Raw genomic sequence first — 288,358 nt, 5'->3', positions numbered from 1 at the left:
GACATATCTTTGGTACTTCAAAAGATAATGATTGAAATGAAAATATTTTCTTTATAATCATCATCTGCATGTGGGGTGTGTTACAATTCTCATTTTAAACTCTGATTGTATTTTGACAGAATTATGCCCCATTAATATTTTTCAGGTTTTTGGCAATTTTCACTTTCTGGATACAACTTTAGTACAATATAAGATAATGACTTGGTTGTATCTCCTTTTAAAGTACAGGTTCTTATTGAGACATAAATTCATTATACTGTCAAATTGCAAAATAGTGAAGCGTGCTGTCTTATGGACAGCTCTTGTTCTGTCTAGAGATCATTTTTACCTTAACTTGCAGTCTACTTGCAAAAACAGTAGACATCATCTGTGATAAAGCTGATGACTGTAGGCCAAATGAAAATACAAATGTATTGAATGGAAACTGTTTCAGTCTGTTGATCAGCAGAGGTCATCTTCTGACCACAATTGAGTTTTAAAAGTGTATGCCGAAAGTTCTTTAGCAATTGAGCAGAAACTATTTTCAGTCTCAATGTCACTGTGACTTCACCATAATGACTTCAAAAAAACAGGGTTTATCTACTCACCACAGGCAATCATACTATGAAGTATGAAAACTGTAGGCCAAAGAGTTCTTTAGTTACAGAGTGGAAACAATTTTCAGTCTCAAGATTAATGTGACCTTGACCTTTGATCTCACAGTACCCAGATAAGGTATGGTTCATCTACAGACCACAGGCAATCAACCTAGAAAATTAACAACTTTGGACAAAACTTTCCTTTGGTTATTTAGCAGACAGTTTTTCAGTCTCAAGGTCACTGTGACCTTGATGTTAGCTCCTCAAAGCCAGGTCATCTACTGACCAGTTTTTCATAGGAAGTTTGACCATTTTGAGACCAAGCATTCTCTAGTTATTGATTGGAAACCCAAAGTGGTTAACTGACAGACAGACAGACAAGTAGCAGAACAATTACTCTTCTCTGAAGAGGGCATATTAAATTATTTTACAGTGAAACTCCTCAAAACCGGAATCCCTGAAACCCCTGCAAACTAAACAAAGTTTGCAGTTTTGAAATTTGACCTTATTTCATTTGAAAATATCCCTTTAAATGTAGTGACTGTCTAGTGGTTAAGGTGTCAGCCACCCCAACCCAGGAGTCATGGGTTCGAGTCCCACTGGGGTCACAACCTTGACATGTATATGGCCCCAGTACTGGTTTTTCCGGGAAGCAGACTCAAGAATGGTTCAAGAAAAGCTTAAAGCTTTATCACAATCAAGCTAAATTGAATTAGTAAAACTAAATGTAACCCTTTATTCCCAGAAACAGAACATTTTTTCCAGAATAAGCCTTGATTTATCAACAACAAAAATACTCCTGAAAACTGAAAAAATTAAAGGCAATCAGAATTTTGATACTTGCATGTTATGATGATTACCGGGAATTTTTAGTCTTTTTGATAGTATATGTCTAAGGTGTAAAAATTTAGTGTTGTTTCATACAGTAATTAAACAATATCTGTAATAAGAATGAATAAGGTTGATTGTAATAGTATAACATTTAAATAGTTTTACACACATTCCACCAAACATAAACATCTCAAATCAAACTATTACTCTGGTCAGAAGGCCATTCCGAGGGTTCAACGCAATAAGGGCGTATCTACATATGATTATTATATGTAGATACGCCCTTATTGCGTTGAACCCTCGATTCAGTTTAGTAGGGTTCCACTTTATATAGTAATTAACGCTTACCCTGCTAATTTGTATAGGGAACTTGTCCATCTTACAATTCGGGCAACACTAATACTGTTAAAAAGAGGTGCATACCAAAAAGATATTGACTGTATAGCAAACAGTGCAGATCATGATCAGACTTCACGGATGTGCAGGCCCTGCAGTACCCTGCTAAATTTATATAAAGAACTTGGCCATCTTTTAATCAGGGTAGCACCAATACTGTTAAAAGAGTTGCATACCAAAAAGATAGACTGAATAACGAACAGTGCAGATCATGATCAGACTTCATGGATGTGCAGGCTAATCATGATCTTCACTGGTCGCAAAGGCAGAATCAAATAATGTCCAGCATATTATGGGTTAAACTTGAAGAGTTCTTTCAATATCACTGTCATTTTTTTTTGTTATGCTGCATATATTTCATATATTAGGCCATACAAAATTAAGCGCTAGTTTAGAGTCCAAATGTATGATTTCATGAAAAAAGTCTTCTTTTTTCCATTGCATCACAATTAATGTAATATAAAATGGAAGCTCAGAAACTAACAGAATGGTACATATTGAATTATCTTGTATGGCCTAACAAAGTTTTAGTGGATAGTAAATGAAATTTAGGAAAAAAATATCAACAAGTTACAGAACAACAACTCTTTATTTTTCATATTTACAGTCAATAGAATGATTTGTTTTGAAGATTCTGTTTTACCCACACTTTGAATCTGTTGAAACTCTGAAAAAAGAAAGATTATATCAATTGCAGTGTACATATTCTTGCATATTCTTCTTTTACTCGCTTACCCAGAATGAAGGGGTATTCAAAGGATGTATTCAAATATTAAGTGTACGTAAAACTCGAAATTTTTGACATAATTTAATCTTTGGTAAAATTTTTAGCTCACCTGACCCAAAGGCTCATGGTGAGCTATTGTGACCCTCCATGTCCGGCGTCCGGCCGTCAAATTTCCTAAAAACAATTTTTTCTTCTTTGAAAACACTGGGCAGAATTACACCAAACTTCACAGGAAGATCCTTAGGTGCCCCTTTCAAAATTTTTCAAAGATTAATTCCATGCAGAACTCTGGTTGCCATGGCAACCGAAAGGAAAAAAACTTTAAAATCTTTTTGTCCAGAACCACAGGGCCTAGGGCTTTGATATCTGGTGTGTTGTTCAAATTATCCCCCTAGGGGCAAATATGGCCCGGCCCCGGGGGGCACATGGTTTATATAGACTTATATAGGGAAGCTTTGAAAATCTCTTTTACAAAACCACATGGCCTAGGGCTTTGATATTTGGTATGTAGCATCATCTAGTGGTCCTCTACCAAGATTATTCAAATTATCCCCCTAGGGTCAAATAGGCCCGCCCCGGGGGGCACATGGTTTATATAGAGTTTATATAGGGAAAACTTTGAAAATCTTCTTGTACAAAACCACATGGCCTAGGCTTTGATATTTGTATGTAGCATCATCTAGTGGGCCTCTACAAAGACTGTTTCAAATTATCCCCCTAGGGTCAAAAAATGGCCCCACCCCGGGGGTCGCAAGTTTACATAGACTTATTAGGGAAAAAAATTTAAAATCTTCTTGTCTGAAACCACAACTCTTAGATCTTTGATTTTTGGTTTGTAGCATTGTCTTACGGTCCTCAACCCCAAAATTTTTGAAATTGTACCCCTGGGGTGAAAAGAGGCCCTGCCATGGGGTTCCCAAGTTTTATATAGGAAAAAGCTGTAAAAATCTTCCTGTCAGAAACCATACAACCTAGGCTTTTGATATTTGGGATGATGCATTGGGCTAGTAAATCCTCTACCAAAATTATTCAAATTATGCCACTTGGGTTAAAAGAGGCCCCGCCCTGGGGTCACTAAGTTATTATGTAAGTTATATAGGAAAAATAATTAAAAAATCATCTGATTTCCCATTTCCAAGACTATTTAATTTAAAATTTCCTGATGACCCCAAGTAATATGATGTCACTTGATTGTGACCTTGACCCACTTTCTTGTTTTTTAAGATACGCCTTGAAATTTTGATGACTTACACAGTTTTTCACACAACTCGTAAAACTGAATTTCATTGGCCATGAATGTGACCTACTGTTTTCTTAATATTTTATCAAACAGTTTGACATTTGAAACATGTAGCTCATACTACTCAGGTGAGCGATCCAGGTCATCATGACCCTTTGTTAGATTCATGTCATGTTAAAGAAATGCTATTCAGGAACTTTAGATACCTGGACAATTACAAAGGTATTGTTATATTTAAGTATTCTGTACCAAATTTTGAAATTATTTTCCGAATCTGACATCTTTCACACTTTAATGGAGTAAAATTACAATTTAATCATCATATAGCCCATGTGATCAAAGTGTTATAAACCTATTGTGTGCAATTCAAAGTGTAATAAATTACTTTTTTCTGTTTTTCATACATCTATCAGTAAAATTTTTTTCATGGCTGTATCCAATGTGGGCTGAAAAAATATATGTACGTCAGTTCATTGTAATAAAAACAAACATATTTCAACTTCATAATATAGGATCTGTATGATTTAGGCTATTCTAAATACCAACAAAATGGTCCACATGCAAATGAAGTGGAGCATGAACAAGTTAAGGCTGAAATGCATCACTCCCGTCCAGAAGGAGTGAAAACAATATTTCATGAATGAATTTACTCCGAAAGTTTTTATTTTTGCATATTTTGAAGGACTATTATAAAATCTATTAATATTGGTAAAAAAAAGCAGTAGGAAAAATAAAAATTCAATGTCCGAAAAAATTTATTTCTTGTGTCATAAAACAACATTTGTCCAGATTTGTATTTAATGCTATGGTGATTTGATTTAGTTTACCTAGTGCTTAATGGACTAAGTTAGAACTCTCTGCAAGTAGCTGACAACTTCCACTCACAAACCATCAATTGGTGGTGGGAATATCATTTCAAGTGAATCATTGCAGTAACAGTCGCTGAGAACATTTACTTTGCAATGTGCAGTAACTGAACACAACATCATGCTGATAATAGTTTTTTTCACTTTCCGCAGTCAACTTAGAAGACAGTCTGAAAAAATATAATAGATAAGGGTTTATCTTTAATGTTCGTTTAAGTACTGCTGTTGGCAAGACATGTACTGTGCAAACTTTGGATTACTATATATAAAATTATAGGTTTGTGCCCTGAACATGACTGTTTTGATTGGTAAGTGAACAGTCCCCTTACAGTTTGTTGAAAAGTAAAGTAAATAAAAGTTTCATGAACATGACAGAAAGGGTGAGTGACTATCTATTGGTCTGAAGGTCAGTGGTCTGCAAGTCCAAAAGGCCTGTCAGTCGGAAGCCTACTAGTCCCAAAATTGACTTAAGAGCATAGTCCCGAAAGAGTTGACTGTCACCCAGTCATCTGTCTGAAGGCCAGCTTGCTCAAAAGAAGACTGTGGAGTTGTCCATCTGAAGGCCTGTCAGTCCATTGTACACTGAGTCACAAGGTCGACATTCATTCAACCCGAAAGGTATTACGGTGAGCTAGGAAAGTCCATTCTTCAAATTTTAGTTTTACCCGGTTTAAGGTTAGAATTTGTTGGAGATTGGCAACTTAGTTTTTCAGACAACAGGCCATCTGGGCCTTTGTATTATAAAGCCCGTCTTAAAAATAGGCATGAAAAATATTTGCATAGCGTTTGCTATGAATCAAATCTTCATCCTCTATATAAAAGTTGAGGTAAACTGTTTTGGGAAAGAGGTTGTGCTTGTTTGTTTTGTAAGTGGATTAGAGGGATGCACACCAAAAGTCTTTTGCATGAATTTTGCATTTTTATACACCGTTTCTGAAAGAGCGGGCGTATTCTGTGAACACCTGTGGTGCTGGGCGGTCTGCATCCTTAGCATGTCCACTTTCTAAGTCAAACAGTTTTCATCTAATCTTCACAAAACTTGGTGACAATTTGTGGGCATAATATCTCGGCCAAGTTTGATAACCAGCTAAATCGCCTCAGGCTCTCTTGGATTATGGCCCTTGAATAACTAAAAAGACTGCAAATTTAGACTTCACTCTCTTAAGTTGAACAATTTTCAGTGGTATTCCATCTTCACCAAACTTGCCCGACAATGTGTGTGGGCATAATATCTCGGCCAAGTTCGATAACCAGCCAAACATCCAGGGCAGTCTTTGATTATGGCCCTTGAACTAGGCCAAGTTCGATGACGGGCGTATTTTGTGACAGTTTCACACTCTTGGTATTGATAAGAGCTTAATTAAGTGGGAGAAGTTTTAGGCTACTTTAATTCAATTTTAAAATAACAAAAAAATGTCAGAAGATCCTTGGAAGCATAGAATGCAACCAAACAACATACTAGCAGACTTGGTCAGTTCATGAGAGGTAGTGGAAAGTGCGACACCCCTCATGCCCTAGCACTGGCTTAGGCGGAACTCTACTACCCATGAACATCGAGCGGTTTGATCACCACAGACCAAAGGGGACCCTTAAATATTTATAAAACACTGAATCCACTAACATATTAGTAATTTGGGTTATGTAGACAGCGAAAATTGTCCATTGTAACAGGTGTTTAAAAATTTACAACAGACAAATCTAGAGTTGCTGAGGCACTTGCAGGGGCACAGCCTTCTGATGAATCTACTAAAAAACCAATATCCCGGCCCTTTGGTCTACCCCTTATATGCAGTCAAAACTGAGGATTTCCAGCAAGTATGAACTTACATAAGCCTCATAAATTTTCAACTCCTTTATCTTTGTTATCGACTTTAACACCACTGTGCAGGCCCGGACTCAGAATATTTAACTTAAGAGAAACCAGTTTAGAATGAAGTTGTTGTCACTGGAAGATAGAGAGCATGTAGCTATCGGAAGGAGGTGGGTGGCCTCTGGCCATGTTGGTTTAGGGGGTGGGGGGAAGGGTCAGAGGTCTCTCTCCCCCCCCGCCCTTTGGGAAAGTTATGAAATACTGTCATAGTTGGAGGGTCGGGTTCTCCCCCTGGAAAATTTTTAAACCAGTAATTGTATTGTTACTTGTTTGCTGACTCAAAATAAAATTTATCTTATTTTTACTTACAGGTGTAGCGGTTTTTCATATCGGGTGGCCTCGGCAGCTCATTTGGTAGAGTGTTGGCACGGTAAGCCAAAGGTCCGAGGTTCTAGTACCGGTTGAGGCTGCACATTTTTCCTGAGACTGTTATTTGGGGGCTCGTCCGGGATGCTTACCCTTGGAGCCCATGCGGGCGAAGCAGTTTGGCTGGGGTGTGCATCTGAATTCGGTTAACAGTCTATGGCAGACATTGGCCAGGAGTGCCAATGTCTCACAATAAGAGGGAAGGTGTGTAGCAGTTCTCATATCGGGTGGCCTCCGTAGCTCATTTGGTAGAGCGTTGGTACGGTAAGCCAAAGGTCAGAGGTTTGAGTCCCGGTCTAGGCTGCACATTTTTCCTGAGACTGTTACACAGGTTTAAGATGGCCCGCTGACCTCTGGTGCATTTCTTGGTCTAAATTTTGAGAAAATATTATTCCTGTGCCAAAACAGTTGCATGAATCTTGAAGTGGGGGGGGGGGGGGGGGGGGGGGGGCTGCATGGCACCTCGGTCAGGCCCAAGTGTCCCTGGATCCGGGCCAGATTATGTACGACTGTCGAGAAGAGAGTATCTACAAACAATGTGCACTCTCTAATTTTAAGTTAAATGTCTTGAAGTTGAATTTAAGCCTTAGAGGGCTTAGCATATCTGTGTAGTGACTGGTGTAAAAGCATTATGTGTATACATAATGAATAAAATTCGAACTCTTAGCGTTTTTCGTTTCTATCATATAAGACATCTACCTGTAATGTATCATCGTTCTCTTGCATTCAGTATTGTTTCAAGTCTTTACGCTAATAAAGAGAAAATGCCTCCAATATTTTGACATACTGTTTTTTGTTTACTTCCGCGTCTCGATTCAGACTTTCAGCAGTTTGTAACACGCTCCGTTATTGGCCAATATCGATTTCCTATTTCTCATCTCACGGTTTTGCAAAATGTACATCGAATGATATCTACTTACGCTCGGCTACTTGCTGTTTTATCGTGTAGTCGACGAAATAAACAGAAAAGGCAGAAAATATGATGGGCGCCGCCATCTTGTTTACGATTATCTTAGCGATTTAAGAGTGCCCTAGACCAGTCTTAAAGTTACGAGAAAAAATAAGATATCTTAACTAAGATTTGTTTTGTAAAACACCCCAAATTGTTAAGTCAAGCGTAAGTCAGACCTTACGCTTAAATTTATCGTAAGATTTTTTGTAAAACGGTACCCAGAACTGTAAATCGCAAAAATAACTTAATTCTGAAAATCATAACACATTTTGAATTAAATTAACTATCACAAAAACTGCCTGTTAGTGCCAAACGGCAAAAGATTACCATTACTTGGACATAGTGTTGTTATATCTAAAGGTCCGTCTGGATCATGGAGAAAACTCAATTTTACTATAATACGGGAGCAATTCACCATATTTTATAGGTAGGAATTTCATCATGAAGTGTTCGTGAAATTTAAACTAAACAGTTGGAAATATTGGACGTACTGGCAAATGGGCATCCTGCCTTTTGACCAATGATCAAAAAGCCGAAAGTGCAAATTCTATTGCTCTATAAAAATGTAGAGAGAGATGGAGGTTTTATGAACTTTTCCTGGGGATGAGACATTGGTGAAAACTAACAGTGGTTTAGGAAAGGACAGAAACGCCCCGGTATTGCGTAAAGAAGGGTTCTTTACACAAGTTTCTTCAATTCCGAAGTCCCTTTTGTGCACATTTCTAGTGCACCAAATTGATATTTCACTGGACAAAATTCTAAAATCAGCTACAAAACAGTACGTTAAACATCAACAATAAGCTGGTTTACGGGGTGGCGTTATCAATAACAATGCATCTGCGCAAAAAAAAATATAATATTGTACAGCAGTATTTACAGAACCAGCAAGTCAATTAATTCAAGCATTTTTGTCCAACTTTAGCCCATGGAATTTTTACTCTTTCCTTGGCTGAAAGAATTGATTGTGCATAATTGTGTTTTACCTAAACCTTTTTAACCATACCGAGATTTGTATCTTTGTCACAGTCTGAATTACAGCAATCTACAAGAACGATGTTCAATTGAAAAATCATATAAGGCTTTCCAGAATAAAAAAGGAAATTCCATTTGTCCTTTTTCCATGGGAACACTGTAAACTGTATTTTGAAACATAGAGGAACATTCCTCTATATATAACATATGAAAGATAGAGGAGCTTTACTCTCTCCAGGTAGTAATTTTTTGTAACATAGAGGAACATTCCTCTATCTACAACATATGAAAGAAAGAGGAGCTGTACTCTCTCCAGCTATTATTTTTTTGTAAAATAGAGGAACATTCCTCTATCTACAACATATGAAAGAGAGAAGAACATTACTCTCTCTCTAGCTAGTAGATTTTTTGAAACATAGAGGAACATTCCTCTATCTTCAACAGATAGAAAAACAATACTGTCTCCAGCTAGTAGTGTTATTGTAACATAGAGGAACATTCCTCTATCTTCAAGATGTGAGATAGGGGTATATAACTCTATCTAATAATGTTATGTACTAAAGTGGCAGCCTATTATATTTCTAAACAAAAAATAATTAAAGGCATGCCAAAACAGTTGGTACTAAATAATATGCATTGCATCTAATGATTATCACACATTTTATATAAACTGGGCCGGCAGTTTGGCAATTGGAAAAGGTGCAAATCAAAGTGTATGTTAGCTATTATTTAAAACTAACTTCTGTCATTAAACATGTTTAAGGACGCATGTTTCTGCATGACAACTGTTTAATCATACTCCTCTTCAATCTGTAGCAGTTTGAATGTACAGTTTGTGTTTTTGGTTATGTTAACATATTACACAAATTAAACCAAATATGAACATATAAACACTAAATAATAGTAGCTTTAGTGCTACTCTTTTTGGCAAGCACAGGCTAATACTTTCAAAGTGCTTCAAACGCTCTCTTTATAGATAAATCATCAAACTCCAATAAGTCATTAGAACAGAAATAGAGCGGACACCAAACAAAAAAATAGAGCAGACACCAGTATCTTCCTAATTACATCAGCTTGTTACATACTGCCAATTACATTTCCTATTCCTGTTATGTAGAAATTATTAAACTCTCATGAATCAAAACACAGAAATACATAGTTAGAATGTATTGAATCATGCATGTAAAAACATCGGTGCAACAATTTCAAGGGAGGCACTTTTCACAAGATTGCATGCACGATTTGATGTCATTCACAAAAAGCATGAACAAAACAGCGTTATTTGACAGAAGTCTTTTCAGTCCTGGAGAACAATATTATAAATACAACTAAAACTTATTAACATTGAATCAACAAAACAACATTTTGTATATTATTTTATTGTTAAAATCGGGAACTGTGGTCGAATTACATATAATTCAACATGTAAGATGTTGAAACAAGAAAAATTGATGAATATGAATTTCCGCCAAATGGGTTTGTGTTGAGGAATGGCAAAGAAATATATCAGGAAAATAGCAAATCTCTTTTTTGGGGTGGGGGGCGGGGGATGGGGTGCATGATCGGGGTGATGGTGGAACCCTGGGTGGAGTAGCAAGGTGGAGGGTATATCTTTGCTGGTTGATAAATATTCATAGACGGTTAAAGGTTTAGAAAAAATTGTGGGATAGGGTTGAGGGTGGGGTGGGAAGGGGGATGGAGTGTGGCCAGGGCGAGAGGGATTGAGTGTGACTAGGGTGGGGGATGGAGTGTGACCCGGGTGTAAGGGTTACACAACTTCACATGTGGATAATGAATGTTCATGGAAAACAATGAACGCAGTTTAATGAAATTCTACTAACTGGTTAGCTTGTTATGTACAAATATATGGATTTTTTAAACAATTAAAGGGCAATAACTCTGAAGTGTGCATGCACTACTACATTAAGGTGATCTTAATTTGATATAAGCTTCATGGTTCTAGATCAAATATGTCACAAGTCATTAAGCAGAAATTGCCATATTCATAATACCTCATACAGTTAACACTAGAAACTACTATTAACTGTGGTGTTATTTGGGCAATTTGACTGACACTTACAGGCCGCATTTCCCTGTAGTGGTGAACATGTATATTAAGTTTTATCTTTAAAATATACTAAACCACTTCCTAGATATGGCTCCGGACGGACAGACAGATGACACCAAAACTGTATCCCTCCACCTTCAGCAGGGGATAAAAATCAATAGCATGTCAGTAGTCTACATCTAATACTCGCGATATGAAAACAACTTAAATGTTTTTAGCAACAAATGTAAATATAAGGACACTAATTTAGCACATGGGTAGGTAAAAAGTCCCATTGTGGTTTATATCCATCTAAATGCTGAAGATCAAATGTTCAATATGTGCATACAGACTTGGCAAACATACTTACAAAATATAAGATAAATGAAATAAAGAACACAACTGAAACACATAAACACAAAACATATATAAAATAAATGCACAACCTTTGAAAGGTAAGTGCCCACAATAAGAATCCTTTACACATAGGAAAATATTCCCTTGACAGTTATAAGTAACTGACACACATATTAATAACAGGCTTGATACAAATCCTGTATAGGATTTTAATTGTTATTTTTGCTACAGTTGTAAAGGACCTTATTTGCAAACGAAGAAATACTGCGTCTGTTTCATTTACTTGCATGCTAAAGCTGATCTGGAGACTCAGTAAACTCAACTTTCTTCTATTTTTCCTTTTTTGAATAGCAAGTGTTTTTGTAAACTGTATATAAAATCAGCATTTTGTTAAGATGCCCTGAAAGTTGATGGCTAGACTATCACAGGTATGTCAATTCGTTCATTGATATTTTCCAAGGATATGCAAATTTTTCTTCAAACCTTGCTCCATCCTTAATTTGAAAGCTTGAATATACTGAGCATATTATGTACTCCAGTAAACATAATTCACTTGGCTGAAAGATTCATGGAATAAAAGTTTTTGAAAAGCAAGACTTAGTTTCTTGTAAACAGTATATAATCAGCATTTTGTTGAGATGCCCTGAAATCTGACCGCCAGTGTCAGAGGTATGTCAATTCATTCATTGATATTTTCCAAGGAGATGCATATTTTTCTCCAAACCTTGCTCCATCCCTAATTTGAAAGCTTGAGTATCCTGAGCATTTTATGTACACCAATAAACAAAATTCACTATGGCTGAAAGACTCATGGAATAAAATTTAAAGGCTCTCAGCATGGCTTTCATCAAATGTTGTTAACTGGTGGCTAGCCTTTGGTCATCAGAGATTTTAAAACAATGGAAACATAGTTATGTACATACCAAGCATGTGCTTTTCATTCATGTCCCAATCAGAATTTCTCATGGCTGTTTAAATCCATAACTTTACAAAACCACTAATAACTGCATGTAATCACTGTACTCATAACTGATCAACGGCATGTTCTAATCTCTGGCCTGACCTGGCCTGGCCCGATGAGCTCAATTTTCCACTTGGCCGGGTCAGGCCAGGCCAGGCTAGATTTTAATGTACATACAGAAATGAATGGCATAAAATCTAAATATACAATTACAGAAGCAGGCATCATTAATCTGTATTGTTTACTTGTCCGCATTATTTCCAAAAAACTTCTGAAAAGTAATTTCCGCATGCGGACAAAACACGGACCATATGTGGAAACACTCTTCACATGCAAACATGGAATAATGACACTTAGAAACTTAGAATATGCGGAATTTCATACTTTGTACTTTTTCGCTGCGGACAGAATGCGGAATAATGACTCTTAGAAACTTAGAATATGCGGAATTTCATACTTTGTTCTTTTTCGCTGTGGACAGAATGCGGAATTATGACACTTAGAACCTGATCGTTTGCGGAACTTCAGACTTAAATATTTTTACTGCAGAACTACTGACTTTGAATATGAATCTTTATGCCAAAAAACATTCATCCTTAGAGAACCTTTACACATATTATATTTCATTACAGAAAAAATCATTAAATTTTCTAAGAATAATATCACTTGTAATACACAAGGACCATTGTTGTGATAATATTACCCAGCAAAAAAAGAATTGTTTTTAATAAAATTTAACTTTTATATTCAAAAACATTGAAACATTAACAGCTATTCTGCTAAGATTCATCCAAAGATCATCATATAATTTCAGACGATTCAGTTACATAAGTTGTTAAAGTATTGGTGTTTTTAGTAATGCAGTCACCTTGTTCAGTGTGCCTCTCAAGGATCACTCCCATTGTGTACATTTGCACTGAAGATTAGTTGCCAGAATAATTTGCTTGAAGGTTTTTTTTGGCTCTGGTGACCATACAGTTCTAAGTACTGAAATACTTGCATGAAAATATTTCCAGCAGTATGAAAGAATTCATAAAATTTTGAAGCAAAGTTGAAGAAGTTAGACGGACAAAAGGCCATCACAAAAAGCTCACCTTGATCTAATTTTGTAATTGGGCAGAAAACATATTTTGTTTAGCAGACATCTTTTTCAAGATCAGGTGCACGGAAGAAGAATTCAATGTGATTTTAATATTTAATGTTTGAATCATTCAAAATACTTATTCACAATATGCATTAGATTACATAAAATCTGAACAATCTGAGTTGTTTGTACATTTAATTTACTGTGTCATGGTCTGCTTATCAACACAGTATTTTTACTCAGCATTAGAGAAGTAAATAAATAATTAACAGTAACAGATGCAAACAAGAGCTATCTGAAAGACAGGGCTCAACTATTGCTCAATTGCTTGATAGTAATACAATAACATGATAGTGAAATAAATTTATAAGAAAATCTAAGATTTTCTAAGTCCATAAATGGGTAAAATTCATTTAAATTTCAAGATAAAGTCATGGGTCTCAAAAAGTGACCCACATTTCTGACCCAAAACATTATGTATAAAGTTTCATGTGAATACTTTTAGCGACTGTATAGATCTAAAGCCTATCATACAAAAACTAAACCTGAAATTTTTTACGTCCGAAAAGGGACATAATTTAGTCAAAATTCAGAATTAAGTTATGGACCTTGGTCAGTGACCTACATTCATGACCCAAAAGATATGTGTAATGTTTAAAATGAATATTAACTTCAGTGGTTGTGATGATACTGCCTATCATGTAAAAACTTAACCTGGAAATTTCTAAGTCCAAGAAGAGCATAATTCAGTCAAAATTCATGATACAGTTATTGGCCTTGTTCAGAGACCTACATTTCTGACCCTGAACACATGTGTGAAGTTTCAAATGAATACCTTTACTGGTTCTAGAGATACAGCCTATCATACAAAAACTTAACCTGTGTTACGCCAATGCCGAAGCCAGGGTGACTGGAATAGCTCTACTATTCATCAAATAGTCAAGCTAAAAATTACAATACAAAGTTTTCATATTATATCAAGATTTATGAAGATTTCGTGATATTTTTAGAAGTTCTCTGTAAACTTACAGTAAGTTAATCCCTTTCAACAAAATTTGGAAATCTGGCAACAATGTTTTTTTCCAATATTCATGGAAACTACTGGCTCCTTTAGTTTCTCAACAGGAACAATGTATTGTCCTTGTTTGTTCTTCACAACCCTCAAATGTTGAAGTCTTCCTTCAATGAATGACCCACAATCAATCATTCCTGTACCAACAGCTATGGCTTTTCTTGAAACAGGATTGAATACAAAATACATTATTTCAATAAACATACACTCATCGAACATTTCCTCGAGCATGGCAACATTACTTTTCGTATTTTTCACCCTTGTGCATGATTGGCTATAAAAGGTAAAGTCATTTCTTGATATCTTTTGTGCCTTCACCAAAGTCTGGTTTTCCTCTAGATCATTAAAGGTTGTCGAAATTAAGTATCTTAACGGCTCAGATAAAGTGTCTACTTCCAAGTTAGTTGTTGGCTCAAGGATCATGCACATGAACCTAATGGTTGACTTTGCACTTGGTACATTTTTCATCATGCTCTTGACAAAATCTTTAATTGGTCCTGGCGACAAAGAGCGTATGCTCTCTTCAAGAACTTTTTCGCGCTGAAGTGCCCAAAAAACCTCCCCACAAATGCTGCCCTTGCCATGAATTGTTTTGTTGATTTCTCCGTTGAAGGATTCAAAAGCAAAACATGAATATACCCATAAGGGTCCTAAATTTTTCACACACTGCACTAAATGGCACAGGTTATGTACATTTATTCCCAAACAATTTCCCCCATAAAGGTCCCCCGCAACATCATTTTCCGCAACATCATAAAATGTACTCAGCAGTTCTTCTGCTCTCTGAAGTTCATCTTCTGTAATTTTTTCACCAAGAAGGATGTAGATTCCCTCCACCAAGCAACAATAATGTTGGAAATACAGATCTGGCAATATGCCATTTAAACATGGAATGGAGTAAAAAATCAACCAAGATCTGAATTCAGAGGCCTTCCAGTGGTTGATATTGCCTTCAATTTTGCGTGGTGTTCTATGGATGAGGTAAGGAGGCTTTACCGATTTCAAACGTATATCCACTTCGTTTGTATTCCTGTTTGTAGATTTTGCTATCAAACCAGAGAGTAATAAGTTTTTTAGAAACTCCTAAAAGAATGCCATGCATATAATCTATGCCAACGTTTGATGGTATGCTGAATCCTGGCAAAAATGACAAAACAGATTTACCACGAAACCCTTTCACGAACTTGGCATTGCTGTTTGTTGCAGACTCTACATTTTCCTTGATTGTATCTGCAGTTCTTACCACTGCATTTCCATTAAAAGGGTAGGATCTACAGTGACCTTTTCCACTTGTTACTGTCTTACCCCCTTGTTCACAATAAATGCACCCAAATGCGCCATTTGGTTGAGTCATATTAAAAATGTAAGCTCGAGCTTGCAAGTCCATGGTAATCAATGAGACCAATACCTTGACAGTAACATTCTCTCCTCGGTAAGACACAGTGATCCCTTGTTCATGAAGTTTTTTCATTTCTTGCACAAATGGGAAGAAGAAAGTATTCATTCGAGGTTTGCCAACACCCTGCCACAGACCCCAAAGTATCATGTTCTTCCGCAGAAATCTCTGTCTTGGTGGCAGTTCATCCTGTTTCAATTGCTTGACTATGTCACAACTCACGCAACTACTTTTTCCATGCCTATCACCAGCTGAACAGAATCTTTCACTTTCACTTTCACATGTGGGTGTTTGACACTGCTGCACTGTCCTATCCTGGGGATACAGTGCTCCACAGTTATCACAGTAGTCATGGTACACCATAAATTAATCACTAAACCCACATTATTCCTTAATAACTGCTGGGTTGTTTTCACAAAGGCTATTTTGTGGCAAGTGCATTTTTAACAACTGCATTAAACACATTCCATTTGTATTTGACAGTTTCCAAATTGTCAAAATGCTTGATTTATCGAGACCTTATCGGAAAATCACTAGAAGAACAAGTAAATGTTTTATAAGTTAAATAAAATTAATATACTCGTAATACAACTCAGACACCTTGACAAGAAACACTTTCTCTCAAATTCGAATCACTTATATAAAAATGTATAAGAAAACAGCTTATCCGAAATCGGATAACAGGCAAATTTTCAATTTATTTTACATAAAACGTACAAGTACAACAGGCTGGCAGATTAATTCCAATATACTTTTTACCATTTTTTATAATATACAAAATAGGACTTTGCCCCTGGTCATAAAACGTACAAAATAAATGATGCGAGTTTGTATTTTCTATCGGAATTCAGATTAGTCTATTCAAATAACTATCTAAAGTTGGACTAAAGAAAAACTGTGTCCAAATTCAGATAAGCACGATCAGAAATCATGTAGTAGAAAAACTGAGCATTGACTTTATTGTCGTTGCTATCTGAATTCGAATAAGCCACAAGGGGTTTATCTGGAATCGGCGAGTAGAAAAGTTGTGTTTTACCGTTGCTATCCAAATTCTGATAATCATTATTTGAAATCAGGCAGTAGAAACACTGGGCATTGACTTTACTGTCTAAATTCAGATAACTATACATTTTGCATATTAATACAAACTAGATGAAATAAATAATGTGTGTCTGCGTTGCTATCACAATTCCGATCACCATAACAAAATATAAGAATCGGACAGAAGAAAATCTGAGTGTTGTTGTAGCTATCAGAATTCTGATAAGCCAGAGTTTGTTGATATTGTGTGTAATTATCTTAAATCACATAGACAACAACTATCTGAAATCAGACAAATAAAATGATTGTTGCCGCTGTAATCAAAATTCTAGATTTTAACATTCTGAGATTCGATAAAAACGACGAGTTTTATTGTTGCTATCAGAATTCAAGCAAGCATGACCATTATAATATAATTATAACTTTGTTATGTTAATTATAAAATATATATGGGTAAAGAATAAATATATACAGGAAACCAGGATTACGGGCAAAATTCTGATAAGCTTCAGAAAACTGCATGCCCTAGGTAACAATCGAATACAATTTTCATTGTATTTAGCTTTATGAAGCAGGCAAAATATATGTTGTTTGCATTGTATTGCAATTAGTCATCATAGAAACAAGTAAACATTGTGAAAGATAAAATACAAATACAAATACATTTAATAGCGCAAAAAGTATATAAGTATTCTTTTGCGCTTTACAATAACCTTAAAATGTATAACTGAATTTTGTTTGAAAAAAAAAATTATTTAAGAAAAATTAATCACAAATATCAAATACAACTTATTTACAGTATTTGCATATCACTAGATGGTCACATTCCAAACAAAGGCTTTGTCATAATACTATAACAATTACAAATTATACAGTCACTTTAAAATTCTAACAGTGTGACATTATTGTCCTGCTTTTTATTCGTAAAGTCACTTGAAAACCTTTTTAAAAATGTGTGTTTTAAGTTTACCCCTGAACTCATTTTCACTTTTGATTCCTTTTATATTTAAGGAATCGTTTGAAATATATTCCACATGAACTTTTGTCTCTGTTTGTACATCTTACAAAACTTGATAAGGTTAAAATGTCATTATGTTACTGAATGTTTCTGTCATTGAAATGTCAAGACAATAATGTTATTCACGTCACGAAGAAAATGTTCATGTATTTGAAATATTCATAATATTTCTTCAAATTAAAATACATCTCCTTCAAGTCACTATTCCAATCAGGTCACGTGGACGTTTTAATTCAACCTGAAAGTAATAAAACAGGTTAAATATTTTGTTAGAAAATAAGTTACTTTAACATAGTTTAATCATGCGTGATTGTGAAGCATACAGCTATATTGTGATACATATGTCCTGATGAATTTATGGGGATTAACTTCCAAAATACATATATTTGCCCTTATAAAATATGTGTGAAGTGACAATTATATGCCTGAGGATATTTGTATTCCCATTGTACATCACCATGTTTTTCTATTACCTACTATACCTTAATTCTGTTGATCAAACACTAACATATATTAATTGTGTTCGAAACTTTCGGAGCAGGTTTTTGTTCGAAATCAGCATTTAAAGTTATAAATGTATGGCCGTTTAAAATAAAATGACAAAATACCCTATTCGATGTATTTGTCATTCATTACACACATAAATAAAATTCATGAAGTTCAAGTAATAATTGGACAATATATTAACATCAACGGAAATCTACAATATAAAGAAGGTAGAGAGTAGTCAATTACGTGCGGAGAGCAGGTTTGTATCGGTAGAGAATCCAGGAACACCGGTTCGGTTTACTACCCCTGTTACATAACTGAAATATACTCAACAAAATTCCTAATCGGCCAGTTTTTATTGTATTACTACAAATAAACGGAAGAACATTATAAAATGTACATGTATAATTTCATATTCGTCACGAAAAAAACGGAGGATTCAGTATAGAAAATATCTTTTCGAATTGTGTATACAGATCTGAATGAAGTAGGAATTTGAAGACAGGACATTATGTAGGTTTTTCAAAGCTTATATTAGAAAAACTGGACCATACAATTAAAACATTAATAAATAAATTCAGATTTGAGTAATGATTTACATATTTTTACAACTCTTCCTATCTGTTATTTGTATACATGTTAAAGAAGTTTGTTGATCCGTGTGCCATCGGCAGCTTTATTGAATTACAAAACTCAACAGTTTGGTATTCACGCAGCACTTATCATTACCAAATACCTTAGAGTTTAGACATGTATAAATTCTATTGTATTCTTATCAGAACCTATATCTTAAATAGCATCAAACCTTGCCATCATATTCGTAAATTATTTTACAACCTATGCTTAAAATAAACATAGATGTCTAGATATTACCATGGAAAATCAAAATAAACAGATAGAAAAAGAATAAAGCGTTTTGCGCCAAAATTTTAATGAATGTTTAATTCAAACATTTTATAACAGATTATTAATAAAGTTTAACATAATTATACATATACTTATAAAAGTCATATGAAATAGAAGTTTAGATTAAATATCAGTATTTTTGTAGATTTCAGAAAGTGTAAACATGTTTTATAGTTTTTATTTCTGAACTTATGCCATTTCATTATCACTAAAGTGTGTTTCCATGTCATATCATTTAAAAGGTTTTTTTTGTCTATAATCTCACATTATTTGAACATTCAGAATACATCTTATTCAGTTAATATTTTAGTTAAGGCAGAATAGTAAAAAAAATATTTTGAAATATGAACATTTAGTGTACAGTGTATTAAACGGTATTTTGCATTGTATTAAAAACCGTGCACAGTTATTTTTAATATAGATGTAACGCAATATATTTGATGTTATAACGTTTTCTAATAAAAGTGATTCCACGTTTATGATAAAATTATGTTACTATTTTTTGTAAGTATTGTATAAAGCTATAAAGGCAAAATAATTTTAAGGACACGTCACGGCTGAGATGATTAGCATTATTACAATACACAATCGGTATTGAAATTGTGTTTCCAATACATGTGCTCATTAGATAAATCCTCAATATCTATGTGAAAATAAGGGATGTGTTTTGAATAATTGCAACACTATAAGTTGCTCTAATTAGTGACAAATGACTGAAACAATAGGAATTCGTACGTGACTTGGATAGACAAAATGGCAGTGAGGTAACAATATATTCTTTTATTGTTTTAATTTATGAGTTGTAAGCTACAATATAGAATACCCATTTTATAAAAATCAAACTGGAAATTAGAAATAACAGAAATAATTTAATTAGGCCATGAGTCATCATATACCTGTCAAAATTTGTCATTAGTTTTCACGAGCTGTCAAAATTATTTTTATCTCTCTATTCTGCAAATGTATTGTTTTTGTAAGTATCTTGGTCGGATATTGTAGTGTGTAACTTACTTTACATTCCACATTAATATTGGTGCTTGAAATTGCTTTGTTGAGCTCACCGAAGTCACGTATGTATTTCTACTGTTTTAGCTTATTGTGGGTTATAAAGGTACCAAATCTCAATATTAAGATATAAGAATTGTTCCTTTCTGGCAGACAAAGGAAACTATTTGGTTGAATCATAACATAACGGTTTTTGGCAAGAACTGAATATTCTTTGGTTTTTTGTTATTCACCGGAATTTCAAAACGTGACATCACCTTAATAGCATGTCCTTTTCCATCATTATGATGCTGGCAGACCAAAACAAAATTATCGTGATTTTCGCTATAAACAAACGAGTGTTACTGCATGAGTGTAGCGTTACATACACTAATAATTAATACAGTTAATAATGTTAGGCACTTGGTATTTAAGTATCTAGAAAAATATTTTGCCTATCAGTAAAATGAAGCTAAGATAGACAATATCTTTATATTCATTTATTTCTTCAGATTTTCATTATCTGAAATTTTGAAGATTCTCAACTGGATGAAATTCCTTACCTTTTGAAATGCGCATTGCACAGCGCCTCCATAACCAATCAATCTGAATCCACTATGTTGTTGAACTAGCATGTGAACACTGAAATTAAAGTGTTCACCTTTCATGGGACACAGAAAAGGCATATATATATATATATATGTATATACATCATCAATTATGATATCAGATCACCTAAAGCCTGCTTACAAAATGAAAAAGCTGATATAGTTGTTCACCCTTGTTGAAGTATATATATTAGAATAAACATAATATGCACATTTAAAACGCCTAAGTAATGTATATTTGAATTCACTTTTAAAACACTTTAAAGAAAACAGACTTTCATTTTACTAGAAATCTAAGAAAAAAACCTATTTACAAATATAAGTAGGGATAAACACCTTCCAAAAACAGTCCATGCACAAAAAGCCAAGATAGATTGAAAAGCTCTTGTGATTCTGCATAAATAATCTTCGACAAATCCGTAAACTTTTTATCAGAAATCACCCTTTAGAGTACGTGTATACACTGTAGTTTACACATTTTTAGGTTAATCATTTTTTATTGGCATCCTAATTTACAAAATTAATAAATTCCAGTTGATTCTCTCACTTTGTAACATAAGTTATTGTCCATTAGTTTGAGGAAATGATAAACATCTTGTAAATATACATACTGACTAGTATCTCTGTTATCACAACGTGTAGCACGAAGTCTTATCGCTTCCGGATCTAGTCTAAATATTATGAACTTCACATTCAGATGGTATTTGTTTATATTTGTGTGTAAATATACATTATAATAGATCCAGTTATATCAACATTGACAGTGTACAACATATGATAATGTATGTTAGGCAGATGCGTTGTATCTGAATTATTTCTGTTCAAAAATACTCACAATGATCCCCTTATTTCAACAATGTAAGTCTGTTGCTATTTCAGTGAAAACGGTAAATATTTACTGTATAACACAAAACGATTGATTTTAATTTCATATTATATCCTTTAAATAATAAAACCTAATTTGCTATTATTTCTTTAAGAACTTATATACTCTTTATTTCCCTCATGTGTACAAGGATTTTAACATATTTACACAATATAGAAATGTAGAAATCAAAACACACAAACAATAACACATATACAAGAAAAGCATTGGTTAAGTACAAATGACAAATATATAACAAAATATATAAGTAAGGTATTCAAAAATCTGAAAAGTATCGGCTGAAACTAAGCAGTTCTGTTATCAGAATGGGAATAGTCAGAGATATATTATCAACTGATCTAATACCAGGTTTGTTTCAGTACATCGTTAACAAAGCAATATGCAGTACAAAATTGGGTTGTACAATTTAGGCTCATCTGATACTTAGTGATTAGGTAATCCTTATGGTATAATTAAAGCTTGTGCGCAGGTATAAAGGTGATCAGTACCACAATTGGTCAGAAATCGTTTAACTCTAGTAGGTGAGTGATATTTAAACATTTTGCAACAAAGCGAATAGCTATTCTTAGAAAGTGTTTATGTACTCTTTTATGAGTAAGTGAATTCAATTTTCTACCGATTAGTTTCTGCAGCTTAGTCTCATTTGAACAGGAATCAAAAGCCAGTCTATTCTGGAGGTTTTCTTAGAGAACTGATTGTAAGATTGTCTATTTGAAATGCTCTGAAAGAGATTATTAGAATTTGATACCCCCAGATAATGCGGAACCTCACGTTTGAGGCAAAGTTACCTTTAAGTGTTTTGCAGTCGATAGTTTGGTTTATTTACCCAACGCATCCGAATTTAACAGTTCTGACCAAAACGAGAAACAGTTTCCTTTCATGGGGAAAATTGATTTTATTTGTTTTGTTATTTTTGAACTGACATGAAAACCTGATACATGCGCATAAAAATCTATTTTTGGCCGATTATCAAAAAAAAAGATATCATATAAGTTATTTATAGTAACAACAAAGGGAAATTAATCCTATTTCTATATTATATAAGTTATAATATAAGTCCACAAGAAACTCTTTACCAGGTAGAGGTCAAAATACACCTAAAAATTGATTGGATGTAACATGCATGTTGTACCACAGAAAACTGGTCTCGATTGTTTCCGACGGCCTGTAATAAATAAGTTACAATATAATCTATTTATAATTACGTCTAAATCCCTCCATGCATGAAGAAGAAATGCACCGGACAAAGTCATTCTTGAATTTGACCTTTGGCCTCTAAGTGTGACCTTGATCTTAGACCTAGGGACCTGGTTTTTGCGCATGACACTCCGTCTCATGATGATAAACAACTGTGCCAACATTCATCAAATTCCCTCTATGCATGAAGAAGATATGCTCCGGACAAAGTCATTCTTGAATTTAACCTTTGACCTCTAAGTGTGACCTTGACCTTGGACCTAGGGACCTGGTTCTTGCGCTTGAGACTCCCTCTCATGATGGTGAACAATTGTGCCAAGCTACATCAAAATCCTTCCATGCATGAAGAAGATATGCTCCGGACAAAGTCATTCTTAATTTTCATTCTTGTATACTTTGACCTCTAAGTGTGACCTTGATCTTAGACCTCGGGACCTGGTTCTTGCGCATGACACTCCGTCTCATGATGATGAACAATTGTGCCAACTTTCATCAAAATCCCTCCAGTTCCAGACAAAGTCATTCTTGTATCTGAATTTTGGCCTCTATGTGTGACCTTGACCTTAGACCTAGGGACCAGGTTCTTGCGCACGACAATCCGTCTTATGGTGGTGAACATTTGTGTCAAGTAATATCAAAATCCCTTTAAGGATTAATGAGTTACAGACTGGACAGGAAAAAAGCCCTTTTGGCTTTTGACTTCAAAGTGTGACATTGACCTTGCAGCTAAGGGCCCGGGTTTTGCGCATGACACATTGTCTCATCCAGGGAAATATTTGTGACAAGTATCCTGTTTTGCATGACAAAGGTATAGACCGGACAGGAAAAATACTTCTTTACATTCTTCGTCGTCCCATTGACCTTTGATCTCCAAGTGTGACCTTGACCTTTAAGCTAGGATTCTGGGTGTTGCGCTTGACACGTCGTCTCTTCATGGGGAGCAGTTATGCCAAGTAATATTAAAATCTATTGATGGATGACAGAGTTATGGACCGGATAGGAAAAAGCCCTATTGACCTTTGACCTCGAGTTGTGACCTTGACCTTTGAGCTAGGGGTCCGGTTTTGCGCATGCGCGTCGTCTCATCATGGGAAACATTTGTTCAAAGTAATATTAAAATCCCTTCATGGATGGCAGAGTTATGGACCGGACAGGAAAAAAACCTATTGACCTGCCTCCAACTGTGACCTTGACCTTAAAGCTAGGGGTCCGAGATTTCTGCATGACACCTCGTCTCATCATGGGGAACATTTGTGCCAAGTGATATTCAAATCCCTTAATGAATGACAGAGTTACGGACCGGACAGGAAACAGACCCTGTTCATGCCATGTTAACATTTGACTGCCAAGTGTGACCTTGACCTTCGAGCTAGAGGTCTGAAAGTTGTGCCTGACACATCGACTTATTATGAGGTACGTTTGTACCAAGTAATATTAAAATCCCTTCATGGATGGCAGAGTTAAGGACCGGACAGGAAAAAAGCCCGGTTGACATTTGACCTCCAATTGTGACCTTGACCTTTAAGCTAGGGGTCCGGGTTTTGCACATGACACGTCATCTCACCATGGGGAACATTTGTGCTAAGTAATATTAAAATCCCTTCATGGATGAGTTATGGACCGGACACGAAATTGCGGACGGACGAACGGTAACACGGACGGACGGAACGGACGGACGGTAAAGCGCATTCCTATAGTCCCCGAAACTGGTTTTCAACCAGTAGGGGACTAATAAAAAGTTATTTGCTGAAACATCATTTTAAAATATAAGGGAGTTATTAATAAATAAAAAAAATTAAAATTATCATTTTTTGTGTTAAAATTCCCGAAATACAAATGTATATATGAGCCGCGCCATGAGAAAACCAACATAGTGCGTTTGCGACCAGCATGGATCCAAACCAGCCTGCGCATCCGCGCAGTCTGGTCAGGATCCATGCTGTTCGCTAATGGTTTCTCTAATTACAATAGGCTTCGAAAGCGATCAGCATGGATCCTGACCAGACTGCGCGGATGTTCAGGCTGGTCTGGATCCATGCTGGTCGCAATCGGACTATGATGGTTTTCTCATGGCGTGGCTCATATATACTTAATATCTTAATTTAAGAATAATACTTAAAGTCGCATTAGCTATAGTGGGTTTAATTTGTACACTAGTGAGTAGCTTACATGTATTTACAACTATGCTTTGCAGCGATGTTATGTTGCGCGGGTCAGAGAGATAACGAAGAAACCGATAGGTAGACGGGTAGATAGACTGGTTGTACTCAGCAGTAATACCCGGCGCGGAGTTAACTCGCTTAACAAACTGTAGGGAATCTAAAGTGGTAGTATATTCATGGCATGGGTATCACATTCCAAGTGAATATTGCCATTCTTACAGTCATCATCAACTACCGTACTGCACGCAGAGCTAATTGTCTACCCTAATAAATTCCTCCTCGGCGGTAGACTCCGGTGCCGCCATTTCCCCCTTGTACGCCCGAGCGACCACGGTCTCCGACTCTCGGGTACCGCCCGTTTCCCTGATGCGGTATATCTCTTGAATAACGCCCGTAACGTCCATATTCCCGACCATTTCCACGTGTGCCTCGGTAACGGATACAATCGATAGCAATGTGTCCCATCTGACTACAAAGCTGACATGTCGGTTTACCGTTTGCCAAACTACAGTCACGTTGTATATGACCGTAACTGTTACACAAATAGCATTTCACATTGATATTGTCAGAAACGAACATTTTGTCTACCTTTTGTGCAAGGTTCTTTACTTCACCTGACAAATGTTCCAATGTTCGTTTAGTTGCTGCTGCAACAGATGGAGGTGACATTATTCTGTTTCTGTACCCATACACATCGCCAAGTTTTGCTGATGCAAGAGCTTCTTCGGAGGTTCCTGTATTTCCGGCTCGAACATAGAACCTCGGTTGTTCTGGTGGTCCTTCAACAAACTTGGACATCACGTCAAAATCAGTTTTGTTTAATTTCTTACCCAAGTTCATTAATTAGCTGTAATATTGTTCTATTGTTGAGTGTTCCAGTTGCAAAGAACTGAATGTCTCCGAACTGCATATTAACACAGCTTGGTTTTGATCAATGTATTTATTTGTGAAAAGTGTTTCAACATCATTGTCTTTGTTGATCTGGTAGATTTGAAAACCAAGTTTTTGCTGGTCCATCTAAATGGAGCTGGAATAATGCAACTCTCTCTGTTCATTATCTTTTTTAATTTTATAGAAGGAACAATATACGTTAAAGTCACTTATAAATTTACTCCCGTCTTCACTTGAATGTCCTTGAAATTTTGAAATATCAATCCGCTCTGCCATTTCGATGTAATAAATTGTAAATCAGAAATGCACAACTTTAGATTCTCCACGATGTTAAGAGTCTCGCTTGGCTATATTAAATAGCACGATTATATTTTATACCTTTTTTCTATATATTCCTTAGATAATTTTTTAAGATGTTGTTTGGCAAAAACACTTCTTCTAACTGAGAGGAACACAAAGACAGAGCATAATTAAACTTCAAAGGGCTGGTAAGCTCCTTGATACAGGAAATATTAGCAAGGTGCTAACTGCTTTATGTCAATCAGGTTAGAAATCAAAAGAAGCCAAATGAATTACATAATCAATCTTTTAAGCCTGGAAACTGACCACCCTAAATATTACTCAACAATTATATAAATATGTCACACCCTGCCTGTGCCGCCCTGCCTGTCCTGTTCTGTCCTGCCTGTCCCACCCTGCCTGTCCTGTCCTGGTTGTCCCACCATGCCTGTCCCACCCTGCCTGTGCCGCCCTGTCTGTCCTGCCTGTCCCACCCTGCCTGTCCCACCATGCCAATCTCACCCTGCCTGTCTCATCCTGCCTGTTCCACCATTTCTGTCCTGTCCTGCCTGCCCCACTATGCCTGTCCCACCCTGCCTGTGCCGCCCAGTCTGTCCTGTCTGTCCCGCCCTGCCTGACCCACCCCGTCTGTCCTGTCCTGCCTGTCCCACCATGCCTATCCCACCATGCCTGTCTCACCCTGCCTGTCCCACCATTTCTGTCCTGTCCTGCCTGCCCCACTATGCCTGTCCTACCCTGCCTGTGCCGCCCTGTCTGTCCTGCCTGTCCCGCCCTGCCTGACCCACCCCGTCTGTCCTGTCCTGCCTGTCCCACCATGCCTATCCCACCCTGCCTGCCTCACCCTGCCTGTCCCACCATTTCTGTCCTGTCCTGCCTGCCCCACTATGCCTGCCCCACCCTGCCTGTCCTGTTCTGTCCTGCTTGCCCCACCCTGCCTGTCCTGTTCTGTCCTGCCTGTCCCACCATGCCTGTGCCGCCCTGTCTGTCCCACCACCCTGCCTTTCCCATGTTCCTGCACACGCTTCAGCTTGTTTCAAAGTTCAGATTCAGTATGTATGTATGTTTACTATTATCATTTTTTGGTTCTAGACTCCATACTCAAAAGCGTGCTAGTAAGACGGTATGTTTTATTATTTACGTTCAATGGCAGTGACCCATCATTTAGAACAAGCCAGCTGTTAGGGTATAAGACATAGTGATACAAGTAACGTGTTTGTCACTACATAAAATGCTTCGTCATGAGATTCATCCAATACTATTTTATTAATCAGGTTGGTAGGCAATTTATGTGCAAATTTAGTTTTATATTAATATTAATCTGCGAACGAGTTTCTGCGTGAAATAAAAATGACACACGAAATTTAAAACCTACTTTAATGGAAAGACTTTTATATATATTCTATTAAAATTAATGCTCTTCAGTGTGCTTTTTAACGTGGATGAAATTGATAAATGTCCGCCATCGCCTAGCCATCCTGTTTTAACATGTAAAAACAAATCAAACTGTGTTTAGGCCAATCAAAGAAAATGTCGTTTTAGGTAACTTCATTCTGCTAGTTAAGCACCAAGATCTGTATTTATGGTTATTTACATAAAATGGTGTACAGTTAATTATCAGTTTGAAATATTTGTTAAATGAAACGTTTATGATACAGTGCTGTCTAAATTCTGTTGCAAATAAATAAGTCAAACACATGAATATGTATAACTCGTGTATAATTCCTTTTCCTGGTGTTATGAATGAGTTTAATTCGCTAATAAGTCTTGCTCATAAATGTGTCTAACTCATGAATTAGTTTAAATCCTTCAGTGAATTTGTTTAAAAAGGCCTAACTCGTAAATAACTCGAAATATGTCTAACTTAATGAGTATTATATCTAATGAATAGTTCTGATGTATGGTTACATGTAAGTATAGCTAATTGATTCGCCTTTTATAAAAGTGTGTCTAACTCAGAAAATGTTAAGTTATGTCTCGAACAAATGTCTGCTTTTTTCTAAAGTCCTCTTTTTAAAGTCATTTGTGATATATAATTATTTATTTTCGATTGTGTCATTACACACAAATGATAATGTATATGTATCTTGCATTTAATTAGATTTAAACAACTTGGAAAACAAGTAATGGGAGACAATTACCGAGTATTTCGTTGCTAAGCTACCCGGAAAAAAGACCTTGTCTGCAGCGTTTGCTGTCAGCATTTACACGAATTAACCGATTGTTTCTAATGTCAATTTTGTACTAAACTATTTATTTTATCAAATGAGAAATCACTCGATCGTTGTTTTCACATGTATTAACTTAACATACAAGAGGAGTGTATCTATAAGTTATTTGTTTTGTTTAAAAAGCATTAAAAACTGGAAGAAGGAAATTAACATTCTTTTGTTGCATTTTAAGTCTAAATCCAAAACAAAAAGTCACATATTGATAACGAGCATTAATTCTTAACGAAATTCGAGTCTTATATTCTTCCCCACAGGTGTTATTTGACAAATAGATATTATGATAGAGGCAAACTAGTCGTCTTCAATAGATAAATTTTTATAACTATTCTGGTCGTATCTATCGCCATCTGTCTAAACAGTTGTAACATGAGCATAAAAAATAAGATTTATATGGGTATTGTCATTATTTACAATAAAATGTTAGCGTAACTGTAGAGTATTTGAAGATTGCTATCAGCTATAATGTGAGAACGTATCCTATCATCAGCGCCATCTATTTTACTGGCTTAATGTTGTAATATCATTCTTCACCATCTTTCGGGTTAATCCGGTCATTATATACCAGAATTAAGCATTATCACGGTAACACATCAATAAATTCAGAAAATTATTTTTGCAAAGACTTACAGGATGTAATTATTTAAGATCAAGATGAAAATTTACGACATTTATTTATTTATTTTATTTCAGTCTCATCCATTTACATAAATTGTAAAAACATATAAACATTAAAAATCATACAATGTAAATGGCCACTCTCTAAGAGTTACAGGAGACTATAGATAATTACTCATATGAGATTATTACATATATATTATACAAATACATCAATTAGTATGTTGTATAATGTCATAAGAGGCGCTTCCTGTCAACTGACTAAGTACGGATGAGTGGACAAATGAGAGGGTAGACAGGAATGAGTGAGTTAGTGAGAGTGGGTGAGTGATTGAGTGAGTGAGTGAAACAGCAGATTGATGGGTGCATGAGTGGATGAATGAATGCTGCATGTGTGTCTAAGTGTGTGGGCGGATGAATGAACAAGAGCTGTCCGTAGGACAGCGCGCTCGACTTTTCTCAGTGCATGACTCTGAATTAGAGCTTTGCCAGTAAAAAGGACATAACTCTGTCAAAATTCAGATCAGAGGTATGGGAATTGTGTCTCCTGGTGTAGACTTTGATAGTAAATAACTATTTTGAGTTTCAAGTCAAAAGCTTTAAGTAGTAACAGAGATATTTGACTTTATCAAAAATTTAACACAAAAATCTAAAGTAAGAAGGGACATAATTCTGTCAAAATTCAAATCAGAGCTATGGGGATTGTTTCTCCTGGTGTACACTCCGATGGTAAACAAATATTTTAAGTTTCAAGTCAAAACCTTTGATAGTAACAGAGATAATTGACTTTGTCAAAACCTTTAACCAAAAATTCTATTAACGACAGCAGTAATCTGAGCTACCTATACCGTTAAGTGACATGCGAGAACGCCCAATTTGAACTGACCCGAAAATTGACCAGTATAAATATCCTATCCTGTCAATATATGGATATTTTATCACATGTTAATTGTGTCGATGATATCCGTAAGATGTGCGGAGGTACGGGACTGTCATATCGGAAAGTTGTCAATCGGTGTTATGAGATCTGTGGAATTGAGGCCTAGGCCTTGAACTTTCAGACAAGAAGATTTTTATAAGTCTATGTAAAAACTGGGACCCCCGGGGCGAAGCCTCTTTTCGCCCTAGGGTAATGAATTGACAAAGTTTTGGTGGAGGCCCACATAACAATACTACATATCAAATATCAAAGGCCTTGTGTTTTCAGACAAGAAGATTTTTAAATATTTTTCCTAAACATGCCATGAATTAGCAGTCCAATACTACCACTTTATATTTCCCGCAGTAGCGTACTATGACAAGTCTATATCTGCATGTAGCCCTCGTGTTGCTATTAGTGTGTAACATTATCGTATTCGCATTAACCGTTTATAAATAGGCTATAGTATTTATTTTTAACCATCGATATTCAAGAAATTACGAGAAGTGTTATAGACCTACCACGACCTAGTGACCTACGTTTTCCTCCCACATGAACTTGGTGCAAATAAGTCTGGTAATACTGATATAATACACTATTCTACAAGATGACGAGTGGACAATTTAGGCCCTGTTTTCACAACCTGATCTGCAAACATATTCAGTCATTCTCTTCTCAGTATAGTTTTATAAACATAGAATAATAACTCACTGTAATACACTGTCGAAACAAAGTGTGGTCTAAACTCACCTTAATACATGAAGTACCGTGCATACTACTACATTAATTTGATAATATATTTAGACATTAAATACATTGGCTTAGCTTTATATATGTCACTGTGAAATTGTAACTGGACACTTGTTATTTTCATTTTCTCCATGCAAAAATGTATAATTACCACCATGGAAATACAAAAGATTACAGTTATTTTGTGGTGCGTCTTTAAGGTAACTTGACAAACAGCCACTACTGACCTTGACATTTTATAGGGAAAAATACAAGTATATACAATGTATAACTCTCAAAATAAACTAAGTATTTAAAATTGAACCTCAAACAAGAGCTGTCACTATTAGTGACAAACGCCCCCGAAGTGTGCCCAAGAATGCTACAGTTGTCTGCGCAAAATATGCCAGAATAGTTTAGGTATGAATCACTTTGTGACCAGATAAAAAATGTTCTCCGAAGGAGCTAGGGGTCTGGGTCTTGCGCATGACATACCAACTCATTATAGGGAAGAATTGTGACAAGTTATTTTAACATCCTTTGATGAATAGCAGAGTTATTGACCGGACAAGAACCAGACCATGTGAACTTGACCTTAAAGCTAGGGGTCTGGTTGTTGTGCATGACACGTTTACTCGTTATGATATTGGCAGAGTTACGAACCGGACATGAAACAGACCCTATTAACCCTTGACTTGACTTCTAAGTGTGACCTTGATCTTGGAGCTAGGGGTCTAGGTCTTGCGTGTGACACATTGTCTTAGTATGGTAAACATTTATGCTAAGTTGTTTCAAAATCCCTTTATGGATGACAAGAGTTATATATCGGACACGAAAAAGATCCTATTAACCTTTGACTTCTAAGTATGACCTTGACCTTTGAGCTAGGGATCTGGGTCTTGCTCATGACACATTGTCTGATTATGGTTAACATTTATGTGAAGATATTTCAAAATCCCTTCATGGATGGCAAAGTCATGGACCGCACTCAAAAACAGACATTTATGCCAAGTTGTTTCAAAATCACTTCATGGATGACAGAGTTATATACCGGACACGAAAAAGATCCTATTAACCTTTGACTTCTAAGTATGACCTTGACCTTGGCGCTAGGGATCTGGGTCTTGCGCATGACACGTCGTCTCATTATGATAAACATTTGTGCTAAGTAATTTCAAAATCCCTTGATGAATGGCAAAGTTACGAATCGGACACGAAACAGACACTAACGTTTAACATCTAAGTGTGACCTAGACCTTGTAGCTAGGGCTCTGGGTCTTACGCCTGAAACGTCGTCTCATTAAGGCAAATATTAATGCCAAGCTATTTCAAAATCCCTTCATGGATGGCAGAGTTACAGCCCGGACAAGAATTTGCAAAGTTACGGTCGGACGGACGGACGGACGGACGGACTGACAGTGCGATTTTAATTGGCCCACCTTCGGAGGCATAAATATCAAAGAATTTACTATAGTGTAAATAAAAAGTTATTTGCTGAAACGTCGTTTAAAGATGTAAGGGAGTTATTAATAAATAAATAAAAACCTAAAATTATCAAATGTTTTTGTTAAAATTCACGAAATAGATATATGCTTAATAACTTAATAATAACATAATATATTAAGCCGCATTAGCTCTGGTTGGTTTAATTTGTGCACTAGTCAGTAGTGTACATGTATTTACAACTATGCTTTGCACAGGATGTCACGGGTCAGAGGGGTAGGTAGACTGGCTGTACTTATCACTATAACCCGGCGCTGAGTTAAACTGTAGGGAATCTAAAGTGGTAGTATATTCATGGTATGTGCATAGAAAGAGCTATCTGAATTGAATAACTACTGCATAGAAAGAGCTGTCTGAATTGAAAAACTACTGCATAGAAAGAGCTATCTGAATTGAATGACTACTGAATAGAAAGTTATTTAAAATGAATAACTACTGCACAGAAAGAGCTATCTGAATTGAATAACTACTGCACAGAAAGATCTCATTGAATTGAATAACTACTGCATAGAAAGAGCTCAACAAATGAAATAACTACTGCACAGAAAGGGCTGTCTGAATTGAATAACTAATGCATAGAAAGGTCTCACTGAATTGACAGCTACTGCATAGAAAGAGCTATCTGAATTGAATAACAAATGAATTGATAGCTACTACATAGAAAGAGCTATCTGAATTGAATACCTACTGCATAGAAAGAGCTATCTGAATTGAATACATTCTGCATAGAATGGCTTATTAATATTGATATTTGGAAAGGAATTTATATAAGCTATTAGCTTGTTTTCCAATCCATGTATTTGACCTGTAAAACATTGTTGTACATGTTATGTGTATGTTGTTTCAAAATAAATACTGTTTAAACTTATATTGATATTCTATTATTCACAATTACTTAAAAAGATACTATAATTGTTTTGTTTTGGAAAATTTTCACATAGGTCAAGAGGTTTGTCCATTTCCTTATCATGTCACCATCGATGTTTAAAGATATTTAACATGTTATTTGCGTCTTTGTTTCGTCTCAGAAATAGGTTTTTTCGAAAACGCTTTCATTTAAAGTTACTTTGGGTTACCATATTTGAATACATGTGATAAATTCTGAAGTTCACTCAACTTAACTTATTTGCAAAAGTTGATTCATTTTTATTTATCAAGATATTTATATTCGTTGCCTCGCAAAAAGTGACTTTTGAAAATTAGGGCTGCATCATTCAGTTCAGTAAGGTATTAGAAACTATTTCCGATATAAAACATTAAAAGTACTGCTTATTCAGCACCTTATTTTGACAACCGTGAGATGAGATCAATATCTATCTTTATGCATAGTAAAACTTTCTCAAAATAAAATACTCTTTCCTTGCCATCTCGGTTGAAAACAAACCATTTAGAAATTGCTCTAATAATAACTCCTGAGACTATTCAAATTTTGTATAATTAAAACGCTATAGATAATCAGAATATATAACAGAATTATTAAACAAAAGATTGATCTAGTCGGTATTCAGCTTAAGAATTAATGACTGTTTGTTCTGCTAATCTCTCTAAAAATGACGTACCTGGCTAATGTAGCTAAATTTGTTTATATATATCATTTTATGCTAGAATGTAAAATATTTAATGTTTTACGAAAGAGATATATACCTATGTACTATTGGAAACGCCCAAATATGCAGAAACTTGTAGACTTGCTCAACAATGATATCTAATGAACATACCATAAAAAAGCTGGGAAACTATATTTGCAAGGCATTTAGCCTAAGAAGCAGTATCTTATATAATAACGAATAATTTGAATTTTACATCAAATAAAAATATAATCGTAATCAATTATCACATTATATTTAAATGTCAAACATTGTACATTGATATAAAGTAATGATTCCTTTCTAGGTCTTATGTCATATAATAAGACCAAGTATATGGGAATATTTTTTTATAATGGTAGAGTCTCTGTATTTTGAAATATGTCTACTTCAGGATGTATATATGTATTTTGTTACTACGTATATTATCACCATAGCTTGACCTTGCTGCAAACTTTTCGTTTTTTCGAACAAGGTCAAGCGAAAATGGATAATTTTCCATATATTGTTCTCGTTTCCACTTATTAGTTAATAATGTTTCATTGTTTGTAATCATTTATGTATATTTGATGCATACTTTTCATTTAAACTAGTATATGAACTTCTAAAATGTGACTAGGTTAGATTAAATACAATAACATGTTGTAATCGTAAAGAAAGATATATTACTTGCATGTGATAATGCTGACCGTTTATTTTCTTACATCAGCTAGAAACATATATTTCTGGTTAGTTATACTCACTTGTAAAGAACTTTATAACACAAGAACTTGTATTTATAGTACATACGATGTATTTGTGTTAATTTGTTGACCCCGTTTTTGTAGAACACATGTCTAAAAGTGATAATTTAATCATATAATCACATGTTATATGTTATGATGCTTTTCGGTTATATCATATTTACTGTATCGCCATATTTGTATATATGCTTTATTATTCCTCATGGGTCTCTGACCTTCTGGAAGAAATGAAATAAACTTGTCAAACTATATTACTCAAATACATAGTTACTGAGATAGCTCGAGTGTTTGGTACATTTTGTTGGTATACATGAAATGTAACATTCCTGTATACATTATGAGCTTTTTGTCAATATTTTAATTAAAAAAGAACCATGAAATGTCTTAACAATTGATGAAAAGAGGCAGTTAAAATATGATCATCTGCATAATTTAAATATATGTACGCTTGTATCTTTGGACTTTGAAAACATTTGAGTCGAAAGTTACAAGGTTAAACATACATTTCCGGCTACTTATTTAAGGAGTGAAGCTTTAGCACAAACTTTCCAAACTATTATTTTCCATGATGTTTAATAATTAGATGATATTTTTATTATATTTTGTAACAATCACTGTTTTTCATCGACAGAAAATGACACAAAATAGAAAAAAAATAATTTTATGAATTAATTTAGAATTTGTAAACTTTTACACAGATTATGATCTTGGATGTTAAATAAATATCCGGAAAATACGAGTTTATTTTCGTTATGTATTTATATTTCGAAGACTTGTTTATCTATTGTTTGACACAGATACCATTAGCAGTATTCAGGTCATGTTATTAAGAGTCAATTAACTCTAACATACAACTTCAACACTACAAATATTGATGGATTAATTTTGAATTTATAGACTTTTACACAATTTATTATCTTGGATTTTAAATGAATAAGCGTAAAAATATATCGTTTCATTTTCGTTATGTATTAAAAGGTAAATGCCACAGTTGCTTATATGTATATAGCGCAAAAAGTTTCCTACGGGCAGAATTTCTTTAAACTTTGTGTATTGACTGAGAATCTTTAAAACGGAAATATATATTAAAAACCATAGGTACCCAGGCTTATAAAGTCATTATAAATATAGACACAGGGGCTGAATTGGGAACGTGCTGTAGGACCACATTCGTAACAGATCGCATTTGTAACAGATTTCGTACGTATGCGATCGCATTCGTAACAGGTAAAATGTGTTACGAATGTGTTTGTCCAACATGGGGGTTGACATGAGAAGCACATATGTATCATGTCGAGTTTTATAATGCAAGTGTTCAATGAGTTGGTTGTCATCGCAACATCATTAATTGACTGTCATAAGCACCATCACAAGCTAACGTCGTCGTTGTCGACGTCAATGACGTCATAAAGTTGTTTGAGCCGCATCATGAGAAAATGGGCATCTGCGCAGTCTGATCATGGCCCACACTGTTCGTTGTTATTTCAAAGAAGGCTTATTCTACCTGAATATGAAATTTTCTGACCCTAATTCAGATGCATAAATGCACAGGTCAGCCTAAATATAGATTTTCCGGAAATTCACGAAAATGTCCGAATGCCAATTTTCCCGTGACATGGCTCAATTTTTATTAATCATTTCTGCATCTACTGCCAATACCACTATAATATGATTACAACTTCAGCTACTTCTACTGTTACCTCGACTTGCTGAAATGTAGACCGACATGCTCAGGTCATTGGTTCGAACTCGGTAGCGACATACATTTGTACCTATCTTTCGTCATCCAGAGCTGTTTCAAGTTGGTTGACAAACAGGAAGTTGCTATGTCATGGGACAAATTATATACAACCTTGGCATGGACGGAGTCGTTAGCCTTAAATCTAGGAGGGCCCGAAAAAAAGATGTGGAGAAAGATGCTCCAGTCTTTACATTTTAATATTGTCTATAAACATTTAAAAATCAATAAAAACAAAGAAATAAATAACAGGTTTCACCCGTTCAACGCGGGATCTTCAGATAAATGACGTTGTCTCTAGACGTCGACGTCATTAATGTCGCTTGCGTCTTAGAAATGACGCGCTTATGTTTTATACAATTATTTATTTAATTTATTGGCAGGTCTTATTTTATAGAGGATAATTGTTGGTTTCGGTGTAATATCACGTTATAATTTCTCCGAGTGGGCACCAAAAGTGATATTTTCACGAGTGGCGCAGCCATGAGTGAAAATAACAAATTTTGGTGTTCACGAGTGAAATTACCGTGATATTACATTGATACCAACAATGTTTCTGTTTATTTTATGTCTAAAACTCTACTTTTGTTGTGTTTATTTCAAAATTCGAAATTTGCGGGAAATTTTATCAGGAAGCATCGCAAAGATGACGTCATCGTCATATTGTTTCCGGCTTTCAGTACGCTCGGTAAAATTTTTGAAGTTAATCCGGGTATCAGATTTGATGATTTTCACTGAGTGGCCAGTGAGTTTATCAGGATATAATTCAACGTTATATTTCGATAAACCACCGAAAAACATAAAATAAACAGCGTTAAGTGGTGGTTGAAACAATTTAATAAATTCGATTCTTCGTAGAGTAATATTATTTTCTGGTGGTCGGGGGGAATCTTTTATTTTGTGTTGCAATCTTTAGCGCATTGCGCGATATGTCTGCTAACTGGAATGGGTGCATCTTTACCTTGTCGGATATGCTGGTTATGTAATATAACCCTGTTTCTCAAATTTCCCGTTTCTCCAATATAATCTTTGTTGCACCCGTTACATTTTATTGCATATATAACATTAGTGGCATCGCATGTTCCTGAAAATTTTACTTTGAACGACTGTCCATTATAAAATTTGTACTCGTTCCCTTCTATTATGTGTGTACACAATTTTACTTCTAGGTCCTTTACATTTTCTTATTGTAGCCTGTTTGATCTTCTCATCGTATCTTGCTCGCGTAAGGATCCTCTTCAAATTTGTGGCTGTCTTTTGCTTTTAATAACAGAAGTTTTTCTTAAGATTTTCGCCATCTTTTGGTCGTTTTCAAGGATAGGTAAATTAGTTCTAGTATCATATATATATATATATATATAGGTTCTTGCCCTTGGCATAACTTGCCCATGCATAATCAGATTATCAAATTATTTGGTACAAATGATCAGCACGGAAGGTGTGTTGCGATCATGATCCTTGTTACATCCAAGATCAAGGTCACAGCTTTGAGCTTAGATTTGTTTTATTTTGTTGTAATATATATGTTTGTGCCCCGATCATAACTCGCTTTAGTCAGATTTCCAAATACTTTGGTACAAATTACCACCATTTTTTGACAATCTGTAGTGATCATATTACACCTATTACTGCAAACGTCTCAAATTTTGGCACCCTGTAGAATGGTTTTGATGGATATTATGTTTGTTTGTTGGATTCAGAGCGCCTGTTTTCAACAGTATTTAGGTAATGCGGTTTAGGGCAGTTAATCTTACCATTGATCCTAGAACGGACCAGTCCAAGATGATGATGATGATAATGATGATATAAATGTCAATAATATTAAAATCAGCACAACAGCATCTTTATGTTAGTAACCGACAACTTCCCAGCTTGAAACAGCACCGAGTGGCGAAAATCGCAACAGATAAGAGTAGTTTTCACCCGGTCTCGAACGTGTGTCCCTCGTCACTCTAGTCGATGGTTAGTTCTTCCCATTAATTTCAACTGAAATTATACCCTGGCTCATAAACGAGTTTACTCTCATACGTTCGTTTACGGGTCTGGTAAAACGCACCGATACACGTAAGGTTTCGTAATCTGCAAAAAGTTAATGTTGGCCCCTGTGACCTTGACCTTTGACCTGGTGACCCCAAAGTCAGTAAGGGTGGTGTACTCATAAAGTACTATCAGCATGTGAAGTTTGAAGGTCCTGGGTGAAGTTGTTCGCGAGTAAAGTGCCTTCATGCAAAAAGTTAACATTGACCCCTGTGACCTTGACTTCTGACCTGGTGACCCCAAAGTCAGTAGGGGTGGTGTACTTAATAAGTACTATCAGCATGTGAAGTTTGAAGGTCCTGGGTGCAGTGGTTTGCAAATAAAGTGCCTTCATGCAAAATGTTAACATTGGCCCCTGTGGCCTTGACCTTTGAACTGGTGACCCCAAAGTCAGTAGGGGTGGTGTACTCGATAAGTACTATCAGCAGGTAAAGATTGAAGGTCCTGGGTGCAGTGGTTCGCGAGTAAAGTGCCTTCATGCAAAAAGTTAACTTTGGCCCTTGAGACCTTTGACCTGGTGACCCCAAAGTCAGTAGGGGTGGTGTACTCAATAAGTACTATCAGCATGTGAAGTTTGAAGGTCCTGAATGAAGTGGTTTTCATGTAAAGTGCCTTCATGCAAAAAGTTAACATTGACCCCTGTGACCTTGACTTCTGACCTGGTGACCCCAAAGTCAGTAGGGGTGGTGTACTTAATAAGTGCTATCAGCATGTGAAGTTTGAAGGTCCTGGGTGCAGTGGTTTGCAAATAAAGTGCCTTCATGCAAAATGTTAACATTGGCCCCTGTGACCTTGACCTTTGACCTGGTGACCCCAAAGTCAGTAGGCGTGGTGTACTCAATAAGTACTATCAGCATGAGAAGTTTGAAGGTCCTTAAAAACAAGAGGGCCAAGATGGCCCTAGGTGGCTCATCTGAACAAGAGGACCATGATGGTCCTGAATCGCTCACCTCTTCCCACATGACCCAGTTTTGAGTATGACGTTGTTTTTTTTTATCATTTGACATAGTGACCTAGTTTTTGAGCTCATGTGACCCAGTTTTGAACTTGACCTAGATATTATCAAGATAAAAATTCTGTCCAATTTTCATGAAGATCCATTGAAAAATATGGTCTCTAGAGAGGTCACAAGGTTTTTCTATTATTTGACCTATTGACTTAGTTTTCGAAGGTACGTGCCCCTGTTTTGAACTTTAACTAGATATCATCAAGGTGAACATTCTCACTAATTTTCATGAAGATCTCATGAAAAATATGGCCTCTAGAGAGGTCACAAGGTTTTTCTATTTTTATACCTACTGGCCTAGTTTTTGACCACACGTGACCCAGTTTCGAAACTGACCTAGATATCATCAAGGTGAACATTCAGATCAATTTTCATGAAGATCCATTGAAAAATATGGCCTCTAGAGAGGTCAAAAGATTTTAATAATTTTAGACCTACTGACCTAGTTTTTGACTGCAGCTGACCCAGTTTCAAACTTGACCTAGATATCATCAAGATGAAAATCAGACCAACTTTCATACAGATCCCATAAAAAGTATGGCCTCTAGAGAGGTCACAAGGCTTTTTTATTATTTGACCTACTGACCTAGTTTTTTAAGGCACATGACCCAGTTTCAAACTTGACCTAGATGTCATCAAGGTGAACATTCTGACCAATTTTCATGAAGATCCATTCAAGGGTATGGCCTCTAGACAGATTATAAGGTTTTTCTATTTCAAGACCTACTGACCTAGTTTTTGATCGCAGTTGACCCAGTTTCAAACTTGACCTATATATCATCAAGATAAACATTCAAACCAACTTTCATACAGATCCTGTGAAAAATATGGCCTTTAGAGAGGTCACAAGGTTTTTATTCTATTATTTGACCTACTGACCTAGTTTTTGATAGCACGTGACCCACTTTCGAACTTGACCTAGATACAATCAAGATGAACATTCAGACTGACTTTCATGCAGATCCCATGAAAAAAATTGCCTCTAGAGAGGTCACAAGGTTTTTCTATTATTTGACCTACTGACTTAGTTTTTGACGGCATGTGACCCAGTTTCGAATTTGACCTAGATATCATCAAGGTAAACATTCTGACCAATTTTTATGAAGGTCTTATGAAATATATGGCCTCTAGGGAAGTCACAAGGTTTTTCTATTTTTATACCTACTGACCTAGTTTTTGATCGCACTTGACCCAGTTTCGAACTTGACCTAGATATCATCAAGATGAACATTCAGACCAATTTTCATACAGATCCCATCAAAAATATGGCCTCTAGAGAGGTCACAAGGTTTTTCTTTTTTTAACCTACTGACCTAGCTTTTGCCGGCACATGACCCACTTTCGAACTTGACCTAGATATCATCAAGGTGAACATTCTGACCAATTTTCATGAAGATCTTGTGTAATATATGGCCTCTAGAGAGGTCACAAGGTTTTTCTATTTTTAAACCTACTGACCTAGTTTTTGCCGGCACATGACCCACTTTCGAACTTGACCTAGATATCATCAAGGTGAACATTCTGACCAATTTCATAAGATCTTGTGTATTATGTGGACACAAGTTTCATGACTACGACTTGACGCACGTGCACGACTGACCTAGCATCAAGGTGATCATTCTGACCAATTTTCATAAAGACCCCATGAAAAATGTGACCTCTAAAATGGTCACAAGCAAAAGTTTATGCACGGACGCACGCACGGACGACGGACGCTGAGCGATCACAAAAGCTCACATTGTGACAGGTGAGCTAAAAACAACATAACAGTGTAAACATGTTTGACCTAGTGATTTCCTTTTTCATTAAAATAGGACCAAAAAATTGTTCTATTGAGTGTAAAGAAGTATTTTCTCTGGTTCAACCTAGTGCCCTAGTTTTTGACCCCCCCCCCCCCCCCCCCCCCCCCCCTACACACCACCCATATTAGTGTCTGTTTAAGATTCCATAAAAACAAACATTCTGAAAAGGTTTTGGGAATATTGGAGCAAAAAAGAGTGTATACAAGTATTTTTCCTTTGATTTACCTTGTGATGCAATTTTTGGCCCTAGCTGACCCAGATTCAAAATCATCAAAGACTTATGATAAAAAAACATTTCTGACCAATTTTTATGAAGATGTAATAAATAAGAGCTGCACAGGAGACAGCACGCTCAACTATTTCGATGCTGGATAGTAAAACTGGGCACCTCTAAAGAAACTGGGGCTGTCACTGGAGTGTTTAATGACTCCAATGGTTGATGAAGATAATGCACAGTAACTTGAGTCTGTATCAGAAATATTGAGTGATAAAAGAAGATAAACATATTTGTTTAAAATGTATCAAAACACTATGTAAGTATAATTCTAAGCAAAAAGGGGGCATAATTAAAAAAAATATATAGTTATGCACCTTGTGTCATATTATTTGGGTGATGATGTGGAACATTTACTTTAAGTTTAATTAAAATGCATTCAGTAAAAATTAACCTTAAATTCTAAGTAAATATCAAAGGCCTAGGCCTTTAGTTTTCATACAAAATGATCCTTTTTTTCCTATAAGTCTCTGATAAACTTAGTATCCCCAGGGCAGGGCCTCTTTTCACCCAAGGGACATAATTTAAACAATTCTGGTAGAGAAACACTAGGAAACAACATACCAAATATGAGAAGCGCCTTGCAGTTCCAGGCTAGAAGATTTTTTTAAGTTTTTTCCTATGTAAAATTGGAGAACCTCTTTTCTCCCTTGGGGTACAATTTAAACAATTTTGGTAGAGAGCCATAAGGCAATGCTACATACAAAATATCAAAGGCCTAGGTTTTGTGGTTTTAAACAAGAAGAATTGTAAAGTTTGTTCCTATATAAGTCTATGTAAAACTTGTGACTCCCGGGGCAGGGCCTCTTTTCCCCTCAGGGGCACAATTTAAACAACCCTGATAGAGGACCACAGCATTATGTCACATTTATTTGTTTTAATGCTGCCACAAAGGTTTTTCTTTGATTTGACTTAACGGTAAATGACCTAGTTTCTGACCACATATTACCCATATTCAAACCTGACCTAGATTTCATCCAGGCAGCCATTCAAACTAAATATGAAGGCTCTACACAAGAAGACCTTTAAAGTTTTTCCTTTTGGTTGCTATGGCAACTAGAGTTCTGCATGAAATTAAATTCTTTGAACAATTTAGAAAGGGGACCATCCAAGGATCATTTTTGTGAAGTTTGGTATAATTCTGCCAGAAGATTCTTTTTGAAAAACTGACGAAAGGATGACTGACGACGCATGACGGGCATTGAGCAGTCACAAAAGCACACCACTAGCCTTTGGCTCAGGTGAGCATAAATGTGTTGTAACAGCATGTGACTGTGAGAATCTGGCTGTTAACACATCCAATGTATTTTCTTTCCTGTTAAAACACCTCTAAAAACGAGAGCACCGCCTTGCGGGTGCTGACGCTCATCTGATTTTTTTTGTATAATAGAAATATTGTCCTACCCATGATTTTCTAAGTCTAAAAAGGGCCATCATTCTTGCAAAAAGCAGGATAGAGTTATGTTTCTTGATGTACAGTGTCCACTTATGATGGTGAAAAACTGTTGCAAGTTTCAAAGCAATAGCTTTGATAGTTTATGAGAAAAGTTGACTTAAACATAATATTCAACCAAGAAAATGATTTTTCTAAGTCCAAAAGGGGCAATAAGTATTGCAAAAATCAGGATGGAGTTATGTTGCTTGCTGTACAGGGTCAGCTTATGATGGTGAACAATAGTTGCAAGTTTTAAAGCAATAGCTTTGATAGTTTAAGAGAAAAAGTTGACCTAAACATAAAACTTAACCAAGAAATCTGATATTTTCTAAGTCCAAAAGGGGCCATAAATCTTGCAAAAAGCAGGATGGAGTTATGTTTCTTGCTGTACAGGGTCAGCTTATGATGGTGAACAAGTGTTGCAAGTTTTAAAGCAATAGCTTTGATAGTTTAGGATAAAAGCTGACCTAAACATAAAACTTTAACCAAGTAAACTGATTTTCTAAGTCCAAAAAGGGCAATAATTCTTGCAAAAAGCAAGATGGGGTTATATTTCTTGCTGTACAGGGTCAGCTTATGATGGTGAACAAGTGTTGCAAGTTTCAAAGCAATAGCTTTGATAGTTTAGGAGAAAAGCTGACCTAAACATAAAACTTAACCAGGCAACGCCGACGCAGACGCCGACCGCTCAAGTGATGACAATAACTCATCATTTTTTTTCTCAAAAAATCAGATGAGCTAAAAAATGATAAGAACAGCAGTTTTATTCAAGAATCCTTGTTAAATACAGTTCTCACCTCCCTCTTTCTCTACAGCATTCAAATAATACCAGGCTACAACATCAGGTCATCTATTAGTAATTCCTGCTTCTAACCATATAACTTTTCTACTAAACCTCCTGAAATGGAATTTATACGGTTAAGAATGCTTAAATATTGATCAGCTTTTATATTATTAAATGTTGCAGATCTCTCCTGTGAGCAAAAATGATGACTGTAAGAGATAAAGGCTCTTCATAGCACTACAAAACAAGAGGACCATGATGGTCCTGAATCGCTCACCTGTCCCAACATCACCCAGTTTTGAAATGAGTATGACGTCGTTTTTTTCTATTATTTGACATAGTGACCCAGTTTTTGAGCTCATGTGACACAGTTTTGTGCCTGACCTAGATATCATCAAGATGAACATTCAGACCAACTTTCATACAGATCCCATGAAAAATATGGCCTCTAGAGAGGTCACAAGCTTTTTTCATTATTTGACCTACTGACCTAGTTATTGATGGCACGTGACCCAGTTTCAAACTTGATCTAGATATCATCAAGATGAACATTCTAACCAATTTTCATGAAGATCCATTCAAAAGTATGGCCTCCAGAGAGGTCGCAAGGTTTTTCTATTTTTAGACCTAATGACCTAGTTTTTGACCGCAGCTAACCCAGTTTCGAACCTGACCTAGATATCATCAAGATGAACATTCAGACCAACTTTCATACAGATCCCATGAAAAATATGGCCTCTAGAGAGGTCACAAGGTTTTCATTCTATTATTTGACCTACTGACCTAGTTTTTGAAGGCACGTGACCCAGTTTCGAACTTGACCTAGATATCATCAAGATGAACATTCTGACTGATTTTCATGAAGATCTTGTGAAAAATATGGCCTCTAGAGAGGTCACAAGGTTTTTCTATTTTTAGACCTACTGACCTAGTTTTTAACCACAGTTGACCCAGTTTCAAACTTGACCTAGATATCATCAAGATGAACATTCAGACTAACTTTCATACAGATCCCATGAAAAATATGGCCTCTAGAGAGGTCACAAGGTTTTTTTTATTATTTGACCTACTGACCTAGTTATTGATGGCACGTAACCCAGTTTCGGACTTGAACTAGATATCATCAAGGTGAACATTCTGACCAATTTTCATGAAGATCCATTCAAAAATATGGCCTCTAGAGAGGTCACAAGATTTTTCTATTTTTAGACCTAATGACCTAGTTTTTGACCACAACTGACCCAGTTTCGAACTTGACCTAGATATCATCAAGATGAACATTCAGACCAACTTTCATACAGATCCCATGAACAATATGGCCTCTAGAGAGGTCACAAGGTTTTTCTATTTTTTGACCTACTGACCTAATTTTTGATGGCACGTGATTCAGTTTCGAACTTGACCTAGATATCATCAAGGTGAATATTCTGACCAATTTTCATGAAGATCTTGTGAAAAATATGGCCTCTAGAGAGGTCACAAGGTTTTTCTATTTTTAGACCTACTGACCTAGTTTTTGACCGCAGTTGACCCAGTTTCGAACTTGACCTAGATATCATCAAGATGAACATTCAGACCAACTTTCATAAAGATCCCATGAAAAATGTGACCTCTAGAGTGGTCACAAGCAAAAGTTTACGCACAGACGCACGGACGACGGATGCATGCGCGATCACAAAAGCTCACACTGTCACATTGTGACATGTGAGCTAAAAAAAGACAACAAGTCCATGATGGCCCTATATCACTTACCTGAGTAGAGTTGTTTGGCTGAACTAAATTCTTTGTGAAAGCTTTATAAGCAGAAAAAAATATGAGAGTGGATCAAGGTAAAGATTGCAATAATAGCAGTTCGAAACTGGGTCAAAACGCTTCCGGTTATTTAGAAAATAGTGGCGCGATTTGAGATTTGTGAGAAAAAATGTGAATAATGGAGTAATCCTCGTTTTCTTTGGGAGATACAATGATCAGGGACTAAGCTATGACTTTAAGCAATAAAATATAAGTGCAGTGTGTGGATAAATTGTGGGTATGTGACTTTATAACACTTTTCGATACTGACACCACTCCCCACCCATCCACCGGTTATCATCACAATGCAGCCAGATGCCTACCAAACCTAAAAGTAAACGTAAGGTGTCCAAATCTTCTCCAAACCAGAAACATCCCCACAGCATTTTCTTAAAACGACATAAACCTACAGTACAATCTAATACAGAGTCTGAATATCAGAGCGCAATTTCGGACAATTCTGACACTTCGGACACTGAATCCTATCCGAGGACGCTATCTACCGCCATGTGTTCAAAACAAGAACTAGAAGAGGTTGTCTTAAGGTTGACCTTGTTCAGGAGCTTAAGAATGAACTTAAAAGTGAATTCGATAGAATTGTTGAAGTAAAGACAAAGGAATTGCGCACCGAGATATCAGACCTGCACCTGGAAGTAGAGCACCTGCATAACTGTGTCAAAACAGCGAACGAAAACAACGATGACACTGAACAGTATGGGAGGAGAATGATGTTAGACATTTCCAAAATACCGGGTGACACAGGAGACGTGCATGAAGACATAGAAAGTAAGATCTTGAATTTTGCTACTAAAAAACTTAACATTGCACTCAGTTCAAGTGACATCGACAAAACACATAGAATTGGCAGATTCAATAACGAGATCTCCAGGAATAGGCGTGTCATTGTTAAATTTACAAACTCCAAAGCACGCCAGCGTGTGTACAACGCAAGAAAATCCAGTGCGGATGGCATTTTCATTCAAGAGTCACTCACCAGGAAACAGGAGCAACTAGCCTTTGAAGCAAGAAAGCTAAAACGTGACAATAAACTATTGAAAACATGGATTGCCAGAGGTAATGTGTACGGATTGATGTGTATTGACACTATGGAAACTAAAATCACCATAAAGAGTATGGAAGAAATCCAGGAAATTAGAGACGGGATTAAACCCAAATATCTGTAACCAGGCTATAAAATCAGTCAAATTCTTTCATAAAATTTTAATGATAAATTAAAATTTTATCATTTTAATTTCAAATCTTGTGAATTTAAGTAAAAATTATTCAAAATTGATTTTTCTATTTTGTAACATTATTTGCTTGGACATGTGTTACTTAACTTATTATTTTTCCTGCTTAAACATGTCAGAAATTTTTATTTTATCACTTTCTAAACAATTTTGATTATAAAACAGATTTTGCTTTTAGCACTTTGCATTAGGTGATATTGTTAACAAACACCTTGGCTTCCTTGGCTGATTAAGTGTGAAGCCCAGGCATGTTTTTAAGTAAACTTCTAAATTCTTAAGTAAATGATTTCACCTTTTTGTTACACTAATTTTCATTGGTTTAAATATAAAATTACTTTTAAAATTTCATTGGCTAATATGGTTACCCTAGAGATTGTCCTTGGAAACTTATAATTTGTTTTCCAACTAAAAATCAGTCTTTTTTGTAATTTCGAACAAGCAACACTGCTAAACTAAATTGACAGTATAAAATACAATTTTGGTGCTTGTCTTGGATGAGTTTATCTTTAACTGTATTTTGAACATAGAACTTTGATAACATTTGGAATACTGGACTATACTAAAGTATTGAAATAACATTACATAAACTACACATTGGTGTCCATATAAAATAAAAGAATCAACTACTGAACTGAAACATGGAGTTTATCATTTGTGCAACCATACAGGGGCAATGACCCCACTCCAAAATATCTGTTGACTGATCGGTGTTCGGTGGTCAGTTACCACTTGAGCATAATTTCCCCGCAACCATTTGGAGCCGCCGAACCGACGGTCACAGATTTGTGGTGAGAGAATCCGAAGTACGATCATTACATATGAGAAATGGACTAAACTTTGAAGAAGAATTACAACAACTTGTGAAAGTGCTATTGTGGACTTGAATGTCAAAATCAGAAGAAAACAAAAAGTGCTGAAAGTAAACTCGGGGATCAAAATGCTGATAAAATAAACTGCAGCAGACAATGTTAATTTAGAATTGCTGATTTGATTGAGGCATCAGATCTAATAAAAACATATATTTCATAAACCATCAAAACGAACTAACGTTAAAATCAGGAACCTACTGAAGTCAGGGACTGACCGCATTTGAGCTGTTACTTGAAGAGAAGAGCCGTCATCCAGAAGAAGACCAGAAGAAGCCAGAAAACAACAGATATGATGTGATAACAAGTATTAATACAATTGAAAATTCTTAAAGTGCTATATTTTGGTAAGTGAAATTTCAACATTTAGTGCTATATTGTTTTTTGTGTATTTGAAACAGTTGTTGTTAACCAATTGATTTGTTACTTTATTCTATTCAGAACAGCTTTTGCATAATTTCATCTACTATTGTTGTATTTTCATGGTAGATAGTAGAAAGTTTGAACACATTTAATCAAAGTTTTACATTAAATTGTTGTTTCCAAGCTATATTTACAAATTTTCAGTAAAATTTATTTATAATCTCTATTTTGAGAACACATTTTTGCAAGTGCTGGAAAAATTCTATTATTTTGTACAGTTTCGAACTTGATTACAAGTTTTACAATTGAACTTAAATGTTTAAAGCAAACTTAACCTAAAGTTGAGTATTTTCACTTACCATTATTTCAACTAGTTCAACAATTATAACTTATTTTACTAGACTAAGTAAATTTTTGTAAAGATTTATATTTTTTCCATTGTATTAGTATTTAGACTTTTAAGTGCTCTAGATAAAATGGCTTCTTATAAGGCTCCTTGGCAGTGCTCTAAACAAACCTGTGCTAACATTACCAATGATTGTGAGGTTAAACCCACTATTTCTTTAGTTTCTTCTCTAGACCAAAACTGTAGGGCTTTTATTCAAATCCATTCAAAACGGTACCAAACACTCTTTGATTCCGGTGCTGGTATTTCTTGTATTAGTGAACATATTGTCAAGAAATTTTCTAAAGACCCTCAGTATGACCCTGCTCAAATTGCTCATATTTATGATGTATGTGGTGAGATCCATTCAGTGCTAGGAACTATCAATCTTTCTTTTCTTATTGATGGTTTCCCCTTTCAACACACTTTCCATGTCTTCTCGACACTTCATGAACCAGTCATTCTTGGAAGAGATTTTATGAAGAAAGAAGGATTCCAGCTGAATTTCCAATCTAACAGTATAACAATTAACAAGGAAAACACTAACCAAATCACTATCTCTTTAATTTCACCAGATCCTGCTAAAACTGATTTTGGTAAAACCCTAACATCGCATGTTATACCTCCACACTCAGAATTTATCCTTCCCTTAAAGACTAACAAATTTAAGGATGGTGAGATTGTGCTGTGTGAGCCGCCACAGAATCTAGTAAAAGATGAACTGGCAGGAGGCAAATGTCTTTCTACAGTTTTGGATGGGAAAATACAGTACCGTCTCATGAATCCAACTGCTCTTCCTGTCTTTCTAAAATCTAATGCTAGAGTTTCTGTTCTTTCTGAAATTAACTGTGCTAATGTTATGCAAGTTACTGATCTTCCTACTTCTGAAAATTCTGAAGCTTCTACATCTGTCAATTCTATTCATACTGACACACTAACTGACGAGCACTATATTGAAATTGCAGAAGATCTTGGAATCAACCTTAATGACTCTGATCTCACCTCTGACCAGAAGAGAAGACTCTTAATATTCATTGGTAAAAACAGAAAAACTTTTGCAAAGGACTTTTCTGAATTAGGTCTCACAAATCTATTCTCTCACAGAATTGAAACAGGAAATGCTAAGCCCATTAAGAAAGCTCCCTACAGACAAAGTCCTGATATGCGCCGTGAAACTGAGCGGCAGGTCAAAGAAATGCTTGACCATGGTTTCATTGAAGAGTCTGACTCACCATGGAATAGCCCTGTGGTGCTTGTTAAGAAAAAGAATGGCGAATATCGCTTTACTATAGATTACCGTGATTTGAATAAGACCACGGAACCAATGTCTTTTCCAATTCCCCATATATCTGACGTCTTTGATACCATTGCTGATGCTAAGGCTGAAATTTTCTCTGTTCTTGACCTTAAGAGTGGATTTTGGCAAGTACCTCTTGATCCAGAAACAGCTCACAAGGCCGCTTTTGTCACTCATCAATCTGTTTACACTTGGACTCGCTTACCTTTTGGCTTAATGAACTCTCCTATCACCTTTCAAAATCTAATGTGCAAAGTTTTGAAGCATCTTAACTGGAAAATTGCTCTTGTTTACATCGATGACATTCTTGTCTTTTCTCACAACTTTGAAGAACACCTCGATCACTTATCTCAAGTCTTTTCTAATCTCAGCTCAGCAAATCTCACTCTTCAGCCGGCAAAATGCAAATTTGCAACCCATGAGATTGAATATCTTGGGCATGTCATCTCAAAACATGGTATCAAAGTCAACCCAGATAAAACAAAAGCCATTGATGAGTATCCAACCCCCAAAAATGTGAAACAAGTCAAATCTTTTCTAGGTATGACTTCATACTACAGGAAATTCATTAAATCTTATGCCAAAATTGCAAATCCCCTATCAGCACTTCTTAAAAAGGACTCTAAATTCAAATGGACACCTGAATGTGAAAATGCATTTAAGACTTTAAAGAAAGCTCTTTCTTCTCCGCCTATTCTAGCCTTTCCTAGATTTGATAGACCATTTATTCTAGCAACAGACAGTTCTGACCATTCCATTGGTTACGTATTGTCACAATTGGATGATAATGGTCTTGAACATCCTATTTCATACGGCGGAAGAACACTACATGGCCATGAGTTAAGATGGTACATCACAGATAAGGAGGGGTTGGCACTGGTAGAAGCTGTGAAACATTTTAGACCCTACTTTGCCAACAACTTCTTTACAGTGTACACAGATAACGTTTCTGTGAAGTGGTTGAAGCACATTAAGAACTGTCAAGGACGTCTCGGTAGATGGGCTCTGACACTTCAGGGCTACAACTTCGAGATTGTTCACAAGGCTTCTAGTGCTAACGGAAATGCAGATGGACTCTCGCGTCGCCTCTACCATGAAGCAAATGAGAAAAGTGGCAAGGAACAAAGTGACCCAAGTGAACTGGTCTGTACGGTCTCTGACACCAAGTCTAGAGAACTGGCAGCTGTTACACTTGTTTACAGTCACGACAATGTTCCCACTCCATCTGTAGCTCCAGCCACTGCCTGCACTGAGACAGCACCAAACAAAGAAGACTCCCAAAAAGAACAGTACATGGAAGACCCTATTAAACAAAACATGGACCTGATATTTCTACAAAGGGATGATGAATTTTACAGAAATATTTTCAATTATAAATTAAAACAGGAACTCCCAGACGAACCTAAGAAAGCAAAACAGGTAGTAGCTGAGGCAGAACAGTATGAACTTTCTGAACATGGTGTTTTACTACATTTATATACACCTAGGACAAAAGGCATCCCAAAGGACCAGAAACTTATTACACAGGTGTGTGTCCCATCTATTCTGCGTGATGATGTTTTGAAATCATATCACGACAGTCTAGCCGGTGGCATGCACCAGGGGTTTGAGCGCACATATGCTGCGCTCAGACAAAAATATTATTGGCCCACCATGTTTGGGGACTGCCAGAAATACATACAGTCATGTAACCAATGTCAGCAGGTGAAGAGGGACATCCATGGCAAACCACCACCCCTTCAACCTATGCCTGTTGTTGACCTTTTTCAGAGATGGCACATTGACATTTTAGGAGGCCTTCCAACAACAAAGGACAAATACAAGTATGTACTTCTTGTGGTGGATAGCTACTCTAAATGGTGCGAAGCTTTTCCACTTCGCACACAAGAGGCTACTGAAGTGGCAGCCGTTCTCTTCAAGGAGGTCATATGTCGCTATGGAGCCCCTAATGTCCTTGTGTCTGACAGAGGTCAGCAGTTCCTCTCGAAGCTTGTCAAGGCACTTTGTGAACTTTTCCAAATTACACGGTTCTACACAAGTTCTTACAGGCCGTTACTTAATGGATCTGTGGAGCGAATGAACAGTGTAATCCTTCAGTCTCTTCGCCTGTACTGTAAGGGACAGCAGGATGATTGGCCAGAACTTCTTCCTTCGATTATGATGGCATATCGCATGACTCCTGCTACCCAATCAACTCAACACTCTCCTTTCTTCTTACTTTTTGGCCGTGAGATGCGTCTGCCTATAGACACAGCCCTCACTCCTAAAGCTACTCTTTCTGCTTCCTTCAAAACTCATCTTTCCCAAATTCTGCATAACCTTGACATTGCCAGAAAAATAGCTGCAGAAAACATTAAACTTGCACAGGACAAAGGTAAACGACCAGCAAATCCTAAATCAAAAGCAAAGGTCAAACGGTCAAAATCATCAAACAGTCAAGACACAAACAACACAAATCACAATCAGCAACAACTTGCACAAACACAGCAACAGTCACAACAACAGGAAACACTATCACAACCTCACAAGACGATCCTCAGCAAGCAACATCAAACATGCAAACTACTACATCATCACAAACATCCACAACAGCACAAACACCAACACAAAAATTTTCAGTAGAGGACATAGAAAAAATCATTACATCAAAACGCAGCAAGGATACTCTCTACTACAGAATCAAATGGAAGGCTGCAAACAAACCCAGCACCTGGGAATATGCATCTTCTATCCCTGATGTCTTCATTAGAGAGTACCACATCAACAAAACTATGAGTGGAAAGAAACGAAAACGTCCTCTACTGAAGCAACACAGATTCTTCGACAGACTGCCCACTCCAGTACACCGTATTAAACCCGTAAAGGATACTGTTGTAGGATATGGTGAAACCTACGACTTATCCAACCAAGAAATCTATTCTATTTATGGCAACAATCAAATTTCTCATCAAGGTGTACCCTTCAGAATATCAAAACGAAAAGAACTACTTCAACCATACCTAAACTCACTGTTTGACAGCCTACAAGAAACAGACCATGAATTGTGGCAGAGCACAACAGCTTTGTTGGATGATGGAAAACCAGCCGAAGCCAAAATGATCAGAGCTGTCATGACAAATGATGAATCAGATCCCCTTGATTCAACATACTGCAAGGTCTATCTCTCTGACTCTCGTGAACCCGTATGGCTTCCATTTTCTCAAGCTCCAATCAAGTGTGTTAGACAGTTTTTGTTTAGAATGGCAGCCAAGATCAAGCAGCCTGGTAAAATTTTCAAATCAAACAAAGGTTCTAAATGATAATTCAGGTTTTACGCATAGTAATTAATGTATATTTTTGTGAGCTGAACTGTACTCTACAGTCAATTTTGTTGTTACCAGCACAAAATAAATTGCAGTTAAATTTTTAATAAGAACAGTACTATTCTATGATAATGGCAGATGTTTTCAGTTAAGTCAATGATATTTCCTTTAAGATATGTAAACATCTTAATTAATGTAAAATTTTACAGTGTCTTATTTTATAATATACCAAAAGGTAAATGAGCAATGCTGTTCTGATAGAATAAACAATTTCTCTGCAAATAAAACGAGGTTCAACTGTTTCAATGTGCGTGAGGCAATGTCCCACTAAATGTTCTAATTTCACTTTACCAAGATAGATATTATTAATATGGACAAAGAACACTATACTATGGGCTTCCAAATATTAAAGTGTCAATGAACACATGTGAAAATATATAAAGCTGAAGGACAGTGAACAATACTTGAATCTTCAACTTCAGATAGCGCAGGAGGACCGAAATTATGTTACATATTATGGATACTGGAAGTCACTCACTGCCGATATACTACAAATATTTTAAACTATTATAATTATGTTATTTGAAACAAACAGAATTAAATGTAATTACACTATACTTATTGTGAAGACAACTTTAAGTTTTATGTCATACTTGCTGTCTCTCACAAATCAAAATGTTCAATATTGAAATTGTATAATTATACATGAATTTATAAAATATTTACATAGTGAACTAAAAGATTCACTCATCTATACTAACTGTGGCTGAACAATTACTGTTCCATGATATACTTGCATCAGTCCACAACATGAAGTTACAAAACCAACATTATAATGCCAATGTGCATACTACACAAAATCGAAACATTATGAGCAGATACTCATACTTCAGTGGTAGATTATTATTTAATGTTACTTATTATACTTAGAATCTATCCACAACCCGACAAATTGCAAAAGCAATGATACAATGTAACGCAATTAATGTTACAATGTAACTTTAGTGATTCCAAAATCACATGGCTATTCAGTGTCAAGTTTTATGCCATACTTGCGATAAAGCCACAAACTATAGACAATTCTATGTATATGGAGGCTACAATAAACATTATTGTTGTTTTACTTTTTAGCTTCAATATTTTTGCATTTTATTGTTGTCCTTTCGACAACTGCAACGTTTTCTATAATCTATTACTAGTCATCGCCAAGATACATGTAATTTTATAGAAAATTTGAAGTTAACTTGTTTTCCTTCATAGGCATACCATATATTTTTCTACCGGTAATTAAAGAGCGCTAATTTGTTTTATTGATATTACATAATTATATTATACAAATAGTAAAAAAAAAAAAAATATACAAAAAAAAAGATGTGTAAATGAATGAATGTATGATGTATGAGTTTGACATGTCACTGTATAAATGAGTTGTATGTGTATTATTGTCTTTCATCAGATTTGTATGCAATTTATCATGCTATTTGTTATTGTTATATTAATTTTGTTATTCAGTAAATTTTATGATTGAGGACAATCATTTTTTCAAGGAGGGGTAATGTGTAACCAGGCTATAAAATCAGCCAAATTCTTTCATAAAATTTTAATGATAAATTAAAATTTTATCATTTTAATTTCAAATCTTGTGAATTTAAGTAAAAATTATTCAAAATTGATTTTTCTATTTTGTAACATTATTTGCTTGGACATGTGTTACTTAACTTATTATTTTTCCTGCTTAAACATGTCAGAAATTTTTATTTTATCACTTTCTAAACAATTTTGATTATAAAACAGATTTTGCTTTTAGCACTTTGCATTAGGTCCTATTGTTAACAAACACCTTGGCTTCCTTGGCTGATTAAGTGTGAAGCCCAGGCATGTTCTTAAGTAAACTTCTAAATTCTTAAGTAAATGATTTCACCTTTTTGTTACACTAATTTTCATTGGTTTAAATATAAAATTACTTTTAAAATTTCATTGGCTAATATGGTTACCCTAGAGATTGTCCTTGGAAACTTATAATTTGTTTTCCAACTAAAAATCAGTCTTTTTTGTAATTTCGAACAAGCAACACTGCTAAACTAAATTGACAGTATAAAATACAATTTTGGTGCTTGTCTTGGATGAGTTTATCTTTAACTGTATTTTGAACATAGAACTTTGATAACTTTTGGAATACTGGACTATACTAAAATATTGAAATAACATTACATAAACTACACATTGGTGTCCATATAAAATAAAAGAATCAACTACTGAACTGAAACATGGAGTTTATCATTTGTGCAACCATACAGGGGCAATGACCCCACTCCAAAATATCTGTCGACTGATCGGTGTTCGGTGGTCAGTTACCACTTGAGCATAATTTCCCCGCAACCATTTGGAGCCGCCGAACCGACGGTCACATATCTCCAGCCAGCATATCCTTAAAATAGTGTATGACTGAAATGCAAATATGTGTTTGAACTGATTTATCATAACGCAATGTCACTTTTCTCTGTTTATTTACATTATGGACACAACTTATTTATAGCTATGTATTTTTAGATACCTGATTTCCCAATCTAAGAATAGTAACATTCAGCTATATATAGTTATATATATTTAAAAGTCTGGTTTCCCAAACTATTATTAGTAACAAGTTCAAATTCATGTTCTAAATATAGAGATAGTAAATTAAAATACCTGAATTCGATGAAGTAAAATCCAATAGAATACTAGGCTCACATTTTAGTTTAGTAATCCGATTATTTTTATCCCAACCCTAAATGTTACAATAATGTTTGAACAAATGTTCATTTTGCATGACTTCAGCCTGACAAATTTAAGATTACAGTTCGAATAAAAAAAAAACAGCAGTTCGGTTCTTTTGACATTTCATGTATATGTTAGAAAAAAAAGTGTAACAGGCTAGAAAACATGATGCTTTTTTAAAAAAAAAATATCACAAGGCTACCTGAATGTTATCTTTTTCATCATAAAGATGATTAGATATAACAGACTTTTATGCAAACGCAATGTTTGCTAGATGGTAAAGGTAATAAACTAACGTAAAACTTACATGGCCTAATATCAATTATCTATTTTCATCGCTTGAATGACTGAATGCGGTAAGTGCATATAACCAGGTAGCAATACATTTTTTTTCTCGCCTATACGATAGTTGTTTATGAAAATGACGGTATTTTCATTATCTTATAAGGAGATGGTACATTATTAGATTTAGTTGCATTATTTTATATAAAGAAAATGTCAGTAACTGTACATTATTATAAAAATTTTATAGGCCTATTTTGTGGTCTTAAATATATTGATTAAGAGATTTATATAATACGGCAAGAATGTTTTCACAGGACGGAGTGTGCGTGTAGTGTGAGTCCTTTTCTATATCTAAATAAGTTGGTCTAACTTTTTTTTTTCTGTCAATCCGCTATTGTTTTTTCGTTTTTTTTTTCTTTTTTGTATGCAGTTTTATGTTTTGTGATCTGTTAAAATGTGATAAGAGAAATGTATAATACTTTCCCTACATCACTGGTATCTGTCCCTTAAGAAATCCTTTTATCATGTTTCAAAACATTAGTACTTTAGTTTTTGTTTTGTTTTTGATACACATTGCCGCTTTTATTTTGTTTTGTCGCCGCTGTCTCCTGTCCATTGTGTTGTTTTACTTGTCGACCCCGTGCTTGCTCGCAATGTATATGTCTCCTATTAATTTATTACCTCATGGGTAATGATCTTGTATCATGGCGGGCATCAGTGGGGTCATTTTATAACGGTCAGCAGTTGGTCCGTGGCCATGAGAGATATACTATAAATCTGACTTTTTTCCTGACGGAAATTGTATCATTTTTCTATTATTTTGTATGTAAACTGTTGTTTCAACTTACAAACTTGGTAAGAAGAGCAACTTTGAATATGACATTTATAACTGGAATGGTACTGTCTGTCAGCCTTTTTCACGGTTCACCAAACAAGCATAATCAGCCGAACTGTATGAATAATCAGCTGTACGAATCGATCGATTACCTAAATACCGGTTTTAACTCTTTATTATACATAACGTATTTACTACTTCTGGCAGGTGACGTCGAACTAAACCCAGGTCCTATGATTAGTCACGAAAACTGTTTATCGATACTTCACCAAAATATTCGTAGTATAAGAAATAAATTGGACTATATAAAAGATCAATATTTAGATATGGATATTTTGTGTTTTACAGAAACCAAGTTGGATGCAAATATTCAAGATAGTACATTACAACTACCGGGCTATGATTACATGTTCAGAAAGGATATTACATGTCATTCTGGGGTTTTTCTAGTTTACATTTCCGCCTTTTTAAGACCTACAAGACTAATTAATCTAGAAAATATACTTCCCGAATCACTTTGGGTAGAGATTAAAGATAAAAAACATTCATATCTTTTATGTACAATTTATAGACCACCTCATTATACGGTTGAATTTTGGGACAAATTGAATACATGTTTAGAAATAGCTTTAGAGTCAAAACAGAACTTAATAATGGTAGGCGATATAAATGAAGATCAACTTAACATATCAAACCACAAGTTTCGTGACGTAATGCTATTAAACAATTTGACCAATTTTATAAACTCACCCACTCGAATTATATCTAACTCCAGAACATTACTTGATCCTATTGCTGTTACAAATAATATTCATGTTTTTGATTCAGGCATATTTGAAACGCCGAAAGAAGTTAGTGACCATTTTGGAACATACATATTCCTTAAAATAGATTTTGACTCTAACAAACCGTTTAAAAGGAGAGTTTGGAACTATAAGAAAGCTGATTTTATTAAATTAAATGACTTAATTCAAAACACAGATTGGTCCGATATAAATAACGGAAGTATAGATAATGCTTGTGATTTCTTTACTACTAAATTTTTAGAACTCGCAAAACAATGTATCCCTACATATATGGCGTTGATTCGACCAAAAGACAAACCCTGGTTCAATTCTGAAATTCGAAGAACTTTGCGACAAAGAGATAGGCAGTTTCATAAAGCACTGAATTCTAACACAACTTCAGACTGGCGTTTATATCAACAACTAAGAAATCGCGTAAATAACATGAAAAAACATGTTAAAGAAGTTTTCTATAATAATCTGGAATTTTCATTAAATGATTTAAGTACTTCGAATCCGCGTAAATACTGGCATACAGTTAAAATGATTGTTAAGGTTAACTCTTCGAATAATGAGAGTATACCACCTCTGAAAATCCAAAATAATAGTTATTCATTGTCAGATGTTGATAAAGCAAATACTTCGACTATTCGTGTCTATTTCAAATGTTGATGATTCAAATACTGAACTTCCTATCTTCTCACTAAGTACACCAACAAGTCTTGAAAATTTTGTAATACAGGAACAAGAAATTACAGACATTTTAATAAATTTAGTTGTTAACAAAGCTTCCGGTCCTGACGAAATTAAGTCATAAAATGTTAAAAGAAACTTCTAAAACATTATGCAAACCTCTTTGTCTACTTTATAATCATTCATTGTCCGAAAAAATATATCCGTCTAGTTGGAAATTAGCGCACGTTATGCCTCTTTTTAAAAAGGGCAACAAAGATGAACCGTCGAATTACAGACCAATCTCTCTTATTAGTTGTGTTGGAAAAGTTATGGAACGTATTATATTTAAACATATGTTTAACTATCTACATGACAATTCACTAATATTTCAAAATCAATCAGGCTTTTTACCAGGGCATTCTACAATTTATCAACTGATAGACATCTATAATCAAATATGCAAAGCTTTAGACAATAAAGAATCCACGTGTATTGTTTTTTGTGATATATCCAAAGCGTTTGATAGAGTTTGGCAGAAAGGACTACTGTGAAATCATTAATATTCGCGGGGGACTAATTTTCGTGGATTTCGTGGTTGAGTCAATCCACGAAATTTAATCCCAACGAACAAGTAAAATTCCCATTCATTTTATGTTCAAAAGCTGAAATCCACGAATTCATATCCCCACGAAATTACCATTTTGACCAAAACCACGAAATTTCATGCCCACGAAATTTAATGATTTCACAGTGATTTTCAAAGTACGACAATATGGAATCACTGGAAATTTGTTAGACTGGTTAGAAAATGCTATGATGAATAGAACTCAAAAAGTTTTCGTCGGAACTTCTTTTTCAGACTCACAATGTCTACATGGTGGGGTTCCTCAAGGCTCAGTCCTTGGACCTCTTTTATTTCTTATCTATGTAAATGATATAGCTGATTCACTTTTAAGTATTACTAGACTTTTTGCAAATGATAGTTCTCTAGCCGTATCAACAAGTAACATAGATACGATGGAAGAAACTCTTAATCATGACCTCCACAAAATTAAGTTATGGTCCAATCAATGGTTAGTGAATTTTAACCCTTCTAAAACAGAAGTTATGTTTTTTTCCTATTGTAACAGAAACCGCCCAAACTTATATTTTGATAATGTACATCTAACATTTGTTGAACATCATAAACATCTTGGTGTTACATTTAGTCAGGACGGGTCATGGCATGAACATATCGCCACTATAGTCTCATCTGCCTCGAAAATTTTAGGGTCAATGAAAATGTTGAAATTTCAAATTCAACGAAAAACCCTCAATCAAATATATATATCTTATTTACGTCCACGTCTGGAATATGCCTCTTTGTTATGGGATAATTGTACTAATTATGAGAAAGAAATATTAGAAAAAATACAATACGAAGCTGCAAGAGTTGTAACGGGTTTAACAAGATCAGTATCTATTCAAAAACTATTAAAAGAAATCGGATGGGTATCTCTTGCGGACAGAAGAAAGATTCAGAAATTAATATTAGTATACAAAGAAAAACATCATTTATTGCCATTGTACTTATCACAGTTATTCCCCTCTTTAGTCGAAAATGCATATGAAAATCAATACTGGTTGAGAAATAATGTTAATTATGTATCAATGGCGAGGAGAACAGAAATTTATTCTAAGTCCGTCATCCCTTCAACAATACAACTTTGGAATGAATTACCTTTAGATATTAGAGAATCAGACTCATTAGCATGTTTCAAAAGAAAACTCAAGGATTTATACAAACCACCAATTGTTCCATCATATTGTGAGGCATGATGCCTCACAACCTCGTTTCAGGCAATGGTTTTGCACTGCTTTTACGGCCTATCTGTAGTTTTTTTATTTTTATTGCAAAATTGTTAGGCTATCTGTCAACTACACTTTAATCACAGTTTATTGTTCTGTAACCTTTCTAGGCATTGACAGATAACCAGATGCATTATTAAATTGTTGTTTACTAAACTACATTCCAAATTATATTAAGTCACGTTTCAGTAGTGAAACATTTTAACTGTAGCTTTCGCAGGGATTTTCTATAAAAGTACGCATATTCAACAGTTCAATCAACAATTACCTGCTGTATTAAATTAAATCGATGTTTTCATGTTATGTCCATTGTTGACTTTGTAAAGCTTCATAAAAGGCCTAACTAAACTAAAGGAACCAGCGTGGGAGCCACTGGTCTAGTCGCGTAATGGCTGCCAGGTATTTGAACACTAATTTTTCACTTGGCATGGCAACAGAGGTCTAAATTGAGGCTAGTTTTTGTTTAAATTTCATTGTGGATGTATTGTTGACATTTTGGTAGGAAAAATGGGAGAGCAGGTTGTATTTGGTGAAGTCAAGCTCAATTTTAGTATGAGTAGTACTTCCAGGTCACAGCAGTGTGATTTTGATGTCAGTTTAAGGTAAGTAAATGTGACCAGAGAAATCTCTCTTAGAAGATACATGACCCCTACTTTTCTCTTCATTTTATATCAGTTTTATCATAACTCTTTAAAATGAGGTAAGGATTTGTTCTCTGAAATGGGTCTAGCTATGTTTGGTAGCTCTTTGAAAAAGGTCAGTTTTATATAGAATATATAGGGGAAACTATTTAGGCTATTGTGACCTATACAGTTGTCAGCCATCTTGGATTTTTGTAAGTATGCACCGGGTAACTAAATCTCTGTTTAGACGGACTGAAATCGCTTCATTTTCTGAAGTAATAATTAGTTTTTTATTGTCAAGTATTTGATATTTAATACTTGGCATGTAGTGATGATTCGCAGCGTTCTAGGTAGTTTCATTTTTATAAATTGTCCGACTTTAGCTGTTTTGTTTTGTTTAGAGGTTAAGCTCCGCCCTTTTTGCATATAAGGAAACGTTCGTATCCTGAATGACGTCATGGTCGGCCGAAGTAAGTTCGTAGCATCAACTCGGTTACGGACCTATCCGGGTATTTCCGACTTTGACCTTATTCAGACTAATTTAGATTCTGGTATTCATCCTCATTTGCATACCATTGCATACCAAAAGGTTAATTAGTAGAACGCTAAAATCATCACTTTGCCTCCGTCTCTTGTACATACAGGCTGTATTTTTTCGGTCTCCCTCAGATCTTTAAATTATTTTACTTCAAAACTTGTAACAAAATTGTTCTAACTTTGAAACATCAAGGTACTTATTACTCTAGTAAATTATACAGTTATTTATTAGCTGTATTTGGCTGTTTTTCTCTTAGTAAATTCTAGAGTTTCAGTTTCGGTCCGTTTGCTTCGCGACTTTTGCCGATAGTTCATACTGACTTTTTTATTTGTGTCTAAATTAATAATTATTGTTAAGGCTCCTTAAAAATAAAAAGTTGTTTGAAGCCGAAAGGAACATTGTCAGTAGTTTATTTAACAGTTCATTTAACTTTGAAATAATTTTGAACTCGGGCGCTACCAGCCTTTATTTGGGCGCTACCAGCCTTGCCTTAGGCGCTACCAGCCTAAAGGGGTCGCGACCAGACCCTAGTTTATTCAACTTATTGATTACCTCAAATAAATAAAACATGTAACCCATATAGTATAGGAATTGGAGGACTTTGTCCCCTGACTGTAGGCCCTTTGCCCTTGGTCTGTTCATTTACACTTTTACCCCCACCCGAAGTACAGCACCGCTAGGGGCACTACAGAATTTGGTGGCAGCGGTGGGATAAAGAACCACACATCAACATAACCAGTGACCTTATTTACTACCAGTATCAAGCGAGGGTGACATTTGTAAACATTTGTAAACTTGACCTAGATATTTACTACAGTACAGTGAAGAGTGTATTGATTGTTAAACCACCAAGTATACTGAGGAGTCTAGGACTTTATTTACAAAAGCCAGTGCTGATTTATTTGTGGAGACTGCAGCCTTATTTTTTTTTAATAAAATATTGTGTATGTTTAATCTAAAATAAAATTTAGATTTCAGTCCAGGTTTAAGTAATGGATAGCAACTTAAGGCTGTTTCCAAGCCTGGATGAGTAAGAAAGTCAGCAGATATAGGAGTAGTTTAGCCTTTGTTAAAAATTTAGTACAAAGCTAGTATAACCACCAGTGACTTGTTTTGTTGTGAAAGTCGCCTCCAGACTTTGTAAGGGTCATTACCAGACCTTGCCTTTGGTAAAGTCGTTACCAGACTTTGGTAAGATTTTTTTTTTGTGTTGTTTTGTTGGCGCGTTGAGCTTGGTGTACTTTGTTCTTGGTACATTTCATAGAGCCGCGCCCTGCCGCTTATTAAATATCTAAACAACCATTCTATTATATATTGTAGCCGTCTCCAGGCTAGTATTGTGACCGGTACCAGGGTATAGCGCTAAAGCCATTACCAGGCTTAGGTAACAAATTTATTTCATTAATACTAGTTTCAGTAACTATACCATCCTAACCTAAGTGTGAAACAGCTGTTTCCAGGCTGTTAAGAAAACCAGTCCTTAGAGCCAGTTAAATTGCTGACTGCTACCAAATTAGCTTTAAAGAACATTGTTAAACTTGACTTATACAAATACATTTGTACATATATATATTTGTGATATAATAAAGCGCTAAAACCTGCAATATTTAAATTCTGTAAATATTCTATATTTACTGTTCTAGTAAAAAATAAGAGTAAACATATTTTTTTTTGTGTGTGTGTTGTTAAATAAAATAGACTTAGTTACAGTCCATGATGGAAACCACTAGTGAACTTGCCATGGACCCAGCTGATATACCATCCACTGAAGCACAGCATGTCATAGACCATGATTACCTACCCAGTACCCAGGTTCAAAACCGAACCAGATATACCTTATCTACCCAGACTTCTACCACCGACAGTACTCTATCGAACGCCCGGGAGACGGAGGCAACGTCAAGGTCGAGATTACGGTCGATGGACTGCGGTGATATGTATGAAGACAACTGGGTACCAGCCGGCAGACAGTCGGTGGTATTTAGCACGCCTTCCAGTGAGGTGACCTGGCGCAGGCGCACAGGGGAGGAACGAGTTTCAGAAGACCAGGGTTTTATCCATCCTGGCAAGTCCTGCATCATATCCAGTGGAGAAGCCAGGGCCCCGGGGGTCAGGAACAAAGCCTTGCAAGGTGGAACTGATATGGTATTGGGGGGAAGGGGGGAATACAGGGATTTTTGTACTAATGCTAATTATCGTGGATCAGTTCCTTTAATCGCGGACAGGCCCTTGGCCGATGGTATTATAGACCAGTGTCAGGTACCTGGGGGATATACTGGTAGGGGATGGAAACAAAGGGAAAAATTTCACTCTGATGAGCAGTCAGAGGCTGGCCTGCTGGATGAACCTTTGACGGGATATCAGGGTGTGAGGAGTCGAGTTACTGTAGGGGCCAGTACAGAACAGCTCCTTGGTCCCCGTGATACTCGTGTTGATGCAGACTTCAATGCTTTTCTACCTAGGAATAGAGATGTTGGAAGGCCATTGTCTTCAAACATGCCACTCGAACCTTTACAGTACCCAGTACAAACCCCAATTATGACAAGTATGACTACTAAGCCATCAAGCAACATTAAACCACCCACTTACGATGGTACTTCTGACCTTAGTTCTTATTTGACACAGTTTGAAATGACAAGTGACCTAAATAACTGGACCCGTGATAAGAAGGCCCTCCAGTTAGCTGTGAGTCTACGTGGCAATGCCACTGAAATATTAAATGATATCCCCTTGCACAGAAGGAGAGACTATGACCATATAGTATCACATCTAGTAGAACGGTTCCAGCCACAAAATCAGAGAAAGTTACAAAGTCATGTAGCTAAATTAAGGGCACGCATTCGAAAGCGCAACGAGTCTTTAGATGACCTCGCCAATGACATAAAGAAACTAGTTAGACTAGCATACCCAGATCTAGACATGAACTGTAGGGAAGAGATGGCCCTTGAAGCTTTTGCAGAGGCCCTAAATGACGACCAATTACGCAGAGACCTGACAGTAGGAGGCCCCAAAACAATGTCTGAGGCCCTAAGATTAGCAGTTTGTTTGTTTGTTTTGTTTTGGGTTTAACGCCGTTTTTCAACAGTATTTCAGTCATGTAACGGCGGGCAGTTAACCTAACCAGTGTTCCTGGATTCTGTACCAGTACAAACCTGTGTTCTCCGCAAGTAACTGCCAACTTCTCCACATGGATTATCAGAGGTGGAGGACGAATGATTTCAGACACAATGTCTTCTATCAAATCGTCACGGAGAACATACGCCCCGCCCGGGGATCGAACCTGCGACCCCGCGATCTGTAGACCAACGCTCTCCCTACTGAGCTAAGCGGGCGGGCTAAGATTAGCAGTAGAATCTGAATTAAATTATACAAGACGAAGTTCTTATTCCCGAATGGTCCAAAATGAACCATTAGATGGCATATTGCGGAGAGTAGATGAGTTGGAGAGACGTTCAGAAACTCAAATGTATCAGAGAATAGCCCAAATTGAAAACGAACAGGGTAAGAGTGAAACCAGAAATAACAGGTCAGATAAACCTGGTAGCAGAATACCACCACGGAAACCCAGATCAGGTGTATGCTATGGTTGTGGACTACCAGGTCACTATAAAAGTGATTGCCCTCAGTTAAAGGATCCCAGGAATCTTCCTTATAACAAATTCCACAACCCACAATATAGAGGTACCCAAGAGTATAGAAATCAATACCAGAACAAAAGTAGTCAAGATACTAGACCTCAGAATCAGGGAAACGGTTATTAGCTGAGGGAGAGATCCGGCCTTCAGCTATATTAAATTTTTCACAAGGATCAATTCATAAACCAAGGGAGACAATTCCGTCGACCTTAAACCCTACAAATACTATGAGTGGACTAAGGGAGGCAAATCCTATAAACTTAAACCCTCCAATTCAAAGTAGACAATTATGTACATATTTCATGCCCTTGAAAATTAATGATTTATCATTATATGCACTTTTAGACACTGGGAGTTCAGTGAGCATATTAAGGCTTGAGAATTGGAAATTGATACCACCTCTCCTTACTACAACTTCTGTTTTCAGAGGTGCAGATGGGGGAAAAATATCCAGTTATGGCTTTGTGACATTAAACCTTAGTATTGATGGTATAAAATTTGAACATAATTTTTTGGTTGCAGATGTTAATGCCTCGTGTATTATGGGTTGGGACTTTATGCACAAACATAGTTTGACCTTGAATATGGGAAATGGTGAAGTCCAGTGTAAAGGCCAAATTATAGAATGTATAGAAGAACAAAATCTACCAGTGGTTTACAGAATTAGAGCCATTGAGACCATGAAATTACCGCCATACAGTGAAACTGTTATACAGGGTACCTTTGGAAAAGAATTGCCACATTTCCAAACAGGGTTAACTGACAATTATGAAGAGAGACTACTCCAGGAAGGTGTTATGGTAGCCAAAGCCCTTGTAGATACAGGGAATGGAAATGTACCTCTGCGGCTGATAAATTTAAATGAAAAACCAGTCACTATATGGAAATCAATGAATATTGCTACTTGTTCACCTGTATTACCTGTAAATCACCCTGGAGAAACTGGGAGAATAAACAGAGTCAGTGTTGGTCCCACAGAGAACATGATTTTACCAGAGCACATAAAACCTGTAATGGACGAATGCAGATCAAACCTTAACCCTATGGAGCAAAAGCGTGTTGAGGAATTATTGGTCAAATATCAACACATATTTAGCAAATCTAAATCAGATTTAGGAAATACAGACCTAGTTAAACACAAGATAAATACGGGTCTGGCACCACCAATAAAGCAGCAGCCAAGACGACTACCACAAAAGGTACAGGAGGAGGTTAATAGTGAAGTAGACAGATTACTTGAAGCCGGGCTAATTGAAGAGAGTAATGGCCCATGGGCAGCACCCATTGTACCGGTTCGCAAGGCAGATAACTCAATTAGACTGGCTATTGATTATAGGAGGTTGAACTCTGTGACCCTTAAGGACAGCTACTTGCTGCCAAGAATACAAGATTGTTTAGACTGCCTTAAAGGCGCAAAATATTATAGTTCTTTACACTGCTCTTCCGGTTTCCATCAAGTACAGATGGATCCCGATTACATGGATAAAACCAGTTTCGTGTGCCAGAAAGGCCAATACCGTTTCAAAGTTTTAAGTTTCGGCCTTACCAATGCAGTAGCTACTTTTCAGCGATTAATGGAATGCATAATGTCAGGCCTTCAGTATCAGACTGTACTCATATATGTTGACGATATTTTGGTTTTCACAACTGACTTTGAGACACATATTACTGAATTAGAGGAAGTATTCAGAAGACTTGAAAAGGCCAAGTTAAAAATAATGCCTAAGAAGGTTAACCTATTTCAGATAAAATTACATTTTCAGGGCCATATAGTGGATCTAAATGGAATATCTCCTAATGATGAAAAAGTCAAGGCCGTTCAAGATTGGCCTGTACCAAAGAGTGCTAAACAAGTTTCCTCATTTTTAGGGCTTGTTTCTTACTACCGTAGACTAATAAAGGGTTTTACAAATATTGCCCAGCCTTTACACCAGTTAACCGGTAAAGACAAAAAATTCATTTGGACTGATGACTGTCAGCAGGCTTTTGACAAATTGAAGAGAGCACTGACAGAGGCACCGGTTCTGGGTTACCCAAACTCCAATGACCCATATATACTAGATACAGATTGTAGTTCATATTGTTTAGGTAGTGTACTACAACAGAAGCAAGGCGATTCTATTCGCGTCATTGCATATTACAGTCGTACCTTAAATCGCGCAGAGCGTCAATATTGCGTGACCCGCAGAGAACTTTTAGCCATTGTTGACTCAGTTAACCATTTCCAGAATTACTTGTACGGTGTACATTTTTTGATACGTACAGATCATTCGGCTCTGTCATGGGCCTTGAAATTCAGAACACCTATGGGACAGATGAGTAGGTGGATAAACGCACTTAGTCTTTATGATTTTGAAGTGGAACACAGAAGTGGAATTCGTCATGGAAATGCAGATGCATTGTCCAGGAGACCATGTGGTACTTGCAAACACTGTGAAAAGCAGGAACACTTGGATAAAGAAACAGAGCAAGATTCAAATCAATGTATCGGATCTCGTGTTTCTGGGATTGCCAGTCAACCTTACCTTGAATGTATTCAGAGTTTGCATGAGAGAGAACGGAATGGTTTAACAGGAAAGAATCAGAGTGAAGTTACAGATGACCAACCAAGGGCCCTGGAAGGTGATCTGTTGATAAATGTTACCGAGATGCAAATTGAAGGTTCCAATAAGAATTCTGACCCCCTGAGGAATACTGTAAGACTGCTTGAGGATACATAATGACTATTTTTTTTAAGGTGGTTTCACCTTTGCATGTTGTCTTCAAAATCTGTATTACTGTATGTTGTATACAATTTGGAGACCTACTGTTCTTTTGTAAGCCTTATTATTATTATGTGTTTTTATCATATTTCATTGTTGTATAAAAATTACAATGATTCTATTATTATAGCAAGTATGACAAACCATGAAGCCGAAAAAAGAAATAGTGTCTCGCTTCCAGAGACAATGTGTTAAATAAACCAGTATTACCATAGTAATGTCTCGCTACCAGAGGCATAAACCACAAACCAAGCTGATGTAGACCAAACTGCATCATTATACAAATGACCACATTTGAGGTGACACATAACAAGTGCCTTTTTTTTGTACGGGGCTCCAAGAAAGAAAAAAAGGAAATTCCACAACTACCGCATATACTGAATATTTCCACAAGATTATTGATTATCAGGCTTAGTTAAAGGATAACCATACCGTACTGATGTATTATGCAGATATACCGTACCATACCACGTTGAGTTACCGTGCTATACCATACCGATTTACCGTGTCGTACCTACACAGCCAAATACAGCTTTATTTATATTTTGTATGGATGTATACATTAATGGTTGAGCTGTAGAATTTTTGTAAAATGCAGGCTAACCAGCAGAATTGTATAAATAACAGTAATTCCTAAAAAAAAATTAATGATAAAGTAATGGAGGAGTATAAATATGTCTGAAACTAGAACCAGTCGATATAGTAAATACAATATTTATGGTTTTTTGATAAATAAATTTATGTGCTTTAATAGTTAAATTTACATGCACTTAATGGGTTTGCCCATTTTTTCCTGTATTTCCAGCATGTCTAAAAGGTCAGCATGTGGATCAATCCTTCGCTGTAAACAGTGCCGAATTACATATGACACCATAGACCAGCTGGTTAGACATAAGGACGACAGACATTGACCCCAAGTGGTTTGTACGATTACCGGTTGTAACTTCGCAATCCCCAAAAAGAGATCTGATGTCCAGAGAAGGCACCTGGTGACGAAACACAAGTATCAGCAGGGAGTTACTTTGGAGGTGGTAAGGAAGGTCTTCCTACCATACTTCGAGGAGGCCGAGACGCCTGCACCGAATGTTTCTGTAAGGTCCACCATTTACAGGCCAACACCCTTGGAAGATTTACAGCAGGCGGGTTTCAGGGTGCCACCTACAGAACATTCGGTTGCTACCGCAGACATTACTGGCAACCCGGACCAGCCAGTCACCTTACCAGAACTGTCTTAGATGATTCATTTTACGGAATGAATCTGAATAAATAATGCATGTAAAGAAAACATCCCGGGACGCTTTTATTCAATGTAGACTGCCATTGAAGAAAACGTCCCGGGACATTTGTTTATTAAAATTCATTCCGTAAAATTATTAATTGAGACAGTTACTGTCTTAAATGATTCTTTTTACGGAACGAACGTGAATAAATAATGCATGAAAAGAAAACGTCCCGGGACGCTTTCTTTCAATGTAGACTGCCATTAAAGAAAGCGTCCCGGGACGTTTTCTTTACATGCTTTATTTATTTACATTCATTCCGTAAAATGAATAATTGAGACAGTTCCCCCCAAAACAATGCCAAGCCCCATTTTTTCTGTAGCATAGAAGCCCCCGAAGAAAACCCTCTTCCCGGGGAATCTTCCCCTTGAGTAACAATGGAAATAAATCATACTTATAAAACAGGTTGCAACATTCGTCGCTATATATATAATCCAGGAATATGTCCCGGGACGTATTCCTGGATTATATATATAGCGACGATTTGTGTTCTATACCTGTGAAATAACATTATAACAGTGGACTATTGTAACTTAAAAAAGGACATCCACACAGAAAACTATAACTTTACGATAACTTCCAACGATATCATAATGACATTCAGAGCACACTAAAATTTGACAGGTGAGTTGGAAATAACCGCACTATTTTTAGACTTTAAAACAATCAAGCGTCTGGAAGATCCAGATGTTTGATGTCACGCATTTTGATATTTTGTCTCATTGTGAAAATAGGGACGGTAGGCTAACGTCCCCCGGGGGCTATTCCTGGATATTGCCTAAAATTTACCATAACCAGTTCAGTAGGTAGTACCAGGCAGAAAACAGCTTTGTGTATTCAATTCAAAAATATGAACAACATTCAAAGTAAACGGAAAATAACTGATGCAGCGGAAAGCGCGTTTTCTGCGGAAAGAACCCTTTCCGCGGGAAGGGCCTCAGTAGGAGTGTACATAGTCTGTTACATTTCTTCTTCTTCCAGTTTACTGGCCATCTTCAACTAACTGAAGTTAATTGCCATGTTTAATGCGCTAAGAGAATATACACTGATCTGTCTAAGCGTAAGAGAAGTCATTTCGTCTTTGTACATACCAAATAACACGTACGAAAGATTGACGATACCTTCAGTGACTACTGCGGACATTTCAAGTAAAGTTAACTGGAAAAAAGTGAATAGTGAACATTTGAGAGTTTATCAAACTACTTTGAGCAATTGTTCACACTTGTTGAATCATCACGACTCGTGTTTAAGTCAAAGTGATATTGATGAAATTTATGATACCTTAATTGAGGCAATTAGTTCTAGTGCAAATAAAACACTACCCAAAACCAAGTCCAAAAGATTTTTAAAACCATATTGGAATGAGGAACTGTCGATTGTTCATTCTGAAATGAAACAAAGGCACGATCAATGGTGTCGTGCAGGGAGACCGCGTTCTGTCATATACGATGAATACCGTGCGTATAAGCAAGCGAAAGCGAAATTTCGACGACTGCATAGATTTTTTGCAAATAAATTCATATGTGATATGAATGCTGAAATAGACAGAACAGCCGAAGTTGACTCAAATCAGTTTTGGAAGTTGGTGAAATCACGCCGAAATCAAGCAAACAGTTGCCTTGGTGCAAGTATCAATTTTAATGGAACAATTTTCAGAGATAGGGAAAAGTTGACTGAACAATGGGGACTTTATTTCAAAGACCTGTATTCTCCCTCACAATCTGTAAATTTTGATGATTCGTGGAAAAATATTGTTTCAGACAGTGTTGATTCGTTAGTTGGAAATTCTAGACCTGACCCTACAGCGTATGTAGCTTCTGAAGAGGTCGAGTTGTTAATTAAGTCATGTCCTCGCAATAAAGCCTGCGGTGAAGATGGCATATGTTATGAACATTTATTGTTTGCATCTAATATTCTGTCTCCTGTATTGTCTAACATGTATACATGGATGCTGAGAACAGGTTATATTCCTTCAAAAATGAAGCGGGGTTTAATTATAACACTTCCAAAGCCTAAAAAACGGAAAGATAATCCAAATTCTTACAGGGCTATCTCACTTACGTCTGTTATTTTGAAAATATATGAACTTGTGGTAATGAACAGATGCAAAGAAAACATAGCAAATGAACTCAGTCCCCAACAAGGCGGATTTCAGGAAAACCTTGGTTGTCTGATGACGTCCTTTGTGGTAAGAGAAAGTGTGCTACATGCCAAAGAACTTGGTTCCAAGCTTTTCATTTGCTTCCTTGATTGTCGCCAAGCATTCGACAGGGTCTGGACTTCTGGTTTACTCTACAAACTCAGACCACTTGTAAATGATACGTGTTTTTCAGCATTTGCCAATATGTATGAAAATGTTACAAGCTGTGTGCTTTACCAAGGGTTAAAGTCCGATTCTTTCCGTGTACTTCAAGGCACCCGTCAAGGCGGGAAAAGTTCACCTCTTTTATACATACTGTTTATTGATGGATTAATCAAAGAACTAGAATCAAGTGGACTTGGATACTGTATGTATAACTACAACATGAGCTCCCCAACTGTTGCAGACGACATGATTCTTGTGTCATTATCAAAAAACGGTTTAAACAAAATGATGGAAATATGTTATAATTACTCGTGTAAATGGAGGTTTGAATACAATTGCGATAAGTGTGCTGTTATAGTATTCAATGAATGCGGTAATAGAAGAAATGATAGACTATGGAAATTAGGCAGACATACTGTAACAGAGGTCGATGACTATAAACACTAAGGGATGATATGTGACAGATATCTTTCTACTGGTAAAATGATAGAAGAGGCGTGCACTAAACTCCGTGGATCCGTGGAACTCTCTTAAGTATTTTTCATAGTGGATTACACCCAAGTTCACTGAATCCAATTTCTACAAGAACTATATACTCGTCAGTAGTGTTACCTAGAGCTTTGTATGGCTGTGAATTGTGGTCTATCATAACTCATTGTGATATTTTAAAATTGGAAATTTCTCAACGGTTTTGCACCAAACTCGCACAAGGACTTAGTGCAAGCACTAGTACAGATTTTTCGCTGTGCGCAATTAATGTAGATAGTATTGAAGGGATCATTGATGCTCGCAAATTACAATTTTTCGGCCAGTTGTGTAGACTACCTAATAAATATTTAGCTAAAAAAGTGTTCATAAACAGACTAATCAGATACATTAGTGAATACTCACAGCATGAGGGATTTATTGCTGATATTCATCGAATATTACAAAAGTATGGTTTATTATATGTACTTGAAAGGTATGTACTCTCTGGCTTATTCCCTGCAAAAGTTCCGTGGAAGAAAATAGTATACCAGAATGTCACACTTGTGAACCATGTACAAAGACTATCTCGCATCAGCACAGTCAGTGAAATTCCAGTAACTACTAACCTGTTGACTACAAACAACCCGTGTATTCTCTGGTCGGTGTGCAGAAAAAGGCAAGAGTTAATGCCCTTATGTAAAACTGCTGTGCGAATTTTAGGTTATATTGTCTCAAGGTCTTTTCCAACACAATGCCGCAAGTGTATTTTATTCTGTGAAAATATTGTTGAGCACACAATATGTAAGTGCCTAAGAAATCACGATTTGTACAAGCAATTATTGCTGGCTTGGTTTGAACTTTGCGACATACAAACGTACAAACATTTCGTCAAGTTAAAGCCTTATGAACAGTGTGTTGATTTGATAACTGTAGCATTAAAACTTAATGAACATTTGCAATTTGAGAATTTCAGGATGCTGAAAATACTTTGTAAAATGTTTACGGAGTAGTTATAATTCAAAATATCTGATGAGCCGGCATATCTTTCATTCCGAGCTGGCACGTTTTGAATGCGGGGCGGAGCACATGGTTTCCATGTGAACAGGTTTTGTTAAGGCATATCATGACTGATATAAAGAGAAATCCGTGCTCCTATTTATATTGTTGGCAATATTCAACTTTGTCAAGTTTTATATTTAAATGTTGGGTTTGAAATATTGTCCAGCTTAGTTTACATATAAAAAAGTTCTTTTCTAAAGAATTTAATTGCAGTCAAAAAGGATACATTTTCTTTTTTTGTAGGTACAGTTTTGGTAGTTTAAGTGCTATTCTTGTACTAGTTATCTTTCGTTTTGGAATTAGTGAAATATAGCTATTGGACGCCATCCATATAAAAGTTTTGCCCATTTGCACTTTCCTTGAGTGTTGTGTTGATATTTAGTTTAATTGATGACAAAAGCTAAATTGTTTTAGTTTTGTTTTCGGTTTCGCTACTAGACAATTTCATGTTAATTAATTAGGCTGAATATGATTGGGCTGCCAACTTTCTTTCTTTATTTATTTTTTTAATTTTTTTTTTCATTTAATGTTATTCCGTATTTTCATTGATACATGTATAGTAAACTGCATGTAATGTATATATTTTCTCTGTTTGTACATCTGTTAAAATCTTCAATATTGGAGGAAAAAATAAAGATCTATCTAGTAACAAACCGATTACAAACGTACAGATTTCCGTACGAATACCATATAATCTACTACACAAATGCTAATCTACAAATAACCAGACATTCCCCAAGAGGAATTTAGCTAAGTATAAACATTGGTATTGGATGCATGATTATAGTAAATTGTGTTATTAATCCTGAAAGAATCGTTCAAATTAAGTAACATAACATATTAAATCTACAAACAATGCACAGCTGATAAGCGTTTCAAGTCCACAATGTCCAGGTGGAATACGTATAGAAATCTAGAACTTACTATAACTCAGTCTCTTTCTAAGCAGGTATCTAGTATAGATAATTAAGTACTAACTACTTGGGGTTCTAAAGATTCTATAGGCTATGCGTAGAAATTTCAAATGACAAGTAAAATCAAGACATAAAATTTATTAAAAAAAATAAAAAAATAAAAACATTTTAAGCTTTTATTCAGAAGATATTTTTAGTGTGCATGTCAGTTTTCAAGAAAAAAAAAGATTTATATATACATGTATCTGTATTGATAGTTTCCATATATCGAAACATGTATATCCAATCAAATTTTTTTCAAGAACTATCTTAGTTCCACCAAAATATCGGACGAAAAACATATGAATAGTGATATTTTATTTAAGTAATTTTCGTGTGAATGAGATGACCCCCTGTTTACATCGTTGTCATGGCGGGAGAAATTCATTTGATGAAACTTTTTTTCAATACACATAAAATGTAGCAAATTTTGTCAAAATGTATCATGAAATACTGTAAATGCCGTAAAAATATTCCATTTTGAAAAAAATAATCACTTCTTGGGTTTGTTTACATGACTGACCAATCAGAACGCACAGATGCTACCTTATTCCCAGGTATACACTTACCTCATTCCCAGTAAGTTCCCTGTACTTTTTTGAATTGGTGGTCTCTGACCATTATAATGTAACGGCTTGTATGCAATTTGAATCAACACGTTGTGTGTATGTTTGCACGTATCATCATCTAATTGTTTAATACATGAAAAAATTGTATTCAACAATAATTGGAGAAAGAATGCATATATGAATGAAATTGAAAAAATGGGCAATATCCTTAACATATATCTCAGTCAAACCGAGTCTGCTATTATTCTTCTTGGTTGCATTCTTTGCTTCCAAAGGATCTTTTTACAGATTTTATTCAATATAATTCTTAGAAATACGTTTTCATATGAAAAATGTGTTAATGAAAAATAAATTGCAAATCTGACTAATTACTGTTTGTTACATGTAATAATCCAATAATTGTCGGATGATATAAATCGGCACACTTTTGACCGAATGATTACCTGCTGCATTTCGCACCTCTTCAAACGTGTGAGAAAACCACCTTAATTAAATTATCGTTTATCCCGGCTTAACTAATTGGATTAAATTTAATTTTATTAACTAATCATCTGTATGTGACGACCGTTGTATCTTTTGTGAAATAGAACAGAACAGAAAATATCTTTATTTTCACCCATGCAGGTATCACGCAGTATACAACATGGGGTATAACAAAGAAACATTTGCAAGTTCGACATTGAAATTTACCAGTACAAGAGAGTGACTAAAAAGAAAAATGCTATTGCTACATATATACTGTATACTATAACAAACCAGAGAGTTAATTACTAAGTATTGACTGTATGTGGTAAAAGGGGGATAGACAGCTATTACAAATAGTGAGTCTCAGCTACGCTCTTTGATTTTGACCTGATAACTCGAAAATAGTTCCTTTATTAATTTAGCAACTGTCATTCTAAAAATAAACCGCTATATAAACATTGTATAAGCCGTGCTTGCACAAAATAAACACGCTCCATTCATAAAATATCGTAGTACACACAAATTTCTTAAAATAGTTTCATTGATGTAGATTGTGTAACATTTATTTATCATCAAATAGTACACAGGCTGAAAAAAGGACTAATTCCTAGCACGAGAAAGTTGCTATTACTTGCAAAATCTGGGTAAAAAAGAAACTTTTTCTATAATAAATATAATTATGGAAAGGAAGAAAGAACTAATATCTGCCGAGTTAATAAGGTCAAGTTACCGCTGTGATTGTCTAGTGACAAAACTTTCAAGTACATATCTAGTGGTATTAGTGCTATACAAAGTAAGATGATTTTTTTTCCAGAATTTACACATTTATAGTGGTATAAGTGATACACAATTAGTTGAATTTTTCTATAAGTATTTTAAAGAATTTACACAAGTGTTTGAGTGCAATTATATTCTCAGATGCTAAACACAGCTTCAAAGTTAGATGTGGTGTACCACTTAGTTCTAACGCAGTTAAAAATTGTTCTCTCTGATGAGAGAAAAAATCGCATTGGAGCAAGTAATATGACTCAGAAATATGTTCCTTTGTTTGTTCGTTTTGTCCTTGTGTGTTCCTTTGTTTGTTCATTTTGTCCTTTGGAGTTCGAAGTTGGCAGTTCTGTATTTAAACAAGATTAGAGAATCGTTGTTATCGAATATCTTAAAGTAATACTCGAAAGCATGGGTGTCTTTAAAACTATTATAAGTTCTACCTTTATTAGATTCGCGAAGCTGTGCAAACCATGCATTTCCATTACCGTCCATGGACAGGCTCAATCAAACCGAGTCTGCAGCATTTTCGTTTTTATCGTGTTGAGCGATCTGTGAAGTTTCCACTTTTCTCTATTTTGTTTGTATTGATCAATCAGTGTTTGTTTTACTTTTTTTTTTGATTTACTGATTATGCTATTCTGTTTCTGCCATAGGTCTGATCTACCGATTGAGTTTAAGATGCTTTTTACATTCATGAGATACCCATTTAAAATCTCTGTTATGGTTCTTTTATCTTTTATCATATATTGATACAATTGAAAAGATAATTTCGGAACTTTTCCAGTGATTAAACGATTCCAAAACGAAATCCTACGTGTTTTAACTATTCCGGAAATAGGATATCTCCGCAAGTAACTGCCAACTTCCCCACATGAATTATCAGAGGTGGAGGACTAATGATTTCAGACTCAATGTCATTTATCAAATAGTCATGGAGAACATACGCCCCGCCCGAGGATCGAACTCACGACCCCGCGATCCGTAGACCAACGCTCTTACCTACTGAGCTAAGCGGGCGGGCTTTCGATTAAGATACTTAAGGTAAACAGACGGTCTGACGTGGAGTAACCCATTCGGATGCCAGACCATGGTTTTCATCTAAAATATTATTTTGTTCTAGGTAAGATGTTAACCTTTGATTCAGAACAGAGGTAAAGAGTTTTCCTAAGCAGCTTAAAATTGTTATTGGCCTATAGTTACTGTTATAGAACCTGGCGAAATCAACCCCCGTATACGTTGTTTTTTCTTTTCAACAACACCTTATATATAAATATTTTTTCTTGAAAGTTGACATGCAAAATTCGAAATATATTCTTGATAAAAAACTAAAAAGATTTTAAAAGAAAATTCATTACTTTTTATGCATAATTTTTCCTGTCACTTAAGACAGGACTGAGCTTTTTTGATTTCCGTCTCCTGGCCTGTTTCGTCGGGCCCTTAAGGGTGTTTTCCTTGTTGCTCTGTCTTCTGCAAAGGCATTTAGTACATGCGTATTAGGTTCTTAAGGACTGCATGTTTATATTATATTTACAAGGGCATCTTTGTGTTTTACATAACATACCTTCTGTTGCCTTTACGTATGTTAGGATTTCACCTGGCGGGGATTATTTTTATTTACACTGTCTTGTAACTTTGGAACATGGTGGGGTTAAGAGTGAGGTTTGGTGCACCATAAACCGGTTTAAACTCCCCAGTGGTGGTTTTGCCACTGAACGTTCCAAGGCGGTGCCCCACTGTGTTCCTATATTTGTTTGTTTTGTCCTTTGGTGTTTCATTTTCTGTGTTGTGTGCAAGGGTTGTTCGTGTGTGTCTTTGGGGAGGCTGCGTGTTTTGAACGTGGCTTTCCTTGTTGGATATTCTTCCTTGTTTTTTTCCCCGCGTGTGTAAAATCGGGCGAAAACTATACCTGTATACGTTTTTCGCTTCAAACCACCCTAAATATAAATATTTTTTCTTGAAAATTGACATGCACACGTAGATTTATATTTTTAATAAAAGCTTAAAAGGATTTTTAAAGATATTTTATGTCTAGATTTCGCTAATTTGATTAGATTTCGCGAAATCTACTAGATTTCACTATTCAATCTTTCCGCTTAAACGGCCCTTTCCAGTATTAAGGCATTCCTAAACTTCCTGCGTAGGATTTGAAATTTGAAAAAGGTTGGTTTTTTTTGGTTTTCTTAATAGCCATCACTGGATACAAAGTAAGGTGTAGTTTTACATATTTTATATGTTTAATTAATGTATAATGTTTGTTTAGTTCGTTGACTCACAAAGACTATTTGTGTGGCTAGCAAGACATTTCGACCCCAAGACATTTCGACCCCAATAGACAATTCGACCCCAGGACATTTCAACCCCAACTCCTTGGACATTTCGACCCCCATTCATCTGATCCGTAAGCTGTTGGCATTGCCATTCCTACCTGGACAGCATATACGTAGGGCTATTTGCTAGCAAGACATTTCAACCCCAAGACATTTCGACCCCAAGAGACAATTCGACCCCAGGACATTTCAACCCCAACTCCTTGGACATTTCGACCCCCATTCATCTGATCCGTAAGCTGTTGGCATTGCCATTCCTACCTGGACAGCATATACGTAGGGCGTTCGACCGTCTCCGAGCTAAGGCAGAAGGCAACACTGAGCCGATGAGACAGTTGTTTCAGTATGTTGAAGACCAGTGGATAGACAGTTCGTTGTGGTCTGAGAATGAGTGGTCTGTGTACAGACAGACAGTCAGAACAAACAACGATGTTGAAGGTAAGTTGAACGTTTTGCACGAGTTTATAGATTATGGTCTAATATTTCTCAAATGAATTGGCACATAAGTCAATATTTAATCGTTAAACAAAATATACATTTATATACTCAACTGCTGTACTGCTATGAATGAGGAAATTGAGGAAATTACCTTTGTGACGAAAAACATAAAAGAACAAAATAAAAGGTCCCTTGAAAGCATATAACGCAATGTGCGATGAACGTTAGTGACGAATAACGTATAGGAATAAAATAAATAAAATGAAAGATCCCTTGAAAGCATATAACGCAAGCAAGTGACACATGTCTATTTAGTTTAGAAAACTGCATTGTTAATTAACAAACTATTAGTGCATTTATAATATATATATATATATATATATATATATTTGCATTTCAGGGTGGCATCGCAACTCCAATTGTATGTTCTGTTGCCACTTCTGCTGAGAGAGGGAAAGCTGGTTGAGATCCAGCATCAGCTAGTTTCAGAGCAAGCCCTGGGTCGTCACCGTCGCCAAACATACATAGACCTAGACGCACGAATTGTGGATTTATGGGACAACTACGACGACCATGAGATCACAGGAGAGGAATTCCTAAACAGTCTTGGTGCTGTCTATGCTCAAAAAATGTGACTTAAATTAGGATGTAAATGATAATAATAAAAGTGGATGTGCTCAAAAAATGTGACTTAGGATGTAAATGATAATAATAAAAGTGGATGTGCTCAAAAAATGTGACTTAGGATGTAAATGATAATAATAAAAGTGGATTAAGGACAGTAAAAGGTGTGCTTTAGTTTGTGTAAACAATGATAGGCTGATATGTATATGCACGTATATATAAAGTTGTAAGTTGTGTGTGTATATGTATATATATATTTCATTTGAATATATATGTGTCTGTTAATAAATTTATTATTATTTGCATATGTATATTTCTTTCTTTTCACATCCCCCAGCTGTCACTGCTCATTAAACCCATAACTTTACACTTTACGAAATTCTGAACTGCCAAATTACGATTAAAGGTGATTAAACGCACGCCTTTAATTAATCAAATGCAAAATATTTACATGTGTGTTAACGCCTGATCTATCATATTATAAACATTACTGCTTATTACTGATTACTGATTATGATAACAAGATTAAAACATGATAAATACATTACTTGAGGTTTAAAATCTTGTAAACACTGTCAATACTCATCTTACGGAAACCTACTCAGTATTCACGGTCTTTTATCACACCTATGGATAAGAAGATTTAATAAATCGTGTTTTTGGAGTCATAGTTCTCAAAATAAACAAACTGGAAGAAATATAGAATTAAAAACATATAACTTTCTCTTTGGGGTCGAAATGTCTTGGGGTCGATATGTCTTTGGGGTCGAATTGTCCAAGGAAATCAAATTTTGGGGTCGAAATGTCCTGGGGTCGAAATGTCTTGGGGTCGAAACGTCCAAGATTCTTTGTGTGTATCGATAGATCTTATTCCGCCGGCGCCGGAACTCTACCGGAATCTACTTCTTCCTTCCATGTATAGGGTAGATTAATCTGGTTCCCTGTCCAATATTGGTTCCCATTCAAAATGGCTTCCAATTATTGGATCAGGTAACCACTGCGTCGTATAATAATATTTGAACAAAGCTAATTCCGTAATCAAAATATATACCAGTCGAGCACCTGAATAGCTCGGCCAATGAGGTAGTGTCCTAGATTTTACCAACCAATGAAATCGTATCCTTGTTTCCAAGGTAAATAAAGAATGACATATCGACAACAACAACATGAAAACTTTTTCCCTCGATTCATTCGGAAAAATTTGAATTTCTATGACGAAAGTACTTCATTTCGTTGTATTTTATGCATGATCATCAGAGAAAAACACAACTTATCAGGGGTGTAAAATTCTTTTTCACACCACTCGCCCTGCAGGACTAGTAGCTAGTAAAATCTACTCGCCCTTAGTGGACAGTCACTCGCCCTAATAATTGACATTTTTAATACTGTCATGTTTTATGGAAGGAGTATTATGTACAACAAGCAGATTTCAAACATAACACATAGCTCGTACACTACGTTTCCTTTTTGATTATTTTTGTTACTCTTAAATTTCCTTTTCACACCAGACATTTTTCTTTCACTAATTTTGTCATCTCCACCATCAAGTTGCTCTCCATATTAAATAACTGCATCAACAGTAAAAATAATCACAGTCTAACCTCTACCGTAGTTTCCCAAAGTGTCAGGAAAGTAATATGAATTAAGGTACCGCCTAGCATGGGGATTTATCTTTTTATACATCCACTTACAAGGAAATATTCAACACTCAAAAGAAAGTGAAATATCGCTCTAAACAGTGAAGTCTACATTTAGTGTCATCACACCTCTTACAGCGAATATCATACTTTGCAAAATTTACGGGAAGCCGTGACGATGACGTAATCCACCGCGTTCTCGCACTGGCTTTAGAATTTTTTTTGTTTGTTTGCACTCCTCGCAGTAACTTGACGGCCTTTACACTTCCTTACTGTTTTAAAAATGTTTTTCAGTTGCATGTGCAGCTTTCATTACGAAAAAGAAATAAAAGAAGCATGTTGGCGCGGTTTGCGAATTTCTGTGACTGATTCCGAGTGCTCGGATGTTCATGTAGACAACCAGTCTGCGGCGTGTACATAAACCGGAACCGGAAAACATCGAAAAAATTGCCTCAGTATATGCAGACAACAATGATGAATAAACTAAGTAATTGGCCTGTTTTCATCATCAATTAACATCCTCGAAGTGTATCGGTATCATGACATATGAAGTGGAGATCAAAGCGGTATTGTTGCACGAGATTGTCATGGCATTACGTCATATTACAGTTTTCGCGCCATGTGACCTATTTGCCCTCAAGGATTTTACATTATTATTAAAACTTATTTAAAACCGCAACAACATCATTTTGTTTTATTTTAAAATCACATTTCTATTTACGTCCACGAGGTCACGTAACCTATTCCGCCACACTAACAGAAACTTTTTTACCCAAAAAATCGTTTTACTCAATGTATTTAAATTACTGCCGCTTTTTCATTATTTAAGATTTTTTAATTCTGTTTTTTGTTCTTTCTGGTCAAAAGTCCGAATTTTATGCCCATAGTATGTATCACTTACTTTCTCTTAGAAAGAAAACAGTAATTAAGATTGCGCTGTTTGAAATTTAACAAATGATTGTATGAAAATTCAACCGTTTTCATACAAATTTGCTTACATTTCCGTCGATATTTTATTGAAATATTAGTAGAATTCAAATTGTATTACTTCTCAAGCGATGTTGAAAAACTGAAGAGATAATGTTAAAAAATGAATGCACTACGTGCGTTTTTTTGTGTAGGTGTCGATAAACAAAAGTAACGGAGACGTAAATCTAATATTACGATAGGTCGCACGTGCTCTCGGAATGGAAAATTACCGGCATGACGTTTTGATATCTTTACAATTCGCGGGTAAATTCCAGTCAATCTAAGTATGCAACTGAACTATCTCAAAGTTTGTTGACGTTTTTCAAGATGTAATTTCTGAATTTCATTAAAGCTACGACGTAAAAACCACTCGCCCGATCGGTCGAGTATACAGCGAGATCCACTCGTCCTATCCAGACTTTAACTCGCCAATGCGAGCGGGCGAGTGGAATTTTACACCCCTGCTTATGCCTCAAGTAATAATGTCTTTGTTCAACAAATGAAGAAAAGCTGAAACTACCAAAAAATGCTGCCCAAAAAGGGACACCTGCACTTTACCGGTACGCACATTTAATAAATACACCCCATTTTTTCCTACTGCCCCCACAGCCCCGTTTTCCTTTTTTCTTTAATGAATAAATTATTGTTACAATTTATTTAAATGATTGTAACGAGCACGTCCTGCCTTTTAAAATCCTAGCAGTAAAGTGCATTCTAGCCCGCCCCACATCCCACCACCAAAAAAAAAATAGGCATGCCAGTGACACATGTTGAATCTTGTTAGTCTTGAATTTTGCCCAATAAAATTTATTAGACCACGATAATCCGTAAATAGCCAATTGCAAAGCAGACTTGTACCCGTCTATATTTCATATACAACAGTAGCGTTGTATATATATCGGCGGAAACTTGGGCAAAAAAACGCGTGAATTTCGTGTCAATTTACCATCTAACAATACAGGCTAACTCCGGAGTTAAATGACCTTGCTATATTCTCACCAGTTATCACTGGGATAAAAAATAAGAATGACTTTGAGGTAAATTCAGTTGACAACGTCTAAATATTAATATTGTAAAAATGACCCCATCTTATTAGATATCAATAAAATTGAATTACAATAAACTACATATTTGTAGTGTAGAACCAACTGGGTAAAAACGTAATTTACACATTCACTGAAACGTTTCCAACAGTTGTAACTTTTTATGTTCACTTGTTATAAAAAAAAAGACATGTCAGCACGATCCTTACATTTGCAAACAACTGGATCCAGTTGTTCGAAACTTTAACAGGCGATTGAGTTAACGGTCGATTAACTTTATCAGTAGATTTCGACAGTTTAGAAAACTTAGAAAATCAAATGTACTTGCTGAGGATTATAAAGACTAAATCATCTTTACAGTAAAATTAAAACATCATACTAGTGTTTCCCACCCACCAAGACTAGTATCTTGAATAGAAATTTAACAGGCGGTTAGTTTAACAGCTTAATGCAGTAGTCGTGGGTTCGAGCATCATTGGGGTCATGACCATGACTTCTCATATAACCCCAGTACTAGTTTTCATAGGAAACGGACTCGAGAGTGGTTACAATAAGCTTAAACAGTTAAAGCTTTCATCACAATCGAGCTAAAACAAATTAGTATAAACTAAACTAAACTAAACTAAATTACAACCCGTTAAAGTTTCGAACAACTTGGCCCAGTTAGAAAGTAAAACAACTACATCATTCTTACAAGAAGGGCACAATATAGTAAAAGGTATTCGTAGTCCTACGAGCATCTACGCACTAACTATATCCTGATAGACAAAGTAAACAAATAAAAACAATAACTAACTAACTAAATAAATAAATAACCTGGCTATCTTCTTGAATCAACGAATCAACGTATCTGTCATCGTGTTTCGCCAACATGCAAACTCCTCACAAAAACTAATTGTTCAGCATGCAGTCCAATTTTGAGTATTTTTGAGAAATCCATATTTAACTGTTTAGCATTAATTTTGTGATTGCAAATGACTCAAAGTGTTAATGAACGTTAAATCTTAGTAAATCCGGTATTTGAGTAAAACTGAATTTATACAAGTAACCTGCTTTCTTTCATATGCCCTACTGACAATTAAGCGCTAACGGTACAAAGATGATATTACTCTTATAAAAACACGTTAATCCTAATTTCTATAGAACGCGTGGGAGAGTTTTCAATAATTGCAGTTTTTATGTCACGTGGTCCAAGTCGGATAGACAACTCGTGCCGTTGTCTACGGGATATATACAACTCGCTTTGCTATATATCCCGTAGACAACGGCACTCGTTGTCTATCCTATACTTATAGCCTGGAGTTACCAGTATTGGTGGGGATAAGGATTCATCTCCTATGCGTTTGTCTAAACCTGGGTTAAATATACAGGGATCACTTTTGGACGCGATTTCGCGATATTCTCGCATTATTTTGGTGAAAATCGCATAAATTTTGCTCAAATGCGCTTAAAAATCGCATCCGCGTGGCCGTAGATCTTTTGCCAAAATTGCAACTTTTCGCTGCAATGCGGTCTTGCCGTCACTTAATTTTCATATGACGTTCATTTAGGCGCTGGAATTTCGCTTTTATCACCATAGAGCGTCCGATGATTATGACTACCAGACAAAAATAATCTGTTTTCGCGATGTTTCAAAATAACACTGAAACAGAAATTTAAGCATTTGGAAGGCCAAACTTTGTGCCTCCATTCGCGCGGATGAATAGCGATGAGAATAACAAGATGGTGGAGAAACCCCCGGTGAAGTCCCTTAATAAAAAAACGCCGAACGCCCGAATTTCCAAACGGAATGGTTGAGGGTAGGGTTATAAATAAGTTTGACTTTAAAATTGTTTTGACCTAATGGAAGTGTATCAAGTCCAGAAAGATTAAAACATAACTGAACTTCAACTTTGACAAAGCAGCTTTGAAGTAAAATCATCAGGGGAAAAATGCATGTGGACCCAAGACTTGGTTACAACTTTTATCAACCTATTCAGCAATTCCTGGCACTGAATTTTAGAGTTAAATATTGTAAAAGGTGTCTCTGAAAGGAACTGTTTTGTTTATTTACAAAATAATTTCTTACAAATAAACAGATGTTTGCTTTTCAGTGTAATAAAAGCTGTCCGCCGATGTAAAATCCCATTATAAAAAGAAAAAATCCCATTCATTTTGTCAAAAATCTCATTGATTCAAGGCAAATGGGAATTAATCTCATAATAGTATCTGCCAAAAGTGATCCCTGAATATATCAAAATGAACTTATTTTGATACATTATTTACTTGTGCATCCTAAAGAGATCCAAATTTTTTAAAACTAGCTTTCAATTTAAAATCAGAGCCATTTTAATAACATGACCCCTATAAGTAGTATGTCTAAATGCCGACACCTGAATCAGTGTACTCGTAGGTCATATGATTAAGTGATATTAAAATGGAAGAGTATGTCCAAAACATTAAAGTTATCATAAAAACAATACTTTCTTATCATGAAAATGAATATATTTGCTGGGATTTGTAATATTTGTATCAAGTAAGGTTAACCATAGCAATGGCAGTGAAAACCACCATGCAGTCTAGCCTCCATTTGCAAGCAGCAGTATAAGAGGTGGATGATGGTGACATCCTTTATGGTTACATACTCCAAATTGAGTGAATACAAATGAGATGCAACTATTTAACTGCAATCTTTCCATTTCTGGCAGAAAAAACAAGATTTATTTACATTCACATGTGAAACAAATGGAGGTAAAACAGTACTTTTTACAACATAAATATATAAGAAGATGAAATTTTGGGAATACACTGTATGCTAATTCTGGGTAATGCATATTATTTTACCATATATATTTATAATTTCTGCAGATCTTGAAACTACATCATACAAAATATTGTTTCAAATGGTTAAAAAGTGTGGGAAGTGGAGGAGATTTTGTAACAGTGGAAAAAAGTAATAAGAAATTCATGAAAATTTACACATGGGTATTTTAAATCATCATTACTTTTTATTTAAAATCACATTTTGCAAAGTTTGACAGCTGTGATGTAGTTAATAAGTTTACACAACTACTGCAAAAACTTATTATGTCATACGACTCCCTGTTCAAACAAGGAGCATGCTTAAACAAAATACACTGATTCTGGTGCCCCACTGATTCAGGTAACTGTACGATATTAGATATTTACAAGTCTTGTCTTTTCAAAATAAGTTCATTGATAAATTTATGTGCAAAGTCAAAGCTTGTCAGGTTGTTCATGCATAAAACAGTCTCCCAACATTTATTTATAATCATCATAAATTATATTTGCCAAAATGTGACAAAACCCTTATTTATTTTCTTTTACACCTGCAATAAATCCCCTCCCCAGTCTCCTTCAAAACAAAACCAGAGACTTGCAGTTATAACTTGTCTTCAATACTGAATGACCATTCACTTGAAAATGCATATTTTGCATAAAATGCCAATTAAATGTTCATGTACTATTAAATCACTCTCAGCCAGAATCACTAGTCATGATCAAATACACCCATAGCTTACATTATGTGTGTCATGCATCTTCACTACAGGAATGTGCATGTCATGAAGGCTGAAGACTGACAATTTTCAATGGAATGCAGTTTATCATAATGTGATACCTGCTATAAGGGCCACATTCAGTATTTTGGTTTATGAAGTTGCAATGTTTCTTGAGGATTCCAAGCATATGACCGCTTGGAACATTGTGTAAGCATACCTGAAATGGAAGCATACCTGAAATGGTGCAAACTGACTTATATTTGAGGCAGTTTGAGCATGAGTTTTTTTTTTTACAAAATGTCACAAGTAAATTTTCTATATAAGCAACTTGACTAAGGTGATGACTTTTTGCTTTGACAGTCAGCAATAATAAAGAGTAATGTAAATAAAGTTCTGTGAGTGATTCAATGAAGCCAGCTGAACTGTTGTCTAAAATGATTGATGTATTAATTTTAGGCTGTCAAAAATCAATGCTTTTTGTATTTTGGCCCCTTTCAGATCAGCCCATGCTTCCCCCAATAAACATCACAGTGAGATGTGCACTTACAGCACAGCTATAACTACTGAACAAATTTTGCAGTCTTGACTATCACTTCAAAGAGTATTTTTCTTTTATATTTTTTTTATTCATTTAATAATTATGACTTGGCCATATCTAAAAGATTTAATAAAACTGCCTCTAGACAGAATGTAAGTCAATATGTCAAAGTAAAAAAAAATGTTTTTGTATATTTACAGTTATTTTCATTTCAGTTACCTATAATACATCTATATAGGTACTTTTAAACTATCTATCACACATATTTGGTACTTGTACATTTTTAAGATAAAGGAAAGCAACAATAATTTTATTAAGGTACATAATGCAATGAGGACAGTCTCATTTCATGGTGTGAGATCCCTTAATTGTTATAAAAATGTATTGAGACAATAATGTACATTTTGGTGATTAGTATGCAAGTATATGATCTTGAATTTATCATGTACTGTATATTAGTCTTTCATATTGTCCTCGTACCAACAAATTATTGTGTGGGAAATTTAGAGAAAACCTGTTATGTTTTATGGTTATCTATATTATTTCTCAAAGTGTATACCAAAACAAAATTGTACAAAAATACACAATTAATGACAAAAAAACCACAATGTTTTGTAAATTGGCAGTCCAAATAAATATTTCTCATATAATACAAAGGCTTAGACCTCACATATAAGTTGATTTCCTTTTTGTGAAATTTGGAGACTTAGTGTTATTTCAAATCAGGAATTTTTAATGCTATTTACTCTGGAAAAAATGTTTTTATCAAAATTAACTAAAACTATCTGTTTGAGATTTTTCTGTATGAATAAATAGCACTTTGGGTAAAATTTACTTTTATGTTGCTGTGCTGAACCATGATATACAAGAAAAAAGGACATGTCAGGAAAGGACAAACAGCAAAGTATGGGCTTAAAGTAGTATAATTTTCTGAGTAATTGTAAAAAGTCTTTTATACCTATTCAATAAAAAATGGGGAAAACTGGATTTCTGTGAAACCAGGCCTCTTCCTACATTCTTACAATTATGGAGTGTGGAGTGTAGTAGGCATTTTTTTCAAACTGGAAAATATATAATTTTTGAAAACATTTTGGCACAATAACCTTTAAATTTCACTCAGAGTATATATTAACTGTTTACATAAGTAAGGCCTTTATTTTTTGATCTTTCGGTTTACGAACCCGCCGCTGACAAAATCCCGTTTTCAGAAAAAAAATAAAATTGAAAAATCTAGATTTTTTTATTCCCTCCGCTGCATTTTTTTAACGGCCGAAAACAAAAAATAGCGGGCCCCAACAACAAAAATAAAATTGTAACATGCTCCGGCGTAATAGCTACCATCGTACGTATCTGCAGCAGTATTGATCAATCAATGCCGCTGTTTGTCTTACCGAGTTGTAATAACGTTTTTGATTGGTCTAGTAACACAAAATGTCTGCGCCCAGCTGGGTCATGCTGATTTATGAAATCGAAACAAAAAAGATCAAATCATTCGTTAAAATAGAGCCATCTTCAGTTGTTGGTGACGTTATAAACGAAAATGTACCAAGAACAGCACACGTTAAATCGGTTCTTGGATTTCGTTCTGCTGAACATGCTGACAAGAAGACAGACAAGGTGGAGCTACCTTCGGACATGCCGGGGGAAGCGCTTGTACAATTTGGTGTCAAAGTTATATACGTTGAATGCTTAGAATCTGTTGAGGAAACTCAAAAATCGTTAGACAAGAATGCATTTGAAGTTTTAATGGAGTTAAAGAAAAAGTACGACTGGCTGCCACCAGAGAAGTAAGTAGACTGTATGACTATCTGGTTGTAGGACCCTAGCCAGTATATTGACTTGTCTTTGAGTATTTGAAGCCATAATGTCAAATTATCTGCTTTGAAATCATGAAATTGCATTTGATTAATCCAAGTAAATTTGCCCCACGTTCTTCATACCCTATAAGTCAGGTATGATAAATAAATTACAAGTTCAAAAAGTAAACTAAAGGGGCGTGAGAGGTGCAGCACATTTCATTACCTCTTATTAACAAACTCAATCGAACCAAGTCTGCTACCGTTCTCCTTACAGATTTTATTTTATTGCATATTAATAATAGTTTAAATTTTTACACTGCACAGATATTTTAAGGTTTGTATGGGTGATTCACTCTTTCTATATCACGTGTTCGATGTTTAAGGTCAGAGCCAAAAAACAACAAGGAAACACTGTATAACCACGTCCTTGATGTTTGTCGGAAAAAGTTCCAAATTGGCTTCCAGGAAAGACAGAAGGAGGTTGGCTTACAGGTATTGATCAGTCAAAGTACCTTTCACTTTTTGTCTGTTAGCTTGGCAGACCACCTTTTTGACCTAAGTAGTTCAGTAGTATGACTGAAATCTCTCACTGAAATAGGGCTGTGGTTTAGAATCCTGCTACAGACCATCGCTCTTTGTGTTAGAGCTCTTGGTAGGTTGTCTTGTACTGGTGCTTCAGAACAATGGTTATGAATTAAACCACCTTTAAAATACATAACTGAAATACTGTTGAAAAATGCATGAAAGATTCAATCAGTTAACTGCATGTCAGTTTTTACAAAATGATATTGAAAGTTGGGATACATCTAAGTGTAACTAACTTTAATAAGAAAAATTTAGAGGCTGTTTCTTTTCTTTTCTATCTGTAAAAAAAACAGCATTATTTAATCATATACTACCAACTCAAGTTCTTTTATTATATACTTGAATTTTTGAATGATATATTATGTACACACAGATTACCAACACATTGACAGAAGTGTTATGGTATATAGATCCATTCCATGATAAATTTAGAAGTCGCAGTATAAACATTCCAGAAGAATGGCGGCTGACTGGGTTCAGAGACTGGAAGGCTCAACACAAGAAAGTTCCAGTGGTAATTCTTAATACAGACGTTTATATTTTTTTGAGCTTAAGAATTAGTATTAAAGATTCATTGTCAAACTGTTTGATGAATTAACCCATATGCTAAACTCGAATTATATTGCCTACTGCGTCCAGTGCAGATAATGATCAGTCTGCACATCTGTAAAGTCTGATCATGATCTGCACTGTTCACCATTCAGTCAGTATCTTTTGGTAAGCATCCCTTAATAGCAGTTAATGGTATTGTCCTAATTGAAAGATGGATAAGTTTATTATAGAAATTTATCAAGGTAAGTGTTAAGAGTTATAAAACAATGATTTCATTTAAATTTCCTGGAAACCTGAATGCTTTTTAATAATCACAGTTCCTTTGTATGTCTGCCTGTTACTTGACTTCCACTAAGCTGGTAAAAAATTCAATTTTAATAAGAGCATTCAGTGACCTATAGTAACACAAGTGTAGTAGAAAAGTAATCCACTCTTACAATCAAATATTAAGTAAGTTTAATTAAATTTTGATATTACTGTTGACATTTTAATATTTATTGTTTTGTAATAGATCACTGAAGAAGAATTATTCCAGAGGTCAGACAAGCTAGCTAAAGTTCTAATGTTTCCATGGTGGATGAATACAAAATTCTCTGCCTTCAAAGATAGTGTAACAGGACTACTGACAGCCATTGAGGCCTATCTGTCTCATTTAAAGAAGCAGCAGGGAAGAACAGAAGCAAACCATAGAAGCCATGTGCCTGTTAGGTCCGTAAGTGACCACTGGGGACTGCAGGTGATAGAAGGTACTTACATTCAATGCTAAACTACATGTTGTGATGCTTGCTTCTGTAATTACCTCTACTGTACTAACTGGAAATGGGAATATTTCTTCTGTATAGATTTATTTAGCAAGTTATTGTTCCTATGAACCTAAATAATTCTGACACAGCTTTAATTTTACTTAAAAATTTGGCATCGCTTACTATAAAGTGATTGTATGAAAAACCTAGTTTTAAAAAAATATATGTTTATGGTACTAAATATGTCAGCATATTCTATAAAATATATAAATTTATAATAGGAACAATAATATATCCTGTAGCAAATGTTTATTCAGCTTTTAGTAACAACTATTATGTTTAGCTAGATGGATTTTTGTTTATTCAAGTGTTAGCTTCTCCTGTCTGACTTTGCCAGTTTTAACCAAACTTCACAGGAACTTTCCTTAGCATACCCCCTTTTCAAACTAAATACTGAATGCCACATGTTTCCTGTCTAGAACTGCAAAACCTCAGGTTACAAATGAGTTGCATCATGGGAAATAACCTTTAGATGTTTGCAACCAGCATTAATGCAAATAAGCCTGCATGCTGTCACATGGTTTTATCTCGGTCTGTACTGTTTGCATTTTTATAACCAAAGTCTGTGCGTTTTGCTTCAGTATGAGTCTTGCACATCTAGAGCAGTTGTCAAACAGTATAGACCCTTATCATACCATATGGTTGTATAGAGGCTTATCTGTGGCTGTGCTTGTGGTTGCAACAGCTGTTAGGTTGCTTTTACCATGATGCAGCTCATTTTGAAGTTTTACAAGCAGATATTGGTTTTCTTAAGTGCAACCATACTTAGGTGAATGGTAAAGAGTCTGCACAGCATTTTTATAATCCTTAAATCTTTACACTTGTTTCTTAACACAGCTAACATATCACATGCAACAGCAGTGCCTCGTCAGTATGCAGCTGTCATGGCAAAGTTGGAAAATGTGTCACCTTATGAAGAAATTTCCCTCTTAGAATATGAACCCACATCCAGTTCTGAAAGAAGGAAATGGCGAAAAGGAATATTAACCTATTTTAAGTGTAAAGTTGCTTTATTTACTGTGTCTTTTGGCAACTTCCTTGGGACAGGGCAATGGATATGGAAGCACCCTGAAAACCAAAGCACTGAAAAAGAAATATCTGTGGTCAACAGAATTAAAAACAGCCTTCCCAAGTTTTCTACAAGGGCAATAAGAAAGAATTTCTTTGAACAATATGGTACAGTGATGAAGCCATGTGAACTCAGAAGTGTGTTCTTTGAACTCACTGATTATCAGTATGCATGTGAAAATGCTGCAAGTGAAGAAGTAGATGAGCGTTTTCTTAAGTTTATCAGCTCTTGTGATGATGAAGAGGTGGTTGTTGATTTAAGGAAGTACAATGGCAGAATGGCGGACACTAAGTTCGACCCCTTTTGGAAAGAACTTGGAACATATCTTGATGAATGGACAGCTGTGAATGACAGAAGAGAAACCTCAACTTCATACTTACCACTAGCCATTTCAGTTGAAGATCTCAGGACTTTCGTGCTAAAGAGATTGCCTGCTGATACACCTGCACCATCAGCTTCATGGATAAGACTGAACTTCATGCCATCAAGTCAGTTCAGAGCAAGTGCACAACACTACACAGGCAAATTTGATGTTAAATATGCAGTGCAGCAGAGGCTTCTCCGAGCACAGCACGAAGATGCTCCATACGCTCTTCATCTATGGTATATGCTGAAGGACATGGTGGTGAAATACAGAGATTTCTCACGACTTCAATGTCTAGATGACAAAGCAATTATCCCTGTAGGTGAGCCAGGTAAGCCAGTTGCAACAGGTGTGAGATCACATCATAGAGCTATGGTGGTAGGAAACCAGTCTTCACTTAAGTGCCTCGACCACGATTACCATCTTGCAGGCATTGTTGCCTCAGTTGCGTTGACTGTTGAAATTCCAGAAAGTTCAAGGGACTCTTTCTACAAAGGAACTGTTCATGTTACTGTAAAGGATAAGGTGTTCCAGGCATCTAGTCCTCTGCGTCATGCAACAGAGAATAGAAACATAGTGCTTGAAAACTACACAGATGATGGTGTAAATCTTGATCGTCCAATTTTATTTCGCTACACAGATGGTGGGCCTGACCATCGTACAACATATAAGTCTGTAAAAACAGCATGTCTGCTTGAATTCATTTGCCTGGACCTTGATATGCTAATTTGTGTACGCACTGCTCCAAATCAGAGCTACAATAACCCAGCAGAAAGGATCATGGCTCTACTTAACCTTGGACTCCAAAATTCTGCTTTATGCCGAACTGAAATGTCTGAAGGCTTTGAAATGCAGGCAAAACGTCTGAATTCCCTAGCAAGTATCAGGAATTACGCAGAGAAAAATAAGGTGTTTAAGGAGGCGTACAAAGATTCGATGGTCGGCCCATGTTCAGTGGTCTCAGACCGGTTTAAAAGGCTGTCACTAAAAGGAGAATCTGTAAAAGTTCACAGACCTGCTGAAAAAGAAGAAATAGAGGCCCTGTGTGAAATGATCAAAATTATAGATGAAACATTCCCTTTGGAAAAGATAAATGACTATCAGTCATCTGCTGCTGTCAAAGACTTCCTTGAAAAACATTCTCAAATGAGACAGTATTCATTCCAGGTACAGTGTACCAAATGACCCTATACATGTTTTTATACTTTTACTTGGGCCTTTGTGTTACAACTCTAATTTAGCTTTTAGACATGCATTAACATTTTTCACTTTTGAAAAATAACTAGACTTTTGTTCTGGCAATCCTGAACTTGCTGTTAACATTAACCTTGCCTTCAGTGTTTAACAGATAATACAATTCCTTGCATTTGAATACATTTGAAATTTTATGCTTGAAAGTATAATAGTTATTAAGAGCATTTACATTTAAATATGTAAGTCTTAGTAAGTGAAATATAAGAAGAAACCAAAGTATCTTTCAAGTCCATTTATATACATGTAATTATGTATATATTAAAAAGAGAATTCAGTTTTTAAAGGTCATTTTCAGATGAAGAAATACAAAAGCAACCAGTGTGGATACTGTGTACTAAATCCACCACGACTTCCACACGAGGTTTTTGATGAGCTGCATTTCCTGCCAGATCCTATTCCAGATGGTGATAACCATTATAAACCATTCAATGAAGTATATGGCACAGAAACTGTGGACAATCATCGGCCATCCTTAAAACTGAGACCAGAACTTTCAGACCGGGACAAGAAACACAAATCATTATTTGTTGCAGGTAATTAAACAAATCCTTGTAAAATATTTTGGCACCAGTTAAATGTCTTCTTCCTATGAATGGTGGAATAGATTTAAGGTTTTAGCTTGTTTTTACATGTTGAATTGTAATTAATGTCATTCTTTACATCATTTGTACCAGACCTAAATATATATTGAATATAAATTTAAAACATGTGAAGGCTGTACAATTTATAGCATCAAAGCTGACTACAGTGCATGTTATGCATCATAAAAAAGTGATACTGTTTTAATAAGAGTCCTGCACAGGTAAAGCTTACTAATATATCTAATTACAGCTAAGGTTCGTGGCTATGTACAATGTTTTGACTGTGGTAAAAGACGTGTAGTGTATGCTGCAAAGAAATTCACATATATAGAGCAGCAGCGTTTGAGCAGAGTGAAGGAAGAAAAGCTATATGTTTGTGGAAGTACTCTTTTTCCTGGACTAGACCTACAGGACGTTGTGGTTGTGAAGGAAGGTCAGAACTGTCAAAGCCCAATTGAAACAACATACTATGCAGGTATATCATAATGATTAAATAAATACACTATAAACTTAAGTATTCTGGTTTCTACCCTTTTTATGTTTTGACTGCCTTAACTCTATAAAATATACTTTGGCAAAGATAGGATCTTATATTTGATATGAGACAAAGATTTAAAAGACTGTATTTTAATACTGGTGTACAAAACTATTAAAAGTAAAACAAACACAATATAATACTTTCAATAGTTTAATATTTATAAACCAAAGCAAAACAAACACAATATATTGCTTTGGATAGTTTAATATTATTAATCTGTTTGCAGATGTGAACAACAAGATGGAGGATATATGCTTCTATTGTGGATGTGCAGAAAATCTGGCAGATAATCCAGCATTACATGATCTTAGGGAGCAGTTTGGAACTGTTCGGCCAATCTGCGAAGCTTGTTGGGTCTCAGGAAAGGAACCATCAACTAGGAACAAACGTGTTAATAACAAACGTGCTAAAAAAAAATAACTTGGGAAAACAAATTTGGAAATATTTCAGACTTACAGTGACTACTAAAAACTAGATTTAAATAAGGATGTTCTTACTCGTTTAGTTTCTCTAAGACTGGTTTCAGTTTATCATCACTTTGTATTCAAATAATGTTTACTTAAATGTGTTTTGAAAATTAAAAAAAATATTTGAAACAAACTTTATTTAATATTATATATTTACTGAGATATGTCTTTTTAGATGGAAATAGTAAGGATTAAAAAAGCATTTTCAAAATCCTTGGCACCTGGTCCCCCATCCCTCCGGTTCAGCCCAAAGTATTAACATACCGGTAGTTAATATTTGAACAATTCTTTGTTATTAGCCTAGCAAATTAAGTCTAAACAACAATTTTTGATGATGGTGATCATAGCTGCTAATGACTATAGATTGATAAAGGGCATTTATGCTTATTAGATGATAAACTGTACAATAGATTAAAGTTCAATACAACGACTTTTTCCGACCAAAAAATAAAACCCTTTTTCTAAATTTTATTTTTATTTTTTTTCCCTCCTCCTACGACATAACTGGATCCTGGTGGTTCGTAAACCAAAGAATAAAAAATAAAAGGCCTAACAGATTGGTCAACACATTCTGGTGTTCTCCAATGAAAAACTTGCATTTGGTCAATCTCATTTAAGAAACATGTTTAAAATGAAAAATAGGCATATTCTTATACAACTGGCATCAGTTCCAAGAAATCATAGAAAATCCAAAATAATTTTTATGTCTCAGCTGCAAAAAAAGAAAGAAAAAAACTATTCCACTATTTTCCATATACTACATAGATCTACTCTTATGCATTCCCAAGTTTCCTCAAATATGAATCTTCAAAAATTACTTTGCCTGCAGTGCATATAAATTAAAACCAAAATGACTTATAAAGGGAAAATAAAATGTTGTTGTTTTTTTTTAATAATAAAAATTATAAAAAATATTGTTTGTTTGCAGTGATCTGATATAGATGCTTTTCCCCCATTTCTGCCAACACAGACATGACAAAAATACAGACAAAGAAAATTCGAGCTGTCAATATTTAGGTTAATAATGAATAAATTATTACATTCTACAGAAATAAGTAAATAGTTAATACAATTTTTTCTGTATGCCAGGGCTTCCTGCTAGGATTTGAACCTAGAATTCTTACAGAAGTAAGTGTGTTTCCTTACACTACAAGAAGTAACCCCATAGCAACACAGACATTTTAGAGCGTCTATATATAATTTGTAAAAGTGCAATTAGTTCCCAAATTTGCAATAACAGATTATAACTGAAAAGACATATACAAAACGGCAAGCTATATTATATATGTGACGGTGATATTTGTAAATATTTCAACGAAACAAAATTAAATACATCATGAACTGTTGTGATATGTGCTGATAAATTAGCAACACTTGGTAGTATGTACATGTAAAAATAGCAAAATGAACCGCGCCATGAGAAAACCAACATAGTGTGTTTGCGACCAGCATCCGTGCAGTCTGGTCAGAATCCATGCTGTTCGCTTTCAGTTTCAACGCCTCTTGCAATTAGAGAAACCGTTAGTGAACAGCATGGATTCATGCTGGTTGCAAAATCACTATTTTGGTTAGATCTATACATAGATCTCTGAAACATCTGACACCCAATTTTGTTGTTGTTGAATCTATAAGTGTCAAAATTAAAAATATGTTTCATATTTATAAACAAACGGATGCGGTAACCGGATCCCTTGACCCTATGTCTACCGGTCTGGGTATGTTATAATTTACTGGTAACTGCTATTGGGAAAAGCTGAAGTAAGATATCATCAAAATTGCCTCTTTCCATTTGTTATTAACGAATCTATACATTTGTATGAAAAACAAATATCTACAGTATGAGGCATTAGACTTGAACTTAGATTATTAATTAAATGATTAAATCAATTATTTGGGGACGAACTGTCAAAACAAGAGTGAGTTGACTGGGGGCGAATCGGCAGTATGCCAACATTTACGCGTATTTTTAAGACATTCGTCTACTTAACATTTTAAACAAACAATGAAGAACAGTAAATCTATAACATTTAAATGAAATGGGATTTGTAAATGCCTGTATTGATTTGAAACAAACCTACATTTCGTCAAAAAATAAAAACTCTCGGTAGCTTACCTCGCAGCCACCGCCATATTTGTTTATCAAAATCCCATCAGCCAATCAGGCTACAGAAGTCGCTGGAGGTTACCTGTCATACTTTTTTGAAGTTCGCAGGGGACCAGTCTAAGGGTAGATCTACATGGTTTCAAATCATTTTCATTGTATGCGGGGGAGGTGCAGAGGGATACGGGGTGTTCTCCCCTGGGATATTTTGTTAAGGAACACATCCAGTTTAGCGGTCCCTGGTTGGAAATATGTTGTGACATCATGTTACTTTGTCCCCACACTCTTGCTTTTTCCATTAGTGCTACTGGGTAGGGATAGTATGTTTCCTTCTAGTGGTGTGGATCACTCGAAACTTGGAGGGGTTGAACTCCATATCCCACTCCAACTCCCACTTTTCTAGATTGAAGTTTTAAGTCATTTTGGAGAGTGACAGCAGGGCTTTTTTCCCCTATAAATCTACCTCCCGTAAAAGGGGTCGTTACTAAAACACGGAATGAAACGGAACGGAACGGAACAAATCTGATAGATACAATCTAAAACACGGAACAGACGGAACATTAAAAAGGAGAGAATTCACGGAACAACCAATCCACGGAACATTTACGGAACAACCTATTATTGGGACAGAAGCTATATGAAACATACATGGAATAGAAAAAAACCATGGCACACAATCGAGATTTAAAGACAAGTTTTTAATTGTCATATGTTAAGATCTCGTTCAAACACAAAGGGGCTTGTTTGAATAGTTTTTCATCATCTGGTATCATGGCTTACGCCATGTTGGCGACTCTGCCTATCAACTGACGTTGCTACGGAACGATGTCACGTCTTAATTGTTACAATTTACGTTATGACGTACACTTTTTTATTTGTTCTAAATAGCGATTCTTAAATCTATTCCATAAATAATTGTTCCGTAATTTACTGTTCCGTAACAGTTACTGAAAATAGAAGTGTTCCGTTTTTTTCAATTCCTGTTCCGTCTAAAATATACAGTTCCGTGTGCAAAATATGTTCTATTTTTAAATTTTTCCTTTGGAAAATCCCCCCCCCCCCCCTCCCCCCCAAAAAAAAAATCTAAAAATAGCAGTGTTCCGTATTTTAACTACTGTTCCGCTGTTTTCTATTCGAAAAATAGAACTGTTCTGTATTTTCATCTATGTTGCATTTTAATTTATGTCCAATATGACCATGTTTTTTTATTATTTTGAACTTATTCCGTGATATACAGATCTTTATTTTGTTCCATCTAAAATTATTCCGTAATATATGTTCCGTCTTTTTAATTTCTGTTCCGTATTTTCTATTGTTCCATTCCATTCCGTTCCGTGTTTTAGTAATGGTCCGTAAAAGGAGGTAATTCCAATGCAAAAAAGTATGTTTTTTTTACCAAAGTTAAATTTAAAATTCCCAAATTATTATACCTTTTAGGGTTTTTGCTGTTTTAAGATAGTTTTGCTAATATATATATATATTTAGGTAAATTATAATAGATCTACTGTTGAACAATTACTGAAATGCAATTCATTAATATTTCACACAAAAACACATTTATGTAGATTTTGGTAATTTGCAAATTGTCCCAATTAAGACAATTTCCGAGAGCATTTTCCCAATTCCACTGGTGTCGGTGGCATTCCCAAATTGATGAAAAAAAGGCCTGGACAGATTGGTCTGCAGATGATAATGTTAGATATATTGCCGTGTCATCTGCAAACAGATGGATTTTGGAACAGATGTTTTGTGGGAGGTCATTTATGTAAGCTAGGAAGAGCAGGGGACCAAGTACAGACCCCTGCGGGACACCTGATGATACAGGGATGGCATCAGAGGTAGTGCCATTTAGGACTACTGATTGGATCCTATTATCTAAGAAGCCTTTGACCCATTTTAGTGTGTTACCTCTGACTCCATATTCATGCATGCAATCAGTCTAGACCAAACTAGAATTCTGGTTTTGAATGGCCAAATTAGAATTCTTGTTTGTTCTAGAACGATTATGGATTTGCCTAGACTAAACTTGTATTCTACTTTCTAGTTTGGCTAGACTGATTTGGGATCTGCCAATGTAGTAGGGTAGAGTATAAGGGTGCACTTATACTTCCTTGCTATTGAGCTAGCTTTTATAGCGACGTGGTAGAGTGTCCGCCTTAGGTGTGAGAGGTCCCGGGTTCGATTCCCAGTCAGGCCTGAAGTATTTTCAGCCTGTTACCAGGGCACTTGTTTGGCCATTTTTGGGGCCGAATATGGGTACCATTCCCCTCCTAAAATAATATGGTTTTTTTCCCCTTTCTCAGAAGAAAATTCCCCAGATGATAGGTTGTTTGACACAAATAGATATGAACCCTTTCTTTGAATATTATATAGTGCCTCTAAGGAAGATTACTGTTGCAATATAGTCACATCAGTTAGGAATGATTGAAAACAGTATTAATAAGTGTGAAAAGTAGTTACATATACATGGCTTAACCTTCCCCTTTTCGTCTTAAAATGTCGAAAAATTCCCCTTCCTGAGGGTATGGGTACCTGTCCCCAAAAGTTGTCTAGTGCCCTGGTTACATTTGGCGCCCAACGTAAATAACTCACGAGTAGATATGAATGGACACCTTGGAATGTCCCATAGAGGTTCATACTCCTGGAATTAGAGGACGAATTATAAAATGGAGGGGGTGTGTGTAATAGGGTAGAGTATAAGGGTGCACTTATACTTCCTTGCTATTGAGCTAGCTTTTATAGCGACGTGGTAGAGTGTCCGCCTTAGGTGTGAGAGGTCCCGGGTTCGATTCCCGGTCAGGCCTGAAGTATTTTCAGCCTGTTACACCTAGGCAGGGCTTTTCATTCTTATATAACAGAGGCCTATAAAAGGCCTCTTCCCAATCCAAAAATTTACTTATTTTTTCCCAAGTGTTGCAGAGATATTTCCCAAAATGCAAGTTAAGATTTCCCAAAATCCAGGGATCGAATTTAATGGTCGCTTACTCGCAAAATTCGAGTAAGAATAAAAAAATGCGAGTAGAAAATCATGGCACTCGAATATTTTCGCAATCACGTTCGAAAATCGGGGAATTCGCTCAAACTGTCCTTTTCTCTTTAAAAACTCCTTTCGGGCAGTTAATTTACCGATAATCACGTGACTGCTTCTAGACGCTTGTCGCTTTATAGGTTACATTCTACCAATTCAATTCCTTATTTATTTCATATTAATAACAAAACATTCAGACCTCATTTTCAGCACTTTAGAGCATTTCAATGATATGAAAACCATATATGGTCATTTAGTATAACATGTCTTCTTATCAAAAATAGAAAAATATTGACATGTTATATGTTGAATATAAGAAAAATAATCTGTTCTGAGAAACATCACCCTCTAAAAATGCCCACATGAAAACAGCCATTTAGCAGTTACGCGTAGGTAGACATTTTTTGCAAAGAATAAAACTTATTCCAAGAAATTTACAATGAAAATGGTCTAGATCTATACTCAATACTATAAGCAATAAACATAAGCCAAAAATTTAACTGTCACCTCCTCATGTCACTCATTATACCAGATTTCATCCATAGCATGGAACTACATTTTGGACTACTTCACATGTAACACTGAGTAGTCACTTCCGGTTTGGTGTAATCCGTCCTTATACAAAAGTAATTATCGGATAATATATTATGTAAGTAAGTGTCTAGGCAATATTTGTTTTCATTTTGGACGTCCGTAATTTGCAAAGTTCTGCGAAAATGGAGAGAAAAATAACATGTTTCTTGGTGCAAAAAGGCCCGTGGAGCTCAAAAATGCTAGCAACACTACCAGCAGTGACCTGAGAAAAACTTAAAACATCAACGTCCAGCCAAAAGTCCAAAGAATATCATTGAGTACTTTGGTTTGTATCGTACTTTCAAAACCAGAAAGTCCCAAGCCTGTCAGGACTGTGAACTTTTATATGAAACCAAACAACAACAAAACAACTTAAGGCCTAGAGCAAAATAAGCTTTTTTTAATGAAGCCAAAGTTTGAAAGCATTAAAAAGCAAGGTTTCTTTTTTCAATTATATTTCTTGTATTATTTTCATTTCAAAACGTTTGACCCTTTCTGTGTTGAAAATTTCAGAAGAATCGGGCAACTGGTTTCGAAGATATGACACTCTAAAGTTGAAGAAGATTGTGAAAAATTGCCATTTTAGCGTGACATGCATTTTTTTATTTATTAGAAATGCGTGCCCAAAACAAAATTTAGATTATATGGATCTTTTTTGGTGTTTGTACTATAGCACAGCCATCTACTTTCATCAGGAAACAGTTCGCTTTAAAGAAAAACAGCATTTCCTCGTTTGATGGTTTTTCAAAAAATATACTCCAACGAAGCCAAAATAGCATTTTTATACCTTTATTATTTGCTGTCTGCAATAAACAATACAGGAAGCTTTAAATGTATGTAACCTGACTTTTTCATTAGTCAATAGACACCACTTTAATACCATATCCTAACCTTCTTCATAATGCTGCATGCATGCTAGTGGCTTGTATCCTTAGATGCACCAAATTTGTCCCAACAGTCACGGTTTGACTGTGCACCTCTTCTTTTGCTCACTGTTTTACAACAATATAAGATTTCTAAGCTAAATCTGTCTTAAAATATTCCTTAAACCTTATGTATATATATGTAGTTCCGGCCAGCTAATGTGCTGATACAGATCACCCATACATCACATTGAATCCTTGTCCCAACAATCACGTTTTCTGTCCCAACAGTCACAGCTGTATTAACTGCATATATTCCTGTTCCAATACTTCTCTAAATACAATCATGCATATTTTTATCTTCATTTCTTATCTATGGACATTTTCTAACAAGACTAACATAAATACCTTTAACATGTTTAAAGTAATTCTCAGAAATGTTTTTGTTACTACCTTAAGAAGTCTAAAAATTCCCCAAAAAAGTACATGGATGACAGATTTCCTGAAATTTCATGTTTTCCAGCAAGAAGTAGCATTAACTTGTTGAAACATGCAAATTTAAAATACTGACTACAGTTTACAGTGTTGAGGATAACTCTTTGTCCTGGCAATAGAAACTGTGACTGTTGGGACACTTTATACCTAGAGCTGTATGTTGTAACAAAATTAAATTTCTAGAATAAAATGGATAAACTATCAGTAGAATTCAGTTTTTGGCATGGAAAGTGAAGAATTTAGAAACTGGGTGTGAAATTGAAAAGCAGTTTAAAAACAAGACAGCTGCAGAGAGACAAAGATGTAGATCTAACAAAGATCTATAATTTTATATACTAAGATTTGTTTTGGGCACACATTCCTAATGAATTAAAAAATTGCATGTTGCTCTAAAATGGCAATTTTTCACAGTCGTCTTCAACATTCGAGTGTCATACATGTATCTTCAAAACAAGTTACAAGATTCCTCTGAAATTTTCAATACAGAAAGGATCAAACCTCTTGAAATGAAAATAATACAAGAAATGTAATTGAAAAAAGAACCCTTGCTTTCAAACACTGGCTTCGTTAAAAAAAAGCTTATTTAATTTTGCTCTAGACCATATATACTTATTTCAAGCCTGACAAAAGCATCCAGTACTGTTAGTAAAAGTTTTTATTCACAAATCAGCTTTATTTCATGAATGGATAAAACAAATTATGTGATCTGTCATCATAATACATACATGTGTATATAGATAAAACTTAAACAAGTGGACAGCTTATTCAATGAGTAATTGTTATATGTCTACCGGTATATAAAAGCAAAATTAGGATTTGTTTTACCAAGCATGGTACTAAAAAGTGAGTAATTTCAAAACTACAGTCAAGACAAATAAAAAAATTAAGCCTGCACAAGAGGCTAATTTGTCTCTCAAGTCTAACCTCTTAAACTGCCGGGATGCAAATAGATTTGCACACAATCATGTGTCTGTCTTTTACAATCTTCTTTGTAGTGAGTTGCCATTTAGTAACTTCCTGTTTGTCTGATCTTTAGCTCACCTTAGCACAAGGTGAGCTATTGTGATCATGCACCCAAAGTCTGTCATTGTGCTTCTCAACAATCTGACTGTTGACACCCTAGGTAAATTCTGAATTTGGATAACCTGAGGTCAAAGACTAGTTTGCTAGGTCAAGTCATAGAAAAACTGTGGCAACACTCTAGATAAAATCGTATAAAAACCTTGTTAACACTCTAGAGGCCACATTTTAGGTTTCGTCCTAAAACTTTGCCAGAATGTTTGTCTCCCTGTAATCTAGGTCAAAATTAAAAGGGTTACCAGAGGTCAAAAACTAGATCACTAGATTAAATCATAGAAAAACCTTGTTAACACTCTAGAGGCCACATTTTCAATTTAATCTTCTTAAACACCGGTAACCTGAGGTAAAAAAAAAACTTAAAAAAAACTAGGCCTTTATGTCAGATCAAATAAAAACCTTGTTTAGCTCAAAAAGCCATATTTTAGGTTTTTCTTTAGTTACTATAGTCTGTTCGTGAAATATATTTCTGTTAGTTGGTTAAATGTCGCTTTCTAGTCATTTGTTTCCAGACTTGTAAATCAAAGTCTGAGTTAGATATGAAACTATGTATATTATGCCACGCAAACACTTTCAACATACTGCTTTAATCTGTGGCAAGGCTAAGTCCATTATTTATGCAATATGCATTAGTATCAATACACACAGTAATGTGTCCCAACAGTCACGGTTTTGTAATTATGCAAAAAAACTAAGTTAAGTATTTAAAGTAGCTTTCCCATGTACAGATGTTTGTTTTAAACTGTTCTGATAAAAGTTAAGTTTCAAACTGTTAAATTTGGTATTCTTACATTATTATTATTATGAAATGTATTTTTGTTTATTTTTTATGAAATATCATTTGTCATTGGTTAGTGCCTTTAAGGCATTTAGTTCTTATAGTATGAAATACTCTGTGGTCAATATGTTGCCAAAACAACTGTTATTGTTTTAATATAATATTGCAATAAAATATGCAGAAATATGCACAAAATAAGGAAGGTCTAATTCGCACAGGAACATGTCCCAACAGTCACGTTTATATATTTAATTAATTCCTTTATAATTTTTAAACAAAACAGTAAAAAGTTTCGTATATTATTATTTCTCACTACTTTTGTTTTCAGCTTTCATAAAAATGGTAAATTTTAGCACTAAGTACAATTTTGATTTAATACTATAAAATGCACACATATTAAATACGAAATCCAACAGAATACTGCATTTTTAATTTTTTTTCAATGAGTGAGATACTAGATTATTCTCATTTCCTGCCATATAGCACAGACGTTGTGCAAATGCATTAAAAGACAAGAATTCTGCTCAATTTCACAAATAACTGATGTATTGTAATATCTAAAGTATTGTCCCAACAGTCACGGTTTGAACCAAAAATAATGACTTAATTCTTCACATCAAATCTCAAAAACTACTCAAGGTATGTTTATCAAATTTGAATATTTGCTTTAATGGCATTGTAATATATGATAAATGTGTTTTTGTTAAGAAAAGTTATTGTTTCAACTTGTTAGAAAATTGAACATGTTCAATACTCTTTTTATGCTTTCATTTTATCCTTATTTTACCAATTATTTTGATATTTAGATGTTATTCCTGCAGAGAATATATGTATATTTCATCCTCTACATCCAATCTAACTCAAAATTCAGAAAGGTACTGATACACATTTCTATTTCAGTCCTAGAGTTTTGTTTAATTTTCAACACATTTTTTAATTTTTCAAAGATTTTCTGTCAGTCATAGGCATTTTTTTAAGACAAATGCAAAGTTTTCTATAAAACAGTATTTGTTTGATAAAATCTGAAGTTTCGCCCACTAGAAACAACTAAGTTATTTACATCTGCAAGAACTTTATTTTTTTACAAAATGTCACGCTTATTTTGCTTTAGGCCTTAAATTTAACACGTAAACAGCTTTTAAATAATTGCTAGTGGAACCAATCATTTTGCTAGTGGAAAAAAAGGCACTAGCAAAAATTTGCTAGTTGGAAAAAAAGTTAAATTCGATCCCTGAAATCATTCAACAGATGGTTAAGATTTTGTCACATTTTATTATTTTCAGAGGAAGTGTTTGTCTGGTATCAATTTTTTTTTTGTCACACTATAGCCTGACAGTGCACAGAACCACATGTGAGGCATTACATTCTAATCTGTTATGTTCCATGGCCCAGATTTTATTCATTGTTTAATGGGAGATAAATGTTATTAGTATTTCTGTTTTTACTTGCTGTTGATTACTTTTCCCAAAATGGACAATTATCGCGCATAAATTTCTCAGTTTGAAAGGCCAAGGTCGCTTCCTAATTTCCTGAATCTTGAATCTTCTTGTTTAAGTTTTGGTAGTGAGATATAGTTTGTATTATTTCCTAATGGATGAAAAAAACAGACTGTATTTATTCAGTTTAAGAATTAAAAAAAAACAACAAATAATTATGATTATGGCATTTTATTGATAAAACACTTGAACCAATAACCAATATGAAACATTTTCTTCTGCATTAAATACAGAAGAAAGATTCCAGTTTAGCATAGGCAGATCCAGAATTGGTCTAGTCAAACTAGAGTTCTAGTTTGGTCTAGGCAGTTCTGGAATCAGTCAAGACCAAACTAGAATTCTAGTTTGGTCTAGATCGATTCTGCAAATTGACTGATCATTTGAACAAAGTAAATGGTGTCTGCGTTTTTTGAACATGGTTTTCCTTGTAGGATATATTCTTCCTTGTTTTCATCTTTAAATACATCTATTGTTAAATCAGCCTTTTTGGGGGCATTTAGATTTGGTCTTGTCCGTGTATGTGTATGTCAGCCCATCCACCCTCTGTCCCAAGTTCATGACATGCACCTCCAATTATTTGTTTGGCTCCACTCCCTATATAAATCTACCAATAAATCTAGAGGTGCAAAAATTGAAAGCATTAAAAACTAAAATTAACAATTATGATCTATTATGCAATTCATTTCAGATGTTTTGTGGCCAGTGCGGAGAGAGGGTTCAAACTAACTGGCTTTTTTGTGTTTTTTGTGGTGGTCCTCTCAAAATAGGTAAGGTTGTTTTGCAATTCATCAAATTTATTTCCATTGGTTTATGTAAACTGTTAATACATTTATTATTATGCCACAAAATTAAGCAGACAGGATTATCTATCTTTTTATCCCCCGCCGATGAATTCGGGAGGGGATATTGAAATGGCTTTGTCCATGCGTCTATCCGTCCGCAGCCAGAAGAATTTCATGAAACTTTCAATAAACATGAACCAACATTCTGCGATGATGTCCGTCAAGTTTATTTTTATTTGTCAATTTCCCTTAGAGTTATTGCCCTTGGTTTAATGAAAAATACCCCAAAATGTCCATCCACAGCCATTTCTCAGTTTAAGTTACCTTTTCTCCTTATTAGTCAAAGCTATTAAGCGTTATTTGCCATTAAAAGGTGACTGCACAAGTACCATAACTCTACATAGTAATTGTGTTTTGCAAGAATTATGGACCTTTCTCGGGGCACTCGTTTGGCCATTTTTGGGGCCGAATATGGGTACCATTCCCCTCTTAAAATAATATGTTTTTTTCCCCTTTCTCAGTAGAAAATTCCTCTGATGATAGGTTGTTTGACACAAATAGATATTAAGACTAAGTCTTTCTTTTAATATTATATAGTGCCTCTAAGGAAGATTACTGTTGCAATATAGTCACATCAGTTAGAAATGATTGAAAACAGTATTAATAAGTGTGAAAATTAGTTACATATACATGGCTTAAACTTCCCCTTTTCGTCTTAAAATGTCGAAAAATTCCCCTTCCTGAGGGTATGGGTACCTGTCCCCAAAAGTTGTCGAGTGCTCTGTTTCTCAGTCTGTACATACCACGTGGTTTGTGACGTCATTTTCGGGTATTACGGCAAGAAAATTAATAAACAAATCCTTCGATTTAGAACTTAAAAACACCATAAGTATTTCATTTTTTCACCGATTCGAATAATTCTTTTACGAGGCTCAAGTCAAGACAGTGGGCTATACACACAAGGCAATGCTTTTCTGAAATTCTAAGCAGTTTTTGCAAAGGTTCGTTCCAACCCTGAAATTCGGCAAATTCTTTGAGGGTAATACCGCAAGAAAAACCCGTGTTTTACAAAATAATACAGGATTGCTTTCTTTTACATTTTTGTGTCTTTCACCACTGTTTATTTCGGTTCCAAGAAGGCCAGCGAATCACTTTACTGGAAAGGAAATAGTAGGTTTGTCTGTGAAAACATATTTCTTCGGAAAATGCTAATACGGCAAGAATGATATGACGGCAAGTAAAAAGGGCCCACCTACTTAGTGCATGGTATGCTAAACCAGACGGAACCGTTTATAAACAGTAAAGCCCTGTTCCTTTTTTAGGTGCTGACAAAACATTTTTCCGTATGCCTTTATTAGAAAGAAAAATTCAGTGGTCTGTTTTCAAAATTATTGTTACCTTTTCATGAACTTTCAGTCCATAGGAAGGATGGGGGTTTCGCTGTACAAGCAGTTGTACTATGTGAGCGATAAAGGACTGTCGTAGCCGTTTTGAGATTATTTTTTAAAGCCTGCCTGTTTAACACAACTTGAAAATACTTTTTACGAATAATGTAGGCAAGTAAAGTGATTGTATAGGCATAGCCTTACATTCCATTTTACGACCATGATTCTAAAACGATATTTTTAACGATTGTAATATTGTTCAGAAAAGATATTTATCATTTGTCAAAAATAATTTGATACTATGACAACGTGTATAGTATTACGTATAGGGGTCTGAAGAATGCATGTAATACTGTACAATTTTGATATTAGATTATGCAAAATCTTAAGAAAATTCAAATTCATAATGTTACGTTTATCGAACAGGATAAACCTTCTTTTCTTTTCATACTTTTACTTTTATGCCCCCTTTTTAGGGCATAAATTTTAGCACTTTCTGGTTTCATCATTGTATGATTGGAGATATGATTTTTAGCTCATCTGATTTTTTGAAAAAAAATGATGAGTTATTGTCATCACTTGAGCGGTTGTCGGCGTCGGCGTCGGCGTCTGCGTCGGCGTTGCCTGGTTAAGTTTTATGTTTAGGTCAGCTTTTCTCCTAAACTATCAAAGCTATTGCTTTGAAACTTGGAATACTTGTTCACCATCATAAGCTGACCCTGTATAGCAAGAAACATAACTCCATCTTGCTTTTTGCAAGATTTATGGCCCCTTTTGTACTTAGAAAATATCAGATTTCTTGGTTAAGTTTTATGTTTAGGTCAACTTTTCTCCTAAACTATCAAAGCTATTGCTTTGAAACTTGGAATACTTGTTCACCATCATAAGCAGACCCTGTACATCAAGAAACATAACTCCATCTTGCTTTTTGCAAGATTTATTGCCCCTTTTGGACTTAGAAAATCAGTTTTCTTGGTTAAGTTTTATGTTTAGGTCAGCTTTTATCCTAAACTATCAAAGCTATTGCTTTAAAACTTGCAACACTTGTTCACCATCATAAGTTGACCCTGTACAGCAAGAAACATAACTCTGTCCTGCTTCTTGCAAGATTTATGGCCCCTTTTGGACTTAGAAAATATCAGATTTCTTGGTAGGTCAACTTTTTCTCTTAAACTATCAAAGCTATTGCTTTGAAACTTGAAACACTTGTTCACCATCATAAGCTGACCCTGTACAGCAAGCAGCATAACTCCATCCTGCTTTTTGCAATAATTATTGCCCCTTTTGGACTTAGAAAATCATTTTCTTGGTTGAGTATTATGTTTAAGTCAACTTTTCTCATAAACTATCAAAGCTATTGCTTTAAAACTTGCAACAGTTTTTCACCATCATAAGTGGACACTGTACATCAAGAAACATAACTCTATCCTGCTTTTTGCAAGAATGATGGCCCTTTTTAGACTTAGAAAATCATGGGTAGGACAATATTTCTATTACACAAAAAAAATCAGATGAGCGTCAGCACCCGCAAGGCGGTGCTCTTGTTAAGTTTTATGATAAGCCCAAGTTATCATCAGTAATGATTCTGCAACCCTTACCATAACTAGGTTCATAATTTAGTAGTAGACAACTGTTCCATTACATGACAAATATTTGGAAGATGTTACAACGGCCCTTGATTCCGTCTGTGACAACTATGTTAGATAGGTATGCCTCAGGAGCAGATCAATATCGCACTTATGTGTGATCTTTAGCTAATCACTAAGGCTTTATTCAAAGGTCATGCAATATATTCTTTCTCTCATGTTTGTTGTGGTCTTTATGAGATACAAAGAAGTTTTACTCAAACTCGAATTTATTTTATTCTGCTAGTCATTGTCCAGATATTTGAGACAATATTTTAACACATTACCTTTTGTATATTGTTTTTATTTGTTAAAGGTGAATCTGCATTTTACACTCTAGTATGACATACAAGAAGTACTGCGCACACATGTATATTTTTGTTATTTATATATAAGGTGTGCATTGATTAAACTGTGATTAATGGACGATACGACAAGTGCAAAGTCGAGATGGAAATGTTTTGCTCTTACAATTACTTTATATCATATACATGTGCTAGTTTGCCCATCGTCAGTAAAAATTTTGTTTGAGTAAAAGATAATTTTGAAAAACAAGTTTATCACAACAAGATGCTACACAGTCTTCACTTATGAACGTTGATTACTAAGTTTCAATGTGCGTAATATGTCGTTGCATATATGGAAACTACAAAACTAGTTTGGTGACCTTTTATTGATTTTGCATTTGTTGTATTGCCATTGCTTTGTTGTGTCTGATAAAATGAATTTTTCCAATTTTACTTATATTTCACTGTTATGTTTTACATTTCAAACGTTTAATAAATTTTCTATTTGTTACTGTAGATGCATATACATGTACTATAATTTAATGTGTTAATTTTATGTTAATAAGTAGTTTTATTGAAAATTTTATCTTCTGTACGTATTCACGATGTAACAAACTTTACATTTACATTTACATACTCGCTTGTTGGTTTCTGTGTCTGAACACTGACGTCTTAGATTGTTTCCCAAGTTTAACTTTAGTCTTTGTTCTCGTTATTACTCTGAAAAAGTTAAAATACGTCATCTTTGTCTTTGTCTTTGCTAACATCAATCATTTTTTTATCAAAGTTTAGTAGAGATCTACCACCACAATCACGAAATCTCAGAGACTTAATCCTATATAAAAACAAGGAAGAATATCAGGGAAAGCCATGTTAAAAAAACGCAGCCTCCCAAAGACACGCATGAACAACTCTCGCACACCACACACAAAAATGAACACAAAAAACAAACAAATACAGGAACACAGTTGGGCACCGCCTTGGAATGGTCAGTGGCAAAACCACCACTGGGGAGTTTAAACCGGTTTATGGTGCACCTAACCTCACTCTTACCCCCGCCATATTCCAAAGTCACAAGACAGTGTAAATAAAAGTAATCCCAGAGGCCCATCTTTCACTAATGCTTGATAAGTATACACATAATGTGAACATGTAGCATGTATTTTCAATTTTAAACACTTTTTTTTTGTAGACATTTTGGCAGTTTGAATCTTTTAAGATGGTTGTTAGCATTCGCGGATGCAACAGTATAGATACATAAGGACTCATTTTTAGCTCACCTGTCACATAGTGACAAGGTGAGCTTTTGTGATCAACCTTCGTCCGTCGTCAGTCCGTGCGTCCGTCAACAATTTCTTGTCTGCACGATAGTGGTTTCATTTATGATTTTATTTTAACCAAACTTGCACACAACTTGTATCACCATAAGATCACGGTTCCTTTCTTGAACTGGCCAGATCCCATTATGGGTTCCAGAGTTATGGCCCCTGAAAGGGCCAAAATTAGCTATTTTGACCTTGTCTGCACAATAGCAGCTATATTTATGATTTGATTTTTACCAAACTTGCACACAACTTGTATCACCATAAGATCTTGGTTCCTTTCTTGAACTGGTCAGATTCCATTATGGGTTCCAGAGTTATGGCCCCTGAAAGGGCCAGAATTAGCTATTTTGACCTTGTCTGCACAATAGCAGCTTCATTTATGATTTTATTTTAACCAAACTTGCACACAACTTGCAAGCTAAGATTTTGGTTCCTTTTTTAAAAGGCGAGTTCCTTTAGGGGTTCCCAGGTTATGGCCCTGAAAAAGGGCCAGAATTAGCCATTTTGCCCTTGGGGTTTTTTTGGGGCCCCTTTTTACCAGTTTCTTTATGATTTATTTTAACCAAACTTACACACAATTGTACACCAAAGATTTTGGGTTTTTTTTTTAAAAGGGCCCGATTTATCAGGGGTTTCCAGAGTTTGGCCCTTAAAAGTCCAAAATTGGGCTATTTTGGCTTTTGCAGCCTTTTAGAATTTCATTTTTTGGTTTTTTTTTGTCAACCCCAAAAATCTTCAGCAAAAAAACTTTGGTTCCATGACAAATCAGATCCAATCGGGGCCAAGTTTTTTACGATTCCCCCCCTTTTGTAATCAAAAGGGATTTATTCAAAGTACTTTTGGGACTTATTTGAAATTTCATTATTGTATTTTTTGGGCTGAGACAATCAGGGTAATAAATATTCTGATTTTATTCAAATACCTCCCTTTTTTTAAAATTTAAAAAATGGTATAAAAACTTGGGTTAAACTGAAATTTCTTTTGTGCCAACAGATTTTTTTGGGAAATCCTTCTTTTGTTCATTACAATAATAATTTTTTAATTTTTCCCCTTTTCATTACTAAAATGCTTATTTTTAGTAACTTTTTTATTATTGGCCGTAGGAAAAACCGGACCACTTTTCTGTGGCAACTGGATGGTACCCCAATTTTTGGGTTTATTTGACATACATACCTTGTAAAATTTTTTTATTCCTTTTGGTTAAATTTTCCCTTTATTTTTCTGTCCTTTGGGATTAATTTTTTTCTGAGGACCTTCTTGTCTAAAGTGCATGATAACAGGTAGCGATATAGGGCCATCATCCCTCTTGTTAATTAAATCCCTTTTGAACTAAAATAAAGTAGAAATTAAAAACTTTCCAAAACCCCTTTAAAATTTACAGAAGATAACAAGTAATAACAAACAATTTTAATAGATCTACAAAACGATCTTTAAGAAGCAGAAAAAAAACGTTCTTTATACCCACATTTTAAAAGCTAAAAAAATTTTGCAAACGGGTATTAAATGGGAAACGAGTCTCAAACTCAGAAATCCGCGAAACTGTTCGAAAGGAACAATAGGTTATTCATGAATCGCTTGCCGTCTATCATTCTTCCGTATTAGCTTTTTCAGAGACACAATTTTCACAGAGAAACTTACCTTTTTTTTTTTCAATAAAGGGTTCGGGCCTTTTGAATAAATTTAAACACAGTAAAAGACACAGCAAGAAAAGGGAAAAGCACCCCTCATTTATTTAAAACACGGGTTTTTCTTCCCGTTTTACCCCCCAAGAATTTCCGAAGCAGGGGAAAACGGACCCTTTTCAAAAACGCCCTTTGAATTGCAGAAAAACATTGCCTTGTGTTTATACCCCCTATCTTGGCTTGATCGTAAAAAATTATTCGAACGGTGAAAAAATGAATACTTTCGGTTTTTAAAGTTTTGAATCGACGGATTTGTTTTATTAATTTTCTTGCCGTAATACCCGAAAATGATCACAAACCACATGGGGTTACACACGGTTTTGGAAAATTTATGGTAGGGCAATATTTTCATTTTTCAAGACAAAAAAATCAAGTTTATCATTCTGCACCCCCAGTGGGCCTTTTTATAATTTGCCGTTGGAAAAAAAACAAACCAAATCTTACTGTAACTTCACAAAACTTTCCCGTATACAAAAATTATGTTAGGGCTGAGCCCCTTTTTTAACCCCAAGTGAGGTCACCAAGCGTTTTACTTTGTTATTTTTAAGGTAAAAATTTTCTGTCATATCTTTTCTTACTATTGCTTATATCTTATGTAACTTCACATAAACATTGTCCGATGCAAACAAATAGGGGCAGGGGCGGGGCCCTTTTTTCCAAGGTCAAGGTCACCAAGGTCTTTTACTTGTTTATTTTGGTTTAAAATTTTTCGGAACCTTTTTTTTTTTTTTCTAACTTTTTTACTTTTGCTTAAATCTTTCTGAATTCTCTAAAAAGGGGCCCTATACAAACCCGGGCTCTCGTTTGCTTTTTGGGGTGGGGCCAGGGGCCATCAAGGGGAAAATTTTTCCCGATTTTCAAAAAAACTTTTGGGGGAATTCAAAAGCAAAAGAATGCAAACAAATAAAACATTCTTTTCAATTTTGTCCTAAACTGAATTCTGTAATTATAAACTTTTCTGTTAATTCTGCAATTATAAAAAACATTATTCAGTCCACACTTGGATTTTTTTCGACACTGAAATTTCAGCCAACAAATAACTGCAAAGCGTACACTAAATTTTTTGACCCCAGGGGGGAATTTTTTTGAAAGTAGGGGGGAAAAACATACTATTTTGAGGGGGGGTGGGGGCCCTTTTTCGGGCCCCAAATTTTGCCAAAAGAGCCCGCAAAATAGAAAAGCAGGGGCGGGCCCAATTATACCCAAGCAAGGACAATTTTGCAAAGGATTATATTGGAAGTATTTTCTGTTTTTAAAAATTTTTTGAAAGCTTTATTAATAGCAACTTTGGGGGACTCTACTTGGGCTATTTATGCACTTTAATCTTGATACCTGAAGCCAAATTATTTAAAAACCTTTTTATGATGAAATATTTGTCTACATTTATCAAAACAGAATCCGCTTTAATATAGTAAAAAATTTAACAACAAAAAGATAAATTCCTCCCAAACAGGAAAAGTAGGATTTCCTGTATTTAAACTTTTGATAACAAATTTTTCTACACTGTAGAATTTGATTAAACTCTGATTTTTCAAAACTTCAGAATATACCTTGAAAATTCAGCAAATAAAAAAGATAGGGTCGTGTGCTTTATTTTTTGCTAGAGTAGACTGATTTGAAAAATTTGGATCTCACGCAATATTTCATAATGGGAGTCTATGAGAAAATCATAACTTTCATAACATTTTCACGAATAAAAATTTTTCTACAATGTAGATTTTGATGAAACTTCTCAAAGTTCTAAATATACATATGACCTATAATTTGGTGAAATAAATGTATAGGTCCGTGTGCTTATTTTTGAGATATATGACCAAGATTAAAGTTAACCGGACATTTCACGCTAATTTTAAGACATATTTTGAATTTTTTAACGCGTCATATGTTTTAATATCATATTTTGACTTCAGAAATATATAGCAAAAGTGCCAATGTAATAAATTTACTCACAGGTTTCGATTAAATCATAAAATTATTTTCATTTCCGTACGCCGAATCCAGGCTTTATTCTACGTTTTCCGGATAAATGACGTTACGCAGTCACTTCCGGTTTATCAAACGTGCAGAACTACCTTAAGAGAGGTTGAAATTAGAATAGAAAGTCAATTTTAGGAGTAAGCAAAGTGGCTGATTAATAGAGGTGACTGCTCAGGCAGGTTCAACTGTAGTTTTTTTTTTCCAGATCAGCCATTTGGAAATTTGCTATGATGGCATTGACAGGTGTATTGTGACATTCTGGCACCGTTGTTGTTTAATATTTCAGAAATTTGTTGTCTTTTTTTCTCTAACTCTGTGAATATTTCTATTGCTTTAAACAAGCTGAAGATAATGATAATCAGTGTACTTTGATAACCTAACCACTGGCAAAACATTTTTTCTTAATACATAGTCTTAGAATGGATTAGGTAAATGTATGATTGAATTTTTATTAAGAATAAGACATATTATTATAAAGATAATTAAAAAATTTTAAAGAATGAAAATAACAAATTTTGTTTTATATCAATTTCTTAGCTTCAGCCCTATAAAGGGAAACAACTTAGTCAGAAAGTATGTATCATTAATAACTGATTTTATCTCCCTTCAGTTATCTTGTTCTTTGTCACTATGTATTATGTTCAGTCATCTGTTTGTAATTCAGCATATCATGCTATTTATTTACTGAAAGATTCATGCTATATTATGTGAACATGTGAAAGGAGTTTGTCTGGAAATAAAATATAAATTACAAAAAAATATTTCAGAAGTTTCTCTTCCTTTACAGAAGGTAATACTGAAAGTGAAAGCCCAAGTAAACTAAAGCCTGAAACAGAGACTGCGGTAAAAAAGGAACATACTCCGGCCGGTTAGTGTAATGTTGGTGTTTCTTCTTAAATGTTAATGTAAATGGCACCGTAACATTCAACAATCAGTAACTTCAGGTGTTCACAAATTGCTCAGTGGCTCAAACATTTCGTAACTGATTAATATCAAACATTATTAGAAAAGATGTTGCTTTAAAGTAGCTTTGAATTAAGTTACGGGTGGTACATTTTATTTTATGATAATATTTCACTTAATGTAGTTACTAAAAGTAATAATTCTAACATGTCTTGATTTGATTACCAGTTAAACAAAGAAGGAAATAAATCTCTGTTTTTATTATGCAATAAACAATGATTGACTCATGGATCTGTAAGAGAGCACTATGACGGCAAATTTGCTGCATGATGTAAATGAAATCATGCTTAATATTTTTAATATAAAATATGACAATGAACATATCTGAATGAACACAATCAAGACTTTCCTATTATTTTATATTGTCTAATTTACCATGGTTCATCATTCAAATGCTTCAGTATTAGACCACTTGCTTATGCCCACGTGGTTCAGTTCCTGCACATCGAACTCTAACCCAATAGTAAATCAGATGATAAACAGCTCAAGGCCTTGTTCCAGTTTTGCAGTTACTCAGTTTAGCCTTATAACATTGTCAACTTTAGATGGATAATGCCAGTCCTGACTGAATGTATTTTTGATTAATGTTTAATAAGTGCAATCCATATCATGCAAATGTTTAGCTCACTCAGTGTGACATTCTGTGATACCCCTGTGTCCTCCATTTTATTTAATCCCCTGCTATGAGTGTAGTGTGTGGGGGGTATGGGAAAGGTCTCTGTCTGTAACATTCCTTGTCAGCTTTGTGTCTGCTGAACCCTTTGAAGGATTTTCGTGAAACTTGGGTCAGGTGACCACCTTATTAAGAGGATGTGCAGAACTTTATAAGTCAGCCTTGTTAGGTCAAGGTCACAAATAAATATCAAAGGTTTGAGCCTTCCATTTTGTGTCTGCTCTGTATCGCCTTTACCCTTGTTGGATTTTCATATGATGTGGCTGTAATATTCCTTTTATCAAGTAAATGTGAGAATTTAAAATTCACCCCTACCAGTTTAAGGTCAAGGTCACAGCTTGATTGTTTAATGTTTCCACCAAATACCAAACCCTTTCACTATCAATAGCAATGGCAGGGGATATAGCTGTCTTATAGAATGTTTTGTTCATCTTGCATCTTAACTCTTTAGGGGTTACAGTTGTCGCAAAATGTAAAAGAAACAGTTGGATATAATCAAAATATGTGACAAGTTCAAGAGTGGTTCATCTCGAAGTTAAAAAAAATCGGTCATTAGGTCAGATCATGAAAGAACAATTCCTGTCTGATCTTCATAAAAACTCCATAATATTTGCCTCTATGAAATGGAATGATTTAAATTATATTTTTCTTGGTCTTAATCTTGTCATATTTTGTAGAAACCTGTCAACAGTTCCAACAGGCCTGTAAATTAGCTCGACTATACGAAGTATAAGGAGAGCTATCCTACTCATGTTGGCGTCTCTCTCCATGTCCCCACCTTGGTTAAAGTTTTGGTGCACTTTCTCTTTTTATGCCCCCAAAGGAGGCATATTAGTTTTCAACTGTCCTTTGTTAGTTGTTCGTTAGTTAGTTAGTTCGTTCGTCACAACGTTAACTTTTTGCATGAAGGCACTTTACTCGCAAACCACTGCACCCAGGACCTTCAAACTTCACGTGCTGATAGTACTTATTGAGTACACGACTCCTACTGACTTTGGGGTCACCAGGTCATAGGTTAAGGTCACTAGGTCAAAGGTCAAGGTGCTGTGGAGGCATTTGTCATCATTAGTGACAGCTCTTGTTTCAACTTATCTCGGTAATTAGTTGATGGATTTGATTCAAACTTGAAATACTTATTCCTCATCATCATCCACACCATCTGACATAAGGGCCATAATTCTGGCAACCAATATTTCATAAATTATCCCCCCTTTTCACTTAGATTTTCAGTTAAAGTTTTGATGCACTTTCACTCTATCTCTGTTATTACTGAATGGATTTGATTCAAACTTAAAATAGTTGTTCAACATCATCACCCACATCATATGACACAAGGGGCATAACACTGCACCATGTTTCGTGAATTATTCCCCCTTTTTACTTAGAATTTCAGGTTAAAGTTTTATGCACTTTCACTCTACCTCTGTTTTTTACTGATGGATTTGATTCAAACTTAAAATAGTTGTTTAGCATCATCACCCACATCATATGACACAAGATGCATAACTTTGGCACAATTTTTCACGAATTATTCCCCTTTTTACTTAGAATTTTAGGTTAAAGTTTTATGCACTTTCACTCTATCTCTGTTATTACTGAATGGATCTGATTCAGACTTAAACAATTGTTCAACATCATTACCCTTATCATATGACACAAGGTACATAACTCTGGCACCAATTTTTCATGAATTATTTTCCCCTTTTTACTTAGAATTTTAGGTTAAAGTTTTGATGCACTTTCACTCTGTCTGTTATTACTGATGGATTTGATTTCAACTTAAATAGTTGTTCAATATCATCACCCACACCATATGATGCAAGGTGCATAACTCTGGCACCAACTTTTCATTATTTATTCCCCCTTTTTACTTAGAATTTTAGGTTAAAGTTTTGATGTACTTTCACTTTGTCTCTGTTATTATTGAATGGATTGTGATTCAAACTTAAAATAGTTGTTCAACATCATCACCCACACTATATGACACAAGCTGCTAACTCTGGTACCAATATTTAATGAATTATGCTCCTTTTTGCTTATAATATACATATATAGTGTTTTGATACATTTTATCTTTACCTCTCTTATTACTTTAAGTTTATATTTTTGGCATAGACTCGCTATTGTGCAATATCTTCATCCACAATTGGAGTCTTTAAAAAAACACATCAGCGACATTTGACTGAAAAGATCATGAAACCAGGTAAAATTTTCATGAAAACAAAAATATATCATTAAGTTACCGAAGTAAAATCCAATTCTGTTTTAAATGCAGATAATATTTACATTGCAAAAACATTCTTGTACACAAAAATACTCCAGACATATTTTCCACCTTTAATTTGATCAAGGCGGACCTTGAATTTATTTACTAAAATTTATTAAGTAAAATATATACAAAAAATTCTATATTTTACCTTTTGTACTGTAACTGAGTAGAAAAATAGCGACAGTTTGCATTTATGATCCAAGGGCCGATAGAAAAGCTATCTCTTTTAATGTTTAATTGACATAATTGACACTGATATTTAAATGTATATGAAATAAGGTGAGAACAACAACATAAGAAGAAATGCGCATCTCTTTCTTTATATTATTATATATTAATTGCAATATTTAATTGCATTTCTTATATTGTTAATTTGTGATATTAACACAAAATGAATTACTCGCGAAGTAAAATTACATTAAATGATTATATCATTACTTTAACATTTTGATCACAATACCGCATTGTTCACGCGGCATAGTAATAGCGTCTGCTTATGACGCTACAACAACAACTTCGCGCTGAAGTTAATTTTTCTTCCAAATAAGTGGAAATAAACCGTCTGAGAACGAATCAAATTTTTATTTTACAAAAATGAAATAAATATCATTCAAAAGATGAATTCAATGAGAGTAGGAATTTTTTTGCACCTAAGCTTTCATATCAATGGTTTTACACAAAAAAAAATGCTTTGAAGAAACGCATGTATGAGATTTTTCCCCATTTTATATGGAAAAAAAGAAGGGAAAAAATGACGAAATGAGGGCATTAAACTTCATGTGAAGAACGAATAAAAAAATAAGATAAAATTTAATTTAGAAAAACCTTGTGATGAATCAAATGTTGAACTTTGGTAATATGTTTGCTCCGAAGGTTTCTTATTTTTAGTAATTTTGTTATTAAGTAAAATGTGTACATGCCCTTCTTATTTCTATATAGAAAATCTGACCGCTATCGATTAGTGGCCGGAGGAATATTCTTCGGTATGTTCGGAAGTCAATTTAAGTGTTAAAATATAAACGGTCCTATAAAAACCGTCCGGTTTTCAGAATTCAGAAGTTCCGGTTTTCAGAAGTTAAAAATATATAGAAATAAGAACAAGAAAAACGGGACTTTAAGTTTTGTGCAGTTTTCAAAGGTTTCCGGTTTTCAGAAGGTCCGGTTTACGGAAGATACACTGTATTACATCTTGTATACATGTAGTACATCTTCTATCACATCTTGTAGCAGTATATTACACCTTATATTTACTTTTTATTTGTGTACTACATTTTGTGTTTAATAGGATTATGATCATTATGATTATTTTTAAAAAGAGAGAATTATCAGTTATAATATGACATCAATTCAGGACAAATTAAACATTACCGTTAATAGTTATTACTAGAAATACAAAAGGAATGTAGTTGTTTATCTCAATAAGATCACAAATCAACTCAACGTAGATTTAGAGACATAATTCAAATCATGAATAAAAGAAAACATCTATTTTCATCAAAATGTATTACATTAGTTTTCATACAAAACCAATATTTTCTCTCAAGCATTATTATGAAAATACGTTATGTGCACTTTCAACATTTTCAAAAGCACGAACTGAATAAATAGAGTAATATCTTATCAGGATAGGGATAGAGTGCGAAATGGACTCCATTCGCAAAATGGACTTTACGTCTACGAAATGGACTTTTATTTTCTTAATTGTGACTTTAATAAAAAAGTTATATGTATTTTCTTCCATAGATATGATTGACAATAGGTAAAGCTAAATATTGATCACCTTTGAAAAGTCATTTTTTTAATTTATAACCAAAATATTGCAATTTATTAAGACCGCGTCCTCCGAAATGGACATTTTCGTGCAAAAATTCTACAAAATGGACTTTTATTTTCTTAATTATGGGTTTAATTTTCATGAAATATACATTTTTATAAAACGGTATGATAGATTAGAGGTAATACTAACAGTTGGACACTTATGATAATATATTTTTCTAATTTTTAACCAAAATATTACAATTTATTAAGACCACGTCGTCCGAAATGGACATTTTCGTGCCAAAATTCAACGAAATGGACTTTTATTTTCTTAATTATGGGTTTAATTTTGATGATTTTTGTATTTTCATAAGAAGATATGATAGGTTAAAGGTAATACTAAATATTGGTCACCTTTTATACATTATTTTGTAACTTATAACCAAATTATTACAAGTTAGTAAGGCCGCGTCCTCCGAAATGGACATTTTCGCGCCAAACTTCTACGAAATGGACTTTTATTCTCTTAACTGCATTTAATTTTGGTGAAATCTGTATTTTCATAAGAAGATATGATAGGTTAAAGTATGGGTCACTTTTGATAATTTTTTTTTTTTAATTTATAACTAAAATATTACAATTTATTAAGACCGCCTCGATCCTACGAAATGGACTTTTATTTTCTTAAATGGAACTTCAATGAAAAAGTTACATGTATTTCCGTAAATAGATATTATAGGTAAGATGTAAAATAAATATTTGTCACCTTGGATAAATTATTTTTCCAAGTTGTAATCAAAATATTACAATTTATTCAGACCGCGTCCGCTGAAACGGACTTTTTTCGCGCCAAAGTTATACAAAATAGTCTTGTATTTTCTAATTGCGGGTCTTAATTGTTGAAGTTTGTATTTTCATAAATAGATCTGATATATTAGAAGTAATACTAAATGTTTGTCACTTTTGATAATATTTGTTTCTAATCTATAACCAAAATATTTCAATGTATTAAAACGCGCCTCCGAAATGGACATTTTCGTGCCAACCTTCTACGAAATGGACTTTTATTTTCTTAAGTGTGGCGTTAATGTCTATGATGTTTGTGTTTTCATGAAAAGATATTATTGGTAGACGTTAATACTAAATATTGGTCACCTTTGATAAATTATTTTTTAATTTTTAAACATAATATTGCAATTTATTGAGACCCGCGTCCTCCGAAAATGACATTTTCCGCGCCAAACTTCTACGAAATGGATTTTTATTTTTCTAAGTGTGGGTTTAATTTTGATGAAATATGTATTTTCATAAATAGATATGATAGATTAAAGGTAAAACTAAATGTTGGACACTTTTGGTAGTTTTTTTCTAATATATAACCAAACTGTTACAATTTATTAAAACCGCGCCTCCGAAATGGACATATTCGCGCTAAAGTTCTACGAAATGGACAATTATTTTCTTAATTGTGGCGTCAATTTCGATGATATTTGTAATTTCCTAAATATATATGATACATTAGATGTATAACTAAATCTTGGTAGCTTTAGATAAAATATTTCATTAAATAATAACCAGAACGTTACAATTTAGTAAGACCGCATCCTCTGAATTTGTCACTAGAATTTATTTATAAAGTTTTTACGGCTGGCATTTTTATGATTGTTCATCTTCTGTTAATAATTTTTTTTTCAATTATTTTCTTTATACATGAGACAAAAACGGTGGCGAATTTCATTTCTCGTGTTTAAGGTCACAAGAACAAGAACTGAAGGTGAAATATACGTTTGATATTAATGAATATGATTCATTGATGGAATTTATTTATAAAGTTTTTACGGCTGGCATTTTTATGATTGTTCATCTTATGTTAATAATTTTTGCAAATTCCATTTCGTGATATTTTCGCAGCTATCGGTAGTTGAAAAGACATTGTACATCAATTTTACTACATACATGTAAATTAAATTCAATTTCGATTTATTGCATAAAGCGTGTTAACACAATGTCTATAGCAAATACAAAAAAAAAAATATAATATGGAGCACAGGGAGTACATAATTAAACTAATAAGTCAATAAACGACAATTAATGTATAAATCCAATTATGCTAATTTTCTTATTTGAATGTAATATATTACCACAATCAAACAACAATTCAAAACATTAAAACGAAAATTCTTACCTCACAGTAAATACAATCCGTTTTACAATTTTCCAGACACACTGAACAAGCGTATTTCTTAGACATTTTGACAAAAAAATGTAAGAGTAGACCACGTATTCAATAACGGGTGTATTTATACGATTTTATTTAATTGGCATTTCTCAATTTTATATAATTGTTATTAAACTTACCTTTGACTGTTTTTGATGTCTGAGCGAACAAATATACTTGCCGCTCTAATATATGATAATTAGTAAGGTGACAATGGTAAAGATACACACGTGGTCAATCAAGAGGGGCTAATATTATACACGTGCATACACTGATTAGTTAGGTGTGATAATCCAATCATCGGGCAATTAACGCGAAAATAATATTAAAAGCTGCGGCAACTTAATTACAATTAAATAAACACTTTATGACATGGAAAAACAATTTAAATAATTTTTAAAAGTATCTATTTGTATCTTTTAAGGGACATATCTATTTCGTAAAAAAAAAACAACTCATTATTTAAACGTTCTAACATGTCTAATATTTCTTATGTAACTATATTCCGTATAAAACACGGCAGGTTATCAAAAGAGTGTAACATGTAAGTTAAACTCTAATCTATCACATCTGTCAAAGAAAATGACGATATCTTCAACATTAAAGTAATAGAAATGAAATAAAAAGTCCATTTCGTACAAGTTTGGCACACAATTTCCATTTCCTATGACGCGCTCTTAATTTACATTGTAATAATTCTGTTATAAATAACAAAAATATATCATCTAACATGACCAATCCAATGTGAAGGTTTATCTATTATTTAATAAAATAAATTGAAGAAACTTTATAAATCTTTGAAATTACTGTAATGCCGCAATTGAAAAATAAAAGTCCATTTTGTATAAGATTTTGTATAAAAATGTCCATTTCGTAAGCCGCGGTCTTGATAAATCGTACAATTTCTTTTATTCACCCGGCCAGTTTACCATCAAAAATAATCATCATGTAGGTGAAACTATCCTCTATCAGATTCATTTAAGAAAATACAGATATATTTGAAAATTAAGCCGTATTTTAAAAAATAAAAGTCCATTATGTATAAGATTCTGTATGAAAATGTCCATTTCGTAAGCCGCGATCTTGATAAATCGTACAATTTCTTTTATTCCCCCGGCCAATTTACCATAAAAAATAATCATCATGTAGGTGAAACTATCCTCTATCAGATTCATTTAAGAAAATACATATATATTTGAAATTTAAGCCGTATTTTAAGAAATAGAAGTCCATTTTGTATAAGATTCTGTATGAAAATGTACATTTCGTAGGCCGCGGTCTTGATAAATCGTACAATTTCTTTTATTCCCCCGGCCAATTTACCATCAAAAATAATCATCATGTAGGTGAAACTATCCTCTATCAGATTCTTTTAAGAAAATACATATATATTTGAAATTTAAGCCGTATTTTAAATAATAAAAGTCCATTTCGTAGACGTAAAGTCCATTTCGCGAAATGGAGTCCATTTCGCACTCTATCCCTACCGATCTTATCATAACAAATAGCAAAACGAACCCAGAACCGAACATGTAGCAGAAGCAGACGCAAATAAATAACAATTTAAATTCAATACAGATATAGCACAAACTTTATAATTAGCACAAACAAACTCAGATTCATTAACTCCCTGAGGCCGATATCGTAACATACCTGACGTCGAAGAACATTATCTAACCTTCGCACTCGCATACAGTCGGTTGAAATAATACAGGAAAACATTATTAACTTGGGTGTAAATTAAAATATACTTACAAAATATTCTGCTATTCTGCAAGTTTGAACAAATATTTTTATATCCAATTTCGTCCGTAGCTTATATACAAATAGAACAAAATTTTCACTTCGAAATATTCACAATTTTAACACACCTATTGCGTTTAATATATATTTGAACATTAAATTCCAATAAATAGACATGCATCACTAACAATGGATACTTACATCAGCCGTACGCGTAGTTTACAACCGTTTTTTGTGAATATAAATGATATATTTTGATGTATTATCTATTTCTAAACATAATCTGTACATAAATCTTGGGTGTCATGCGCTGAGGCAGTTAAGTTGTAATATTTACTCCATCTTTGAATAATTATTAAATTTACAAACATGCGTTTATTTACAAATATATTATTTTGTATTTTATGAAACATGCTTTGTTGTGTTATTTTTTATCCATTTGTGTCGTATATGATGTAAGTGTACCAATATTTCAGCCTTCTAAAACTTAACATTTTCCGACCATTCATTTGTCTGATAATGGAATCGCATCGTCGGAATCATCATCCGACGAACTGATATTACAGAATCAGCATGATAAAAAATAAATATTTTCTTCATTTTAAGAAAGATCTCTGGCCGACGACATTATTTTACTCTTTTTAAATACAGTATGAACGAAAAACAGCGGAGATCGTCTTTTTATTTCATTTACATTACCTCATAGTTACAGACATTTATTTTAACAAGGGAACTAATTATTAGCACAACTAGTAATTATCACATCAAAGTATGCAAAGTAAGTTTGCTTTTGTCAAGATTATCAAAAATAAACAAGTACATATCATCATCATGATCTCGGTGCCGCGACTATACCCATCAATCGCCGTCCTGGGGAGTCCTGCTAACGCGCGTATAGGTATGATGGTATTAAATGCCTCCGCCACTATTTTCTATATAAAATTAACAACTTATAACATATTTTTATTAAAGTTTCTAGCCTTTCACTTCCTGCAAGACTACCCTTGTCTTGAAGGTCTGTCTTTAGGCAATCAAAATATACCCAAAAATATGGGGTTGACCATAATGCAGTGAAACCATGGTCACGTGACTGAGACACGTGATGAAAACGCTAGTATTGCGTAGGTAGACATCAGGAAATACCTACTTCACTTTCATTTTACAAGGTAGCTTCAAATCAACGTTGGAAGCATATAACGTAGCTTAAAATCATCTGCGGACATTCTTTTTTACAATCAAGCATCAATAAAGCTTATATCTGGCATGAAAATGGCCTTTACTAGGCGGGAAAATTGCACTATATATTGATATGGACTACATTCGAGTGGACCACGGAGGCATATCCGGCCAATTGCCCCCTTCATGCCTATAATAGTCGCATATCGACGCTACAGGGGTGGAAAATATAACGCCTATAGTCGCATGTCGGCCCCAGGCAGTTAAGGAAGTTAACATCTATTCAACATCAATGTATATGATATATACTTAAAATGTAGTATCGCAGTTTCTATCTCCGCTGCAGTCCCAGCATACAATTAGATACATGTCAGAATGTTCCCTGTAGATGCATTGCTGGCAGTATATGATGTATTTGCGTTATATACCGCATTGCAGGATATTTGCATTATATTGTTGAAAAAAAAATACTAAATTATACTGCATGTCTACTGGAACACATTTTTTTTTAAAATATACTGCATTTGAAGTAAATCATACATTAGCAACATTTCTGTAGTATGCTTCCATTCATTCAATCATGCTTCCCGTTTTGACATGAATGAAAATACTGTTTAGAAAGATTACAACAAAGCTGCATGTACACTGCAGATATAAAACTCTATACTGAACATATGATGCAATTCTATACGGTTAATATTGTATGTTAATAACATACAATCTATAGGGACAATATGTGTGTTTAAACAGCGGCATAAATTAGCAGCTCCGCTGTTTATGTATACTTCTGGCGGGTGTTCAAATCAGCGGGATTTAAAAAATATACTGATATATTGATATCGGCGGGTTTTTCTAAGTTCCGCATTGACTGTATAATTTATATTTTATCAGCGGGAGCTATTGGCGGGTTGCAGACGCGCGGGTTTACCCGCTGTTACAATATAATTTAGTGAATCAGCGGGGGCTACTGGCGGGGTTGCAGACGCGCGGGGGGTTGCAGACGCGCGGGAGGTTGCAGACGCGCGGGGTTACCCGCTGTTACTATATAAGTATATTGAATCAGCGGGAGCTACTGGCGGGGTTGCAGACGCGCGCGCGGGTACTTGAATCAGCGGGAGCTACTGGCGGGGTTGCAGACGCGCGGGGTTACCCGCTGTTACTATATAATCTATATGGAATTAGCGGGGGTCCTCTACGGCTTTCCATAGTTTTGATTTTCCGCTAGTCCGACAGCCCCCGCGCGGGACATCGTACACACTGCCGATTTGAACCCCCGCCAAAGATATACATAAAACGCGGAGCTTGCTAAAATATGCCGCAAATTAGGTTATTACCGATCGGAGCAATGCGCAGAGATTAACAAATATATAAAATAAGTAACGTTGCATGGAATCACGAAAATGACGTTAACGTATACAATGCGAACGGCGTACAACCTACATACATGGTTTATAAACGATTAAAAAACTGTAAAAAAGGGAGGTAATAAATCAGTGACACGTATACATTATTTGTTATAAGATGAATTAATATAAGTAAGTCTTGGTTTTTGAAAAAAAAATAATTGTTATGATTCAAAGCTGGAAATTTATAGGGAAAAGATGAGAACAGGAAAAGTGTACGGTTGTAATTAAGATCGGATATAAATAAGAAATGCAATAGATGTTAGGTTATATGCCTGAAAGTAGATAACACTATCCATAAGACAGAAACGGTCGCAAGCCTAGCTCCATACAATTGAGAGCTGAATATGAATAACAACGGAATGCGAATTATTTTTTAGATATTTTAATAATAAATAATTTCACCGATAAGTAACAAGAATAGAAAGATATTTCTGTTAGTTATATACATGTATACCGTCAATGTTAAGAACTATACTCTAACGCAAAAAGAAAGTGTGCATTCGGGCTTTCGTCAACTGAGGTAGGTTATGTTGTCCGAAATAGATTATTTTGTCTAAAAGTATGTCATGTTTGATACCAAAGTTTAGTGCAGTTTATGGTCAATTTGATGTGTTTCGATTATATTCAAAAGTTTGACATTTATGGGGATTCTTGGATATTCAAAGCCAACAGGATTCAAAAACGGAAGTTGTAAATCTCTTTCTTATCAGATGATAAAAAAAGCGGCTTGTTCCTCAAACATTATTTTATTTAAATATTGTGAGTGATCACTTTTACTATTTATTCAAGCATTAAGCATTGATATGACAACGATTATGCCTAACGTAACAGTACAATGACGTCGCGAGGAATTTTATTTTATTCTTTTTTTTCTTTTTCTTTGAGGCCCCAGCTGGGTAACTCTGTTTATTTTTCTTTGCACAACATACATATGACATACAAGTTTATACACAATGTCAATGATATATATAGTCAAAAACAAAACAAGAACTTAACATGTTTCGAATCAAAATCATTTCATTCTTGAGTAGCGGTTGTCACTCGAGGTCTGCTGGTTCTATGGCGTACAGCAACTCAACCAGTTTGCTTAAATTACTGGTACAAAAGACTAATGACATTAAATTGGCCCCCAAACGTTCTGCTGACGTAAATAACGTTGTCACCCCGTTGATGCATTTCTAATGCTTTAATTCGCCGAGTTTCACTAAGTCGTGGCATTTTATTACAGCACAGATATGAAATCTAATGTGTTTTAAAACATTTTAAATACCTTTCACCAAAACTATAAGAAAACTGACAAAACATGTGTTTTAGATATATACAATTCCTGTGGGCAACACGTGCAGATCGTGCAGAAGTCCAAATCATTAATTATCTTGACTCCAACCAGTTTGATCGTAAAATTGAAGGAAGATCAATAGTACATGCTTCGTGCAAAGTATGTTGCAAATTGTAGACGATTACCTCTTTTAGAATATTTAAATTTAAAAAGTGCACACTTTCTTTTGCGTTTGATTATAGAATATTTAATTACCACATTATTTTGTGAGTGAAAAAAATGCACATATATAGGGATATCATTTTGTTTAAACATACTACATTTTTAGCTCACCTGAGCAATGCTCAGATGAGTTTTTCTGATCGCTCGATGTCCGGCGTCCGTCGTCTGTCGTCTGTCTGTCGTCCGTCTGTCGTCTGTCTGTCGTCCGTCAACATTTAGCTTGTGTATGCAATAGAGGCTGTATTTTTCAACTGATCTTCATGAAATTTGGTCAGAATGATTACCTTGATGAAATGTAGGCCGAGCTTGAAAATGGGTCATCTGGGGTCAAAAACTAGGTCACTAGGTCAAATCAAAGAAAAACCTTGTGTATGCGATAGAGGCTGTATTTTTCAATTGATCTTCGTGAAATTTTGTCAGAATGATTACCTTGGTAAAATCTAGGCCATGTTCGAAAATGGGTCACCCGGGGTCAAAACCTAGGTCACTAGGTCAAATCAGGGAAAAACCTTGTGTATGCGATAGAGGCTGTATTTTTCAATTTATCTTCATAAATTTTGGTCAGAGTGATTATCTTGATGAAATCTATGCCGAGTTCGAAAATGGATTATCTGGGATTAAAAAGTAGCTCACTAGGTCAAATCAAGGAAAAACCTTGTGTATGCGATAGAGGCTGTATTTTTCAACTTATCTTCATAAATTTTTGCCAGAGTGATTACCTTGATGAAATCTAAGCCGAGTTTGAAAATGGGTTATCTGAGATTAAAAAGTAGGTCACTAGGTCAAATCAAGTAAAAACCCTTGTGTATGCGATAGAGGCTGTATTTTTCAACTTATCTTCATGAAATTTTGTCAGAATAATCACCTTGATAAAATCTAGGCTAAATTCGAAAATGGGTCATCTGGGATAAAAAACTAGGGCACTTGGGCAAATCAAAGAAAAACCTTGTGTATGCAATAGGAGCTGCATTTTACACCGGATCTTCATGAAATTCAATCAGAATGTTTGTCTATATCAAATCTAGGTAGATTTTAAATATGGGTCGTCTTGGGTCAAAAACTAGGTCACCCTGTCAAATTAAAGAAAAACCTTGTGTACGCAATAGGGGCCTGCATTTAACACTGGATATTCATAACATTTAGTCAGAATGATTGTCTTGACGAAATCTAGGTCAAGTTAGAATATGGGTCATCTGTGGTCAAAAACTAGGTCACTAGATCAAATCAAAGAAAAACCTTGTGTATGCAATAAAGACTGTATTTTTCAATTGATCTTCATGAAATATGGTCAGAATGCTAGCCTTGATGAAATTAAGGTCAAGTTTGAATATGGGTCATCTGGGGTCAAAAACTAGGTCGCTAGCATATATCAAAGAAAAACGTTTTGTATGCGATAGAGGCTGTATTTTTCAATCGAGATGGATGAAATTTAGTCAGAATGATTGCCTTGATCAAATCTAGGTCAAATTCGAATGTAGGTCATCTTAGCTCAAAAACTAGGTCACTAGGTCAATTGAAGAAAATGCTTGTTTACACTTTAGAGACCACATTTTTGATGCAATCTTAATGAAAATTGGTCAGAATATTTGTTTCCATGAAATCACTATGTCAGACATGTTTACACTGTTATGGTGTTTTTCTCAGGTGAGCGACCTAGGGCCATCTTGGCCCTCTTGTTTATCATTTTATACATATATATTGCTTAGCTCACATGTATCTGAATCTACAGTCTGTGAACAATGTTTACTTGTATTCGCGCCATAAGACACCTAAACTTGCTTCTTGATTCAGTCTCTAGCTTGCCTATCCATTCTACTTCTTTAATCTACCTTTTCAAGTTGTAAAATTTTCACTCTTATGTTATTTTCACTGTAACATGTTGTATTGAAGTGGAGCACTACTGGCTTTTGTCACTTCAGTCTACGTCCGCCTCGTGATTTTTCATCCTTTCAACGTTCTCGACGTCTCTCCCACGAAAACATATTTTTCACAGAGTGTACAATATATCCCGTACACAGTTAGTCGATTGACATCCGAATTTATTTTTCTCTTTGTACTATCTGACCTTTTGCTAATGTGTCGTATCCCGCTTGTAGGCGACCTTCAAGTTCCTTCATTCACAATTTTATTGAGCTTTTCATAGTAGAATGTTTAAACAAAATAATATCCCTTTTGTCAATATGTGCATTTTTCCACTCAGAAAATAATGTGGTAATTACATAATTTAGGTACTAACATTGCCGGCATATTTTTGTAAATCAGAAAACATCACGCAGAAATAGAAGTTGCATTTGGTTTTATATCCGACCGTCATTACAACTGCACAGGTTTTCTGTTCTCATTTTTTCCCTATAAATTTCTATTTTCAAATTATGAAAATTACATTTTTCTCGAAATCTCAGATTTATTAATATTATTTTCGGTTTTCAATAAATAATTCAAACGTATAACTGTTTTATTAACTCCCTTTATTAAATCTTTGAAGTTACTAGAGCGTTTTTGTTTTCTTTTTAAATAGTATGTACTCCAATCAGTCAGTTTTTCAGTGAACACCCCTTCGAATAAGTGGCACTGCTGAAATTGAATAATGGACCAGTCTATTGTAGAAATATAGCAAGCATTATACTGTGTTGTTTTGACAGTTTCCTCCACACGCGCACACTTACACTTCCTTTCTAGATAGCGGAACCGATGAAAAACTTTTCCGCCCCTCTGCCTATTAACTTGATTGGTTGGAACTAACCAGCGGCATAAATTAGCAGCTCCGCTGTTTATGTATACTTCTGGCGGGGTTTCAAATCAGCGGGATTTAAAAAGTATGATATATTGATATCGGCGGGTTTTTCGAAGTTCCGCATTGACTGTATAATTTATATTTTATCAGCGGGAGCTGCTGGCGTGGTTGCAGACGCGCGGGGTTTCCCGCTGTTACTATATAAGCATATTGAATCTGCGGGAGCTACTGGCGGGGTTGCAGACGGGCAGGGTTACCCGCTATTACTATATAAGTATATTGAATCAGCGGGAGCTACTGGCGGGGTTGCAGACGCGCGGGGTTACCCGAATTCCTACTGTTATTATATAATCTTTATGGAATTAGCGAGGGTCCTCTACGGATATTTGTACAATCAAGTTTGAATAAATTAAATTTAGTGTATTTTTCTATATAATGGTCATAATACAGGTAGTGAAATGCACATCCTTTTACTTGCATATGTTCACATAGATATTTAAAACACAATTATGACAAAATTATTGATTTTATTGTTACCACTTAGTCATCTTTTATTTTTATGAAAATTTGCATGTAAAATTTTGAGTCAAATGGCCACTACTGTGGACGATGCCTTAAAATGGGAGATGATAAAAAAAATGTTTTCGTATTTTTCTCATTGTTTGAATACATGGAAACAGAAGTATTTCTAACTCTCAAATCAGGGGGAAAATATGATCTCAAATTCGACAAATAATTGATAGCCAAAAATATTGAAATCTTACACACAGTCAAAGACTCGAAGCTTGAAATATTGCACTGTATACAGGTCTAGGAAAGTGTTTTACTTACAGATTGTCTGTAAATTTACTAATAATCTGTAATTTTACAGATTTTTCAATCTGTAAATTTACAGATCTAATGTTTGAAAACTGCTTAAATCATATTTAAACTCAAAATCGCAGCTTGAAATCACTTTATTTACTGATGGTATGGATATAGAAAGGTCACTCGTAACTTTCAGTCATTTCTGAAATTTTCTGTTGACTTGAATTTTCCGAAAATGCCAAAAACTCAGAAAACAAAAATGGCTGATACTCACAAATGACCTTAATTTATGCATACTGTAAATAAACCAATTAATTGCAAGCTGCGGGTTTGAGAATAAGTGTAATTTTATCAGTTTTCATACACACACAATTTATAGATTGAAAAATCTGTAAATTTATAATTTACAGCCAATCTGTAAATATTCCACTTTCCTGGATCTGAGTGTAGTGCTTTAGGTGTTGTAGATAAGTAGTCGAAATAATCCGACGTTCAGATTGTTTTGTATTTGTGGCTAGCTGGCAATCTGAACGTAAAAACTTTGATGGACCAATGTAATGGCTGATTCGGCCCAAATTTACTTGGCTTATTTGGCCTATATTGTTTAAGTTTTCCTGACACTGACATGAGTTAAAATAACATTTATGAGTATAGCTAAAACATTCCAGCTCAGAGATGTTTATATGTTATTACGGGCACAACCATAAGAAAATAAAAACAGCGTCAGTCAAGTTATGGTAGCCAGAACTATTATGAGTATGAAGTTAAATTTCTGATGCAAAGAATAATTAAATTGCTTATTTAAACGCATAAATTATGCATTTTATCTTGTCAAAATTCTTAAATTACCTGCTTGTACGGTGTATATTTTATGTCCTTACTTCAAGTTAAATCCCTATAATCAACATTATTTCCTGAACATTGCTGAATCATCCAAAATAAATGGTCATTATTGACTCTAGAAATCAAAGTTTGTTGTCCGAATCGGCCAAAATATATGGTCATTATCTACCTTTATTCAAAGAACGTGGTCTGAATCAACCAAAATAATTGGACAGAATCAGCCTGTTTCCACAGTAATGTAAAGTTATGTTTTATCGCTTGTGTATACTTGGTGAATGTTAAGCGTGTACAGTTCATTCATAGGTTTTAATCACTAGAACAATTTGTAATTCTGGATTTTTTTATATATAATTTTTTTTTTTTGATAATTTTTACATAAATCATGGAGGAATTGTATCTCTTTGGAAACATACTACCCATTAAGAAGACGTGTGCCAGTTTGCTTTCATTTACTTACAAGTGAATTACTCAAACACCTGTTTGCCCTTTGCGACCTCGGTACATACCGGCATGTCAAAGGGAATTGTGGGTGTACATTTCACTACGGGAAGAATTTTTCGATTAGCATTTTGCAAAACACCCGGTTAGGACTAAACCAAAATTTTGTTTGTGTCGCTTTACTCGTTTTAATTTCTGTTCATTAAAATATTTTTGATCAAATTTTTAGTCTTGCGATTGCTTTAAAATTCATAGTGTCTTTAATTGGTAAAGTTCTACGTGAATTCTGTTTTCTCAGTACAGTTTCTGAAATAAAAGATGTACTGTAATGTGTCATCAGATTATTTTACCATGTGAAACAGTTGTCTGTTGAAAGAATGCTTTTTATAATTTCATTATATCCAGCAATATAAACAAGAACTGAACAAGAATTTATTTAAATTGGGTATGTCATTTTGCGCTTTCCTTAAGATACGATTTTAGTGTTCATGTTTGAAGATATCAGGGACATAAATAGATACATTATTGCTGAAGCTATACAACAGCGAAATTTTACCACAAACAAGTAATACATAATATGCTTTTTAAGCGTATATTGTTACCGGTAATGTCATTTGTTAAGACATTGACAGAAAGTTATCAGTGTCTTACTTTTGCAAGTGTCACATACGTAGCGAAACATGTTTTATGAGAAACTAGATTTACTTTTGTTTTGATTGAATCATGAATCAAAATAGCCTCAAATGAAAATATTTTTAATGAATAAAAAGCAGTTCGAGAGGAAACTGGCTATGCACAAGAGTTAATGTACAAATGTACATATGATATATGTGCGTAACGTCCTTTAAAAAAAACCTGTGACGCCAGTGTAAAAATTGTAGACAATGAATCACAGACATATTTTTGAGCCAACGCAGTCCTCATATCTAGATGTGACCTTGACCTTAGACCTAGGGACCTGGTTCTTGCGCAAGACACTCTGTCTCATGATGGTGAACAACTGTGCCAAGTTTCATCAAAATCCCTCCATGCATGTAGAAGATATGCTCCGGACAAGGTCTGTGGACGCCGCCGGCCTGACCGCCCGCCCGCCAGGGGCGTTCCCATAATACGTCCCGTTTTTCAAACGGGCGTATAAAAATATCAAGCAATAAGACAGGTAAATATAAAGTATATCAAAACACCACATTACTATAATTCTAAGCAAAAAGGGCCATAAATCATAAAATATTGGTGCAAGAGATATGCACCTTTTTTCATATGATGAGAGTGATAAGTGGAACAACTATTACAAGTTTGAATCAAATGCATTTGGTAAATACTGAGATTTAGTGAAAATGCATCAAAATCAACCTGAAATCCTAAGGAAAATGGGATGTAATTCATGAAACATTGGTGCCAGAGTTATGCACATTGTGTCATATGATGTAAGTGATGATTTTGAATATCTACTTCAAGAATGAATCAAATCCATTCAGTTATAACAGAGATAAAGTAAAAGTGCACCAAAACTTTAAGCTGAATTGTTGAATAAAAAAGGGGAATAATTCATGAAAAAATAGTGCCTTATGTCATAAGATGAAGGTGATGATGTTGAACAATTATTTTACGTTTGAATTAAATCCATTCAGTAACAAGCAAATTCAATGAATTGGTATCCCCCACAGAAAGGGTTTGTGGAGAGAAATTGCAAAAAAATATAACCAGTAAAAAGTTAAGGATGTTATTAATATAAGAAGAAACTAATTTCATTAGTCAAAATCAAATTAACAGATAACAAATGTTTAATTATAGAGTACATATTAATAAATGTATGCAACTTTGATCCAGACTAAAGAATTTATTTTAAATGATATATTTTAACTATAATAAGCTTAGCTAAGATTAAATGCAGTTAATTGAAATGTGAGCTTGAAGTTAAGGTTGAATGAAATATTGTCTTTGAGTGGTTTGGTACCAAGTGTTGCTCTTTAACAAGTTCATGTCTTTAAGAGAACACAAATAAGATATCTTGAACATGGCTGGAAGCAAGATTGGTGCAGTTACAACTTAACATGCTGAAGGTTTGAACACTTTTTAAAACAAGTAGCTGCATTCAATAAACGCTTGATGCGCCCCCTCCCCCTCCCCCCTCAAATAGCATCATTGTCAATAGCTTTTGCACCAAAACGAGATCAAGGTCAAACTGAGGTCAGATGATGTATGAAGATGAGGAATCGTCACAGTTTACATCTGTATTTGTATCAATTCATTCTTGTAAGGGGTATTGATGCTAGACGAAACGGTCCCATTTGGTTAACCAAGAGAAGACCCATATAAAGCAACCTAAGTCCAAAATGAGGCCAAGGTCAAACTGAGGTCAGGTGATGTCTGAAGATGAGGAATGGCCACAGGACTAAGGTTACATCTGCATTAGTATGAAGTTATTCTAGTAAGGGGTATTGATGCTAGAAGAAACGGTCCCATTTTGTTAAACCCCCAGCATTTCCTACCGGGGCAAACGGAAAATAGTGGGAGGAGCTACATTTTGTTACTCAGAAGCAGTAGCTAAAAATAACCATTGTAAACACAGGTAGCTTGTAGCAGACAATCTTTCAAAATACAGAAGAGCATGCAACTTCCTGTTTTCAGTTGTAAAAGTTATTAATCCAATTTTTGTAAATATTTTCTTTAAAATCACTAGTTTTTTCTTTTCTTCACAGGTACTTGATAAGTTTTGTGGGATTTCTTTTATAAGACATTGTTCTATAGGAAGTAGATTCCTCTCTATCAATGTTATCATTCCAGTCAACAAAGCAAAATTTATTCTCATTTGATATGTTGTTTCGTTTGAGAAATTATTTAATTAAATCCAAACTAGAAAATGCTTTTGTAAAAAAGCGCATGTCTCCCTCAATGCAAAGTCCTATAGGCAAGAAGTCAATAGGGGTCAGGAGCGAAAGTCAAAGAGACACTGATGGTTGGCTGCAATAGGAATCATCTACTTGGCATGTCCAGTCATCCCGCTAAATTTCAACACTCTTGGCCTAGTGGTTCTCAAGTCACTGTTCAGGCTCCTGTGACCTTGACCTTTGTTCAGATGACCTCAAAATAAATAAGGGTCATCTTCTCTGCATGTCCAATCATTCTATTAAGTTTCAACATTGTAGGTCAAGTGGTTCTCAAGTTATTTCCAAAAAATGATTTTACATGAACAGGCCACTGTGACCTTGACCTTTAATAGACTGACCCCAAAAACAATATGGGTCATTTACTCTGCATGAACAATCATCCTATGAAGTTTCAACATTCTGGGTCGAGAGGTTCTCAAGTTATTGATTGGAAATGGTTTCCCATGTTCAGGCCCCTGTGGCCTTGACCTTTAACAGAGTGACCCTAAAATCATTAGGAGTCATCTACTCTGCATGACCAATCATCCTATGAAGTTTCATCATTCTGGGTCAAGTGGTTCTCAAGTTACTGACCGGAAATGGTTTTCAATGTTCAGGCCCCTGTGACCTTGATCTTTCACAGAGTGACCCCAAAATCGTTAAGGGTCATCTACTCTGCATGACCAATCATCCTATGAAGTTTCATCATTCCGGGTCAAGTGGTTCTCAAGTTACTGACCAGAAATTGTTTTCAATGTTCAGGCCACTGTGACCATGACCTTTGACGGAGTGACCCCAAAATCAGCAGGGGTCATCTACTTTTCATGATCAATCATCCTATGAAGTTTCAACATTCTGGGTCAAGTGATTCTCTAGTTATTGATCGGAAATTGTTTTCAATGTTCAGGTCCCTGTGACCTTGACCTTTGACAGAGTAACCCCAAAATCAATACGGGTCATCTACTCTTCATGCTCAATCATCCTATGAAGTTTCAACATTCTGGGTCAGGTGGTTCTCTAGTTATTGATCGGAAATTGTTTTGAATGTTCAGGCCCCTGTGACCTTGACCTTTGACGGGGTGACGCCAAAATCAATAGCAATCATCTGCTCTTCATGACCAATCATCCTATGAAGTTTCAATATTCTGGGTCAAGTGGTTCTCTAGTTATTGATCGGAAATTGTTTTCAATGTTCAGGCCCCTGTGACCTTGACCTTTGACGGAGTGACCCCGAAATCAAAAGGGGTCATCTACACTCCATGACCAATCATCCTGTGAAATTTCAACATTCTGGGTCATGTGGTTCTCTAGTTATTGATCGGAAATGGTTTTCAATGTTCAGGCCCCTGTGACCTTGACCTTTGACGGAGTGACCCCAAAATCAATAGAGGACATCTACTCCTCATGATTAATCATCCTATGTAGTTTCAACACTCTGGGTCAAGTGGTTCTCTGGTCATTGATCGGAAATGGTTTTCAATGTTCAGGCCCCTGTGACCTTGACCTTGACGGAGTGACCCCAAGATCAATAGCGGTCATCTACTCTTCATGACCAATCATCCTATGAAGTTTCAACATTCTGGGTCAGGTGGTTCTCTAGTTATTGCAGGGTGTTAGGTCAAATCAGTCCATCATATTTTTTGTCTGTATCAGAATTGAAAAAAAAAATTAAAATTTTTACTTGTAATAGAATATAGCCAGCTGATGATAAGACGATGGGCATACTGAAACAGCCTACAATACGCACCCATTAACACCACACACACTCACAAAAAATAATTAAGTTTATTGCCATTAAGTATTCTCTTACCATTACCGCACACATTCATACCCTGTTCCACCCCCACCCACTTCCACCTACACACCTCCAACTCTAATAATCTTTCAACTTTGATTTTTCCTCCAAAATATACTTACGTCCTTTAACTGGATAACCCTTCAGGACTGGTGTATATTGTCACACTTGTTAAAGTTCTTGTTTGCATATATGTATATATATGAAGTTTGATGTAATTCTGCCCAGTGGTTTTGAAGAAGAAGATTTTTTTTAAAAATTGTTGATGTACGAACGACTGACGATGCATACCGCAAGACGGACATTGAGCGGTCACAAAACCTAACCAGCGGTAACAAAAGCTAACCATGAGTGAGCTAAAAACAACCCATGTATAACACCTTGGTGACCTTGACGTTTGGTATAATGGACCCAGCCCCTGCAAATACTTGTTTGTATGCTGGACAATGTATATGTTACATTACAGTAAGATATAAGACGTAGTAACAAAGATATGACTGAAAAAGGTGGCCGAAAAACTTTAATCAAAAGAGGTCACGCTGAAGCCGCAGGAATAGAATATTCCTCCTTTTCTGCGAATAGTGGAGTTACCTAGAAATGTGTCCATGGGACACAGATGCCCCCACTACATGACATTAAAATGACAAATTTTTCCAAGGTCAGGGGCCACAACTCCTACAATACTGAATGAATCCGTATGCGAAACCCCAGGTGCACAACTGCACATGCTGACCAACATTCCTGTAAACTTTGGTGACTCTAGGTCAACTACTTTTGGAGCTACGCACGACACAACATTAAAATGACCCATTTTTTACTAAGTCAGTGGCTATAACTCCTACACGACTGAATGAATCTGGACGCGAAACCCCAGGTGCACAACTGCATATGCTGACCAACATTCCTGTAAACTTTGGTGATTCTAGGTCAAATACTTTTGGAGCTATGCGCGACACAACATTAAAATGACCAATTTTTGACTAAGTCAGGGGCCATAACTCCTACATGACTGGATGAATCCGGATGCGAAACCCCAGGTGCACAACTGCACATGCTGACCAACATTCCTGTAAACTTTGGTGACTCTAGGTCAAATACTTAGGAGCTACGCACAACACAACATTAAAATGACCAATTTTTTACTAAGTCAAGGGCCATAACTCCTACATGACTGGATGAATCAGGACGCGAAATTCCAGGTGCACAACTACACATGCTGACCAACATGCCTGTAAAGTTTTGTGACTCTAGGTCATATACTTTTGGAGCTAGCCGTGACACAACACTAAATGACCAATGTTTACAAAGTCAGGGGCCATAACTTCTACATGACTGAATGAATCCAGACGCGAAACCCCAGGTGCACAACTGCACATGCTGACCAACATTCCTGTAAAGTTTTGTGACTCTATGTCAAATACTTTCAGAGCTACGCGCGACACAACATTTTCGGAAGGACGGACGGACTGACAAGAGCAAATCTATATCCCCCCCCCCCTCAAAAGTGGAAGCATAAAAAGGAAAACATTGTAAAATCTTAAAGAAAACACAACTGTAAGAATTCACCAACTGTAACAAACCAACCTGATTTGATGTGGATTTTCCGAACAGGAAACTGTTATCATTTCCTGATAATGTTCTGTGCATGGCAGCAACAACAACATTTTCAGTGCCATGGTCAGCACGTACTTTGCATGGATATCCTGAAAAAAGTTATATTGTTGCACTAATTTGACGCTTTTATAAGCTTGAGAACACAACGGTCCTAGGTCACTCACCTGAGGAACATCTTGAATAAAATATAGCGACTTTAAAATACAAATAGATCTGTGTGCAGTGCTAAAATTGTGTTGTTTTATGTACAATAAATAGTAAATGAACAATTTTAGCAACTTAAAATTGATGAACTTTTAATTGTCATTCAGCAAATAACTCCATAGGATTTTTATGACCTGATATCTTTTCTTGTTGTACATGTAAATGATGCTTATTAATCACTGAAAATACCACTATGTTTTTCACTCTGAAATGCACCAGAATGCACCAAAATGAGTTGTAGTAACACAAAATTTTCTGGGGGTTACCCCCATACCCCCCATGCAGGAGGGGACACCCCTCCCGCACCCACCCCTTTGCTCGTCAAAAAATATCCTTCTGCAACATGCCTTCAGAAAATCCTGGCTAGAACCCTGTAGCCTATAATTTTCCATAGAAAAGGGATCCAAGATCACATACATTCAAACTTGACTGTAATTAAATCAAGACAAGCAATCTATCAACAGCCAAAAAGTGACTTACCAAAAAAAGCATATTCAAGGGTTTTCTTTTAATTTGACAGGGTGACAGTTTTGGACTCAAGATGACCATTGTTCGAACTTGACTTAGATTTCTGCCAGACAAACATTCTGATAAAATTTCATTAACAAGAGCTGTCACTAATGGTGACAAATGCCCCCGCAGCACCTTGACCTTTGACCTGGTGACCCTAAAGTCAGTAGGGGTGGTGTACTCAATAAGTACTATCAGCATGTGAAGTTTGAAGGTCCTGAATGAAGTGGTTTTCATGTAAAGTGCCTTCATGCAAACAATTAAAAATGGCCCCTGTGACCTTGACCTTTGACCTGGTGACCCCAAAGTTAGTAGGAGTGTACTCAAAAAGTACGTGAGTTTGAAGGTCCTGGGTACAGTGGTTTGGAAGTAAAGTGCCTTCATGCAAAAAGTTAATGTTGGCCCCTGTGACCTTGACTTTTGACCTGGTGACCCCAAAGTCAGTAGGGGTGGTGTACTTAATAAGTACTATCAGCATGTGAAGTTTAAAGGTCCTGGGTGCAGTGGTTTGCAAGTAAAGTGCCTTCATGCAAAAAGTTAACATTGGCCCCTGTGACCTTGACCTTTGACCTGGTGACCCCAAAGTCAGTAGGGGTGGTGTACTCAATAAGTACTATCAGCAGGTAAAGTTTGAAGGTCCTAGGTGCAGTGGTTCGCGAGTAAAGTGCCTTCATGCAAAAAGTTATAGTTGGCCTGTCAATAGGGGTGGTGTACTCAATAAGTACTATCAGCATGAGAAGTTTGAAGGTCCTTAAAAACAAGAGGGCCAAGATGGCCCTAGGTGGCTCATCTGAAAAATGAAGATGTAATAAATAAGAGCTGCACAGGAGACAGCACGCTCAACTATTTCGATGCGGGATAGTGAGACTGGGCACCTCTAAGGAAACTGGGGCTGTCACTGGAATGTTTAATGACTCCAATGGTTGATGAAGATATTGCACAGTAACTTGTGTCTGTGTCAGAAATATTGAGTGATAAAAGAAGATAAACATATTTTTTAAAGTGTATCAAAACACTATGTAAGTATAATTCTAAGCAAAAAGGGGGCATAATTTAAAAAAATATAGAAATATGCACCTTGTGTCATATGATTTGTGTGATGATGTGGAACAAATACTTTAAGTTTAATTAAAATGAATTCAGTAAAAATTAACCTTAAATCCTAAGTAAATATCAAAGGCCTATGCCTTTAATTTTCATACAAAATGATCCTTTTTTTCCTGTAAGTCTCTGATAAACTTGGTATCCCCAGGGCAGGGCCTCTTTTCACCCAAGGGACATAATTTAAACAATTCTGGTAGAGAAACACTAGGAAAGACAACATACCAAATATGAGAAGCACCTAGCAGTTCCAGGCAAGAAGATTTTTAAAGTTTTTTCCTATGTAAAATTGGAGAACCCCGGGGCAAGGCCTCTTTTCACCCCTGGGGTACAATTTGAACAATTTTGGTAGAGAGCCATAAGGCAATGCTACATACAAAATATCAAAGGTCTAGGTCTTGTGGTTTTAAACAAGAAGAATTGTAAAGTTTGTTCCTATATAAGTTTATGTAAAACTTGTGACTCCCGGGGCAGGGCCTCTTTTCACCTCAGGGGCACAATTTAAACAACCCTGATAGAGGACCACGGCATTATGTCACATTTATTTGTTTTAATGCTGCTACAAAGGTTTTTCTTTGATTTCACTTAATGGTAAATGACCTCGTTTCTGACCACATATTACCCATATTCAAACCTGACCTAGATTTCATCCAGGCAGCCATTCAAACTAAATATCAAGGCTCTACAAAAGAAGATCTTTAAAGTTTTTCCTTTTGGTTGCTATGGCAACTAGAGTCCTGCATGAGATTAAATTCTTTGAACAATTTAGAAAGGGGACCATCCAAGGATCATTTTTGTGAAGTTTGGTATAATTCTGCCAGAAGATTCTTTTTGAAAAACTGACGAAAGGACGACTGACGACGCATGACGGGCATTGAGCAGTCACAAAAGCACATCACTAGCCTTTGGCTCAGGTGAGCATAAATGTGTTGTAACAGCATGTGACTGTGAGAATCTGGCTGTTAACACATACAATGTATTTTCTTTCCTGTTAAAACACCTCTAAAAATGGTAAGAACAGCGATTTTATTCAAGAATTCTTGTTAAATACAGTTCTCACCTTCCTCTTTCTCTACAGCATTCAAATAATACGAGGCTACAACATCAGGTCGTCTATTAGTAATTCCTGCTTCTAACCATATAACTTTTCTACTAAACCTGAAATGGAATTTATACGGTTAAGAATGCTTAAATATTGATCAGCTTTTATATATTAATGTTGCAGATCTCTCCTGTGAGCAAAAATGATGACTGTAAGAGATAAAGGCTCTTCATAGCATTACATGTAATTTTGAAAAAAAAAAAGAGACAACAAGTCCATGATGGCCCTATATCGCTTACCTGAGTAGAGTTGTTTGATTGAACTAAATTCTTTGTGAAAGCTTTAAAAGCAGAAAAAAATATGAGAGTGGATCAAGGTAAAGATTGCAAGAATAGCTTTGATAATTTGTGAGAAATGTTTACCTAAACATAAAACTTAACCAATAGATCTGAGATTTTCTATGTCCAAAAGGGGCCATAATCTTGCAAAAAGCAGAATGGAGTTATGTTTCTTGCTGTACAGGGTAAGCTTATGATTGTGAACATGTATTGCAAGTTTCAAAGCAATAGCTTTGATAGTTTAGGAGAAAAACTGACCTAAACCTAAAACTTAACCAAGAAATCTGATTTTCTAAGTCCTAAAGGGGCCATAATTCTTGAAAAAAGCAAGATGGAGTTATGTTTCTTGCTGTACAGAGTCAGCTTATGATGCTGAACAAGTGTTGCAACTTTCAATGCAATAGCTTTGATAGTTTAGGAGAAAAGCTCACCTAAACACAAGAGCTGTCAGTTGACAGTGCGCTCGACTATTCTCAGTGCTTGATAGTATAATATAAGCTATGAGTAAAACTTTAACATTACAGTAAGCATTTTCTAATTCGGAAAGGGCCATAATTCAGTCAAAATACTTGAAAGAGTTGTCTGCTCATGTTTACAGAATGGGGTCATGGCGGTAAACAAATTTGCAAAATATGAAAGCAATACCTCAATGGACTTTGAAAATATTTGGGGTGGTACACAAATGTTAACATTACAATAAGCATATTCTAAGTCGAAAAGGGGCCATAATTCAGTCAAAATGCTTGATAGAGTTGCCTCCTCCATTTTACAGGCTGGGTCATGATGGTAAACAAGTTAGCAAAATATGAAAGCAATATCTCAATGGACTTTGAAAATATTTGGGATGGTACGCAAACTTTTAACATTTGTGTGACACTCACGCTAATGCCAACACCGTGGTGAGTAGGATAGCTCCCCTATTCTTTGAATAGTCGAGCTAATAAAATTTAACCAGGCTATGCCAACGACGACATCAACGCTGATCAAGTGATGACAGTAACTGTTCTTTCTTTTTTCAAAAAATCAGATGAGCTAAGAAATGGCAGTTAAGTTGTTTAAAAACCTCAACACAGTGCAAAACACAGTCACCTTTAAGAATATACCAAGTAAATGCCAATTTGTAAACATTGCTATTAGGGGTCTTATACCTTTACAAGACAAGGTAGTCTGAAAGACAGCTATATCCCCCGCCACTGCTATGGATAGTGAAAGGGTAAACCTTTGATTTTAGCTGTGACCTTGACCTTGAACTGACATGGCTGACTCATGAATTCTGCACGTCCTGATGAGGTGATCACTTGACCCAAGTTTCATGAAAATCCTTCGAGGGGTTTAGGAGATACAGAGCTGAAACCTTTGATCTTCAGTTGTGACCTTGACCTTGAGTTGACATGGCTGATTCATGAGTTCTTGATGAGGTGATCATTTGACCCAAGTTTGATGAAAATCCTTCAAGGGGTTTAGGAGATCCAGAGTGGACAACAAATGGAAGGCTCAAACCTTCGACCCTTAGTTGTGACCTTGACCTTGAGCTGGCATGGTTGACTCATATTTTCTGCACATCTTTCTGATAAGGTAATCATTTGACCCAAGTTTTATAAAATTCCTTCAAGGGGTTTAGGAGATAAAGAGCGGACACGAAATGGAAGGCTGAAACCTTTGACCTTCAGTTGTGACCTTGACCTTGAGCTGACATGGCTGACTCATAAGTTCTGCACATCGCCTTGATGAGGTGATCATTTGACCCAAGCTTGAGGAAATTCTTTTAAGGGGCTTAGGAGATATAGAGCGGACACAAAATGGAAGGCTGAAACCTTTGACCCTAAGTTGTGACCTTGACCTTGAGCCGGAATGACTGACTCATGGGTTCTGCACATCGTCTTAATAAGGTGATCATTTGACCCAAGTTTTATAAAATTCCTTCAAGGGGTTTAGGAGATATAGAGCAGACACAAAATGGAAGGCTCAAGCCTTTGACCTTGATTTGTGACCTTGACCTTGAGCTGGCATGGCTGACTCATGGGTTCTGCACATCGTCTTGATGAGGTGATCATTTGACCCAAGTTTTATAAAATTCCTTCAAGGGGTTTAGGAGATATAGAGCGGACACAAAATGGCAGGCTCAAACATTTGACCTTGAGTTGTGACCTTGACCTTGAACCGACAAGGCTGACTCATGGGTTCTGCACATTGTCTTGATGAGGAGATCATTTGACCCAAGTTTCATGAAACTCCTTCAAGGGGTTTAGGAGATATGGACCGGACACGATTTTGTTACGGACGGAAGGACTAACAGACGGAAGGACGGACACAGACCATTCCTATAATCCCTCCGCCACAGCAGAGGATTAAAAATTGCAATGCATAATTAGCTGGGGTCATTGTTACGGATTAACCATTTGCATCTGGCATAAATTAATGTTATACCTTTTGTTCTTTTTTATTAGTGCCGTTTCCTGAAACTATTTTTTAAAACAATATCAAATTTGAAGATACTGTTGAAATTTTAAAGATATTTTGTACAGAATTTCAGACTGTGAACAGAATCTTCTTTCCTCCGCAATTGGCTGTATTCGAAATAAATTTTGAAGAACATGACATTGTACTTTCTTATAAAATCAAGAAATAACATATGATTGATGCATAAGATCATGCTGAAGATTTATGTCTGCCTAACTTGCTTTTCACACGCCGAATTTTCAAAATGGGCGCGGTAGTACAACAGCGCGACCACCTGCTTTCTTTTATATAAAGTTGTGATAAGCTAAATTATAAATGATTTGATTTTTTGTGTCATTTTGAACCTAAAACACTGAATAAGTTAAATATGTTCATTATTATACTGACAAAATTGTGAAAGAAGAGCGCCATGATGGCCCTGTATTGTTCACCTGAGTACCATTGCTCAAAATGATATGATCAAGTTTTCACATAGAGCACATAGGCATATAAATTGAATATAATCAGGGTAAACAATTTCTTGTAACAGTTCCTTTTAAACCTAGTCAGGTCCAGTATCAAATTTGAGGGTCCTAGGCTCAGATGCTGCATTTTTGTACTAACATGACTAATACCAACTAATGACAATAATGAAAATTCAAGTAAGTCCTATAAGTACTTACTGATATAAATCCATTTTGATTACAATCAGGGGAGGTAATCAGATAAAAAAAAATAACTCTGGATCTGACAGATTCATCATGGAATCCAAGATTTATTGTTGTTGAAGATATTTTGGAAGTTTGTATCAAATCAAACCATAAATGAAGTCTCTATATGGCTGCAAAAGCCATAATAGCAAAATTTGAACCTTTAAGGGGCCATAACTCTGGAACCCATGATGAATTCTGGCCAATTCAAGAAAGGAACCAAGATCTTATGGTGATACAAGTTGTGTGCCAGTTTGGTAAAAATCAAATCATAAATAAAGCTCCTAATGTGCAGACAATGTCAAAATAGTTGATTTTGGCCCTTTCAGGGGCCATAACTGTGGAACCCATAATGGGATCTGGCCAGTTCAAGAAAGGAACCGAAATCTTATGGTGATACAAATTGTGTGCAAGTTTGGTTAAAATAAAATCATAAATTAAACCACTATCATGCAGACAAGAAATTGTTGACGGACGGACGCACGAACGACGGGTGATCACAAAAGCTCACCTTGTCACTATGTGACAGGTGAGCTAAAAATACCTCCATGCATGAAGAAAATTGCTAAGGACAGTCATTATTGAATTTAACCTTTGACCTCCGAGTGTGACCTTTACCTTTGACATAGGAACCTGCGGTTTGCCCACGACACTCCGTGAAAGGAACCAAGAAAGGAACCAAGAAATTTTAGTGATACAAGTTGTGTGCAAGTTTGGTTAAAATAAAATCCTAAATGAACCTGCTATTGTGCAGACAATGTCAAAATAGCTAATTTTGGCCCTTTCATGGGCCATAACTATGGAACCCATCAAGGAGTCTGGCCGGTTCAATGACTAACCACGACCTTATGGTGACACAAGTTTTGTGCAATTTTGATTAAGTTCAAATCATAAATGAAACTGCTATTATACAGACAAAGTCAAAATCAGGGGCCATAACTCTAGAACCCGTAATGGGATCTGGCCAGTTCAAGAAAGGAACCAAGATTGATACAAGTTGTATGAAAGTTTGATTAAAATAAAATCATAAATGAAACCACTACCGTGCGGACAAGAAATTGTTGATGCACGGACGGACACATGCACGCACGCAGGGACTGATGACGGATTGTGTTTGTTTGTTTGTTTTGAGTTTAACGCCGTCTTTCAACAGAATTTCAGTCATGTAACGTAGGGCAGTTAACCTAACCAGTGTTCCTGGATTCTGTACCAGTACAAACCTGTACTCCGCAAGTAACCGCCAACTTCCCCACATGAATCGGAGGTGGAGGACAAATGATATCAGACACAATGTCGTTTATCAAATAGTCATGGAGAACATGTACCCCGCTTGAGGATCAAACTTGCGACCCCGAGATCCGTAGACCAACGCTCTTACCAACTGTGCTAATTGGGCGGGCGATGACAACTTTTAGATTTGAAAACAAATTGCAACTAATTTTTGTTCCTTCGCCTAGATAATGTTGATAACATTGTACTGTTTCAATATAACAATTGTGAGGACTTGGTTAGTAAAGAGCTCATTGTGTAGACAGTTTTCATTTTCTTTTCAGATGGCAAAAAAAGTCTAGATTTCTTGAGAAGTAAATATGGAAAGGAGTCTACAGACAGTGTAAATTATTGAGCTAAGCTGGCGGGCTACGAGGAAAAAAAACAACAAAAAAAGCAAAACATTGTGTATATACCAATCACTTAATTTGCATATATACCAGTCACTTACCAGTAATAAGAATATAAAGCTTCCATTAAAACCAACAGAATATTCCATCCCCAATACAACAAGAGCGCCGCCAAGCGGGGCAATATACGCCGAAGGCTTACATCATAGGATGGGAGAAAATTTTTAGAACCTGAAAAATGTGAATACTAAAGCGAAACAAACTGAATACTAGAGCTGCTTTTGAGAAAAGAGAATGTCTCCCACAAGTGCTTAATAATCATCTAAATAGCAAGTCAGTGTTTATATAACGTCTACTCACTACAATTCAAGGGCCAGAACTCAAAAATGCTTGGACAGATTTGGCTCATTTTCGAATTTGTCTGAGGTATTATGGTCAAACACATTTTGTTCAAGTTTGGTGAAGATTGGATCAGAAATCTTCGACTTAAGAGTGAGGACAAGAGTAAAAAGCCAGATTTTTAGTAATTAAAAGGCCATAACTCCAACATGCCTAGACCAAATTGGCTAGTTATCGAACTTGGCCGAGGTCTTATGGTCAAACACATTTTTTAGTGTGGACAAGCTTTGTGACAGACACCGGGACACATAGACAGACTGGAGTAAATCAATATGTCTTCCACACCACTGTTTGGTGGGAGACATAATTAACGGACATATATCAATCCTAATAGCTCACCATAAGCCTTAGGCCCAGGTGACATTTACAATGAATTGAAAAGAAAAGTATTTACCCATCAACACAACCGTGGATGCATATACCAAACTGTACTAATTTATCATAACCATCTGAAAAAAAGTTGTTTATTATACATTAGCTGTACATTACTTAAGAAAATGTAAAACATCTACTGTTGTAATTATTATTTGAAAGAATAACTTTAACAGAAATTAACTTAAAACTTTAATGACAGTTATATGCAACAATGGGTGGTGATGGCTATTTATCACTCATCTGGCCCTTTACCTCAGAACTTTTTTTTTTTATATAATTCATGACTGACTATGACTTATATCTGCCAATCATCAGATAGAGATGAAAGGGAAACTGGAGGGGAGCAGAAATACCGTTGAATTCTTACCAAGGTGCCAAACATAATTGGGTCCCTGTAATAGAGAAAAAGAAATTAAACAATATAAACCAATGTAAGGTTATTTAAAAACAAGAGCTGTCAGAGAACAGCAACGCTCGACTATTCAATAGCCTTGTCAACTGAATGAATACAAAAGTCGAAAAAGGGGCATAACTTTGTAAAAAGTGATCCCTAATTTCTTGAATTTTCTTGGGTCATCAGGTAATTACAATTAAACAGTCTAGAAAAAATGACCTGATAATTTTTAAAGTATTTTACTTATGTAACTCGTAATTATAACAATTGACCACCGTGGCGGGGCCTCTTTTCACCCCAGGGACATAATTTAAAAAACTTGTAAGAGATCCTCCAGGCAACGTTACACACCAAATATCAAATGCCTAGGCCTCGAACTTTCATACAAGAAGATCTTTAAATTTTTTTCCTATATCAGTCTATGTTAAACTTGGTACCACCAGGGCAGGGCCTCTTTTCACCATAGGGACAAAATTTGAACAATTCTGGTAACACTAGGAAAGGCAACACACTTAATATCAAAAGCCTAGTCCTTGCAGTTTCAGGCAAGAAGATTTTTAAAGTTTTTTTTTCTATTCAAATCTGGCCAGTTCAAGAAAAGAACCAAGATGTTTAGTTATGGTGATACAACTTTTGTGCAAGTTTGGTTAAAATAAAATCACTTTAGTTAGTTTATCGCAGGTAATAAGTGTGTGAAGTTTCAATCTATTCCCAGAAGTGGTTACTGAGATACCAGCTTACATTAAAAAACTTAACCCAATCTGTAGACCGACATGGACGCAGACGCACACACACAGGCGAGTCCAATAGCTCTACTATTCCTTGAATAGCCGAGCTAAAAATTAAAGTGCAATGATGCGTATATTTAACAAGTTATCAAAATTTGTATTGTGGTGAAATGTAACAAGTGATACCACAGAAAACAAAAAAAGAATAATACAGCTTTTTCAAACTTAAGTTCAAATAATATAAATACATACCTTGTTAATGTACTGTCTCCTCCTTAGTCTTTTTCTTTTTCTTCTCTCAACTCCCTCAGGATCAAACACTCCAACTACTGCACGACTAAACTGTCTGAAACAAGACAATAGCTGTAAATGGTGATATTGACTTAAAACAAGAGCTGTCACAGGTGACAGCCCGTTCAACTATTTTGATGCTGGAGAGTGAAACTGGGCACATCTGAGGAAACTAGAGCTGTCACTTGAGTGTTTAATGACTCCAATTGTGGATGAAGATATTGAACAAAAGCCTGAGTCTATGTCAAAAATATCAACTTAAAGTAATAAGAGAGAAAAAGATAAAATGTATAAAAACACTATATAAGTGTGTGTGTGTGTGTTCGGGTTTAACGTCTTTTTAACAATTTTTCAGTCATATAAACGACGGTGTCTACTTGTAGCAGTTAGCACAATGCCCAACTTTATAGTGCTGCCTCACTGGAATATCACGTCGTAGACATGTGGCATGATACCCCACCCAGTTACATTATACTGACACCGGGCTGTCCAGTCCTAGCACTATCCCCTTAATGCTGAGCGCCAAGCAAGGAAGCTGCTAGTACCATTTTTTACGTCTTTGGTATGACACGGCCGGGGATCGAACCCACGACCTCCCGCACTCGAAGCGGACACTCTACCACTAGGCTACCGAGGCGGTGACACTATATAAGTATATCCTAAGCAAAATGGGGCATAATTCATTAAATATTGGTGCCAGAGTTATGCACCTTATGTCATATGGTGTGGGTGATGATGTTGAACAACTATTTTAAGTTTGAATCAAATTCATTCAGTAATAACAGAGATAGAGTGAAAGTGCATGAAAACTTTAACCTGAAGATCCAAGTGAAAAGGGGGGATAATTCATGAAATATTGGTGCCAGAGTTATATGTCAGATGATGTGGGTGATAATGAGGAATAAGTATTTCAAGTTTGAATCAAATCCATCAATTAATTACAGAGATAAGTTGAAAAAAGAGAAAGTGTTAAAAAAGAATTTAAACATGGTGGGGACGCGGAAAGACGCCGACGCCGGGTCGAGTAAGATAGCTCTCCTTATACTTCATATAGTCGAGCTAAAAATGTAATATGTGCTCACTGTGTAACCTTGTAATCAAAACTATTACTTAATGGCTTAAAATACAAACTGAGACCTAAACCATAATTCCATTGTTGAAAATGTAAACAAATAAAGGAAATAAACAAAAGGTATTTGTATAAACAAGAGGGCCATGATGGCCCTATATTGCTCATCCGTGTAGTTGGTTGGTTGAACAAATTTCTTAGCTAAAGCTTTAAGATCTAGGCCTCCTGGTTTATTTTTAGCAAATTTATGAAGGTTTTCCTATGCACAATCAAGTAACCCTGGGGCTGGGTCAAGTTGACCTTGGGGGGCCAAGATTTGGATCGGACATGACCCAGTTTCGTTCTTGACCTAAATATCATCAAGATGAACATTCTGACCAATTTTCATGCAGATCCCATGAAAAATATGACCTCTAGAGACGTCACAAGGATTTTCTATTATTTGACCTACTGACCTAGTATTTGACCACAGTTGACCCGGTTTCAAACTTGACCTAGATATCATCAAGATGAACATTCTGACCAATTTTCATGCAGATCCCATGAAAAATATGACCTCTAGAGACGTCATTAGGATTTTCTATTATCTGAACTACTGACCTAGTTTTTGACCGCAGTTGACCCAGTTTCAAACTTGACATAGATATCATCAAGATGAACATTCTGATTAATTTTCAGGCAGATCAAATGAAAAATACGGCCTCTAGAGAGGTCACAAGGTTTTTCTATTATTTGACATACTGACCTAATTTTGGACCGGACGTGACCCAGTTTCAAACTTGACCTAGATATTATCAAGATGAACATTCTGACCAATTTTCATGCAGATCCCATGAAAAATATGACCTCCATCGAGGTCACAAGGATTTTCAATTATTTGACCTACTGACCTAGTTTTTGATGGCACGTGACCCAGTTTCGAACTTGACCTAGATATCATCAAGGTGAACATTCAGACCAACTTTCATGAAGATCTTGTGAAAAATATGGCCTCTAGAGTGGTCATAAGGTTTTTCTATTTTTAGACCTACTGACCTAGTTTTTGAAGGCACATGACCCAGTTTCGCACTTGACCTAGAGATCATCAAGGTGAACATTCTGACCAATTTTCATAAAAATCCCATGAAAAATGTGACCTCTAGAGTGGTCACAAGCAAATGTTTACGCACGCACGGACGACGGATGCTGCGCAATCACAAAAGCTCACCTTGTCACTTTGTGACAGGTGAGCTAACAAAAGAGGTTAACAATTGATATGTTTTTTTTATGAATCTTCCCATGAGTTTATTACATAAATTAGACACAAAATTAAGCTTTTTTAGCTTAACCTCCATGAGTGATCTCTTTTAAATACTGACTTGCACACTGCACATAATCTTGAAGAGGATAACAGTTGATGCTAGATACATGTACTAGAATATAAAAAATATTCACAGCAGTTAAAAAGATATGCAGTGGACAGGTATTAATCCTTTAATTGACTTTAAAAATGCACTTAAATAATTAACAGAGTCATTAACAATGCAAAAATAAAAAAGATATGGTACCTTGTTAATCTGATGCCATGCTTCACTGCCATAAGTTTACGAAACTGTTCAGACCCAGCAACACCATTACCAATCTCATTCTGTTTGAAATATAATATAATTGCAACATATTCTGTTAACAGTATCAACATTCACTGCAAGGCCAGATATTTTAACCATTTCCATGAATCAAGAGGGCCATGAAAGCACTAAAATTCAGAGCTGAGGTTGTCACTATACTTATATCTGATTAGGCCTTGATTTCATGGACCAAAATTCCATCATGTTTAATGGTTGAACATTTTCAAGTTTTAATAAATAATTTGAGCAATGACATTTAGCTTTGTTAACCCAAGTGACCTACTGGTTGGCAACCCAGATTCAGACAATTTTACTTTTCAGCTGTCAAATTTTCATTTTTAATTCAAGATCTGTGAAATGTTACCTGAATCAAGTCCAGTTATTCAGTGTCACAAAACGCATTTAATATTTTTTAATATATTAATTAACTGAAAACTTCATAAAGGCCCAAAAGAGGGTACTTAAATTTAACATTTTTAGCACAAAAAATGGTTTAAACGCATTTAACTTGTGTTATTGATGAGAAAGTCTTGACACTTGTTTTAAAGCATGCAATTTTCATGTTTACATTTAGCAAACTGTAGATGAGTACCCCTTGAATAATGTTGGGTCTTCAAAACCAGTATGCGAGTGCTCACTGAAAGTACATGCAGCTTCCCCGAGCGAGAGCTGTCACAATTCATGAACAAATGTGAATATTCCAATTTTGTAACGTTTTACTTAAAAATCCGCAATTTTTGCAACGGATGTTGCACATAAAGCAGTGTCTGTGTTCTTGTCAAAGTATGATAAAAAAATAACGCCAAAATAAGCGTTTAAGCGACTGTCTGATTTTCTGTGTTGTCCGAAATTATAGGTAGCCAACCAGTATTTACAAATTTATTCCAGTTTTAAACAAAATTTGAAACAGTTTTATGAAGATCATTTTGAAAATGTGACCTCTAGAGTTTTAAATTTTTTCTAAGAAGTGATGCAGTTTTATATATCATGTAAAACTTGCCCATATTTAATAACAGACAGAAAAATTATGACAGTGTTACAAAGATCAAATTCAAATGTTGCATCTATGGTGTAAACAAAGTTACATATGATTTATATTAATGGCCTAGATTTTATCTAGATAAAGATGTCATGTTACCAAGTTTTCACATTGAGATTAGCATTATGAAAGTTTCATTTTCGGGGCTAGCCACTAACCATTTTGGGCCACTGGTCCGAAGAGCAGTTTCCACTAAATTTTTAAATGAAACAGTTACTGGTCCTCCAAATATTTCACTGGTCCTTGTTGCTTTTCACTGGCCTCGGACCAGCGGACCAGTGTTAATGTCAAGCCCTGATTTTGGACTGGCCTAATAATGTGACTTCAGGAAATAACAGTCAAATAGTTGAAGACAGCTGACAGACTCTGGGTGACCACAATTTATTTTTCTTAAATGCGCAATAAGGTGACCTAAAATTTTATTTATACTGACAAAAATGGTATTTCATCTCAGGTATCAATCTCTTCCAAATAATATTGAAAGGAAATTATTTATATATATATATATGTCATAAGTATATTATTTCTCTTTGAGTTTGTTAGTCATATGAGCTGACAGTAAGAGATATTATTCAGTGTACATATTTAACTATACATTAATAAATAACAGTATTTGCAGTTACCTTTGATAAAGTAACAATCTCATCAAAGTCTGCTTGCATTTGTCCCCTTCTAGAAAGTCCCAGCAATGGAATAACCTTTCTTACAAGATATGAGTAACTGAAAAATAAAACAAGGAGCTGCGTTCAATAAACAATTGATGCCCCCAGTGGCATCCTTGTCAATAGATTCTGCAAGGTCAAACTGAGGTCAAGTGATGTCTGAATATGATTAATAATAACAGGTTTTATTTTATGTTTTCCAGTGAATTATAGAGTTTTCTCAGTGAAATAAAAGTGATAATTCACAGTTTTGAAACAGTAGATTATCATTTTTATTTTTCACTGTTTTTGCCGAACTAGTTCCGGTCCTCCGTCGCGATTGAAGTCAAATGGTATACCGAGCGTTATGAATACCGGGGACCATAATGATGATGACGTTGTTAAAATGACGTCATTTGTGTTATGCTTTCTGTTGATCTTTCCTGCAATTTTCTACATTTTATAAATTACGCAACAAAAGTAGAGTTTTACACATGAAATAAAAAGAAAATTTGTTTGTGTCAGTGAAATATCATTTTTATTTCACTCGTGAGCACCAAAAAAAAGTCATTTTCACTCGTGGCTACGCCACACGTGAAAATATCAGTTTTTGATGCTCACTTGTGAAATAAAATTGATATTTCACTGAAACAAACAAATATCCTCTATACATCTGCATTTGTATCAAGTCATTCTAGTAAGGGGTGTTGATGCTAGAAGAAACAGTCCAATTTGGTTAACCAAGAGATGGCCCATATAATGCAATCTAAGTCCAAAATGAGGTCAAGGTCAAACTGAGGTCAGGTAATGTCTGAAGATGAGTAATAATCACAGGTTACATCTGCATTAGTATCAAGTCATTCTAGTAAGGGGTATTGATGCTAGACAAAATGGTCCGATTTGGTTAACCAAGGGATGGCCCATATAAAGCAACCAAAGTAAAAAATGAGGTCAAGGTCAAACTGAGGTCAGGTGATGTCTGAAGATGAGTAATGGTCACAGGTTACAACTTACATCTGCATTAGTATCAAGTCATGCTAGTAAGGGCTATTGATGCTTTACGAACAGTCCCATTTGGTTAACCTCGTACGGATGGACAAATGCACAGATGAACGGACATCAATCACGATATGCCTCAAGCATCAGTAGATGCTTGGGGCATAAAAATATGGACAGCTTGTCTGAACAGTATATATATTTGCCTTTATTGCAAGATGAAAATGATAGCCCTATATCATCCATTTAAGTTTCATAGCTCAAACATATGTTTATTTTAAAGAATCCTCATGATTAATAATTTTGGTAGAACTAGGACAGTCAAACATACAAATTATTCTGAAATTGTACAGTTTCACTAACAGTCCTTTAAATAATTCTATACTACATGTAGTTAAACATGTTGTGTGGTTATGTAAAAATTGTTAAAACTTTCAAGTATGAACTTTTGGTCAAGTATATTTTTTAATATTTATGTCGTATGTATCCTCTAGGGTCATGATGACTCTAGATCTCTCACCTGAGTAGTATATATTGAGCTACATATTTCAAATGTCAAACTGATGCTAAAATATTGAGAAAGTCAGTAGGTCACATTCATGGTAAATAAAATTCATTTTTTACAATTGGTGTGCAAAACTGGGTATGTCATCCAAATTTCAAGGCTCCTGGCTGTATCTTAAAAAACAAGAAAGTAGGCCAGCAGGTCAAGGTCGCAGTCAAGTGAAATCATATTACTTGTGGCCATCAGGTAATTATAACTGAACAGTCTTTGAAATAGGATAAGAGATTTTTTAAAGTATTTTTCCTATATAACTTATATAATAACAAAGTGACCCCATGGCAGGGCCTCTTTTCACCCCAGGGATTCCGGTTAAATGTGTGACCGCAGGGGTGCAAGTAGAATAATATTTGTTAGGGACCATAGAACAATGCTACAAACCAAATATCAAAGGCCTATGTCTTGTGATTTCAGACAAAAGATTTTAAACTTTTTTCTTCTATAAGTCTATGTAAAATTTGGACCCCCCAGGGGATTATTTGAACAATCTTTTTAGCGGACAATTAGATGATGCTACATACCAAATATCAAAGCCCTTGGCCTTGTGGTTTTTGTACAAGAAGATTTTCCCTATATAAGACTATATAAAAACCATGTGACCCCCAAGGCGGGGACATATTTGATCCTAGGGGATGATTTGAATAATCTTGATAAAGGACCACAAGATGATGCTACCTACCAGATATCAAAGCCCTAGGCCATGGCACCAAAGTTCTGCATGGAATTCAATTCTTTGAACAATTTTAAAAGGGTGGGGGGCACTCAAGGATCATTCCTGTGAAGTTCGGTGCAATTCTGCTCAGTGGTTTTCAAGAAGATTGTTTTAGAAAATGTTGACGGACACACGACAGACGACGCACATCATACAACGATGACGGACACTGAGTGGTCACAAAAACTCACCACGAGTCTCTCGTTCAGGTGAGCTAAAAAGAATCACTGATCACAAAACTTCACTTTCAGCTTCAGACCTTTGTAAAGTATATTTAATGTAACAGGACACTCTCTGAATTGTAGGCCTATCATACATAATAATGTCTCTAAGCTGAAATAGATTCACAATAAAAGTTTCAAACTTTCCTTCATTTACCATTTTTGATTGTCTAATACTTACCTTATAACAACATTATGTTTGCTTTCTAACAAGTAGTGTATCAGTCGATGACTATATCCGTTCTGGTGATACTTGATAATTAATCTTTTAGTTTCTGAATTAAAAAGCAGAAATTAATGTATCAGTTCAGAATAATTTATCATTTAAGCAAATAAGTATAAGGAAACTGGAGCTGTCACCGGAGTTTTATATGACTCCAATGACAGATGAAGATATTGCAAAACAGCTTGAGTATGTCATACTATGTGTCAAAAATATTAAGTAATAAGATTAAGAGAGGTAAAGATGAAGTGTGTCAAAACACTATATAAGTATAATTGTAAGCAAACAGGTGGTATAACTCATAAAATTTGTTGCGAGTTATGCACCGTATTTTAGCTCTCGATATACTTGGCTTAGTAAAAGCTAAAAATGAAAAAAAAAAAAAAAAAAAAACAATTTTAAGATCTTTTTGGGTTGGTGTTGTGATGATTGGATTAGTGTGTCTATTCTTAGTATAAAACAAATCAATCAAGTAACTAGAAATGCTTTTGAAAAACTGCATGTCTCCTACAACTGCCCCTATGAACAAGAGCTGTCCGTAAGACAGCGCGCTCGACTTTTCTCAGTGCTTGACTCTGAATTTGAGCTTTGCCAGTAAAAAAAAAAATCAAAGTTTAAATGGGGCATAACTCTGTTAAAATTCAAATTATAGTTATGACTGTTTCTCCTGGTGTAGACTTTGATAGTAAATAACTATTTTAAGTTTCAAGTCAATAGCTTTGATAGTAACAGAGATATTTGACTTTATCAAAAACTTTAACCAACGGCGACGCCAATGCGAGTGCAATAGCTCTACATTTTCTTCGAAAAAGGCATCATATGTTTTGACTATTGTATAAGATAAACCTACAAATTTAATAGAAAATGAATTTAATAGTTCTAACAAACAATTTTTTTTATTAATTTACCTGCTGACACCATCTTGAAAAGTTCTACAGTACTAATAGAGCTTCTTCCAAAACTGAAATGAAATTGATAATATTATTATAAAAGGTGTTTCTTTATTTAACTGTAGGAAACAAACACCCCCATTATAACAAATTTTGGAGGGGACATTACAGTGATGCTACAGAACATGTTTGATGAAGATCTATTTGATAATTAAATCATTAAAATGTTCTTATAGTTATAGCTCTTGTGGTACCGTGTAAATATACACGCAATAAAACCATAACATTATATGACCGTGTACTGTGATTCATCCTCCATTATTTTTTATGTTTCTATTGCCAGTCACAAATATAAAACAACTACAGTGCATAGTGTCACCAGATACAGATATGACGCAAAAGTAGTAAGCACCATGTTCTCCATAATAAAACCTAGACTAGTGTAAGACAAAATCCCCTGCGAACAAAACCCCCTTCAGTCATTTTTGCATACAGTAGGCAGACAAAACCACCTTCATTGATTTTACAAGGACAAAATCCCCTTCTCTAAATTTTACAAGGAGGAAAAAAAAGGGGACACAACCCTCTTTTACATGGGGGACAAAAAACACTTAGGGAATTTTGGGGACACTTCCAGTTTAGCGGTCCCTGGTCACGTTACTTTGGTGGATGCCGCCCACACACCCGTGCTTTTTCCATTAGCGTTACTGGCCCCATATCAAAGCTATGTTATTTTAACAAGAATTTAAACACAACCCTCCTAAAATAAATAGTCAAAGTCAGTGGGGACCGCTAAAATGGAAACTACCCGGATTTTGTCCTCCTTCAAGTCCTTGTAAAAAACGCGAAGAAGTTGTTGACATTTCTAGATGTGCATTTAATTTTAGCTTATTAATTATGACAATAGGGACATATTGAACGTCCAAATATTAAAAGGCGCCCTGTGCAAGTTTAATGTTATTGAACTAAAACCGAGTCTGCAAATTTTATACTTTTTGCCTTGGTCTCGGTGCTTCCAAGATCTTCTTCCAGATTTTATTTTTAACTGCTATACAGAGGTTGTGTTAATTGTTTAAAAAGCGGTAATAGATAAAATTTACCATAACCAGTTCAGTAGGTAGTACCAGGTAGAAAACAGTTTTGTGTATTCAATTCAAAAATATGAACAATATTCAAAGTAAACGGAAAATAACTGATGCAGCGGAAAGCGCGTTTTCTGCGGAAAGAACCCTTTCCGCGGGAAGGGCCTCAGTAGGAGTGTACATAGTCTGTTACATTTCTTCTTCTTCCAGTTTAATGGCCATCTTCAACTAACTGAAGTTAATTGCCAGGTTTAATGCGCTAAGAGAATATACACTGATCTGTCTAAGCGTAAGAGAAGCAGTAACAAACCGATTACAAACGTACAGATTTCCGTACGAATACCATATAATCTACTACACAAATGCTAATCTACAAATAACCAGACATTCCCCAAGAGAAATTTAGCTAAGTATAAACATTGGTATTGGATGCATGATTATAGTAAATTGTGTTATTAATCCTGAAAGAATCGTTCAAATTAAGTAACATAACATATTAAATCTACAAACAATGCACAGCTGATAAGCGTTTCAAGTCCACAATGTCCAGGTGGAATACCTATAGAAATCTAGAACTTACTATAACTCAGTCTCTTTCTAAGCAGGTATCTAGTATAGATAACTAAGTACTAACTACTTGGGGTTCTAAAGATTCTATAGGCTATGCGTAGAAATTTCAAATGACAAGTAAAATCAAGACATAAAATTTATTAAAAAAAAATAAATAAATAAAAAAATAAAAATATTTTAAGCTTTTATTCAGAACTTTTCTCTATTTTTACTCTTTATTTCATATTTTCGGACTTTTGTCCTTTTTCAATAATACTCTTGAAAATATTCTTTAAAAAGGACAAGTGTCCGAAAATTCGGAATAAAGAGTAACATATCAACACAGATTTATTCTATACTTCCCTTTGGAAGATTTACAGACATATTGTGTATTTATATATAGTTTGGTTTTAAAACGAAAAACTTATACGAGTGTTTATTTCACTAGATTTTATATGTGAAGAAATCTCAAGTGACAGGCAAAATCAAAACATAAAATCTAAAGTGATAGATATTTTTTGAAAATCCTTGTAAGCTTTTATCAAGAATATATTTCTCTGCATGCATGTAAATTTTCTGGAAAAAATATTAATATTTAGTATGATTAATAAACAAAAAACTTATACGGATGTTGATTTCGCCAGATTTTATATAAAATCTTAAAACTTTAAGGAATGAATATTTTTTTTAAAAATCCCTTTGAGCTTTTATTAGGAATATATTTCTACGTGTCCATTTCAAGTTTCAAGAGAAAAGAATAATAACATTTAGTATGGTTTTGAAAAGAAAGCATATGTGGGTCATGAATTCGTCTGATTCTGTATTCACAGAAATCTCAAGTGTCAGGAAAAATGAAGACACAGTATATAATTTAAAGTAATGAATGTTTTTTAAAAAAATCCTTTTGAGCTTTAATTATGAATATATTTCTATGTGTCCAGGTCAAGTTTCAAAAACAATATTTATATTTTGCAGGGTTTTGGAAAGAAAATCCTAAGTGAGTGATGATTTCGTACTATTCTGCGCGGAAGTAAAATCAAATGTTTGTATTATTTATTAAAATTGTGTTGAGCCGTTATTGAGAATATAATTCCACATTTATATGTCGAAAAATAGTATTGTTTTGAAATAAACGTATACGGGTGCATCTTGATGCATTATTCCAACATTAAATCTAAGTTGGGGTTTAATGAACCCGTAATACAATGAATTATGGAAGGTGTGAAAATAATTGGACCGCGTTGCTGTGGGGCTGTGATACATGCAATACACGCGGCGGCAATATACAACACAATACACAAATTGTATGCCATGATTTTTATTACAATCAAAGCCATAAATAGATTCCATTAATTATATAAAAATTATGAAAGACAAATATATATACAGACAAATTTTTTACAACTTTCTGCACGAGTCATTTATTCATTTACGCGTAACAACACTCCTTGGCATTGCTGAATGAAAGCAATGAATTACAGCACTGCGTATTTTAATAAGTCCACTTGTCCCCGGATGCACAAGGTCTTGACAATAATGATAATTGTTACCCCCTTCATTATAATGTAACGGCTTGTATGCAATTTAAATCAACACGTTGTGTGTATGTTTGCACGTATCATCATCTAATTGTTTAATACATGAAAAAATTGTATTCAACAATAATTGGAGAAAGAATGCATATATGAATGAAATTTAAAAAATGGGCAATATCCTTAACATATAACTCAATCAAACCGAGTCTGCTATTATTCTTCTTGGTTGCATTCTTTGCTTCCAAAGGATCTTTTTACAGATTTTATTCAATATAATTCTTAGAAATACGTTTTCATATGAAAAGACTAATTACTGTTTGTTACATGTAATAATCCAATAATTGTCGGATGATATAAATCGGCATACTTTTGACCGAATGATTATCTGCTGCATTTCGCACCTCTTCAAACGTGTGAGAAAACCACCTTAATTAAATTATCGTTTATCCTGGCTTAACTAACTGGATTAGATTTAATTTTATTAACTAATCAACTGTATGTGACGACCGTTGTATCTTTTGTGAAATAGAACAGAACAGAAAATATCTTTATTTTCACCCATGCAGGTATCGCGCAGTATACAACATGGGGTATAACAAAGAAACATTTGCAAGTTCGACATTGAAATTTACCAGTACAAGAGAGTGACTAAAAAGAAAAATGTTATTGCTACATATATACTGTATACTATAACAAACCAGAGAGTTAATTACTAAGTACTGACTGTATGTGGTAAAAGGGGGATAGACAGCTATTACAAATAGTGAGTCTCAGCTACGCTCTTTGATTTTGACCTGATAACTCGAAAATAGTTACTTTATTAATTTAGCAACTGTCATTCTAAAAATAAACCGCTATATAAACATTGTATAAGCCGCGCTTGCACAAAATAAACACGCTCCATTCATAAAATATCGTAGTACACACAAATTTCTTAAAATAGTTTCATTGATGTAGATTGTGTAACATTTATTTATCATCAAATAGTACACAGGCTGAAAAAAGGACTAATTCCTAGCACGAGAAAGTTGCTATTACTTGCAAAATCTGGGTAAAAAAGAAACTTTCTCTATAATAAATATAATTATGGAAAGGAATAAAGAACTAATATCTGCCGAGTTAATAAGGTCAAGTTACCGCTGTGATTGTCTAGCGACAAAACTTTCAAGTACATATCTAGTGGTATTAGTGCTATACAAAGTAAGATGATTTTTTTTCAGAATTTACACATTTATAGTGGTATAAGTGATACACAATTAGTTCAATTTTTCTATAATTTTTAAAGAATTTACACAAGTGTTTGAGTGCAATTATATTCTCAGATGCTAAACACAGCTTCAAAGTTAGATGTGGTGTACCACTTAGTTCTAACGCAGTTAAAAATTGTTCTCTCTGATGAGAGAAAAAATCGCATTGGAGCAAGTAATGTGACTCAGAACAATGTTCCTTTGTTTGTTCGTTTTGTCCTTGTGTGTTCCTTTGTTTGTTCATTTTGTCCTTTGGAGTTTGAAGTTGGCAGTTCTGTATTTAAACAAGATTAGAGAATCGTTGTTATCGAATATCTTAAAGTAATACTCGAAAGCATGGGTGTCTTTAAAACTATTATAAGTTCTACCGTTATTAGATTCGCGAAGCTGTGCAAACCATGCATTTCCACTACCGTCCATGAACAGGCTCAATCAAAGCGAGCCTGCAGCATTTTCGTTTTTATCGTGTTGAGCTTTCTGTGAAGTTTCCACTTTTCTCTATTTTGTTTGTATTGATCAATCAGTGTTTGTTTTACTTTTTTTTTGATTTACTGATTATGCTATTCTGTTTCTGCCATAGGTCTGGTCTACTGATTGAGTTTAAAATGCTTTTTACATTCATGAGATACCCATTTAAAATCTCTGTTATGGTTCTTTTATCTTTTATCATATATTGATACAATTGAAAAGATAATTTCGAAACTTTTCCAGTGATTAAACGATTCCAAAACGAAATCATACGCGTTTTAACTATTCCGGAAATAGGATATCTCCACAAGTAACTGCCAACTTCCCCACATGAATTATCAGAGGTGGAGGACTAATGATTTCAGACTCAATGTCGTTTATCAAATAGTCATGGAGAACATACGCCGCACCCGAGGATCGAACTCGCGACCCCGCGATCCGTAGACCAACGCTCTTACCTACTGAGCTAAGCGGGCGGGCTTTCGATTATGGTACTTAAGGCAATCAGATGGTCTGACGTGGAGTAACCCATTCGGATGCCAGACCATGGTTTTCATCTAAAATATTATTTTGTTCTAGGTAAGATGTTAACCTTTGATTCAGAACAGAGGTAAAGAGTTTTCCTAAGCAGCATAAAATTGTTATTGGCCTATAGTTACTGTTATAGAACCTGGCGAAATCAACCCCGTATACGTTGTTTTTTCTTTTCAACAACACCTTATATATAAATATTTTTTCTTGAAAGTTGACATGCAAAATTCGAAATATATTCTTGATAAAAAACTAAAAAGATTTTAAAAGAAAATTCATTACTTTAAACTTTATGCATAATTTTTCCTGTCACTTAAGACAGGACTGAGCTATTTTTGATTTCCTTCTCCTGGCCTGTTTCGTCGGGCCCTTAAGGGTGTTTTCCTTGTTGCTCTGTCTTCAGCAAAGGCATTTAGTACATGCGTATTAGATTCTTAAGGACTGCATGTTTATATTATATTTACAAGGGCATCTTTGTGTTTTACATAATATACCTTCTGTTGCCTTTACGTATGTTAGGATTTCACCTGGCGGGGATTATTTTTATTTACACTGTCTTGTAACTTTGGAACATGGTGGGGTTAAGAGTGAGGTTAGGTGCACCATAAACCGGTTTAAACTCCCCAGTGGTGGTTTTGCCACTGACCGTTCCAAGTCGGTGCCCCACTGTGTTCCTATATTTGTTTGTTTTGTCTTTTGGTGTTTCATTTTCTGTGTTGTGTGCGAGGGTTGTTCGTGTGTGTCTTGGGGAGGCTGCGTGTTTTGAACGTGGCTTTCCTTGTTGGATATTCTTCCTTGTTTTTTTTCCCCGCGTGTGTAAAATCGGGCAAAATCTATACCTGTATACGTTTTTCGCTTCAAACCACCCTAAATATAAATATTTTTTCTTGAAAATTGACATGCACACGTAGATTTATATTTTTAATAAAAGCTTAAAAGGATTTTTAAAGATATTTTATGTCTAGATTTCGCTAATTTGATTAGATTTCGCGAAATCTACTAGATTTCACTATTCGATCTTTTCGCTTAAACGGCCCTTTCTAGTATAAAGGCATTCCTAAACTTCCTGCGTAGGATTTGAAATTTGAAAAAGGTTGTTTTTTTTTGGTTTTCTTAATAGCCATCACTGGATACAAAGTAAGGTGTAGTTTTACACATTTTATATGTTTAATTAATGTATAATGTTTGTTTAGTTCGTTGACTCACAAAGACTATTTGTGTGTATCGATAGATCTTATTCCGCCGGTGCTCGCCGGCGCCGGAACTCTACCGGAATCTACTTCTTCCTTCCATGTATAGGGTAGATCTACATGGTTTCAAATCATTTTCATTGTATGCGGGGGAGGTGCAGAGGGATACAGGGTGTTCTCCCCCGGGATATTTTGTTAAGGCCTAAAAAAAAAAATTCTTTGTTTCCGGTAACATGCTAAAAAAAATTAGGGTAGGTAGGTCGGAAAAATTTTTTTTTTTGGATTTTTTTTTATTAAGGGAGACTTTTCGGAAATTATTTTTGTGTCAAAAAATGAATACAAGTATGGGGGTTATGCCTTTAGAGCATCAGTAAGTTGATTTCTAACATCACTGACCATGTTTAAAGCATGAAAAGTGCAGTATTGCAACTTTTTGTCAAAAAGTTGAAAAAATTATTCTCCAAGGCCATAAAAACATTTAGGGTCGGGCCAAAAATTTAGGGTAGGTCGGGATACCGGAAACAAACATTTTTTTTTTTTACGCCTAAGGAACACATCCAGTTTAGCGGTCCCTGGTTGGAAATATGTTGTGCCACGGGTGCGACACCTTATGTACCAGTCACTTTATGTACCAGACACTTTATGTACCACTTTGACACTTAGTGTACCACCTATATATAATATTATATAGTAATTGTATCTCATTGTGTAGCACTGTCAATATGTGATAATTACCTGTGGAAACAACTTTGATTTAATCAGCTTAAGTTCATAGAATGTTGTAAACATTTCTATGTGCATATAATTTTACCTTATTAATTATGACAATTAACATTTAAATTTAGTAAAAAAACATTTCAAGTAACATAAAATATAACATTTTCATCAAATCAAAACAAAAATGATCATCCAATATATATCATATATGTGATACATAAGGTGTCCAAAGTGGTACATAAAGTGCTGGTACATAAAGTGTCTGGTACATAAAGTGACACATTCTTGTGACATCATGTTACTTTGGTCCCCACACTTTTGCTTTTTCCATTAGTGCTACTGGGTAGGGATAGTATGTTTCCTTCTAGTGGTGTGGATTACTCGACACTTGGAGGGGTTGAACTCCATATCCCACTCCAACTCCCACTTTTCTAGAAGTTTTAAGTCATTTTGGAGAGTGACACTGACAGCAGGGCTTTTTTCCCCTATAAATCTACCTCCCGTAAAAGGGGTCGTTACTAAAACACGGAATGAAATGGAACGGAACAAATCTGATAGATACAATCTAAAACACAGAACAGATGGAACATTAAAAAGGAGAGAATTCACGGAACAACCAATCCACGGAACATTTACGGAACAACCTATTATTGGAACAGAAGCTATACGAAACATACATGGAATAGAAAAAAACCATGGCACACAATCGAGATTTAAAGACAAGTTTTTAATTGTCATATGCTTTTGTTATTTAATTAATGTATATATGATAAATTTATGTTCAATAAAATTTAAGATTTTGATTTACATTCTGGGCATACAAAAGCCAATGAAGCATGTATACTCCTATCCCCAAAGTCCACGCTTTCTGGATGATACTCATTTGAGCATTCATCACAATAAACGTACAAACTATGAGTGTCTGGCATTTTGCACACGCAATACAAGGGCAGATCTATTATTTTACTTATGTAATAGTAGGACTTCAGATATTTTGGAGATTTTCTAGGAAGCGTTTTCCGCGATCCTTGATTGCTCCAACTGAAAAGTAACAGAGTAGCTTGTGTCAGCAATTTTAAACGAAAAACTTAGGTATCATCGTTAACAAAACAAGATTTGAAAATGAAACATATTTATGAGTATTAACAAAATCTTACCTATGTCCATCCGCTGTCTAGTCAGTTGACTTCAAAGGTTCAGCTTTATAAACATAAATATCACCGCCTGATGGTCGAAATGGTATCTCACTGACGGTGTCTTTGCTTCTCAGCAATGTTAAGATCTCGTTCAAACACAAAGGGGCTTGTTTGAATAGTTTTTCATCTGGTATCATGGCTTATGCCATGTTTGCGACTCTGCCTATCAACTGACATTGCTACGGAACGACGTCACGTCTTAATTGTTACAATTTACGTTATGACGTACACTTTTTTATTTGTTCTAAATAGCGATTCTTAAATCTATTCCATAAATAATTGTTCCGTAATTTACTGTTCCGTAACAGTTACTGAAAATAGAAGTGTTCCGTGTTCCGTTTTTTAGCTCGACTATTCGAAGAATAAGTAGAGCTATCCTACTCACGTCGGCGTCGGCGTCACACCTTGGGTTAAGTTTTTCGTACCAGTCCACATTTTGACAAAGTCTTTTGAGATAAAGCTTTGAAACTTTCAACACTTGTTTACCATCATCATGGCCAGTTATAGGCAAGAGCACATATCTCCATCAAGGATTTTGGCTGAATTATGGCCCCTTTTGACTTAGAAATCATGGTTAAGTTTTTCGTACCAGTTCATATTTTGACAAAGTCTTTTGAGGTAAAGCTTTGAAACTTTCAACACTTGTTTACCATCACCATGTCCAGTTATAGGCAAGAGCACATAACTCCATCAAGGATTTTGGCTGAATTATGGCCCTTTTTGACTTAGAAATCTGGGCTAATATTTCGTACCAGTCCACATCTTGACAAAGTCTTTTGAGATAAAGCTTTGAAACTTTCAACACTTGTTTACCATCACCATGTCCAGTTATAGGCAAGAGCACATAACTCCATCAAGGATTTTGACTGAATTATGGCCCCTTTTGACTTAGAAATCATGGTTAAGTTTTTCGTACCTGTTCATATTTTGACAAAGTCTTTTGAGATAAAGCTTTGAAACTTTCAACACTTGGTTACCATCACCATGTCCAGTTATAGGCAAGAGTACATAACTCCATCAAGGATTTTGGCTGAATTATGGCCCTTTTTGACTTAGAAATCTGGGTTAATATTTCGTACCAGTCCACATCTTGACAAAGTCTTTTGAGATAAAGCTTTGAAACTTTCAACATCTGTTTACCATCACCATGTCCAGTTATAGGCAAGAGTACATATCTCCATCAAGGATTTTGGCTGAATTATGGCCCTTTTTGACTGAGAAATCTTGGTTAAGTTTTTCGTACCAGTTCATATTTTTTGTAAAGTGTTTGACATATGGCTTTGAAACTTTTATCACTTGTTTAGTATAATAGTCTCTATCTGTAGGAAAGAGAACATAACTCTGTCATCTATTTTGGCTGAATTATGGCCCGTTTTGGACTTTGAAATTGGTTCTGTTTCCATACAAGTCCATGTTTTGTCAAAACTATTTGACATATGGCTTTTAAACTTTTAACACTTGTTTATCATTATGATTTCCATCTGTAGGCAAGAGTACATAACTATTTTGACTGAATTATGGCCCTTTTTGGACTTTGAAATTGGCTCATATATTGCCATTTAGTGCAAGACTTATTGAAATCAAAGTAATACAGGAACATTGTTTGTCTAATCTATTTATTTCTTTTGTCTGAATATCCGTGGAAATATTTTGACACCATTCAGGCCTTTTTTTATGCTGATTTTAGGGCCGAAATTCGGCTCCATTCCCCAATCTAAAAAGTATACTTTTTTCCCCACCTTGGCCAGAAATTCCCCATGCCAAAAAAAATGAAATAAGTTTTGATTTTCAGTCCTGATTTTAACAACTTTTCAGCAAATATATACCTCCAAACAATGATTTCGCGACGTAAATTTCCCCTCCAAAAGGGACCTGGTACCCTTCCCCAAATTTACAAAAAAAGGGCTGCCATTCTTCAATCAATTCTTCGAATAGTCGAGCGCGCTGTCATCAGACAGCTCTTGTTCAATTCCTGTTCCGTCTAAAATATACAGTTCCGTGTGCAAAATATGTTCTATTTTTAGATTTTTCCTTTGGAAAATCCAAAAAAAATCATCTAAAAATAGCAGTGCTCCGTATTTTAACAACTGTTTCGCTGTTTTCTGTTCGAAAAATAGAACTGTTCTGTATTTTCATCTATGTTCCATTTTAATTTATGTCCAATATGACCATGTTTTTTTATTATTTTGAACTTATTCCGTGATATACAGATCTTTATTTTGTTCCATCTAAAATTATTCCGTAATATATGTTCCGTCTTTTTAATTTCTGTTCCGTATTTTCTATTGTTCCATTACATTCCGTTCCATGTTTTAGTAATGGTCCGTAAAAGGAGGTAATCCCAATGCAAAAAAGTATGTGTTTTTTTCCCAAAGTTGAATTTAAAATTCCCAAATGATTATACCTTTTAGGGTTTTTGCTGTTTTAAGATAGTTTTGCTAATTTATATGTATATTTAGGTAAATTATAATAGATCTACTGTTGAACAATTACTGAAATGCAATTCATTAATATTTCACACAAAAACACATTTATGTAGATTTTGGTAATTTGCAAATTGTCCCAATTAAGACAATTTCCGAGAGCATTTTCCCAATTCTACTGGTGTCGGTGGCATTCCCAAATTGATGAAAAAAAGGCCTGGACAGATTGGTCTGCAGATGATAATGTTAGATATAATTTTTATTGCCGTGTCATCTGCAAACAGACGGACTTTGGAACAGATGTTTTGTGGGAGGTCATTTATGTAAGCTAGGAAGAGCAGGGGACCAAGTACAGACCCCTGCGGGACACATGATGCTACAGGGATGGCATCAGAGGTAGTGCCATTTAGGACTACTGATTGGATCCTATTATCTAAGAAGCCTTTGACCCATTTTAGTGTGTTACCTCTGACTCCATATTCATGCATGCAATCAGTCTAGACCAAACTAGAATTCTGGTTTTGAATGGCCAAATTAGAATTCTTGTTTGTTCTAGAACGATTCTGGATTTGCCTAGACCAAACTTGTATTCTACTTTCTAGTTTGGCTAGACTGATTTGGGATCTGCCTATGTAGTAGGGTAGAGTATACGGGTGCACTTATACTTCCTTGCTATTGAGCTAGCTTTTATAGCGACGTGGTAGAGTGTCCGCCTTAGGTGTGAGAGGTCCCGGGTTCGATTCCCGGTCAGGCCTGAAGTATTTTCAACCTGTTACATTTGGCGCCCAACGTAAATAACTCACGAGTAGATATGAATGGACACCTTGGAATGTCCCATGGATGTTCATACTCCTGGAATTCGAGGACGAATTCTAAGATGGAGGGGATGTGTGTAGTAGGGTAGAGTATAAGGGTGCACTTTATACTTCCTTGCTATTGAGCTAGCTTTTATAGCGACGTGGTAGAGTGTCTGCCTTAGGTGTGAGAGGTCCCGGGTTCGATTCCCGGTCAGGCCTGAAGTATTTTCAGCCTGTTACACCTAGGCAGGGCTTTTCATTCTTATATAACAGAGGCCTATAAAAGGCCTCTTCCGAATCCGAAAATTTACTTATTTTTTCCCAACTGTGGCAGAGATATTTCCCAAAATGCAAGTTAAGATTTCCCAAAATCATTCAACAGATGGTTAAGATTTTGTCACATTTTATTATTTTCAGAGGAAGTATTTGGTATCAGTTTTTTTTTTGTCACACTATAGCCTGACAGTGCACAGAACCACATGTGAGGCATTACATTCTAATCTGTTATGTTCCATGGCCCGGATTTTATTCATTGTTTAATGGGAGATAAATGTTATTAGTATTTCTGTTTTTACTTGCTGTTGATTACTTTTCCCAAAATGGACAATTATCGCGCATAAAATTCTCAGTTTGAAAGTCCAAGGTCGCTTCCTAATTTCCTGAATCTTGAATCTTCTTGTTTAAGTTTTGGTAGTGAGATATAGTTTGTATTATTTCCTAATGGATGAAAAAAACCAGACAGTATTTATTCAGTTTAAGAATTAAAAAAAAACAACAAATAATTATGATTATGGCATTTTATTGATAAAACACTTGAACCAATATGAAACATTTTCTTCTTCATTAAATACAGAAGAAAGATTCCAGTTTGGCATAGGCAGATCCAGAATTGGTCTAGTCAAACTAGAATTCTAGTTTGGTCTAGGCAGTTCTGGAATCAGTCAAGACCAAACTAGAATTCTAGTTTTGCCTAGACGAACTAGAATTCTAGTTTGGTCTAGATCGATTCTGCAAATTGACTGATCATTTGAACAAAGTAAATGGTGTCTGCATTTTTATAACATGGTTTTCCTTGTAGGATATTCTTCCTTGTTTTCATCTTTAAATACATCTACATTGTGTGTATTGTTAAATCAGCCTTTTTGTGCCCCCCTCCCCCAATGGTGGGGGCATTTAGATTTGGTCTTGTCCGTGTATGTGTATGTCAGCCCATCCACCCTTTGTCCCAAGTTCATGACGTACACCTCCAATTATTTGTTTGGCTCCACCCCCTATATAAATCTACCAATAAATCTAGAGGTGCAAAAATTGAAAGCATTAAAAACTAAAATTAACAATTATGATCTATTATGCAATTCATTTCAGATGTTTTGTGGCCAGTGCGGAGAGAGGGTTCAAACTAACTGGCGTTTTTGTGTTTTTTGTGGTGGTCCTCTCAAAATAGGTAAGGTTGTTTTGCAATTCATCAGATTTATTTCCATTGGTTTATGTAAACTGTTAATACATTTATTATTATGCCACAAAATTAAACAGACAGGATTATCTATCTTTTTATCCCCCGCCGATGAATTCGGGAGGGGGTATTGAAATGGCTTTGTCCATGCGTCTGTCCGTCCGCAGCCAGAAGAATTTCATGAAACTTTAAATAAATATGAACCAACATTCTGTGATGATGTCCGTCAAGTTTATTTTGATTGGTCAATTTCCCTTAGAGTTATTGCCCTTGGTTTAATGAAAAATACCCCAAAATGTCCATCCACAGCCATTTCTCAGTTTAAGTTACCTTTTCTCCTTATTAGTCAAAGCTATTTTTTAAACTCAGCCGTTATTTGCCATTAAAAGGTGATTGCACAAGTACCATAACTCTACATAGTACATTGTGTTTTGCAAGAATTATGGACCTTTCTCGGGGCACTTGTTTGGCCATTTTTGGGGCCGAATATGGGTACCATTCCCCTCTTAAAATAATATGTTTTTTTCCCCTTTCTCAGAAGAAAATTACCCTGATGATAGGTTGTTTGACACAAATAGATATTAAGACTAAGTCTTTCTTTTAATATTATATAGTGCCTCTAAGGAAGATTACTGTTGCAATATAGTCACATCAGTTAGAAATGATTGAAAACAGTGTTAATAAGTGTGAAAAGTAGTTACATATACATGGCTTAAACTTCCCCTTTTCATCTTAAAATGTCGAAAAATTCCCCCTCCTGACGGTATGGGTACCTGTCCCCAAAAGTTGTCGAGTGCTCTGTTTCTGGAAAATCATGGGTAGGTCAATATTTTCATTATACAGAGACAAAAAAAAATCAGAGTTTGATCAGTGTCTGCACCCGCATGATGGTGCTCTTGTTATAATTAGCCGTTGGAAAAAAAACAATACCATATATCTTACTGTAACTTCACATAAACATTGTCCAGTATACAAACAATGTACGTGTAGGGGCTGAGCCCTTTATACCCAAGGTCGAGGTCACCAAGCTGTTATACTTAGTTATTTTTAAGGTTAAAGTTTTTCTGTCATATCTTTTCTTACTATTGCTTATATCTTACTGTTACTTCACATAAACTTTGTCCAGTATGCAAACAAAGTATGTACAGGGACTGGGCCCATTTTATCCAAGGTCAAGGTCACCAAGGTCTTATACTTAGTTTATTTTTAAGGTTAAAGTTTTTTGGCAACCTTTGTTTTTCTGTCATAACTTTGTTACTTTTGCTTATATCTTACTGTAAGTTCTCATAAACATTGTCCAGTATACAAACCAGGGCTCTCGTTTGCTTTTTGGGACTGGGGCCAGGGTCCATGCAAGGAGAGAATTTCGCATGATTTTTCAAAAAAAACTTTTGAGGGGGAATTTCAAATGCGAAAAGAAATGCAAACAAATATAAACATTCTTTTCAATTTTGCTGACCTAAACCTGAATTCTGTTAATTATAAACTTTTCTGTATGAATTCTGCCAATTATAAACAACATTATTCAGTCATCACACTTGGTATTTTTTCTCTGAGCCACTGAAATTTCAGAAACAGTAAAATTTTAAGGCCAACAAGTCACAATTTTGTCAAAGGAGTTATACTTGGAAGTATTTTCATGTTATTAAATTTTTCCGAAAGCTTTATTAATAGGCATATCTTTGGTACTCTACTTGGACATATTTATGCACTTTAATCTTTGATAGCCTGGAAGCCAAATTGATTAAAGTCCTTTTTATGATGAAATATTTGTCTACATTTTATCAAAACAGAATCCGCTTTAATATAGTAAAAATTTAACAACAAAAAGATAAATTCCTGCCAACAGGAAAAGTAGGATTTCCTGTATTTAAACTTTTGATAACAAATTTTTCTACACTGTAGAATTTGATTAAACTCTGATTTTTCAAAACTTCAGAATATACCTTGAAAATTCAGCAAATAAAAAAGATAGGGTCGTGTGCTTTATTTTTTGCTAGAGTAGACTGATTTGAAAAATTTGGATCTCACGCAATATTTCATAATGGGAGTCTATGAGAAAATCATAACTTTCATAACATTTTCACGAATAGAAATGTTTCTACAATGTAGATTTTGATGAAACTTCTCAAAGTTCTAAATATACATATGACCTATAATTTGGTGAAATAAATGTATAGGTCCGTATGCTTATTTTTGAGATATATGACCAAGATTAAAGTTAACCGGACATTTCTCGCTAATTTTAAGACATGTTTTGAATTTTTTAACGCGTCATATGTTTTAATATCATATTTTGACTTTAGAAATATATAGCAAAAGTGCCAATGTAATAAATTTACTCACAGGTTTCGATTAAATCATAAAATTATTTTCATTTCTGTACGCCGAATCCAGGCTTTATTCTACGTTTTCCGGATAAATGACGTTACGCAGTCACTTCCAGTTTATCAAACGTGCAGAACTACCTTAAGAGAGGTTGAAATTAGAATAGAAAGTCAATTTTGGGAGTAAGCAAAGTGGCTGATTAATAGAGGTGACTGCTCAGGCAGGTTCAACTGTAGTATATTTTTTTTCCAGATCAGCCATTTGGAAATTATGTTCTTCATGAAATACTACAAAACCACAGAATTAAGAATAATAACATCTGCAAATGTAAAGAAATTTGCTATGATGGCATTGATAGGTGTATTGTGACATTCTGGCACCGTTGTTGTTTAATATTTCAGAAATTTGTTGTCTTTTTTTCTCTCTTTAACTCAGTGAATATTTTTATTGTCTTAAACAAACTGAAGATAAGGATAATCAGTGTACTTTGATAACCAAACCACTGGCAAAACATTTTTTCTTAATACATAGTCTTAGAATGGATTAGGTAAATTGGAAAAGGTATGATTGAATTTTTATTAAGAATAAGAAATATTATTATAAAGATAATTAAAAAATTTTAAAGAATGAAAATAACAAATTTTGTTTTATATCAATTTCTTAGCTTCAGCCCTATAAAGGGAAACAACTTCAGGCCTCCTAGTGAAACCTTTAAAACCTTTAATTTCAGAGCAAACCTTTAAAACCTTTAAATCTTCTGAAAAAACCTTTAAAATGGCCAAATAGCCTCTAATTTTCACTCAAAACCTATATTTTTGCTCAGACTGCTTGCCGTGCCAGTTTAAAGCAAGTAATGGTTATACTACTGTATTTCTTCCCCCCTTTTAAGTGTTGTTATTAGGGTACTGCTTGTGTATCTTTCATCTTGAGTTTTTCAGAATGCTGTAAGTGTTGTGTTAACCAGTCCACATACATGTAGTAAATACCTACCGTATATATATTATGTGTTTTCAATGAGAATTCCGACAAAAATAGCCTTTATTTACTCTTTATTTTTTAATATTTTACACTAAAAGGCCTTTATTTCCATAGATTGGAGCCTTTATAAAAACCTTTATTTTTGTTCAGGCCTGCTAGGAGGCCTGCAACTTAGTCAGAAAGTATGTATCATTAATAACTGATTTTATCTCCCTTCAGTTATCTTGTTCTTTGTCACTATGTATTATGTTCAGTCATCTGTTTGTAATTCAGCATATCATGCTATTTATTTACTGAAAGATTCATGCTATATTATGTGAACATGTGAAAGGAGTTTGTCTGGAAATAAAATATAAATTACAAAAAATATATTTCAGAAATTTCTCTTCCTTTACAGAAGGTAATACTGAAAGTGAAAGCCCAAGTAAACTAAAGCCTGAAACAGAGACTGCGGTAAAAAAGGAACATACTCCGGCCGGTTAGTGTAATGTTGGTGTTTCTTCTTAAATGTTAATGTAAATGGCACCGTAACATTCAACAATCAGTAACTTCAGGTGTTCACAAATTGCTCAGTGGCTCAAACATTTCGTAACTGATTAATATCAAACATTATTAGAAAAAGATGTTGCTTTAAAGTAGCTTTGAATTAAGTTACGGGTGGTACATTTTATTTTATGATAATATTTCACTTAATGTAGTTACTAAAAGTAATAATTCTAACATGTCTTGATTTGATTACCAGTTAAACAAAGAAGGAAATAAATCTCTGTTTTTATTATGCAATAAACAATGATTGACTCATGGATCTGTAAGAGAGCACTATGACGGCAAATTGCTGCATGATGTAAATGAAATCATGCTTAATATTTTTAATATAAAATATGACAATGAACATATCTGAATGAACACAATCAAGACTTTCCTATTATTTTATATTGTCTAATTTACCATGGTTCATCATTCAAATGCTTCAATATTAGACCACTTGCTTATGCCCACGTGGTTCAGTTCCTGCACATCTGAACTCTGACCCATAGTAAATCAGATGATAAACAGCTCAAAGGCCTTGTTCCAGTTTTGCAGTTACTCAGTTTAGCCTTATAACATTGTCAACTTTAGATGGATAATGCCAGTCCTGACTGAATTGTATTTTTGATTAATGGTTTAATAAGTGCAATCCATATCATGCAAATGTTTAGCTCACTCAGTGTGACATTCTGTGATACCCCTGTGTCCTCCATTTTATTTAATCCCCTGCTATGAGTGTAGTGTGTGGGGGGTATGGGAAAGGTCTCTGTCTGTAACATTTCTTGTCAGCTTTGTGTCTTGAAGGATTTTCGTGAAACTTGGGTCAGGTGACCACCTTATTAAGAGGATGTGCAGAACTTTATGTCAGCCTTGTTAGGTCAAGGTCACAAATAAATATCAAAGGTTTGAGCCTTCCATTTTGTGTCTGCTCTGTATCGCCTTTACCCTTGTTGGATTTTCATATGATGTGGCTGTAATATTCCTTTTATCAAGTAAATGTGAGAATTTAAAATTCACCCCTACCAGTTTAAGGTCAAGGTCACAACTTGATTGTTTAATGTTTCCACCGAATACCAAACCCTTTCACTATCAATAGCAATGGCAGGGGATATAGCTGTCTTATAGAATGTTTTGTTCATCTTGCATCTTAACTCTTTAGGGTTACAGTTGTCGCAAAATGTAAAAGAAACAGTTGGATATAATCAAAATATGTGACAAGTTCAAGAGTGGTTCATCTCGAAGTTAAAAAAAATCGGTCATTAGGTCAGATCATGAAAGAACAATTCCTGTCTGATCTTCATAAAAACTCCATAATATTTGCCTCTATGAAATGGGAATGATTTTGAATTATATTTTTCTTGGTCTTAATCTTGTCATATTTTGTAGAAACCTGTCAACAGTTCCAACAGGCCTGTAATTAGCTCGACTATACGAAGTATAAGGAGAGCTATCCTACTCATGTTGGCGTCTCTCCATGTCCCCACCTTGGTTAAAGTTTTGGTGCACTTTCTCTTTTTATGCCCCCAAAGGGAGGCATATTAGTTTTCAACTGTCCTTTTGTTAGTTCGTTCGTTAGTTAGTTAGTTCGTTCGTCACAACGTTAACTTTTTGCATGAAGGCACTTTACTCGCAAACCACTGCACCCAGGACCTTCAAACTTCACGTGCTGATAGTACTTATTGAGTACACGACTCCTACTGACTTTGGGGTCACCAGGTCATAGGTTAAGGTCACTAGGTCAAAGGTCAAGGTGCTGTGGAGGCATTTGTCATCATTAGTGACAGCTCTTGTTTCAACTTATCTCGGTAATTAGTTGATGGATTTGATTCAAACTTGAAATACTTATTCCTCATCATCATCCACACCATCTGACATAAGGGCCATAATTCTGCAACCAATATTTCATAAATTATCCCCCCTTTTCACTTAGATTTTCAGGTTAAAGTTTTGATGCACTTTCACTCTATCTCTGTTATTACTGAATGGATTTGATTCAAACTTAAAATAGTTGTTCAACATCATCACCCACATCATATGACACAAGGTGCATAACACTGGCACCATGTTTTCGTGAATTATTCCCCCTTTTTACTTAGAATTTCAGGTTAAAGTTTTATGCACTTTCACTCTACCTCTGTTATTACTGAATGGATTTGATTCAAACTTAAAATAGTTGTTTAGCATCATCACCCACATCATATGACACAAGATGCATAACTTTGGCACAATTTTTCACGAATTATTCCCCTTTTTACTTAGAATTTTAGGTTAAAGTTTTATGCACTTTCACTCTATCTCTGTTATTACTGAATGGATCTGATTCAGACTTAAACAATTGTTCAGCATCATTACCCTTATCATATGACACAAGGTACATAACTCTGGCACCAATTTTTCATGAATTATTTCCCCATTTTACTTAGAATTTTAGGTTAAAGTTTTGATGCACTTTCACTCTGTCTGTTATTACTGAATGGATTTGATTCAAACTTAAAATAGTTGTTCAATATCATCACCCACACCATATGATGCAAGGTGCATAACTCTGGCACCAACTTTTCATTATTTATTCCCCCTTTTTACTTAGAATTTTAGGTTAAAGTTTTGATGTACTTTCACTTTGTCTCTGTTATTATTGAATGGATTTGATTCAAACTTAAAATAGTTGTTCAACATCATCACCCACACTATATGACACAAGCTGCATAACTCTGGTACCAATATTTAATGAATTATGCTCCTTTTTGCTTATAATATACATATATAGTGTTTTGATACATTTTATCTTTACCTCTCTTATTACTTTAAGTTTATATTTTTGGCATAGACTCAGGCTATTGTGCAATATCTTCATCCACAATTGGAGTCATTAAACACTCAAGTGACAGCTCTAGTTTCCTCAGATGTGCCCAGTTTCATTATCCAGCATCAAAATAGTCGAGCGCGCTGTCTCCTGTGACAGCTCTTTTTTTTCAGGACTGGTCCTAATTTCAGCTTTTTGACTGCCAAATGTTCCTTAAGTTACCCTTTTGAGAAAGTTTATTTAATTTCATTTGAACATGTTGAATGTAGAATTTCAGGCTTTTTGGATTTTGACTGAATTCCAGGCCTGTTTCTGTTTGAGCATCACAATTTTTTTATTCATTTTGTCTCTAACAGCTTAAGCTTAAAACTGTGTTAACAGTTTGGCCTTAAATTATCGCAGTAGGTTAAATTCTCTAGATGGCACATAAACTTACTGTAATAAAACTTAGAAGATATTTGATTTACCTGTGACACTTTTTTTTCTGCAGAACACTAATCCATGCTTTTTGCATTTTTACAGGAAAGCTAGAAAATGTAATCAAAAACTTAACTCCAGGTAAATTATTTCTTATTGTATAACTTACATCTGTCATAATCATACCTAACAGAGATAGTACCCACCAAGTAATCAAATTCACATGATAACTAAGTGCACCAAATTACGAAATATATTTGCTTTCCCTCCTCGCTATGTAAAAATACAAATATTTGATATTTGTATAGTGTCGCATAACCATCTCTGATGACAACTTTTTTTTGGGGGGGGTGGGTTAACGCTGTTTTTCAACAGTATTTCAGTCATGTAACGGCGGGCAGTTAACCTAACCAGTGTTCCTGGATTCTGTTTCAGTACAAACCTGTTCTCCGCAAGTAACTGCCAACTTCCCCACATGAATTATCAGAGGTGGAGGACTAATGATTTCAGACACAATGTCATTTATCAAATAGTCACGGAGAACATACGCCACGCCCAAGGATCAAACTCGCGACCCCGCGATCCGTAGACCAACGCTCTTACCTACTGAGCTAATTGGGCGGGCGATGACAACTTTTAGATTTGAAAACAAATTGCAACTAATTTTTGTTCCTTCACCTAGATAATGTTGATAACATTGTACTGTTTCAATATAACAATAATGTAAGCTGAAGTGAGGACTTGGTTAGTAAAGAGCTCATTGTGTAGACAGTTTTCATTTTCTTTTCAGATGGCAAAAAAAGTCTAGATTTCTTGAGGAGTAAATACGGAAAGGAGTCTACAGACAGTGTAAATTATTGCATGTTATTATTGTACCCCCCAACAACAAAGTTGTAAGGGGGGGGTATACTGGTTTCAGGTTGTATGCCTGTCTGTCCGTCTGCCTGTCTGTCTGTGGGTAGACACAATTTTGTGCGCACCATCTCCTCATCTGCTTGACAAAATTAAATGAAACTTCACACAAGTGATCAGTAACAACAGTAGTTGTGCATGGGGCATGTTAGGTTCTTTCAGAAAAAAAACTTGCACAGTTATAGGACTTTGTTTTTTGTTACTATACTATATACAGCGACACAATTTTGTGCGCACCATCTCTCCTCATCCACTTGACACAATTTAATGAAACTTCACACAAGTGATCAGTAACAACAGTAGTTGTGCATGGGGCATGTTAGGTTCTTTCAACGACAAAAATTGCAGAGTTATGGCACTTTGTTTCTTGTTAACATACTATAATGTACAGACAGTCTGCATATGCAGTCTTGTGCGCGCCTAATCTTCCTAACCCTTGCACACAATTTAATGAAACTTCACACAAGTGATCAGTACCAACCCTAGTTGTGCATAAATAGATAAATAGATAAAATAGATAAATATTCTGCATAGTTATGGCACTTTGTTAATCCCCCGCCGTGGCGGAGGGATTATAGGAATGGTCTGCGTCCGTCCTTCCTTCCGTCCGTAACAAAATCGTGTCCGGTCCATATCTCCTAAACCCCTTGAAGGATTTTCATGAAACTTGGGTCAAATGATCACCTCATCAAGACGATGTGCAGAACCCATGAGTCAGCCTTGTCGGTTCAAGGTCAAGGTCACAACTCAAGGTCAAAGGTTTGAGCCTGCCATTTTGTGTCCGCTCTATATCTCCTAAACCCCTTGAAGGAATTTTATAAAACTTGAGTCAAATGATCACCTCATCAAGACGTTGTGCAGAATTCATGAGTCAGCCATGTCAGTTCAAGGTCAAGGTCACAGCTAAAATCAAAGGTTTACCCTTTCACTATCCATAGCAGTGGCGGGGGATTTAGCTGTCATTCAGACTGCCTTGTTTTTTGTTACTATACTGTATACTTACAGTCTATATACATACAGTCCACAAAATTATGCAATCTTGCGTTCTTCAAATTGCAATGTACTGTGTCAGTGCATGTTGGGGAGTGGGGGGGGGGGGGTACATTCATCACCTTTAGTGATAGCTCTAGTTGTCTATTCAAATGCATAAAAGGTTCTTTAAAATTTATATAATAGGCAAAGTATTAATTTAAAAAGAAAATCTGCATTTAGCATTTAAATTGAAAAAAATACAGTGTGTCTTAAAATGAAATTTATGTCAACAGATAGATCTCCTTTTCATTTTAAGTTTGACAATTCAAAGAAAAGTCTTAACTATTTCAATCACATCGGTGTCACACTTTGGCTAGGATTAATTTTGCTTTTGAAAATTAATGAATGTGAAAAAAAAAACAAATCAGTTTTATAACATATTTATTGGGTACTAACACACATGAATTTGTTTGCAGTTTAGTTTCAATTCAATATTCCAAGTTTTGCTTCTTTTGCGGGAGGCATATGAGCCGCGCCATGAGAAAACCAACATAGTGGCTTTGCGACCAGCATGGATAGAGACCAGCCTATGCATCCGCGCAGTCTGGTTAGGGTCGATGCTGTTCGCTAACGGTTTCTCTAATTGCAATAGGCTTTGAAAACGAACAGCATGGATGCCGACCAGACTGCTGGTCGCAAAGCCACTATGTGATCGTCCTGTCCATCCGTCCGTACGAGGTTAACCAAATGGGACCATTTCGTCTCGCATCAGTAGTGATACTCCTTGCTAGAATGACTTGATACTAATGCAGATGTAACCTGTGAACATTTCTCATCTTCAGACATCACCTGACCTCAGTTTGACCTTGACCTTGACCTCATTTTGGACTTAGGTTGCTGTATATGGGCCGTCTCTTGGTTAACCAAATGGGACCGTTTCATCTAGCATTAATACCGCTTACAAGAATGAATTGATACTAGTACAGCTGAAACCTGTGACCATTCCTCATCTTGACCTCATTTTGGACTTTGGTTGCTTTATATGGGCCAACACGGCATGGTAGAAGTTGTTTAAAAATTGCAAAATAGTGCAAAACACGGTTACTTTTCAGAATATACCAAGCAAAGACCATTTTGTAAACATTACTATTAGTGATCTAATACCTTTACTTAGAATTTTTTATTAAAGCTTTTGATAAAGTCAAATATCTCTGTTACTATCAAAGCTTTTGACTTGAAACTTAAAATACTTACTTACCATCAAAATATACACCAGAAGAAACAATCCCCATAACTCTGATTTGAAATTCGACAGAATTTTGCCCCTTTTTAACTTAAAATTTTTGGTTAAAATTTTTGATAAAGTCAAATATCTCTGTTACTATTAAAGCTTTTGACTTGAAACTCAAAATAGTTATTGACTATCAAAGTCTGTACCAGGAGACACAATTCCCATAACTCTGCTTTGAATTTTGATAGAATTATGCCCCTTTCTAACTTAAAATTTTTTGTTATAAGTCAAATATCTTTGTTACTGTTAAAGCTTTTGACTTGAAACTCAAAATAGTTATTGACTATCAAAGTATACACGGTCACCAGGAGACACAATTCCCATAACTCTGATTTAAATTTTGACAGAGTTATGTCCCTTTTTAACTTGAATTTTTTTTACTGGCAAAGCTCTAATTCAGAATCAAGCACTGAGAAAAGTCTAGCGTGCTGTCTTATGGACAGCTCTTGTTAGGATTATCTTTCCTTTGTTGTTACTATACAATAGATCAGTTTTAGTGCCTTCGAGTAGGGGACTTTGTATTGCATGGCAATACTTCATTCACTTGTTTTTGCCACTTTAATGCTACCATACAATATTTTCTTTCGGTTTTGTAATTCACTGATCCATTTAAAGTACATTTCATTTCATTAAATTATGCTTTCAGGTTTTAATTGTGCAGTTTGTAGGATCCGATAGAAAGGTGATCAGAAGAATTGGTGGGCTGCCACGAAAAGCAAAGATAAGTTCCAAAAAAATCAAGTTCTGATGATTGGATATCAACATTGAAGTCTTGTTTCAAGTATCAAAATTTTAATATGGACGATGTCTTTTTTGTGATTAATAAAGAAGATGAAAAAACTAAAATCACTGTCGAATTGCTGGAAATGAGAAGAAGAAAAATGCACAAAAAAGATTTATTGGTATATGCTGTGCTGCCAAAAAGTAAGGAATTTCTTTTAGTTTGTCTAGTTTCCAGTATAGTATGTCAAAATTTTGATGGCATGTGGATCCTTATTTTTTGTTAGGAATATAACTGTATAAATGTTTTGACTTCAAACTTGGCTTATAGGTAGATGGGGATGAGTTTTGCAGAGCAGTTTAACTGGCTCTGTGGGTCAAAGTTCAAGGTCACAACTGTCCATCATTTTGTATGAAGCATAATAAAATTACAATGCAATAAGTTTACTTTAGACTTAGCAAGTAGGTAAGTAGAGACAAGACAATGTGCAGAGCTTATGAAAATGGTGTTTAGGTCAAAGGTCGAAGCCACAAACTGAGCCCAAAGCCCTGGGAACGTTACTTTTTAACTAGTTAAGGTTTTGACTTCATACTTCTATAAATATAAATAGGTGGGAATGTATTGATGTATGGAGTGCATGAACTGTGGTAGGTCATAGGTCAATGTTACAGCAAGGTCAACTTTTGATATCATATTTTGTGTTCAGAGTTAAAATTGAAAATTGTGATTTTTGCAATAGACTTTCTGCTTAGCCTATAGAATAATTTGATGGGTTTATGCTCTATGAAAGTATTTTTCAATGATTTCAAAAGTATTGATATTAACCAAATTATAAAAAGTGGGATCCCCCCCCCCCACCCCCACCGCAAGATACAGAACTTTGGTGTAGTTTTAAAATTTTTGTTTATAATAAATATTTCTTTTGGGAATTAATTTAATTTTATCTGATAAATGTGTGTTTGTTTCTTATTTAAGAATGGAAGAACCTTGTGATAAATTATGAGAGGGCAGAAGAGAAGGTTTTTGTTATAGTTTTAATGCTAATAACAATTCTGTTGAAAATTAAAGTTTTTAGCATGCATTCTAGAATAAAACTGCTGTACTTGTCATGTTTCGAGGATGTTTAAACTGGAGAGAAAATGTGTGTCATCAGAGATGCTTGCACTCACATGCTGTTATAGCACCTTTTTAGCTCACCTGAGCACGAAGTCCTCAGAGGTGAGCTTTAGTGATCACCCTTTGTCCGTCGTCATCTGTCCTTTAGTCGTCCGTCCATCTGTCATCAGCAGTTTGACTGTTAACACTCTAGAGGTCACATTTTTGGCCCAATCTTAATGAAACTTGGTCAGAATGTTACCCTTAATAAAATCTTGGACGAGTTTGATATTGGGTCATCTTAGGTCAAAAAATAGGTCACCAGGTCAAACCAAATGAAAAGCTTGTTAACACTCTAGAGGCCGCATGTATCTTCATGAAACTTGGTCAGAATGTTAATATTGATGATTTTAAGGTCCAGTTTGAATCTGGGTCATGTAGTATAAAAATTAGGTCACCCGGTCAAATCAAAGGAAAAGCTAGTTTACACTGTAGAGGCCACATTTATGACCATATCTTAATGAAACTTGGTCAAAATGTTAATCTTGATTATCTATAGCTCAAGTTCTTATCTGGGTTAGGTGGGATCAAAAACTAGCTCACCAGGTCAGATCAAAGGAAAAGTTTGTTAACACTCCAGAGGCCTTATTTATGACTGTATCTTCATGAAACTTAGTCAGAATGTTAAACTTGATGATCTTTAGGACAAGGTTGAATCTGGTTCATGTCGGGTAAAAAACTAGGTCACCCGGTCAAATCAAAGGAAAAGCCAGTTAACACTTTAGAGGCCACATTTATGACCATATCTTAATGAAACTTTGGTCAGAATATTAATCTTGATGATCTTTAGGTCAATAGGTCAGATGAGCGATACAGGCAAAGTGTTAACATATTACAGCCCCAAAATGAATTATTCAAATGACGTCAATGTGAAAAAACAAATCAGATATTTGCGCACATTTCATGGAAATTTATTGACATTGTGGGAAAATGTATTTATTTATTAGTTGTTGATTCAAATCACTCTGTGTCCGTCGTCCTTCTGTTCGTTAACAATTTCTCGTTATCGTGTCTCCTCAGAAACTACCAGGGGGATTTTGACCAAACTTTGTCAGAATGATGTATTGATACCCTAGTTGTGTCTCCCTGCAGGCTGGTTCAACAATTTTTGAGTGAGTTATGGCCCTTTGTTTATTTCTATAATTTACATAGAATTATGTAGGGAAAAAGTTTTGAAAATCTTCTTGTCCAAAACCAAGTGACCTACTTTCACATTTCTGTAGCTACAGCCACATTCATAGTTTTGTGCACCGAAAAACAAACTTTGACCTTGACATTGACCTAGTGACCTACTTCCACATTTTTGAAGGTACAGGCTTCAAATTTGGACCACATGCAGAGTTTCGTGTTCCGAAATGAAATTTGACCTCTATTTTTTACCTATAGAGATCTAGACCTACTTTCACATTTCTCAAGCTACAGCCTTCAACTTTGGACCACATGCACAGTGTTGTGTACGGAAATGAAATTTGACCTTGAGCTAGTCAGTAAGTCCTGAAATTTGGAACACTCAAAAATGGCACATTGGTGGGCACCAAGATCACTCTGTGATCTCTTGGGGTTTTTTTTGGTTTAATGCTAGAATAACGTTAGCGCATGTTCCTTTTGCGTGATAACATCATCAGAATCCTTTTTGACACGTTGATGCCCTACAGGCTCAGGCATCAACCAATCCTTCAGGATTTTGCGCGATATAACATGACAAAGACACACATAATCCCTTCATTTCCACTATTGCCTATAAACAGGTGCAGCAAACAGTGTCTGCAGCATGTATTTCATGCTCTGACACCTCAGCACAAAGTGCTCATGGTAAGGTATTGTGATCATGTTGTGTCTGTCGTCAGTGAATGCATCCGTCTGTCCGTGTGTCGTCTGTTGTCAACATTTGTGTTTAAACAACATTTCCTCCAAAACCAACATAACCAAAGAATGGATTTTGATGAAACTTGGCAGTGATGTTCTTTGGGTGTCCTTTTATTGAAGTTGTTCTAATGGTTCCGCTTGGTTGCACGTAGGGGCTGCCAGAGCTAAAACTAGAAAAAAACTTCAAAGACATCTCGTCCTAAACCGATGGTCCGATTTTAGAATAATTGCACATAAATGGTCCTAATGTCACCCTCTATGAAGATTGCTTAAATTATAATGATAAAATGGTCCTTATGTCACCCTCTATGAAGATTGTTCAAATTATACTGATAAGTAAAAAAAAATATGGCTGCCAGAGGGCGTGGTCACTTTTCCCTATATGTTTATAGTGGAAACTTTAAAAACCTTCTTGTATGAAACTGCTAGTTCGATTTTAAAATAATGTTACACAAATGGTCCTTGTGTGTCCCTGTACCAAGATTGTTCAGATTATTTTGATTTGTCAAAAAAAAATGGCCGCTAGAGGGCATGGTCTCTTTTCCCTACAATATAGTGGAAACTTTAGATTTTTTTTGTGTGAAACTGCTGGCCCGACGTTACAATAATTTTACACAAATGGTTCTTGTGTGACCGTCTACCAAGATTGTTCAAATTATTCCTATTCATGAAAAAACATGACTGCCTCGGGGCGTTGTTACTTCTGTTCTCTGAATCAATAATAGCCAGAGCCTTGATATTTGGTATGTGATATCAGATTTGTAATGTCTACCATAATTGTTCAAAAGTGTGTGTGACATGTATATAATATAGGCTAACATAGAAGATACCTAACTAAAGTTAAACACACTTGAAGCCTTGTACACAGGTGAGTGCTTTAGGGTCAGTGACCCTCTTGTTATAGCTTGTCTACTTTTTTTGAAAAGAAAAAGATCTGTTGTTTTTACCTTGTTACTATTCCTTGTTACTTTTATTTCTTACAAGAAGCCTTGTACACAGGTGAGTGCTTTAGGGTCAGTGACCCTCTTGTTATAGCTTGTCTACTTTTTTTGAAAAGAAAAAGATCTGTTGTTTTTACCTTGTTGCTATTCCTTGTTACTTTTATTTCTTACACCTTGTTAATATTGTTTCTCTGTTTTTAAGCTCATTTGAGCATAGGCTCATAGTGAGCTTTTGTGACTGCTCAATGTGCGTCGTCTGTCTGTCAAAATTTTCAAATAAATCATCTCCTAGAAAACAACTGGGCAGAATTGTACCAAACTTCACAAGAATGATCCTTGGGTGGACTCCTTTCAAATTTGTCTTTTTCCCAAAATTAGTGCAAAAATCCACATTCTACATTCTCCAAAAAATAATTCGTCAAAATTGCACAAACATTTACCAAATTGTGGACAATTTTGTAATGGAAACTGTATGTTAAAGAGATTGTACAATGTGGAACAAGTGTATTGAGTGTTCAATGCAATCAGGGCGTAACTACATTTTTGAAAACTTTACAAGAAATAACTATTTTGTTTTCTTCTGTGTTCAGTCACATACAGATTTACCAAAGTTTTTCACTTAATATTAGACATGTTATATGATTTTAAAACATTTGACTTAAGCCCTTATTGCAGGAAATTTTCTGTTGAAGTTGTAAAATTGTGTCATGCAAAAATTGCAGTATGTACAAAAAAGTAAATACAACTAAAGCATACTAGCACTTCTATACTCATTTTAAATGAAACATGTAAGAAAATAATTGAAACTGAAGAATGTAACAGCCTATTTTAAAGTATCAGACTTGCAGCAAGATTTTTCATGTAAATCCAGAGAGATAGTATTTGCAAAATGGGCAAAAGCGTTCTTTTGCAGTAAAATTTCAATTGAAGTTTCTGATGAATTTTTTTTTTTCACGTAAAATGGTATTACTATACAACATAATACAATTATAAAAAAAATAATTTCTGTCTGCATTTTCTTTAATTAACCTGAATATTACACAGTCATCTCATTTTTTTTCATCCAGACCTGAATGAATATCTTTCTATTTGGCACTATATTTAATAAAGGGAAAACAACAACAAAAAAAGACTTTTAAATAGCAAAACTGTAATATAGGGAGTCTGTCAAATAGGACAAATGAAATCTGTCAGCCACTCTATTTCTTAAATTTCAGTCTTGCAAGCTTTATCAAAGACAAATAACATTAATTGTATATCTGTATAAAATGAAAACACCACAAAATACAGGACATGACACAGTAGATGGCATCAGTTACCACAGTACAGTAACAGCATCTTTGCTGTATGTTATAACATGCCAATTCTCCTTGCCTATTTAATTAATAAACTGAAACGGGGAGCGGTGGTCTAGTGGATAAGGTTTCGACCGCTCAGTCATGGGTCGTGGGTTTGAGCCCCACTGGGGTCACAACCATGACCTCTTATATGACACCAGTATTGGATTTTCCAGAAGCAGACGCAAGACTGGTTACAATAAACTTGAAGCTTTCATCACAATTTTATGGAGCTAAAACAAATTAGTATAAACTACTAATAAACTGAAAACTAGATGTATGTATAAAGGACACAGGTACCCTCACCTCCTGTCACTGTACATCATGGTTCCATGACTGGGTGAAATATCTTAGATACATGCAACACAGTTAAATGTTTCATCACTTTAATGTGTATTTTTCGCTAAGTCAGAGACCATAACTCCTGACTGGCTGAATGAAATCCCAAACAGAACACCCAAATGTACCAGTTCACATGTTATAACAATACCCTGATGTTTTCTGACTCTAATTCAAATACTTCTTGAGATACAGGCAACACAAACTTGTTTGCCTTTTATGCGTTTTTGGACTAAATCAAGGCCAATAACACTAGTATGACCGAAAGAAATCCTGAATGAAACCTTAGGTGCACAAATTTACATGCTGAAAAATATTCCTATTATGTTTCATCGTCTTTGACCCATGGTCAAATACATTTTAAGATAAGTGTGACACAAACTTTTATTTTATGAAATTTTTTTATTAAGTGAAGGGCCATAACTCTGGTCTAGGTGAATAAAATCACAAACAAAACACCAGGCACAGAACTCAAGTGCTGAATAATAATCCTGTAATGTTTCATAATCTCTAAGGTCAAATATTTTCTGAGTTACTGTGATGTGACACAGACTTAAAATAAATTGTTGGTCAGCTGTGAGAGATCCAAATTAAAATACCAGCTAGTGCACAATTTCATTTAATGGAGCTTAATGACACTTTGTAAAATACTTTTTTTGAGATATGCACAAATATGGACGAAAATACAAGGGCAGCTCAAAGTGCCCCCATTTAACCCTTGCTCAAAAAAATTTTGTATGGTTCAAAAATCACACATTGCCTGTAACAATGTTAACACCAAAAGAATCTGTATTATTGCAGATTTAGCATGCCTGTCATTTGACATATTCCACCTGAGCGCAATGCAAAAACCACAAATTGGTTTATAAGTAAACAAGTAAATATAAGAATATAAAAACTCCCAGGAAATTTGCTGAAATGGCATAGAACGTATGTGATAAGTACGGATATACAAAACAAGAGCACATCCTTGTAGGTGCAGACACTCGTCTGATTTTATTGTCTCTGTATAATAGAAATATTTTTGCGAGAGACTGCAGAAACGCAGAAATATTTCCCCTGTAGAAATAACCCACTATATGGTAGTTGCTGCTTTGTCCATTTGTCCATCCGTCACACTTTTTCCGGAGTATAACTATATAAAATTTTATTGAAACGTCACATATTTATAGAGGCCATTGAGACAAAGTGCAGTGTCAAAAATTCATAACTCTATATTACCTAGCTTTAAGCTTGACTATTCGAAGAATAGGGGAGCTATCTTACTCGTCCCGGCATTAGCGTGAGCGTTAGTGTCACACAAATGTTAAAGTTTGCGTAACATCCCAAATACTTTCAAAATCCATTGAGATATTGCTTTCATATTTTGCAAATTTGTTTACAATCATGACCCCATTCTGTAAACATGAGCAGACAACTCTTTCAGGTATTTTGACTGAATTATGGCCCTTTCCGAATTAGAAAATGCTTACTGTAATGTTAAAGTTTTACTCATAGTTTATATTATACTATCAAGCACTGAGAATAGGCGAGCGTGCTGTCCACTGACAGCTCTTGTTTAATTATCTCATGTTATGATACATAATAAGACTTTGTTGTAGCATTACTTGAAAGTATTAATGGCATTTGACTGAAACTTAACGTAATCATAGAGGTCATTGAGACAAAGTGCAGTTTCACCTAGTTTTTGAATTATCTCTCTTTAGTATACAAAATAAGGCTTGTAGTAAAAGTAATTTTAAAATGTCCTGGTACTGGTACACACTTGTTTATAAGAGGAAAACTTTAAAGGACCATTATGTATTATGTAAAGAACAAAGCATCTGTCCAGTTAGAGAACATGCATACTCACATGGATAGAAAATCAATTCTAAGAATGCACATGACATTATGCCATCAGTGCCATAAAAATAGGTAATAAGAATTGATACTACAAGTCTTGTTGCTGTAGTAATAAATTATCAAACCCATTACAACAACTTGAAAGAAACTAACCAAAAAACTTATATATTTTATGTTCATAAGTGTTAAAAAAAGAAATTTGCTGTCTTTTTTATAGAATATGTCTTTGGAACAAATATGTCTGTTGGTATTTACTGTATGCTTTATTTGCATGTACAATGGATATCACATCACTTATTTAAGTAAATGTCAATTACTCTTTAATTCCTGAGTACATTATTTAATCACCCTTTCTTTGAACCCTTGTTTCAGAAATGTGCTGCTGCTGAAGTGTTGTCTACTGCTACAGTTACCGTATCATCTGAAGAGGATGTCAAGGAGACATCTGAAGAGGATTCAAAAGAGGCGCAGGTAATTAACTAATAAATTAAGAGTTAGTATCTTTTAGAGGGGGAGGGGGGTGGGGGAGGCACTGTGGACTAGTGTTTGAGGTCTTTAACTTCAAATTATTTACTCTCACCAAGGAGTTTTCATTTTTAATTTACCTGTTACTGATGGTCAGTATGTTTTGAATTTTGCTTACTCCATTTAAAAATAACCTTAGGGAAGGTGTAAAACCTACCTAAATTTCTTACACAATATATAATCTAAGAGTGAAAGCAAAATAGAGAACTTTCACCGTGAGTAACTCAATTTTTTTAAAGATTTGTAACTCTACCCCTTCTGTTTCAGTAGAAAATTCTCTTTGAACACCAAGAAATTGCTTATAAGATTCATATTTTTCCATTTTTGTACAAAACATCAATAATAAGTCTTGAAAAAAGTAAAAAATTTGGTCCCAGTAGGGCTCGAACCTACCTTAAATTGATTTAGACTAACGGAATTATTTGCTTCTTAGTGACATTGTTAACTTTTTGCCTGATATATTTTTATGACCCCCGGCATCTACTGATGTGGGAGGCATATAGTGATTGTCCTGTCCGTTCGTTCATTAGTCCGTCCGTATGAGGTTAATCAAATGGGACATTTTCGTCTAGCATCAGTACCTCTTACAAGAATTACTTGATACTAATGCAGATGTAACCTGTGACCATTCTTCCTCTTTAGACACCACCTGACCTCAGTTTGACCTTGACCTTGACCTCATTTTGGACTTAGGTTGCTTAATATGGGCAATTTCTTGGTTAACCAAATGGGAACATTTTGTCTAGCATCAATACCGCTTACAAGAATGAATTGATACTAATACGGATGTAACCTGTGATCATTCCTCATCTTCAAACATCAACTGACCTCAGTTTGACCTTGACCTCATTTTGGACTTAGGTTGCTTTATATGGGCCATCTCTTGGTTAACCAAATGGGACCATTTTGTCTAGCATCAATATCGCTTACAAGAATGAATTGATACTAATACAGATGTAACCTGTGACCATTCCTCATCTGCAAACATCACATGACCTCAGTATGATCTTGACCTCATTTTGGACCTAGGTTGCTTTATATGGGCCGTCTCTTGGTTAACCAAATGGGACCGTTTTGTCTAGCATCAATATCGCTTACAAGAATGAATTGATACTAATACAGATGTAACTTGTAACCATTCCTCATCTTAAGACATCACCTGACTTCAGTTTGACCTTGACCTCATTTTGGGCATTAAGTGTTTATTGAATGCAGCTCCTTGTTTGATATATTTTTTGCCATTCCTCACTACAAACCCTTTGGGATACCAATTCCTCGATTTTGCTTGTTTTATTCAGGGTTCAGCTGCTGATGAAACACAAGTTGAGAAATCTCGTGTAAAAAAGAAACTTTTAGCAACAGTAAGTATAAAATTATCATGTTTGCTTTTTTATTCTCAGAAAACTTTGCTGAAACGTCATTAGGCATTAGCTGTTGGTTTGATCTGCTTAATTTGAATAGTCATATTTAAAAGCTATATCTGTGTATTGTGATATCCAGTGTAATATATGTAATTGTAATTGTAACACTGAGTAGTGATTTTTTTTATTCAGGGTTCAGCTGCTGATGAACCACAGTCTGAGAAATCTCATGTTAAAAGGAAAATTTTGGCAACGGTAAGTATAAAATTATCATGCTTTTTAGCTCACCCGTCGCATGGTGACAAGGTGAGCTTTTGTGATCTTCTGTCGTCAGTCTGTCCGTCCGTGCGTCAACAATTTCTTGTCTGCACAATAGAGGTTCATTTTAGGGCCCTCCATCTGCTGTTTTTACTACTGAATTTCGGCTGCTTCCCCCTTGAAATCATAGGTATTTTCCCCTAGAATGGGCTTAAAATTCCCCAGATTGTCATGGTCAAGTTGAAAAAAAGTTTGATCAAAATCTAACAAAAAATCGTCAAAGTATAGAAATTTTCTGTGTGCATGTCACCTACTACTGCTATCAAAGTGTTTCTTTAATTTGAATGACTTTTATGAGCATATTTGTACAGTGTATAATAAAATAAAAATTCCCCCTTTTAGGAAAATCGACGCTGAAATTTCTCCAATCTGATGGCTGCGGACCACTTCCCCAGAAGTAGAGTGTGGGCCCTGCATTTTCTTTTACTTAAACTTGCACACAACTCGATCATTATAAGATCTCAGTTCTTTTCTTGAACTGGCCAGTTCCGATTATGTGTTCCAGAGTTATGGCCCCTGAAATGGCCTGAATTAGCTCTTTTGACCTTGTCTGTACAATAGCCGATTCATTTATGATTTGAATTTTAATTAAACTTGCACAAAATTTGTGTCACCATAAGATCTTGGTTCCTTTCTTGAACTGGCCAGATCCCTTAATGGTTCGAGAGTTATGGCCCTTGAAAGGGCCAAAATTAGCTATTTTGACCTTGTCAGTAAAATAGCAGCTTTATGATTTGATTTCAACCAAACTTGCACACATCTTGTATCACCACAAGATATTGGATCCTTTCTTGAACTGGCCAGATTCCAGTTATGGCCCCTGATAGGGCCAGAATTAGCTATTTTGACATTGCATGCACAATAGCAGCTTCATTTATGATTTGAATTTAATCAAACTTGCACAAAACTTGTGTACCATAAGATCTTGGTTCCTTTTCTTGAACCAGTCCCCATCCCATCATGGGTTCCAGAGTAAAGGCCCCTGAAAGGGCCAAAATTAGCTATTTTGACATTGTCTGCATGACAGTGGTTTCATTTATGATTTGATTTTAACTAAACTTGCACACAAATTGTATCACCACAAGATTTTGGTTCCTTGTTTGAACTGGCCAGATTCCATCATGGGTTTCAGAGTTACGACCCCTTAAATGTCCAAAATTTGCTATTTTTGATTTTGCAGTCATATAGAGATTTCATTTATGGTTTGATTTGATACAGACTTCCAAAATATCTTCAACAAGAACAAATCTTGGATTCCATGATGAAACTGTCAGATCCAATTGTAATTTCCAGAGTAATTTTATATCTGATTACCTCCCATGATTGTAATCAAAATGGATTTACATCAGTAAGTACTGATAGGACTTATTTGAAATTTCATTATTGTCATAAGTTTGACTGAGACTATCAGGATAGTTAACTGATTTAATGTTAAATTACCTCCCTTTATTTCAAAATGAAATGGGTATATCTCCGTAACTAATGAAGATACTGATCTGAAATTTCATTTATGTCAACAGATAGACTTGGACAATCAGTGAAGATACATATTGACTGGAATTATGACATATTACCTCCCTTTATTTTTATGTAAATGAATACACTTTAGCAGCTTCTAATGAGATTGGTTTGAAACTTTATTTATGCTTCCATGGTAAGAAATAGTCATATTAGATAACTCTTGATTGAACATTTATCAATATGAATACTTTAATAATATATTGGTGTATAGGCTTGTTCTTTGTATCTTCTACATGCATACACCAATGCATTATTACTTCCTCTGATTTAAATAAGAATGGATTTATCTGGATAAGTAGATAGATAATTTGTATGGAACTTATTTGAAATTTCATTATTGTCTTTAGTTGGACTGAGGCAATCAGGGTAGATAGATATGGACTGATTTTATGTATAATTAACTCCCTTTGTTTCAAATTAAAATGGGTGTATCTCAGTAACCAATGAAGATACTGATTTGAAACGAGTTTGTGCCATCAGATGGACTCCGACAATTCGGCTTGATAACTTTTGACCGAATTTATGACAAGTTACCTCCATTTATTTTATGTAAATGAAAAAATATCTCAGCAGCATCTAAAGAGGTTGGTTTTAAATGTTATTTAAGTCTTCCAGGGTAAGGAATAGTCATGTAAGTACAAAAATGCAACATTTTAGCCCAGGGCCCTCAAACTTGTTATGGAAATTGGCCCCGACTAGGTCAAAAGGGACTGTTACAAGAAAATGTTTATCCGGATGATATTTTATGTCTGCCTATGTGCTCTATGTCAAAACTTGATCATATCATTTTGAGTAGTGGCACTCAGGTGAGCGATACAGGGCCATCATGGCCCTCTTGTTTTCTTTCCTCAGAAAACGTTTTCGAAACACCATTAGGCATTAGCTGTTGGTTTCATCTGCTTAAAAATTTGAATAGTCAAATTTAAAAGCTATATCTGTGTATTGTGATGTCTAGTGTAATATAGTTAATTCTAATTGTAACAGTAGTGTTTTTTTATTCAGTGTTCAACTGCTGATGAAACACAGTCTAATAAATCTGGTGTAAAGAGGAAAATTTTACCAACAGTAAGTACAAAATTATCATTCTTTTCTTCTTTGCTCAGAAAACTCGGCCAAAATGCTGTTAGGCGCTCGCTGTTTGTTTCAGCTGCTTATTTTGAATATTCAGATCTGTGTCTTGTGATATCCAGTAGAATACAGGTAATACTAGTTGTGACAGTAGTTTTTTAGCTTGATTATTTGAAGAATAGGCAGAGCTATCTTACTCACGTTTGGCGTCACACCTTGGTTAAATTTTTTGTACCAAACCACTTTTTATGCCCCCGAAGGGAGGCATATAGTTTTTGAACTGTCTGTCTGTCGGTCTGTCTGCAATTTTCGTGTCCGGTCCATATCTTTGTCATCGATGGATGGATTTTCAAATAACTTGGCATGAATGTGTACCACAGTAAGACGACGTGTCGCGCGCAAGACCCAGGTTCGTAGCTCAAAGGTCAAGGTCACACTTAGACATTAAAGGATAGTGCATTGATGGGCGTGTCCGGTCCATATCTTTGTCATCGATGGATGGATTTTCAAATAACTTGGCATGAATGTGTACACAGTAAGATGACGTGTCGTGCGCAAGACCCAGGTCCGTAGCTCAAAGGTCAAGGTCACACTTAGACATTAAAGGATAGTGCATTGATGGGCGTGTCCGGTCCATATCTTTGTCATCGATGGATGGATTTTCAAATAACTTGGCATAAATGTGTACCACAGTAAGACGACGTGTCGCGCGCAAGACCCAGGTCCGTAGCTCAAAGGTCAAGGTCACACTTAGACGTTAAAGGATAGTGCATTGATGTGCGTGTCCGGCCCATATCTTTGTCATCGATGGATGGATTTTCAAATAACTTGGCATGAATGTGTACCACAGTAAGACGATGTGTCGTGCGCAAGACCCAGGTCCGTAGCTCAAAGGTCAAGGTCACACTTAGATGTTAAAGGATAGTGCATTGATGGGCGTGTCCGGTCCATATTTTTGTCATCGATGGATGGATTTTCAAATAACTTGGCATGAATGTGTACCACAGTAAGACGACGTGTCACACGCAAGACCCAGGTCCATAGCTGAAAGGTCAAGGTCACACTTAGACGTTAAAGGTCATTTTTCATGATAGTGCATTGATGGGCATGTCCGGTCCATATCTTTGTCATTCATGCATGGATTTTAAAATAACTATTCATGAATGTGTGACACAGTAAGACGACATGTCGCGCGCAAGACCCAGCTCCGTAGGTCAAAGGTCCTAAACTCTTACATCGGCCATAACTATTCATTCAAAGTGCCATCGGGAACATGTGTCATCCTATGGAGACAGCTCTTGTTGACAGTCTTTTGAGATAAAGTTTTGAAACTTTCAACTCTTTGTATACCTTCACCATGTCCAACTTAAGGCAAGAGTACATAATTCTCTGAAGGATTTACATGTAGGTTGATTTAGGGACCCTTTTAACTTAGAAATCTTGGTTAATTATTTCGTACAAGTTCACATTTTGGGTAAAGTGTTTGACATATAGCTTTGAAACTTTTATCACTTGTTTATTATAATTGTCTCAATCTGTAGGCAAGAGTACATAACTCTGTCAACTATTTTGACTGAATTATGGCACTTTTTGTACTTGGAAATTGGTACAATTTTTGTACAAGTCCATGTTTTGCCAAAACTATTTGACATATAGCTTTGAAACTTTGAACACTTGTTACTCATGATTTCCATCTGTGGGCAAGAGTACATAACACGTCAACTATTTTGGCTGAACTATGACCTGTTTTGGTATGGGAAATTAGTTTAGTTTTCATACAAGTCAATGTTTTGTCAAAGCTCTTTTTGGTCTTGGAAATCAGTGAAGTTTTTCATACTAGTCTATATTATGCCTAAGCTGTTTCTTATATATGGCTTTGACACTTTGACCATTTATTTATCTTTATAGTCTACTTACCTAGGACTAAGACTTTGGCTCAGTTACGGCCTTTTTCTGGACATAGAAATTAGTCGGGTTTCGTACACCATTCAATATGTTGTCTTTTAACTGTTTGATTTATGGCTTCAAAACTTTGATGATATATGGCTTTGAACACTTGCTTACCAACATGGTCACACATTACCATATAGTGCAAGACTTGTCCAGATCCAAAAATGCAAATACATTGTTTGTCTTATATGTTCCTTTTCTTTTCTCTGAAAATCTCAGGTAACAGACAGCTCTTGTTTTTATTCAGGATTTAGGTGCTGGTAAAACACAAGTTGAGAAATCTCGTGTAAAAAGGAGAATTTTAGCAATGGTAAGAATAAAATTACAGAAAAAAACTACTAAAACCAGACCCTCCAAAAGTACCAAGTTTTTCCCTTATAAGTACAGTTAAAAAAGTACTCTGAATACCGTAATCTATGTTTGCTAAAACCCTGAAGGTTTTTCATAACCAATAAGAAATATTGTACATAAAAAATCCTGTGAAAACCGGACAGTAAGTGTCAAAATTTGTGTGTATAGATCTCTTGCTTTTTGTAAAAACATAATCTCAAGTAGGTGGCAATTGTTGTTTACCAACTTACGTTCACTTATGTTACCTAAGTAAGTCTGATAAGCATAAATTTTGTCCTGTGTGTTTGTATTTTGTATATTTTCTATAAAGGATAAGTTTAAAAAGTGCAAAAAAGTTTAATGTAATAGGAAGAAGTTAATTTGATCTATTGGTATATAGGGGATTTTTATTTAGGGCTGTCATTGATTGGGCCTTCCTGTAAATGCTATTTTTGTTTTATTGCCTACTTTTCATATTTCTGTTTGATTGTGTTGTATTTGTATTTTTGAAATAAAAGAAATAAAAAAAAATCAATAACATCTTTCATTTTTATTTTGCTTTCACTCCTTTTTTGCATTTATCCAAATTTACAACTTTGTGAACTTAAGTTGTTTTTAGGGTCTGAGTGTTTATTTGGATAGTTTTTTCCTCTGTAAAATATAGATTTTTGAAAATGGTAATCGACAGTCGATCGGCAAAAGTATATCGTTTCTATCGATGACAGCCCTATGTTTATTATATTTTTATTTACATCTTTTTTTTTTTTAAGTGAAAAATTCTTATTCTTATTAATTATTATTTATACTGTTATCAATTAATAAATACTAATATTCACATGATGCATGCTCCTTGATTTATAGGAGCTAGACTAGGTCCCAACGATAAGTGAAACATTCTTTTCATTATAAAGTTCATTTTAAGCAATGTCTTTTCTCGTTTAAAAATAATTAAGTTTTATTATATAACAGAGACGTACAAAGCAGATTTGTGAAAAGAAAAACCTACCAGACATTGAATGTGACACAGTGAGATGAAATAAATGATAAATCCTCTCAGAAATTTGTGCAAAATCCTCTGAAAACTCAAATCTTCTGAAAACTGGTGTTTTGACTTGGTCTTGACAGGGTCTTGTTTTAGGAGTTTCTACTGTATTAGGCTTTTTTCTTTGCTCTTACTACATGTACATGTGCAATATTATCTTTATTGAGTACTTATACAATTACTTCTACAATTCCCACCCATTGCAAATGATATAAACCATAATCATGATTAAAACTCCCCTTGAAATGGACAGGTACATCCATACACATCTCCGTCGTTAGAATATTTTAGCTGACGGTAAGTGTTAGTGAATGTTCATCCATCATATGTCTCTTGGCTAATTCTTGTGAACACGATAGAGACCATATTTTGCTATCAATTTTAAGTAAACTTGTACACCACTTGTATTGGCATAATATCTCAATTGTTTTCCAAAACTGGCAATATTCCATCATGGGTTCTAGAGATATGGACCGTTAAAGGGCAAAAGTTTGCTATTTTGGCTTCTGAACACAATAAGAGACCACATTTCGCGATCAACTGTAATCAGACTTGCACATTTTTTTACTTGGCATATCTGGGTTCCTTTTGAAAATTGGCCAGATGCCATCATGGGTTCTAGAGTTAAGGCACCTTAAAAGGCCAAAGTTTGCTATTTTTGGCTTGTGAACATGATAGAGACCACATTTTGCAGTTGATTTTAATTACTCTAAAACGCAACATTTATTGGCATAATATATAGGTTTTGTTTGAGAATTTGCCGTATCCCATCATGGATTCAAGAGTCATGGCCACTAAAGGGCCAAAATTTGCTATTTTGGCATTTGCAGCCATACAGAGACTTAAGTTCTGGTTTTATTTTATACAATCTTGCAAAATATCTTTACCAACAATAACTCTCAAATTCCTTTATCAATCTGTCAAATCCATTCATTTGTTCAGGAGTTACAGCCCTTATTGACCCCTGAAAGAGCCAAAATTTATTAATTTTTACCTTGTGAACATGAGAGAAGTGATAATGTTTATTTAATTGAACCAAACTTACAAACAAGTTAAGTAACAATAAGATCTCTGTTTCTGAATGCCTGCAAGCTTAGCTCAGTAGGTAAGAGTATTGGTCTACGGATCGCTGGGTCGCGAGTTCGATCCTTGGGCGGTGCGTATGTTCTCCGTGACTATTTGATAAACAACATTGTGTTTGAAATCATTAGTCCTCCACATCTGATGATTCATTTGGGGAAGTTGGCAGTTACTTGCGGAGAACAGGTTTGTACTTGTACAGAATCCAGGAAAACTGGTTAGGTTAACTGCCCGCCGTTACATGACTGAAATACTGTTGAAAAACGGCGTTAATCCCAAAACAAACAATCAAACATATTAAGTGGTTGAGTTTGATCCGCGGGCAGGATGTATGTTCTCCGTGACTATTTGTTAAACGATATTGTGTCTGAAATCATTCAGTCCTCCAACTCAGATTCATGTGGGGAAATTGGCAGTTTCTTGTTGAGAACAGGTTTGTACTGGTACTGAATCAAGGAACACTGGTTAGGTTAACTCACGGATGGTAAACGCGCAATCCAATTCCCACTAGGAATACGCTTCAGATGGGTTGCGCGACTTCTGGTGCTGGTGTTGCGCATCAATATATACAAATTCGAGGTAGGTGGGATTTTGTTTTTTGTAAATAATGACACATTTGCGAGTGTTTTCGAAAAAAAGCAAAATGCTATTCAACACAAAATTGAATAAGTATCATATGTGTGAAATACTAACTTATTAATTTAAGAATCAGCTCTGTTATCACGAAAACTGCTGGCTCGAGCTGTCAAAAAAGTATGGAATCATGAAAAATGCGATTTTTCTAACTCTGGTGCCTTCTTTCTGGAAATGTGACACTTCTAATGATCAAACACATGTAAAACAGTCATGAATATTGCATACACTTGAATGAAATGTTGCTTTTAGGGGAAAGATTGGCAAAAAACATTCGGGAATGGAGTTGCGCCCCGGGAATGGAGTTGCGCGTATACAATATATACATTATGATGTATACGAGCAACTCTATTCCCAGTGCACAACCCCATTCCCGATGATTTTTTTTGTCAATTATGTCCCCGTAAGCAGGATTTGAAACAAATGATTTTGATATTCGTTACTTCATAACGGTTGAGTTATCATAAAAAGCATCAGATGTCCTCAGATTAGGCATATGAAGTCCGAAACTGAAACTTTTTGTTGATTTCATACTTTTTTCACGCTTCGTGTCGCCAGAGTTTTTGTGATAATAGAGCCAAATTATAAATTACAAACCAGATATTTTACATATATGATGTATAATCATATTTGTGTCAAATAGCATTTTCCTATTTTCGAGAAAAAATATTCTTGTCTTATACTAAGCAAAGTCATAACTTCACATACCTCAATTTCGTCTTTTTTATGCGCAACACCAGCACCGGACTTCGCGCAACCCATTTAAGCGTATTTTCAGCGGGAAATGGATTGCGCGTTTACCACCCGTGAACTGCCCGTCGTTACATGACTGGAATACTGTCGAAAAAAGATGTTAAGCCCAAAACAAAACAAAATCCTGCTCCTTTCAAAACTGGTTAGATTCCATCATGAGTTCTAGATTTCTGCCCCTAGAAGGCACAAAATTTTCTATTTTGGCCCTTTCAGCCTTACAGAGGTTTCATTTATGCTTAGTTTTGGTACAAACTTGCACAGAATGGTTTTCTTGATGATATCTGGTCCTGGATCAAATTGGGTCATGTTGGGACAAAAACTAAGTCATCAGGTGTAAAAAAAAGGAAGAAGCTTGTTAAGAACCTAGAAGCAACATTTATGAGCCTTATTTTCATGAAACTTGGTTAGAATGTTTATCTTGATGATTCATAGGCCAAGATGGAAACTGGGTCATATGGGGTCAAATAATAGGTGACATGATCAAATAAAAGAAAAATCTTGTTAACACTCTTGAGGCCACATTTATAATACTATCTTTATGAAACTTGGTCAGAATGTTTATCTTGATTATTTCTAGGCCAAGTTTGAAAATTGATCATATGGGGTCAAAAACAAAATCATCCGCTTGAATTAAAGGAAAAGCTTATTAACACTGTGATCAATATCAATGACCCTATCTTTATGAAATTTTGTATGAATGTCTCACTTGATGATTCCCCTGCCAAGTTCAAAACTGTGTAATGCGGGGTCAAAATAAGGTAAACACTAAGAACAAACGAAAGGCTTTTTCACGCTGAAGATGCCACATTTATGCTCTATCTTCATGAAACTTGATCAAAATGTTTATCTTCATGGTTCAAAGACTAAGTTTATCAGTCGAGCAATATGGCATCATCAAGACCCGCTTGTATATGCTTTTACTTCAGAAAACCCATTCAGACACTCATTCATCAGAAGAGGACTCAAGTGATGATTCCATGGAGACTAAGGTTGGTTTCAATGTAGATTGCTACAAATGTTGCATGCATGCCAGTAGACTGTAATGATTATTGTAGCTTTTGTAATATACCGATAATTCTATCACGACCAGCAAATAACTTAAATACACATAAGAAATTATCAGTCAATCTTTATTTTGCAATAACCCATGTGCATGCAAAGTAGTGACATCATCCTCTATGCATTAATGATCAAGGTGCATGGCATGAAGTGTAGATCATTTTCTAAAAAGTTAGGTTTTGGAACTTTGACCACTTGTTTATTATCAGTCTACATTTGAAGGCTAGACTACATAACTAGAACAAGAACTTCAGTTCAGTTATGACTCTTCTTGGACATAGAAATTAGTAAAGTTTCACATACCATTCCATATTTCATTTGATTTGGCTTTGAAAATTTGAACACTTGCTTACCATCATGGTCACACTTTGCCTTATAGTGCAAGACTGTCCAAATTCACAAATACATTGTCTTTACTATTCTTTTTTCTTTGTCTGAAAATGTTTTACAATGTTAACTTTAGACATTATACTTCTATGATACTATCCATTGTTTGAATAGATGAGCACGCTGTCAACAGACAGCTCTTGTTAATTGTATGTAATAGGACATCCAGTTAAAGAGTGGTTAAGACTACTGATTTCGAATCAGTTTTATAGTCAGTTATGTAGAGTTGACCCTCACTCGTGGCATTAACCTATCATTTAATGGCATATAGCTTTGAAACTTCTTTTTCTAGGTCAATTACCAACCTCACTAGGTCAAGTTTCATAACTCTGACATGTATTTTGAGCAAATTATGCCCCTTTTGCAATTGGAAAATCCTGGTTACAGTTTTACATGCAATTTACTTTCTCTAAAACTAATACAGATGAAAATGAAACTTAACATGTCTTTGGGATAGCTTCAAGTCCCATAACTCTGACAGGCTTTTTTTGGCCAGATTATGCCCCCTTTTCGAATTAGAAATCATAGATAAGGTGTTGCGTGCAAGTACCTACAACTATTACTAAAAGGCATATAGATTTGAAACATTTTTTTTTTTCTTTTTTTTTTTAGATCAATAAACAACCACTTTCCAAGGGTCAACTCCCATAACTCTAACATGTATTTTTGCCAAATTATTCCCCCTTTTAGACTGAGAAAATCCTGGTTAAAGTTTTACATGCAAATTACTATCTTCAATACAAAGGCAGATACTGAATTGAAACTTTACATGTCTTCAGGGTTATAAAACTAGTTTCTAGATTAATTACCAAACTCACTGGGTCAAGTTTCATAACTCTGACATGTGTTTTGGGCAAATTATGCCCCCTTTTTGACTTAGAAAGTCTTTGTTAAGGTTTTATATGCAAGTTGCATTCTCCAAAACTAATGCAGATATTGAATTGAAACTTCACAATCATGTGTCTTTGGGGTTATAAAACTATTTGATAGCATCAAGTTACATAACACAGATCTGAATTCCCCCCCCCCCCCCCCCATTTTGGACTTAAAAAATCCTGGTTAAAGTTTTGTGTGCTAGTTCATACAGCTATAACTTAAAGGCATATAGATATAAAACTTTTTCTTTCTTTTTCTATATCAATTACCAACCTCATTGGATCAAGTCTCAAAACTCTAACATGTATTTTGGGCAAGTTATGCCCTCTTTTTGACCTAGATAATTCTGGTTAAAGTTTGCGTATTTAGGTAAGAACTACCAAATCATACTGAATAACACTACCTAAATAACGGACTGTTATTAAAAGTAATGAAACATCACTCACTACAAACTTCAGGTAGCGCACAGTATTATGGCATTTTAAACTGGAAAGAAAACTATCATAAAATTAAAGTTGCTTTTCATGGAATCGCAAGCAATCTTATCATTTGTCTGTATTTTTTTATGGTTTCAGACTATGCAAATAGCAGTTATTTTATTTTAATTCCATTTTGTTACTTTGTAATCACTTATTTTCCTCGAAGTATCGAAACCTATTTTAACAACATTAAATTGAAAGTAGACTATTCTGTCTGGAATTTCCAGTACATCAAAAAATACCTGGAAGTAAACAATCAGAATAGGCGATTTCGAGCAGTAGTTCAAAGATTTCGGTAAGATAAATTAAACGTTACATATATGTTTTGGTTCACATAGCATAAATTTATTTTCCATATTGTTTGAAAAAGTCTGTAATAGATACTGCTTTTTTATAACTGCTTAGTGTCATCGATGATAGAAAATAGTTTACCATTGAAATTTTTGAAGGTGAGTGAGTGAGTTTGATTTTACAGCAAATGGACACAAAATGGTCATGTATCGCCAAGGTACGCTAAATTTAACAATTATCAGTGTTTCTCTTTTGAAACCAGAATTATTTGACCATATACAAGTAGAATTATTTTTTCTATAACAAAATTTAATTACAATGTGGAATGCAGCTTTAAGTAAAAACACTAAGTTAACAATTTAGTCAGTGACTCCTTGTTTGTCGAGTGGTTACGGTATTTCTTTTTTATTATTAAATCTGTATTTATAGTCCTTTCCATTGGTCCAGATGTAGTCACATGATCAATGATAAAAAGACATATTGACTCGAAGGCGCAGCCAAAAACACATATTGACCGCCAGCTGTGACGTGATCACGGTTTGACGTCAAAACAATGTGACATATTACACAATTTACCACGAAAAAATGACCAAAGGCTGCAGATATTTGTATTTAATGTTTATACTTAAAAGTAGGCTGGATGTAATAATAAAACAATTGTTGCCTTTTAAGTTTGGTCAATATGTGGATTTATCGCCCTGATAAAAGCTGTATCAACCTCGGGCTGCGCCCTCGGTCGTTATTACTTTTATCAGGTTGATAAATTTGCCTGAGGTTGATATCGCTTTTATCAGGTCGATAAATCCACATATTGACCTCACTAAAAGGCAGTAATCGTATGATATCTTTTAGTCAGGAGTTTGATTCCCAAATATTTGTTTTTAGTTTGCATTACATACTTTGTATAAGTTTTGTGTTTCTGGTTTCTAATTTATTGTTTTGTTTCTTATTTTCGTATAAAATTGGAAGTATCTATAAATCAGTCAAACCTCAAATTAAAGCCGGGCAATGCTTGTATTAAAGTAAAGTGTAAGATTGCTATATAACTAATCCCTATAGGTTTGAAAATATCAGAGGAAAGCTAAGAAAATATTAGATCATATTAAAGGTTAAGACATAAGTATGTGGTCAGTTGTGACATATAATTTTAGTGGACATATTAGAACTAGATTTACTAACTTGTTTGTCTTCATTGAATTGTAGTCAAGAAAAAATTAAAGACAAACTTAAACGGTCTGGGAATCAAAGTCACAACAAAAAAATATACCGGTAATAGGAATACTGTAACTGCTCAAGGCCAACCTGAAATCACTGACTGTGTTGTTAACATATCAGTTGTACTGGACTTCATTTTATGTTAATGTTTTGTTTATTTATATGTCAAAATGTCACAGTAGTGTGCGATACCTACATCTATGCGCTCTTTTGAAAATCACATGATTTTTGCTGACGGGAATTCCATTTTTATGCCCCCACTTTGGGGGGGGGGGGGCATATAGATTTGCCCTTGTCCGTCCGTCCGTCCGTACTTCCGTGAATGTTGTGTCGCGTCTAGCTCCAAGTATTTGACGTAGAGTCACAAAACTTTACTGTACAGGAATGTTGGTCAGCATAGGTAGTTGCGCACCTGGGGTTTCGCGTCCGAATTCATTCAGTCATGTAGAAGTTATGGCCCCTTACTTTGTAAAAATTGGTCATTTTAGTGTTGTGTCGCGCCTAGTTCCAAAAGTATATGACTTAGAGTCACAAAACTTTACAGGAATGTTGTCATGTAGTGGGGGCATCTGTGTCCCATGGACACATTTCTAGTTTTTTGTATAAACCGGGAAACACTTTTCAGAAATTGTAGCATCCACTAAGCACAATAGAGAGAGCGATGGTCTATAGATCTATAGACCTCAAATATTTTCAAAGTCTATGGCATTTTGCATAGTTGTTTACCCCCATGACCCCTGTCTGTAAACAAGAGCAGACAACTCTTTCAAGTATTTTGACTGAATTATGGCCCTTTCCGAATTAGAAAATGCTTACTGTAATGTTAAAGTTTTACTTATAGCTTATATTATACTATCAAGCACTGAGAATAGTCGAGCGTCAACTGACAGCTCTTGTTAAAATCTGACACCACGATGTGTGGGTTAGTTGCTTTAAAATTAGTTCATACAACTAGGAAAGGATTTCTAATCAATGTTATTTATTTTTGACTTTATTACCTGATCTTTTACACTTGTCTTTGTATCTCATATTACCCAGGTGAGTGATCCAAGGTTGACATGACTCTCTTGTACTGATGATACTGTTGATTTCTTTTTCATTTCAAATGAGATAGTAAAAACAGATACAATATTTCTTTTTTTATTGTCCGTAATATAAAATACTATTTTGCTGATTTTTGATTATTTCAGAAACATGAACCTTCAGAAGTATTTGTTGATGATTGGTGGACGAAAAACTTGGAGACGATAAAGGTAAACTTTACACTAGTACTTATGAAATTGCTTTTAATTTACCACTCATAGTTGCTGAGTAGGTTGGAAAAACAAATGAATTTTAACTTTGATAAAGGTGCATTAATACGGTTACACAGTCTCAGTTGTATTTGTGCCAGTAACTTCTGATTTAGATGGCCTACCCACTTAATTTATTAAAGATTTAATACGATCATTATATGTATAACCTTTAACACATTTTTAGCTCACCTGTCACATAGTGACAGGGTGAGCTTTTGTGATCGCCCTTCGTCCGTCGTCCGTCCACAATTTCTTGTCTGCATGATAGTGGTTTCATTTATGATTTTATTTTAACCAAACTTGCACACAACTTGTATCACCATAAGATCTTGGCTGATTTCTTGAACTGGCCAGATCCCGTTATGGCTTCTGAAAGGGCCAAAATTAGCTATTTTGACCTTGTCTGCACAATAGCAACTTTATTTATGATTTGATTTTTACCAAACTTGCACACAATTTGTATCACCATAAGATCTTGGTTCCTTTCTTGAATTGCCAGATTCCATTATGGGTTCCAGAGTTATGGCCCCTGAAAGGGCCAAAATTATCTATTTTGACCTTGTCTGCACAATAGCAGCTTCATTTATGATTTGAATTTAATCAAACTTGCACAGAAACTTGTGACACCATAAGATCTTGGTTCCTTTCTTGAATTGGCCAGATCCCATAATGGGTTCCAGAGTTATGGCCCCTGAAAGGGCCAAAATTAGCTATTCTGACTTTCTGCACAATAGCAGCTTCATTTATGATTTGATTTTAACCAAACTTGCACACAACTTGTATCACCATAAGATCCCGATTCCTTTTTATATGCCCTCGTATTATGTTATCGCCTCTGTGTCCGTCTGTCTGTCTGTCTGTTGGTTAGCAATTTCCCTGCCGCTCTGTAACTCTTGAATCCCTTGTAGGATTTCAGAGAAACCTGACACAAATGTTCACCTCATCCAAACGATGTGCAGAGCGCATGTTTTGGATGGCTCACTTCAAGGTCAAGGTCACATTTAGGGGTCAAAGGTCATATGGTGTGTATATTGCTATGCATTTGCATTGCATTGCAGTGCTCTTGTTTTTATTTGGCAGATCTCCTTTACCCTTTTGTTATAAAAAATTTGCATTCTGCGCAAGTGTTTACATATTTACAGCCCCAAAATGAAAATTCAAATGACGTCAGCGTGAAAAAACAAATCAGATATTTACGCACATTTCATGGAAATTTATTGACATTGCGGGAAAATGTATTTATTTATTAGTTGTTGATTCAAATCACTCTGTGTCCGTCGTCCTTCTGTTCGTTAACAATTTCTCGTTATCGTGTCTCCTCAGAAACTACCAGGGGGATTTTGACCAAACTTGGTCAGAATGATGTATTGGCACCCTAGTTGTGTCTCCCTGCAGGCTGGTTCAACAATTTTTGAGTGAGTTATGGCCCTTTGTTTATTTCTATAATTTACATAGAATTATGTAGGGAAAAAGTTTTGAAAATCTTTTTGTCCAAAACCACAGAGCCTAGGGCTCTGATATTTGGTATGAAGCATCGTCTAGTGGTCCTCTACCAAGCTGATTCAAATTATTTCCCTGGGGTCTAATATGCCCCCACGCTGGGGGGTCACATGGTTTATATAGACTTATATAAGGAAAAACTTTGAAAAACCTCTTGTCCAAACCCACAGGACCTAGGGTTTTGATATTTTGTATGTGACATCATCTAGTGGTCTTCTACTTGAAAATTGTTCAAATTATCACCCTAGGGTCAAATATGGCCCCACCCCGGGGGCACATGGTTTACATTGACTTATATAGGGAAAATCTTTGAAAATCTTCTTGTCCAAAACACAAAGCCTAGGGCTTTGATATTTGTAATGTAGCAGTATCTAGTGGTTCTCTACCAAGTTTGTTCAAATTATCCCTCTAGGGTCAAATATGGCCACACCCTGGGGGGTCACATGGTTCATATAGACTTGTATAGGGAAAAGCTTTTAAAATATTCTTGTCAGTAACCTTCAACATTCAAATTTGGACCACATGTATGATTTTTAGTGGCAAGATGAACTTTGACACGAGTTGACCTTGATTTTGTCATAGTGACCTACTTTCACATTTCTGTAGCTACAGCCACATTCATAGTTTTGTGCACCGAAAAAAAAACTTTGACCTTGACATCGACCTAGTGACCTACTTCCACATTTTTGAAGGTACAGGCTTCAAATTTGGACCACATGCAGAGTTTCATGTTCCAAAATGAAATTTGACCTTGATTTTTTACCTATAGAGATCTAGACCTACTTTCACATTTCTCAAGCTACAGCCTTCAACTTTGGACCACATGCACAGTGTTGTGTACGGAAATGAAATTTGACCTTGAGCTAGTCAGTAAGTCCTGAAATTTGGAACACTCAAAAATGGCACATTGGTGGGCGCCAAGATCACTCTGTGATCTCTTGGGGTTTTTTTTTGTTTAATGCTAGAATAACGTTAGCGCATGTTCCTTTTGCGTGATAACATCATCAGAATCCTTTTTGACACATTGATGCCCTACAGGCTCAGGCATCAACCAATCCTTCACGATTTTGCGCGATATAACATGACAAAGACAGACATAATCCCTTCCTTTCCACTATTGCCTATAAACAGTTGCAGTAAACAGTGTCTGCAGCATGTATTTCATGCTCTGACACCTCAGCACAAAGTGCTCATGGTAAGGTATTGTGATCACGTTGTGTCTGTCGTCAGTGAATGCATCCGTCTGTCCGTGCGTCGTCTGTTGTCAACATTTGTGTTTAAACAACATTTCCTCCAAAACCAACATAACCAAAGAATGGATTTTGATGAAACTTGGCAGTGATGTTCTTTGGGTGTCCTTTTATTGAAGTTGTTCTAATGGTTCAGCTTGGTTGCACGTAGGGGCTGCCAGAGCTAAAACTAGAAAAAAACTTCAAAGACATCTCCTCCTAAACCGATGGTCCAATTTTAGAATAATTGCACATAAATGGCCCTAATGTCACCCTCTATGAAGATTGCTCAAATTATGCTGATAAAATGGTCCTTATGTCACCCTCTGTGAAGATTGTTCAAATTATACTGATAAGTAAAAAAAATATGGCTGCCAGAGGGCGTGGTCACTTTTCCCTATATGTTTATAGTGGAAACTTTAAAAACCTTCTTGTATGAAACTGCTAGTTCGATTTTAAAATAATGTTACACAAATGGTCCTTGTGTGTCCCTCTACCAAGATTGTTTTTGATTATTTTGATTTGTCAAAAAAAAATGGCCGCTAGAGGGCATGGTCTCTTTTCCCTACAGTATAGTGGAAACTTTAGATTTTTTTGTGTGAAACTGCTGGCCTGACGTTACAATAATTTTACACAAATGGTTCTTGTGTGACTGTCTACCAAGATTGTTCAAGTTATTCCTATTCATGAAAAAACATAACTGCCTCGGGGCGTTGTTACTTCTGTTCTCTGAATCAATAATAGCCAGAGCCTTGATATTTGGTATGTGATATCAGATTTGTAATGTCTACCATAATTGTTCACAAGTGTGTGTGACATGTATATAATATAGGCTAACATAGAATATACCTAGCTAAAGTTAAACACACTTGAAGCCTTGTACACAGGTGAGTGCTTTAGGGTCAGTGACCCTTTTGTTATAGCTTGTCTACTTTTTTTGAAAAGAAAAAGATCTGTTGTTTTTACCTTGTTACTATTCCTTGTTACTTTTATTTCTTACACCTTGTTAATATTGTTTCTCTGTTTTTAAGCTCATTTGAGCATAGGCACATAGTGAGCTTTTGTGACTGCTCAATGTGCGTTGTCTGTCTGTCAAAATTTTCAAATAAATCTTCTCCTAGAAAACAACTGGGCAGAATTATACCAAATTTCACAAGAATGATCCTTGGGTGGACTCCTTTCAAATTTGTCTTTTTCCCAAAATTAGTGCAAAAATCCACATTCTACATTCTCCAAAAAATAATTCGTCAAAATTGCACAAACATTTACCAAATTGTGGACAATTTTGTAATGGAAACTGTATGTTAAAGAGATTGTACAATGTGGAACAAGTGTATTGAGGGTTCAATGCAATCAGGGCGTAACTACATTTTTGAAAACTTTACAAGAAATAAACTATTTTGTTTTCTTCTGTGTTCAGTCACATACAGATTTACCAAAGTTTTTCACTTAATATTAGACATGTTATATGATTTTAAAACATTTAACTTAAGCCCTTATTGCAGGAAATTTTCTGTTGAAGTTGGTAAAATTGTGTCATGCAACATTGCAGTATGTACAAAAAAGTAAATACAACTAAAGCATACTAGCACTTCTGTACTCATTTTAAATGAAACATGTAAGAAAATAATTGAAACTGAAGAATGTAACAGCCTATTTTAAAGTATCAGACTTGCAGCAAGATTTTTTCATGTAAATCCAGAGAGATAGTATTTGCAAAATGGGCAAAAGCGTTCTTTTGCAGTAAAATTTCAATTAAAGTTTCTGATGATTTTTTTTCTTCACGTAAAATGGTATTACTATACAACATAATACAATTATAAAAAAAAAAAATTCTGTCTGCATTTTCTTTAATTAACCTGAATATTACACATCTCATTTTTTTTCATCCAGACCTGAATGAATATCTTTCTATTTGGCACTATATTTAATAAAGGGAAAACAACAACAAAAAAAGACTTTTAAATAGCAAAACAGTAATATAGGGAGTCTGTCAAATAGGACAAATGAAATCTGTCAGCCACTCTGTTTCTTAAATTTCAGTCTTGCAAGCTTTATCAAAGACAAATAACATTAATTGTATATCTGTATAAAATGAAAACACCACAAAATACAGGACATGACACAGGAGATGGCATCAGTTACCACAGTACAGTAACAGCATCTTTGCTGTATGTTATAACATGCCAATTCTCCTTGCCTATTCAATTAATAAACTGAAACGGGGAGCGGTGGTCTAGTGGATAAGGTGTCGACCGCTCAGTCATGGGTCGTGGGTTTGAGCCCCACTGGTATTATATAATATATGACACCAGTATTGGATTTTCCAGAAGCAGATGCAAGACTGGTTACAGTAAGCTTGAAGCTTTCATCACAATTTTATGGAGCTAAAACAAATTAGTATAAACTACTAATAAACTGAAAACTAGATGTATGTATAAAGGACACAGGTACCCTCACCTCCTGTCACTGTACATCATGGTTCCATGACTGAGTGAAATATCTTAGATACATGCAACACAGTTAAATGTTTCATCACTTTAATGTGTATTTTTCGCTAAGTCAAAGACCATAACTCCTGACTGGCTGAATGAAATCCCAAACAGAACACCCAAATGTACCAGTTCACATGCTATAACAATCCCCTGATGTTTTCTGACTCTAATTCAAATACTTCTTGAGATACAGGCAACACAAACTTGTTTGCCTTTTATGCATTTTTTTACTTAATCAAGGCCCATAACACTGGTATGACCGAAAGAAATCCTGAATGAAACCCTAGGTGCACAAATTTACATGCTGAAAAATATTCCTATTATGTTTCATCGTCTTTGACCCGTGGTCATATACATTTTAAGATAAGTGTGACACAAACTTTTATTTTATGCAATTTTTTTTATTAAGTGAAGGGCCATAACTCTGGTCTAGGTGAATAAAATCACAAACAAAACACCAGGCACAGAACTCCAAGTGCTGAATAATAATCCTGTAATGTTTCATAATCTCTAAGGTCAAATATTTTCTGAGTTACTGTGATGTGACACAGACTTAAAATAAATTGTTGGTCAGCTGTGAGAGATCCAAATTAAAATACCAGCTAGTGCACAATTTCATTTAATGGAGCTTGATGACACTTTGTAAAATACTTTTTTTGAGATATGCACAACATAAATTTGGACGAAAATACAAGGGCAACTCAAAGTGCCCCCATTTAACCCTTGCTCAAAAAAAATTTGTATGGTTCAAAAATCACACATTGCCTGTAACAGTGTTAACACCAAAAGAATCTGTATAATTGCAGATTTAGCATGCCTATCATTTGACATATTCCACATGAGCGCAATGCAAAAACCACAAATTGGTTTATAAGTAAACAAGTAAATATAAGAATATAAAAACTCCCAGGAAATTTGCTGAAATGGCATAGAACATATGTGGTAAGTACGGATATACAAAACAAGAGCACAGTAGGTGCAGATGCTCGTCTGATTTTATTGTCTCTGTATAATAGAAATATTTTTGCGAGAGACTGCAGAAACGCAGAAATATTTCCCCTGTAGAAATAACCTGCTATATGGTAGTTGCTGCTTTGTCCATTTGTCCATCCGTCACACTTTTTCCGGAGTATAACTATATAAAATTTCATTGAAACGTCACATATTTATAGAGGCCATTGAGACAAAGTGCAGTGTCAAAAATTCATAACTCTATATTACCTAGCTTTAAGCTTGACTATTCGAAGTATAGGGGAGCTATCCTACTCGTCCCGGCATTAGCGTGAGCGTTAGTATCACACAAATGTTAAGGTTTGCGTAACATCCCAAATACTTTCAAAATCCATTGAGATATTGCTTTCATATTTTGCAAATTTGTTTACCATCATGACCCCATTCTGTAAACATGAGCAGACAACTCTTTCAAGTATTTTGACTGAATTATGGCCCTTCCCGAATTAGAAAATGCTTACTGTAATGTTAAAGTTTCACTCATAGCTTATATTATACTATCAAGCACTGAGAATAGTCGAGCGTGCTGTCAACTGACAGCTCTTGTTTAATTATCTCATGTTATGATACATAATAAGACTTTGTTGTAGCATTACTTGAAAAGTATTAATGGCATTTGACTGAAACTTAACGTAATCATAGAGGTCATTGAGACAAAGTGCAGTTTCACCTAGTTTTTGAATTATCTCCCTTTAGTATACAAAATAAGGCTTGTAGTAAAAGTAATTTTAAAATGTCCTGGTACTGGTACACACTTGTTTATAAGAGGAAAACTTTAAAGGACCATTATGTATTATGTAAAGAACAAAGCATCTGTCCAGTTAGAGAACATGCATACTCACATGGATAGAAAATCAGTTCTAAGAATGCACATGACATTATGCCATCAGTGCCATAAAAATAGGTAATAAGAATTGATACTACAAGTCTTGTTGCTGTAGTAATAAATTATCAAACCCATTACAACAACTTGAAAGAAACTAACCAAAAACTTATATATTTTATGGTCATAAGTGTTAAAAAAAGAAATTGGCTGTCAGAAGATGTCTTTGGAACAAATATGTCTGTTGGTATTTACTGTATGACTGTAGTTGGAGCTTTATTTGCATGTACAATGGATATCACATCACTTATTACAGTAAATGTCAATTACTCTTTAATTCCAGAGTACATTATTTAATCACCCTTTCTTTCAACCCTTGTTTCAGAAATGTGCTGCTGCTGAAGTGTTGTCTACTGCTACAGTTACCGTATCATCTGAAGAGGATGTCAAGGAGACATCAAAAGAGGCGCAGGTAATTATCTAATAAATTAACAGTTAGTATCTTTTTTGGGGGGGGGGGGGGGGGGCGTGAGGCACTGTGGACTAGAGTTTGAGGTCTTTAACTTCAAATTATTTACTCTCACCAAGGAGTTTTCGTTTTTAGCTCGACTATACAAAGTATAAGGAGAGCTATCCTACTCGCATCGGCGTCTTTCCGCGTCCCCACCTTGGTTAAAGTTTTGGTGCACTTCCTCTTTTTTCAACTTATCTCTGTAACTACTTGATGGATTTGATTCAACTTCAAATACTTATTCCTCATCATCATCCACATCATCTGACATAAGGGCCATAACTCTGGCACCAATATTTCTTGAATTATCCCCCCTTTTCACTTAGATTTTCTGGTTAAAGTTTTGATGCACTTTCACTCTATCTCATTACTGAATGGGTTTGATTCAAACTTAAAATAGTTGTTCAGCATCATCACCCACATCATATGACACAAGTTGCATAACTCTGGCACCATTTTTTCATGAATTATTCCCCCCCTTTTACTTAGAATTTCAGGTTAAAGTTTTGGTGCACTTTCACTCTACATCTGTTATTACTGAATGGATTTGATTCAAACTTTAAATAGTTGTTCAGCATCATCACCCACATCATATGCCACAAGATGCATAACTCTTGCACAATTTTTCATGATTTATTCCCCTTTTTACTTAGAATTTCAGGTTAAAGTTTTATGCACTTTCACTCTATTTCTGTTATTACTGAATGGATCTGATTCAAACTTAAACAATTGTTCAACATCATTACCCTTATCATATGACACAAGGTGCATAACTCTGGGACCAATTTTTCATGAATTATTTCCCCTTTTTACTTAGAATTTTAGGTTAAAGTTTTGATGCACTTTCACTGTGTCTCTGTTATTACTGAATGGATTTGATTCAAACTTAAAATAGTTGTTCAGCATCATCACCCACAATATATGACACAAGCTGCATAACTCTGGCACCAATATTTAATGAATTATGCCCCTTTTTGCTTAGGATATACTTATATAGTGTTTTGATACATTTTATCTTTACCTCTCTTATTACTTTAAGTTGATATTTTTGACATAGACTCAGGCTATTGTGCAATATCTTCATCCACAATTAGAGTCATTAAACACTCCAGTGACAGCTCTAGTTGCCTCAGATTTGGCCAGTTTCACTATCCAGCATCGAAATAGTCGAGCGCGCTGTCTCCTGTGACAGCTCTTGTTAATTTACCTGTTACTGATGGTCAGTCTGTTTTGAATTTTGCTTACTCCATTTAAAAATAACCTTAAGGAAGGTGTAAAACCTACCTAAATTTCTTACACAATATATAATCTAAGAGCAAAATAGAGAACTTTCACCGTGAGTAACTCAATATTTTTAGCTCACCTGAGCAATGCTCAGGTGAGTTTTTCTGATCGCTCGATGTCCGGCGTCTGTCGTCCGTCGTCTGTCGTCTGTCAACATTTAGCTTGTGTATGCGATAGAGGCTGTATTTTTCAATTAATCTTCATGAATGTTGGTCAGAATGATAACCTTGATGAAATCTAGGCCGAGTTCGAAAATGGGTCATCTCGGGTCAAAAACTAGGTCACTAGGTCAAATCAAAGAAAAACCTTGTGTATGCGATAGAGGCTGTATTTTTCAATTAATCTTCATGAATATTGGTCAGAATGATAACCTTGATGAAATCTAGGCCGAGTTCGAAAATGGGTCATCTCGGGTCAAAAACTAGGTCACTAGGTCAAATCAAAGAAAAACCTTGTGTATGCAATAGAGGCTGTATTTTTCAATTGATCTTCATGAATATTGGTCAGAATGATTGCCTTGATGAAATCTAGGCCGAGTCCGAAAATGGGTCATCTCGGGTCAAAAACTAGGTCACTAGGTCAAATCAAAGAAAAACCTTGTGTATGCGATAGAGGCTGTATTTTTCAATTGATCTTCATGAATATTGGTCAGAATGATTGCCTTGATGAAATCTAGGCCGAGTTCGAAAATGGGTCATCTCGGGTCAAAAACTAGGTCACTAGGTCAAATCAAAGAAAAACCTTGTGTATGCGATAGAGGCTTTATTTTTCAATTATTCTTCATGAATATTGGTCAGAATGATAACCTTGATGAAATCTAGGCCGAGTTCGAAAATGGGTCATCTGGGTTCAAAAACTAGGTCACTAGGTCAAATCAAAGAAAAACCTTGTGTATGCAATAGAGGCTGTATTTTTCAACTGATCTTCATGAAATTTAGCCAGAATGATTACCTTGATAAAATCTAGGCCATGTTCGAAAATGGGTCATCTGGGTTCAGAAACTAGGTCACTAGGTCAAATCGAAGAAAAACATTGTGTATGCAATAGAGGATGTATTTTTCAATTGATCTTCATGAAATTTGGTCAGAGTGATTGCCTTGATGAAATCTAGGTCGAGTTTGAATATGGGTTATCTGAGATCAAAAACTAGGTCACTAGGTCAAATTAAAGAAAAATCTTGTGTATGTGATAGAGACTGTTTTTTTTCAATTGATTTTTATGAAATTTGGTCAGGACGATTGCCTTAATGAAATCTAGGTCGAATTTGAATATGGGTCATCTGAGGTCAAAAACTAGGTCACTTGGTCAAATCAAAGAAAAACCTTGTGTATGTGATAGAGGCTGTATTTTTCAATTGATCTTCATGAATTTTGGTCAGAATGATTGCCTTGATAAAATCTAGGTTGAGTTTGAACATTGGTCACCTAGGGTCAAAAACTAGGTCATATCTAAGAAAATGCTTGTTTTATCACAAGAGACCAATTTTTTGGTCCAATCTTAATGAAAATTGGTCAGAATATTTGTGTCCATGAAATCACTAGGTCAAACATGTTTTACACTGTTATGGTGTGTTTCTTAGGTGAGCGACCTAGGGCCATCTTGGCCCTGTTGTTAAAGATTTGTAACTCTACCCCTTCTGTTTTAGTAGAAAATTCTCTTTGAACACCAAGAAATTGCTTATAAGATTAATATTTTTCCATTTTTGTACAACGGGTGGGCTCAGATCAGGGTCGGACAGCATGTTGCACTTGTGTCAAAAAATAAAGTCTAATGTATTGTTAAAATTTTTACTGGGTTTAATTGTATGGACTTTCGGTGACTTTTCCTCCAAACGGCGTTAAGATACCATGATGTATAAAGAATTGGGCCCATTTTCATTAGACCTAGGTGTAAGAGTCTACGGACTATACATCATTAACAAAAACAAATTGATAACGAAGAGAATTTTATTGTCTAAGAACTGTAAACTGCTCAAAAGTTTGGAACATGATAATACAAAACTAATAAAACACATCTTGTTGACAAATATTGACTAATGTAAAAAGATTGACAGGTGGAAGTTGTCCTCTTGTTTCTATGAAACTGAACAGAATCTTGCAAATACAGCTACAAGTTGCATAACATAGCTGGCATGAAGAAACATACAAAGACACATGTATTTTGAATCATGGAACAAAATACACACAACCTTTTCCTGTCAAAGAGTACTGTATACTCATAAAAGAAGCTGTTATTTAAACAGTCAAAAGTCTACGGACTCTACATATATCATACAGTTATTATATTCACATACTGCAGTGAGTAATATCAATTGAATTCAACTGAAATGCAATTTTAGCATGGATAATTATCATATTTTATAAAAAGGTGCCTTCTAGTACTAAAATATTAAACAGCCTTGGGAAAGGTTTACAAAGCGTTTTATGTTTCATTAACGTTGTGTCTATATGGGTGTACAAAAATTATCAAATGCAGCAATAACTGGGGTACCATGATGTTTTTTGCACAATAGAACAGAAAACTGTCAACTGACACACAAGAAAAAACTATTGTAGTACTTTATACAGTTATTTGAACCAAATACATGTGAAACTAACTTGGTATACGGACTATACATAAATGGAACAAAATCATTATGATAAAGTTAATCTATCTTAACGGCAATCTGTGAACATTTAAGCAATGTTCAGTTTGAACAATGATTGAAATATGCAAATATATTTACAATATCTCATTTATGTACCCAATTTTTTCATGTTTCTTCAGTACAATAGCCGAAGACAAAACTCTGTAAATGAACTGTAAAATAATTTCATTTTAACATATGTTTTAACGTCAAAACTGGAAAAAAACAGGAAAGAACTGGAAAAACTGACTTAGAAACTAGTTTTCTTTAACAGGTAACATTATACAATTTTAATATTGACTTTTTCATAGGTTGATATCAGGATTTATCAACCCGGAAAGAGTTATATTCACCGAGCCGAGGGTTGATAAATCTTGATATCAACCTATGTAAAAGTCAATAATTGTTTTATTACATGAATAAATGTATAGTCAGTCTTGTTATTACAATTGTATCTTTAATAAAGAAATAAGGAATAAATTTAGACCAAATCAGGTTGATATTAGTTTTCCAAGCACCTACTTTGATCTATTTTTATCATCGTACTATTTATAACCCAAGGTAAGTTGATATGATATGTACTCATTACTTTTCGAACCGTTTTCAGCCAGTCAGAGAAACAATAGAATACAATCATGTAATAAACAGCAAAAACTGTAACACCTAACAGCACAAGTGGAAGTCTATGAACTATACACGTTAGAAAAGAAACTTCAAATATGTCACGTTTATCAAAATAAGCGCTTAATCCGCTTCACAGAGCATTATAACTGTCAATGTCTCCCCCTTACAATATGCTCAGTTTCCAAATGAGAATAAAACTCTCCTATTTGTACTTTTTTTGCTAACAACCGGTTGTCCAAGTTTATGAGTAATTGATGACAGGAGTTCCCAAGACACATCATTCTGCTTTGTCCGGCCAGAAATACGAAATAATTTTCCTCGACTATATATATCGACTTTCAAATATAATACGTCATATGCGGAACGTGCATCAATCTTAGTTGATTACACAGACTAATAATACCTATTCAACACTTTAATCAATTTTATCATTAGACATGGATTGGGTCAAGGACATAAGAATACTTCTTAGTAATATGTACCATTCTTATGATCACATGGATATAAGGATGGATAGATTGCTTGTTGACTCAGAAGATGTTTTTTTGATGGCAAACAGCAGCCGTTTTGATCTGAAACAAATGCAAGTAACCAATGACACATAAAAAAAATTTTTGGGAACTGAAGGCAGATTGGATGATCATCACAATTACTACAAACACTTTTGTCTTATCATCTACGATATTCAAAGTGATTGCACGGTTAAACTGGTAGCCTCCTTCAATAAGGATCTAGCTAGGTTCTTACACAAAATGAATAAATGGTGTACAAAAATCTCCATAATCAATTTTTCATGGAAGATATTAACTTCGAAGAAGACATGTGAATAGTTTTGCTTAGGGGTTTTCTTCGGATTCGGGCCGGATAGGCAAGGAGCGTTGCGCGCGTAAAGGCCTTAACTTGCCATTAATTCTTCGCAAGGGAATTTATCTGGTGGTGTTTCCGGGGAATTCGTCGGGCTACTATTGTACATGTCGGGATGTGTTGATACATAATATTTGGAAGTGATTGTAATTTTACGTTTGATTAATCAAAATTAACCAAACTGTTTTTAAACAGTTGGACACGGCAGGTTGTGTTTGCATTTTCATATGGAATATTTGAATGGCACTTTTCTGCGTGTCAGTTCATTCATTTCATTATTACAACTTGATGTTGCATGACTCACGGGTACAGTGGTGAAGAGCACATACTTTATGTGTCAAGCCGTCCAATACATATACAGAAATGTCAGTTTTGTGTCTAGTTCTCATTTTGGTAGAATTTCCTGTAAAGAAACGCCATAATTCATTGTCTAAACTGCAAAATAAAGTTTCCTGTAGAGTCCGTAGACTTTAAAAGTATCAATTATTACACTGGTTCCTTTATTTAAATACTGAAAACTACCTTGCTAGTTAAACTTGTGTTGATTATGTGTGCTATAACAAGTACAAAATTAAGATATTTGGGGAAAACACTAACATTTTATTGATTATGAAATGAATTATTTGTAAATAATAGCCTGAAGACTGGCAAATTGCTTAATAGTTTGATATCTTATTTAATCAATCAAGTTCATACATTAAAAACATAATATATTATTGGAAATCCAACATTTTCAATAAAAAAGCAATCTTAAATGCGTTATTTTAGAAATTATTAGCTCTTAAATGTTAGGTCTACGGACTCTACGGTCTACGGACACATTTTGAGAGGCCATTATTTTTTCTGGACTGCATGCACTTGAAATATATTTCTGCTGCTCTTCATTTCCATCACTCTGCAATAGAAAACAACAATCTAATTGGACAGGATTGAAAACTGTAGTAATTGTTCCTTGTGAAAACTTGGTCTACGGACTATACAAAAAAATAAGCATTTTTCAGCTGTATGATGTTTGAGTGACCCAATGTTTGAACGATGCCAGTGTAATATTTGCATAAGCAGACACCTGAATTTTCATTTACAGCTCAAAATACAATGCCTTTGCTTATGTTTGATAGCAATTATTACACTGCCCAATTCAAACTGGTCAAAATAAAGCTTTTGGTAACGATGGTGTACCTTTACAAATTTCTTAATATCTTCTTCATTTTATGAGGGATTTGAAATCGGTAAAAAATGTTATATTCTGTGATGTTTCTTTTATTGAGAAATAGCAAAATTGAATCAGTTGCTTCACTCAATTTTAAAATAATTACTTTCCAAAAACAGAAAAATTCAAGTGCAACATGAAAATGCCTACAAAATGCTACTTTTTAGGAACATAATGTCATTCTGTGATCATACTTTTCGGCAGAACCATACCTTATCATATATGCAGTGAAAGCTTAAAGACTCACCATTATGAAACTTTTAGAATACTGCATATTTGACATATCATATTTTCTATCTCATCTGGTAACAAAGCAATGGTAGTGATTCCTACCCTGATCTGAGCCCACCCGACAAAACATCAATAATAAGTCTTGAAAGAAGTAAAAGATTTGGTCCCAATAGTGCTCGAACCTACCTTAAATTGATTTAGACTAATGAAATTATTTGCTTCTTAGTGACATTGTTAACTTTTTGCCTGATATATTTTTTTTCCCCCCCCCCCCCCCCCCCGGCAAAAGGATTTAAAATTACCAAGACAACACATTCTTGACTAGTTTCGACCTTTATGTCTTCGTCAGAAATAACAACGTACCTGTCTTTGTCAGAAATAACAACATACTATACAAACAACGTCACGTCCATTTGGACGCGAACGTCAACGTGACAAAAAGCGCAAATATAGAATATATTTGTATTAATGTACATATAGATACGGATCATAAAGGGACATTTTCGTCTAGCATCAGTACCTCTTACTAGAATTACTTGATACTAATGCAGATGTAACCTGTGACCATTCCTCCTCTTTAGACACCACCTGACCTCAGTTTGACCTTGACCTTGACCTCATTTTGGACTTCGGTTGCTTAATATGGGCAATTTCTTGGTTAACCAAATGGGAACATTTTGTCTAGCATCAATACCGCTTACAAGAATGAAATGATACTAATACGGATGTAACCTGTGATCATTCCTCGTCTTCAAACATCACCTGACCTCAGTTTGACCATGACCTCATTTTGGACTTAGGTTGCTTTATATGGGCCATCTCTTGGTTAACCAAATGGGACCGTTTTGTCTAGCATCAATATCGCTTACAAGAATGAATTGATACTAATACAGATGTAACTTGTGACCATTCCTCATCTTAAGACATCACCTGACTTCAGTTTGACCTTGACCTCATTTTGGACTTAGATTGCTTTGCATCGACAAGGATGCCACCGGGGGCATGAAGAGTTTATTGAATGCAGCTCCTTGTTTGATATATTTTTTGCCATTCCTCACTACAAGTACAAACCCTTTCGGCAGGGGATACCAATTCCTCGATTTTGCTTGTTTTATTCAGGGTTCAGCTGCTGATGAAACACAAGTTGAGAAATCTCGTGTAAAAAAGAAACTTTTAGCAACGGTAAGTATAAAATTATCATGTTTGTTTTTTTATTCTCAGAAAACTTTGCTGAAACGTCATTAGGCATTAGCTGTTGGTTTGATCTGCTTAATTTGAATAGTCATAATTAAAAGCTATATCTGTGTATTGTGATATCCGGTGTAATATATGTAATTGTAATTGTAACACTGAGTAGTGTTTTTTTTTATTCAGGGTTCAGCTGCTGATGAACCACAGTCTGAGAAATCTCAAGTTAAAAGGAAAATTTTGGCAACGGTAAGTATAAAATTATCATGCTTTTAAGCTCACCCGTCGCATGGTGACAAGGTGAGCTTTTGTGATCTTCCGTCGTCAGTCTGTCCGTCCGTGCGTCAACAATTTCTTATGTGCACAATAGAGGTTCATTTTAGGGCCCTCCATCTGCTGTTTTTACTACTGAATTACGGCTGCTTCCCCCTTGAAATCATAGGTATTTTTCCCCTAGAATGGGCTTAAAATTCCCCAGATTGTCATGGTCAGGTTGAAAAAAAGTTTGATCAAAATCTAACAAAAAATCGTCAAAGTATAAAAAATTTCTGTGTGCATGTCACCTACTACTGCTATCAAAGTGTTTCTTTAATTTGAATGACTTTTATGAGCATATTTGTACAGTGTATAATAAGATAAAAATTCCCCCTTTTAGGAAAATCGACGCTGAAATTTCCCCAATCTGATGGCTGCGGACCACTTCCCCAAAAGTAGAGTGTGGGCCCTGCATTTTCTTTTAAGTAAACATGCACACAACTCGATCACCATAAGATCTCAGTTCTTTTCTTGAACTGGCCAGTTCCGATTATGTGTTCCGGAGTTATGGCCCCTGAACTGGCCTAAATTAGCTCTTTTGACCTTGTCTGTTCAATAGCAGATTCATTTATTTCTTTCTTGAACTGGCCAGATCCCTTTTAAAGGTTCCAGAGTTATGGCCCTTGAAAGGGCCAAAATTAGCTATTTTGACCTTGTCAGTAAAATAGCAGCTTTATGATTTGATTTCAACCAAACTTGCACACATCTTGTATCACCACAAGATATTGGTTCCTTTCTTGAACTGGCCAGATTCCAGTTATGGCCCCTGATAGGGCCAGAATTAGCTATTTTGACATTGCATGCACAATAGCAGCTTCATTTATGATTTGAATTTAATCAAACTTGCACAAAACTTGTGTACCATAAGATCTTGGTTCCTTTTCTTGAACCAGTCCCGATCCCATCATGAGTTCCAGAGTAAAGGCCTTATTTGAATTTTCATTATTGTCATAAGTTTGACTGAGACTATCAGGGTAGTTAACTGATTTAATGTTAAATTACCTCCCTTTATTTCAAAATGAAATTGGTATATCTCCGTAACTAATGAAGATACTGATCTGAAATTTCATTTATGTCAACAGATAGACTTGGACAATCAGTGAAGATACATATAGACTGAAATTATGACATATTACCTCCCTTTATTTTTATGTAAATGAATACACCTAAGCAGCTTCTAATGAGATCGGTTTGAAACTTTATTTATGCTTCCATGGTAAGAAATAGTCATATTAGATAACTCTTGATTGAACATTTATCGATATAAATACTTTAATAATATACTGGTGTATAGGCTTGTTCTTTTTATCTTCTACATGCATACACCAATACATTATTACTTCCTCTGATTTAAATAAGAATGGATTTATCTGGATAAGTAGATAGATAAATTTGTATGGAACTTATTTGAAATTTCATTATTGTCTTTAGTTGGACTGAGGCAATCAGGGTAGATAGATCGAGGGCTGAGCGCGAAACTATTGTATCTTGTTCTTTATTTATATACAGTTACAATAGTTTCGCGCTATGGACTGATTTTATGTATAATTAACTCCCTTTGTTTCAAATTAAAATTGATGTATCTCAGTAACCAATGAAGATACTGATTTGAAACGAGTTTGTGCCATCAGATGGACTCCGACAATTCGGCTTGATAACTTTTGACCGAATTTATGACAAGTTACCTCCATTTATTTTATGTAAATGAAAAAATATCTCAGCAGCATCTCAAGAGGTTGGTTTTAAATGTTATTTAAGTCTTCCAGGGTAAGGAATAGTCATGTAAGTACAAAAATGCAACATTTTAGCCCAGGGCCCTCAAACTTGTTATGGAAATTGGCCCCGACTAGGTCAAAAGGGACTGTTACAAGAAAATGTTTATCCGGATGATATTTTATATCTATGCCTATGTGCTCTATGTCAAAACTTGATCATATCATTTTGAGTAGTGGCCCTTTTGTTTTCTTTCCTCAGAAAACTTTTTCGAAACACCATTAGGCATTAGCTGTTGGTTTCATCTGCTTAAAAATTTGAATAGTCAAATTTAAAAGATATATATGTGTATTGTGATGTCTAGTGTAATATAGTTAATTCTAATTGTAACAGTAGTGTTTTTTTTATTCAGTGTTCAACTGCTGATGAAACACAGTCTAATAAATCTGGTGTAAAGAGGAAAAATTTACCAGCAGTAAGTACAAAATTATCATTCTTTTCTTCTTTGCTCAGAAAACTCGGCCAAAATGCTGTTAGGCGCTCGCTGTTTGTTTCAGCTGCTTATTTTAAATATTCTGATCTGTGTCTTGTGATATCCAGTAGAATACAGGTAATACTAGTTGTGACAGTAGCTTTTTAGCTTGATTATTTGAAGAATAGGCAGAGCTATCTTACTCACGTTTGGCATCACACATTGGTTAAATTTTTTGTACCAAACCACTTTTTGACAGTCTTTTGAGATAAAGTTTTGAAACTTTCAGCTCTTTGTATACCTTCACCATGTCCAGTTAAAGGCAAGAGTACATAATTCTCTGAAGGATTTACATGTAGGTTGATTTAGGGACCCTTTTAACTTAGAAATCTTGGTTAATTATTTCGTACAAGTTCACATTTTGTGTAAAGTGTTTGACATATAACTTTGAAACTTTTATCACTTGTTTATTATAATTGTCTCAATCTGTAGGCAAGAGTACATAAGGCTTAAAATAAAATTAAGTTTGTTTGACCTTTACCGACCGACCCGAAAAAATTGCCGCGACTCAAATAATTTTATTGCATTCCAGAGAAAAAAAATATTTTTGTTTTCTTATCAAAGGGAAAAACTTATTATGGTGCTTGAAACTGGCGATTATTTTATTTAACAAATGCGTAAATAATTATGGCAAGTGAGAAAGTAACCCGCGGTCGGCTAGTAGAAATCGATAAAGCGGACTGTTTATCATCTCGTGTATTCCGAAAACGTGTCAACTATGCCGATAACGTTGCCTAAGGCCATAGGATGCAGACGACAATCAAACCGCTTATAACCGGAAGGCAATCTGACAAAAGGACATATTTTACAAATCTAGTATCTAATTTACCCGCTAAACGTAAAGAAACCAAAACGTCATGCCGGTACTTTTCCATTCCACGAGCACGTGCGAGCTATCGTAATATCTAATTTCCATCACTCGACGTTACTTTTGTTTACACATACACAAAAAAAAAATGCGTGTAGTGCATTCATTTTTTGTTATTATCACATCAATATTTTTTAGCACCGCTTAAGAAGTAATATAGTTTGAATTCTATAACGATTTTAATAAGATATCGACAGGAATGTAGGCAAAATTCTATAAAAACGGTCAAATTTAAATTTAGTTCTTTGTAAAATTTCAAACAGTGCGATCTTAAAATTACTTATTTCTTTCTAAGAGTAAATAAATGATAAATTCTATGGGCATAAAGTTCAGACTTTTGACCTGAAGGTACAAAAAACAAAACAAAAACAAAAACAATAAAAAAATCTTAAATAATGAAAAAGCGTCAGCAATTTAAATACATGGCGTAAAACGACTTTTGGCAAACAGATTTATGTTAGTGCGGCAAAATAGCTCACAGAGGTAGGATATCCACAATTATCGTTTGACACATTTACCTGTCAGTTTATTCGCTTTAAGAAATTAAAGAAGAAACTTTTTTATTGATTAATTCAAAGAACCGAGGCGGTACGACCAAACAGTGATGTGTTATATGGCGCGAAAATATGACGTAATTCCATGACAATCTCGGGCAACTGTAACGCTTTGATCTCCACTTCAGATGCCATAATACCTACACACTTCTTTTAGCTCTTTGTGGGGGGTGTTAATTGATGATGAAAACAAGGACAAGGACTAAGTTTATCAACAGAATAATTACCGATAATTGTTTACGCTTTTTATTACGCTTTCAACATTGGGTGGATTATGATTATTGTGTCCATATTTTTGGGACACTTCACAAAATAATCATTTTTTCGGGAAACAAGTCTTGAGAAAGTGAAAATAACTAGTCCTAACATTTTTGGAAAATACGGTAAGGGCTAGACTGTGATTATTTTTACTATCGATGCAGTTATTATGGAGAGCAACTAGGTGGTGGTGATTACTAAAATACCCTGAAAGAAAAATGTCTGCTGTGAAAACGAAATTTAAGAAGAACAAATATGATTGATTACAAAGGAAACGTAATGTACATGAGACTATTATTTGTCTACTATGTGTTATATTTGAAATTTGCTTGTACATAATACTGCTTTCATAACAGTGACAGTATTACGGCAATTGACAGGCGAGTGGTGGGAAATTTGATTATCTGTGAAAATATATTGTGAACTGACTTAATTGTTGTTTTCAAAATGTCTTTAATCAGAGATCGTTTTGAAATGCATTTGTTCGAAGTGAGAAAATCTCAGTTTCCGAATTTCAAGAATTTGACACGAACGTAAATGTTTTGAAATATAACAAGCTAGATAGTTTTAATATTTTAATTTTGTAATGCCAGAACAAAGAGGTATGAAAATCTTATACTTCTTCTGCCAGGACAATGGCATAATAAATGTCTGATGTCGGAGAAACCCAATTTTGTTTCTGTTCTTAGTAACATGACCAATACGTGCAAGTAGCTTGAAGCTAAAAAATCATCACTTTTGCTTGCATACTGCCATAACCGTTGTAAAAACCTTCTAAAACTCATAAAAAGTTATTATCTATTGAATTTAGCATCAAACACTTGTTGAAAATAAGCTGTAATTCAGTAGTGTGTTTAGATGCCAAATATTTTCGCGACTATATCGTTTGTACTTTTAAGCGCAGATGTAGTGAAAACATTTTTGATATATATATAAAGAAAAAGTATAGACATGAAAGATACTCAAAGACTTGGTCAACTTTGCCTTATGTGCAAATTAAGTCTGTGCCCATATTGTGTGTGCATGAATAGGGCTAGGGGTTTATTACAAGCATACATTTAACAGAGCATCTTCCGAGATTATCTACAAGCAATAGGTATTAATAAATAGACTTTAATTTTTATTATTACTGAGACAACAAACATTAAAAAAAACTAAAATATAATAAAATTATTTACCTACCTACCTACCCACTGTAAAAATACTGGGTCGGTAAAGGTCAAACAAACTTAATTTTAATTTAGGCCTAACTCTGTCAACTATTTTGACTGAATTATGGCACTTTTTGTACTTGGAAATTGGTACAATTTTTGTACAAGTCCATGTTTTGCCAAAACTATTTGACATATAGCTTTGAAACTTTGAACACTTGTTACTCATGATTTCCATCTGTAGGCAAGAGTACATAACACGTCAACTATTTTGGCTGAACTATGACCCGTTTTGGTATGGGAAATTAGTTTAGTTTTCATACAAGTCAATGTTTTGTCAAAGCTCTTTTTGGTCTTGGAAATCAGTGAAGTTATTTTTATGCTATTTTTAGTTTTATTGCCTACTTTTCATATTTCTGTTTGAATGTGTTGTATTTGTATTTTTGAAATAAAAGAAATAAAAAAAATCAATAATATCTTTCATTGTACCCCCCCGACAACAAAGTTGTAAGGGGGGGTATACTGGTTTCTGTCTGTCTGTCCGTCTGGCCGTCTGTCCGTAGACGCAATCTTGTGCGCACCATCTCTCCTTATCCCCTTGACAGAATTTAATGAAACTTCACACAAGTGATCAGTACCAACAGTAGTTGTGCATGGGGCATGTTAGGTTCTTTTAGAAAAAAAATTTGCAGAGTTATGGGACTTTGTTTTTTTTGTTACTATACTATATACATAGACACAATCTTGTGCGCACCATCTCTCCTCATCCCCTTGACACAATTTAATGAAACTTCACACAAGTGATCAGTACCAACAGTAGTTGTGCATGGGGCATGTTAGGTTCTTTTAGAAAAAAAATTTGCAGAGTTATGGGACTTTGTTTTTTTTGTTACTATACTATATACATAGACACAATCTTGTGCGCACCATCTCTCCTCATCCCCTTGACACAATTTAATGAAACTTCACACAAGTGATCAGTAACAATAGTAGTTGTGCATGGGGCATGTTAGGTTCTTTCAGAAAAAAAATTTGCAGAGTTATGGGACTTTGTTTTTTTGTTACTATACTATATGCATAGACACAGTTTTGTGCGCACCATCTCTCCTCATCCCCTTGACATAATTTAATGAAACTTCACACAAGTGATCAGTAACAACAGTAGTTGTGCATGGGGCATGTTAGGTTCTTTCAGCGACAAAAATTGCAGAGTTATGGGACTTTGTTTCTTGTTAACATACTATGTACATACAGTCTGCATATGCAATCTTGTGCGTGCCTAATCTACCAAACCCTTACACACAATTTAATGAAACTTCACACAAGTGATCAGTACCAACCCTAGTTGTGCATGGTGCATGTTACATTCTTTTAGATAAATATTCTGCATAGTTATGGGACTTTGTTTTTTGTTACTATACTGTATACATACAGTCTATATACATACAGTCCACATAATTATGCAATCTTGTGTGCGTCAAATTGCAATGTACTGTGTCAGTGCATGCTGGGGGTACATTCATCACCTTTAGTGATAGCTCTAGTTTTTACTTTGCTTTCACTCCTTTTTTGCATTTATCCAAATTTACAACTTTATGAACTTAAAGTGGAATTATATGCATTTTTGAAGTAAAAATCAAGCTTAAATAGATGTGCATGTAAAAAGAATGGAGGAACTTATAGCTTTTAACCCAACATACCAAACTCTTCCTGTTACCAGTACAAAATAATAAGTTTCCAAATGTGACTTTTCTTATTTTGACTGGGGCAGTCTTTTTAAAAATGCCAAACTGCAAGCAGGAGTTGCTTCCCTTCTACTTCAGAAATTTCTATTTTCAGGTAAGGGAGATCATTGCGCAGAAGATTGAAAAATATCTATTATTTTATTTGTCCGATTTCTTTATTTTTAAAGCATCAACTTCAAGTACTAATGTGGCATTATCGTTAATTTAACACATCTAATTGCACAGCAACCGAAATTGCTTTTATAGAACACTCACCCAAAACACACTATATGCAGTATTAGATGCGCATAATGCCACTTTAAGTTGTTTTTAGGGTCTGAGTGTTTATTTGGATAGTTTTTTTATGCCCCCAAAGGGAGGCATATTAGTTTTCAACTGTCTGTCCGTTCGTTCGTTCGTTAGTCACAACGTGAACTTTCTGCATGAAGGCACTTTACTCGCAAACCACTGCACCCATAACCTTCAAACTTCACATACTGATAGTACTTACTGAGTACACCACCCCTACTGACTTGGGTCACCAGGTCAAGGTCACAGGGGCCAACGTCAACTTTTTGCATGAAGGCACTTTACTCGCGAACCACTGCACCCAGGACCTTCAACCTTCACATGCTGATAGTACTTATTAAGTATACTACCCCTACTGACTTTGGGGTCACCAGGTCAAAGGTCAAGGTCACAGGGGTCAACGTTAACTTTTTGCATGAAGGCACTTTACTTGTGAACCGCTGCACCCAGGACCTCCAAACTTCACTTGCTGATAGTACTTATTAAGTACACTACCCCTACTGACTTTGGGGTCACCAGGTCAAAGGTCAAGCTCACAGGGGACAACGTTAACCTTTTGCATGAAGGCAGTTTACTCGCAAACCACTGCATCCAGGACCTTCAAACTTGACATGCTGATAGTACTTACTGAGTACACCACCCCTACTGACTTTGGGGTCACCAGGTCAAAGGTCAAGGTCGCAGGGGCCAGCGTTAACTTTTTAAATGAAGGCACTTTACTCGCGAGCCACTGCACCCAGGACCTTCAAACTTCACGTGCTGATAGTACTTATTAAGTACACCACCCCTACTGACTTTGGGATCACCAGGTCAAAGGTTAAAGTCACAGGGGTCAGCGTTAACATTTTGCATGAAGGCACTTTACTCGCGAACCACTGCACCCAGGACCTTCAAACTTTACATGCTGATAGTACTTTAGGAGTACACCAATCCTACTGACTTTGGGGTCAGCAGGTCAAAGGTCAAGGTCACAGAGGCTAACGTTAACTTTTTGCATGAAGGCATTTTACTCGCAAACCACTTCACCCAGGACCTTCAAACTTCACATGCTGATAGTACTTATTGAGTACACCACCCCAACTGACTTTGGGATCACCAGGTCAAAGGTCAAAGTCACAGGGGTCAACGTTAACTTTTTGCATGAAGGCACTTTACTTGCAAACCACTTCACCCAGGACCTTCAAACTTCACATGCTGATAGTACTTATTCAGTACACTACCCCTACTGACTTTGGGGTCACCAGGTCAAAGGTCAAGGTGCTGCGGGGGCATTTGTCACCATTAGTGACAGCTCTTGTTGTTTGTAAAATATTGATTTTTGAAAATGGTAATCGATAATCGATCGGCAAAAGTATATCGTTTCTATCGATGACAGCCCTATGTTTATTATATTTTTATTTACATCTTTTTTCTTTTTTTAAGTGAAAAATTCTTATTCTTATTAATTGTTATTTATACTGTTATTAATTAATAAATACTAATATTTACATGATGCATGCTCCTTGATTTATAGGAGCTAGACTATGTCCCAACGATAAGTGAAACATTCTTTTCATTATAAAGTTCATTTTAAGCAATGTCTTTTTTTCTAGTTTAAAAATAATTAAGTTTTATTATATAACAGAGAGTTACAAAGCAGATTTGTGAAAAGAAAAACCTACCAGACATTGAATGTGACACAGTGAGATGAAATAAATGATAATATGCATATATTATAAATCCTCTCAGAAATTTGTGCTAAATCCTCTGAAAACTCAAATCTTATGAAAACTGGTGTTTTGACTTGGTCTTGACAGGGTCTTGTTTTAGGAGTTTCTACTGTATTAGGCTTTTTTCTTTGCTCTTACTACATGTACATGTGCAATATTATCTTTATTGCGTACTTATACAATTAATTCTACAATTCCCACCCATTGCAAATGATATAAACCATAATCATGATTAAAACTCCCCTTGAAATGGACAGGTACATCCATACACATCTCCGTCGTTAAAATATTTTAGCTGACGGTAAGTGTTAGTGAATGTTCATCCATCATATGTCTCTTGGCTAATTCTTGTGAACACAATAGAGACCATATTTTGCTATCAATTTTAAGTAAATTTGTACACCACTTGTACTGGCATCATATCTCAATTGTTTTCCAAAACTGGCAGTATTCCATCATGGGTTCTAGAGATATGGACCCTTAAAGGGCAAAAGTTTGCTATTTTGGCTTCTGAACACAATAAGAGACCACATTTCACGATCAACTATAATCAAACTTGCACATTTTTTTACTTGGCATATCATGGGTTCTAGAGTTAAGGCACCTTAAAAGGCCAAAATTTGCTATTTTTGGCTTGTGAACATGATAGAGACCACATTTTGCAGTTGATTTTAATTACACTGAAACGCAACATTTATTAGCATAATATAGGTTTTGTTTGAGAACTTGCCGTATCCCATCATGGATTCAAGAGTCATGGCCACTGAAAGGGCCAAAATGTGCTGTTTTGGCATTTGCAGCCATACAGAGACTTAAGTTCTGGTTTTATTTTATACAAACTTGCAAAATACCTTTACCAACAATAACTCTCAAATTCCTTGATCAATCTGTCAGATCAATTCATTTGTTCAGGAGTTACAGCCCTTATTGACCCCTGAAAGAGCCAAAATTTGTTAATTTTTACCTTGTGAACATGAGAGAAGTGATATTGTTTATTTAATTGAACCAAACTTACAAACAAGTTAAGTAACAATAAGATCTCTGTTTCTGAATGCCTGCAAGCTTAGCTCAGTAGGTAAGAGTATTGGTCTACAGATCGCTGGGTCGCGAGTTCGATCCTTGGGCGGTGCGTATGTTCTCAGTGACTATTTGATAAACGACATTGTGTTTGAAATCATTAGTCCTCCACATCTGATGATTCATTTGGGGAAGTTGGCAGTTACTTGCTGAGAACAGGTTTGTACTGGTACAGAATCCAGGAGAACTGGTTAGGTTAACTGCCCGCCGTTACATGACTGAGATACTGTTGAAAACGGCGTTAAACCCAAAACGAGTTGGGTTTCATCCGCAGGCGGGATGTATGTTCTCCGTAACTATTTGATAAACGATATTGTGTCTGAAATCATTCAGTCCTCCAACTCAGATTCATGTGGGGAAATTGGCAGTTTCTTGTTGAGAACAGGTTTGTACTGGTACTGAATCAAGGAACACTGGTTAGGTTAACTCATGGATGGTAAACGCGCAGTCCAATTCCCACTAGGAATATGCTTCAAATGGATTGCGCGACTTCTGGTGCTGGTGTTGCGCATCAATATATACAAATTCGAGGTAGGTGGGATTTTGTTTTTAGCTCACCTGTCACGAAGTGACAAGGTGAGCTTTTGTGATCGCGCAGCGTCCTTCCGTCCGTCCGTCCGTCCGTAAACTTTTCCTTGTGACATCTCTAGAGGTCACAGTTTTCGTGGGATCTTTATGAAAATGGGTCAGAATGTTCATCTTGGTAAATTCTAGGTCAAGTTCGAAACTGGGTCACATGCCTTCAAAAACTAGGTCAGTAGGTCTAAAAATAGAAAAACTTTTGACCTCTCTAGAGGCCATATATTTCACAAGATCTTCATGAAAATTGGTCAGAATGTTCACCTTGATGATATCTAGGTCAAGTTCGAAACTGGGTCACGTGCCTTCAAAAACTAGGTCAGTAGGTCTAAAAATAGAAAAACCTTGTGACCTCTCTAGAGGCCATATATTTCACAAAGTCTTCATGAAAATTGGTCAGAACGTTCACCTTGATGATATCTAGATCAAGTTCGAAACTGGGTCACGTCCCTTCAAAAACTAGGTCAGTAGGTCAAATAATAGAAAAACCTTGTGACCTCTCTAGAGGCCATATTTTTCATGGGATCTGTATGAAATTTGGTCTGAATGTTCACCTTGATGATATCTAGGTCAGATTCAAAACTGGGTCACGTGCGGTCAAAATCTAGGTCAGTAGGTCTAAAAATAGAAAAACCTTGTGACCTCTCTAGAGGCCATATTTTTCATGGGATCTGTATGAAAGTTGGTCTGAATGTTCATCTTGATGATATCTAGGTCAAGTTCGAAAGTGGGTCACGTGCCTTCAAAAACTAGGTCAGTAGGTCAAATAATAGAAAAACCTTGTGACCTCTCTAAAGGCCATATTTTTCATGGGATCTGTATGAAAATTGGTCTGAATGTTCATCTTGATGATATCTAGATCAAGTTCGAAACAGGGTCACGTGCAGTCAAAAACTAGGTCAGTAGGTCTAAAAATAGAAAAACCTTGTGACCACTCTAGAGGCCATAATTTTCAATGGATCTTCATGAAAGTTGGTCAGAATGTTCACCTTGGTGATATCTAGGTCAAGTTCGAAACTGGGTCATGTGCCGTCAAAAACTAGGTCAGGAGGTCAAATAATAGAAAAACCTTGTGACCTCTCTAAAGGTCATATTTTTCATGGGATCTGTATAGATATTGGTCTGAATGTTCATATTGATGATATCTAGGTCTAGTTCGAAACTGGGTCATGTGCGGTCAAAAACTATGTCAGTAGGGCTAAAAATAGAAAAACCCTGTGACCTCTCTAGAGGCCATACTTGTGAATGGATCTTCATAAAAATTTGTCAGAATGTTCATTTTGATGATATCTAGGTCATATTAGAAAGTGGGTCACGTGCTTTTAATAAATAGGTCAGTAGGTCAAATAATGAAAAAACCTTGTAACCTCTCTAGAGGCCATATTTTTCATGGGATCTGTATGAAAGTTGGTCTGAATGTGTATATCTTGATGATATATAGGTCAGGTTTGAAACTGGGTCAACTGCAATCAAAAACTAGGTCAGTAGGTCTTAAAATAGAAAAACCTTGTGACCTCTCTAGAGGCCATACCCTTGAATGGATCTTCATGAAAATTGGTCAGAGTGTTCACCTTGATGATATCTAGGTCAAGTTTGAAACTGGGCCATGTGCCGTCAAAAACTAGGTCAGTAGGTCAAATAATAAAAAAACCTTTTGACCTCTATAGAGGCCATACTTTTCATGGGATCTGTATGAAAGTTGTTCTGAATATACATCCTGATGATATCTAGGTCAAATTTGAAATTGGGTCAACTGCGGTCAAAAACTAGGTCAGTAGGTCTAAAATTAGAAAAATCTTTTGACCTCTCTAGAGGCCATATTTTTCAATGGATCTTCATGAAAATTGGTCAGAATATTCACCTTGATGATATCTAGGTCAGTTTCTAAACTGGGTCACGTGCGGTCAAGAACTAGGCCAGTAGGTATAAAAATAGAAAAACCTTGTGACATCTCTAGAGGCCGTATTTTTCAATAGATCTTCATGAAAATTAGTGAGAATTTTTACTGTGATGATATCTAGGTCAAGTTCAAAACAGGGTCATGTACCTTCGAAAACTAAGTCAATAGGTCAAATAATAGAAAAACCTTATGACCTCTCTAGAGGCCATATTTTTCAATGGATCTTCATGAAAATTGGTCAGAATTTTTATCTTGATGATATCTAGGTCAAGTTCAAAACTGGGTCACATGAACTCAAAAACTAGGTCACTATGTCAAATAATAGAAAAAACGACGTCATACTCGAAACTGGGTCATGTGGGAACAGGTGAGCGATTCAGGACCATCATGGTCCTCTTGTTTGTAAATAATGACACATTTGCGAGTGTTTTCAAAAAAAGCAAAATGCTATTCGACACAAACTTGAATAAGTATCATATGTGTGAAATACTAACTTATTAATTTAAGAATCAGCTCTGTTATCACGAAAACTGCTGGATCGAGCTGTCAAAAAAGTATGGAGTCATGAAAAATGCAATTTTTCTAACTCTTGTGCCTTCTTTCTGGAAATGTGACACTTCTAATGATCAAACACATGTAAAACAGTCACGAATATTGCATACACTTGAATGAAATGTTGCTTATAGGGGAAAGATTGGCAAAAAACAATTCGGGAATGGAGTTGCGCCCCGGGAATGGAGTTGCGCTATACAATATATACATTATGATGTATACGAGCAACTCCATTCCCAGTGCACAACCCCATTCCCGATGATTTTTTTTGTCAATTATGTCCCCGTAAGTAGGATTCGAAACAAATGATTTTGATATTCGTTACTTCATAACGGTTGAGTTATCATAAAAAGCATCCGATGTCCTCAGATTAGGCATATAAGGTCAGAAACTGAAACTTTTTGTTGATTTCATACTTTTTTCACGATTCGTGTCGCCAGAGTTTTTGTGATAATAAAGCCAAATCATAAATTACAAACCAGATATTTTACATATATGATGTATAACCATATTTGTGTCGAATAGCATTCTCCTATTTTCGAGAAAAAATATTCTTGTCTTATACTAAGCAAAGTCATAACTTCACATACCTCAGTTTCGTCTTTTTTACGCGCAACACTAGCACCGGACTTCGCGCAACCCATTTTAAGCGTATTTTCAGCGGGAATTGGATTGCGCTTTTACCACCCGTGAACTGCCCGTCGTTACATGACTGGAATACTGTCGAAAAAAGATGTTAAGCCCAAAACAAAACAAAATCCTGCTCCTTTCAAAACTGGTTAGATTCCATCATGAGTTCTAGATTTCTGCCCCTAGAATGCACAAAATTTTCTATCTTGGCCCTTTCAGCCTTACAGAGGTTTCATTTGTGCTTAGTTTTGGTACAAACTTGCACAGAATGGTTTTCTTGATGATATCTGGTCCTGGATCAAATTGGGTCATGTTGGGACAAAAACTAAGTCATCAGGTGTAATCAAAAGAAGAAGCTTGTTAAGAACCTAGAAGCAACATTTATGAGCCTTATTTTCATGAAACTTGGTTAGTATGTTTATCTTGATGACTCATAGGCCAAGATGGAAACTGGGTCATATGGGGTCAAATAATAGGTGACATGATCAAATAAAAGAAAAATCTTGTTAACACTCTTGAGGCCACATTTATAATACTATCTTTATGAAACTTGGTCAGAATGTTTATCTTGATTATTTCTAGGCCAAGTTTGAAAATTGATCATATGGGGTGAAAAACAAAATCATCTGCTTGGATGAAAGGAAAAGCTTGTTAACACTCTGATCAATATCAATGACCCTATCTTTATGAAATTTTGTATGAATGTCTCACTTGATGATTCCCCTGCCAAGTTCAAAACTGTGTAATGCGGGGTCAAAATAAGGGAAACACTAAGAACAAATGAAAGGCTTTTTCACGCTGAAGATGCCACATTTATGCTCTATCTTCATGAAACTTGATCAAAATGTTTATCTTTATGGTTCAAAGACTGAGTTTATCAATCGAGCAATATAGCATCATCAAGACCCTCTTGTATATGGTTTTACTTCAGAAAACCCATTCAGACACTCATTCATCAGAAGAGGACTCAAGTGATGATTCCATGGAGACTAAGGTTGGTTTCAATGTAGATTGCTACAAATGTTGCATACATGCCAGTAGACTGTAATGATTACTGTAGCTTTTGTAATATACCTGTAACCAATAATTCTATCACAACCAGCAAATAACTTAAATACACATAAGAAATTATCAGTCAATCTTTATATTGCAATAACCCATGTACATGCAAAGTAGTGACATCATCCTCTATGCATTAATGATCAAGGTGCATAGCATGAAGTGTAGATCATTTTCTAAAAAGTTCGGTTTTGGAACTTTGACCGCTTGTTTGTTATCAGTCTACATTTGAAGGCTCCCTTCTGTAAATTTGCCACCATTTTCCACTGAAAAATCATTGGAAAACACTGGAGTATTGGAACAAGCCTCTTTGAGTGGAAACTGATGGAAAACATTGAAAAAATAGAGGTTGGAAAGGCCAGTCAAAATTTTCCACCATTTTACATTAAATGCCAGTATCAGTGGAGTATTGGAACGTTTTTCACTATTTGCCATTTAAGTTTTTCACTGTTTGCCACTGTCACATATCGATGTAAAAACTGCCATTGTTTTCCATTGAATGCCACTATCAGTGGAGTATTGGAACGTATTTCACCATTTGCCACAAAAATTTTCCACTATTTGCCACCATAACTGTTGTGGCAATCAGTGTAAAATATGCCACTGTTTTTCTCTAAATGCCACTATTTGCCATGGATATTTCTCCACCATTCTCCACTAACCAGCATGGAGAATGCCACTGTTTTCCACTATTTGCCATCAAGTCAAGAGGTGTATACCATCACTGCATGTGTTTGAAACATGATATGAAATAAATAAAGAAAGGAATATACATGTAATCATTAGAGCAGCTTATGTAATTTTTCCTTTTTAAACTGTCAGTTAATTCACATCATTTTCATGATATCATTAAAGCACTTAATTCAACATTAGACTTAAAAATTCTTGAAGTTAATAAAAAAATTGCTTAGATGAAAGAAACTTCTTTTGTTTTAAAGACAGAAGTTTACTAGAACTGTTAATTAAAAAAAATATTACAAGAACATTCCTTACAATAAACACTGTTCAATGAGTTTTGTGCTGGAGTAAAGTACTTGTAGACATACTTACAAAAGTTTACACATCAATAGGGTTTCTCTGTGAGCACCATTCACTCTACAAAGTGTAAATCACTGAAGCCAAAAATGTCTCATGCCTCATAATTTTATCTATGTGTGTTTTGGCATATGTCAGGTACTGCATATACACACCTCATACTTTATCTGAAAAGTAATTATGATAAAAGAATTTAAACCTTTTTATATTTACTATTGATTTAGTTTGTGTAGAAACTGACAAGAGATGAACCACTGAAGAATAAATGATCATTTGAAAAGATTGAGTCAGCATTTAATTTTATCAAGTTTATTCTGAAGCTTCCTGAATGTTATAAAACATGTTTAAATAGAAAATAAGTAAATAGATGTACTTACCCAGTGTCCATTTAAAAGTTATTTTAGCAACATAAACTGTTTAAATTCCAGCTGCATGTGTAAAGGAATATCTCCAACAAAGAAGTTCCTGTTTACTTTTAAACTTTAGATATTCTTGAGCAGCTTTCTATTTTGCTATCTGTTGTTGAAGGAATCTCCACTAGAATGTTTTAACAAATACTTAATCTACTAAAAAGAGAATATCTTTCATTGTCTATTTTTAAATATTTAAAAGGCCTTTGAAATAAAACAGGACTGTTGGGATTACTTTGTGTGTTTTGGCTCCACTACATATCTTTATTTTCATTGGTTGAGAGTTCTATTTATAACACAGCAGCATTCCAGAGTTAACACTTTATCTCTGCAGTGTATATACACTGTATTTGTATACAATGTACAGGTATCAAGGTCATACTGTGAGAGAATAGCCCCTATAATAAATAGTGCCAGTCAACAAATAGATTCTCAGTAACTTGAGTAAGATACAATGATGAAACAATATTATCTATCTGTAAGTTTGATATTTATTTCAATTGAGGATTGTTACACAGTAGAAACAGCAAATTTAAACAATAAACTACATGTATGCTTAAGAGTGACTCAAACAACAGTTCACCTTCATTATAATTATAAGCAAAAACTATGATTAGGCCAAAAAGAATTTTGTTTCCGGTAAAATGGAAAAAATTAGGGTAGGTAGGTCGGAATTTTTTTGGGGGGAATTTAAGGGAGACTTTTCGGAAAATAAATGAATGCAAATTGGGGGGTTATACCTTTAGAGCATCAGTAAGTTTATTTCTAACATCACTGATCATGTTTAAAGCGTGGAAAGTGCAGTTTTGCAACTTTTTGTCAAAAAGTTGAAGATTGAATAAGGCCATAAAAATATTTAGGGTCAGGCCAAAAATTTAAGGTAGGTCGGGATACCGGAAACAAACAATTTTTTTACGCCTTATGATTAAAATAATTATGTTTTGCAAGAGGAACTCGGTATGACAAGTCTTTACTTAAATTTAATGTTTCAGCTTTATCACTACACAAATGATTTCAACACAGAAATTTCCAGTCTCAGAAGTAGAGAAAAATTCTAAGTGTTTTCCACTGGTTTACACTCATAAAAATGGCAAAGTTCAATTTTCCACTGATTTCCACTACAGTTCTGTGGCATTTGGTGGAACTTGTGTTGTCATTTGGTGGTAAACAGTGGCAATGTAAGGAAAAGCCAACAGTTTCCCATCAAATGCCAGTATTGTCCATCATATTTGCCATCTGATGTCACTGAATGCCATACAATGCCATGAAAAATAATGGAAAATGATGGACATTTGTGGCATATTTACAGAAGGGCAGTAGACTACATAACTAGAACAAGGACTTCAGTTCAGTTATGACTCTTCTTGGACATAGAAATTAGTAAAGTTTCACATACCATTCCATATTTCATTTGATTTGGCTTTGAAAATTTGAACACTTGCTTACCATCATGTTCACACTTTGCCTTATAGTGCAAGACTGTCCAAATTCACAAATGCAGGTACATTGTCTTTACTATTCTTTTTTCTTTGTCTGAAAATGTTTTACAATGTTAACTTTACACATTATACTACTGTGATACTATCCATTGTTTGAATAGATGAGCACGCTGTCAACAGACAACTCTTGTTAATTGTATGTAATAGGATATCCAGTTAAAGAGTGGTTAAGACTACTGATTTCGAATCAGTTTTATAGTCAGTTATGTAGAGTTGACCCTCACTCGTGGCATTAACCTATCATTTAATGGCATATAGCTTTGAAACTTCTTTTTCTAGGTCAATTACCAACCTTACTAGGTCAAGTTCCATAACTCTGACATGTATTTTGAGCAAATTATGCCCATTTGCAATTGGAAAATCCTGGTTACAGTTTTACATGCAATTTACTTTCTCTAAAACTAATACAGATGAAAAACCTATTGTCTACTGTATCATGTACAGATACACTTATTAGTACAGACTTTTGTGGGGCACCAAATATACTGATCCCTTTCATTTTTGTGTCGGAATTTGATGACAATAATATTCTGTCTCCATTAAGCATGTCTGCTTTCCAAGAAGGTGACTGAGAAATACTTGGACAGCGCAGTAAAAAGGAGTCCATTTCTTCGTCGATTTTTCTGGGCTGTAGACATATTCCTACGTCTTCTAACTCATCAGTTCTACAGTCCTGGGTCCCATTTTATCATTGGTCGTAAGCCCTGTCTTAGCCAAAGAGCTATAAAAATAAATATGTATTTTATACTTCTTTGTCTTAGCTAAGGCTTGGTCATAAGGCCGTTCTTACGTCAACGTCGCGTTTTATCAAAAAGATCGCCGGTACGACGCCGTAAATAAGAGTCTTAACTTTACGACTGGTCCTGAGTAGTCTCAAGTTGACTGGAAAGTCGTAAAGATGGCGGCTATACATGCAGCTCAACCCTTGCGTCGGCGCCGCGCTGCCAGTGTCTTTCGTGCCAGGGCCAGTTTGGTCGAAATGCGAGATGTATCCCCATAAACCACCTGCTCTATTTTTTTTAAACCTGTTTTTAACCAACCTTGTTTCTTTGTTTTTAAACCTCTTTATGTTCACATTCTTACTAATATTCTTTTGTCGGTTGACGCGTGCAAGGTCTACGTCCTTGCAAGGTGTTCGACCTAAACGGAAGAGATAAGATAGATAATCGGACATTCTGACAAGGTATCGGCTTACCAGATAAGCTATAGGATTCCTGGAGGAAAGACTTAGACCAAATCTAACGCGGGTGACAAGCAGGTCGCAGTCGATCCCCGTTTTGACTCTGGTATTTATAAACACCTGCGAATAATTAAATACTTCGTCAATTCCTTGATATTTGCGTACATTTTCCCGTACAGTTACTATAGTAGATTAGATTTTATATTTAGCAATTTTATATTTAGCAATTATCTATTTAAAGATTCAAGGGACACTACTATAAAGTTTCGCTCTGCAGCCTGTCGTGAAAACGAATGTTTCTCATTGCAGAGTTGGTGCAGCCGTTCTGCGCCTGCGCAGAATTATTATCCATTGGAGTGCACGGCAAAATTACTCATTTTTTTGCATGTCCTCACGCATTTAGAGTATCAAATGCATAATATACTGACTCGAGGTTATGGTTAGTATCACCATGGTTACAAAATATATACATTTAAGATATTTTCTTTCAAATTTAGTTAATCCGGTATATACCGGAGTCTGTAATATATCACAGGTGCACCAACTCTGTATTTAGTCACAGCCCATGAAAACAGGAAATAATCCTCCTGCAGGATTATTTCTTATTTTCATGATACCTTTACAGATACACAGATACTTGTTAATCAGTGAATATCAAAAATATTATGCACTCTAGGAATTCTTTGTAGATCTATGCAAGGTACGTCTGATTTGTTATACTCGTTTGTAATGAAAGTGTGTGAGACTGAACACAGTGTGTAACGTAGGCAAATTTATTCGTACTCGGCCATGTTTTGAAATGGTAGTAAATTTACTAATACGATAATTTCACACTGAAAAAAAATATTGTAAGGCAGAACTTTTGAGATGTTGAGCAACCTGTTGCGCTTGCATGTGGTGCATTTTACGTGTTTAACTTAAGAACTGAACAGAATATAAAAACAAAAAACAAAAACAAAAAAACACAATAGTGACAATACTGTAGTCAATGTCTATATTTATTAGCTCGACTATTCGAAGAATAGTCCAGCTATTCTACTCACGTCGGCGTCGGCGTCACACCTTGGTTAAGTTTTTGCATGCAAGTACATACAGCTATCATTTAAAGGCATATAGCTTTGAAACTTATTTATTCTTTTTCTAGGTCAATTACCAACCTCACTGGGTCAAGTTCCATAACTCTAACATATATTTTGGGCATATTATGCCCCCTTTTGGACTTAGAAAATTCTGGTTAAAGTTTTATATGCAAGTTACTATCTCCAAAACTGATGTAGATATTGAACTGAAACTTCACATGTGTCTTCGGGGTTATAAAACTAGTTGATAGCACCAAGTCCCATAACTCTGACCTTCATTTTGGCCAAATTATGCCCCCTTTTGGACTTAGCAAATTCTGGTTAAAGTTTTGGTGCAAGTACATACAGCTATTACTAAAAGGCATATTGATTTGAAACTTAATTTTTCTTTTTCTGGATCAATAACCAACCTCACTGGGTGAAGTCCCATAACTTTGACATGTATTTTGGGCAAATTATGCCCCCTTTTAGACTTAGAAAATCCTGGTTAAAGTTTTACATGCAAGTTACTATCTCCAAAACTACTACAGATATTAAATTGAAACTTCACATGTGTCTTCGGGGTTATAAAACTAGTTGATAGAATCAAGTCCCATAACTCTGACGTGTATTTTGGGCAAATTATGCCCCCTTTTGGACTTAGAAAATCCTGGTTAAAGTTTTGCGTGCAAGTACATACAGCTATTACCAAAAGTCATATAGCTTTGAAACTTATTTATTCTTTTTCTAGGTCAGTTACCAACCTAACTGGGTCAAGTTCCATAACTCTTAACATGTATTTTGAGCAAATTATGCCCCCTTTTGGACTTAGAAAATTCTGGTTAAAGTTTTACATGCAAGTTACTATCCCCAGAACTAATGCAGTTATTGAATTGAAACTTAACATGTTTCTTCGGGGTTATAAAACTAGTTGATAGCATCAAGTCCCATAACTCTGATATACATTTTGGTCAAATTATGTCCCCTTTCGAACTTAAAACTCTTTTGATATTTAACATTTTGGGTAATCATTTTCTGCTTCTGTGACAATATTTCGAATAGTCGAGCTTGGCTGTCTTACGGACAGCTCCTGTTTTTAAAGCAGGTTGTCAGGTTCTGCCTTTTATCCTGTCATAATTGAATGTGGATATAGGACACGGCTTCCAAAAATAATGATTGCAATGCAAAATTAAAGTCAAGTCAAGTAATATTTATTTATGAAAGTCTGGGATAAATAAGACTGGTACTGTACATAGTGAGAGGTATGAGGCAGTTTAAAAGAGGTAGATAGATACATGATAGTACACATAGAAAACACAAGTTCTGAAGAGCTTTATTAGCTGCCAACCACAGTTTTAAACGGCAACTTACATTAATACGTATACATATTGGTTTGAACATATCTACATCTGAAATAAGGTTGTGATATCAAAGAGCTATAAAAATTAATGTATACATATATATAGTAGGGTAGAGTATAAGGGTGCACTTATACTTCCTTGCTAATCAGCTAGCTTTTATAAATTATAGCGACATGGTAGTGTCCCCCTTAGGTATGAGAGGTCCAGGGTTCGATTCCTTGTCAGGCCTGAAGTATTTTCAGCCTGTTACATAAATATATTTTATTATACTTCTTTGTTGATATGGACTAAATCAAAGACTTAAAATGATAGATTCTTGGTTAAAGACTTAAAGTCCGTGTCTGCAGACAGCGCCAGCAGTAAGCATTGCCCAGTGTTGCAACTTAAAGCTTCTTATAGTTATTTACAATTTTGGATAAAGATTGGTTATTTCATGGTACCTTAATTGTATCTATCATATACTCATTTCATGAATTAAGCATTTCAAAGGTTGTTGCCAGTATTAATATTAGGGTTGTTTTCAGGTACTTACTGGTTTGAGATACCTGGCCAAGGGTGATTTCTTGTCTGAAGTGGCAGATTTAAATGGAGTTAGTAGGTAAATGGACATTTCTTTATTTTCATACTGACAGCGCAGCTGTTTTAATCAAGTTGAATATGATTCAAGGTTGTTAATATTCAACAGTTTGATCTTAATTGACTTTTATAATGTTGTCTTTATGTTTCTCTTTTATATCTTTTTTGATGATGCAGCTATGGAACAAAGATAATTTATGTAAAGAAACATTAAATTTGTTTACCATGCTAAATTTCTATAATGTATTCATGAACTTGTCCCTCTTTCAATTTGGACAGTACCATTAACTGTTAAAAGGGGTGCTTACCAAAAAGATACTGACTGAATGGCAAACAGAGCAGATCATGATCAGGTGGATAATGCAGTCTGATCATGATCTGCTCTGGTGTCAAAGGCAGAATCAGTTGTGTCCAGCATAAAAAAGAGATAGCTTTTTAATTTTGTTTTTAGCTCACCTGTCACAAAGTGACAAGGTGAGCTTTTGTGATAGCGCAGCATCCGTGCGTGCGTGCGTAAACTTTTGCTTTTGACCACTCTAGAGGTCACATTTTTCATGGGATCTTTATGAAAATTGGTCAGAATGTTCACCTTGATGATATCTAGGTCAAGTTTGAAACTGGGTCATGTGCGGTCAAAAACTAGGTTAGTAGGTCTAAAAATAGAAAAACCTTGTGACCTCTCTAGAGGCCATATATTTCAAAAGATCTTCATGAAAATTGGTCAGAATGTTCACCTTGATGATACCTAAGGCAGGTTCGAAACTGGGTCAGGTGCCATCAAAAACTAGGTCAGTAGGTCAAATAATAGAAAAACCTTGTGACCTCTCTAAAGGCCATATTTTTCTTGGGATCTGTATGAAAGTTGGTCTGAATGTTTATCTTGATGATATCTAGGTCAAGTTCGAAACTGGGTCACGTGCGGTCAAAAACTAGGTCAGTAGGTCTAAAAATAGAAAAACCTTGTGACCTCTCTAGAGGCCATACTTGTGAATGGATCTTCATAAAAAATGGTCAGAATGTTCACCTTGATGATATCTAGGTCAAGTTCGAAAGTGGGTCATGTACCATCAAAAACTAGGTCAGTAGGTCAAATAATAGAAAAACATTGTGACCTCTCTAAAGGCCATATTTTTCTTGGGATCTGTATGAAAGTTGGTCTGAATGTTTATCTTGATGATATCTAGGTCAAGTTCGAAACTGGGTCACGTGCGGTCAAAAACTAGGTCAGTAGGTCTAAAAATAGAAAAACCTTGTGACCTCTCTAGAGGCCATACTTGTGAATGGATCTTCATAAAAATTGGTCAGAATGTTCACCTTGATGATATCTAGGTCAAGTTCGAAAGTGGGTCACGTGTCGTCAAAAAGTAGGTCAGTAGGTCAGATAATGAAAAAACCTTGTGACCTCTCTAAAGGCCATATTTTTCTTGGGATCTGTATGAAAGTTGGTCTGAATGTTTATCTTGATGATATCTAGGTCAAGTTCGAAAGTGGGTCAGGTGTCTTCAAAAACTAGGTCAGTAGGTCAAATAATAGAAAAACATTGTGACCTCTCTAAAGGCCATATTTTTCTTGGGATCTGTATGAAAGTTGGTCTGAATGTTTATCTTGATGATATCTAGGTCAAGTTCGAAACTGGGTCACGTGTCTTCAAAAACTAGGTCAGTAGGTCAAATAATAGAAAAACATTGTGACCTCTCTAAAGGCCATATTTTTCTTGGGATCTGTATGAAAGTTGGTCTGAATGTTTATCTTGATGATATCTAGGTCAAGTTCGAAACTGGGTCATGTGCCGTCAAAAACTAGGTCAGTAGGTCAAATAATAGAAAAACATTGTGACCTCTCTAAAGGCCATATTTTTCTTGGGATCTGTATGAAAGTTGGTCTGAATGTTTATCTTGATGATATCTAGGTCAAGTTCGAAACTGGGTCACGTGCGGTCAAAAACTAGGTCAGTAGGTCTAAAAATAGAAAAACCTTGTGACCTCTCTAGAGGCCATACTTGTGAATGGATCTTCATAAAAAATGGTCAGAATGTTCCCCTTGATGATATCTAGGTCAAGTTCGAAAGTGGGTCACGTGTCTTCAAAAAGTAGGTCAGTAGGTCAGATAATGAAAAAACCTTGTGACCTCTCTAGAGGCCATATTTTTCATGGGATCTGTATGAAAATTGGTCTGAATGTTCATCTTGATGATATCTAGTTAAAATTCGAAACTGGGTCGTGTGCGTTCCAAAACTAGGTCAGTAGGTCTAAAAGTAGAAAAACATTGTGAACTCTCTAGAGGCCATATTTTTCACGGGATCTTTATGAAAATTGGTCTGAATGTTCATCTTGATGATATCTACGTCAAGTTTGAAACTGGGTCAACTGCGATCAAAAACTAGGTCAGTAGGTCAGATAATAGAAAAACCTTGTGACCTCTCTAGAGGCCATATTATTCATGGGATCTGTATGAAAGTTTGTCTGAATATTCATCTTGATGATATATAGGTCAAGTTAGAAACTGGGTCAACTGCAGTCAAAAAGTAGGTCAGTAGGTCTAAAAATAGAAAAACTTGTAACCTCTCTAGAGGCCATATTTTTCAATGGATCTTCATGAAAATTGGTCAGAATGTTTACCTTGATGATATCTACGTCAAGAAACTGGGTCAGCTGCGGTCCAAAAATAGGTCAGTAGGTCTAAAAATAGAAAACCCTTGTGACCTTCCTAGAGGCCATATTTCTCAATGGATCTTCATAAAAATTGGTCAGAATGTTCATCTTGATGATATCTAGGTCAGGTTCGATACTGGGTCAACTGCGGTCAAAAACTAGGTCAGTAGGGTTAAAAATGGAAAATCCTTTTGGCCTCTCTAGAGGCCATATTTTTTTTTAATTACTTCCCTTTTATGTTACTATAAATAGCTTATTTAAGAATTTTTTTTTTATTATTGGCTGTAGGGAAGAACCGAGACCACTTTTCTGTGGTACAACATGAATGGTACCTCCAATTTTTAGGTGTATTTTGACATATCTGTACCTTGTAAGAATTTTTTTATACGCCCGTTTGAAAAACGGGACGTATTATGGGAACGCCCTTGGCGGGCGGGCGGGCGGCGTCCACAGACCTTGTCCGGAGCATATCTTCAACAGGGTTCGCACAGGCCTTGAAAAGTCCTTGAATTCAATGGTAGTCCTTGAAAATGACAAAAACCCTAAAAAACCTGGAAAAGTACTTGAATTTTGAAAAAAAACTCCTTGAATTTGACCTTTCACTCCTTGAAAATATTCTTCCCATAACTTTGCTTTGCAAAAAGAATTTAAGGCTTAAAATAAATCGGAGAAAATGAAAATAAATTCGTGAAATTGCAGGATCGGGTCATTCGTATGCTATTATAGTGGTCTACGGCCACACTTTATCGATATTTACAGAGTGCTATTTCTACTATATCACCGTTTGCATGTTTCCGTTTCCGTTTAAAAAAATACGGGGAATAATAACTCGCAATTTTTAGCTATTTGCGAGTGTTTCCAGTGAATTAAAATGAGTAAAAAAAATAAACATGTTTACTCAAGTAAGCGGGAGACAAAAGACGAATATAAACAGTGGCTGAAACCCTATAGAGCAGACAGAACGAAGTGTATTTGTACGTCGTGTGACAAAATTTTGAGGTATCATTAGTAGGAGTGCACTAAAAAATCACAAGAAAAGCGTTAAACCTCAGCAAAATAGTGAATCACATCAATCTAATAATCGAATTACGTCATTTTCAAAGGTGTGACAAGTGATGGTTGTTTTATTTTTGCATTACATAATAAAAGTTGTTCAGATTAGGTTGTGATTTTGAAAAAAAATAGTGTAAAAAAGTCCTTGAAAAGTACTTGAATTTTGTCTCTGATATTCTGTATGAACCATGTTCAACATGCATGGAGGGATTTTGATGAAACTTGGCACAGTTGTTCACCATCATGAGACGGAGTGTCATGCGCAAGAACCAGGTCCCTAGGTCTAAGGTCAAAGTCACACTTAGAGGTCAAAGGTCAAATTCAAGAATGACTTTGTCCGGAGCATATCTTCTTCATGCGTGGAGGGATTTTGATGAAAGTTGGCACAATTGTTCATCATCATGAGACGGAGTGTCATGCGCAAAAACCAGGTCCCTAGGTCTAAGGTCAAGTCACACTTAGAGGCCAAAGGATACAGGAATGAAAAATTCAAGAATGACTTTGTCCGGAGCATATCTTCTTCATGCATGGAAGGATTTTAATGTAGCTTGGCACAGTTGTTCACCATAATGAGAGGGAGTGTCATGCGCAAGAACCAGGTCCCTAGGTCTAAGGTCAAGGTCACACTTAGAGGTCAAAGGATACAAGAATGAAAACTTTGTCCGGAGCATATCTTCTTCATGCATGAAAGGACTTTGATGTAGCTTGGCACAATTGTTCACCATCATGAGACGGAGTGCCTTGCGCAAGAACCAGGTCCCTAGGGGTAAGGTCAAGGTCACACTTAGAGGTCAAGGATACAAGAATGAAAACTTTGTCCGGAGCATTTCTTCTTCATGCATTGAGGGATTTTGATACAACTTGGCACAAATGTTCACAAGCGTGAGACGGAGTGTCATGCGCAAGAACCAGGTCCCTGGGTCTAAGGTCAAGGTCACACTTAGAGGCCAAAGGTCAGATACAAGAATGACTTTGTCCGGAGCATTTCTACTTCATGCATGGAGGGATTTTGATGTAACTTGGCACAATTGTACACCATCATGAGACGGAGTGTCATGCACTGGTCCCTTCTTTTGAATTACTTCCCTTTGCTGTTACTATAAATAGCTTATATTGTAACTTTTTCATTACAATCGTAGGGAAAAATCGGGACCACTTTTCTGTAGTACAACATGCATGTTACATCCAATTCTGAGGTGTATTTTGAGCTATCTCTACCTGGTAAGGATTTTTGTGTGGACTTGTAATTTTTTTTTTTTGATTTTTTTTTTTTTTTTTTTTTTTTTTTTTTTCTCTTTAAAGATTAACTTCCCTTAGTTGTTACTATAAATAACTTACATTGTAACTTTTTTATAATTGACCGTAGGGAAAAAGCAAGACCACTTTTCTGTGGTACAACATTGATGTTACTTTCAAATTTTGGGTGCATTTTAAGGTATCTCTACCTGGTAAGGATTTTTTTTGTGGACTTAGAAAAATAAAAGAATTTCAATAATTTCTAAAAAAACAAACATTGTAAACAACTAGAAAATTAAAATTCCATTTGCAAATACAGATGCTAGTGTAAAGAAATTTGCTGTGACGGGCGTATATTGTGACATTCTGGCACTCTTGTTTAAATTTTGGTTAAATTCTTCCCTTTATTTTTCCTGTGCTTTGGACACATGTCGGACTTAGATTTTTTTTGCTAAGGACTTAGATTTATTTTTAATTTCTTCCCTTTGATGTTCCTGTCCTTTGGGCTTCATCGGTCAGAATTTTGCTCCTAACCTCCTCTGATGTAATCCTTCAGGCATCAAACTACTGGCCTTATTTGAAAATAATTTTATTTGAAGTTGCTTAAAGAAAATTTCAACTATATTTTCTCATAATTCTTTTGATTGATCTTGATTACGATTTTTTTATCTTCTTGTCCTTGAGTGCAATGATAACAGGTGAGCGATATAGGGCCATTTTGGCCCTCTTGTTTAACTTTTTTTGTTATATATAAAGTCCCTTTTCTGCTTCAGGTCCAGTGCATGTCATATCATTGATAGCTTTGTAGAAGCAGTAAATGATAGACTTGACAGTATCAGGTAAGGTTGCTTTTATTTTATCATTTAAGTGTGTTTGTAAATTTCTGTATGAAACAAAGAGACTTTTAAGAGGTTAAAGTACTCAAATATAAAACATTTTGTGATGAAGTGACACAATTGCAGTAATTTTACAATGAAGGCTACCATTTGCAGGGTCTGCATCAGCCATGGCTGTATTTTCATGCATTGTTATATTGATATATTTTTCATCATTGATGAAAGGAATACATGTACATGAAAAGGAATTCAGCAAAAAACATAATCTTAAGATAGCACACATTTTAATATATAGAATTATTTTAATTATAGATATGTATTTTTATTGCCTCAGATTCCCAGGAGGTATGGATTTGGCTGATTTGAAGCAGGCCTTCTTCAAGACGGAACTTTAATACCAATCATAGCTCCGTCACAAAATGAAGAGGTTTATGTCTGTAGAAAAAACTACCATGCAATTAATGTTCAAGCTGTGGTAGATCACAGAGCAAGGTATTGTGTTTAAAGGTTTCACCTAAATTGACAGTTGTTGGAGCCGATTCCAGTCTTACATACATTGTACAAACTTTTGCTTCTTGAATCTAAAAACTGAAATAGACTAATTCTAAATTATCACATGTATGCATTTCCCCTCAAACCAATCATTTGGTAATCATTTGCTTTTGTGGTATTTTAGCTTTAAAAGTAAAGCAGTTATTGTGCTAACTTGCTAACTACTATTATTAACTATAGAATAGAAATCAATTTTTTATCATACATTTTGTTTAGGTTTATTGACTTGGTAGCTAAATGGCCAGGGTCGACACATGATGCATCCATCTTTGACAACTGTGGACTCAAGGTAAATGCATGTACATCTTTAATATCCTGTATGGAAGTGTTCTTAGCTCTGAGCCAAAGTCTTAGTTAAGCTTGGTGACCACTTAATGTCCGTCGTCCTCTGTCTGCCAACAATTTCTGGTCTGCACAATAGTTGTTTCATTTATGATTTGATTTTAACCAAACTTGCACACAACCTGTATCATCATAAGATCTTGTTGGTATGTAGACCAATCTGTTTCTGGAAGATAACTCAAGAACGCTTGAGCCTAGGATCAGGACAGTTGATAGGAAGGTTGGTCATCAGCAGCAGGTGACCCCTATTGATTTTGAGATCTGTATGTTAAACGTCAAGGTCACAGTGACCCTGAACAGTTAAACAGTTTCCAGATGATAACTCAAGAACGCTTGGGACTAGGAACAGGAAAGTTGATAGGGAGGTTAGTCATGACCAGCAAATGGCCCCTTTTGATTTTAAGTTTATAAGGTAAAAGGTCACAGTGACCAGGAACAGTTAAATGGTTCCTGGACAATAAAGAACTCTTAGGCCTAGCATCATGAAAATTGATAGTGAGGTTGGTCATGACCAGCAGATGATTGATTTTAAGGTAAGTAGGCCAAAGTTGAAGGTCACATTGATCTGTAACAGTTAACACTTTCTGGACGATGACTTGAATTTGCTTGGGTCTAAAATTATGGAACTTATTAGGGTGGTTTATCATGACCAGCAGATGGCCCCAATTGATTTGAGGTCAATAGGTCAAACGTCAAGGTCACATTGACCAGAATAGTAAAACTTTTGTATACAGTGACCAAATAATTTCTGTTCCTTGTGCAATTACTGAATGCATCAAGAGGGCATTTCGTGTTCTAAAAGCTTGTCAACACCCTGGAGCCCACATTTATGACCATATCTTCATGAAATTTAGTCAGAATGTTTAACTTGATGACTCTTATGCCAATTTTGAAATTGGGTGAACTAAGCCCAAAAACTATGTCACCCTTTCAAGTCAAAGGAAAAAACTCAGTAACAGTCTGTAGGCCAGATTTAAGACCTTATCTTCATGAAACATAGTCAAAATGTTTATCTAGGGTCAAAAACTATATCTCTGGGACAAATCAAAGAAAAAACGTTTTGTATGCTATAGAGGCTGTATTTTTCAATTGAGGTTCATGAAATTTGGTCAGAATGATTGCCTTGATCAAAAGTTTGAATGCAGGTCATCTTGGCTCAAAAACTGTGTAACTGGGTCAAATTGAAGAAAATACTTGTTGACACTTAAGAGACCACTTTTTTGGTCCAATCTTAATGAAACAAGGATGTAAATTAGCAGGGGCCCAGTAGCCAAAGGCTCCTAGACTTTTCTAGAAAATGCCCATATACCTATTGTTAAAAACTTTTTATTTACAGTCTCGGCCCTTAAATAAATATAGCTAGTATATATCTCTGTGAAAATTGGTAAAGAATATTTGTGATGCCCCCAGCCCCCCCACCACCACCCCCATTCGAAGAAGGTGCATATAGTTCTGCAGATGTTGGTCAGTTTGTCGGTCGGTATGTAGACCAGTTGTTTTCCTGATGATAATCAAGAACGCTTGGGCCTAGGATCATGAAAGTTGAAAGGGAGGTTGGCCATGACCAGCAGATGACCCTATTGATTTTGAGGTCAGTCAGTCAAAGGTCAAGGTCAGAGTAATTTAGAACAGTTAAACCATTTCAGGACGATAACTTGAGAATGCTGGGCTACGGATCACAGAACTTAATAGGGAGGTTGATCATGACCAGCAGATGACCCCTATTGATTTTGAGGTCAGTAGGTCGAAGGTCAGTGTCGCATTTACCCAGAATAGTAGAACTTTTGTGTAAATTTACCAAATAATTTCTGTTCCTTGTGCAAGTACTGAATGCATCAAGTGGGGCATTTCATGTTCTACAAGCTCTTGTTTTTATGAAATCACTGGGTCAAACATGTTTACACTGTTATGGTGTGTTTCTTAGGTGAGTGACCTAGGGCCATCTTGTTTAAAATACTATTCTGTCGTTGTCTTGCAAGGATACTATGTTTAAATTAAAACAGTTTGGAACAACGGGTGATATAACAATTTCTGTATATAGATATTTAGTTTATTAACTCGAAATTATAATGTCTTTCAAAAGCAGGCATATTTTCTCCAATGCGGTTTGTCCAATCGTCATCTCCAGAAACTTTTGTTGGGATTTCATTGAAATATAATAGAATTGAACACTAGCATTGAATCATAGCAGTTTAGTATCAATTTTACCTTTACATTAGGAAGTATCTCCAACTTTTAGACTTGAACTTAATAATAATGCTGTTGTAAATTGCTGGAGCTCATACCTATACATTTGAATTTGTTGGTGTGCATTCTTGCATGCATTTCAAAGTGTTATGTAAAGGGAAATTAGAATAACATGCTTCAATTTTTATTTCTTCAACAAGACCATTTAGAAAGACACGAACTAGGTCACCTCCTAGGTGATTCTGGATATCCACTCAGAAAATACCTCATTACGCCAGTAACAACTGCGACTACTGAGAAGGAAGTACGATTCAACCAAGCTCATTCAAGTGGCCGGATGGTGGTTGAACGAGCATTTGGAATGCTAAAATCTAGATTCAGGTTTTTACTTTTTATTTTACTTAATATTATATCTGAATTCAGGAAAGATAGTTTTACTGCTTAGCAGATGTCAGTTTGTCTGCATCTTTTTCTAGACAAAAATGTCTCTTATAAGTAAATTAAAAATAGTACGGTTTTCATTCCATTTTCATTTATCATCACATGATAGGATCAGAAAAGGTAATAACAAGTGACCTAAGTCAATAGGTAAAGGTCAATGTCACGATTTAAATGTATGGGCTCCATTCTTTATATCTTAAACATATTCAAAGATTATTTTCTTTTTACTCAGTTCAAATGTTTTTTCTTAATAAGATAATGTAAAGTACTCAACTGCCAAGTTAGTGCTTATCTGAACATTTGCATGGAATGTATTTTAAGATACTTGTTTTAAAGGCCAGACCCAAAACCTGTAGAGGAATTTCCTTGCAACTTAGGTCTTGTTTACCTCTTTATGGTTGTATAGAAAATGCTACTTAATTGCTTCTTTGTAACTATGCAGAAATGCATTGAATTACTTGTTTAACTTGGTAGTAAAATTTCCAGATTTTCACCAGATGTAAATCATAAAACTTACAAAATCTACTGTCGATCAGGAATTGATATTTTGTATGCAAATTAGGTATAAAGTCCACTAATATCTTTGCAAGTATGTAAGATAAGTTTTTGTCCTTCAGATGTTTGCACAGAACTGGAGTTCTATACAAAAGTCCTGGAAAGTGTTACCAAATTGTAACTGCATGTACAAGACTGCATAACTTCTGTTAGGAAAGAAACATACCATTACCAGATAACAACCAAGTCATTGTTGACAGACAGGAGGAGGTTCTTGCAAATACTGCAGATCTAAATGCTGTTGCTTATCGGCAGCACATCATTGAGCGTTTTGGGTAGAAGATGGATTTTCCTCATGTGTTTAGGTCAGAGTCACAGACTGTTGTTGCATGGCAGGAATTATGGAGCATTTGATCATTTTAGCTTGACTTAGAGTCCACCCAATGGCATGTTTATTCCTTGCTGGATCGTATCTATATTTTTTTAAACGTTTTTATGTCAAACATCTGTTAACAACTGAATACAACTTTATAAACTATACATTGCTCAAGAAATAATAGATCTCATCCAGTGATTGTCGTTGAATAAAATCATTGTCTGGAGGTCAGATGTGAAGGGATTATATCACAAGCACAGCCCGAATGTTATAATAATACGCATTAGAACTACAATGATTTTATTCCAAAGCAAATCAGTATGTGAGATATATTATTTTGATCCTAACACGTTACAGAGGATTTTTAAGTACATCCGTCAAATATTTGCTTGATTTTGTTAGTTACTCTTTCAACGCGCCGCTTTGACGTAAAGGCACTATGATGTAATAATTGTGAGTCATAACGGTGATTTGTTGTAAAATAACCCACAACTTTCAGCCTTCTTTGTTTCATAGGAAAATGAATCAAGTTGTGATAGAATTAATCATATATATACAGCGCAGTGCATTTATTTGAGCATTAAACTTTAATGCCTAGATAAACATACTCTACTTTTTTGGCTAATAGGATTGCATCTGATATTTTTTTGTTAATAACAGCATGTAACTTTTGTTACTTGACAACTGTATAAACTGTGTAACCTGTAACTTTTGCCACTTTTTTCAACACCATTTGGACTGTGACAGCATCTGATAATATCATGTAAATTGTAACTGAATATACCTTTTGTGACTTGACAACTATATAAATTGTGTAATCTGTAAATTTGCCCACTTAATTCAATTCCGTTTGGACCTTGGTAACAGCTAATAATACCATGTAAAATTGCAACTATTTTTACTTAGGAAATTTCATTGATAATCTCTGCTAACATCGGAATACAACTGATAAGTATGTAACGTACCTTTGACAACAACAGTGATTACTATGTAAATTGTAATTATTTTTACTAGTAAAATTCTTAGTACCTACGACAGCTGAAAATATTAAAGTTAAGTTTCTTTATAAGTATGTAGCTTGTAAATGTCAACAAAATTGATTGATATTTTTGAAAAATTTTGTAACCATCTCCTTTTTTTTTGATTTCATTGAGACCCTGCCAACACCAGATAAAACTGTATTTATAAATTGTAACTATTTTTCACTTTCTGAATTTCATTGTACCTCTGATACCATCTATTTACAACTGAATATAGTTCTTTTTGTTTGCTCACCAATATTTCATATGTGGTATTAACTAAACAATATTTGATGCCGAAAAAAACATACTGAATTGTATTGTTTATATACTGAAATGGACAAAATAATAGGATAAAAAACATATGCACAATGTTTTTTTTATTAAAATTGAAGTGTATTCAATTATTTGAACTGTGGCAGTTTTCTATCAATGATAATAGTAAACTTAGCCCGACTACTTGAAGAATAAGTAGAGCTATCCTACTCTCCACGATGTCAGCATTAGTGTTCCACCTTGGTTAAATTTTTGTATCAGTCCTTTTTTTAGCAGATACCATGATAAAGGTTCGTCATATAGCAGTTTTTATTTCCAATATATGTTTCATTGTAATTCAAAAATGGTATGAATCCAGACACTTATTAAATTGACTACAAATGTATTTACCTTCATCATGCTGGACATAATTGATTCTGACTTTGCAACCAGTGCAGATCAAGATCAGACTGCACATCCAGGTATACTGAACATAATCTGCATTGTTGAGTCAGTTTATTTAGGTAAGCATTCATTTTCACTGTTAATAACTCTGTCAAAATTGAAAGCTGGACAAGCACATTAAAGAATTTTAGTATGGGAAGGGTTTATATAATTATATGCTTATGTACAAGTAAAATGGTTATAAAACTTCCTTAACAAATCTGAAAGAAACTACAAACTATTGCCTTGCAGCAATTTACATTTCTACCAAGTTTAATTGAAATCCTTCTATTCTTACTTGGAAGGACAGAAAATGGTTTAAACCACAATGATTTTTACATGAACAAAGGACCATATCTCTTGTCGTACTAATACAATTTGACAAGCTGAGTTTAAATTTCAAATTCTACCATGTTTTATATAATTACTCAACATCAAGTAATTGATATAGTTTTGGGTGGATGAAAAGTTGGCAGTCCAGACAAAGCCACAGCTATATTCCTCTGCCTTCACTGGCAGACAGAAATGTGCTGAAACCATTAAGAAACAACAAAGTAAATAAGTGCTACAAGATTTACTTTATAATATCTCAGTTTTCAACTTTGTACATTGAATTTCATCCTCCTTTATATGCTGTCCTCTTTTATCTGAAGTAAACAAGAAAAAAAGAACATAGTGTTGAAAATCTATCTTTTTTGTACTTTTTTAAATAAGGCATAAATGCTTGCGACTTAATGCACATTTAATGCAAATCTAAAGAACAGAATTAAATAGTGTGTGAATGTGACTTGATAGATATAAAACTGTGTGTTTTAAATCCAATTAAAGGAAATGAAATAATTTGACTATGACTACAAGGTAAAGATCTATTTATAAAGAGTTGATATCAGGCTAGCGATAATGTAATTTTGTCACTGAGCACATGCTTTCCTTTGCTGATATCATATTTTGCTATCAACATGTTGAAATTTGTCAATATCCATTTCTGCTCGATACAAAATTTTCATAGATTAAGACAAAAATTGTTTTAAATCAGGATTTCCTTCAATATCAATGAGTGAAAATTCTTTTGAAAAATGGTGATAATTGATTTGAAAATTGCATGTTGTAGTCTTTTTCAATTTGAATATCAACTTCTTAGTATCATTTATTTCAAATCTAACATTGTAAAGCCTAAACAATTCTATGTTTCTGGTAAAATGCTTATTATGACATTCAAAATATAAGCATGGTCACATGACCTGACAGTTACTTTCGCTTGGTCACATGTCAAAAAGGTTGAAAATAATGTTTTTGATAGTCAAAATATCTCTTTCTTGGGTAATTGGATTTTATCATTGTAGACAAAAGAGAGGTATAATAATGCTTATTGTTAACCTTAGAAATATTAATGAATTGTGGCATTTAAAGTAAGTAAACTTACTGTTCTGTAAAAAGATCCAGGATGCCTGACAAATCATTCTTTTCTGCCAGTGTCTTGGTTGCCAACTTAAAAAACTCCTCTTGCACAGCAAGGGTTTTCACTTGCTGCTCTGCAACCTTCCTCTGACTTCTGCAGAGTGCAGTGTTTTCTTCATAGAAGTTTAACTGAGCCTCTAACTCAGTCAATGATCTAATGAAATAAAACGAGAAACAACTTAAGTAAACACTACAAAAGATAATCATATCTTAATGACATAGCCAGCTTTCAAATGCAACACTAAGTTTATTTCTCTCAAACAGATTTCAACAATAAGGCCCTAAAAGATGTCCTAGCTACAATGTAGTTAAGTTCATATTCATTGTATTCTTTATTGATACAGCCTTAAATTCTCATCATTATACCCCCACAAAACAAAGTTTGGGGGTGGTATATAGGAGTGAGCTTGGCGGTCGGTCAGCCTGTTGGTTTTGCATGGTTTCCGGATGATAACTCGAGAAAGGCTTGACCAATTTAAATATTTTTGGTACACAGGTGTAACATTAAAAAATACAGGTCAATTTCGAATTTGGGGTATGTACGTCAAAGTCAAGGTCACAGTGACCCTGAACAGTTAAACGGTTTCTGGATGATAACTTGAGAACGCTTGGGCCTAGGATCATAAATTTTGGTACACAGGTGTAACATCATCAAATGCAGGTCAGGTTCTACTTTGAGGTCAGTAGGTCAAAAGTCAAAGTCACAGTGACTCGGAGCAGTTAAATGGTTTCCGGATGATAACTTGAGAACGCTTGGGCCTAGGATCATAAATTTTGGTACACAGGTGTAACATCATGAAATACAGGTCAAGTTCTACTTTGAGGTCAGTAGGTCAAAAGTCAAGGTCACAGTGACTTGGAACAGTTAAACAGTTTCTGGATGATAACTTGAGAATGTTTGGGCCTGGGATCATGAAAACTGATAGGGAGGTTTGTTATGACTAGCAGATGACCCCTATTGAGTTTGAGGTCAGTAGGTCACAGTGACCCGGAACATTTAAACAGCTTTCGGACAATAACTTGAGAATGCTTGAGACTAGGATCAGGAAACTTAATCTGGAGGTTGGTCATGTCAAGCAGATGACCCATATTGATTTTAAGTTCCAAAGGTCAAAGGTCATTTAAATCTGTTACGGACAATAACTTGAGAACGCTTGGGCGGAGGATCATGAAACTTTAAAGGGAGGTTGATCATAACTAGCAGATGACCTCTAATGATTTTATGGTCAGTAGGTCAAAGGTCAAGCAAGTTCGGCTTTGAAATTGGCTTAGTTCTGTGACAATGTCATATTGTGGGAGTATAATTCGTCACTCCTGTGACAACTCTAGTTTTACCTATTTTACATACAAGGTCCATATGCGCAGACCCGTAAGAGAACATTATGATGTCAAATTGCCACATGATGTCTATATTACATTTCTCGGCAGGAAAATAAAGTCCAGCATAATATTTATTAAGGTATGTCAATGAGCATGTCAGAATGAAAACAATCAAGGCCTTCTTGTGATTTACCCTCTCATTTACCATGGTTTAGAGTTCAGATGCTTCATTATTTAACTGTGGTAAATTAGACGATAAACCACTCGAAGTCATTGATAGTTTGTTAAAAAGTAAAAATTACTTTTCCTCTTCTTGCTCTCTCTCACTTCATTAACCAGGTTTTCAACGATAACCTGAGTTATTAGATTGGGGTAGATGTCGGTCGGGCGGGCGGGCGGCGGCGGCGTCAAACTAGTGTTTCCGGTCAATAACATTTGTTTCAGTAAAGATATTTGAATAAAACTTGGTATATATGTAGCTTATATCAAGACAAAGGCTGGGATTGATTTTGGGGTTTCTGGGGTCAAGGTCAAGGTCACTGTTACTTAAAATAGAAAAAGGGTTTCCGGTCAATAACTTTTGTTTCGGTAAAGATATTTGAATAAAACTTGGTGTATATGTAGCTTATATCAAGACAAAGGCTGGGATTGATTTGGGGTTTCTGGGGTCAAGGTCAAGGTCACTGTTACTTAAAATAGAAAAAGGGTTTCCGGTCAATAACTTAACTTAGGAATGAGCTATCATGATGAAACTTGGTGTATAGAAAACTTATATAAAGTTGTAGCTTGGGATTGATTTTGGGGTTTCTGGGATCAAGGTCAAGGTCATTGTTACTAAAAATAGGGTTAGGGTTAGCATATCTTCTACATGCATGGAGGGATTTTGATGAAAGTTGGCACAATTGTTCACCATCATGAGACGGGAGTGTCATGCGCAAGAACCAGGTCCCTAGGTCTAAGGTCAAGGTCACACTTAGAGGTCAAAGGATACAAGAATGAAAACTTTGTCCGGAGCATATCTTCTTCATGCATAGAGGGATTTTGATGTAACTTGGCACAATTATACACCATCATGAGACGAAGTGTCTTGCGCAGTTCCCTTCTTTAGAATTACTTCCCTTTGTTTTTACTATAAATAGCTTATATTGTAACTTTTTCATTACTAGACGTAGGGAAAAACCGAGACCACTTTTCTGTAGTACAACATGCATGTTACATCCAATTTTGAGGTGTATTTTGACCAATCTCTACCTGGTAAGGATTTCTGTGTGGACTTACAATTTTTTTTTTTGTATTTTTTTTTTTTTTTTTTTTAAGATTAACTTCCCTTAGTTGTTACTATAAATAACTTATATTGTAACTTTTTTATAATTGACCTAGGGAAAAACCAAGACCACTTTTCTGTGGTACAACATAGTTGTTACTTTCTAATTTTAGGTGTATTTTAAGGTATCTCTACCTGGTAAGGAGTTTTTTTGTGGACTTAGAAAAACAAAAGAATTACAATGATTACTAAACAACCACAAAATTAAAATTACATCTGCAAATACAGGTGCTAGAGTAAAGAAATTTGCTGTGACGGGCGTATATTGTGACATTCTGGCACGCTTGTTTATTCTTAAGAAAAGTGTTGAAAACCTGGTTTCGTGGCATTGCCGCATTTCTTGTCTACAACTTCTTTTCTGCTTTCAACCTGCGATACAAGCATTTTTCATTCAGATGTGTCTTTTACAAAAAAGGACATTAGGAAGATAAAGACTGTTAAGTTATTGTATGAATTCCAAGAAAATGGAATGATATTAGGTCCTTATCAGATGGAATCCTCTTTCATAGATCTCAGTTTTTTCGGGATGGAATTATATTTCCCACAGTTTTACATTAACAAGCTATGAAGTCAAATTTTATTATCAGACATGTTAACTCAATTTGCAAGATACTGAAAAATGTCTCATATATAGGTGCTATAAACACTGACATGTAAAAGAAGAAATTGTGTCTCTTGAATGAGACGCCACATATGTTGAATGAGCCCTTAAAACTTTAAATAATTCACCTTTTGCTTGGGCATTTTGTACCAATGCTTTTTAATCCTTAACAGACAAACTAAAGTGTGAACATAGCTGAATTTTGGGGGATTTCGTAAGGATTTCATTTCCACCTGACACCTTTTTCTGCTTGAATGCATCTAAACTAAATAATTTGTACTTGTAACTTTTAGCCATTTCTCAATCAAAGGACAGTCATTGATAACATTATATAGACACCTGTACATGAACAGTACTTGGGTGGATTACCACTGTCTCCTCCCCCTCCACCTGCACAACGGTCTCACTCTTACTTGGTTGCACATGTGTTTCCTTGGCACATACTGATAGTGGGTAATAAATATTTACTCTTACAGTGAATGGCAGACAAAGATATATAATTCAGTCTATTTCAATCTCTTGATATATAATATAATCACAGGAGTTCGAAATACAACCAATAAGACCACGGAAGACTGTCATCAAGAAAATAATATATACCCACTTTATACAAAATAAACACTTTATACATCACTTAATAATGACCTATGTTTTCACTGTATGCAGACAGTTTATTCCCTAATGAAGGCTAACTATTAGTAAATGTCTAAACTTTGGAATTGAAATATCGAAGAAACCTTCTTGAAGTTGTGTATACTTTTACATAAATGAAGTCTTTCTTATTGGTAGAATTTCAAATTCATTTGATATAATGCAATTCTCATTCAGCTTTCTGATTATTAGACGAAATCCTCTTAAGTATGTTGAATGAGTGCAAAGATGAAACAGTTACAGCATGTAACTTAAATAGAAATGAAAAGGGTATATCTATAGTTAAACCTGTATTAAGATTAAAAAGTGGCAACTTATACAATTTGCTTCTTAAAAAAGTGACATAAAACATAACAGTATCACGGTGTCAATCCATAACGGATACCTCGTAGCGTAATTTACCGTGCCCAGTACCTCGAAGCGCAGGGCACAGGAGCCTCACAGCTCAAAACATGGAAGCCGGCGAAAAAGAGTTAATAAAAAAGGGTAAAATGACGTAAGTATGATTTATCCAGACTCTCGCCATGTCTCACGGATCTTTTGATACGTTTACTTTTATAGTATGATAATGCATTTAATGCAATGAAGGGCAAGAAAACGTTCTGTATCGAAAATATATCACGGCGTATTATGTAAAACATGACAAATATTTGGATAAAAGTATGCTAGTTGCAGTATGATTATCTCTTTATACAGTGTAAAAGAGTTAAAAATTAGTTCCACGCACAGTCCAAAATGATCATTCAGACAAGTGCTCTATAAAACGAGGAAAAGGCATAATTTATAAGGTACCTGTATTTTCACAAGCACGGGAGTCCTTTCGGCACATGCAAATTTTCCAAAATATATGGCACCGGACACCATTAAGTTGTATGACACGGGACTCCTTTAAACTATAAAACACATAAGTAAAATGTCATGTTTCTGTCTGATTTTAACACTTTGTTGAGAGTCTATAAAACATGATGTATAGAATTGGGAGAAGACAGTTTGTACACTTTATATCATATTGACTTAACATCATGGGTTGTGCGAAAAAAAGTGTTTACATACGCGTTCCTGAAACAATACTGATTTTGATATAAATAGCAAGTGCTTACATACTTTAAATGCGCAAGGGCGTAGGGGCAGGGGCGGCGCCCGCCGCCCCAATATTTCGAGGAGCGGCAAAATGCCGAACTCGTAAATCTCTGAAAAGGCTAGAAAATATAATTGAAAATAAATACAGTGGTCTTCCATTTATCATGAAGTGCATCGGCGACTGATATGTACACAGAATCTTGTCATATCGCTGACACCTTCCAAGATCACCTTGGTGACAGGGTATTGTACAAAATCGATAATCCGCAACGACCAAGGTCGCTGTATTTTCACGCCCCGCAGACTCGGATTATAGGCAATACATGAATTAATGAAAGTTAATCGTATTTAATTGCTTTATAGACACTTGTAATTAATGTTGTGTCTAAAATTCTGCCGACAAAGGTAAGTATCTTGAGTAAATCACTAACGCAAATCGGGATCTTTATATTACTTTTCATATATAATAAATATATTAAATTAAATATTTTGACACTTAAACATATTGTTCGAAATATCAAAGAAACCAATCTTAATGATTTAATTCAACGCATTAAAATGTAGAAAAATCCTCATACATTTTGCAGATCTAGTTAAATTAACAAGTATTACAGCTTCTACATAAAAATATAAAAGGCTAATCACTCTCGCAATTTTGCATTTCTAAATCGATCATTTGGTAAAAAGAACCCTGAAGTCCGTTAATTCAACCCTCAATGGTTCAAAGAAAACAATGAATTGCGTTTACCTTTATAATGCCATTTAATGACTAAATTCTATAAGGATTTGATTACCCCTTTAAGTCAGGGTCTTGTGCTCGATCCCCTACTTAGACATTACTGGTTTTACCCTGGCAAGACATTATCCTTATCTAACATCGTACCGCCATTACAGTGCTTAAACATAGTAAACTGTAATTAGGGGTGAAAACTCGAAAAATAAACGAGTATGTTCTACAGATACTGAGCAGTTCAAGAAGTCGCCAGATTGCACCATTTACTCTAGCTATATGCAAAATTTTCTCGGGGCCACCCCGGTGTACCCAGCCTAAGAAAAGAAAAGTCGATGCATTTATACCAAGTACAAGCAGCCCGACTACACCAACAATGGAAAGATCTCATACCGTATGTCCGGGTATTGATGAGCTTTGTGCTGCACCTGCACCCCCCCCCCCCCCCCCCCGAAAAAAAAAACTGGAAAGTAACAACAACTCCAAAACCTAAGAAACAATTATTCGAGAGCAGCGAGTTGGAAACGTTGACGAAAGAAATGGTTTCTCTTATGCCTGGTATGCTTAGAAATCTTCAAACTTCTGGGAAACTCGTACATTTTTGTCCGTTTATTCGTTTGGTAGCTTATGGGAAGTTTCCACTGACAAACATATGTTTTTTACTTTTACTCGATGTAGCCCGGTGGTATTCTCTAGACAACACATCTTTGATGAAATACCCGAATGAAACAATGAAGTTCTGGAAAACAATGTACAGATTGTTCCATGGAAAGGCTCTAAGGTTCATGAGTGGCCTGAAATCGAGCGGTCAAGTGATACGTAAAGACTCTGAGCGTGGTACCTATAATCCTCTGAAAACTGTAATCAATTTTGCTGTACCTAACATAAATGCAGTAGCTAGCTATGACTCATATTCACCCAGTAATAGTATTCCGAAAGAAATATCTCCAGGAGTGATCGAACAAGGTATAGAATTAAGATCGAAAGAAAAAATCTTATGTTTTAAGTGTTGATGGAAAGAAGCTAGCCCCAGGGTTAAATAAAGAATACGGTGATCAAGATCTGTTCGGCCAAGAGACAAGTGAAACACTGAAAATGATGAAAGACAGACTTTCGTGTGATATCCAACTGGTTACAAGTGCTAGTAAATCTTGGAATGAAATGGACAATGTAGCGAAACGCGAGAACTTGGAAAAAATTATACTTGTAATTTCTTTGCGTATCAGGGATCTTAGACAGTTGTTCGTGAGGCAAAATCTAGCGTTAAAAAAGTTCAGAAAAGAAGCGGGAGATAACTGGAGAGAGTCAAAATTTGTGTATGCCATCAGTAGCGTGCAAGCACAAATATTTCAGATACGTACCGTTGTAAAGAAGCTTCTTTATGTAAATGACACGTTAGTAAAACTTAATACATTGTCAGACGATTCCTGCACCACTGGTAGCCAAACTGCCCCGATAGGTACTGTTGAACTCAGTTCCCAAGAAAACTGCGTCTTCTTGAAGCAACCCGATGAGATTCCTTCAGATGTACATGACGAGTTGAGATTTTTGAAACAAAGAAGTGAAGGTTGGCATGAAAAAAGAAAGCAATATAAAGTAACAGGAAGTAGTATGTACAGTGCTTTAGGATTAGATGGACTGAAAAAACAACAAAAACATTTTGATTTGGTCGTAAAGGGGATTTCAGCAGAAGAAATCATCTCTAAGGAGGTACAAGCAAGGATGGATCATGTTACCAACTCAGAGATTAATGCAGTTGCGACGTTGACCCACAATATACTTCCATTCGTTTACCCAGACTTAAAATACGTTGAGGAAGGAGCTCATGCGATAACGAGAAACGGTGAACCTTTCATCATTGTGTTTCCCGATGGAAGTCTCTGCAAACTTGAAGTAAACAGTAATGACTTACCTGTCACAGTGTACGGATGTGAATTCAAGTGTCCGGTACCAGCGGAATATAAAACTCCTGTACACTACAAAATACCGCTAAGGTAATGTTTTCCTTTAGTCCATGGACCATATTTGTCAAATGTAAGTAGTACAGCGGGTCATGGTGGCTCAGTTATTTGCTAATGATGAAATTTGTTCCATTTCACGGCTACTAAACGCTAGCGCCACCACCAAATTGTGGTGATAAGGAAAAGAGCTATCAACATTTCCGTGGTGCAGCTATCGCCCGTTTCTACTTGTAAACAAGTGAGTAAAATTTATATTTTATCTTATATTTTCATTGATAGAACTTTTTTCGAAAATCGGAGAATGTAGTTCCGTGTAACAACACTTTTACAATAGGTTGGCCGTAATTTCATTAAAATATTATGCAAATTGTGGTGCCAGGAGCGTTTCTCCCGAATTTGACAGTGGCATATTTTCATATCGGCCAGTATTCGAACACCATTCCGATGATTAGACACACTGTTAGAACACACCTGTGCATGCAAATTGTGTAGAAATGAATTACACGTATTCCCATACACCAAAGAATTACGAAAAACACAATAAAAAGTTAAAACACGATTATTTTTGAAAGTGGTGGCGCTATCATTCAAGTGGTGGCGCTATACAGTAGTGGTGGCGATGTTGTATATGATTAGTGGCTGATATATTCAATTTTAATATATGAAAATGTCTGTCTGCAAGCCACGGAAATTTCTACAATAATTGATATTATCAACCTATCCCACACTACAACAAAATTACGTTACTCAACAAAATACATGTAGTAACCTCTACATGATCGCAAAATAATCTACGTGTATATGGATTCAGATTGTAGATCTAAGCTCTATTGATTAATCATATTCAATCGATTGGAACTGAAAATGCATTGTACTCACTTTCAAGAAAGAATTGTGACAGTAAGGTCTTTTGTTTACAATGACATGCAAACGACATATAAAAACAAAGGGAAGTAACGTTCAGAATCTTAATATAACAAATAAATTCTACACGTTCTTCAAATTATTTCCTGGGCACAAATCTTTGTTTGAAATAAAAGTATTGCTACTATTTTTCTTGACCTGAATTTAAAGTACACTTACGTTTGTATTTAAGTAGAATATTTAAAGGTTAGAAATAATATTTACTTTGACTACAAGAGTCCCAAGGGTCTGTGAGTATTTTGTTCTTTTTTTTCTTAGATAGAGAATGTTTCATCAAGGTAAATAAACTATGATCGTGTTTTTCTTTCTTTAATAACATAATTCCCTGCAGGAAAATTATCAGTTAAAGAATGTTGGTGTTTGTTTTGTTCCGGATGCGTCAGCAGTTCGTATTATTGAATGCCGTAACAGCGCCACCACTACTGTATAGCGCCATCACTAGATTTATAGCGCCACCACTTTTAAAAATCCTGGTATATTTTTTCTAACCTGAGATTCTATTATTCATGGTGTGTGCGTATATAGTTATTTATCATTTCTACACCATTTGCATGCGCAGGTATGTTCTTACAGTGTGTCTATTCATCAGAATGGTGTTCGAATACTGGCCGATATGAAAATGTGTCGGGAATAAAGCTCCTGACACCACAACTTGCATATTATTTTAATGAAATCACAGCCAACCTGTAGTAAAACTGTTGTTACACGGAACTACATTCTCATATTTTCGAAAAAAATCTATCAATAAAAATATAAGATAAAATATAAATTTTACTCAAGTGTTTACAAGTAGAAACAGGCGATAGCTGCACCACGGAAATGTCGATAGCTCTTTTCCTTATCACCACAATTTGGTGGTTGCGCTAGCGTTTAGTAGCCGTGCATTTGCTTTGACAGAAATACATTGGAATTTATGTGATTATACAGCAGTACGAAATTACACAATTGTTTACTGTATTTAACAGTAAAAAAACAGTAAATTCATTTATAATTAGACAAAAACATTTGAGCCACGCCATGAGAAAACCAGCATAGTGGCTTTGCGACCAGCATGGATCCAGACCAGCCTGCGCATCCGCGTAGTCTGGTCAGGATCCATGCTGTTCGCTTTCAAAGCCTATTGCAATTAGAGAAACCGTTAGCGAACAGCATGGATCCTGACCAGACTGCGCGGATGCGCAGGCTGGTCTGGATCCATGCTGGTCGCAAACGCACTATGTTGGTTTTCTCATGGTGCGGCTCATTTATTATAATAGTTTGAAACATCATCGGAGGTGATAAAAGGATTTCCTTTCGAAATGTTACAGTCAAATCTGTGAAGAAAGATCCCTGCATGGACAGAAGAAACTAATTAGAAAGTAGTCTCAGGTGACAGGTGGTCTTTATTCACAGGTGTTTTTATTAGAGCTGAAAAGTGTACTGTATTCTACCTGCTAATCTTCATTATCAAGGTGGTCTTTATTCTGAGGTGGTCTTTAACATAGCTTTAACCGCAAATGGCATGTCTGATAATAAGAATATGTGAACATTCAAATTAGAAATAGACGCACAACTAGCAAACATATACCCTCTCGCTAAACTATCATTTCGACATAGTGTAGGTAACTTGCAATTAATCAAAATGATGATTTTACTTTCTGCTTATAGGTATATTACACAGCTGTTAGGAGAAATGGCAAGCATGGGTGTTAATCAGCTGATTTATTTGTGTTGGAGCGAGGAAAGTTCAACCGTGTTCAGGTACAGAATGATAATGATTCTTTATTTACGGTAATTTACAAGACAATTCTGTGCTTCTATAAGTCTATTCATTCTATTATTATTAACTGATTTACGCAACTGTTCTTTCTATCCCAGAAGTGGGTATTTAAGAAATAATGTTTAGCAAAGCAGTGTTTTAACACTATTTCTGCATGATGTGTGGTTATACGTTGGGCGTAATGATTTCACGAGGGCGTATAACCGCCCGAGTGTATACATAGTGTTTTGCTATACATTGTTTCGATTCTAATATGTCTTTGTTGTAAAATTTAGATCATTATGATAAAACTGTTTCTTCGCATATGGTAGGTTATCACGTTCCTTTGTTTACACACACCAGGACCTGAAATGGTAATACGACTTGCGGAAGAGTTTTATGGGCGATTTATTCTGCAAAGCGAATAACCAGCTTAGTATGTGTGTTAGTTAATCAAGACAGTTGTGCAATGTGACATTCCGTTTTAAACATGCTATTAAGTAAAATATTGAATCTAATTTGGAAGCGCTATTCCTAGATGCATACATGACGCTACATATCACGTCGACGTGACGTCAACATTATAACGTTGTGATAAGTTATGCATTGCTATAGTTATATTAGAATTATTCTTTGAAAAATGATATCCGACACACGATATCTCATCAATACGCTTTTTTGAAAATGATTATTTATCAATGTCAGATAGAACCTTTTATTATGATAGGCAGATATAATGGTTGATTTTGCATGTACATATAACCTAATAAAATTAATTCTTGTGTCAGACACGTTTCAATTTAATATATTTGTACGGAGAATACTGCCAAATCGGCAGCCAAACAGCACGTTATGAAATCTTTGTCATATTTGCACCTCGTATTGGCGTTGTATTTTGTTGCTCCGAAAAAATGATTTATCGTGATTTCATGTTTTCATTCTGACACATGGCGGAAACAAGCTACTGTAGCAGAGGTAGCATTGGCACTGCGGGGCTCAATATTTCGTAGGTGATCACTAAATAAGGTTCTCTTTCTTTGAAAGTGTAAAAAAAGTAAGAGAGAAATAAATATCTTTTATTATAGCAATGTATAAAGCTAATATCCAACGTTTCATCATGTATGTGAAAGGGTTAATTTGTGTTACAATATTTCGGGTAAATTAGGATTGCCCATATTCCAACGATACATACTGTATATGTTAAAGACGACACTTAGTAGTTATAAGATAACCACTTTTTGGCCAACAGTAACAGAAACAGCAGTAACACCATTTGCAAACACTAACGTTTATTGGTCGACGGAGCTTAAAAGTGTGCGGCACAGGTTCCTTCTCAGGGAATATATAATACAATCTATCATACATCATTTTACAGATATTTAAAGATATTTACTGTCTTTCAAATTCATTATGGCCCAGGTTTTTATCTCTGGTATGATTTAGGTAGTTCACTCAGTCTTCTACCTTATGTCTTCTATGAGAATACCGTTAGAAGTACTTTCCCCAAGATAGAACACTGCATGTTCAAGCATTTGAAAGACAATATAGATACCTTAAAAATGATGTACAGTGAGTGGTGTCATATTCCCTGGCATAGTAATTGTTTCATTGTTCACTAACGGTGTTTCTCCCATGACAGCTACATACAAAATTGATTAATACACCCTATTCATTCTCAAAGTATGCGCGTTGCCCTACATGCATTTAAAAGAAATTAACATCACGTTTAAATTCATGTATAATAAATTGTGTCACATTCCCTGACAGTTTGTCTTTAAGCTGTTGAATATACCCCAACGAACATTTATATTGCATATAGGCCGTATAATAGAATATTCGCCGTTAAGTACCGAATTTCTTTACCCAGAAGCCTTACTGTGCGCTAGGGCAGCCATTTTGTTACTGTTTGCCAGCTAAGTGTGCGCTCTTTTGATTATCATAGTCTACTTTCAATTTCACATTCTAAAAATAGGATTCGGTACTCCGAGGAAAATAAGCAATTACAAAGTTAACAAAATGGAATTTAGATAAAATAATTACTATTTGCATAGTCTGAAACCATAAAAAATATATATAGACAAATGATAATACTGATTGTGATTCTATGGAAAGTAGCTTTAAAGCTGCTTTCCACACTCTTATTAAATTTCGTTAGGCCTAAAAAAATTCTTTGTTTCCGGTAACATGCTCCAAAAAATTAGGGTAGGTAGGTCGGAACAAATTTTTTGGGGGGATTTTTTTTTATTAAGGGAGACTTTTCGAAAATTATTTTTGTGTCAAAAAATTAATACAAATAAGGGGGTTATGCCTTTAGAGCATCAGTAAGTTGATTTCTAACATCACTGGCCATGTTTAAAGCATAAAAAGTGCAGTTTTTCAACTTTTTGTTAAAAAGTTGAAAAACATATTCTCCAAGGCTATAAAAACATTTAGGGTCGGGCCAAAAATTTAGGGTAGGTCGGGATACCGGAAACAAACAATTTTTTTTACGCCTTATAGAAAAAAATAATTCTACTTGTACATGGTCAAATAATTCTGGTTTCAATAGTGAAACATTGATAATTGTTAAATTCCGCGTACTTTCCAAGATTTCAATGGTAAACTATTAACTGTCGTCGACGACACTTAGTAGTTATAAGATAACCACTTTTTGGCCAACAGTAACAGAAACAGCAGTAACACCATTTGCAAACACTAACGTTTATTGGTCGACGGAGCTTAAAAATGTGCGGCACAGGTTCCTTTTCAGGGAATATATAATACAATCTATCATACATCATTTTACAGACATTTAAAGATATTTACTGTCTTTCAAATTCATTATGGCTCAGGTTTTTATCTCTGGTATGATTTAGGTAGTTCACTCAGTCTTCTACCTTATGTCTTCTATGAGAATACCGTTAGAAGTACTTTCCCCAAGATAGAACACTGCATGTTCAAGCATTTGAAAGACAATATAGATACCTTAAAAATGGTGTACAGTGAGTGGTGTCACATTCCCTGGCATAGTAATTGTTTCATTGTTCACTAACGGCGTTTCTCCCATGACAGCTACATACAAAATTGATTAATACACCCTATTCATTCTCAAAGTATGCGCGTTGCCCTACATGCATTCAAAAGAAATTAACATCTTGTTTAAATTCATGTATAATAAATTGTGTCACATTCCCTGACAGTTTGTCTTTAAGCTGTTGAATATACCCCAACGAACATTTATATTGCATATAGGCCGTATAATAGAATATTCGCCGTTAAGTACCGAATTTCTTTACCCAGAATTATGGGGGCAAGGGACAGTAAATTTGAAAACTCCACAACTCATAAAAAATCCAATTTCGACAAATTCAAGGCAATTGTTGAGCGAATGTGTCGCATAGACATAGCACGTCATTATGTGACATTTTCAGTCTGCCGATTCTGTTGCTTCTGTGATAAAAACGAGTAAAACGCAGGTTTCAGGACACTAAATTTTTAGACAAAAATGGCCCAAAATGCACTCCTTGCGCGACCTGTACCGTATTATCTGCAAATGACTGACCTAAAACACATGCATATTTTTAAAGCATGTGGCCAGACGAAAATAATGGTGGGAAGAAAAGTATCTCATAACCGTTTACTTTTTCCGCAAATTTGAGCTGAAGCTGGATGGATGGAGGACCGTTTCCAATTCGTCTGACTTCCGTTACCTCAGGTAAAGTTTTAGACCCGGCCGTCTACATGGAGCTAGGAAAATCGATACATGCACATATTTATTTTACACAATAATCACTCGTACGCAGGAATCCTTAGTTCTATAAACATCATAAATAACCAGTTGAATATATATGCCTGTAAAGTACATATGTCTATTTTATTTAAAAAACGTACCCGGCCAAATGCGAAACTGGCCCCTGCCACTGAAGCCTTACTGTGCGCTAGGACAGCCATTTTGTTACTGTTTGCCAGCTAAGTGTGCGCTCTTTTGATTATCATAGTCTACTTTCAATTTCACATTCTAAAAATAGGATTCGGTACTCCGAGGAAAATAAGCAATTACAAAGTAACAAAATGGAATTTAGATAAAATAATTACTATTTGCATAGTCTGAAACCATAAAAAATATATATAGACAAATGATAATACTGGTTGTGATTCTATGGAAAGTAGCTTTAAAAATATAGATTTTCAAATTTTGTTCACAGGGCGCACTTCGATGTCGAACTTCAATCCAAGAAGAGGCCGCAGCAACATATATTGGTACAGATTTGAAAAGGCCGTCGAAACGCTCACAGAAGTCAAAAACAATCGAGGCAGATATAATTAAATACAGAGACTCACATACGGAGTTATTGTGTGAAATACCGTCAGTGCGAGGATGTTATTCAGGGCCTACTCAGACAACTGATAGTTCGCCGTACCTTTTTCAAATAGTTACGATAGGTAATGATAGGACACAAATTGATGTTGATGCAGTAATGAATGCAACCGTTTCTTCGATTCAGGAAGCTCATCAGATATGTAGAAAAAAAGCTACAGAAGTTCTAGTTTGGCTACTTAGTGACACAGAGCGTATTTGGGATCCAGAGATGCCCCATTCAACTCCCGTCGGATACGCTATGAAAGGGTACAGTTTACCGGTGAAACCAATGAGAGATATGCATGAACATATTTTCAATGCATACCATTATAAAGGTCTGAACGTTGTGTGCAGCTGTTTCGACGGCCAGTGAAATTGAATGATGGACCAGTCTATTGTAGAAATATAGCAGGCTAAAACATTCTACTGTGTTGTTTTGACAGTTTCCTCCACATGCGCACACTTACTCTTCCTTTCTAGATTGCGGAACCAATGAAAACCTTTTCCGCCACTCCGCGTATTAATTTGAACTAACCAGCGGCATAAATTAGCAGGCTCCGCTGTTTATGTATACTTCTGGCGGGGGTTCAAATAAGCGGGATTTAGAAAGTTCTGAATATTCGGACTTGCGGGAACTAGGGATGTTTTTCGGGTAACTACGCGCTTCTGCAACCCCGCCAGTAGCTCCCGCTGATTCAATATACTTTTATAGTAAATGCGGATGCCGCCCATTTAGACGACCCCCGCTGATTCAATGTGAATTATATAGTAAATGCGGAAAATCTGAAAACCCGCTGCTTTAGAGGACCCCGCTGATTCAATATAGGAATTGCGAACTTCGGAAAACGCGCCCATTCAATAACCTGCGGACCCGCCGATTCAATATAGTTATATAGTTATTGCGGAGCTTGATAAAACCTGACGATTCAATACAGTATGTGCGTAATATCGGGAAATCCCGCGTTTTCATTTTTGAAAGTGCGGAACATCAGAAATCCCGCTGTTTTGATCTTCAGCCCCCGCGCGGGACATCGTACATCCCGCCGATTTGAACCCCCGCCAAAGATATACATAAAACGCGGAGCTGTTTAGCAGGGAATTGTTTGTGAAATCTTCACTCTCCAGTTAAAAGCAGGAATGTGTAAGTTTGTTTGTGCGTTCATAGTAATAGAATTAAAAATGTATATTTAAGTTCAACTGAAATGTAAACAGTAATAACAGTAATAATTGGGGCATGACATTAAATTTTACATAGTTTTTGAAGCAAATACAGTCGGATCTGATATGCTTGTTGCAATACCTTTGTGCTCCAACAATGCTGACTGTTATCCTTAAAATCGTTCAGTAAGAAGTTTATAAATGCAAATTCACTGATTTGATTGATTACAGGGCTCGCCGTGTTATAGAAAACTTAAGATATTAAACAAAAACTTTGGATTTCAGAACAATGGCTGACATTGCTACACACCTACAAGCAGTATTTCGACAAAAGAAGGATTGTGATGTTGTTTTAAAGCTCAAGTCGCTGACATTGCTGAAGTGCCATTCGTTGGTCTACGACTGACTGGAGAATTTTTCAGTAGTTTCTTTTCAGAAAATTGGCGAGGAAAGGATTTGTTTGTTTGTTTGTTTGTTTTGGGTTTAACGCCGTTTTTCAACAGTATTTCAGTCATGTAACGGCGGGCAGTTAACCTAGCCAGTGTTCCTGGATTCTGTACCAGTACAAACCTGTTCTCCGCAAGTATCTGCCAACTTCCCCACATAAATTATCAGAGGTGGAGGACGAAAGGAACATGCCGAACAGCGTACTATTGATTGTACAGCTTTTGAGGACGAGGTAGTTGTGGGAATGGTTGACTTTATGTATGGCATTAATTGCACCATAAATGAAAGGAATGTTGACGACTACTTATCATGTGCCTCCTATTTTGGTGGTGTTGCTGACTTAAAAGACAAATGTGAAGAGTTTCTGAGTGGTAACTTAAGCAATGAATATGTTTTTAAAGTGCTGATTTTATCAGATAAATACACTCATCAGACATTATACAAGAAATGTCTGGAATTTGTAGACTCTCACTTTGAAGAGGCAGTTGCAGAAAATGAAGATTTTTATGCTCCCCATGGATCTACTGCTTGAAATTGTAAAAAGACATGAGTTGTCTGTTAATGAAGAATTTCTGTTTGATCAGATAATATTGTGGGTGCAGAGGAACAATAGTGAATGGAATCACATTTTGAAGTATGTCCGCTTTTTAAGTATGAACATTGAGTATTTTGTTTCTAAATGTGTGCATTTGCCCTTGAGTGAGAAATGCAAAGAGAAGGTCTTACTGTTTCTTACAAGTCTGGGTCCCGTTTTATCATCGAGGTCGGTCGTAAGGCCGGTCGCATCGTAAGACAGATATTTAAGATTTTTTCTGCGACTACGGCCGAACCGTTTTATGAACACCGTCGTACGTCTTCGGTCGCAGCTAAGACTGTTTTCCGTCGTACGACCTAAAAAACAGTGATGCAGTCTGAAATGTAAACATGTCAAAATCGTCTGTTTCTCGGGACGATAAACACAAGCTAGCGCGCACTAACAGCGAGCATTAAACTGAGTGTTGTCCCTTGAATAGAAATCGGAAATAAAACTGGCGAACAGTAGCTTGCGAACGTAACTAAACTGCGACCAACTAATCTATTTACGGTCCGCACACTAGAGTTGCATGGTTTCGTATTGTGGCCCGGGCACTAATTCTAAATAAAAGACGTACATGTATTTTAAAGGCATTTATATTTATTAGGTTATTTATGATGTTTTATGAACTAAGGAATCCCGCGAAAGAGTAAATGTATAAAATAAACGAAAATGCCTGAATTGAATTTCCCAGCTCCTTAGGGACTGTAGGGTCTAAAATCTTTACGGAGGTGTTCGAAGTATATCGAAACGGAAACGATCATTTATCTATCAATTTAGATACAACTTTCATTTGTAAAAGATTTGTTTGTTTGCTTGTTTTGGGATTAACGCTGTTTTTCAACGGTATTTCAGTCATGTAACGGAAGGCAGTTAACATAAACAGTGTTCCTGTATTCTATAACAACACTAACCTGTTCTCCACAGGTAAAACCCAACTTCCCTACATGAATTATCAGAAGTGGAGGACGAATGATTTCAGACGCAATATCTTTTATCAAATTGTCATGGAGAACATTTGTAAAAGAAGAAAACCTTCACAACGATAGTTCAAGACTTGTTATATATACCAACCAGGCAAATTATCCGAAGATTAACATGTAGTAGGATGATTTATTAAACGTTATATCAGAAAATAACAGTATCATCATATTTATGAAATGCTCCAAATAACTGTCTTAGAATGTTGATATCAAATAAGGAAGGAACTGATAGCAGGGTCGTGAAAGGGACGGTCGCGGAGACAAAATTGGCCTCCTTGGCCCCCTTTGAGCCGCCGTAGCTCTGAGCCCAGGAAGTGTGCCCCCCTAAAACCGGGTATGTATCGAAAGGGTGTTCAAAGACAGTCAAGCTGAGCACAGGCTTATAGCTGTATCTTGGGCCTGGAACTGACAGCAGAGTCGTGAAAGGGACGGTCGCGGAGACAAAATTGGCCTCCTTGGCCGCCTTTGAGCCGCCGTAGCTCTGAGCCCAGGAAGTGTGCTCCCCTAAAACCGGGTATGTATCGAAAGGGTGTTCAAAGACAGACAAGCTGAGCACAGGCTTATAGCTGTATCTTGGGTCTGGAACTGACAGCAGGGTCGTGAAAGGGACGGTCGCGGAGACAAAATTGGCCTCCTTGGACCCCTTTGAGCCGCCGTAGCTCTGAGCCCAGGAAGTGTGCCCCCCTAAAACCGGGTATGTATTGAAATGGTGTTCAAAGATAGACAAGCTGAGCACAGGCTTATAGCTGTTATCTTGGGTCTGGAACTGACAGCAGAGTCGTGAAAGGGACGGTCGCGGAGACAAAATTGGTCTCCTTGGCCCCCTTTGAGCCGCCGTAGCTCTGAGCCCAGGAAGTGTGCCCCCCTAAAACCGGGTATGTTTCGAAAGGATGTTCAAAGACAGACAAGCTGAGCACAAGCTTATAGCTGTATCTTGGGTCTGGAACTGACAGCAGGGTCGTGAAAGGGACGGTCGCGAGACAAAATTGACCTCCTTGGCCCCCTTTGAGCCGCCGTAGCTCTGAGCCCAGGAAGTGTGCCCCCCTTAAACTGGATATGTATCGAAAGGGTGTTCAAAGACAGACAAGCTGAGCACAGGCTTATAGCTGAATCTTAGGTCTGGAACTGACAGCAGGGTCGTGAAAGGGACGGTCGCGGAGACAAAACTGGCCTCCTTGGCCCCCTTTGAGCTCGCCGTAGCTCTGAGCCCAGGAAGTGTGCCCCCCTAAAACCGGGTATGTATCGAAAGGGTGTTCAAAGACAGACAAGCTGAGCACAGGCTTATAGCTGTATCTTGGGTCTGAAACTGACAGCAGGGTCGTGAAAGGGACGGTCGCGGAGACAAAATTTGCCTCCTTGGCCCCCTTTGAGCCGCCGTAGCTCTGAGCCCAGGAAGTGTGCCCCCCTAAAAGCGGGTATGTATCGAAAGGGTGTTCAAAGACAGACAAGCTGAGCACAGGCTTATAGCTGTATCTTGGGTCTGGAACTGACAGCAGGGTCGTGAAAGGGACGGTCGCGGAGACAAAATTGGCCTCCTTGGCCCCCTTTGAGCCGCCGTAGCTCTGAGCCCAGGAAGTGTGCCCCCCTAAAACCGGGTATGTATCGAAAGGGTGTTCAAAGACAGACAAGCTGAGCACAGGCTTATAGCTGTATCTTGGGTCTGGAACTCACAACAGGGACGTAAAGCGGTTATTTCGTTTGCTTACAGTCTCTACTGAACTCGTGTATGCATGTTTCTCTTTTCTGATATCTTTTGTGTCGTACCTCAAAAGTCTGAAACTATATATATTTGATACGAATGAGAAACACATATGGTAAGTTTTCGAACTCACAAGATGTGCTTCCATAATTTTAATATCTGGTAAATATTCATTACTCGGATGTGACAGCCCTCATTTACTCACCTTATCCTAGTCTTGGTAATATGTCCCGTAAAAGATTCAGCTTCTATTGAGCATATTAAAGGTCACTGATTCTGGATACTTTCAGTTTGATAAATGTTGCCAACGAGGAAATTGTAAAGGCAAAATGGATGATATTTTGGTATGTATACATTTTTACGATCAGGTTTGCAATATAATGAAGGAGCCTCCGTGGCCGATTGGTTCAAGTCGCAGACTTCGAATCACTTGCCTCTCGTCGATGTGAGTTCGAGCTTCGCTCGAGCCTTTTAAATTCTTCATGTGAGATAGCCATTCATCTGGCTTCCAATTAAAGGTCGTAGGTTCTACCTAGGTTCCAGTTCGTGATGAAATAATGCAGGGAGAGGCACCTTCGGTCTTCCTGTACCACCAAAAATCTTGAAAGTTGCCATATGACCTATATTTGCGCCGGTGTTACGTTTAACAAACAAATAAAAAACTAAACAAAACACAAACAAAAAAGAACAATGCAAAATAATGAAAATTATTATACTTGACATTCACTATTTAAAGTTCCATCTTCGGGTAGATCTATGGTACAAAGTCAATATTGTCTATTGATTACATGCCTTAAGTTTGTTTATGAAGCTTTACTGTTGATTAAAGGTCCACTCCTACAGGGTAGAAATGCTTGTCCTACTTGTCTCCTCAACTCCGGAGAGCGGCTAGTTTTGAATGAAGGTGATAAGTGAAAGGCTAATGACTTCCAGCAATGTTTGCTTTATATTGGTCCAGTTCTTTTCGAGGAATCCCTGTCCATTCGTTTCTTTAATTATTTCAGGTTTCTTTTTGTATCAATATATTGATTCATTTTCTCTTTGCGTCTTGTTTTGAAATAATGCAAGCTATTTGCCTACATGCAGTGTATTTGATTTGTTCATCACCCTGCTAATGATGTGTTGAAGTGGATATTTACTATCAAGCTTTCTCTCTGGACGCTTTTAGCTGGTAAGAATAATGGTTTATCAAACGTGTATTAACGGGCCCGTAATAAAGAGACATTCTTGAAATAACGAATGGTTGTTAACCCTGATCAAATTATTCAGGATCACGGAATGTTAACAAAGAGATGTATAAACAGAGTCCCCTGTTAGAGGATACAATGCCTACCTGCAATATACGCAATTGACCTTAAAAAGTATTTATTTGTCAGTTCATTGAGATTATAATCTTATCCTTTCTGTTGAAATGGTTGGGTTAACTACCACTGGATAATAACTTGACTGAGAGAGGGGTTTAGAGGTAATCAGTTGCCCGCTGCGGCTGCATGAAGATCTTTTACCATAGTCCGAAATGGAAAATAACCGAACCAAAAAAGTAAAGAATGCATGACCGCTAAAAGTTATCACATAAACAGTCAAACCTGTCTATAAAGACTACACTTGGGAAATGGAAAAAAAGTGGTCTTTCTTGACAGGTGATCGCTCCACAATTGGAAAGGTGAAAAAGGTCGCATGTTTCCACAACATTTACACATTTGAATGAATACATGTCCAAGCATTATCATCACCAGCACTATGGTGATTTCAAATGTATTTCTATATATACAGTATGCTATTCTACTACACTTTGTCACCCAGAAATCATGTTTCATGTAGAGAAGTTGGGAGCTACTACCAGAGAACGGGATCCGGACACTTGCCACCACCCCCACAAGGACATTTGCGCCCCCCATCCCCCTCCTCACTCCATTGAGAAACTGGACTGCTGGATATTTGCTCCGCCCCAGTTGAAATGGAAGATAGGACATTTTCAATCCCCCCACCCCCACCACAGTGCTTATTTCTGAAACGGGACATTTGCCTTACCCCACTCTCATCGCCCTCCCCCTCCCCAACACTTTACAATTTTCTAGCAAATAATTGCCAAGTTCACAAGTTTTCAGTGTTAAATACATTGCACAAATGAAAATATTATAACGTTGTTATGAGCACTTTTACGACTTGATAATAGGCTATTAATTACCTTAACACCTTAATGTAATTAACATATTCATCAAATTTGTATTTAAAGTATTTTTTATAATAAAACAACATAAAACACAGTTATATCTAATGGTATTTAGGACAAAAATATTGGGAGAGGGAGGGGGGGGGGGGGGGGGGAGGCAAATGTCCTATCTGTCATTATAACTGAGGGCAAATATCCAGTAGTCCTTTTTTGATTGGGGGCTGGGGTTGAGGCAAATGTCCTGGGGACAAATGTCCCACAACCCCAGACGGAACAGTTTAGTATTGGTATTGAATCTAGGGACACTAGCTAGCTTAACTGTCCATCATTACGTAACTGACATTCTGCTTAATCCCACCCACCCCCTGGATGAAAATTCGGCAGAAGTGAAATATGTAAGTGGTCAGTCATTCACAATTGACTTGGACGGTCGTCGGATAAGACTCTTTTTTTTTACTTTGGATAATAAGTAAACTGCATAAAAGAAATTTCAGATACATATTTTATTCCTATCGCTTTCCCAATGTATTGAATTTAATGATATTCAGGGCGACATTTGTCCGGACGACGTTCAGTGGGACGCCATTACGGACGTTTCATGGGGCGACGATCGGCGTGGCGACATTTTGGTGGAGCGACGTTCAATGAGGCGCCATAACGACGTTTGTCGTTGTGGCGTTGCGACAGAACGAAATAACGAAATGGCACAAACAGCCACCATATTTAATGCTACTGTTGGTCATATCAGGTAACATTACATGACTGTAGGCGCACGTCGCGGTTGTTGAGCTACGACGGGTATAGGTACGTATTATAAACATTAAATGATAGAAACATTTTCACGCATGTCTAGTCAACCATTTACTGTTTTCTTGATTTCTATACAACACTTTTTCAAAACTTGTCTAATTGGAATGGGAAGGGTTTGGATCACAAATACCTGATATGAGTTAAGACGCACTGAGTGGGAAGGAACTGGATCACAAATACTTGACTTATGACGCTTGGAGTGGGGAGAGAAGGGATCACAAACACCTGACTTGTGTTAAGACGCACTGAGTGGGAAGGGATTGGATCACAAATACTTGATTTCAGCTAAGACGCATTGAGTGGGAAGGGATGGGATCACAAATTACTAATTTGAGTGAAGACTCATTTATTGCCCGTGGTACAAACAGTGTCTATACTATACTGCTATACCTGGTATATCAGTGTTCGTGTATGTTGTTCTGGCTTTGCAATATACTTCCAATATGTACAAACATTCAAATGATTAAGTTAGAGAAGGCGTAATGAGCAAAAATTTCAAAATCAAGTTGCATCCTTGATAATTAACATGTTCAAATAATAGCAAAAGCTGATCTTCATCCAATGTATAATTATCAGGTAAAGGTAAGCTTTATTTAACGTCGCATATAATCCAACATATAACACAAGCTACAAAGCTCTTGTGCGACAAACTAGGTATCAAGTAAAAGAATGGTCAAATGCACATTTTTACGCAAATGCCGTCGAAAATCGCATTTTAGCCTAGCCCTAAAATAGTTGTGACGTTGCCGTTTTTATGGCGATTAATTTAGTTTCGGGGCGTCCATTCAATTGAAAAAAGCAATTATTTTTCATTTAATATAACAGGTCATATGAAACCTATACGGTGATGTTATTTTCAAATATGTGCTCCGATTATTCGCCGAAGGAATGCTTACTTTATACAACAAGAGCTGTCACAGGAGACAACACGCTCGACTATTTTGATGCTGGATAGTGAAACTGAGCACATATGAGGAAACTGGAGCTGTCAGTGGAGTGTTTAATGACTCCAATGGTGGATGAAGATATTGCACAATAGCCTGAGTCTGTGTCAAAAATATTAAGTAATAAGAGAGGTAAAGATAAAGTGTATCAAAACACTATATAAGTATATTCTAAGCAAAAAGGGGTCATAATTCACTAAATATTTGGTGCAAGAGTTGTGCACCTTGTGTCATATGACGTGGGTGACGATGTGGAACAACTACTTCAAGTTTGAATCAAATGCATTTCATAATAACTGAGATGTAGTGAAAATGCATCAAATTTAACCTTAAATTCTAAGTAAAGGGGGCATAATTCATGAAAACATTATGCCAGAGTTACGCACTTTGTTTCATATGATGTGGGTGATGAACAATTATTTTAAGCTTGAATCAAATCCATTCAGTAATAACAGAGATAGAGTGAAAGTGCATCAAAACTTTAACCTGAAATTCTAAATAAAAAGGTGGAATAATTCATGAAAAATTTGTGCCAGAGTTATGCACCTTGCGTCATATGATGTGGGTGATGATGTTGAACAATTGAAATCCATTCAGTAATAACAGAGATAGATTGAAAGTGCATCAAAACTTTAACCTGAAATCTAAGTGAAAAGGGGGAATAAAGCATGAAATATTGGTGCCAGAGTTATGTCCCTTAAGTCAGATGATGTGGATGATGATGAGGAATAACTATTTTAAGTTTGAATCTAATCCATCAAGTAATTACAGAGATAAGTAGAAAAAAGAGAAAGTGTAAGAAAACTTGTACCAAGGTGGGGACGCGGAAAGACGCCGACGCCGACGCCGGGTCGAGTAGGAGTAGGAGGATAGCTCTCCTTATACTTTGTATAGTCGAGCTAAAAAATCATGCCAAAATTTATTTACTAAATGTTTGTAGTCTAAATGTATTGCACGGCTTAGTAGTGTGTAATAACTGTCCCATAGACTTTTAAAAAAGAAAAAAAAACTTAAATTATCATAATTATATTTATTTTAATGTAAAATGAGAGCAAAAATAATACGGGGGTCTCTTAGTTTTCGCTGTATTGTCTTAAATCCCATTCCACCCCTCCCCACCAACTTTTATGCGAAGATTTTGTGCATCAAAATTTCAGAAAGAACTGTATTTTAAGAAAGAAAAATGTTAATCACAACAAAAGTTTACAACAATATAAATTTCATTTTAAGCGTATGCTAATTTTGTAAGCCATTTTCCGACTTCTTTCCAACTTTTATTGTCACACTTGTATATCTGAATGCATGTTACACGTCTGATAAATCATCTTGCTGCTCGTTCTCTCCTCCATATATTATTTTAGGTTTCTGAAAATGTTCCTGAAATGTTTTGAAATAAAATAAGATTATTAAATTCCTTGAATTGCCTGTTTGTAGGATTAATTTTCAGATTGTTGCGTTATTTAATATTTTTTCGTATTTGGTTTAATTCCATTTCAACTCTTTCTCGGAATTTGGTGATGTTAGTTCGAGCCCGACTACCTACAGCTCTTCATGAACTGGGAAAGTTGACAATTGTCTTACGGAGAGTGCCTGCTGGTTAGAAACTGTAAAGACAGGTTGTGTAAGCATACCGCCGTGACATAACTGGAAGGTTGGTGAGAAACGACCTAACACCAACACAATGGTTTTCAAATACATAAGTGCAATAAGTTATAAATTTATTTCATGCCCGTACATTTTTAACGTATGATTGTCTGGATATCAGACTGGAGAAGAGTTGCGGCTGAATCAGGTTGTTCTACTATTACACAAAGGCTAGTGTCTTAGATTGATACAGGATCGTATTTCATGTACAATATCATTAATAAAGATAAGAAATAGCAGAGGGCCTAAGAAAGTCAGAATTAGCAAGCAATAACAAATGTTTTGGGATTTTACGCCCTTTTTCGTCAACATTTTATTTTTACAAGAACTAAACTTTTTTCCATAGCACCTTGCAACTGTCCCAATGAAAAATATTAATCACGGATAGTATGGTAACTTTCTGCCATTTTACTTTTTCGCCCCCAATACCCCGCCGAGCTAAAACGTGAGAATTAACATGTTAAAATGGCGGGGGCGCGTGGCGAAGCTCGCTATTTAGCGGGGGCGCGGAGCAAAAACACAATAATTGTCGGGTTCGCGGTGCGAAAACTCGACACTTGAAGAGCGGTAATTATCGGGTTTTCGTCCCGCGCCCTCGCCATTTTAGTTACTAAATCTCGATTTTTCGCCCCGAAACCCAGGCAGTTAGCGAGTTTTCGCCCCGCACCCCGCCATTGTAATGCTTAAATTTAGCATTTTCGTCCCGCGACCTCACACATTAGCGGATTGTCGCCCCGCGACCCAACCGTTTTACTTATCTAATAGTTTCAACTTTTCACAGCGCGACATTTTGCATTTTCGTTTTGTATTTCTCAAATCCGAAACACGTCACTTTACTCTTTCAAGATATACAATGCTTTCAATGAGAAAATTAAGCATGGCCATAACTAGAGGACAAACAAGAGGGCCATGGTGGTCCTGTTTCGTTCACCTGAATCATGTTATTCAAGTAACCAAAACATAGAAGGTCATGATAAAGGTCAGCCTGGGGTATGTTCTAAAATTATTTTGAAGAATGTTGAGCCCATGTGTTTGACTGTGGGCTTTAGCCTTATGGTCATCTACGATGCAGAGTTATCAATCTTTTATTACTAAAGGTCATGGTGACCTTTATTATGCCCTTTGCCCTCGGGGCCAGCATTCCTACTAAGTTCGAGGGTCATAGCCATAAGCATTGCAGAATTATAAGCTTTTCTGGTACTAAAGCGCACAGTGGCCTTGACCTTTGACTTAAAGGTCATCTACTCTTCAGGTCAAACCTCTCTATTAGCCGTTTATGAGTCCTAGGCTCAAGCACGGCCGATCCGTAGTAAAAGAGCTTTTTGTTCTATGTAAAACAAGTGACTCTAGGTGGAGCCTCTTTTCACCCTAGGGGCATAATTGGAACAACTTGTCTGGGAACCACTAGGCAATGCTACATATCACATATCAAAGGCCTAGGCCTTGAACTTTCAGACAAGAATATTTTAAAAGTTTTTTTCTGTAAAAAAAAAGATCTATGTAAAACTTAGGATGACCCGGGCGAGGCCACTTTTCACCCCAGGGGCATAATTTGTACAATCTTGGAAGAGGACCACCAGGCAATGCAACATACTAAATATAAAAACATCAAGGCATTGCAGTTTCAGGCAAGAAGACTTCATAAAGTTTTTACCTATAAAAGTCTATGTATAACTTGGGACTCCCCGGGCGGGGCATAAATTGAACTCGGCAATGTTTCACATCAAAATTTAATAACAAAGGCCTAGGCCTTGTGGTTTCAAACAAGAAGATTTTTAAAATTTTCAGTTAAAAATCTATTTTTAGCTCCTGTGACCTAGTTGTGCAATGGACCGGAACCATTTGAACAACTTTGAAAAAGGCCCACCCAAGGATCATTCCTGTGAAGTTTGGTCAAAATCAAATCAGCAGTTTAGGTGTCGTTTTAAGAAATTCTTGACAGACTAACGGTCGGACTGATGACGGACGACGGATATTGACCGATCTCAATAACTCACAATGAGCACTTCGTGCTCACATGAGTTAAAAAGTAACTATCCCTAAGGAACATGATGTGTACACTTAATTGTTACTTCTGCACAAACTGATCACAAAGCGGCACATCTTCAGAAAATTATTTATAAAAAAGTATTTTTTCTATAATACTGCATATATGTTTTATATAAAAGCCGTGTAACACGTGATCGTGGAGAGAAGAGGCGAAATTTAAACATTACAGTGGCGGGGGCGCGGGGCGAAAACTCGCTAATTTTCGGGGCTGCGGGGTGAAAGTCGAGATTTAGTAACTAAATTGGCGAGGGTGCAGAGGGAAACCACGATAACTAGCACTATTCAAATGTCGACTTTTCGCCCTGCGACCCCGCTAATTATCGTGTTTTGGCTTGACGTCCCCGCTAACTAGCGATTTTTCGCTCCGCGGACCCGCCATTTTAATTTGTTAATTCTCGTGTTTTCACTCTGCAGGGTTGCGGGTTGAAAGGGCGATATAGCAGAAATCAGCCACCATAGGATAGTGACTGCACCGGACACCGAACCTATGATCGCTCGATTGACAGGCGAACGCAAGCTCAGACATATTTTGTTTTGTTTTGTGTAAAAAAGATATGATTGTATTATTTTATGTATGAAACAAAGACGAATCAAGTATAGTTAAGACAAAAACGCGAAATTTCATTGTTATCACTACCCCACTACCCTTCTGTTTATTCTAACTAAATACCTACCTTTTTCCTTTTTATTTCCTTGTTTCTGTTTTTTTCCTTTTCCCCGATTTCTGGTTTTATTATTATTTTTTTAACAGTAACCCTGAGATGTCACGTTTCAATGGACCAGGGTTCTAAATTTCTAACTTTTTGCGAAAAAGTTTGGAAACGGCATCGATCTTACATACAGTCGAACTTCGATGGCTCGAACTCGAGGGTCCCGTGGAAATTAGTTCGAGTTTTCCGTTGTTCGAGCCATCCAAATGGCGGCCATTTTGAATTTGGGAATTCGAGGGCATGATGTGTTACAAACCTTACATCGTAACAGATTGTCATATTGTACCTAAATGTGAGTATGATACGATGATAAATAAAAAACGAACGCTGAAATATGCTTTATTATTTATTTTCAAACATGACATGATACGGAAAAAACACAGATAAAACACTAATATAATTATAAGAATTTGTTGAAGACAGCATCAAATAGAAAGACATGAATAACAAACCTTTTTGAATCATAGTCCAGTACAAATATTATCAAATTTATTGCTTTCCAGTAGCCGACTTAGCTATACCCCGTATCCGGGTCCTTTACTAAGTTGTTCAGCCATGCTAAAGCAGTATGAAAGTTGACGTCGGATCTCCCGTTTTTATGCAGAAAAAATAAAGACAGACATAGTATGTACATTGCTCAATCATTTTAAATAATTTTATTCGTATAAATCAAAGCCCATTAAAGCATTGCAGTGAACGAAAGTCACATTGTTTAATTTGTTTGTCGTATACCGACGCTAATTACGTAAGCGTGTGAAAATTACGCACGCGCCGGTTAAAGGCGAATGTCAGGCAGAAGTGTGAAAAACTTTGTAAACACAAGCCATCCCGGCAAAAATTGTCTGTTCGACTGAATAGGTGTAATTATCACTGTAATTAAGCCGAGGGGACCACCAAATGAGTTCGAGAGTTCGAATTATCGAAGTTCGAGCGATCCGAGGTAGAACTATATAGAATAAAGAAGGAATAAATTCGGGACCGGGCGAAGAGTTCGAGCGATCCCGGGTGTTCGAAAGATACGAGTTCGAGCCATTGAAGTTCAACTGTATTTCAGTCTTCAGTTCATTCATTTCACCCGGTTTTGTTTCATGCTAAAGTTGAAAATGACAGCAATTTAGCGGCTATATCCAGCGACAATATTCACGTTATTCAAATTTGAAAAAAAAAAGATACACATACTGATAAAACAGTGGAAGCTTTTATCTGAGTGTTAGATACGAATACGCTCAAATGCTGACAAAATCTTAGCTATATTTTATCTGTATTCATAAGTAAGTATTTACTTTCTGCTTCAAGGCGTTCATTCTGGCTTTGGTGGAAAATAATATATATCAGAAAATATATCCACTCCTTTCATTAATTACAAGTAGATATTTTACTGTTTACATATGAGGAAAATAACTTGATGCGAAATTAAGCTGTTTACCGGCAACGCTTAGAACGCAAAGACGTGGCGTCGTCTAACGTAATATTTGGCGATCCGCTAGGTGCCACTGCATTACGACAGGTCAGAGTGGTACGTGATAAAAAAAAGTCTCCTACTGAACCGTTTTGGTCTCTCTTATGGGTTCCAAGCCCACGATATAGCTTTCCACTTGAAATGTTCGTGTTTTTTTGTTGTTGTTTTTGTTTTGTTTTGTTTTTTCGAATCATCCTTTCAATTATACCTAGTTTTAGTCGGACACAATTCACTTATTTTAAGCAATGACGGATCAAAGGAGGCAATGGTACGAATGATAAACATTTTCTTATATTATCATTTTCACCATGTACTCCTACTTCAGTCCCAAGATACAGTCTACCATTTCGAAACAGACCTGGCTTTAAAGCGACTCGTTCATACATTTTAAGGGAACATTTTTTAAATGTGGTGTTATGAAATTTCCAGTGATACAAACTTGTTGACATAACAATTTTGCAAGATATTCTATTAAACTTCCAAAAATAATGTGTAGAAGGGAGCAAACCGTTGTAACGCTTTTGAAATAATACAGAAAGTCATCATTCTTCTTGCTTTTTTCCAATGTCTTACAGTTATTTTCACCCATTTTATCATTTTTCACTGTCATACGTTCAGATCCGTTCTATGTCAAAGTTTGTGGAAAAGAACCTGTTGAAACATTTCACACAAACTGGGCGAGTAGCTTTAAGGTTTCTGATATTGAGACACAATGGGTTCGTGGTATAATAATTTCTCCGAATGAATCATTTTGAAGTATCAAGATTGTTTTTAAACACCCTTTTCAATAACGTTCCGGCAGTGTTCGCTGATTCTAAGCTTTAACGTCAATGGAATAATTATCACGCATGTACTGCTATAGTAGTTCACTTTGCTATGAAGTACCAATTCAATACTGCTACGATGAATCAAATGTGATGACATGTAATACAATGTATCTGACTGAACACTTTAAGTTCCAAACAGCCATTCACTTGTAATCATGTATTTTTCTCTTTGTTTTTAAAACATACATTTGACACACACATATAGCTTTTAATTTCTTGTTTGTTTTGTTTTGTTTTGTTTGTTCATTTGTGTGTTCGTTCGTTCGTTCGTTCGTTCATTTTGGCGGAGTGGGCACTTTTTTTTCAAATTAATTAATTTTGTAGTAATACGTCCTTAGGCATATTTATATCAAACCTTATTATTACCTTAGACCAAGTGTTCAAAAATACGTTGACCTCCTTAAATGTGATAAGAATAGAATAATGCTCAACTTAGCAAAGTTTATTTACTATGCATCATCCTTAAGATCAAGTTTATTGTAATACTTGACATCATACATTCTCAATGTATTAATGATCACTCAGAAACATTTTTAGAACATGTGTCTTATATACATTATGTCTTTTATCCACCCTCCGTCTATTTACTTATTGTTAAAACTGCCCGCATTACATGACTTCTTGTTGACAAATATTTATATGTATACATGTATCACATAAAACTGTATAGTTTACGTTAATAAAATAATCTGTCTGTCTGTCTGTCTGTCTGTCTGATTTTAAACTATGATTGGTGAAAGGGAGCATAATATTATAACAAATATTTGTCAGGTACTAATTACACATTTTCATGCATGTACTAACGGTCCCAAGATACGGCCTTCATTTACGGAATCTGCAACCTAAACATAAAATTATAATTGCGTGACCCTATTTATTAAGCCAAAAATGGCATTTTGTTAATAACATTTAGTCGTACCTGTTACTTACGCCCCATTTTTGGTCAGTTTTTGAAATATCAACTTATGAAAAATTGGCATATTTGGCATATGGAACATTTTAATATTGCATATTATATAATTTTGGATACAACAATAATTATTATACAGCAAATAGACAGCACTTACGACCTTTCGTTATTGACGACTGTAAAAAGGCGTATACTGACAATTTCTCAAATATTATCAACCGGCCCTGTCAGTATGTAAACGCTTTCGCTTTGCGTTTACAGTATAGATATATCATCAGCGTCAGTGAGAAATCTGAAAAAAAGTTATTCTTTTCTTCTTCTTCTTCTTCTTCTTCTTCTTCTTTCAGTGTTCTCAAAAGTATGACTTTTTTCATTTCTGGAGCTTCGATATATAAACTGTTGCTTTTGGAAGTAGCTGCTTTTTTCTTTATCGTTCCGTTCTTTCTCGATCGCATGTATACTATGTTTTCTTGTTTATTTTATTTTTTGTTTATTTTTTTTTTATTTTTTACTTTTTTGGTTTTAGTGGGCGTGGGGGACGATACACTAAATAGATTCTGTGCTACAACGAGTCAAATGAGAAATATATTAGGAATATGTAGATGTAAATAAAGATGTAAAAAAGAACCTATAGTCTCTCCTATTAGTCAGTGGTCGCCTTCCAGGACTGAGGTTCTATACTTTTGCATTTGCGGTGATAGCCTCGACTGTAAGAGCGGACGCAGTGGTCCAGTAACACAGTGTTTGACTACGAAACCTGGGGTCGTGAGTACGAGCCCTGCTTCTTCAACTGAAAATTACAGGAGTCCTGTGCCACGGTGATTTACACCTGGTACACTAAAGAACCAGGGATGCTTCTTGAATCGTGGCGTCTTCTGTATCTTGCACTATCCTCCCATTAAGATTACTTATAATCTTCCGCCCGTATGGATTACCGATGGGGCCTATATCTATCTATCTATCTATCTATCTATCTCTTTATACTGCCTCACACCTCTCACGAGTATTATGGGCAGGGTGCGTGTCGGTGATTAGTACAGAATAAAAGAATAAAATCTGAAAGACAGTTCTTTCAGCAATAGTAAGAATGTGAAAATGACGGTTGTTGTTAAAATGTTAAAAAGGATAGAGTAAAAGGATAAAAACAATTGCAGTTTACTTAGTAACTGAGCTGGGCCACTGCCTGCTTGAAGGACTCAAGGTCAGGCATGGTTGCAATATTTGGTGGTAACCCATTCCACAAGACTGCAGTATGGGGGAAAAAGGAATAGTTCAAGTAATCTGAATTGACTTGGACCTGACGAAGACTTAAGGGATGCATGTGCCTAGTAAACCTGGTAGGGGCCTGTAAGTAATTGGGGAGGGAGATGGCTACAAGGCCATGGTATATCTTATAGAACATGACAAGCTAAGAGTCTAGACGTCTGTTCTCAAGCGTGCGCCAGTCAAGGGTATTTTGCATTTGTGTTACGCTGGAATAACGGGAATCATCATTCTTGACAATCATTCTTGACCCATCTGATTGTGCGTCGCTGGACCATTTCCAGCTTATGAATGTTGATCTGTGTA

General features: G+C 35.5%; 5 protein-coding genes and 2 long non-coding RNA genes across 7 annotated transcripts; 4 read left to right on the top strand and 3 right to left on the bottom strand.

The window, feature by feature from the left end:
- Window positions 1–26,518: 26,518 nt before the first annotated feature.
- On the bottom strand, window positions 26,519–27,013 carry LOC123523234 (uncharacterized). The gene has a single exon (XM_045300952.1). The coding sequence runs from the start codon at window positions 27,011–27,013 to the stop codon at window positions 26,519–26,521; it is 495 nt and encodes a 164-aa protein (XP_045156887.1).
- A 50,559-nt stretch (window positions 27,014–77,572) lies between these two features.
- LOC128559127 (uncharacterized) lies at window positions 77,573–79,157 on the top strand. The gene is made up of 2 exons (XR_008372208.1): window positions 77,573–78,228; window positions 78,629–79,157. It is a non-coding gene; the product is annotated as an uncharacterized LOC128559127 (long non-coding RNA).
- Window positions 79,158–91,051: 11,894 nt separating this feature from the next.
- LOC123536040 (uncharacterized) lies at window positions 91,052–94,984 on the top strand. Its single transcript, XM_053549217.1, has 4 exons — window positions 91,052–92,878; window positions 93,261–93,498; window positions 93,797–94,021; window positions 94,311–94,984. The coding sequence occupies exons 1-4, from the start codon at window positions 91,052–91,054 to the stop codon at window positions 94,502–94,504; spliced, it is 2,484 nt and encodes an 827-aa protein (XP_053405192.1). The 3' UTR covers window positions 94,505–94,984.
- A 6,313-nt stretch (window positions 94,985–101,297) lies between these two features.
- LOC123565945 (uncharacterized) lies at window positions 101,298–158,137 on the bottom strand. The gene is made up of 11 exons (XM_053549216.1): window positions 158,044–158,137; window positions 156,962–157,014; window positions 156,012–156,105; window positions 153,322–153,418; window positions 151,600–151,679; window positions 148,945–149,038; window positions 147,938–147,962; window positions 147,590–147,644; window positions 141,709–141,806; window positions 138,804–138,922; window positions 101,298–101,450 (listed from the first exon to the last, which is right to left on the bottom strand). The coding sequence occupies exons 2-11, from the start codon at window positions 156,972–156,974 to the stop codon at window positions 101,298–101,300; spliced, it is 828 nt and encodes a 275-aa protein (XP_053405191.1). The 5' UTR covers window positions 156,975–157,014; window positions 158,044–158,137.
- Window positions 158,138–163,405: 5,268 nt separating this feature from the next.
- LOC123523233 (uncharacterized) lies at window positions 163,406–235,259 on the top strand. The gene is made up of 18 exons (XM_053549215.1): window positions 163,406–163,492; window positions 170,044–170,122; window positions 173,835–173,915; window positions 177,291–177,326; window positions 177,976–178,034; window positions 181,007–181,284; window positions 188,934–189,032; window positions 190,385–190,447; window positions 190,640–190,702; window positions 193,289–193,351; window positions 195,552–195,614; window positions 200,069–200,131; window positions 204,640–204,702; window positions 212,146–212,274; window positions 220,272–220,334; window positions 220,527–220,589; window positions 222,781–222,843; window positions 235,143–235,259. Exons 6-18 carry the CDS (start codon window positions 181,267–181,269, stop codon window positions 235,257–235,259), a joined length of 930 nt encoding a protein of 309 aa, XP_053405190.1. The 5' UTR covers window positions 163,406–163,492; window positions 170,044–170,122; window positions 173,835–173,915; window positions 177,291–177,326; window positions 177,976–178,034; window positions 181,007–181,266.
- Window positions 235,260–235,339: 80 nt separating this feature from the next.
- On the bottom strand, window positions 235,340–237,466 carry LOC123565965 (uncharacterized). The gene is made up of 3 exons (XR_006689303.2): window positions 236,683–237,466; window positions 236,321–236,472; window positions 235,340–235,994 (listed from the first exon to the last, which is right to left on the bottom strand). It is a non-coding gene; the product is annotated as an uncharacterized LOC123565965 (long non-coding RNA).
- A 336-nt stretch (window positions 237,467–237,802) lies between these two features.
- Window positions 237,803–254,921, top strand: LOC123523249 (putative nuclease HARBI1). The gene is made up of 9 exons (XM_053549214.1): window positions 237,803–237,928; window positions 242,338–242,411; window positions 248,103–248,168; window positions 248,526–248,657; window positions 248,934–249,006; window positions 250,706–250,771; window positions 251,063–251,075; window positions 251,447–251,627; window positions 252,305–254,921. Exons 1-9 carry the CDS (start codon window positions 237,803–237,805, stop codon window positions 252,393–252,395), a joined length of 822 nt encoding a protein of 273 aa, XP_053405189.1. The 3' UTR covers window positions 252,396–254,921.
- Window positions 254,922–288,358: the final 33,437 nt, after the last annotated feature.

Source organism: Mercenaria mercenaria, chromosome 8 (assembly GCF_021730395.1).
Source record: "Mercenaria mercenaria strain notata chromosome 8, MADL_Memer_1, whole genome shotgun sequence".
Classification (NCBI taxonomy): Eukaryota; Metazoa; Mollusca; class Bivalvia; order Venerida; family Veneridae; genus Mercenaria; species Mercenaria mercenaria.
The sequence above is the reverse complement of the archived record's forward strand: the minus strand, read 5'-3'. Positions and strand labels throughout refer to the sequence as shown.

Excerpts from the sequence above, each read along its gene's own strand:
- LOC123523249 (XM_053549214.1), top strand. The coding sequence starts at position 237,803 with ATGGCAAAGTTCAATTTTCCACTGATTTCCACTACAGTTCTGTGGCAT. Across the intron at positions 242,412-248,102 it reads GATTTAAATGGAGTTAGTAG|GTCCAGTGCATGTCATATCA; the intron begins GTAAATGGACAT and ends TTTCTGCTTCAG. Across the intron at positions 251,628-252,304 it reads ATGCTAAAATCTAGATTCAG|ATGTTTGCACAGAACTGGAG; the intron begins GTTTTTACTTTT and ends TTTGTCCTTCAG.
- LOC123536040 (XM_053549217.1), top strand. The coding sequence starts at position 91,052 with ATGGTAAAGAGTCTGCACAGCATTTTTATAATCCTTAAATCTTTACAC. Across the intron at positions 93,499-93,796 it reads CAAATCATTATTTGTTGCAG|CTAAGGTTCGTGGCTATGTA; the intron begins GTAATTAAACAA and ends ATCTAATTACAG. Across the intron at positions 94,022-94,310 it reads TGAAACAACATACTATGCAG|ATGTGAACAACAAGATGGAG; the intron begins GTATATCATAAT and ends ATCTGTTTGCAG.
- LOC123523234 (XM_045300952.1), bottom strand. The coding sequence starts at position 27,013 with ATGGTGGGACAGGCAGGACAGGACAGACGGGGTGGGTCAGGCAGGGCG.
- LOC123565945 (XM_053549216.1), bottom strand. Across the intron at positions 153,419-156,011 it reads AAACATAATGTTGTTATAAG|TTACTCATATCTTGTAAGAA; the intron begins GTAAGTATTAGA and ends TTTATTTTTCAG. Across the intron at positions 141,807-147,589 it reads ATCCACGGTTGTGTTGATGG|GTTTAGTAGAAAAGTTATAT; the intron begins GTAAATACTTTT and ends ATTCCATTTCAG.
- LOC123523233 (XM_053549215.1), top strand. Across the intron at positions 190,448-190,639 it reads AAAAGAAACTTTTAGCAACA|GGTTCAGCTGCTGATGAACC; the intron begins GTAAGTATAAAA and ends TTTTTTATTCAG. Across the intron at positions 190,703-193,288 it reads AAAGGAAAATTTTGGCAACG|TGTTCAACTGCTGATGAAAC; the intron begins GTAAGTATAAAA and ends TTTTTTATTCAG.